The sequence below is a fragment of the Eupeodes corollae genome, chromosome 3 (assembly GCF_945859685.1).
Source record: "Eupeodes corollae chromosome 3, idEupCoro1.1, whole genome shotgun sequence".
Taxonomy (NCBI): Eukaryota; Metazoa; Arthropoda; class Insecta; order Diptera; family Syrphidae; genus Eupeodes; species Eupeodes corollae.
The window spans coordinates 34509773-34798130 of NC_079149.1; the positions used below are offsets into that span (position 1 = coordinate 34509773).

At 34.2% G+C, this 288358-nt stretch overlaps 5 protein-coding genes and 1 long non-coding RNA gene across 19 annotated transcripts in view; 2 read left to right on the top strand and 4 right to left on the bottom strand.

Annotated features, from left to right (window-relative positions):
* LOC129949485 (nucleoporin Nup188) overlaps positions 1-9064 on the bottom strand; it is a 9637-nt gene extending 573 nt beyond the window's left edge. Inside the window, exons 1-11 of the mRNA XM_056060983.1 lie at positions 8921-9064; positions 8637-8856; positions 7726-8568; positions 7457-7628; positions 7286-7395; positions 6526-7221; positions 3097-3356; positions 1003-3031; positions 786-940; positions 511-724; positions 1-445 (exon numbers count right to left, since the gene is read on the bottom strand). The exon at positions 1-445 is cut by the window's left edge and continues 573 nt beyond it. Coding sequence (XP_055916958.1) covers positions 1-445; positions 511-724; positions 786-940; positions 1003-3031; positions 3097-3356; positions 6526-7221; positions 7286-7395; positions 7457-7628; positions 7726-8568; positions 8637-8856; positions 8921-8940 — 5164 coding nt within the window. The 5' untranslated portion in view covers positions 8941-9064. The remainder of the gene's footprint in view (positions 446-510; positions 725-785; positions 941-1002; positions 3032-3096; positions 3357-6525; positions 7222-7285; positions 7396-7456; positions 7629-7725; positions 8569-8636; positions 8857-8920) is intronic.
* Positions 9065-12427: 3363 nt separating this feature from the next.
* LOC129951519 (uncharacterized) lies at positions 12428-13875 on the top strand. Of its 2 annotated transcripts, XR_008782194.1 has the most exons (4): positions 12428-12575; positions 12638-13031; positions 13106-13525; positions 13750-13875. It is a non-coding gene; the product is annotated as an uncharacterized LOC129951519 (long non-coding RNA). The 2 variants fall into 2 exon arrangements; XR_008782193.1 differs by having other exon boundaries at positions 12428-13031.
* A 1069-nt stretch (positions 13876-14944) lies between these two features.
* Positions 14945-24121, top strand: LOC129952575 (uncharacterized). 4 transcript variants are annotated; one of them, XM_056065228.1, is made up of 4 exons: positions 14985-15312; positions 15381-15450; positions 15506-15950; positions 23012-24121. In XM_056065228.1, exons 3-4 carry the CDS (start codon positions 15908-15910, stop codon positions 23878-23880), a joined length of 912 nt encoding a protein of 303 aa, XP_055921203.1. In that variant the 5' UTR covers positions 14985-15312; positions 15381-15450; positions 15506-15907; the 3' UTR covers positions 23881-24121. The 4 variants fall into 4 exon arrangements, with proteins under 4 accessions (XP_055921200.1, XP_055921203.1, XP_055921201.1 ...); XM_056065225.1 differs by having other exon boundaries at positions 14945-15051; positions 15124-15950; XM_056065226.1 differs by having other exon boundaries at positions 14985-15450.
* Positions 24122-24411: 290 nt separating this feature from the next.
* Positions 24412-181593, bottom strand: LOC129952179 (sodium/potassium-transporting ATPase subunit beta-1-interacting protein). 6 transcript variants are annotated; one of them, XM_056064642.1, is made up of 7 exons: positions 180393-181588; positions 59707-59844; positions 45978-46058; positions 45719-45916; positions 45586-45646; positions 38824-38878; positions 30389-30553 (listed from the first exon to the last, which is right to left on the bottom strand). In XM_056064642.1, the coding sequence occupies exons 1-7, from the start codon at positions 180444-180446 to the stop codon at positions 30541-30543; spliced, it is 600 nt and encodes a 199-aa protein (XP_055920617.1). In that variant the 5' UTR covers positions 180447-181588; the 3' UTR covers positions 30389-30540. The 6 variants fall into 6 exon arrangements, with proteins under 6 accessions (XP_055920615.1, XP_055920617.1, XP_055920618.1 ...); XM_056064643.1 differs by lacking the exon at positions 30389-30553 and adding an exon at positions 34459-34841; XM_056064641.1 differs by lacking the exon at positions 30389-30553 and adding an exon at positions 34459-34871.
* A 7782-nt stretch (positions 181594-189375) lies between these two features.
* Positions 189376-211769, bottom strand: LOC129950047 (uncharacterized). 5 transcript variants are annotated; one of them, XM_056061821.1, is made up of 11 exons: positions 211316-211769; positions 206627-206879; positions 199634-199941; positions 199378-199572; positions 199154-199308; positions 198861-199067; positions 198685-198783; positions 198497-198621; positions 198071-198391; positions 193459-193566; positions 189376-190470 (listed from the first exon to the last, which is right to left on the bottom strand). In XM_056061821.1, exons 2-11 carry the CDS (start codon positions 206748-206750, stop codon positions 190448-190450), a joined length of 1665 nt encoding a protein of 554 aa, XP_055917796.1. In that variant the 5' UTR covers positions 206751-206879; positions 211316-211769; the 3' UTR covers positions 189376-190447. The 5 variants fall into 5 exon arrangements, with proteins under 5 accessions (XP_055917796.1, XP_055917798.1, XP_055917797.1 ...); XM_056061823.1 differs by lacking the exon at positions 211316-211769 and having other exon boundaries at positions 198071-198376; positions 206627-206763; XM_056061822.1 differs by lacking the exon at positions 211316-211769 and having other exon boundaries at positions 189376-193116; positions 206627-206763.
* An 8148-nt stretch (positions 211770-219917) lies between these two features.
* Positions 219918-222422, bottom strand: LOC129951623 (uncharacterized). The gene is made up of 4 exons (XM_056063864.1): positions 221768-222422; positions 220977-221434; positions 220784-220917; positions 219918-220714 (listed from the first exon to the last, which is right to left on the bottom strand). Exons 1-4 carry the CDS (start codon positions 222191-222193, stop codon positions 220533-220535), a joined length of 1200 nt encoding a protein of 399 aa, XP_055919839.1. The 5' UTR covers positions 222194-222422; the 3' UTR covers positions 219918-220532.
* Between the last annotated feature and the right edge of the window lie 65936 nt (positions 222423-288358).

Genomic DNA, 288358 nt, shown 5'->3' on the forward strand with positions numbered 1-288358 from the left:
TCAAGGCGATTCCGTGCTTTCGTCGGTGCCAAATCTCTTTGTGTTCGCGAAAGTCGATAAGAACTTTCTTGCGGATGAATTCATGGTAGGTTATCAACTCTGTACTGATCTCCCGTCGAATAAGCTGTTTCTCTCGTGAGGGAAGATGGCAATTCTTAAAAGCCAAAAGACTCTGGGAAGCTGCAAGCATCAGAACATGCTCCAAGGCCATAAGACAAAGTTCTCCATCCAGATTCGAAAGAAGTTCGTTGGGTGGTGCTGAAGCTGAAGAAGCTGATGTAATGGAGACTGACTTGGAAAATCCACGTTGACTTGGTGATTTGGCCAGATTATTATTACTCGCTGTGGTGTTGCGTTTTGGTGAGTCAATACTATCGGGTTGACCTTCGAGATCTGCCTTCTCTGGCAAGATGTTCAATGGAACTTCATTAAAACCATAATTTTGCTATATTTAAACATAGAATTTTTATAAGTTCTGAATTCATAAAAATGTCAAGGAAAAAGCCTTACCAAATTGAGAACTTTAGTGAAGACACCAATGACGCTGAGTACCGTTCCGAAGGTAAGTTGCATACTTGTGTCATTGAGTTTCGGAGCTCCAAAGTGAATCTCAAACAGGGGCTCCCATTTGCATGCCAAGAATTCTGGTTCACAGATTAAATCGATTAAAGGTGGACTGAACTTGAGTAAGCATTTGACACAAAGTGTTATAATCTCCGTGAGGCTGTAAAAACAACAGAAGTTTAGTAACAGAATCTACGTCTATTTTTCAGTCAAAACCTTACTCATTGAATGCTGTAATCACTTCATCAACAAGACCACCACTTTCACTCTCCTTGATTATATCCAACTGTGTTCGTCGTCCCATAACAAGACTCTTTAGATTTTTCGGTTGATTAAACATGGATATGGAATGTCCCAAAAGCATTTGAACACATCGCTGATAATTGAAAAAAAAAGAGTTATAAAAACCAACCGCAAAAGATAATCCAAAAAACTTACCATCAAGCTAAACAAGCTGTGTGAATGCTCCAAACGCCATTCCTTCTCATAGTCAACTAAATTGGCCACCAGCAAGACAGAATTCTTAATCAAAACCATGGCACTGGGTTCCAAGGATTGTTTACCCAGAAGCAATGAATCCATCAAATACTCTTCGTGAATTCCCACGAAAGTTAAGACATTTTTCAAAAACTGATATCCATGCTTTTGAAAGAGAATCGTTACAAGTTCTATGCCTCGCGAGTAAATAGGCCACCACTTTTGAACGGCCCAATCACTTTCACGTAGCTGTTTCATAGCGTAGTTGGCTTGCAGGAGTTCCTTCGGTGGCAACAACTTCAACCACAAATAATCCCCCACATCACAATAAAGAAACTCCTGCGAGCAATTTCCCTTTGCAAAGACAATCAGGACATCGAGAAGTTCTACGGAGAGCTTTTGCTTGGAGCTCAATTGTAAGATCCAACCTGTGCAACTTAATAAGCGATTGAACACCTTGTTGGCAATGAATGGCAAATCCCAGTTACCAGGACCGTCATTGTGAAATATGGCGGCGATGGTTTTGAGGAGATTTAAGCTCAGAACCAAAGAGTTCGATGAAGATGCACAGACGGACATTTTCGTAGCGAGTTTCATCTCAACCTTGACTTCGGTTTCTAGGTTACTTAGCTCTCGGCAAATAATACTCACCACAGAATAGAGGAAGCTAAGAGCAACGGTTGAGTCCTTCAGCAGTTCGACGGCAAGCAACTCAGCGCACTTTATTGTTATCGACAGACACGCCTCCTTGGCGCGAATATGCAGATCCTCATAACAACTAGCCACACCACTTAGAAGCTTTATGAGTTGCTGAAGCATGAGTTTGTCCTCTTCCGCTGTCTCAGTGTAAGAATGCTTATAGCTCTGAATTATAAAGAGGAACAACTCGGAGAGGATAATGAATGGCCTCAGATCCTCGGTGTATTCGGAACGTTCGACCAACACCTGCAGACATTTCTCGGCAAGGAGTTTGAACTTTTTCTGAGGAATTTCAATGCCAGTTGGGTTCTTTTTAAGGTATATTAACATGAATCCTTTGAAGGCTTGCAAACGATTCAACCACTCGGGTGTCTCATCGACGGCTTGTGAGGCTCGCGGTATATTTGGCAACTCGAAGACATACTCAAGCCACACATCGAAATTCGAACTCTCGAAGAATCGATTTAGGACCTTCTTCAATTCAGTATCGGTCTTGTTGCTCGTGCAAAATACCTCGATTCCCAGGATGTTAAAAAGCTGACTATATGCCTTCACGTTTGGAGAAACCTCTCCGAACAATGGATTGCAAAGTGACGACCAGAATGTTGGTTTCTGGACAAGGTCCTCGACTAAACTTTGCATATTGTTCTTCCACAGAGAATGAAACAGGGTCATGATACGACTTGGTAGGGGATTCTCCACAGCATTTGGTACTTTGGCTACAGCATCGAGGTAGTCTTCCATGAAAGTCACAATACTATCGCCCAAATTCGATTTCTTATCTTTTGTCTTGTCTCTGGAGAAGTTAACATTGAAGAAGGCCTCAGTGACACCAGGCTGTTTCTCTATGCATGCCTCAACAAGTTCCAAAATGGCAATTTTCAAGTTATCACTTTCCAAATCATCGGGTAATTTATTGAGGAAAGTCAAACGTATTTGATCTGGTTCCATGTCCAGACAAGCCAGCAGTGACATGTTGAATTCCAAAGCGATACGTTTCAGGAGTCGGCACGACAAAAGTGGAAGCCAACGGTCAAAAATATTGTTCATGTAGCTTGTGACAACTGGAATTATCCTCAAGGTATCTCTCTGCTTGGGTTGGGTATAAATGAGTGCCTCCAATGGTGACAATTCGGAACTCGAAAACACCGAAGTTTTAAGTCGAAGAAGTTGCATTAAAATCCGCATTGACAGACGAACTAGCAGAATTAGCCCGTTCGAAGAGAGAACCATCCAGTTGGATTCCATTTCCATTGACAGTTGCAAATATGGATTGCCAATTGCTATGAAACTTTATACAAACAAAATATAAAAATATATATAGAAATGGGAAATTTTTTGTCATATTAAACTTACCGCAGGAGAACTAAACCATTCTCAAGGTTAAGTAAACTGTAGACACAGATGTTCCTCAAGAGTTGCTTCGATGGATTTTTAGACCCCTTTTCTGTGGTTACCATGTCCAGAATGTCACAAATAAAACCCATGATTTCTGAATAGATTTTGTTTTTATCATGTTGTGATTCAAATCGCCAAGCATGCATATGAGGGAAGACTTCACGGAGAAGAAATATAAGACCGGGAATCTCTAATTGAAACAGACGATCACGTCCCATCTAAAATAAGTTGTTAGATATGTTTAAAAAAAAAAGTTCCTTACAATAGAGATTCACTAATTCAATGTCCCTGGAAAGATTTGTATATACAACCCAATAAGTTAAAAAATATAACTAAATTCATGGAGGAATTCTAATCTCACGTGCTAAACTAGGTACCTCCCTCTCTTTGGACTTCTTATCTAAGTATCAACATAAACTAACGACATTTTAGAACGGGCAGATGGAATGATATGTTTTTTCTGGTGATCTGTATTTCTCACGGTTGGAAATTCAGACGAATTAGCTCCCTTACTCACTTACCTAAGAGGCGCTACAGTCCGGGAGGTCTTGGGCCTCAACCAACATGCGTCTCCAGCCAGCTCGGTCCCTCGGGATTGGACTCGAAGACCTTCCTCGCTGGAGCATTGATTCGCTCTACATGACCTAGCCATCTAAGCCGTTGGACTTTAATTCTGTTAACTAGGTAAGTGTCGCTGTACAGCCCGTACAGTTCTTCGTTATATCTTCTCCTTCATTCTACATCTATGCGTAAGGGACCGAAAATCACCCGAAGAATTTTTCTCTCGAAGCATCCTAAGATCTCTCATCTTTTTTTGACATTTGGTATAGGCCTCAGCGCCATAAATGAGAACCGGGATCATGAGTGTCTTATAGATGGTGATTTTAGATGCTCGAGAGAGGACTTTACTTCTCAATTGCCTTTTAAGCCCAAAGAAGCAGCGATTTGCAAGAGTTATTCTTCGTTTGATTTCAGCGCTGGTGTCGTTATCTGTGATTATAGCGGTGCCTAGGTAGACAAAGTCTTTAACTACCTCGAAGTTATAGCTGTCCATGGTGACGTTTTGTTCAAGACGTCGTTGAATATGTCAATATCATATGCGTATCCGAGTAATTGGATGGACCTTTGGAAGATTGTGCCTCTAGTGTTAACGGTTGAGTTTTGCACAATTCTTTCAAGAACGATGTTGAAGAAGTCGCATGACAGTGCATCGCCTTGTCTAAAAGCTTTTTTTACATCAAATGCATCGGAGAGATCTTTTCCGAACTTGATAGAGCAGTGTGCAGCGTCCAACGTCATTCTGAACAAACGGATAAGTTTGACAGGGATGCCAGAACTAGACATTTCTCTGTAGAGCTTTTCCTATGGATGCTGTCGTACGCGGCTTTAAAATCGATAAAGAGATGGTGGGTATCGATTTGAAGTTTCTGGATTTTTTTCCAAGATCTGCCGTAGTGTGAATATTAAGTCGATAGTGGACTTTCCTGGTCTGAAGCCACACTGATAAGGACCTATCAGGTTGTTGACGAACGGTTTCAGAGGTTTACATAATACGGCAGAAAGGATATTAAATGCAATGTTAAGGAGACTGATGCCTCTGTAGTTGGCGCAATTTAGAGGGTCTCCTTTTTTATGTATTGGGCAAACTATGCTGAGATTCCAATCATCGGGCATGCTTTCTTCCGACCATATTTTGCTGATGAGTTGGTGCATGCTCTCTACCAAGTCATCGCCTGCTGCTTTGAATAGTTTGGCAGCGAAGCCGTCAGCCCCAGCAGCATTGTTTGACTTCACTTCCTCAAGGTCGGGTAGGCGGAATTGTTGATCTGCGTCGCCTTGGTTGAGTGGTTCTATCTCCCTTACAGCGGAATTCGGTTCGTCATCGCCGTTATATAATTTGGAGGAGTAGTATTTCCATATTCTCAACATCAACTGCGGTTCTACTACGATGTTCCCCTGATCGTCTTTACAGGCTTCGGTTCGTGGCTGGTACCCTTGGTAGGTTTTTTTTACCTTTCGGTAAAATTTACGAACCTTTATTTCTGTTGTGACATTCCTCTATCTCCTCGTACTCTCTTTTATCCATCTAAGAAGCCGGTGTTCCTCTCTCCTCTTCTGCTCTTAGAGCTCGCTAGCAGCTCTGGTTTTTCTGTGCAGCGCCGTTTTGTATGCCTCTTGTTTCGCTGCGTGCATTTGCCGGCATTCGTAGTCAAACCAAGGGTTCCGCTGTGGTGGCCGTGTGAAACCTAGCACTTCAGAGGCGGCATCTCTGATGGCTGCAAGGCAATGTTACCGCTGGTTTTCAATGCTTAATGCAGGCAGCATAGGACTCCTTTAAAGGTTACTAGAGACTCGATCGGAAAAGGACATGGCAGTCTCTTTCGATTGTAGCCGTCTAACGTCGAATCTTCTCACAGTACTTCCTTGTTTTGGCTTGGATCGGGATATCCGTAGCCGTACCTTGGCTACAACGAGGTAGTGGTCCGAGTCAATGTTGGCCTCTCGAAATGTTCGGATATCCTGGATGATGGAGAAGTGTCGTGCGTCGATCGCAATGTGCTCAATCTGGTTGCAAGTTGATTGATCAGGAGATTTCCATGTCCCCTTGTGGATATTAAGATGTGTGAACTGCGTACTATCTACCAGAACGTCTCGCCCCGCAGCCAAATGGATCAGCCTGAATCCGTTGTCGGAGGTGGTGTCGTGCAGGCTGTATCTCCCGATTGTGCCACCAAAGATGTCTTCCCTTCCTAGCTTGGCATTAAAATCTCCTTAGATAATTTTAATGTCATAGCCAGGCACTGCTCATAAGTCTTGTCCAAGAGCGTGGACTTTATTGGTCTGACGTCCCACTTATATGGACCTACCCATATTCGGACGTCCAGATAATACGCAGAAAGGAGACTGATGCCTCTGTGGTTGGCGCTGTTCAGAATTCTTGAGGATTGAGCAAACATTGTTATCGATTCCACTCATCATGCTTTCTTTCGGCTACATTTTGTAGATTGCTCCTTAATAAGTCATCGCCTGCTGCTTTAAACAATAGGGCGGCGATGGCGTCAACTCAAACAGCTTTGTTAGACTTCAAAAGAGATAGAGCTATCTTCGAGGCGGCATTGTTGTACTACATTGACTGGCGTTATCTAATTTGCATTTATACCGATCGAAATGCGAGTTCATCCACCGTCATTTGGGCAGTAGTTTCATATCAGTGTGCGAGCATGAATAGAGGGGACCTAAGGTTTGTTGCCAAATTTGAAAGGCTAATTTCAAAATCAACTTTTTACCACAAAAATTACTCCTTATTGAACAGAGGCCTGTGGAACGAGCACTAACCCTATCACCCTATAAAACCATCAAATCAATGAATTAAAATTTCACCCTTACCTTTGCATAGGTCCTCAAAAATCCCAGATAAGCCAGCAAAAACTCATAGCGTTCCGACTTCTTCTCCACATCAACCAAATAAGTCCCGACGAGATTCGAATCAAAACACACACCATGTGCGTATTTCTTATAATCCAACGTCTCATTACTCATCGCCGGAAAAATACTCAAATTAATAACTCTATTGAATATCTCCTTATCGACCAACGGCAGCAGAGCAGTACAAACATTCAAACAATTTGCCAAAAGCTCAATCGGAGGATTTTGCGTAAGTTTGAATTTATTCAACAGATCAATGCACAACTCTGTGGGATGGACCATCTCGGCGGAGATTTCATTCAAGGACTTGGCACGAAGAATCGCCGATTGGAGATATTTCAAACCAAAGTTTATGCGTTGTAATCGATCGTTATTGAATTCAGTGTATCGCGTGACATCGTCGAGTAAGCAGTTGATTTCATGGTGAAGAACATTGAAATAATTCACGCTTGTCCGGAAATGGACACAACAGGATTTCGAACGATCCATAACCACAGCTGAAGTTCCCGATCGAATTGTATAGTCGATGTGAGGGAATGGGGAGAAGTCACGCACGAGGATGTATTCATCTTCGATGTGTGGTGATGCTTGGAGCATGAACTTTGACTCATCGTAGACCTCTGTGTAGATGGGAAGCGATTCCAATTGTGATTTTATCTGTAGACAAAAGATTTTAATTTTTTTTATAACTCCTTTTGATTGATCATTTTACTGAGCTTACATAGTTTCCCATTCCTGCTTTTGTCAAAGCATTCGATATCATGGAAATGTGAATGAAATTCAAAGGAAAACACTCCAAAGCTGTGTTGTAGAGGGAACGTACTCCGCCATCTAAAAGAATGGATTATCTTCAACAGTGGAGACTTTTGATAGGTATTTTCGAAAAACAAACCTTCATGAGAACAAAACTCTTTGGCTAAAGTAGGCCAAGAAATCAGCTCACATAACAACTCGTACACAAAAGGATGACGACTGACAGATCCATCGGCGTCAAAAAGGTCACATAAATATGTCAACTGATTGTAAACGGTCTTCCGCACGACTTTCGATACATAACTGTCGTCCTGAAATAATTCTTAATTATAATAAACAGCCTCAAAAATGGTAGCTCATGAAAATCTTGGCCTTATTTTATTTCAAACCAAAACAAAATGTATGTACCTTAAACATCTCATGACTGACAAGATCCTTGAGGAACCCGAAGACATTCAAATGCACAGCTCGGACTCCAAATTGTCCATACTTTGCCATCACAGTGTCCTCCTGAGTGGGACTGCTGTTTCTCAGATTCAAAAGCATCCAAGAAAGAAGCAATGGGCCATTCTCTTCGTTGTGATACATGCTAGCAATGTCTTTATCCAGTAGTTTGATGGTCTCATCAACTCCGACGGTTTTCTGAGGATTTGGAAAGTCAATTGCCTTAAGGAACAAAGCAACTTCACTGAAGGCAATTTTCTTCATCAACTGTTGGTGCAACTCATTCATGGGATCGATGTAACGCTGCTGCCTCCCAAATGAGTGTTTCTTGAAGCAATCGAACAGTTTTTGTAACTGCTTTGCCTCCACGCCTACATGGTCAATAATCAGCAGAAGAATGTGCAGAGTTTCGTTGATTTCACGACAATTTCGTTCCGCCCATGAATTCAGTTTGTTGTGATAGTTCAAGAATTCCCCGGCGGTGAGTTTTGTTGGGGGATTCGCATCGATTAAGAACTCTAGTTGCTTTATATAAGAATCCCTAAGCTTGGACATCGAGAGCTTATCGACAATCAGTCTGTATTCGTTGTGATATGGATGTCCGGGTATTTTGTAGAATATCAAAAGATTCTTCATCACTTTGAGGACAATCATTCGTTCCAGGGAGTAGTAGCCCCAAATGTCATCTAGCAATTTGGCCATATTTCCCTCGGATGATATGAAAGCAGTCAGCGAACTTGCTGATCCACGATACTCATTGGAAAGATAGTAGCAAAGGATTTGCCAGCATTGACTAGATTCTAAATCCTAGTGGGTGGAAAATTGGACATGCATTAGTACAAAAGTAAATAGTATTTTCTTCCTTTTTCACTTACCAGAAGTTCTTGTAGCTTTTTGGTAAATGGATACAATTTTTCTTGTTTCTTCTCTTTAAGGAGTGTCTCCAGATTGATGTTTGATGAATTTGAGCATTTGAATTGCAAGAGACCATCTTGCAGCTCTTTGGATACATTGAGAAGTTTCTCCTTGACTGTGTCCTCGGGTGTTTCGTAGTGGATTCCTGAAATCAACTGCCACAGACGCTTCCAATCGGTGCTAGTTATTTTTTGTTATAGTTATAGTTTGTGAAATGTTGGAGAATTGATTTTGTTTTACTTACATTTCACCATTCGATGCCATATTTATAATTTATTGAATAGTTTTGTATGAATTTTACACAAAAAAGCGGGAATTTTGTTTAAAAATTAAAATTTAAAGAAATATACAAAATTAAGCCGCAGATATCTGCTTTTTTAATCACAGCTGTCAACGAACATGCTTATCCACTGTCATTTTGTTTAGAATTTTTGGTTGCTTATTAAGGTTTCCACAAGAGTCACGCCGTGAGTATCGAAAAAGACCACAATGAAAAATTACTGTCACATTTTAAAACATAATGAAATTGTATATAATTTGTTAATGTTTTTTAGAAGAATAATCGCATAGGTTGTATTTATGATAAGGCAGTGTAAAACCTGGACAAAACATAAAATTCAGATTAATTTATCTCATTAGAAACGAATTGTCAAAATTTGTATGGGACATTTTTAAGCAAAATTTTTACTCATGGGCCCGGTCTTTTGCAATTGACAGATTCTCCGAGAGTGAAGAGTATTGGTTTATTTAAATCTAACCGCATTTCATTTCTGCAAAATATGGGATGCTACATATAAAATTAATGTTTAGAGAGAAAAGACCAACACACAAAAGATATCACTTCTTAATTATAGGAAAGTCTGCTTCAGTGTTGACAAAATGTTGCAAGTGTAACAAGAGCTTTGCTTTTCTTCTTTAAATTTAATCTTTGTTACTTTGTCACATTTTCTACGTTTTGTTACACTTTTTTTCCAAACTCAATACATTAGTGAGACATTTTTTCGCATTTAAAAAAATTATAAATATCTTCTAACTATCAAGCTATACCAATCTTTTTTCGTTGTCTGAAAATATTTTCCGATTTTCTTATTATTTTATACCTTTTGTTAGGTTCCTTGATTTATTTCAATACACATTCGTGAATGCTTGAGGAAACACGATGTTATCAAAAAGTGTATAGTATTTTAAAGGAAGTAAAAAAGAGTTACCATTGTTGTAGTCTATATCACTTACTCCCTCTAGTGTTCTGTATTATGCAGATGGAGATACATGCAAACCGATTTTAACTCGTATAATATGGATTCTACATGAGAACTATACACAGGAATGGTTGAGAACATTAATTAGGCTGAATTTGACAGATGACATCGATTATTCTGTCTTTGAAGACCACGGTGGTTTGCGGCATATTGACATTTAACAGCGACTTAAGGAAGTCCCACTAGAAAAGAAGTCTAAAGGGGTGTAATCACACGACCTTGCTGGTCAATTCTTGTTGCCTCGATGTAAAATAACCATGCCATAAAACCATATGCGCAGAATACCGATTTTGTTTGAAGGAGTGGTGTCGTCCAAGTTCGGCAACTTTGCCTATTAAAGGACCCATTCATCCAAAAATGGGGATTATTGATAAAGATAATTATGCCGCTTTGAAATCCAATTATCGAACACACAAAGCTGCATATTAGTCGTTTAGTTTCAATTCCCTTTTCAGTTGGATTCTTTATGGGTGCAGGCCTAAATCAAGATGAAGATGCAAAATTAGCCATATTGCCTTGTGAGTGACGCAAAATTGACTGCTTTGGATTCTGCTTCACACTTTCACGACGATCTGATATCTGAGACAAGGCTGTAACACTAGCTCGTCTCGAAGAAGAGTTTCAACTGAAGTTCTAGGGACGGGTGGAATATGAACCAACAAGAACTACAAGCTCGCTTGGCTGCAATTCACTAAGGAGAAAACATATCATAGAATCAACAACAAACAAAACTGCTACAATAAAAATTAATTTTATTTAAAACATTTTCTTCTTCTTTCACAACAAATTCAATCCAAAATACTAAGCTTATGACTATTGCTTCTGTTGACCAAATGTGCCTTCAGAATCGCCATATATTGTGTTCGTCGGAGCATCTTAAAGGCGGGATTGAGAATATTCTGAACGATTTCGTGTACGTCCTTATGGCCGAAGCTAAAAAGGTCAATTCCTAGTTCCAGATTCGTACTAAAATCACACTCATCCAAAGCGAATCACACTGAAGCTGTAATGATGGGCTGCAATTTTTCCATGACTATCTTTTTAGCTTCTTCCTTTGAGGACTCGCCTGGCTTGTCCAAAGCACTAAGGATCTTCTAAGTGTTAGCATCGCTTCCCATCAAGGGGCGATAGCCAACTGTTGTGGTTTTATTCACTGGAACAACGATTCCCACATTGTGGAATGTTTTGGCGCAAATTTTCCTAGCTCGCTGCGACTTAGCCAGAGATTTCCATTCATACTTATTCTCCTCTATAAGAAACAGGTAGTAAGCGAAAGCGTCGAACATCCCTTACAAACTATGAGCAAGTCTTCCTCGTCCTTGGGGTCGTCACGCCAGTAGGCATAGTGAATCCGGTTCTCCGATTAACAAAGAGCGTTTGAAACTCTGGAGGATCATAAAAGAACCGCCAATGCCGCAAATAGTCACCGGGGCTTTTATTCTCAAAGTTGGCAAATTTTCAATATTCTGTAAAAAAAAGCAATAATTCTTATTTTGTAAGGAAATTGTATAAATAATATTACATACCACGAATGTTTCGAAAGGTTTGTTTAGTTCAACTTTGAATGGCTACTAGTTTTCGAGAGGTTTTATATAAAACTTGTGGCTTACGAAAACTTGTGGTTTACCAACAATAGGAAACGATTTATGGAAAAACTTGAGTTTTCGATGTAGGTTTTCGGCCAAAACCGATAATTTCGGGAAAACCGTGTTTTCCGTTTGGCGTGAAAAGACTATAAGGGCACGACGTGTTGCCAAAATCAACTCGTTTCTATTCTTTGTCAATTAATGGATATTTTATCTAACTTACTTTTAAAAGTCGAAGCATTTAAAAGGATTGTGTTCTATTCTGCACAAAATGTTGTATTTCTTTTGAGCATCAAGAATAGTATACAATCTTATATTTCAATTAAATGTATATTTAAAAGTTACAAGACAACAGTTTCCTAGAAGTTATTTGTATATTTTATTTTAAATATGTCTTAATGCAATGTTCTCTCTATCTTGAGAAACGTTAAAATTTCCATTAGGCTAGGCGCGCACATGCAACTTTTAGTTTCGAAACTGTTTGGTTTCTAATCTGAGCACTATAGACTTATACGAGAGTCCGCGCACATGCAGAAACCATTCGGTCGCCCATTCGAGCAACTTTTTAGTTTGTGTTTTGACACAAACTAAACGATCACCCCAAACCAATTCCCTAGTTTGTGTCACAAGGAATTTTAGGTAACTGCGCGCACATTCAACCAAATCGTTGAACAATTTTCTTTAAGTGCAAGAGAGAAAAAAAATGAGTCAATGTTTTCCTTTCACAAAAAATTCTGAGGGAAGAGTAACACCTTACATCTCAATTTCACTAGTTTTCTCTTTCATACATTGATTGCGAAAATTTATTAGTTGCTTAAACCCATAAAAAATGTCTGTATCCTACTATGATACACGTAACTGCGCGCACATGCAACTAAATAGTTTCTTTGGTATGCATGTATTTGTGCATTTCAGTCGAATGATTCTTTAAAGTGTGACGAGGTAAGTAGGATACTTCCAGACGCGCAGAATAATATATCCTTCTCGTATGTTTGTTTTCATAATTCAATTTGCTACTTTTTAAACGTCAAATGTATTTATGTACTGAAAGGAGGTGGTTATTATTATTTGTAACTCAAAACAAAACATATTTTTTAATTTTTTTTTTATTTTCAGATTATTATGTACTTCAATTGTATCAAAGTGCGTCATCGTTAAAAAAATGGAATAAAGCACAATTATTTCAAATGATGTTTCACCTCTCACAAATGGGAATGGCAAGAGTAAAACAACGCTGTCGCCGTCGAATGCTATCAACCAGACTGCAAATGGAATTGTATACAATAAAGAGTAACATAAACAAAACTGAAACGGAAAAGCACCTACGGGAGCAGCAGTATCAGGAAGAGGAGAATTCTATGATGATCCTAATCGGAGCAAATCTTCATTCGAAAAGGTTCCTCTACACACAGCCTTCCTAGTATTTTTTGGCTTTTACCTGCTCATGATATTGGGCTACATCAATCAATTTATGTGTGCCCCAAAAGTAGCTAAAGAAAATAATCGAGAGGTAAGATGACGATTTGAATCCATTTTCAAATTCACGAACTGACAGACTGAGTCTGAAATTCCATTTTTTTCCAGGGCTAAGTTACGCTATACGATGCCTTCGAGAGCTTCTATTCAGGGTATGTCTATCGGAAGGTCAGAGATTGCTGGAATTTCCCAATTTGCAGATCGCATAACCAAGGATTACATTTGGACATTTGAGTTCACTTTAAAAGAAACAAGATGCTTGAACAGCGTTGCAGAACAGACGGCTTGGCTTTAGGCAGTCCCCGTTGTGAAGTATGTTGGAGTGTTCGATTGTCCAAAGTAATTGCATTGAAAAAGAAATACAAACCTTATTTGTATTTGTATGAGACGCATAGTGTGGTAGCGATGGGACCAAATGGTCGCGGTATTGTCGACTATTATGGCGCCGATCCGAAAGATGTTGATATTCTAATGGGAAAATTTAAAAAGAGCTTTGGCAGTGCTGGTGGTTTTATTGCTGGAACAAAGGTAAACATTTATTAATAGGTGTCAATCGTATGCAAAACAAATTCATTGTTTTTAAATATTTTGTTTTTTTCTTGGTGGTCTGTTTGGTTTTATAATAAACAAATATAATTCTTTTCTCTTTTAAAATATATTAGTTATCCCAAGCGTTCACTTTGAGTCGTATATTATTTCATTATTTATTTGTAAAATGTGAATTATATAAATTTTATTATTTTATTTTACAGAGCTGTAGGTCGAACACAAACTTTCCGTAAGGTAGCGGTTGTTGGAGTTGGGTTTCCTGCCACTATAATTGTGGAAGGACGTACATATACGCTTAAGAGCAGTTTGATTATGCCTACAAAGTGATTCAGTAATCAGTTGGCCTAAAGTATCTATTCATGTAAAGTAAGAGATTCTAATCTGATTATTTATTAAGTTAAAAGGAATAAATAAATAATAAAAATAAATGAATAAGGTCATGTTATAATTCGTTTAATAAGAACTTCATTTATTTGATTTATCTTTCCATATATATATAAGTATAAAGTTAGTTACTAAAGATCTATTATATTTCCATCACTTAAAATAAATAAGTAAAGCAAAATTGAAAGATGTTTTATTTTATCGCAGTAGAAAAAAGCGGAGGTCTAGATAAATTTTTTGAAATTGCCCTTTTACAAGGCGTTGTGACTTCAACGGGTGAACCCAATATTGCCTTTTGATTGCAGGTTTATTCCTTCTTTTTAATTCAAACGCACATATCAGTGCCATTTCGTAAAAATCCATGCCTAGAAAATTGTATTGACTTTCAAAAAACAAAAAATATATTTTATATAATTTTGTAATTTTTTTCTACTCTTTTCTTTCATAAGCAAAAGAGTAGGACAAATTTGAAACTATTTTGTTTCGTGTATATGAGATAGAAATAGTGAATAAATGTTTTCTGTGTATTGGTTTATTTTGTTGATTACTTTTGGAGTTGCTTATGTGCGCGATGTTTGGGCAACTGACGATCAAACTATTTGGTTTCGAAAAAGTTGCATGTGCGCGCCTAGCCTTAGTGTCACAAATTTAAATTCCAAAATTTTGTCTGAATTGATTTCGAAAATTGAACTCTTGATGGTAAAAGATGCGTAAGTGTTGTAAATCAATTTACATAATTAAACTTCTCAAATAAAATACCGACATCAGCCATGAATTGAATATTAACCCACAAATGTCCAAATGACTTGAATTCATGCTTCGGGAAGAAAATTAACAAACCTTAGAATTTCCAGTTTGACATATTCCGCCGAACAGAACTAATTTATCCACACCTGGCAGTGCTTCTGTTCTAAACAGTTTTCCCATTCTCTTATTTACATTTTTTTGAAGTTTTCTTTTGATTCAAGAAAAAAACAAAGCAAAGGAATGGAAATTAGGGAAGTAAACAACAACAAAAAACAATGAAATTTTTGTATTATTGTTTTTTTTTTTTAAATCAAAGCAAAGCAAGATGCTAGAAAGAACAAGCCTCAAAAAGAGTGAAAAGTTAGGAATTAAAGGTGATTGTTAATCTTTTATAAGGACCTAGCTAACCTAAAAACCAACCGGCTTCAAAAATTACATTATTACAGTTGAAACAAAAGACAAACAACATTAAAAACTATATTTAACGTTCCTTGACTAGCTGTTAGCCCGATGCTAAGGTACCCCATAGTAGGTTTAGGTTGATAGGCAACGATTTTTTCCGTAGCTGTCGTTCAAAGTTTTTTCCCATCAACACAGAGCTTGAAGTTAGGAAGGAGAGCAGCAGGCTGTCGAGGGTTTGTACCTTTTTTGTTAGATACAAGAATATCGAGGTCTGTAACGCGCAACATCAAAACGTTTCTAGGTAAATCAGCAGTAGCAGCAGCAGGAGCAGAAAAGGCAGAGCTACAACTTCTTGTCAGAAAGTTTTGTCTGTTAGTATTGTCAAACTATCGATACAAGGCGCAGATCTAAAATATTCTTCTTCAGCTTCTGCTGCTGCATCACAATCTTAATAAAGAGAAGAAGGTACAATCCAAAAAAAAAACACAGGAAGGAAAAACTAGCAAGACCACCCACCCACTCCGTATCTTAACAACAACCAGCATTGAACACAAACAGGGGTGGACATCGCCTTTAACCCACCCCTAGTAGTGGGACATAAGAAGAATTTTTGCTACTGCTACTGCTGTGCTGCTGCTGCTGCTGCTTAAAGGAGGAAAATTCATCTTTTGAAGGAAAACACCAACCCACAGAGATTATAATTGATTTTTCTCGAATCTTGAGAGGAGCTCTATTCGAAGACAGCATCAGTACCGAGAAAGGCTTAATAAATTCTTGAGTTTTCTTCACTAAGATTTGGAATTGAAGTTATTCTAAAATCAGTCTCAAATGGAAGAAAGGAAATATAATCTACCTGCCGATGGATGTGAAAGTAAGTCAATCTCATCTACTATCACCTCAATAACAATTTGTTTATTATTAGTTCGCTTAGATTCCTTTTTCTTTTGCGGTCAAAGTGATTTGTTTAAAAATACACAATTATATTAATAAACAATTTTTATATATTTAAGAAAGTAAAGACTAAAAGTTATTGCACATTTTTGTTTTACTCGTTAGTTTATTTTTTGTTGTTGTATAAAGATAAAATCTTATTTGTGTACCTAGTGCTAAATGAGGGTGGTGGGATATTAAGCAGCAGGCGGAAGCTGGATGGAAATGAGGGTGGCTAGAAAGTGCGCTGTATCTATAAATTATTTGAACTTTGCTACTAAGGGCTAGAACAAACTAAGAAGTTTTTTTTCTACGTAGCTGTACATAAATAATTATATATGTATGTACTTTCCTCTATCTATTATCTGAAGAGGAAAAACTTTCAAGAAATCGGAGAAGTTTTCTTGTATCGGTTGAGGAGGGGTTGCGATCGATGGTGGATTATCTTAATATGTTATAGATAAAAGGGATTTAAGATGTATTATTCAACAATGACAGTAAGTCCTTCAAAAAAGAAATGTTAAAAGAGTTTGGACAAGAAAAAAGAGACATAAAAAAGGAACTTGTTAAGAGTCAAATTTGAGTCGTAAGGTGGGGGCGTTAAAGAAAATAGATTATTTTTAGCTTAACAAAATTCTATATCTTTGTTTTGAAATTAAGAAATAGTACAAGAAATCTTAAATTTTGGAATGAATGAAAGAGAAATATAAAGTTAAAATTTGTTTATCAATTCAAAAAAAATTTACAATTGAATTTTTTGACATAAAGATGATTAGAACTACAAATACCTAGCAAAAAAGTTCAATATTTTTACATAATTTACTTATAGCTTTATAACAAATTTAATAATTTATGTTTCAAAAAGTTTCTATTAATATTAAAATCAATTGCAAAATCATATTCATTACAATCCATACAAACTCTTGTGATATTATACTTAGCATAGCTAGAACTGTGGTAAGGAACATTTAAAAAATCACAGTCACGAGGACGAAAGTTTCTAGACATCAAAATGAAAAAGTATTGAGTTTAATTTTCTTCTCTGAGCAAGAGGTTTTCAAATGAAATTGGGTGGCGCAACAGTCCGTTGTGAACCAGAGCCTAGTGATTTATAAAATCTCAACCATTTCTGTGTGCAAGTAATGTCGTCAGGAATAAAAGGGACCTACAATTTTAGGACGAATCCGAACGGCTAGTTTGAGAAAGCACTTTTTCATGACAAGAATTACTCTTGAAGGATTTGTCAATTCCTCGCAAGAGGCAGTACCCGCGAAAATTATTTTTTTTAAATTAAGATGGCACAAGCAGGGATTGAACCCAAGACCCCTTGCATGACAGTCCAACGCACTAACCATCATGCCACGGCAAGAGGTTTTAGATCAATTAAAATACACCTCGTCTCATAAGATGGAACCATTGAATAATTACAAAACAAAACAAAATGGTTTGAAAATTTTTTACATACGAAATATGAATAGTATTATTTTAAATAACTAATATTTTTAGATGTAGGTATACCTATTCTTTTTTGTATGGGGACTCAAACACATTATCTCATCTAACGCGTACTGTCTTCACCAATATATACATATTCATATAGTTCGTTTTCAAAAAAGATCCCAAAAGGATTTTTTTCATCCCTTTAATTATTCAATGATGGAACATTTGAATAACCAAATATTAATCAAACTTTGTGAACCTTTTTTGAACTTTTTCTATAGGACAAATGCTAAAGGGACTCCATATAACAGTACAATAGTCTAAATGTGGTCGGACGAGTCTAGCATAAAGAGCTGTTAATGTATAGTGGTCTTCGAAATCTTTTGAATTTCGAAAAACAAACCCTAGCATAGAGGTTGCTTTTGAGATCGCATGGTCTATGTGATTTGAGAAATTCATTTTAGAATCGAAGGTTACGCCTAGATCCTAATGGCTATCAAGTCTTTGTAAACTGTCGTTTTCAAGTTTATAAATATAATATAATGCACTGTGATTTCTAGAAAATGTCACAACGTTATATTTCTTGTTGTTAAAATATAGCCCATTGATATTACACCATTTAATTAAATTATTTAAATCAATTTGAACTTTTTTGCATCGTTAAGTGAATTTATTTAACTCAAATCAAAAAAAAAATGGGGTGGCGCAACAGTCCGTTGTGAACCAGGGTCTAGTGACTTACGACTCTCAACCATTCATGTGTGCGAGAACTGTTGTCAGGAATGGAAGGGACCTACAATTTTAGGCCGAATCCGAACGGCTAGTTTGAGAAAGCACTTTTTCATGACAAGAATTACTCTTGAAGGATTTGTCAATTCCTCGCAAGAGGCAGTACCCGTTAAAATTATATATATATTTTTTTTAATTAAGGTGGCACAGGCAGGGATTCAACCCAAGACCCCTTGCATGACAGTCCAACGCACTAACCATCATGCCACGGGTACTACGAATTTATTTAACTGAATATTTTCAAATCATCAGCAAATAGAAGACATTTAGAAAAAGTAAGACGTATTGGTAAGTCGTTCATAAAAATGATAAAAAGAAGTGGTCCTAGGTGACTACCTTAAAGAACTCCCTAGAAATTTATAATTTCCTTAGACAAGGCATTATCAATTTTTACCACCTGTTTTCTACGTAAGAGTGAAATCCATATACATCAGTGTAAATAGTGTCAACTTGAGAACGCTTTTCCATCTGTGATAGACAAAAATTTGAAAATATTGACAAATTTGTAGTAGTGGATCTACCCATTAAGAAACCATGTTGGTAAACTGAAACGTTATTGTAAATAAGATTATACAATTTCTATTTTAGTACACCTCAAAAACCTTAGGAATTAACTGCAGTTGTGCATTTGGTCTGTAATTTTCAATCGAACTTTTTGTACCTGATTTATGAAGGGGAGTTATTATAGAATATTTCCATTCATCTAAGAACTCACCATTACTTAAAGAAAGGTTACATATTGTACAAAGTGGTGTAGCTAGTATTTAAAAGAATTGGTGGGATATTGTTTGGTGAAACAGACAAAACTATTTTCAAGATATAAAAGTACTTGTAAGACATTGTCTACAGATTACCAAGATCAACCATAGGATCTGAATATATTGTGTTAGCATAGTCTAATTTGAGATTAATAAAATTTGATTAAAAAAACGACGCGAATTTATTGGAAATTATATAAATGTCATCGGACAACTCATTATTATAAGTCATGCTAGATGGAATCCCAGTTGAGTTTCTTTTCGTGTTAATAAATGACCAAAAACTCTTAGGGTTATTTTTAATATTCGATTGAAGAGACGAGATGTATTGCTTGTATAAACATTTGTGAATTATTTTTCGATTTAGATTCATTCAAAATTAAAAACTATTTCAACTGCATGAATGCTATTTTCTAACATTTTATAAGATGATTCATTACATTGAGTTTCAAGGCAATTATCAATAAAAATTAAATCCAAAGTGCTACCAATAGAATTAGAAATATTGTTGATTTGATAATTTAAGGCTGATAAACTATCAATAATATTATGTTTATAATTTTTGACAACATTATAAGGAAACATTTGCTTTTCATCGTCTGAGAATTTCCAATTAATCACCAACAACTACAAAATAACAATTTTCATATTTATCATTAGCAATTTCTATAATATTTTGAATGTGAGACTCATACAAAAAAATTTGAGATGAAGGTGAAATATATGATCTGAAAATATATAAATGAATACATTTTAAAGATTGAATAAATAGATCTACACAAACACAAATTTGATCAATTTTGAAAGAATTATAAGGTAGTCTAATTTCTCTACTTGTAAAATTTGATTGAACAGCCAACAAAACTCCTCCTCCTCTAATTTGACCAGTTGACGATCTTTGCGAAAGACTTTGTATTCGGAAGGGAAATATTCACCATTCAAAGAGTTATCATTCAAACTAGTTTCAGTTAAAGCTATAATGTCGTATGGACAGCCCTGGGCAGCAATAAAGAAATCATAAGATTTGGTTCTCATACCGTTCGCATTATGATATAAGATGGAAAAACACTTGTGGAAGCTATAAATTGGATATTTTATTATGTTGACGCTGGATTTTGTTTTTGGCCTTTTGTTTTTATTAGATACAGCATATAATAGAAGTTGATCGTGTTATTAAGATTTTCATCGGTCAGGTTTAGACGACATAAGGGACTTAAAAAAAGTAAGGGTAGTTTTTAGCAGATAGCTTTTTTTGGAAAGTTGACTAAAAACATAGTCAAGAAAAATCTCATGAACTATCAAATCAATTCCACTCATATCAAAATTACAGCTAATCATAATTTTTCTTTTAACTGAAATCTGAACTTTGCACTGCACAACTCCATTTGAGGTCTTGGAGTCAGCATTATTGTAGCTTGCCTGAGAAGTGTTTTGTAGACAATTATGTTTTGAGTATTTTTTGCACTATCAAAAGGAGGTAAACATTAGTGAATTAAAGTTCTGAATTTGTAATGTATGACATTTAAAAAACTAACTAGTTGCCTAGTAGAAGTCAAATATATTGTCCGTTCCTGCCCATGGATTACACTAGTCGACAAGGTTTTGTAATTGACTTATCAAATTTTTCGAACATTTTTATTAGACTAATTCTAGATCTCGCTTTAAAAACTCTTCGACACTTAATGTTTATTAGAATATTTTTAAAAATTAAAATAAATTTTTATGTGATGTCTTTGATGGTATGAACATTAAAAAGTTTTTTTTTTCAACAAACTCTATGATCCCAGCCTCAGTATTTCTCATACAGATTTCACGTAAACAAATAACGAAGATCAGGTAGTATAAATTAATCTTCATTTTATAACATATTAAAACACAAATTAAGTTTAAATACAGAAATACAATTTAAGTTCTTAAGTAGCAAAAAAACATAAACAACTTCTTAATTTAACCTCTCACACATAATCGATTACTGTTGTAACTCTCTAACGGTATTTTTTCGTCATATGACAACGTTATTATTAACCTCGTATTAAGGAAGACTTTTACATACATTTAAGGTCTTTTACTGCTCCACGTTTAAATGGCAGCAAATGGAAAACAAACGTCTTTTGAATTCTAAAAATTGTCTTGTGGCCTAGCCAAAAGTGTTAATCAGTACCATAAATAGCACAAATTGTCTTTACATAGTTTCACAATTTAGAACCTAATATAGGTTTTATAATGTGAGCAGAAAAGAAAAAAAGCTATAGAAATATGATAAGAAGCAACTTTTTAGGCCAATTGACTAAAATCCGAATCTTAAAGATTCTTTTTCAAAAATACGACGAGCAGCAGCCTTTTGCACGTTTGCCACATTGGTCATTTGTGACCAAAAATGTTCATTATTTTTTCACTTGGCCACATGGTCATGTTTTATTCCATTTGGTCACTTTTTTCCGGAAGGAAATGAGTATTGTTTCGGAAATTTAAATAATTTGGTTTATAATTTGATGACTGTTCAGCTGAAAGTATGTTTTAGAATTGAGTTTAAAAATTAAGGAATTGACTTAATTTTGAGCTTTAAAAATAATTGTTTCTTGGGAGCAATAGATTTTCTAAAATTAGGTTTTTGTGTTTACATTTTTAAGCTTATGAACTTAAAACACTTTATTTTTATGTTCTGTTACCTTTATTTATTATTATTTTCAATTTTGGACACAAGTGGCAATTGTGGCCGTCTGTATGAAACAAACCAATCATTAGTGCAATAAAATGCAAGAACATCTTAAATTTTCAAAATTTAAAAATAAAAACGTTGATTTTTTGGTCATCAAATATAACTATCAAATACATTAGATTATTGTTAAAAATATCATATTATTATATTATTTTTAAAAACAAAATAACGGGTCTATGTGTTGGTCCGTTTTGGAGCAATACAAAAATATTTTTTACTGTTGAAAAATGGCCAAATTAAGAAAATAAGGTATAAAAAAATTTAAATTGTTCATAGTAATACTTCATGAAAAATATTCATACTTGAATTTATCAATCCAGTGGAAAAGTGGGGGTGTCCTCTTGACTTGATCTTGCTCTAAACCATTAGGCATGGCTATCTTGTAAATAAAGGTTTTGTTCATGGACAAAAGCAAATGAAAACTAAAAGATTCAAAGCTTCTCTGATTGGTATGGAAATGTCTTGCATGTTCTAACATCAATATTTTGAGACAACATTTGGGGTGCAGTGTTGGTGAGTTTGAAATACAAGAACATTTTTTTTGGACCAAGCCAATTAATCAAAGCACACATCTTGTAAAGCAAGGTCGAGGTTATTATATTTACCCTAAAATGCTTAAAATACAGAAAAAGTCGCCTGACCTGATTGCAATCCAGCATGTATGGGATGAATGGGACATTGAATTGTTCAAAAAAAACTTAAGAAATATTGAGGGCCTTAATTCGGGCCTTCAATACCTCGACTCCTTGTTAAAGCCATTAAATCGAAAAAATACGCACGAAGTGTTCTTGGAGAAAATCCATTGCGAAAATGTATATTTCATTTGTCCGATTATTCGCGTCTTTTTTTCTGATAGCCAATCGGTTTTTAAAACAGGAGTATCACATCAAGTTTTTTAAATATATTGAAAATTTTATATTATTTAGAAACTCTAAGGCATATTTTCTTAAAACTTTGAAAACATACGATTCATGGTTTTTAATATAGAGTAAAATAATTTAGAAAATAAGTGATAAGTAAAGCGAATTTTCAAATACTTTGTGAGATAGGAATAGATTTGAACATTATTTAGAAGACAAACGTTTTCAGTTTACAAAACTATCATACTTTTTTTATAAGAACTACACATGTCTTGTTTTTGTTTTACCGTATTATGTATTTTATTAAGAGGTTTATTATAAAAAGAAGCCCTACACTAATTAAACCTTCTTCCGTATCCTTAAGAATAAGTAACTTTTGTTTAAACTAACATAAAACAACAACAGAAACCGTTTAATAAAATATTTTTTTTTATAGATTATTATCAAATAAGCGATGACGATATTGAAGATAATGATGAAAACGGTGAAGAATCCGTTCTTGAAGATCCCTCAACAAACGACGGCAGAAATCCCTACGAACGAGCTTGGTCCACCGAAGCAACACGTGCATTGATTCACATCCGCGGTCCCATGGAAGAGAAATTCACCGAAGGACGTCAGAAACGCACAGCTCTCTGGTTAAGTGTAACAAGACACCTACAAAAACTAGGCTTTCGCTATAACGCCGCCAAAGTTCAAAAGAAATGGCACAACATACTCATTACCTATAATAAAAATCTAAATAAGAAATTCCTTGCTGGCTATGTGCATTGGGAATTCTTTGAGGAAATGTTCAAATATTTGCAAGGCAAAAAAGCCGAATGTGACACAATTGTGAGTAATGCACAATTTGGAGATGAAAGCCAATACCCTCCCGACAATTCAATGCTACAGCCACAAATTGAAATGCATGGAAAATCTGCTGATGAATATGAAGAGAGCAGTGGTAGTCCGGAAAGGAAAAAAACTAAATTCGAATACAACAACGATCACCACGAAGAACTTCCTCTAGAGATAACACATGAAAATGGGAATGATGATTATGCAAACGGTGGCGTCGGTGGAGGCGGCGGGGTTGGCGTCGGCTCAGCGCAAGGACACTGGTGGAAAGACTATTTTGAGCGAAAACTAACAATGGACAAAGAAAAAATTGATTTACAACGTGAAATGCATCGAGATATGATGCATTTTAATAAAATGTCTCTCATTCAACAGGAGAAAATTGAAAGAATTAAAATCGATGCCATTAATAATTTAACTTCTACGCTGCAGAAATTTGTCGAAGTCAAGAGTCGAAAAAACTAAAAACACAATACAAACTCAAAGTATAATCTAAGTCTAAGTTCTCGAAAATGCATGTCGTTTTGAATAATAAGTTCTGAAATCGTCTTCATGTTCCCTATTTGTGATTTTATTATGTGTTTCAGTTAGTTTACTGGATCAGTATTATAGGTATATATACATTATATATATATATATGCTTTTTAGCGTTTCGGATACATTTTAAGGACAAATACATCAAGTACAAAAATTTCAAGAAAACCTACATATATTTTGTTTCATTTTATACTTCAGAAATAATGTCTTTGTAGGTATTTAGACGTAAAATAAGTCTTTCTGGAAAACTATGAAACCTGGCCTGCAATGTGGAGGATGAGATAGATCGACGATGCGTATTTAGGTTAACAAAAATCCTGTGAAAAGTTTATAAAACCTACCATATTCCTTAAAGTCATAGATAATTCGTTCTTTCTTACCTTTTTCTTTAAAGACCTTTGAGAGCATAATTTAGTGTGGTGACCCATTTTTTAAGATGAAAAATTAAAAGATAAACAATTTCATCACCAAAATTTATTCCATTTACTTTTATTTTCAATATAACTTAGATTTATTATTAATTAAATACTACAATCTATAAATTTATAAAAATAATATTTATTTATATCTATTCTAAAAAGTCTTCAAGTTATTGTGTTAATTCTTCTACTTCTTTTTTCCATGCATTCGATGTAAAACACATTACATTAAAGCTTATAAAAGTTTAAAACATTTGCCTTAAAAAATATATTTATTACTCAAAATAAAAAAAGAACATAAATGTATAAATAAAACTATATTTTTTTTTTAAGTATCAATGAAACATAAATGATGTAAATTATCGAAATTCGAAATATTTCTATAAACTTTGGTATAATTTTACATAGTTTACGAAAAAATTATGTTAAAAAAAGGCAACATCGGTATTCATTTTGTTTAGAAGTTTAAAACAAACAATTACAATAAGAGGTGTATAAATATTATTTTTTTCTTTTCAATTTTAATTTATTTTATTTTTCAAAATTTTTCATAAGGACACAATGGAAGAACATTGTTTGGGATTTTTTTAAAAACATTTTAGCAGTTATAATGAGCATATAGTAGAGTTTTACTTTCTTTGAAAAGCTAGAAAAGAAGAAATAGATAAGCTCTTGGACCAAAAACTAGTTAAAACAGCTCCAAAGGAAGATGTTAATAGTATCAAAATGAAAGTTGCTGCACTGCAAGAAGAAAATAAAGTACTTAAGTAAACCTTCGACAGATAAAAAGATGCCTTCCTAAAGGTGATAGCAAAATCCGCATTGAGATCAAACGCTGGACTCTTTTGGTTGATGGATGAAGTCGGTTTAAATGCAGCAAAGATGGCGTTGTAAGAGCCTTTAAAGAAAAAGACAGACAATTTCTGAGTCAGTTTTTAGGAAAGAACTCAAATTACACTGTCATCCTGGATACTAGTACAAACATACAACGCCCAAACGAAAATAAACCAAATAACCATTAGCTAACAAAAGTCTTTCAGGTCTTGTGTTATAATGTAGCTGGTCTTGTTAATAAAACTATTTTATGCAACTTTTTTAAATACGTTTGTAAATTTGATATTTTCGTTTTGTATGAAACTTGTTTTATCAAAGCAAATTCGTCATTATGAAATTTATTTTAAACTATACTGGATTGCGGCAACAAAAACATTTAATTTTGGCAGAGCTAGTGGAGGATGCTTATATGGATTCCGTAAAACTATTGAATCCATATACCAACTGAAATTCTTCAATGTACTGTCTTCTTGCAATGCAACTTTTTGGGATCTAATCTAAATTTGGTTTCAATCTATTTAAACTGCAATCATTGGATTGCAAACATTTTTTGATGAATTTCAATCAAACCACTTTATACTTATGGGAGATCTTAACGTTAGAATAGGAATCAAAGGAACAGTCCATTCACGGATATCACAACTTATCACTGAAGTGAGAATTTCAAAAGATACTGTAAGTGACAGCAACAGCAATATGTTTTGTGAGCTCTTGAAAGACATCGGTGCATTTATCCTTAACGAAAGAAGCTTTGGCGATAAAATTGGAGAGTTTACTTTTGTGGCAACCAGAGGATCCTCAGTTATTGACTACTGCTGCCGTTCATACAGTGCATTGGAAATGATTGAAAGTTTCTCAATTGAAAGTACAACCTTTTCGGACCACATGCCGCTAGTTTAAGGTCTTAAAGCTTTTGAAGAAAAGCAAAGTTCCCCCAGTTCATTGTTGTTTCCAAGACTTAAATGGTTTACCAATAGACGCCCTCAATACATAAACAGAATTGATGAAGTTGCTGTGCAAAAACTCTTATCTTTGGATAGTATTGGAATACGATGCAACTCCTTAAAAGAATGTATCTATGCAGCATATAGGAACCCTATTAATACCAATGTCAAGTTTGAGCGAAAGAAATCCTGGTTTGATATGGATTGTCATAAAGCTCAATGATCTTCACTTAAGCTACTTAACATTTACAGAAAATATAATCTCGATGCAAGTAGAAAAAATTATTGTGAAGCAAATAAGAAGTACAAAGCCCTATGTAAAGAAAAACAAAGATCGTACTACCAATGCATTTCCAGTCAACTTACAAGTTGCAAGTATTAACACAGCAAAAGATTGGTGGAAACTGGCTAAAGAGATACGTGGTAATCCTACGAATACTGGAACCCAAATTACAGCTTCTAAATTTATGTTATATTTCGAAAACTCCCTAAATTCAAATCGATTAAGCAGCGGAGAATATTCCTGTGAAACAAATCTAGTTGAAATACATGAACTTGATCACCCAATTGATTTAAATGAAGTAAAGATTGCGATTGAATCTTCAAAAGAAAACAAAGCTCCGGGTATAGACGGCATTTCATATGAGTTTTATAAAAATGCGAGTAATTCTTTTACTGGGGATGTTCATATTTTGTTGAAAGGAATCTACGAAACAAAAACAATACCAACATCCTTCAAAAATAAATTATCTTTCCGCTCTTCTAAAAAGGTGACGCTAGTCTTGTATCTAACTATCGTGAGCTTTAGTTTTTAGATACCCTCTACAAATTATTCACCTCAGTTCTCCTAAACCGCCTTACTACTTAGATCGAAAACAACAATGTACTCAATGAATTCCAGGCTCATATCGAAAAGATTAGATTTTCAATCTTTCATACCTTATTCAGCTGCAACTAAGCCAGAAAAAGAAACTTTATGCTTGGTTCGTAGACTTTAAAGCTGCGTTAGACAATATTAACAGAGAAGCTCTTATTCACAAACTTATAACATTGGGAATCTCAACGAAAATTATTAAAATTATCAAACTATTGTACCAAGACACAGTTGCCGCCGTATGGAATGGAAGCAGTGCCTCTAATTTCTTTAGAATGAGCGTTCTGAGCGCTCTGCTTTTGGTCTTGTTCTTAAATGACCTACATTCTGAACTCCCCATCGGAATACATGTGCAAAGAATCAGTATAAATATTCTTTTGTACGCTGATGATATGTAATTTCGGCTGAGAGTCCAGCTTTACTTCAAACAATTATGCTCCAATGAATTGCTTGGATCTTAAAGCATACGAAGTTGACAAGCGACAAAATAAAGTGCAGATTCTGTTTGTCTCGTATTTGTTGCAAAGAAAATAACAGTTTTCAAGAAAAGAAAAACTTCAAATCTAAGAGATATTCAAAGTTGGAAGTATTTATTTAATTTTGTAATTTGTTTGAGTGAAAAGTTACATTTAAACACATCAGGAAAATTGACTATAAATAAAAGCTGTGTTTATTAAATTAACAAGCCTTCAACTATAGATCAAGAAATCACGACTTTAGTAATTCTCTATGAATACATCCCAATTTGTTTAAACTTTAGAATGAAACCGCTTGACGCTGGAGAAAGTGAAAGAATCGTTTGTTTTGGACCATGAACATGGATTGATATTTTTTATAAACTGGTAGAAACAAATATTGTATATCAATTTTTGAAACAAGTAAGATTTGCCTTAACTTCGTTGAATGACGAACAATCGGGACCTTTGAAAGTACTTTTTCGAAAAAAGCCGAATCAACATAAGGGCTAGACATTTATGTTTCTTTTTTCAGCTAGAAATGGACCTTCAGTTCTATATAACTCCAAGGACGATTTAAAGACTAGTCCAGTTTTAAAAAACTTTCTTGCTTTTTCCAGTGAACGTTCGAAAACGACTAGCTGTTGATTGTTGGCCAAGTCTTGCAATCTATCTGAAAGACTCGCACAAAGGTGCATTCAGAAAACCGTTTTTATTAGTTTTTTTCACTAAAACTTAATAAAACTATTTCGTACTAAACAGGAATGATTCTAATTTTTTTATGTTCGGCTGTGTAGTTCTTAACAGATAATGTTTTGACGATCTTGAAAAATACAATAAATTATTTATTTTCTAGATATATTTTAAATCTATTTATAAGTTTTCGGAAGAGATAAACATAGAGGAATAATTATAAAATGAGAATTTCATACAATTCTAGAAGAGAGCACAATAGATATTTAGGTCGCAGTGCATTTACTCCGATTTAATAATCTTATAGTTTTCTGAAGTTCTTATTGGTCATGAGTCTTCATTTCAAAAAGTTGAATCTTATGATATCATAATTTAAAAAAAATAGGATTCAAAGATAATTCTTATGAGGTTTCCCATGGTTAAAATAAATCAATTTATTTTTGATCCAGATTTGTCAAAACAAAGATTTTCCTAAAATAATAATTTCCATGGGGCAAAATAAATTGATTTGTTTTTTATTTAAGGTCAAATCTGCTGATCTGGATTTTTCGGCAGATTTACCACTCTTTGTACCAATACTAATACACAAAAAAAATTAATTTTTGAAGGAAATCTAAATTTACCCATGGAAAACATCATTAGGGCAGATTTCCAGTCCGAGAATCAGTTTATTCCAATTACAAAAAACACCCGTTTTGAACGTTCTTTTTATACTACTTCAATTAATTGATTTGAAAAACGTAATTTTAAAGCGTTTTTTGTCTAAACTATTTTGGCGTGCATGCTTCATTGCCTTTTCCCAGGATTATGTGATATAGGTGAATACTGACAACTAATGAGGATTTTCCAAAAAGTTATGAAACACTAAATATTGAAGATGGGATCAAAGATATTAAAAATCATCAAAACATTTTATTAAAAAGCCTAAAGTGATGTTTTTTTTTCGGATTCATAATAAGGCCTATAAGATCTTCGTAAAAGCATAATTTATTCGCAGGTTCAAAACCTTGTTGTCAAGTCCCTGCCACAGAGTGCTTCTGGATTGCTAAACAAAAAATATTTCCCCTTCATGGTATTTATATGCTGCATTACAACTGCTAAAGTGGTTTATCAAGTTTTACAAAACTTATAACTTTTGTATAGTTTCTCAAACCATTTAAATAAACTAGGTTCATGCTATATTCAGTTGGACCAAAAACAGTTGGACGGATTTCCTAACATAGCATGATTCTTAAAATTGATTGTATCTATATTAAAAAAAAAACAATATTAGTCGAAGATTCTTATTTCATATTTACATTGTTGTCTCCGAATCTGGAGGTGTGTGATAGTTTAAATTGTATGCAGGTGGGCCGCTGTTCAAAAATGCCATTGACCGTATACTCTCTCGAGATGCTGTACGTTTGGAAAATGGTATATTTTGAGGTGGAGTGCTAGAAAAACTAGGCGAATGCTGTTGTTGCTGTTGCTGATTTTGTTGTAGTTGCTGTTGTTGATGATGATGGTGATGTGAATGTTGATGTTGTTGTTGTTGATGTTGTTGCTGCTGTTGTTGAAATTGAAGCTGTTGTTGCTCTTGATGTGGCAAATGCTGCTGCTGTTGTTGTTGGTGTTGCTGTTGATGTTGCTGTTGACCAGTTATGCCAACAAACACATTTTCAGCTACCGGAGGATTATACGAGCTCAACGGTCTTGCACCATGGAAATTTGAATAGCTCGATCTAACCGAAGGAGGACGATTATTGTACAACTCGTCCACATGTTCGCCATCATTCAAATTCGGAGTAGAATGCTGATAAGTCGGATTATACAGACCCGTCGAAGTATTACCCGAAGCCCAGGACTGTTGCAACTGCAATGTACTGCTACTTGTGTTATAGTAAATTGGATCCGGAGGTATGTTCTTATTGAAGCTACTGTATTTTTTCGGTGGCTTCGTCAAACTGCTTACAATCTCATTATTCAACGATTGCAAATTGGAAGCTGTTAATGCGGGATTTTCAACATGCTGAAAGCTACCCATAGATTTACCACCCGTATTTTGCTGCATTTGCTGTTGTTGTTGATCCATAAGTTTGGTCACGGGATTCTGTTGGTATTTTCGACGTGAAGTTCGCATGCTATTACGATTGCTTGAGCTGGCATGACTTCGTCGACTGGTTGTACTATGGCGGCTATTCGATCCACGGGTCATTACAGAGCGTCGTTTTACTCGGCGTGGTGTCATTGGTTTGGGGCTTAGCTGTCCGTTGCGATCTTCGATTTGGTCATCGTAATCTAATATCGTATCGGCTCGATTTCGTATCGTATCCATGGATGAGGGGCCAAATTCAATTGAGTACAACGATTGACGGTGTTTGGCTTTTTTACTACCATGCTTCACTGATAATGGGGGCGTGTAGGGAAAATTATATGAAATAGAAGAAATATATTATAAAAATGTAACAAATTAGTTGAAAATGAAGGTGGGCGGATTTAGGCAAGCTGGGCATTCTTGTTTTTTGTTTTTAGAGTTACCTTGAAATCAGTGTTGGAGGATGGAAAAGAAGAAGTAGTGAAATCTAAATATTATTTTATTAGTTAGCTTAAAATTAATAAATTATTCGCTTTGATAGAAATTTAAATTAATATAAAGGAACAAAATGTTAGAATACAATAAAATTTATGTAAAAGCAAAAATGTATGTAATAGCATTAAGATGTTTGTTAATATAAGCTAAAGTTGTGGCTGAGTTTTGAAATATCTATAAAAGGTGAGAAAAGTGTAATATAAGTCCATTTTTATGGTAACAAAACTTTATTTCTAAAATAAGGCAAACTTTGCTATAAAAAATTGTTGTGAGATATTTTATTTTTATATAATAAGAAATATATTACGTACGAATAATTTGAGTACGAAACACCTCTTTATAAATAGGGTCACTAATTTTGGTGATCATTTTTTGTAGTTACAAAGTTTAGACTTTGCCCTTGAATAGTGGAAGTAATATAATTAAAATGTACCTGCGGCATAATTTAAGTAATATTGTTTTTTAATGTGTCTTGCTGTGGGGTTTAATCAGTTATTTGCTTCCACTTAATTCAAAGTTCTTTACAATTTTACAGATTGATAGTGCAGCTGATCGATTATGGCGACCATAGTTATAAAATAATATGAACAAGTGTTTTGTAGTAAATTTTAATAATTGGGCATGTTCAGACGACATAAGGGACTTGAAAGTAAGGCAAGTTTCTAGCATCTGATTGGCCGGCTGTCAAAAAATTGCCTTCCAATTAAAGCAACTTTATTGGAAAGTTGATTGGAAAGTTAGTCAAGAAAAATCTCCCTAACTATTACGTCAAGTGAACTCATTTCACAAAAACAATTGGTGATGTTTTCGTAATTCAAATGAAAGCTGAACTTTGTTACTCCATGAATTATTTATTTTCTGCACAATTCCTTTTTATCTTTTGTGTATAATGGTTCCTTGTCAAATTGGAAGAGAATTAAGTAATATTTCTCTACAATACAAAATACAAATCGTGATGGATTTGTAGCTTGCCTGAGAAGTGCTTTGTAGACAATAATGTTTTTGATAGTTTTTGTACAATGAACTGAAGGTAGAGGTTAGTGAAGCAAAGTTCTAAGTTTGAAGATTATGACAGTTGAAAAACTAACTACTTGCCTGGGTCAAAATGTACGTTCAGAGAATGCAAATGAAGTCCTTTATGTTGTCTGAACCTGCCCATTGTCTTTATTTGTCTCTTTATCGTAAATAGCAAATATTCAACTAATATTATGACACTTCAAATGACATGTGTTAAATGACTACACTACCAACTTGAAACCACGAATTGAATGACCCTTTAGTGTTAACCAAAGTTATATTTTTAAAACTAGCAACAAAATTAAAATTTAAAAAGAAGAAAGACAATGGATCAGGTGGCCCTAATAAATCAAACTGAGAATAAAAGTCTGTCGGTTATTTAAGGCAGCGATCTCATTGGACTAATTTGAGGTGGTTAATTTTGAAGTTTCATCATTTTATCTCGGTACCAATTGATAGTTTAAAAAAAAGCAAATATTATTTTAATTATTATCAGTAAGATACAATGAAAAAACGTCAAAGTGAGTCCTCTAAAAAAAGTTCATGTGAACAGCGTTTAAGGAAAGTTTATAGGTTCAGATAACATAAGAGGCTTTATTTGCAGTCAACTCCTTTTTTTGAATGCAGAGGCCAAGGCAGCTAGTTAATTTTTCAGATGTCATTTTAAATAAGTATAGAGTTGACTTTAATAGATTTTGCTTGACTAACTTATCAGTCAACTTTAAAATAATGCTAATTGGAAGACACATTTTGGCAGCTTAAGCCCCTTATGTCGTCTAAACATACCGAAGACAATATTGGCTCAAACAGAAACACGCTTCAGCTTCGGCTTCGCCTGACGTTTACGAGTGCAGCCATAGGAATTCATTGCATGCTATCACAATGGAGCTTCGACCTCACGTTCCGTTTGACAATCGTAAGGAAAAGAACGTAATGCAACGTAATGTGACTCCAAACGGAAGCTCTAGTTCAATTATTTGAACATTTGCTTTGTCTGACACCCCAACAGCTGTACAAAAATGTCAACAAACAAAATATTATCTCTTTGCAGGGATGAATTAATAGAAACGTCATTCAAATCAACCTCGAAGCAAGGCCACTGTAACGCACACGAAGCTGAAGCGTGTTTGTGATTCAGCCATATAAGGGACTTCATTTGCAGTCAATTCGATTATTTGAACGTACATTTTGACTAAGGTAACTATTTAGTTGGTTTTTCAAGTGTCCTAAATTTAAAACTCAGAACTTTACTTCACTAACTTCTACTTGCATCGTATAAAAGCTACAAAAACATTATCGTTTTAAAAAAACTCCTCAAACAAGCTACGAGTTCCAAATTGTATTGTAAAGATATGTGAGTTATTTCTTTTCAAATTTGACAAGGAAATATTTTACACAAACCATTAAATTGAATAGTGCAGAAAATAAATAAATCAGAGTTATAAAGCTTAGCTTTCAATAGAATAGAAAAACGTGATCAACTGTCATTTTGACATAAGCAGACTTGACTTTATAGTTAGATAGATTTTTCTTGACTAACTTTCCAGTCAACTTTCCAATAATTTTTTGGCAGCTGACCAATCAGATATTAGAAACTTGCCTTACCTTCAAGTCCCTTATTTCGTCTGAACCTGTCCAATCTCTTCAAATTTTAGACTTACACGTTTAGCTCCCTTGTCTGTGTGTGAAAGGGGATTTGGATTTAAATACATTGTTAGATAAGGTAATGTTAATTTAAAAAGAGAAGATTTAAAAGTGGTTTGACAGTTGAAGCTTTCAGTGAAAAATATTGACATTTTTAAAAAGGCTTGACAAGTTGATAATGAAAAATAAAATATTTTATAGAACAAATAATGAAAAGAGCCAAACACCGCATTTTTAAGCAAATAATTAAATAAAAAAATCATATAAAAAGAAAGCTTCGAAATACTGAAAGAAAATATGAAATTAAGCATAAATAATATAAATAAGGGTTAATTCATAATTTAGAATATAATACAAGAAACAACATTGTACACAATATTAAAACAAAGCTTTTGTATACATATACATACGTTTTTATTGGAAAATAAAAAAAAGAATAAACTTAAATTATTATTATTAATTCAGTTAATTGTTAAAATTACAATAATAATAGTTTTTTTTTTTAATTTATTTCAAGATTTATTTTAAGTTTTATTGATAATAAAAGTTATTTTTTATATAATTTAAAGTTTTTGTTCATTTTTACGTTTTTACTTTTAATTTGTTTGTTTTGTTTTTCAAAGGCAACATTTAAATATATATATGTTTATATTACTAAAACAATTAACACACATTATGTTTCTATATAGTTTTATTTTACTTTTCTTTTCTTTAACATTATTTAATTTTTTTTATTTATTTATAATATTATGTATTTTTTTTTTAATTTAAATTCTCTCTTCATCTTTTAATAATATTTATATCATATTACATACGTTCATATATTCTAAAAGGCAATTACAATCTTTTTTGGTGATTCATTCTTCATTTCAATTAAATTTTTTATCACAGTTAACAAACTCGTGCTTTTTATATATTTTTTTAAATTAGTTTTTTATTTAAAATTTTTAGTTTATTAAATTTTATTAATGTTTTTCTTCACAAAAAACATAATCAAATATTGCATTTCACAATTATTCTTATTTATGTTTTTTAACATATTTAAATGATTTTTAAATTTCATAGAATTAACTTAAAGTTAAGAAATAAAAACAAACAACATTTTTGTTTTAGTTTAGCGGGATGGGCATTAATATAGTTTTGTTTTTTTTGTGCTTTGATGTTTTTGTTTTAAGAGAAAGACTCAAGGAAGAGTTTACATTTTGTTACTAAAAATGAATGAGGAATGTTTAAAAGGCATTAAGATTTTAAATATTATTTATTATACAACAAAAAAAATAGTTACCAAGCAGACTAAAGAGAAAACAAATCAGGAACTTTTTTTGTTTTTGATCGTTCAGCGATTTTAAAAATCATATATTTTTTATAGTTGACTGATTATTTTAATGTTGACCAGAGGAATTGCTGCAACTTTTGCTGAGATGAAAGTTTTATACCAAACTATAATAATAATCCAAAGGTGTTGGAAAACTGTTGGTTTCGGTAAATTTGATATAGAAGTTGATTCGATGGAAATGCGTAAATATTGAATTAAAAGAAACAAGGAGGTTACATAAAAAAAAGGATGCTAATGTTTTTGTGGTGCTAATAGTTTCTTTGTGACAGTTTTCTTGAAAGTTTTGTTGATGTGGAATTGTTATTATTAGTTAGGCAAATAATGACTTTGTGTAAAGATATTAGTTGAGGTTATGAAGAACTCCATAATGAATCCTATTTTCATTCATTTCGAAATAGAAAACGATGCTAAACTTATTACAGGTTGAAATTCAATTAATCATTAGGAGATAAAGAATTTTCATTTGTCTTAAAGTGTGCATGTTTTTAAAAGGATTTCTGTTCACATTTATGTATATTTTTCAAACTTAATAAAACAAACAAAAAGTTGAATTTTCGAAAGTTACTTCAAATAGTGGCTAATTTTATTAGCAGATAACCTTTTTGTCAGTTCATTTAATGAACAATCGCCATATTTTAAAAACTAAGTCAAAACAAAAGCAACGTATTGCTATCTCTCTTTTTCTTATTAATAGAGAAAAGTTATTCCGTTAATTACAAAATCCATTGCTCATATTAAAGGTGTTGGCAAACGAGTGGAGTTGAATCTATTTATTAGGTGTTATTCAGTTCACGGGCAAGCTTATCAGTAGTCTTAGCTAACTTTTGTAAAAAGGACAGAAATACTCTAAAGAAATAAAATACAAAAATTTTAAAAGAATATAAAACAAGAGTCAAATTAAAATATCGGAAAATATTCCATTAAAGTGTTACAATGGACAGCATAGTCCCTAGATCTCAAACCCATGGAAAATTGTCGATCGAGAAATTGTAAGGACTACGAGTAATTGCAAAAATGAAAAGGATCTGTTTGATCAAATAAAAATGGATTGAGAAAGTATTCCAAATAGCATAATAAGCAATTTAATTGACTCCATGCCCCGAAGATGTGCTGAAGTGATTAAAAACAAGAGGTTTGCTACCAAATACTTGCAATATTTGGGTAAGTCTAAAAAATATAGGTACGAGTATGTATTTTTTAAAAGTTGCTTTTGTTTTGATTAGAATTGATTTGATTGGACTTATTGTACTAACAAACTATATCGTTAATAAACTATTAAAACAAAAACAATTTTATTTTATTTTACATTAGAAATCTACTACGCTTTTAAGGAAGATACCTACTGAAGATTTAGTTCTGAGACATAAATTTTATTAAGAGAAAGGTTTTTTAAAACTTTTTTGATCTATTTTAAAGCAGTCAAAAATTTCGTAAATTCAAAAATCACGTTTTTAAAATTGCGTTTTTTTATTTGATCATGTTCACAGATTTTTTTTTTATCATTTTATTTTATTTTTAAATTGTAATCAGGTCATCTGGAGGCTGGGTCCGTATTACAAATTCTTTGACGTTAGGTAAAAACGACTTAAGTCCTTTTGGTCACACAGACTTAACAAAATTAAGACGTTATTATCAAATAAATACGATTTGTCTATTATACAATCTGAAGACTAAAGCAATACAATATTTAGCATTTGTTTGAGACTCAAGTTGTTAGCAAATCAAAAACCTAAAATGCAATTTTTTTACTCAAGACCTTTTTTCCTAACGCCAAAGAATAATGAAACGATATTTTTTACGCTTTCATCACCTTATTTATAAATAAGAGAGTCAACAACTTCGAAACTTAGTTTGGTTGATCTTAATGTACAAATTTACCAAGGGCTTAAAGGTCACATATTACTAAATGTATTACTAGGATTAAATTACAACCTAAACTAACATTCACCAGAAACGGGAAGAATATTGCAAATGAAAACCATGGTCAAGCTTAAGCAAGCAATAGTCTATGATCAATTTATGTCACTTAGACTTGTGGTAGAAAAGGTAAAACTAAAATATTTATAAGTTCTTTCTTAAAAAATGCAAAAAAATTAACAGAGCATTCAAATTTAATAGCTTTGCTTGAATGTTAAAAAATGACCTTCCTGTAAAGGTTAAGTTTACTATTGTCAACAAATATTCTGTAGAAATCATCATTGGCCAGCTATAAGAAATTTCCCTCCTCAAAAACACAGATCGGAGGTCTGCTAAGTTTATGTCCTCTAACTACTCGTACATACCTAACCATTAAATTTAAATATTCTAACCAAATAGAATTTAAATAGTTAAAGAAAAACAACTTTCTCTATAAAAATTAATTTTTTTTGAAAATAAATTAGTTTTACACTGCAAACAGCTTTTTACAATTTCGTTTTTGTTTTACAGTTTTTCTTTTTTTTTACAAGGCATCTCAGATCAACATTAAAATGACAATTAAAATAAAATAATAATAAAACTATAAACAAATATCATGAAACTTAAAAACTATAGAACACACACAAGTGACAAATTTTTAATGTTTAAACCTTTCAGCACATATGACCATCACCGCCTTCACCTTCGCCTGCGTTGTTGCAGCTGTCATAACTTACATTACTAGGATTACAATATGATCTAGGGCGCGGCTTATTGTTACGTTCGCTGCCGTTATTGCTCATACGCGAATGACGGTTATTGCTACTGCCGTTATTAGTGTCATTAGCATATTGCATTTGGATTAGTTGCGGTGGTGGATGCGGCATTTGATTTTGATTTGGATGATATCCTGATGCATAACCAACACCACCCATCCCGCCGCTGCCATTGATGCCACCGCGACTTGAAAGTCGGTCATGGGATTTTGCCCGGCTTATGGCGAAGCCCGTGTCAGCATAGCCGGGCGGTGCGTCACGAATTTGGTCGCAGAAATTCGTTACGTGAGATCTGTCCTGACGACGACGAGCCGCTATACGACTCGCTACCGGCGAACGCGGTACATACTGGTAAGGCATGGAGTACTTTTCCGTTACGTCGGGCGATAGATCCGGATACGGATACTGACCGGACCGTTGGAACTGTCGTGGTATTTGCTGCACTGGGTTAATTGGTGGTGTGGCGTTGTTATACGCTCGGTTTTCGAAAGCGTTGCTTACGGGAGGACAGTTGAAGAACTGTGAATTGTCCCGGGTGAATTGCCCAGGAGCAGGAGGACCATCTTCCGGAATGGTATTATTATTGTTAATATTGTTGGTCGGACTGTAAACGTGAGACGTAGGCAGGAAATTGTTGTTTTCATTGGAAATAGAGCCAGGAGTAGTGGTGGTGGCAACAAACAGAGAACTCGGTACGGGCTTCTGAAACGGAACATATGTCTTACCGTGCTTATCAGCCGAATTGAAAGTCTGCAAGGCAATTATGTCCTCGATGGAGGCATCGAAATTTGTCGCTTTGACAAGTTGTTCCGTTGACATTTGAGTGTACTTGATGTCGGGACGATTGCTATTGATAAAACTACTATAACTGCTGGAAGTTTTACATTTCTTGCCGCCAACACTGTTATTCTTTGCTGCAGACTTATCTCCTCTTTGGCTTAGATTATTTAGATTGCGATCGAAGGACGCCGACATTGTCGATAGGACACTATTGTTCGGTGTCGTCGGATTTGGAATCGGGGCCGTCAATTCAGCTCCGAGATCTCGATTTAGCGACGTATAGGAAGTCGAAGATTGTGTATTGATAGTTGTGGACGGTGGCAGAGGCTGTTGCGACTGCGATTGCAACTGCAGCTGGGATGGATGGTGTAGTTGTTGCGCTTGTAATTGATGTTGATGATGTGCATTGAATTTATTTTTTGCATTATTGCTGCTATTAGTAAACAATTGATCAGCTGTAGCTGTACTATCGTCATAATATTGATTATTAATTATTGTATGATTATGCAAGTTACTAAGGATACTATTACTATGCGATTTGTTGTTATTGCTATTGTGAAGATATTGTTTGTGTTTGTTAAATGATAGCATTGTTGCGCTAGCCGATGTCGGTATGCTAGTATAGCTCACGTACATTGGATGCACAACGGTATGTTGTGGACTTTTGGCGTCGCCATTCATGAAATCGACTGCAACAAAAATGAAGGACATACAGAAAAAAAATAACATTTTAGAATTTTGTCGTGATTTTGTTTTTAGTAGTTTTTTTTTGTGTAATTTAATTTAAAATATCTTCATTTCTTAAAAGGTTATATATTTTATAAAATATACCAGGGAATAAAATAATTAATTACTGAACCAAAAACTTATGAAAATGTGTTACAAGTCATAATGACTGAATTGACAAGATGTGTATGAAACGTACAACTCACAGAGATGCCATAAAAGGCGAAATTTAATACATACAATAGAGTGCTTCCAATATCTGACTATCTGAGTGATGACAACTGGAATCTTTTAAATCTAGGATTTTAAAGTTAAAGGTTGACCATTTGAAACAAAACAAATCTTTTTTAAAACTCTAAATTCACTAAAGTTAGTTGTGAAATGTCGCAATTAAAAAGATGTACAAAAAATCCTCGCCGCTAGTTGAAAGAGTGGGCAAACTTTTTTATGATTAAGATTTTTGGATCCCCAATGGAGTTAAAAGGCATCTATTTTCGGCTACACCACATTTCAATTGAAATTTTAACTAATCGTTATCAGTAAGGGTTACTTATTAAGTATTTCGACTTGATCACTTTACGAATCTTAAAGCTATGAAATTGTTTGTTTTTAAAAAAAATTTAATGAAACAATCTTGTTTCATGTAAAATTTAAAAGTAATAAGAATTCACAAAATTCATACATATAAAATTTTTGAAGTCAGAGTAAATTGGCATTTTGGTGTAACAAGTTTTCCAATAAGAGGTTACATTTTGATCTTAAAAACAAGTTCTATTTAAGAGTAAATCCATTGATTCTTTTTTTCATTGTATAAGAGTAAGAAATGCCATCATTAATAGAAAAGCCATCATATCCTTTACATGAAATTTTCCATGATCAATTCAGATATTTATGACTTTATGAACTCGATAACTTTACAAATTCCATATTTAAGGTCGTGAATCATTGACGTAGACTCTATAATTCACGTGGTCTAAAGTCTAAAATCACAAGATCACGTTGGCCACTTTCGATCAGCCCTTCGGTAAATGACATGGGCAAGAAACTTTTAAGGCAAAATAAACATTATCAATAGTTCAATATCAATATCTTCGAATTCAATTTCAGTCGTACAAAAATTATTAATTGCACTGTAACCGTTGCACCAGCCTAATTTTTGATTAAGTAAGGTCTCAACCACCTGACAAAAAAACGCACCCAATCAAAATCTTTAATGGCTTTGCAGAGCCTTAAATGTTACAATAATTCTGCTTATTAAGAAATCATTGGATTAAAAAGTAGGCCTCATTTTTGTATGCGTTTCAAGGAACATATGAGCGTGTATACAATGACACTACGTTGCTACTGATCGACTGGCTTGAGTTCTTGCCTTTACTGAATTTAAGAACAGCTCCGACAGCTGTCCAAATAAAGGGCTATTCAAAATAAAACCTCCTACTTGAAAAAAAATTTATTTCTTGCATATTCATGCAAGGAGTTTTCTTATTCTACTAGCAGATGGGGGTCAAACTGACTTCCACGTAGATGTAGGAAAGCTATATGCTTGTCTACAATCTGAAAGGAAGAAGTTCCTACTTGCACCACCCTGTGGTGACACCTGGGCCCTATTTCATAAACATTGACAGGTGACAATTCTACAAATTTGTCACACTTATGTGACAAGTTTTCATTGCATAACGTATTGACAGGTGACATAATTGTCAGTTAAATACAACGACAATTCTGTCGTGACAATTTTGTGGTTGTTAAGGTATGACAATTTTGTCGTTGTCACTTTCATATTTTGGCAATATTTTTTAACGTATATAAGAAAGTGAATTGATCTACAGTATTATTTATTTACAAATTGTGTATGCATGTACATACAAAAATTGTGGGATGCTGAAGGTGATTTTTAACAAAATATATTCTGCTGTTGATTTGCAGACGCGAAATTTTTCCTTAAATTGGTAATCACTTAATGAAGCGAAATCATTGTTTATCCTTTGTCTAAAAACTCGAGGGTGGCGTACCTCGCGTTCGTCGTCACTTTCACTTGAAAACATTATATTAAAATAAAATTGTCACCTTACGACCGAAGCTCAATTGCCTGTCACAATTGTCAACTATATACTGACAAAATTGTAGTTTGTACCATTTTTTCTGTTTCATAAAAAAATTGTCACTACGAATTTGTCGGGGAATTTGTGACAATTTTTAAAAAAAATCCCTGACAATTCATTGTCATGACAATTTTTTTATGATCCGAAATCTTGACAACTTTGTAAAATTGTCAGGGAATTTTACAAAGTTGTCAATTTTTTTATGGGACCCAATTTAACAATTGTCAGGTTTGTCATTTACAAATTGTCACCTGTCGCACCTGTCAATATTTATGAAATAGGGCCCTGGTGAACAAGTTAGAGAAATCAGTGCAGCTCGATGATGAATGATACAGATCGATTCATAATTATTGAAAAAGGCACTACTTAGAACTGCACTTAGAAAATTCTCAACTTGTGAGCGAACACAAGAAGCTACGGTTTTCTTTCTTTCTAAGATTAAATCTTGCGAAAGATGGTGAACGCAGGACTCCGCGGATTGCATCCCACAAAAAGTCGGACGACCCCTGCTAGGGTTATCTTCCTTAGGTGTCACTTCATCAAAGACTAAATTAACACACCACTGTAGATGTGGTATCACGGGATATGTTGAAGACCTTTGGTTAATTCCACGAACAAATGTTGGGATGGCCTCCTTGTGAGAATATGGTGGTAGCTGTGGTTTATCCTACACGGAAAGAAGTGTATAGCATTTATGACAATGCTAGTGTGGCCTGGAGACCATACTAAAAAATTACCTGTGATATTCCTACGTTGTCTTGCAACACCTATAAATATGGGTCAGTGTACTATTATGTATGATACCACAATCTTTGCTTGTAACACATGGGCGCATAGTAAGTTAGATGAGACTGTACCGCATATGTCGCAATGTCCATACTGGCATTGGCGTATCGGCTATAACTATTGTCGACGTTACTATTCTCATTATGGCCAAATTAACTATGCTTACAACTTTTTATCCAATGGAAATCTTCTAAGCCATACAGTATTGCGTTCACACTTATACTGACGTTGTAATATTTGCAATGTATTTCTTTCCGTGTATATACATAGGGTATTGGTTTTACATTACTCAAAAAATCAATAAATATATGGACTAAGCCAATACCAAAGGTTAACAGGAAAGTGAAATTGTTATATCTTGGTAGCTTAGAAAGAGGAACTCACTGGAAGCATTTTCCCAAATAATAGAGAGTAAATCTTTGCGTAAATCCTTTTGGTTACTTTCAAAAACTAAGCGATAAAACATTGCCTGGGGCAGCAAGTGTAAGAACTTGTCATTAAATTAAGGCTCACTAATGTTGTAAGCAATTATTCTCTACTAAATAAATAAATAAATTAGGTGGCGCAACAGTCCATGAAGAACCAGGGCCTAGGCCTAGTGACTTACAACTCTCAACCATTTCTGTGTGCGAGTAATGTTGTCAGAAATGGAAGGGACCTACAGTTTATATGCAGAGTCCGAACGGCTAATTTGAGAAAGCACTTTTCATGACAAGAATTACTCTTGGCGGATTTGTCAATTTCTCACAAGAGGGAGTACCCGTGAAAAAAGTTAGGTGGCACAGGCAGGGATTGAACCCAAGACCCCTTGCATGACAGCGCAATCATTCTCTACTAGCAGTTCATAAATTTGGAGAAAGCTTTGAAAGCTTAAATTTGAAGTGCACAAATATTTATTATTGCCTTACCCTATGGGGCTAAGATATGGCAAATTCTAAGCTATAAAACAGATACTGGGAGACTCAAAAATGATGCAACTTTATTTAATTATAATCCTTTTTAAATAACAGTGAGGTTAAGAGATTTAATCTTGTAAAGAGTGATTTTTTACAATTACCTTTTTGGAAACACTTGTTTAAACAGCTGATGCAAGTTTCGTGATTTGTTTTACTTTCAAATATTTTCAGTTTGGATTAAAATTTAACTACGAATCGTCTTAGAAACAAACAACGCTTGCAAACTATATTGGATTTTATTATTAAAATGCTTGCTCTGTTAAGAAAGTTCATCGCGCCCTACTTATGGTTAGTTTAATCGATCCACTGAAGCTGCTATTCGGGCTTTTGTGAACTGAAGAAAATATTAAAGCTGTATCGGTCAATTATCGATTCTTCGCCGTTCGCAGCAATTGGGCCTCTGTTACTCAACAACGTGGACAATTTTGGTGAAGGATTTAGGTGAAATGCCTTCCAAAATACAACTGGTGCAATAATTGAAGTCAAACGACCTACTGCAACGTACAATTATTGCTGAATGCTGGTTCTTGGAAAGTTGGCCGAAGATTCACTTTTTGCCGAAAAAATTGTGTTCAGCGACGAAGCTCATTTTTATCTTAATGGGTTCGTAAATATGAAAAATTGTCGACTTTGGAATGAATATCAGCCAGAAGCATTGCAAGAGCTACCAATGCTTCTAGAAAAAGTCACAGTTTGGTGCGGTTTATGGGCTGGTGGCATCATTGGACCGTACTTCTTTAAAGATGATGCGAATCGTACCGTAACTATGAGTGGTGAACGCTACCGTGAGATGATATCAAACTTTTTTTGCCCAAAATGCAAGAGCTTGACTTGAATGACATGTGATTTCAACTAGACGGTGCAACATGCCACACCAATGGACATATTGAGAGGCGAGTTCAGTGAACATTTTATTTCACGTTCGCGACCGGTCAGTTTGTGGGGCTATGTTAAGGTTCATGTCTATACAGACAAGCCCCCTTTAATTGAAGCACTGGAAGACAACATTGAAGCATTTATTCGTGAGATACCGGCCGAAATCCTGGAAAGAGTATTTTGAAATTAGACCGAATGGACCATTTGAGGCGCAGTCAAGGTCAACATTTGTATGAAATAATCTTCAAACATTAAATTACATAGACCCTACTTTCGATTCAAATAAAGATTTGATGCATTTTTTCCGAATTGTATGAGATTTTTTCTGAAAAAAAACTTTCCTACAGCTTTTAAAAAATCACCCTTTTTAAGAAATTATCCGAGTATTATGTATATAAAATGTACAATTTTAATTTTCTATTCCCTGGCATATGTAAGTCTTTTCCTATTTTTCTTACAATTCATATAAATATATTCATAACTTTTATTTTATAAAATATATGTAATTAAAAACAATGCAATAATTAAGGGGACAATAACAAATAATAAAAAAACAACAACAAACACATTAACACATCAATATCACAAAAGTTATATATACCTAATTATAATATTTGTAAATAAGACAACGAATATATAAGTATAATAAAAATATATGTATATTATAATAAATATAAATTTTATGTAATAATTCTTTGATTCATGATTTGATTATAATATGTATGTATGTACAAAGTGATGATGATTAATTTATAGATAATTACAATTTTATTTAATATAATTTGTATTATTTTGTTACATTTTTTTGTTATAAATTTTAATAAATTAATTAAATATTTTTTTGATTTATTTACGTATTTTTGTTGTAATTTGAATAAATTAATCTGATGAACAAGGACTTATGTAAGTCCTTGTATTTTTAATGAATGAGTGAAATTAAAAACAAAAAATAGTTAATGAGATTACAAAAAAAAAAAACAAAAATCCTCTTCCGAAAATTTAAATTACATTTTTTACTTTATGCGGGACTAAAACTACTTGTTTATAAAGTCTACTTCTACTTTTACTATATTCACCCAAAGAGAAAATAGAAGAAGAGTTACACATGCAAGGAAAGGGGCGGGATTTTAAATAAAATGTAAAAACTACTAAAAAAGTAACAACTGCCTAAAGGCAATTTAGACTTTCAACCAAAATTAAGGGAGGTTGATGTTGTTGGTTGTGAAAGTTCACATACTTAGTATCTTTTTGTGTATCTCGATTTTGTATCGTTATTTCCTTTCTTTTTTATTATTTTTTAAATATTTTACAATTTCTATTCAGTCAGAGCCGCACATTCAAATATTTGTGCTTGGCGGGTTTAAGTAGGATATTATAAGCTTCTCAACTACATAATATAAGTATAGAAAAGTAGATTGTATGACATATGTTTGCAATATGCAACTAGGTCAAGGATCATTTATCGAATAAAGTTTGCATGCAATCGTATAAGGATACAAATATGTATAAAGTATAATGTTGTGTTGAGGAAAAAAGGCCGACTTCTTTGGTTTGTCTGTCAGTTGATGGTTTTCGTTTGCTGTTTGCAAAGGTAAAAAGACTCGGCTCTATAAAGGATTTTCCTCAACTACTGGTAATTGCTAGCAAATAAACGTTATTTGAAACATGCAATTGGAAAGCAATTTCTAATGAATACGTTATGAGGACATTGAATTAGAAGTTCCTTCTTATTCGACTCGAGCCGAGTCGAATTGAATTGAGTTGAGTTTATTTATTTGCTCATAAGGAAGTTTATTTAAATCGAAATACACAACAAGGACACTAATTATAAAGAAAAGCTACTCCTTGGATATAGAAATACAACAAAATATACAAAAAAGACAGAAAACAAGTACAAACAGATACAAAATAAAAGAATTTATAGATCCAAATTAAAACTTTTTAACTTACATCGATCGTCTTCATCTAGGAATATGTAACTTATCATAATAGAGCCTATAATGGCAAGCGTCTGAAAAAAAAACAAGAATTTTGTTTAATTTAAATATTTCTATGACATTTAATTTATATTGTTTGAAATTACCGCTAAAAAGCATTGTACACCTGAATGGACTACTTCAATTAAATGATATTCCAAAAGGCAATCATCGACATGTTCTGGCCTTATAGGACGGTAAGGATCATCGGAGGTTATATTTGTTGGATAAGTTGGCTTACAACCATATCCATTAACTTCAAACCATGAGACGCTACCGGTTCCTAGATTCAATATGTCGCTGTCCTGAAATTATAAATATTTTATGTTTTTTTATTTTGTAGATATTTATGTAAAGTAAACTCACTCTGTCTAGCTCTCCAACATTTAAATAGAAACATATTAGAAACGAGTTCCATCCGATCCATATAATACTCCATATTAAATACTAAAGGGAAGATAAGTTACAAAACGGTGATAAAAATAATGTTAACAAAAAGAATTTCGAAAGAATAAGGATAAATTATCTGTGGAAGTTTTTGTTATTTTTATTCAATTATTATAAATGTGCCAAGGATTTTCGTCGGTTGCTGAAAGGACCTTTTTTTAATTTGTTTGTGGTCTTTTGAAATACCTCCATTGTGAAGATGGATGGTACGTTTTTGGTTTTCCGTTATTAATGCTTATTTGTTAAGGTACAAAAGTATTAAATTAAATGTTGATATTAAACTTAAGCTGGCATATTTCATTAGAATGGGTGAGCAGATTTCAATATTTCATAAATATCAGGTGTTCTATGTAAAGTAAAAATGTAAACATTTTCACAAAAGGAAACTGAAATAGGGCCAGGACGATAAGTGGTGGCAAAAGAAGTAATAATATAAATATGAACCATAACATAAAATATAGTTAATTTATATAAAAGTTTATTCAATACAAGGTTTCATTTTGAATAACCCACTTTTTGGGGAGCTGTCGCTTTGAAAGCTGTTATCTATTGAAATTTAACTAGTAAAAACAACGCCATTCAAGAATGCACTGAAATTGACTATACAAATGTTGAACACTTTGCAGTGACACAAGGGCGGATAGAGACTTTTCATGAGGGGGGGTTCACAAACTTGAGTTTTCACTCATGAAAAAAATGTTTTTAATTGTTTTGTAAAGGATGATAACAAAATTTAATAATTGCTAAAATGCCAACTTTAATTATCAAATTATTTAGAACACTGTTGTCCAGCAAGGTATGATCTAACTATGTATGTAATTTGGATGACTCATAAGAAAGCATTTCAAGATTCCAACAGTTTTCTAAATATGCCATATTTAAGAGCTAAAACACAATAGCTTAGAGGCTTTTTGGTTCAAGATATGCCATATTTAAGAAAATTCAGAAAATGAGAGAGGATCTGATATGTAAAATTTGATGTAGTTTTTTTCGAAATCAATTTCCGGGAGTCTCTTATTACTCTCGTTATCAATATGATTACTAGTATTTTGATCTTATAAAGGCTTCAACAAAACTTAAAAATTATAGAGACAAAAAGCTTTGTTTTTGGATTTAAGGAAATATTTGCATTAAAGTACGTAATTTCTCTAAAAAAAATTAAATTAAAACAAAGGAAGGTAAGTAAACAAATAAGTTGGGAAGAAAAGTTTTGTAGTCACAAATTACACGTTGCAAAGCTTTTATATCTACAGATATGAAACGTTTATTATGTTTTTCACTTAGCCATTAATTTAACAAAAGTGTCACTTGATTTTTTTGGGACATTTGTATTATTGAATTTCGTGTTTGAATCTCAGTTTTAGAGCATCCAAAGCAAATTCACTTCAAAAGTAGATTTATTTAATTTTTTTAAATCTTTTGTATTCAACAGAAAACCAATTTTGAAAGAAATGAAACGCACGACTGGGTCGCTAGAACTTGATAATTTCTTCCAAAAAGTCTGTTTAAAAATATTTCCTATATTTTAAGATTTAAAAAATGTACCTGCAAAATAAGTTATTCTCAAAAATTTAAAAGCCATTTTATTTGTCAAAAAATCTATATTAACCTTTTTTTTTTTGAAAATCATTCTAAATTTTGTCTTAAAAATAAAGAGCTTATAAATATATGAACATTTTAAATTAAAATTTCGTCAAAAAATGTTGTTCCCTTTCTGAAATATTGAGTTTTGTAAACAAAATTAGTATTTTATTAAAAATAAAAAAAAATAATTTTTGACCATACAAAATAATCATCAATTTGATCATTGACAAGAGCTTGAACAGAACGAGAAGAATTTTGAAATCGTTCCATTAGTTCTTGTTTTTTTAATGGTACCCTTCTAAACAATACGAAAATATGTTTTTCTTGTAGAAAGAAGCCAAATTAAGAACACAACATTTAGAGAAAGTTTTAGAAAAATCACATCTTGAACCAAAAAATTTGTGTGGAGACTGCTGTTATTTTTCGTATTAATAAAATAAAAAAAACGCCTTAAACGCCTTAATCGGCTGAAAATCTTAATTTCAAGCAACACAATTGTTTGGACTGTAGGGGCCAGGAAAGACAGACAGAGGAAAGGAGTCGGGGTACCCACTTTTTTTGCTTCTCTACAGTCGTAATGTCGTATTTGATTTACTTATGTAAAACTTGCTAAATAGTTCCTATATGTCGCAGTAAAAACCACTTCAATAATCACTATTTATGTGTGTCAAAAAAATGTAATAATAAATAGTAATAATAATTGAAGGCGAGTTTAAGGAATTCAAAGGCAACTTAATATACAATTCATGATTTCTTATTCAAGGCTTCTTCTTAAGAACCTGAATATTTGCTCTTTTTCTTAGAAACAATTTTTATGAAAATAATTAAAAAATTCTAATTTGAGAGAAAATCAAAATTTGAGTTGTTTTTGACAGCAAACCACTTTTTGGTGAATATCGTTAAATTACTAATAAATCTTTAAATGAAATTTTTACTTATACAACTTAATTGCTATAAGCTTTTTGGCTCATGTGACCCCCCCCCCCTGGATCGTCAATTGGTCAAAAGTTGATGAATTTGTGTTGTTTTTCTGGAATAAGGTTGAATATCCGATTCATATTATGTTCTTGGTCAAATGTTCAGTCAAAAGTAGTACTTTTAGTAACAAAGTTTAAGGAAGTAAAATATAAATGGTGTTTTCATATACAAACAAAAAATAATTCAAAATATAATGGGGGTCATATCCATTAACGCAATACGATTAGTTTTAAATTGAAGGCAATTCCTGCGAAAAAGCAAACAAATTATCTCCCAGGGGGGGTCATGACCCCTACGACCGCCTCCTCCCCTCTGGATCCGCCATTGCAGTGACATTTCGTAAAGCACTATAACAAGGCATTCTACGAAAGACATTTCATCGGATTTTACATAAGGAATAAATTCTTATGGCTTTTTAAGTTCTCTTAACACAAGAACCGAATCGTTGACAAATCTTCCAACATATATGATTCTCATAAAAAATCCTTTCTCAAATTAGCCGTTCGGATTTGGCATACAAACATTAGGTACTCTCCATTCCTGAAATTACTCACACTGGAATGGTTGAGAGTTTTAAGTCACTAGGCCCTGGTTCTGTACGCAATATTGCCATATCTAATGTAATTATTGGTTTTAACACAATTACTCAAGCCGTTCGGTCATTAGCAACTTCGCGGTCTTATCTTAGTTAATTGGATCCTTGAAGGGCATTAAAATGAATGATTGAAAACTAAGATCTTGTGACTTATATCTCTCAATATACCTGTCTTAAAATGAAAAAAACTACATGATACGCTGTTTTTAAGGTTAGGGTAAAACGCAACGTAGTTCTTAAAAAAATAATGTACGATATTTTATTTTGACATTTCTCGACGTTTCATGGTCCCTAAAGTCAAAATAAAAGATTTTTAGAAAGTTGTCTCTGCGTTCGTGCGAACGTACGTTCGCAAAGTTTTTTCGTCGTCCATAAGCCAAGGACCAGAAGAGATATCGACTTCATATACATTTTGTTATACAGATAATAATGCAGACAGATGCAGAAAGGGTGTTTTTTTACCAAAGAAGTTTAAAAAAAGGTGAACATTTTGGTTTACCCTAAATATCTCACGAACCAATTACGCTAGAGACTTTTATATTATGTATTGTAATGTGATACCAAACCAGTATGTTTTTGGAAAAAAATCCAATCAACGGTTTTTTTATAAATAAAAAAAACTGAAAAATAAAATTTTCACTTCGAAAATTTCATGAATCAAAATGATTTTATCTCCAAAACAAAAAAATTAACGTTTTGACGTTACATTTTGAGAAAAATCAAATTGATAGTTTTTTGTATACAAATTATAAACCTAAAAAACATTACTCAAACTTGGTAAAAATTGAATTTCGACTCAAATATCTTTTCAAAAACTTGAGATTATGGATTCAAACTTATTTTAAATTATAAAAAATATTGTTTTCAACATTCCGTAAAATTGACAGTTTTTTTTTACAAAAAATAAAAACTTAAAAGAAAATTTATTAAAAGCTTTTAAAAATTTATTTTCGACTCAAATATCTTTTCAAAACTTTGAGATATTGGCTTTAAACTACTTTTATCTTATAAAAAATATTGATGTCAACATTCAATAAAACTTTGAGACCAACTTAATTGACAGTTTTTTACAAGAAATAAAAACCAAAAAAAAATTAAAACTTGGTAAAAATTTACTTTCGGTTCAAATAGCTTTTCAAAAATTAAAAATATTGTCTTCAAGCTTTTTTTATTTCACAGAAAATATTGTCTTTGATATTCAGTAACTTTTTTTTTATAAAAATCCAACAATACGTTTTTTTATAAAAAAAATAAAATCTACAAAAAATGCTACGTAAATTTGGTAAAAATTGATGTTCGGTTCTTGATATCACTCAAATTAATTTCATTCATCCAAATTTTCAACAATTTAAGAAATGCTACGTAAAAATTTGTTTTCGACTAAAAATCTATTTAACAAAACTAGATTTTCAAACTAAACTATTTTCTTATATAAAAAATATTGTTGGTAATTTAAAAAAAAATTAAGAATAATTCAACTGACAACTTTCTTTACCCAAAACAAAAACCTACAAACTTTTAAGCAAGACAAATCGACAGACGGGATGGGAAGTTATCAGTGTGGGTCGCATCCCAGCCTCTTTTTATTTTATAGATACAGTTTCAATGATTTAAGTATTTCACTTAATTTTCGTATTTCTCCTTAGATATGAGATGACTTATGGGTTTTCATTTGACTCCTAAAATTTGTGAAAAACCTTCATTGTCATTTCTTTATGGTTTAGAATAATTCATTTTAGATGAATTGTAAACTGCTCAAGCTTAGAAATACCGGTTTTCAATATTATTGTTCAATATTTATTATTTGTTCAATATAATCCAAAAACTTATAACCTTAAAACTTTTAAAATTGTTTTAATACCGTTTTGCGTCGTTCTGGTAAAAACCGAACAGATTCTTCAGCGTTTTTTAGGGTTGACAGGTGAAGACTCAAAACTATTGAAGATTGTAGATTTGCAAAATCATCACGAATTTTATTGAAACAAAAAAATCTACTTCATGAATTTACTTATATACCTCCAAAATGGATTTTAAAAGATTGTTTTCGAACTATAAAACGTTCTATCTCCAATACACACCGTTATAGATTGATTATGAATTAGGATTTAAACTGCAGACACCAAGAACCTTGGAAAAAGTATCATTTGAAATATTGGTTGTGAATGGCCTTAATCGGAAGATATATTACCCGTGTTTTTTGGCATTCTATAAATAGTATAGAAAATTCCTAAGAAAACCCATCGGCAGTAGCCAGATTTTTGTATTTAAAAATTGGTACAACTGAAAGAAGACCTGTCAATATAATAATAAATTCTTTTTGTTTTTAAAGAATATTATTTAATCATGTAGTTTATAAGTTAAAATTATTTTTGTTTACCTTTTTCTTATTTTCTTTTTGTTTTCCATTTTCAGCTTTCACACTTGGCGATCGATCAAGAAGGGGGTTTGTTCGTAGACTACTACATTAATATGTGGTGTTGAAGCGGACGAGTTGAAATGAGCTTGATTGGACTCGATTCCGGTCGGGGATCGGAGTCAAGTCAAAATTTGTGAAGAAAAACTTGTGTGGAGGAGTTGGTGTTTACAGAAAATGCATATGGTCTGTTTATTTGCATGTTTGTGTCCAAAAAAATTGTTTAACACGAATAAAACTATCTGACTTCCACTTCATAAGAAACACCGAAACACCATTTGCATTTTAGAAAGTGCTGCCAAACTTAATCTTGTGCGGTGGAAACACTAAAAAGATTTATTTGATCTAAACTGAGATAAACCTTTGGTGCAAACATAGCAAAGCTTAATTATCTTTTCTATTGATTTTTCTTGCAAACTAAGCCCAGTAAGTCCATTTTTATTAACAAAAGTAAATAATATCAACAGTAACAGATTGATTTTTTTTCCAATGGAAAATACATGATCCCAAATGCACAACTACTCAACGAACACAGCCATCGAAATACAAATGCAATGCAAAGTCGTACCAATATTTGAGAACAAAATCACATAAGATCCATTCGAGACTCGTATAAATGTCAAAAACCCATTCGTAGTAGAATTTTACTTTAACTTTTATCGGTACTATTCATACTGCGGATATTGTTTTTGTTATTCGTGTAAAATCCTACTATACTATAGATAGATTTTCCAACAAAAGACGAGTATTAAGAAAGACGACGTTTCTTTTCAAAAAGACGGCGAAGGCACAACCGTCCAAACAAGGAACAAACAAAAAGAAACTTTGCAAAAATAAGTTTTCTGACCCTGGACATTTGCGACTTTATTATTTGGTGCCAGACGACAGATAATGTCTATGCCAAATTTCATGAATATCACATGATGCCTTTACAGAAGTCGTGGAGCCCATTTGGATAGTATAATTTTATAATGTAAGGGCATATCTTTAAATTGAACCCTTCATTATGTTGTAGATTTGTTACATAGAAGTGGGACCGGTTAAAATTTGAAAACTGTTTTCACAATGCATACAGATAAATCATAGTCATAGAAAAAATGAACAGCATTGGTCCGTGAGGTAAGCCTTGTGGTATTCCATAAAGTTAAAAGAATATGTGCAATTGGGTTAATAAGGGGCGCTCTGCATGGCCTTCGATTAGAACCGTTTTTACATTTTTTGGTATTATTTAATGTGGTAGTTAAATATTTCTTCTGATGTAAATTATGAAAAATGAAATTATTTATCAAATGAACTGACAATATTTAAACAAACAACACTCTTTCCAATTTTTCGACTGACTCACAGCTACACACATATGTACGAGTATATCTTCAACTATTGATGGTCGCACACATCATTCTATATTCTGGAATGTTAAAAGTTTAAATTTAACTTTCACACAAAATCCAATAAGTGCGGTTTCAGATATGGGATATGAACTAAACGAAAAGTCACTGTCACGTTTTAAAAGATTCAATAAACAGAATTTCTATTGTAAATATTTCGACTTGCCCATATCTGAAGTACCTAACTATACAAACAAAGTCGTTTATTTGCATAATATGCACGCTTCCATCCCGACCTCATTATTAGTAAAACCATTGATATATCAAATTTCCGAATATTATTTATCAACCCATATAGTAAAACAACTGTATATAAGTTATACTTATGAGCTTTTTATACATGACCAACAGTCCCCTCTGTCCAAACAAAGTTGGCCTCATTTTTGTTTTTGTTTTGTAAAAAAAACTTCACTCTATATTTTTGTATAATGTTTTATGAAGGCACCACAAGATTATAAATAAACTTTATAATATTTAATATAATAATATTGTTTATCCCCTGTCAAATCAATTTCATCCAAACCACCGCGGGATATAAGAACCGGGGTTGAAAGCTAATAACAAAAATTATCTATGCATTCCCTGTTATCGATTTCTCTTCTGATTAGATAAAGATTTCCATTTTGTTTTGTTTGTAGGTGTGTAATTTTGTAATTACGATTAAAATATTCAACAACTTTTCATTCAGATTATATGAGTGGACGTCGTATATAGCAATCGATTGCAGATAAGGGCTAACTATACAAAATCGTTACAATAAGGGCCTACTACGAGCAAGTGAAACTAATGGTAGTTTTTAAATATTCTGTGGGAGTACTTACAGTCGAAGAAGATATACAGTGGGACAAGAGTAGCAACCAAATACTTAAATAAGGGTATCGAAAAATTTAGAATAGTAGATTTAAAGATTATTGTCGGATTATTGTGTTTTTAAATTCTGTATTAACAAAAATTAAAAACTCTGAAAGACAAAATCCTGGTTGGTTAAAGTGCTCCTTTTTTATATTACCAAAATCTTTTTTTTTATAAGTCTATTTGTAGCATTTGGAAATACAGAATTTTTAAAACTAAGTATTTTTGAAAATAAGGTAAGGCATATAATTTTCTTGGAGAAACTAGGAGACTACTTAACGTACAGTATTCATACAGTAATTTGATATACAGTATTCTAAGTTCACAGTGTTTTGAAATACAAACAGTATTCAATTCAATTCAAATATTCATTTATTACAAGTAAGCATTATAAATTTGTTTCAAAAGCTTTTATGAATTTTTAAGCATTGGCTTAGCAGCCAGCTCGACTGGTAACTTTAAAATATTTAATTGTATAAAATTAAAAAAGGGAAAAAAGGTATAATTTGATTCTATAAACATTTGCATTATATGATTTACGTATATTCTGTTATTATAAGCATTTTGTAGTGGTAGCTAGCTCTGACAAATTTGACAAGAATCGCCCAATCTGATCCATTTAAAATTTCAATCGTTTCCTGCACTGACACAATGAGACACACCCTGATGATATGAAAGCAATCTTCTTTAGCTCTCAAGTTACATATATTGAAGAACTAGTCAAAGCTTCCGTTGTATGGTTTTCCATTTAAATGTAGAAGTTCGCATCTTGATTAAAAAATTAGGGAAATATCTTAATAGGAGAAAGAATCTTGGAAGTAGTTTTTGTCACACAAGTTTTAACTAAGCTGGCTATAGAGTAATCTACTCTCTGATTGACGGACATTTTGAATCATCTGATTTCGGTACGATTCTTCAAGTTTTTGGATGATTTCGTACAACTTCGTTTTCATCTAAACAATATTGTTGAGATTGATTTGCACAACTTCTCCACAGGAAGCAGCAATGTTTTCCCATGTCCTCATCCACCAGTCCTTATTCCGAATTTCGAAGAGCATCATTATCTTACATAACCGAGTTTCCCGTAGACCAAGCACTTTAATTAAATAATCAGGCTGTAACAAAAAAAAAGTTTTGGCAGGCCTGTTTCCAAAAAAAATGAATAGTTTGGCGCAGTTACCGGAATATTGAAAATTTTCTTTAAGAAATTTCTTTAAAATTTTTCAATTTCTTCGTATTCTTGCATACCTCATATTTCTGCCGCATAACAAAGCGAAGATATTTCGACTGGAGTGAAAATATTATATTTTGTTGAAAGTTTTATGTGATCGTTAGAGAAAATCTTCTTGCAAGTAACATTAATTAAGCTTTGTTAAGTTTTTGCTTTTTCTACAAGGTGCTTGCTATAATCCGAGCAATGTCTAGTTTTGGCATCCCTGTCAAACTTATCCGTTTGTGCAGAATGACGATGGAGAATGCACGCTGCTCTATCAAGGTCGGAAAAGATCTTACCGATGCATTTGATGTCAAAAAAGGTTTTAGACAAGGCGATGCACTGTCATGCGACTTCTTCAACATCGGTCTGGAAAGAATTGTGCAAAACTCAAGCGTCAACACTAGAGGCATAATCTTCCAAAGATCCATCCAATTTCTCGGATACGCAGATGATATTGACATAATTGGAAGATCAAAGCGTGATGTCAGTGGAGCGTTTTTGAGCATTGCGACGGAAGCGAAGAAGATGGGTTTAGTGGTCAAGACCAAGTATATGCTGTCATCAAAAAAGGACACTGAACGACGACGTCTTGGACAAAACGTCACCATGGACAGCTATAACTTTTAGGTAGTTAAGGGCTTTGTCTACCTAGGCACCGCTATTAATGCAGACAACGACACCAGCGCTGAAATCAAACGAAGAATAACTCTTGAAAATCGCTGCTTCTTTCGAGCATGTAAAATCACCATCTATAAGACACTCATCATCCCGGTTCTCATTTATGGCGCTGAGGCCTGGACCCTGTCAAAGAAAGATGAGAGCGTCTTAGGATGCTTCGAGAGAAAAATTCTTCGGGTGATTTTTGGTCCCGTACGCATAGATGGAGAATGGAGGAGAAGATATAACGACAAACTGTACGGGCTGTACAGCGACACTGACCTAGTTAGCAGAATTAAAGTCCAACGGCTTAGATGGCTAGGTCATGTAGAGCGGATGGACATCAACGCTTCGCCCCGGACTGTAGCGCCACCTTAAGTAAGTAAGTAAGTAAGCTTGCTATAATCCAGTATTGTACAGCATTTTTAATCATACAAAACTCAAAAATCAGTATTGCGACCCTGCCCCACATTTAAAAAAAGACTGGGATGCGATCGACACTGTCTTCATATCCCGTCTGTTGATTTGTCTTGCTTGAAACTTAACTTTAACAAAATCGAAAAAAAATTCTCTCCAGTATTTTGTTGATTTTGTTGGTTGTTTGCTTAATTTTAAGTTTTCAATTTAATTGTTCTTAAAAATGAACTTAATTAAACTTTGAAATTACAAACAAATTGTGCATATGATAAAATAATTTTGATTTCAAAATCTGTTGTTGTTAACGAGATTTTCAGTCGAAAAATTTTTTTACGAATTTACTAGCATTTCCTGAATGTTTTTATTTTGTATTTTTTTATATTGTGCGTTCACTGAAAGGGTTATGAATACCTTTATAATGGTTAAACCCAGTGCAAGCAATTATTAAAGACGGATAAGATTAGAAGGTGAAACCGATGCACATTGGTTTTGAATGTCTGCACATTGTAATGAGTGGGAAATATTGAGCCACGTAAAGCATTCCACATTCGCGTAGTGCGGTTAAAGAAAGAATCTCTGTACTTAAAAATACTTCCAAAATTGGGCTCAAGGGTAAACTGATGGGAATTCCTAGCAGTATTGCACGGGTATTAATGTTGAACTGTTTAAGGGCAGGAATGTTATATAAATAAATGGATTTTTCTAAGAAATCATTTTGAAGCCAATACCTTCATTCACTTACGAAATAAGGAGAACATAATTTTTTTTCAATTATTGTAGATTTTAATTTTTATGAAAAACGTGACTGTTGTATTTTTATTTAAATTTATCGGTTTCGTTATTTTCTATAAGATGATTAAACTAGTTTAAACCCAATATTTTGAATTTTTGAAGAGATATTCAAGTCAAAAATCTATTTTTAATGTTTTAGTAATGTTTTGTATACGTTTTTTATTTGTTGTTAAAACAAATGGGGCATATTCATAAATGTTTGCTAAACTCTTGCTTAGTTGTTCTTTAGCTAGTCCAGAGTTAAGGCTATTTACAAATAAATTTAAACCTAAGTTTAGTAGCACTAACCTGTGGTTTAACTGTAATAAAGAAATTGCTGTATTAAGTGATTATTGCAGACAATTGTCATATTTTATTTTTGTTTGTGAACTGAAAAGTTGAAAAATTAAATTATATCAAATACATTTTACGTAAACTTGCTGTCCACAAAAATGTCGATTTATATCGCAATTGAAGAAGATATGGAGAAAATATGAATATCTTAGAGGAGTTTGAGTAATGTGGTGATCTGTAAAATTTGCCACAGAGAAAAAGAAAAATATACATAACACGGCTGAATAAAGCGACAAGGATTTCTGCTAATGATGTCGTTTGGATAAAAAAGGTACATTTATTTTATAATATTATTTTATACATTTAATTTGAGAAATGACACAAAATAACAAGTTTGAAAATATAACAGTATTCTTTTGCTTTTACCTGTCATTTGAAGTATAATTGTAGTAGAATATAACCTTAAACTGGGGTTTTACTAAACACAATAGGAAAATTGACTATGAATAAGAGCTGTGTTTATTAATTCAACAAGCTTTAAACTAAAGATCAAGAAATCACGACTTTAGTAATTCTCTATGAATGCACCCCAATGTCTATTCGATCTTTCCCAAAATTGTATTGAAAGTTGAGAACTAATATTTTAAACAAATATTCACGTGGAAAATCAATTTTCACCAAGTTTTCGAAATGTTTTTTTATGTTTTCATTCGATTTTTCTCAGATATCTCTCTAAAAATCTTTTATTCAGATTCTAGGGGCCTTGAAACGTCCTGAAATGTCAAAATGTTTAATTCCACAAATCGGACCAATTACAATAACTTCTTATGGGAAGTTAATAATTTGCATTTGAACATAACCGATATACTTTTTGACAATAAGTTCAATAAGGTAAAGAAAAATCACGTTAAGAAAAACTTCTTTCTTAAAATAAAATAGTTTTCAAAACTGTACCTAACCTCCACTAACCTCCTCCCAAAATTGTTTAGTTTAACTCCAAATTTACCAAATTTAGGATATTTATAAAAAAGTGTTTAGAATGCATTTAGCATAGCTTTTTTCGTCGTGATTATTGACGTTTTTCTTTTTTACTTCAGAGCAGAGCTCGAACTGTCAAAAAATGAATTGTGTTTCTTTTTGATCTGCGATCGTTCAGAGCTTCAAATTCGTGTTTCTTTTTTAGTTCTGAACATGTTCAGAGCGCGTTCTGTGAGCTCAGAATAAAATAACAGAGTTAACAGACTAAAATATTGAACACAAACAATTTGATATTTTTAGGCCGGGAAATTAAAAAAAAAAATCATCGTCAAAACAATAAAAATGGCGGAAGAGGCTGGTCGCCCTAGTGCAGAAGGTAAGATAATTTATAAAAAACTAATTGCATGTAGCATTTTTATATATCAAATTTATTTCAGGAGTCAAATGGCCCAAAGCGCTACGACTGTTTTTTTAATTAATTTGATTAAAGAACATTTTGAATGTTTACGTTTGACAGTCTGACATTTGACATTTCAAATCATGACAGTTAAGTTTTATCCTAATTAAATCAGAGAGCTCTGAAAATACTCTACTCTACTTTGTTCATTGCTCAGACTCTGCTCAGTGGTAAGCTCTGAATTTAAAAAGAAAAACGCGATCGCGATATATGTAAAATTTTTCTAAACTGGTTCATACATTTTCTGTAAGTACTCGTACATTTAATTTCAAAGACGGTAGTGGTCACAGGAGAATCTTTGAAGCTACTCATTTTGAAGTCCCGTTATTTTGTTTCAGTCTTACTTTATGGTTTAAAAGACATACAAAAGTGACAAAATAAACAAAATTGAACAAAAAGACACCACATAACTTTCAAGATGGCGACATTTTCCTTTCAATACCACTGAAGGACTTACTTTTTCTATTGAAACAAGTGAGTGCGATAGAGATGAAATGATGAAACGTCAAATAGAGCTATCTGAAAAGTGACACTGTTGAAATCTGTCAATATTTTTTTTGACAGTCTCTACAAAAAATAAAATAAAATAAAATTTTAATACGTTAACGAACATGTAATCATAACGTAAACAAAAAACATAAAATATGGTAAAGTTGTCATAAACCTCGAATTAAACCATGTGACATTGAGCTAAAACGCTACTGTACCAAATGTCATTAATTTTCGATAAAAGTTATTGTAACTTCCAACCTATATGTTAATTGGTTCCGTTGCGTATATACGATGCGTTGGTTGATTCTATTGCGTAATTTATCCCACTGTACGTAATATGCAACTTGTAATGAAAATTCGACTGCCCTTTTCCATATGGCTATAATTTTTGTTGTCTTGTACTTTTATTTGTACATCAATTTAAGTGGCACATGTTTATGTTTTTATTTTGAGAAATTATGCAATTAATATTATTTATGCGTGTCCATGATGTTAATTATTATGTACATACATATGTAGGTAAGGCACATGCAAATGTTATACTATTTAGACTTACTGTAATTATGTATTTCACTCGAAAATGATATGCTCCATAGAATCCAAATATTACAAATATAATGTGCAAGAAATTAGCAAATATGGGTGCCCACATGTATCCGAGAAAGTCGAACACTTGGCGCTCGATTATAGTTATCTGCAAGAAAAATTTAAATAAATTAGTTTTTTTGTTTACTAATAAAGATAAAGATAATAATTTTAATTACATATGCATGACATAATATTTTTTGAAATTGGGTTAAATTGGAAGTATTTCTTATATCTTAGGGTAATTCTTAAAGGTTTATAATTAATTAAGGAGTTGGTTGAAATTAATAGTACCCGTGGTATGATAGTTAGTGCGTTGAACTATCGTGCAAGAGGTCTTGGGTTCAATTTCAATACCAGCCTGTGCGATCTAAAGATTTTTCACGGGTACTGCCTCTTGCAAGGACTTGACAAATCCTTCAACTGCAATTCCTGTCAGGAAAAGTCCCCAGTATCCCCAACAAAAGTACTCGTACACAGGAATGGTTAAGAGTTAGAAGACTAGGACCTAGTTCTCAACGGACTTTTTATTTATTATTGGTTGAAATTAAAAATTTAATATTTAGAAAGAATTGGTGAAACTAACCAAGAACAATGAGTCTGAAAGTATTATTAAATATAACGTACTTCATTTTTTTAGAAATATAATATAAAATATTAAAACTTAAGTTTTTGAAAAAATAAACTTCGAACCATATGCAGCCACGTAATTTCCAACATTCAACAACAGAAAAGAAAAACTATGTCGTGTTTCACAGGTGTTTAGATTCTCATACTGTTTCTCATTTGTTTTTACAAAATCGTGCAAAAAATAGCCACACACCTTTGTAATTATAAATCAGCTATGATCTAAAGGTTTTATAAATGTTTTGAATCATCGGCTCAAATTCATATTAATTATTTATTGTTATTGGAAGAATATCAGTTCAAGGCGTGTGAATAGTTTTTTCTTTAGTTTTCATAGAAAAATATTCATACGGCACTACTACCTATTTATAGGAACATTTTCAATCCATTTATGATCCGTCTATAAATGAAGAAACAATTAAGAAAATGACCTGAAGTTTGCAACACTAATAAAATAGTCGACGATATGCAATTAATTTTACCAAATTAATTTTACCAGAAGAGTTTTTGAGATACTGAACCAATTGACCGATTATCAAGTGTATGGAGTACTATACTTCTCGACATCCCAGAATATTAAAATTTGCGATTGATGAGGCTTGGTATCCACCCACAAACAAATACCACTTCTAAGTTTTATAGAATAACATCCACGTTCTTAAATGAGGTATGAGTTAAAATGATTACTTTGAAATATTGTAGAATTATGAGTCAATGTCAACACAAGGAAAATGTGACCTTATATGCCAGTGAGGCGTGGTTCCGCCTATAATATTTTCACGAAAAATAACGCTTTTAACATCTGGTAAAATTTTGAGAAAAATCAAATTGGCTGTTTTTTTTTATAAAAAATAAAAACCTAAAAAAACATTACTCAAAGTTGTTAAAAATTTAATGTTGACTCAAATATCTTCTAAAGAAATTCAGATTATCGCTTTCAACTAATTTCATCTTATAAAGGGTGATTTTTTTGAGGTTAGGATTTTCATGCATTAGTATTTGACAGATCACGCGGGATTTCAGACATGGTGTCAAAGAGAAAGATGCTCAGTATGCTTTGACATTTCATCATGAATAGACTTACTAACGAGCAACGCTTGCAAATCATTGAATTTTATTACCAAAATCAGTGTTCGGTTCGAAATGTGTTTCGCGCTTTACGTCCGATTTATGGTCTACATAATCGACCAAATGAGCAAACAATTAATGCGTTTGTGACCAAGTTTCGCACTCAGTTTACTTTATTGGACATTAAACCAACCACACGAATGCGTACAGTGCGTACAGAAGAGAATATTGCGTCTGTTTCTGAGAGTGTTGCTGAAGACCGTGAAATGTCGATTCGTCGCCGTTCGCAGCAATTGGGTTTGTGTTATTCGACCACATGGAAGATTTTACGCAAAGATCTTGGTGTAAAACCGTATAAAATACAGCTCGTGCAAGAACTGAAGCCGAACGATCTGCCACAACGTCGAATTTTCAGTGAATGGGCCCTAGAAAAGTTGGCAGAAAATCCGCTTTTTTATCGACAAATTTTGTTCAGCGATGAGGCTCATTTCTGGTTGAATGGCTACGTAAATAAGCAAAATTGCCGCATTTGGAGTGAAGAGCAACCAGAAGCCGTTCAAGAACTGCCCATGCATCCTGAAAAATGCACTGTTTGGTGTGGTTTGTACGCTGGTGGAATCATTGGACCGTATTTTTTCAAATATGCTGTTGGACGCAACGTTACGGTGAATGGCGATCGCTATCGTTCAATGCTAACAAACTTTTTGTTGCCAAAAATGGAAGAACTGAACTTGGTTGACATGTGATTTCAACAAGATGACGCTACATGCCACACAGCTCGCGATTCTATGGCCATTTTGAGGGAAAACTTCGGAGAACAATTCATCTCAAGGAATGGACCGGTAAGTTGTCCACCAAGATCATGCGATTTGACGCCTTTAGACTATTTTTTGTGGGGCTACGTCAAGTCTACACAAATAAGCCAGCAACTATTCCAGCTTTGGAAGACAACATTTCCGAAGAAATTCGGGCTATTCCGGCCGAAATGCTCGAAAAAGTTACCCAACAATGGACTTTCCGAATGGACCACCTAAGACGCAGCCGCGGTCAACATTTAAATGAAATTATCTTCAAAAAGTAAATGTCATGGACCAATCTAACGTTTCAAATAAAGAATCGATGAGATTTTGCAAATTTTATGCGTTTTTAAAAAAAAAAAAGTTCTCAAGCTCTTAAAAAATCACCGTTTAAAAACTATTCTTTTCAAAATTCTGAAATTTTTTTAGAAAAATCGAATTGACAGTTTTTTTTACAAAAAAAACCTAAACAATAAATTAATTAAAGTTAGTTAAATGTCATTTTCGACTCAAATATCTTTTCAAAACTTTAAGATATTGGCTTTAAACCACTTTTATCTATTAAAAAATATTATTGTCAATATTAAGTAAAATTTTGAATTCGAATTGACAGTTTTTTTTTATAAAAAATAAAAACCTAAAAAAAAATATTACTCAAAGTTGATAAAAATTGAATTTCGACTTAAATATATTTTCAAAAATTTGATATTATGGCTTCCAACATATTTTTTCTTGTAAGAAATATTGTTTTTAACATTCGGTAAAATTTTGAGAAAAATCGAATTGACTGTTTTTTTTACAAAAAATAAAAACCTAAAAAAGAAACTTAATAAAAGTTAGTAAAAATTGACTTTCGACTCAAATAACTTTTCAAAACATTGAGACATTGGCTTTAAATTAATTTAATGGTTTTTTAAAATATTGTTGCCAACATGCAGTTAAATTTTGAGAAAAATCGAATTGACAGTTTTTTTTACAAAAAATTTAAAACATACAAAATAATTAACAAAATTGGGTAAGATTTGATTTTCAACTTAAATATCATTTCAAAACTTTAAGATTTTAGCTTGTATCTCATTTGACTTATGAGAAATATTTGTTTGAACATTCCATACATTTTTTTAAAAAATCGAATGGAAAGCAAAAAAAGCATTTCTTAAAGTTCGTAAAAATTGATTTTTGACTGAAATGTCTATTCAAAAATTAAAAATATTGGTTTCAAACTTATTTTATCTCACATAAAATATTGTTTTCGACATTCAGTTAACTTTCGATAAAAAATCCAACAGTCTGTTTTTTTTCATAAAAAAAAATCTACAAAAAACAGTACGAACATTTCGTAAAAATGATGTTCGGTTTCTCGATCACGTGAACAATAGAAGGTATTGTCTTCAAATTAATTTCATTCATCCAACTTGTATCTGTTTATGTAAGAAATAAAAACTTTTCAGAAATGCTACGGAAATTGGTAAAAATTGGTAAACGTCTTAAAAATCTCGTTGAAAAAAATAGATATTGAAATCAAACTATTTCATCATATTGAAAATATTGTTATTAATTTTTAATTTTTTTTAGAATAAATTAATGTACAACTTTTTTAACAAAACACGAAAACTTATAAAGCTTTTAAGTAAGACAAATCGACAAATAATTGATGGGAAGTTATCAGTGTGGGTCGAATCCCAGCCTCTTTTTTGGAAAGTTACCAGTTACTTTATTACTATTTAAATGTTTGTGTTCTAAGAATCTGGCCTTTAAATTTTCTCTCACATCAGGTTTTTAAAATACACTGTTTTAAAATGCAACGGCTTCAACGGTTTTTTAAGACTAAGTTAAAACTTAACATTAATTTGTATGAAGTTTAAATCATTTATGAATAATACTAAATATTCTAAGTTTCTCATTTTTTATAAGATGATTTATGGGTCTCCATTTGACTCTATGTGAAATTTTAAAAAAACCTTAAATGTGATTGCTTTATGTTTTTGATTTAGTCGTTTTAGAGTTAGTTTAAAATGATGATTTTGAACCCGAACTCTGATTTTAGCTATTCGTGCTCAATTTCGGAAATACCCATTTTCAACATTATTTTACTATTTTTAAGTTTTAAATATATTCCAAACATTTGATGTTAAAACCTTAAGACTACGAATTTGGTATAAGATGCAAAAATTCTTTTTAATACCGTTTTTCGTTTTTCTATTAAGAATCGTTTTAGCATAAATACTTCAGCACTCTTTGAAGGCAAATGCATGGCATGTGAAGACTTACGGAAACTATGATTTTTTGAAAAATAAATAAGATACACAAATTTTTAAAACGGAGTATTCAAGTACGGGATTATAGATTGGGAAATCATCACTAATTTTATTTAAAAAAGTTTTATTTTATAAGGTTTTTTAAATTCTAAAAGCTTGTATCTTAAAAACATGACATGGTAGATTGATTTTGAAATCGGATTCGAATTGAATTCATCAAAAACCTTAAAAGGAGTATTTTTTGATTGCCATCAACATTAACTGGTCAACAGTTTAATTAATACAATCTACAATAAAGGAACAGTTTTCAGATTTTCAGTTTTTATCTTCGTTTTTTTTTATAGAATAATAAATTGAATTATCTTACAGCTATACAATTATTTTAATGTTACTGTACTTAATTTTTGAATTTGAAAGATAGTTTTTTAAATAAATATATTTATAGCTTATTTTTGTATAAACAAAAAGAAAGATTGATTTGAATTAAAAATCTTTATTTATACATTTGTTTTTTTTTTTTTTTAAACGAACAAATAAAACCAATTTACTCAGTAATGGATTCCTGATGGGGTAGGATGTTTAAACTGTTAACTTTTGATATTTTGTTAACTAATTCATATCATAAACAATATAAACATTATGTGAATTAATTTTTTGCATTTTTAGTGCATAATTTTGTTATTTGAAAAAACATCAGATTATTAAATTATAAAATCTAAAACATCCAACAATATATTCATATTTTTATTTCGTCAATTTAAAATCTATTAGTCATTTAATAGGAAATGAAATCGAATCAAAGCCCGTTCACACGATTCGATATTTTCACCGTATCGGATATTTTTTTGATTCGGTGTCTTTCAGTTGGAGTGTTCGGACGGTACGGTAATTTAACCGTACACCGTACTCAACTACGAGTATATACTAGCAATAAATTATTCGACAGTAGCCCAGACGAAAAATGACGCACTATCGGTCAAAATATCGAATCGTCTGAACGCACTGTCTATAAATACATTGCCACGATAAGCCGAATTTGCAGAGACAAAACCGAATGACAAAATCGACCTAATCGGTAATTTTACCGTACATAGTTAAATGCCGTATCGTCTGAATATACTCATTTAAATTATATTAACACTGGCTTATACGGTAAAATCGACGATACGGCAAAACCAACGATTCGGGAACGTGTGAACGGGTTCTAATAGGCTCGAAAACGATCACGATGACACAATACCCGTATTTTTTGGCATTCTATAAACAGTGCAGTAGAAAATTCCCAAGAAAACGCATCGGCAGTTGCTAGATTTTTGTATTTAAAAATTGGTAGAACTGAAAGAAGATATGTTGGAATAATAATTTAAAAAAAAAAAACAAATACGAACAGAGGAAAGTTTGGTGAAAGTCAAAATTAACTGTAACAAAAAAAGCTAACTAAAACTTATAAAATGGACAATTTTAGAGAAGAAATGGTAAGAAAACATCTGGAAATTGAGATTTCAAAGTTTTAACCAAATAATTTAACACAAAATAAAAACTTTTAGAAGGGGGTTTGTTCGTAGACTACTGCAATAATATGTGGTGTTTAAATGAGCTTGAAGCTCACCTCAATTCTTTATATACCTGTATCGAGTTGAAATGAGATTGATTCGACTCGATTTCGGTCGGCGATCGGAGTCGAGTCGAAGTTTGTGAGAAAAACATGTGTGGAGGAGTGGGTTTCACAGATAATGCATTAAGGTCTGTTTATTCGCATGTTTGTGTACAAAAAATATAGTTTTATTTTAATCAAATACAAAAAAATTCTTATATGGTGCTGGACGTAGTTCTTCATTGTTTAACAGGAACCTTGCACTTCATAAGAAATATCGATACGCCATTTGCATTTTAGAAAGTGCTGTTATTTTTAAATATTCTTGTGCGGTGGAAACACCAAACAGATTTATTTAATCTAAACTGAGATAAACTTTTGGTGGAAACATATCAAAACTTAATTATCGTTTCTATTATTTTCCTTTTGCAAAATAAGCCCAGTAAGTCCATTTTTCTCAACAGAACTAAATAATATCAACAGTAACAGATTGTTTTTTTTTCCCCGATGGAAAACACATGATACCAAATGCACAATTACTTAACGAACACAGCAATCGAGAAACAAATGCAGTATCAATCGTACCAACATTTGAGAACGAAATCACATAAGATCCATTCGAGACTCGTATAAATGTCAAAAACCTATCCGTAGTAAAATTCTACTTTGACTTTTATCGGTAGTATTCATACTGCGGGTATTGTTTTTAAAGAAGATATTTTATAAGGATCTTTTGGTCTTTTTGTTTTTGAAATGCAAATAAAAAACTTATTTCATTCTTCTCTCTCCCTAACGGATATTGTTTTTGTTATTCGTGTAAGGTCCTACTATATCTATGGCGGGATAGATTTTCCAACAAAACAATGTATGATTCACTCGAATCATTCAGTCGAAAACGTTAAAAATCGTTTCGTCACCATTTCTAGTGTCCTGAAAAATGTTTGTGCAAATCTGACTCCAAATAATGGCACAAAACGTGGTGCATGAACTCTACAACTCCAGAATAAACAGCCCCTTGATTTACTGACTGAGATAGCCGGACAACCGAAAACTTAATCCACGAACCCCACGACCCTGAAATAAAGAGGGTTATGTTTTGCAGATTAATATAGCCGGGCTTCAAGCGCTGGAAGACAATTCTAGTGTCCCAAAGAAATCCTTCGAGGAATTTTAACTCCTAAAAATGGCGCCCAACGTGGTACACAATCTCCACAACTCTGAGATGAAGAGTCACATGGTCAACTAACTAAGATAACCGGGCAACTGCAAGCATTATTTTGCCACTTCTATAGTGTTCTAAATATAGAATTCTGACTTCTTACAATGGCGCCCAACGTGGTGCCCAAGCCTATATTGCTAGAACTCAGTACTCCGATTTCCGGTACAATTATTGAGCTTATTTTCGCTAACGCGCTTTTTAAATTAAACCTTGAATTATGATTTATTCGATCTTTGAAATAGGAGTAAACAATTAAACAGACAATCACCCTTATCTGTCTATGGCGGGTACATTAAACCCCAACCTCCTAAAATAAGTGAATTCGTTAAAAAAAATGTATTTACCAAACACAATTATCTAAAGCAAATATGGGGTTATGCTACAATTCCTGAGTTCAACTTTATTTACGAAATTTCCCTCATAAGCAAAGAACTTCAATCGATATATTGTTATACACTTCACTTCATGATTAACTATCTCAAAACCATAACTGAACCGTCTAACCCCTGTTCTTCTTATCGGCGATAGGTGTAACTTTTTATTGATTCAATTGATCTTTATTGATTTTAGATGAAACCTATCGATCGATCATATAAATTATCACTTCCTCAAGTTTGAACACCTATTACGCTATATTCTAGACTCAAAAATGACGTCGATTGTGTGGGTTTTATTAACCCCTTTAGCAAAGCTATTAGTCGACTGTGAATGATGTTTTTCCTTAACAAATTCTGCTGTTTTGAAATATGTATAGCTTGACACACATTTTGTTTATTTTAACATCAATTTTGTGCAATCATCAATTTAAAAAAGAAGAGATAACAAAAATTAATTCTAAGACCAAAATTGTTTAAAAAAAAGTCTTGATGTAGGTGCTCGTCTGCGTCTCATATTCTATAAGCTTCATAATAAGTTTCCAGCTTTATAGTTTTTTTCCTTTTTGTTTGAAGTGCAACTGAAGTAGAAAATTTACGCGCGTGCGATCATCAACAAAAACAAAAAAAGATCTATGTCAGTCAATTCGATTGCTCTAATTTCTTAAGAGGGTTTAAAGATCTTTATGTTGCCAGATCTAACCATTGACCTAGAGGGGAATTATTTTTCATTAAAATAATACCTCGCCCTCGACGAATAGCACGAGTTTATATTGTATAGACTAAGTTTTGTAGAAGGCGAGGCGCTATACTTGATGAAATGGTCTATTCAGCAGGAACGGACTACGAGGCGAGTATAGTGGTGCAAAATTTATTTAAAACGTGCAAATTGAGGTCATCATCACTTTGCATGGCTGTTTGATGCAAACTTTTATAAACAAGCATTCAAATGCTGCACTGCGAGACTTGACTTCTTGAACAATGATATCTCAAGGAACACACAGTTTTATAGCGAAAGACTGCAGAATAACAAATTGCCAGGAAATATTCGAGATTTTTGTGTTGATGTTGCTTTTAATTGATATGCACGTTGGCGGCAGCAGCCAGTGGTATGGTGGCCGGGAAACTGCCGCCGCCGCCGGTAAATTTTGCAGCTTTGGTATAAAATGATCTCAGTTTTGTACATGGCCAGATGTTTCTAATTGAAGATATAGCAATGGGACGATGAAACGCGACTCGACGGTCGAACGGACGGACGAATGGACGGACATGGACGTTTTGAGAAGAAGGGTATATGCTGGGTTATCTCATCTTTATATGTGGCGGGATTGGGATATTAATAAAAATTATGTGTGCATAATCTGTATTGCTGTCCGTGGTTTGTAGATGATATATTTTCATACTCATATATGCAGTGTTGGACGTAAATCAGGGAAATGTTTTTTGAATAAGAAAAATATCAATGTAGTTCTTATTGTTGAGTGAGTTTTATCTCTTGAATATGTTGATTGAGAAATCATTAAGTGGATATCATTTATGATTTTAAGTTTAGAAGAGAAAAAAAAGACTAGAAAAATGATTGTATGTTTTATGAATTTAAATTGACACATGCTTGTACTATTTATGCTGCTAATTTGGAAGACACTCAATTCCTATGAATTCACAAGGATTTTTGGTGTTTAGTAAAATTGATATTTTACTTTTTTCCACAATTCTGTGTTTAAATAAAAACCTAAACATTATTATATGTCATCCAAATTAAAATTACATTTTACTTTTACTAATAAATAATGTTTCTGTTTTGGCTGTCATTCAGAAAACTTATTTGACAGTCCTATTTTTTTAGGTTTCTTAACTTCCCATAGGAAGGTATTGTAATGGATCCGATTTGTCAAATTGAATATTGTGATATTTCTCGACGTTTCAAGGTCCCTAGAATCGAAATAATAGATTTTTAGAAAGATGTCTGAGCGTGTGACATTTTTTTCGTCGTCCATAGCTCAAGAACCGAAAGAGATATCGACTTCAAATAAGTTTTGTTATACAGATAATAAGGCAGAAATATACAGAAAGGGCTCCCAAGAAAATTCAGTGGGACGTTTTTTACCATAACAGTTTAAAAAAAGGTGAACATTTTGGTTATCCCTAAATATCTTACCAACCAAAAACGCTAGAGACTTAAATTAAATTTTATATAATATATTGTAACGTGATACCACACAAGTATATTTTTTTATAAAAATGCAATCATTTGTCACCTTGAAAATTTTACGAATACAAAATGATTTTATCTCCAAAACAATTTTGTGCAACGAAAAATAAAGTTTTTAACATCTGGTAAAATTTTGAAAAAAAAAAATCGAATGGACAGTTTTTTTTTTATAAAAAATAAGAACCTAAAAAAAAAACATTTCTCAAATTTGATAAAAATTGAATTCCGACTCAAATAACTTCTAAAAAATTTGAGATTATGGCTTTCAACTTATTTTATTTTATCAGAAATATTGTTTTCAACATAAAAGTTGGAAAAATTTGATTTTTTGCTCAAATATCTTTAAAAAAACGCATCCCAGCCTTTTTTTTATTTGAAAATGATCTACAACTTAATTCAATTGTCATTTGGTCAATAAAGACAACTGTCACATTCAAAACGTCAAGAAAGTTTTATAACTTTCAGAATTCTTTGTTAAAAATAGTGGACTAAATAAAAGTTTGTTTTTAAAAATACAATAAAATTAAAAAAAAACACAATATTTCCAAGTCAATACAAACAAATTTGGTGGCGCTACAGCTTAAAAATGACCATCAGTGATGGAGGGGACCTACAGCCTTTATGTCGAATTTTAACGGTTAATTTAAGAATCTCTTACTTTAGAAAAAAGTTTTCAATAGCCTGCAAAGTTGTTTAAGCTTAAAGCGACTTATTTCATTTTTGCAGGTATAATAAAAACTTTTTGTGAAAATATCGAACAGATGTCAATGTCAAAATAATGTATGATTTAAAAAGAAACCACTAGATGGCTTGCTTTGTATAGTTGGTGCAATCACCTGTTTATTTTTATCTTACCTGCCTTTTTTTAGCTACCGAGAAGTTCTGAAGGTCTTATAATTGAATGTCTTAAGTAACACTTGACGTTGAAAAAACAGGATTTTGCATTAGATTTTTCTGCATTGGTCAGTAAATTTGATATCTAACAGTGCATTCAATATCAATCACTACTTCACCTACTGTTAATCAATTTTGAGAAGACTTTTGAGAGCGTCAACTGGGAGCTTATCTGGCTTGCTTTGCTGAGGAAGAATATCCCGGATAAGCTCATATCTATAATAAAAGCAACTTGGGAGAAATCCCAATGTCACGTCTTACCCGTTGACAAATAGTCAGAAGAGTTTAAAGTGGAGTTAGAAAGTGCTGTATTGTCACCAATTTTTTTACTTGCGACATATAGGAATTACATATGTATATGTATATGGCAAGTTTTACATTCGTACACAATTTCGAACACGAGATTTTAATCAAAAATGATATTACGATGGTAGAGAATTCGAAAAAAGTGGGTCTCGCGATTCCGTCCGTCTGTCCTGTCGTCATCGCTCCTACAGCCTAATGGCCCAACTATAATAGACTTTATTGAAAGTAAGCTAATGTCAAAACCGAACGAAAAGTTATCAGAAGTTATCGTCAAAACAAAAAGTAACCATAATGGATTCAAGGAACTTAAGCAAATTTGACATTTAAATGGATCTTGCGTAATTGCGCGAAAGTTAGCGAAATTTAACGAAACTGAGCAGAACTTCTATTATGGTTAGTGACATATAAGGCTGCGTATTGGTTCGTTTCCTTTAGCTGGCTTAAGCTCGGTTAAGTCTATTATAGTTGGGCCTTAAACCATTCGATCGATTGAGTTCAAACTTGGAAGTTAAGGTTTCAAGTAGATTCGCGTTAGGCGTTTTTTAATTTTTTATTTTAAGATCAAAACTAACAGTGGCTCCCATACAAAATTTTGTTGGTCAAAAACGAAAATTCGAATTTTCTCAAAAAACCGATAGATTTTTTTAAATTTTATCTAAAATTTTATTTTTAACTTTCCTTCTTTTAATAAGAAAAACATATTTTTGTGTTGCTCCGGAAACGTACCGTTCATAGTAACGTTTTTTTTTTTTTTTTTTTTTAATTTTATCAGCAACTTATGAACCGATTTCAATTTTTTTTTGAGAGAGCTCTTATATTGCCTTAATAATATTTGATTATCAAAAGTGCAATTTTTTTTTTCAAAATTCTATATCTCAAAAAAACGGGTCAACATTTTTTTACGAAATTCAAATGTAGAGCGTATATTTATAATCACTTAACAACTGCATACCAAAAATACTTTTAGAACGAAATTGGAAAATGTTGGAAATTAATTTAAAAAAAGCGCTCTAACAATTTTCAAAAAAAATTGAAAAATCAAATGTTTTTTGATTTATAAAATGGCATTTAAATTTTTGTAGACAAACTTATTTTTCAGGGAAAATTTTGAATCTTAAAATAGTTGTTTTTAAATTATTTTAACTGTATTAAATGTGTATAACCCCCTTTAAACTCACCAGATCAAATCCTTGTGCATGAGTCCGAAAGAGCCCATTTTTTTGACAAAATTTTAATTACATTCCTATCTTTTATCCAAATTAATGCATTTGTAAATACCAACGATGGCCTATATAAAAGAATAAAAATTAAGTACAAGTTAAAGAAACGGGCCAGAAAGGGTTTATGTGTTTTCTATTAGAATCACTTGCTAAACGTATACACATTATGCTTATAAAGGTATTACGTACAACCTCTACAACAACTGCTTACGTGTCACTTCATAACTAAAACCCAAAACGCACAAGAGCCTGACTGTAAACAAAACATGAATAGCCATTTCGTGAACCTGTTAGTGAACTATTGAACCAATTAACTATTATTTATCCGTTTTAGACACCCACCTAACTACACAACCAATAAGCTATCGTTTTACAATTTAAACATACATTTTCTGCCTCTTTCTTATCTTCAGATAATTTATTTTCCATCCTGGTTCATCTAATATGAAATTAAAATAAAGCTATCCAAAGGAAAAAGCTTTGAACGAACTAGTTGAATACACAAACAATTGTGTTCGTTAAGTATGCCTACAACTATTTTTTATTTCCGGGATGAGTTGTCCTAGGATGAGTTGTGTCTTGGGATGCAACTAGCTTACCGACAAAAAATGGTGTGTATTCGATAAGTTCATTCAAATACACAAACCATTTCCCTTGAAATAATATATTCCGAGTATTTCATATTTGTATTATAATATAAAAAGTTAAGTTTATTTCAACAAATTATAAATTAATATTCAATAAAATACAATTCGCATAGTCTACGGAAAATTCTCTTTGTTTTGACACAACGAAATAATAAAATTAGCCATGACAACATACTTAAAACATCTAGACCACGACTGCTATGTTTGATAGCATAATTGATCGTGGACTGAAAATCAAAACGGGAAAAGTTAAGATGTTCAGAAGAAGAAGTTGAAGCGCTATGCGCCGCTAGAAATTACTCATGGACTTTACAAGTCTGAGGACTTGTAAAGTAAGTGATTCGTGTTTTTTTAGACATATGGTTTTCAATTTGACAATACTTTTTTCGGAGTTGGTCTTTTTGACGGCTGTTCCTTGATGTACGAGTTTGATCAATTTGGTTTACCATTTAATAAAGAACAAACTTACTCCTGAACAACCTTATTGAAGGACTTTTTTTAATAAATGAATTGTCACTCTTTACATCTGTTGTTAGCTTTTGAACTTTCTTATGTTGAAGTCTCATAATCAAACCGTTACTAAGCGATTCATTTTAATCAGTTAAGAAAGTCGCTATGAATACACAACATACAAATTGTATTTCCCAATAGTTAATTTAGTTTTAATAAAATACAAAAAAATATTCGATTCCTTAGTGATGCATTAAAACCAATAAATTGAATCCGACATTGATTGATTATATTGTCAAGCTCCATTGTATTGGCTTAACAAAATAAAAATTTTCCAATATCAATATGTATCTACTAAATATAAATACTTTTGATGATTCAGTGTGATCACATCACATCACAAAACTACGAACTCGTACCTATCGAATAAAATACCATTTTTATTATTTCATTTGTAACCAACAAACAAACAAACCTATCGTAATATTGGCATCATCAAGTCTTCTTGGTTGAATGAACACAAAACTTCACAGAGTGTACTCATCGCATCAAAGTAAAATAATGCAACAAAAATGCATCGTGTACCTGACTTCACTTAACTATCGTGCCAATTAAACGTGCGTCAATATATTTTCAATGGTTTCAATAACATCGATATTATTGTGGCATTTATCAATATAGTTATTTCAATATATGCTTAAAACCTATATAAACTTACAAGTTGGCATTTCCACTGTGAGTTGATTAAATAAGTTTACTACAAACAACTTTCCAAGTGAATCATTCCCTTGGAGGAAAATATACTTTTTTTCACTTATGCGTCGAGGACGTGTAATTAATTAGAAGAATCTTATAGGAAAAGGTGAAGTCATTGCCCTAAGCATTAGAAATACTTATACTTATGTATATTTTAATTTCAATATTTTTGTAATAAAAATGAAATAATAATTGCAGGAGTAGCTCAATTTTAATTGGGTGATTAAAATTTCATCATGAAGTTGGTTGTGCTTGTAGATATATCAAAGGAACTTACTTTGGAAATGAAAATTCTTCTCTTTTCTAGTTTTTCTTTTTCAATTTTTTTTTGAGGAGGAAAGGGAATACATTGTTTGCTTCTATATACAAAATTTTCCCACACTCGAAAATAAGCGATGCACACCTTTGCTTGGTGGAACATTATAAACAAGTTGTCTAGGGGCCATTTAGGCTATCGAAAGAAAAATTCAGTTCTAATAAAAATGATTTATATCTTCGCGTTTATCGGATCGGAAGAAAATTGACGCGACAGCGACTGACGTAGTATAGACTTGATGGTGTTGTTTCTTCTATTTATATCTTTAGAAAATAATAATATGCTGACACTTGTACGCTGTGACGCGAAACGAAATTGGTCTTTGATATGTAAACAAGACAAGGCATCGAAATGTTTTTTTTTCTTTTATTATATTCGAAGAAATATTAGGACTCTTCTGAAAAATGGCTTGGAAATTTATAGATTTCAGTCGTATGAAGAATTGATATTTTGTTTTTATTTTTCTAGATATCAGCGAAAAAGGTAAAACCTAATGAGCTGCTGATACATTCGTCTTTAGTATTGTATCGGTCATTTCGTGAAATCATCATTTGACACTTGACACTGTCATCTTTTGACATTAGATAAGCAAAAACTGTGTCATTGGGCTGGTTCAGACAGTATAAGGGACATTTTTTGCAGTACAATGCATGAACGTACAACTAGTTACATGGCCAAGTGCCATAAGCTTCAATCTTAGAACTTTACCTCATTAAGCTCTACCAAAAACATAGTCTACAAACAATTTGTCAGCCAAGCTAAAAGTCCATCATGATTTGTATTTTGTATTTCAAGGAAATATTATCTTTTTTCTTTTCTAACTATGCAAGGAAACCTTGTTCAACTTTTAGTTGAATGAATTGATCAGCTGTCATTTTGACATAAGCGAACTTGACTTCATAGTAAGGACGACTTTTTTTTAACTAACTTTCCAACAAAGTGGCCTTAATTGGTGTGCATATTTTTGGCACCCAATCAGATACTATAGAATCTTGCCTTACTTTGAAGTTTCCTTTGTCGATTGAACCTGCTCAATAAAGAAATGGAGCTGTCACTTTTGAAAAGTCTAACTTTTGACATTTGACAATTTAAGACTGTGTCATGAATAAAAATGGAGTTTATTCAAAGCATTGAAATTGTTAAAATTTCCTTAAAAAATATTAAACATTTTGCAGTTATTTTTAGGTCTACGTGAAAATTTTTCTTAGTAAGAGCCCACGTTTGCAGTTTCCTTGTTGATCTTTAGAATATGTCATTTTTTAAAACGATATTGACGCCATTCCATAACCAGCAAAGCCGCATTTTCATTGATTGGGGACTGGAAATACATAAAATCTATATGGTTTTTATCGAAAGATCATATCCAGCGATGAATCTTGTTTTAACCTCTGAGGCTACGTTAATAAGCTTAACTGTCGAAAAATAATAATTAAAAAGCCTTCGCATTTGTAGAGTGCCACTATATATTGCCGTTCTTGGGCTCGGTTTGAAAACGAGGCTGCTTCAATATTCACATGCGTGCCAGCTAAGCAACAAGCTTTTTGTCGAAGAGATGATTGAAATTGACCAACGAGGCCTTGTGATTTAACTTCTTTAGACTTCTTTGTTTGGGACCGCTTAAAAGTTAGTTCTATGGCAATTCTCCTCAATTGATTGCGGACCTTTAGCTAGCAATTCGTTAGGATATCGAGGACAAATTGATATTGTGCTGTTATTCTAACCGTTTCAATCATATCTTTAATAAAGTTTTCTATAATTAAAGACAAATCTTCCTTCTATCAATAAAATAAACATCCTCTAATTTTTCTTAAAAAGTACTTTTTTGTAATGGTATTAAAAACAAACCACTTATTTTGAAACTTTATTTAAGCTACCTTACTTTGTTTTCGATATAATTGAGACAAAAGTCAGTTTTGACTTTACCAATTTCTTGAAAAAGTTCTAATCTCTACAACTTGGTTTATTGAAAAAATACATCTTCGTTCTTACTCATTTTAAGTATCAAGTTCTAAAGCGTTAGAACTGTCATTATGACTTCAATTTGAGATAGAACTCTAATTTATTAGAACATCGAATTAAGAAGTTTAGGATGTTTTTACTCGGTTTAGCAATGTTTTTACTCGGTTAAGCAATGTTTTTACTTCTTCCAAAACCCGTTTTTTTTAGATTAAATTTTATATTGAAATTTTTCAGATCACAGGGCATTTAATGTGCAATACTAGAACATTTTTTGACCACGAACCGTAAGCCTGCCCAAAAGGAGATAAGACCGATGGAAACTAACATCCATAGCTTTAGTATAACTCCCATGTCTGGGCTGATGCTCCTGCAACTTATTTCAGTCTTGGATAGTATTGAACATAGGTCATTTAAATAGATTGGTGATGATACAATCGTTGAATTATATACGTCGCTTGAGCATCACCGGTAAGTTACTTGTCTTTCTATTCTTTACTGATATTATTTTAGCGGATTGAGCTCTAGTGAAATAGTCCGTTACATTCCTCTTCTCAAGCAAGACAACAGTGATACTCGAGGTTCCAGAAATACTCATCAGTATACTTTCAAGCATAGAGATTCGTTCATTAGCCATACTAAGTGAATGTGAAATGCTTTCGCACACTTTCTCTTTCGCAGTCATTCCAATATTCAGGAATTCAAAAGCAATTTGCACCGACACGTTCTTTCAAAACCTATCTGCTTTTTTTCATGCGCGTGCCTTAACATTAAAAGGGCATCAAATATCTCCTTAGTGTTCGCTTATTATACAAAATCATGTGCACTCAAGGAATTATTTAAAAATATGGACTTTCCTTTCAAACCATTTACATTTTCTATTTTGTGTGATATTGTTGCATTTTGTATAATTTTCTGGCTGAATCTACTAAGTTTCTAGAACTCAAAATGGTTTTAAACCAAGTTCTACAGGATTAGATGTGAAGAAATGCTCGAATTCTACATATTTTCAAAATAAAGTTCCAAGGATAGAACGAGTTTTTAATTTATTTTAGAACTTCCTCGAGCAATCGGCCGTTTAAGTTTTATTTTGTCTGTCTATTGAATTTTTCTTAAAATCAAATGCGTCATTTTTCCAAAGGTTATCTTATTTTGGATTGCTATTATCAGAAACCACTTAAATGATTTTGTTGAAAATTCACATGTGTATAAAATATAAACAGACTTCTCCTTAAGGACATGAATTTAGACTTTCGGGACCTTGAAACTATAAAATGTTCAATTATAAAAATTAGATCAATTACAATAATAATAAAAAAAAAAAATGTAACATTTTAAAAATTTGATAAAGTGTTAAATAGAATTATTATATTATCATTTTTTTAATAAATAGTTAAAGCTTTAAGAATCACTTCTAAAATTGTAGTACTCTGCTAAACACAATATAATAGGTTCGCAGCTTTTACAAGAGAAAAGACTTTTTCTCCAGAATAGAGCTTTGCAAAAAGCTTTTTTTCATTTGTATTCTGAAATCATGTCTCATTATTGATCTGTTTACAAGAAAGAGACAAATTAAAATGTGTCCTAACGGTAAATTGCAAGCACACTATGAAATACAATTAAAAAAAGAGCATTTCCCATCGGTCAATAGAATAGGTTCATCTCCTTTAAAGTTAGTTCTGGTTCAGAATTTGTAAAGATCAGTGCGTGAAATGTTTACAAAGTGAAGTTAAATTATTCAAAATACAATTTAAAGAAAAAGCACAGTGCCTTAATTCGGGAGAAAAAATCTAAATAAAACCATACGCAGAACAAAGTTTAAGTGCGCGTTTAGTTGCCAAGAAATTGGAAGATCACAAAATGTTGTGAGCAATTTTTTGAAAAAAAAAAAGAAAACTATGGGAAGAAAGGAGATTGATTGCTCGACTGGCGTCCAATTCACCAGCTCCTCAAATTAAGACATCATCTGGAACAACAAGCATTTCCACGATTAAGAGAGTGATTAGAAGTGCCCCAAACATCAAGCGCATGAAACTGAAGAAGAAGCTTCCACTTAACCCACAAAGAAAGGAAAAGCGGCGCAACATGCCATGGAAAAAAAAATGAGTGGAACAAAATTTAATCTCAATGACCCGGACGGATTAAATAATTATTACCATGATCTACGAAAAGAAAAATGATTTTTGCTGCGTCATAATAGCCGTGAATGTGGTGTTATGGTTCGGGGTGCAATTTCGTATTTTGGAACTATTGAGTTGGAATTTCCATCTTTACGAATGACGGCAAATTCATAAAAAAGCATTCTTAAAAGGGCTTTTACGAAATTCAGTGAAATGTAAATGGTCTTTTCAGCAGGATAACGCCCCTATCCATACCGCCAGAGTTGTAAAAGCCTGGATAAACCAACAAAACGTTGAATTGTTGGAATAGCCTCCCTACTCATCATACCTAAATATTATTGAGAATGTTTGGGGATAGCTCGTCCGTGAAGTTTACAAATCTGGGCAACAATTTGAAGACACAAAATCACTAACAAAAGCAATAAAACAAGAATTTTTGAGGTAACGCTAATATAGGAGGGTCAATTTATAACTAAATTAATTTAAAAAATGGCTAGATTTAAAAAAAAATTATTTTTGTTTTGATTTTCCCTTCATTTTCTTTATATTTTCCCAATGAATACAAGTAAACCTATTCTATTGACTGATTAAATGGCAATTTATTTGAATACATTGCAGGAAACGTTTCAAATTCAACGTTATTATTATTTTAGGTTTGCCTCTTTCTTATAAATAGGTAAAGGTATGCTTTGAAAATTCACCGACAAAAATATTCAAAAATATTTTGAAAAACATTGAGTTAAAAATAAAGCACGTTAATCATTGGCGAAAGGGTTTTAAGTAGATTCTGATAAACAAAAGCAAATTCATGCGACCAAGTGGTATTCTCAATTTTTAAACAATCCGCGTAAATTCTAGCTTTTTGCCATTTTTCGCGAGAATCAACCCTGTCTGGATAAAAAGGAATCCCTTAAGACAAGACGAATGCATCAAATATATCTATGCAATGCATGCACGGTTTCATGCTTGATGTACTACAATAAAAGTAGGAACTTCTGGTGCCTATTCCCACCTTCATCCATATCTACAAACATATATTGTAGATATAAGCATTTTAATTTTTAAATACATTTTCATTTTTTCCCATGACGGTATACATAGCAGGTATGATTAAAAGACTGACTTTATATAAAGCCTTGGGAAATACGACAAGAAAAATTGTCTGTGAAAATTTCAATCAAAGCAAAATTAAGTACGTTCTTAATAAAAAATTAAATTAGTTTTATTATACTAAAAAACGGGAGGAGTATACCTGCGATATGTAAACTAAAACGACTTTTGACGACGACGACGTGTTCCCGAATATTATAAAGATTGTTTCATGTTCATATGATGGCGACCCCTTTTTCTTTTGCCTTTTTTGATTTCGCAGAAATAAAAGAAAACGGAATCGGGATCATTTGACACTCTCGCCTTTTATCATAACAAAGGAAATTAAGTGAACTGTGATAAGTTGTGATGTGAGTATAGCTTTATAGCTTCCAAAAATTTCATAAAGCAGAGAGTGCAAAAGGCCTTTGTGCTATTTTTAATACGAGTATAAGCGAATGTTGACTCAACCTAATGTCACTTTTTGATTTACCCTTTTTTGATGCCATTGATGCTTATGCGGGGTTTACACTGAACGAACTATGGGAGACTTCATGCATAGAGTGTGCCATCTAGTGGTTACATATATTAAATCATAGGTTATTTTGACACTGACAGCTGTTTCCTGATCGAAATCTTGACAGAAAGTCAATATTATTTTTTCGCTATTTCGCTTATCTGTCAATTTTAAGTGAGATTTTTTTGAATATACTTTCTGAGGTATCAAATTGATACGTAATCGTAAATTTGTTTGTCTTTTTCTCAGTGTTCTTTTATAGAAATAAATTATCAGCGATGACAGCGCTAATTTCATATACAAAACGAGTATAACCCCAACATAAGGGGGAATGTGCATTGCATATAGGTTTTGTAATAATGGAATCACCATCTTAATTGAGTAATTCAATTTAATTTAAATGTTTATTATTATAGTGTGATACACTTAACGAGTTTATTTTGGTATGAAAATGCTTTTTTTTGTCTGTTCAATTAGGCATGAAATGGATGAATGATGATGGAAGAGTGTTTGATGAGTGACACTTGAAAAGTTAAAAGGAACACATCATTCTTTATACTCTCTCTTTATGCCCAGAAGTATAAATGTGTAATTCAATTTTTTTTGAAGGTAATTACTTAGTTGGTTTGGAAAATCGGGTGTTTTTGAGAGGTATGAACTTTTATAGTGATATCTGTCAAACTAGCTGTCATAGAAACAAAGTGTGTCCATCTTTATTCTGGTTACTTTGGGAAATCGAAAATACACCAAAACAATATCTACAAATGAAATTCATTCTTTTTCATAATTCACACTCTGTTTGCCAAACTCATAGAGCACTTCTATCGTTAAATGATCTACAGCGATGATTCCAAAGGCTAAGGGTAGGTCAAAAAGTTTGCGGAATGGAGTAGTTGGAGTAGCCCTGGGGAATTTTTTGTACCTCATATTGTTTGGACATTTACTACAGGGAAATTTATGCCAAGCTTTGGTTTAAATTAGGTGATTTTTGTTTGAGATTTTGCTGAGTGCGTAAGTCAATCCGAGAGAAAAATATTATTATGGAAAAAATTGAGTTTCAGGCAGTGATAGAGTTCTTGACAATAAACAAGATCTTCTCGCAAGCTTTTGAATATCTCTGGGGATGAATCTTGGGTTAATCATTTTGAGCATGTGTCAAAACAAGAGTCGATGCAATTGCGAAAAGAGGAGAAGACCCTTCTGAGAAGTTTAAGGTATTACAATCGGCTGGAAAACTCATGGCTACAATCTTTTGGTATTCAAAGGGGACTTTGCTTATTGATTACAAGGAAAAAAGTGTCAATATAACCAGCAGATACTTCTCAAACATCCTACATAATTTAAAAGAAGCCATCATAGAAAAAAGGAGATGAAAATTGACAAGAACAATGGACCGATGATGAACAGAAGAAGTCATCAATTTCTGCCTATTTTGAAGGACTTGACAAATCATTTTTGTCCAATCGATTTGAAAAATGCATTAGGGTCAAGGGAGAGTATTTAGAAAAGGAAAAATAAAAATCCCCCTTCCCTTCCAATCCCGGAACTTTTTACCCACCTTCGTATATTCATTTGTCTTAAATCCGAAATTAGTGCCAATATTTCCATGAATGACGAACGCTAGAGGAAAATTATACACAATACCCGTGTTTTTTTAGAATTCTATAAATAGTACAGTAGAAAATTCCCAAGAAAACGCATCGGCAGTAGCCAAATTTTTTGTATTTAAAAATTGGTAAAACTGAAACAAGATCTGTCAAAATAATAATAAAAAAACACACAAATAGAAGAAAGTTTTCTGTAAATCAAAAGTTAAAATCAAATATTAAAAAAATAACTAAAACTAATAAAATGGACTATTTTCAATTTTCTTCGTCCTTCATCGAAATATTGGAACGAATTTAACAACAAATTTAATTGAATTTAACAATAAAGAGTATTTTTCCAGGCGTATGGTTTTCCTGAAGAAATAAAACTCATATAATTTGAGTTTGTGTCCAAGAATTTGCTTTTCTGGTTGAAAAAATATTTTGGGAAAGTTTCAACAGCAACTAATTTATAAATTTAAGCTGAGAGCTTCAATTTTCGACCACTTTTTTCCGTATTCAACTTTGTTTTTGTTACCATACGGCCCATCAATAACGTGCAGAATAATCTCTTTCAAGGCGTAAATCTTCTCGGACTTATATATGCATAGATAAGGAAAATGAAATGACAAACCAAACTGAACATAAATCAAGTGACAGCTGTCAAAAACAATACCTCTGAAACAAATATTGCCAGATTGAAAGTCACACGTCAAAACAATTAGCAAAACACAAGCGTCCACAGGTTTTTCTTCAAACCCACCTCTGTCTATCAACTCCTACTCTCACCTCCCCGTGGTGAACATCGAGTGCCTAGTAACTAAACTGGAGATTGGGTTTCAACCCCAGTGTAAATTTGTTGGGGGTAGCAAACGAGAGAAGGGGGGGGGGGAGTGTTTCCACTAAGGCACCTTATCCAGGCGGCAGCGGACGAATTTCCGAGATGGAATCAACGGTGGCGTCTACAGTTCCAGTAAGGCTGAACTACTTAGTGAGCACCTTATAGGGCTTCTACGACTTATTAAGGGACCAGGCCTATGAGGAGCGGTTTATCGCCGTCATTGGATTTATATTAAGGATCTGGCCCTCCAGGTTGGGGATTTTACCGTTGGGGTGACTTCCTGACCACGTACAAATATCCTAGTAGCGAAGCACTAACAAGCCTCGGATACGGACGGATTTTATATTGAAAACACACGCTAACGGATTAAGGACAACGAACTTTGAATATGCACGTGGAATGTTAGGTCCCTTAACAGGCCACGTGCGGCCGAAGAATTAGCGGATGCCCTAGACTGCTATAAAGCCGACAGCACTGCCATCCAGATAATACGATGGGATGGGCCGGGTAAAAAGAGGATGAAAAACTGCGACATTTACTATGGTGATTTTTACCGAGAAAACCAACAGCGCTTATTTGGATGCGGCTTTGTCATTGGAGCCAGACTAAGGCAAGAAGTCTTGAGGTGCATCAACGAGCGCCTCATGATCATCCGCATCAAGGCTAAACTCGGCAACATTAGCCTGATATGCATGCACGCCCCCAAAGAAGAGAAAGATGACAACACCAAAGATATGTTCTTCGAGCTCTTATAGACAAAACATATGAGCAGTGTCCTACCTACGATATTAAAATTGTCCTGGGTGACTTTAATGCCAAGCTAGGAAGGGAAGATATCTTTGGTGGAATAATCGGAAAAAACAGCGTGGACAACACTTCCGACAACGGATTCAGGCTCATAAACTTTGCTACGAGGCGAAACGTCATGGTAGCCAGTACGCGTTTTCCAACCTTAACATCCACAAAGGAACTTGGAGTTCTCCAGATCAATATTTAAAAAAGCTGCTAATAAATTTATTATATCAAATTTTAACTTGAATATTGCCTATAGGTGATCAAAATGTATCCCATATCAGTATTTTCATAAGTTTTCAAAATATTGAAGTAAAAACAAAATTATTTTACCATTTACTTAAAAGATCACACTTTGTTGTATAAAATTCTGTTCTTAAGAATTTGTTGACATCATAAAATACTTTGTTTTCCAGTTTCATTAAAATAAACGGTTATTTGATTTTGCCGCATTTTATGTCAGGAATGGTAAATTTACATGATATCCATAAGACAACACAACATTACACAAAAATGTAAATTCCCCATGCCGCAATGTAAATTTTGCGAATTATCCTTAAAGCATCCCAATCCACGTCCTCTATACATTATAAGCAAAAAGGTCTCATGTATTTTATGTTCAAGGACTCAATTTTCATATCCTCATTTGTAAAACATTGTAGGTCAGCTTGTTTTATTAAAAATGATGGTCAGTCAAAAATTCTCTGAACCACACCGTTGATATTTTTTCCATTAATATGCCTTAAGTGGCACACTTTCTTTGCAGCCCTTATTATTGCCTTGAAATACAAGGGATGTTGAAATTATGTCAAAGAAGTCATAAAGATTCTTTTAACCTTTATTTTACAGACTACACACAAAATTACAAACTCTTAGTTATTCCTTCAATAGTTTTATCAATAAAAGATCAAAAGTTATTGCAAGGTTATTCTTTTAACTAACCTTGAGTACTATTTTTCCAATAAGTATTCTGAAACGATTTCTTGACGTAACGTTTTTCACATATAAAGGATTTTCTCTGAATTTTCTTGACTTCCAATCATTCACTTATATTAACTTTTTCCAAAAATTAAAAATCTCATCACATATCTAGATTGTTCGCTAATCCTTCTTTATTAAACAAACTCAATTAAAGAAACAAAACAAGATTTTTCCTTTTCAAAAACTTCAAGAACTTTTCCAAAAAGTTCTTTAACGAACAAAAAGAAAAAAAAAAACAAATAAATTAAAACACACGCATAAACAACTTGAACTTCAACAATATAGTATAATTACGTGCTTTTCCATTTTAATGCATCCCTTCCCTATCCCATGAGCCTCATCCAAAAAGTCGGTCGTTAGGTTGGTCGTTCCAGTGTCTCCTTTTTGAGTGTCTGTTAATATCGATTTTTAAAGCATGAGGGAAAAACCTTGACCTAAAGTCCAAAAAAGAAAAATGTTGTTCCTCTACTGACCCAACTCATGCTTGAGGATGCCGGAAATGTCCTGAATCGAATGGAATTAATGACTTGTGCAATAAATTTCAACTTTTGCATAATATAAAGAGAAATCCAAGACACGACCACGATTATTCAAAGTCGATAGCTCGATAACAGTGAGTCTGAGTCTGAGCCATCGTCTCCCAATGACGACGCCGCGACGACATACAGCTGGAGACCTGGAGGCGATGAAGACGGAATCAACATAACTAACCATTAAAAGAACACGAAGTGCATTAGTTTCCACGTAGCTAATTTATTTTTTTTTCGTCATTGCAAAATTAATAATTCGTTATGCTTTACGCAATTTAGATTGAACACAAAATTTAATTAAATAAATTAATTGCTTCCAATCAATTTTCATTTTCAACTTTTAATTTTTTTTTCTCAGAACTTAAATTAATTATAATTAAAATGATCACACTCTTGCTTTTGTTTTCTTCGTTCTATTTTTTTAAATTTTTTTCTTTAAGTTTTAATGACATCATAAATTCTAGTCGAGTTGTTTCCATTCGATTAATAACCAAAGAAATCAAGCAATTATTAATTCAATGAGTGATTAGATGCTTTGCGAAGCTTTTAGCAATCAAAAAATATTGTATTATGAGTAATTTGCCGAAATAATAATTTTTATTTTCATACTAATTGGATCATGTAATAAAAATATCGCGTGCATAATTTCTTTCGATGGGTGTGTATGTATTTTAATGTGATTGATGTAGAGATTTACATGGGTACAGTAAAAACTCTCATTGGGGATAGTGGAAGTCAAAATAATAGCAGCGTAATCTCCCCATTAATTCTAGTACAATAAAACTATTTTTTTGTAAATAGAATTTTTTTTTACAGATTGGGTGGCCATATTATTTCTTTTACTTCCTGTCGAAATATGGTCTTTAAATCAGTCACTAAAGACAAATCATCATGGCAAAAAACAGCACTGAGCTATTAAAATGATAAGACTAGTTGGATTTTGGAGCAGTTGCAAGTGGAAATCAATTTTGTCGAAAAATCATCTTTCGTGATGAAGCCCATTTTTGAATGAAAGAGTACGGGAATAAGCAAAATTGTTGGATTAGGGAGAGTACCAATCCAATCGAGATTCACCAGGTGTGGATTTTGGGCTGGAGCGTCATCGGTTTGAACTTCTTTGACAACGATGATGGCTTGTCAACGACGTGATCCCTTTAGAACTTTTCTTGTGGGGCTTTCTTAAGTTGAAGGTCTATGCGAATAAGTCGAAAACCGTGGCCTTTAAAGACATCATAATCGATAGATGTGTACAAATTCAGCGTGATTTATGCGACCGTTTTCAAAAACTTGACCTTTCGAAGACGATGTTATATTTCATAGATTTAGTGTAATTGATAGGACTTTTAAATAAAGATAAAACCTTATACCCAAATACCAAAATCGACCCGCTTTAAATAAAAAACTGTTCAGTATGGACAGTAGCAAACACTGCAGTTGTTCTGAATGAACAACTTATGCGGAAATCCAAAACAGTCTTCAAACCTCTTCAAAAATGAATGCAAATGCAAAAACTTATCATGAAAAACATTTAAAAGGTTTTATGTCAAAGCCTTACCCCAGTTTCTTGCTCATGAGAAAAAAAAATTTAATTTAAGTACAAGTTTAGAATATTTCAGAAGAACTTTCGAGTTAGAGGCTCACTGAAACCATAGTTTATTCTATGATAGGGTTCATGAAATAGAGTACAAGATCACGTTTGCCTATACGGAGCATATATATCGACTAACGACAAAAGTGAAGGGCAGTTTATATGAGAAGTAATAATATCACGTACGAAAACCACTGAAAAATACCGACGGCGAATATCAAGTGGTGTTAGACCAAGCAGTTTACATCTGGTTTCATAAGGAGGCATTTCAATATTCCAATTTAGTCGGTGAACTACAATTAGCGAAAACTTTTTCTGAACCCTTTCAATTCTTAAACAGTGAGTTTTATAAAAAGGATTCCAAATTACTGAGCAGTATTCTAGGGAAGATCTCACATAAGCATAAAATAATGACCGGTAAATGGGTAAATGGATCTTTAAACTTTTTTGAGTTGCGAACCACAAACCCTAGCATAGTATTTGCTTTAGCAACAACAAAATCAATATGGGAGTTGAATTTTAGTTTGTAATCAAATATTACACCTAGGTCTTTTTTTTCTTTAAGATTAGTAAGTTTTGTTTTATTCATTTGGTATTCAAAACAAATTGGACTAAGACTATGAGAGAAAGATAAAGATTGGCATTTAGAAACATTTAAGAAAAGCTGGTTAGCAGTGCAGTGCAGTGCATACAGATAAGCGCTCAAGGTCACTTTGAAGTAAAAGACAATCGTCCAAGGATTTGATATAGCGGACAATTTTGATATCATCCGCAAAAATTAGACACAGAGAATTGTTGATAACCGTTGATAACCGGAATAGAAGGGGTCCCAAGTGACTTCCTTGAGGAACACCAGAAGTTACATGAATCACTTCAGAAAGTAAATCATTAACGCGGACAGACTGTGTTCTACCTATAAGATAGGACGCAAACCATTTTTAACTATTAGAATGGAATCCGATAGATTCCATCTTTTTTAATAGTATAAAATGGTTGACCCTATAGAGTTTTCGAAAAGTCCGTAAAGACATCAGTTTGAAAACCATTTTCGAGATTTCTAGTAATTTGGTTACAAAAAATAGATAGGTTTGTTGTAGTGAATCTTCCGGCAATAAATAAATGCTGAGATGGCGCAATCGTTTCTTTGAGAATAAAGGTTAGTTTATCATAAACTATTTTCTCGAAATTTTGGGAATCGTAGACAATTTACTTATAGGACGGTAATTAGAAACATCCTGTTTAGAGCCAGATTTATGGATAGGAATAATATAGGAAATTTTCCAATCGTCAAGAAAAAAGCCCTTTTCGAGAGAAACATTAAACAGTAGAGTTAATGGCCCTGAAAGAGCAACAGCATTGTTGAATACATGCTCAAAAAACTGTTTAACATGCTGGCCCTTGAAGGCCCCATATGCGGAATAAATGGTATAAAATGCTACCTTACTCAGACCCATCTTATTGGAAATGCCAATTAGATGGTTCTTTTAATAAGATAATGACATAAAGCAAAAGGTAAGGAGCGGTTCCGGGACAATAATATTTACATTTTGGGCTGGCCTTTCAATCAGACCACCTCCAATCGAGAACCTTTAAACACATTTAAAAAACATTATTGTGGCAATTTCAAAACCTACTAGTAATAATCAGCTGTTTATTAAAGTTGAGACTGCATAGAAATGCTTTGATTGGTTCCGTTACAAGCAATAAAGGATCTTAAATCAAATATTAACGGTGCCGTGACATAAGAACATGTGACATTAGATCAAATTTTAGAATATGGCCTTATTACACTTTTCGAAAGCGTTTTAAGGCCAAATTTCAACGGTTGGCCTAATGTCGCGTTCCAAAGTGACTTAAGGCCAATTTGGTCTTATGTCACTTCCAAACTTTATTTTCATAACCTGAGAAGATTGGACATGTACCTTAAGGTATATGCATTATTCTTGTACATACATGTTTCCAAACCTAAAGATTTTGAGTTATAATTTTTGTAATGAAAGCAAATAAAGGCTAAAAGTTTGTTATATTTATAATGGAGAGCTCGAGAAAAATAGTAGCATTACATTTAAAATAACATTTTTCGAATTTGAATAAATAAAATAAAAAAATCATTACCAGTAGAAGGTACATAAACTTACATGGTTATCATAAGAGAAATGCACTATAAGGGGCTGCTTAAAACCACAATGATGACACAACACTAAGAATGCCATCCAAAAGATAGTGTCTTGGGGAATCGTTTGGTAGGTTTCCAATTAGATTTGCTATTGCTGGTGACATAAATATTTAGTAGCTAAAGTTATCTTAAAAGATTGTGGTTCGGTAAAAGAGTTCATCTGCGTATCGAGACATGACGAAAGTGTGCATTACAGTTTCTGTTTTGAACAGTTCCAAAAAATCTTTAGCAGTAGTAGGAGTTTTAGGGAACGACCTGTTTCGAATTCGCATGAGCTGCCGTCTCACTTTTCCAAATTGAACCTTATAATAAAAATGGCTACAATATGTTGCAAACATTTGGCAAACAAATAACTCTTATGCCACTTGAACTAAATTAGAAGCTTATCCGTATAGGGTTCTCACAATCCCTTGAACATACTTCAATGAAGACTTCGGGTATGCCGCTGCTTCTTACTGAAAAATTTTCATTGTTTCTTTAATTTAATTTTATTTTTTAAACTTTCAATATCTGTCTGCTTATGAGCGGCATTTGATTTCGGGATCCGAACTAAGTTTTCATTGCGTAGGTCGATTACCTTACTTGAGCTACACGCTTTATTATAGCACACATAGCTTTTGTATAGTTAACAATTTCTCCTAAATTTATATATTTGTTGAATATCAGGTATTATAACAGTTGGCTGCGTACTCTTAAGCCTTCACAAAACTAATAATTGTAGATAAAATTACTTCGAACATCCATTTTACGACTTTACGACTCGTACAAGGCAAGAAGAACACAAACGAGTACCTTGAAACTTTCCTGATTACATTTACTTACTATCTGCTGTTACTCTTATCATAATTTTAACGGTAAAGACAGCTTTTAGTTATTGAAAAATATGAAAACAAATGTGGTCTTAAGTCGCAAAAAAAATTTAGCCTTGTGACACCTTCTGAAAGCGACATAAGGTCAAACGTTGAAATTTGGTCTTATGACACTTGTCTTTATGTCACGGCACCAATATTAACATATTTTGTTTGCAGTTGTGAACAAAAATTAGGATTTTTTCCTTAATTTTCATAAACACTTTAGTAACTCCTTACCTTAAAGGTAAACTTTGTTATATTTGAATTTATTTGATAAAATTTGAGCTTTTATTTTGATGATAAAGATTAAGTACTCTGCCAAAGGCTCAATGCGAGAATTATTAAAGGAACAAGGGTTTTGATAGATGTGTCTGACTACTGCAATGCGAACGAGGTAATTTATTCAAAATTCGTGTAGTACAGCAAAAGAAAGAACCTCTATACCAAACAGTACGGTCTCGAGGGATGAGCATTTACGGAGGCCCTGCATTAACAGTTCAACTTATTTATTGGCTATTACGCTAGAACATAATCATTTTAATGTTGAAACTAATTTTTTTTTTACAAAAGAAGAGTTTTTACTAGTTTTCTGGGGGAATTATAGCAAGTTAAAAGAAATATACTAGGTGGCTAAAAGGCTCAAAGAGAACCAAGGCCTCAACCATTTCTGTATGAAAGTTACGTCAGTGATGGATTTTAGCAAGTTAAAATAAATAAATAAATTGGGTGGCTCAACAGTCCGTTGAAAACTAGGGCCTAGTGACTAACAACTCTCAACCATTCCTGTGCGAGTACTGTTGTCAGGGATGCAGGGGACCTAAAGTTTTAAGCCGAATCCGAACGGCTAATTTAAGAAAGCACTTTTCAAGACAAAAATTACTCTTGGAGAATTTGTCAATTCCTTGCAAGAGGCAGCACCCGTGAAAAAAAAACTTTGAATGGATGGATTTTAGCAATTTAGTAAAGAATAACAAAGTGAAAACGTTAAACAAACAAATTAAAACTGTACAACTAATTACTAAAAATCTTTAACGGTTAATTATCAACTTTAAAACTTTAGATAAGTGAATGTTGTTTTATCAACTTGTCATTCATGAGGATTTATATTATTAAAATAAAAATTAAGTAACTTTCCTAACTGGGAGTTTTTACTGTCTTGTATTACAAAACTAAAAACTTTTATTAATTTGTTTAATAATTCAATTTTATATGAGTATAGAAATGACACATTGTCCTATATGTTAAGTAATAATTGTGTTGTAATCTCATTGTGAGTAATTTAAATTAATTGTTAGCTAAAATAAGTATCAGTAAATAAAAATCAAACACATAATTATTTATTATAAACACGTCACATTTTACCTAAAGTGCCTTTCTTTTAAATTAAGTCATATTTTGATAAAATTATTAATCTCTCTAATCCATCTATTCGGACTGTATATTATTATATGACAAGGCTTCAAACTTTTTTTATTTATCATTTGTTTATTTTCGTTTTTATGTGGGATATTTTCAATTTGTTATATCAAAAATCCACAAATTGTGGGTCATATATTGAAAACCTAAAATAAAATAATTCTACATTAGTATTTAAAAGGAATCCCGAGATAAGACTTTATCGTGTTAGTTATAACTTGTGTCAAAAGTCGTCAGTTGGAAACATAACTTTCTAGTATCTCACTCATCAGGCGCTGTTCTAGTCTTTTCTGTAGATAGTTACTTAAAAAACTTACGGAAATGGAAAGAGGTTGGAAAAAATAGACAATAGCCTACACGGCCATTGTACCATTAGAGTAAAATCCCAGGCCGCCTAAATTTAGAAGAAGTTAGGACCGTGTTTATCCCGAAGTTAACCAGGTTTTCAAGCGATTACTGGCTGTGATTATAACCCAGATTTTTTCAAGAAAGTTAATCAACGGCCATTTAATATTCTTAGAAATTCTGGAATTATTCAATAATATTGAACTTCATGAAAAAACCTTCAATACCATTCCGAAATTTATTTGTGATGTTTACAATTTAGCCGGAGTCATTGATATAGATGCTGCAAGACTTCAATTGTTTATCAACAGATACACTGATTTCGAGTCCGGAAAAGTAAGACGGAACTTCGACAGCAGTTTCGGAGAGCAAATTACATCGCTAGTATCTTGAATAATGCTCACATGGAGATGCTTAGTATTTTCAGGCCGAGAATAATAAATAATAAATGAAAGTTAGAAGACAAACCAATATCAATTTAATTGGAGATCAATTACAAGTTTTCGTCAGTGAATCGCTTGACAATTTTCCTAAAATTTCTTTTATACATTTACAGTCATTTGATTCTTTATTACGTTATGTTTTTACAGCAACAAGTAATGCTGATCTTGATGAAGATCATGATGACTTAGACACTCAATACAAAGACTGGCTGAATGACGAGTTATCCAATATCGACGATGACGATGACTTTCGCCTATAAGTTAACAATTTCTGTAATACTGAAATTAATAATTTGCAATTGAGTGCTTAAATATGGTTTGATCATTATTCAAAAATTCTACAAGACTGAACATAAAACCGTCAAAACATTATATGTGCGCTCATAAAAATGTCTGCGGGATATTTGGCTCCTATAATTTGTCTGGCTGTATGCAAATTGTGTGGAAATAGTTTCCAAAATATCATGTATACAAATTAGGACTCAGACTCTAATGGCTGAAACACAAACACGCTTCAGCTTCGGCTTCGCCTGACGTTTACGAGTTCAGCCATAGGAATTCAATGCATGCTATCAGAATGGAGCTTCGACCTCACGTTTCGTTTGACAATCGTAAGGAAAAGAACGTAATGTTACGTAATGTGACAACAAATGGAAGCTCTAGTTCAATTATCTGAACATTTGCTTTGTCTGACAGCTCAACAGCTGTAAAAAAATGTCAACGAACAAAATATGTGCTCTTTAGAGGGATGAAATAATAGAAATGTCATTCAAAGCAACGTCGAAGCAAGCCCACCGTAACGCAGACGAAGCTGAAGCGTGTTTCTGATTTAGCCATAAGTAATCTTACGTTCTTTTTTCGCAAACTTTAAAATGTCTGGCGGAAATTACCCTGGCGGCCCAGGGCTCTTAGACTTTATTTTTGTGGTTGTATATAGGTCAATTTACAAAAACTATATTTGAATTGATGAAATTACCCAAGTGTGTGTTGAAAAAACGTTGTATTCACAAAAACTAAACGTTTGGTGTGCTTTATGAGTTGGTAAAATAATTAAAATAATAAAAACGATTCTGACCACAATGTTATAGTCAATGGTGAACACTGCAAAGCCATGAAAACTGACGTTTTCGTTCATCTATTTAACAGCCATGATATGTAAGAGTTGTGGTTTATTGAGCGAAACATTTGGTAACCACAGAGATTCAAGTGACGAATTGGTGAATTAGCCTTCACCGAGGGAAATGTTGAAAAAAGTTATCGTAAATTGGACGTCCATCGGACCGCAGTGTGACACATCATGGGTAGAGACGGTTTTAAATAATATTTCTTGGAGTTTCCGAGCCCGAAATTTGCTTCGCGACTACTCAAAGGTGCTCTAGTTTTGTGCAAAATGTCTACACAATTTTTGTAGATTTTTAAGAATATCAATGTTAATTTTAATCAATGTTAATTTTTAGTAATAACCTGGTTTTTATTTCAAATATCACAACAGCTTCAAAAGTAACATCTGTTGAAATAGTTGGCTACCTGAAATAAAACCTCTTATTGGATTATTTGAGCGGGTAGATTTTGGCGCCCCGTGGCGGACATTTTGTTTTGGTGGCATCTGTCAAATCTTTTGTTTATTATTCAGTTGTTTGTGCCAAATCATCATGGTAATTAACACGATTGAACAGCTCGTTCAAATGATAAAATTTTATTATCAACATGAGTGTTCGTTAACGCAAACGTTGCTCGCATTTTACGAAAGACGTGGTGGCCCTTCACAGTCGACACTTCAACGTTTGGTGGCCGAACTTGAGACGACCGGTTCAGTTAACAGTTGTCCTTCGCCGCGGCCCATGAAATTGTACATAGAACCTAAGGCAGTCTATTCCTCGCCACACGAACTCGCCCTTTCGCAGTATTCAACTTGGAATTTTGCGTCGGTACTTTTGCCTACACCCGTACAAGATCCAACTGACACAGGAGCTCAAAGTTCATGGCCATAGACAACTCCGTTTGTTCGTTGACTAGGCTTCGAATCGTTTGGAAGAAGACCCCAATTTTAGCCGAAAAATCATCTTTAGTGACGAGCTGCATTTTTCGACAAATGGCTGTGTTAACAAGCAAAATTGGGCTCTTAAAAGAATAGATTACTGCCATTTAAGGAAGCTATCTGGTCCCATTCCTTAAACGGAGAGGCATTTGTTGGCATAAGCCTTGTCATAATGGAAGGCTTCTTTCATCCCTCCTCATAACTTTTAATATGTAGTCTGAGTTGGTTTTAAGGTTTGAAATTTAAAGAGGTGTCAGCCAAACTCTACTTATATAGCATAATTGAGCCTTGAAGGCTATCTGAACAGGCGGTTGAAGAAATACCTTTGCACGGCTCCAAACTTATCCAGTTGTAAATATCAAAAAACTTGGGTACCGTAGCATATGCAGCAGTTCTTAAGATTGATTTTTTGATTTGAGTAAAACTTAGGCCACACCAAGTTTAGAGCTACTCCGGCTTCGTTGCTTTTTTCTTTCACGTGTTTCGAAACATTAAGATTGTAAGGCAGCAAAACTCCAAGATATTTGAAATAATGAACGACCTCAAAGACGAGTTGTTTAGGGACCAATTTTGTTCTGCGAGTCTTCTTCTCGGACGCGGTTCAAAAATCACTCCAAGATTCACAAAATATATTTAGTTTGTTAATTAGTAGCTGAAGGGTTGATGGATTGTCAGCCAGTAAAACTAAATCGTCTGAGTAGAGCAAAACTTAGACTTGTATACCGGAAAAGACTATTCCACCCGGAATTGCATCACAAACGTCATCAATAAACAAGACGAATAATATCGGGCTTAATATACACCCTTGGGGAACACCTGTTGTTTCAAACCATTCAGGGAATTGAGTTCCGTCCCACATTGATGCCATAGATGAGGCAAGAAAGTTGAAATAAAACATTAAGAATATACGTGAAATTCCTAAGGATAGCAATTTGTACTTCAGGGCATTTCTATTTACCTTGTCAAAGGCTGCTTTAAGACCCACAAAACAAGCATATAATTTCTTTTACTGCTCAATCGATCTTCTGGCAATACTCGTCAGATCGAATATATGGTCTTGCGTGGAAAAACCCGACCGAAATCCTGCCTGGAACATGATGAGTCGATTGTTGTTCTAAATGCATTCCGTCAACGTTTCATAAAGAATTGAAGTTAGAATCTTTTTTAGAGCTGAGAATCGAGATTCCTCTGATTGGTATCTCCTTTTTGAAGATTGCGAATATAACCGCTTTGTTCAAATTGTTTGGAACAAAAGAATTTTCATAAAGTTTGTTGAAATTATCAAGTATACAGCTCTTGAATTAATATTCATTCAATTCCTTCAAAAACTAATTCCCGTAGCAGAAATACATCATAGTACCTATGTATAAACTTTTCTCATTTGCTTCGAGTATAATTTAATTATGAAGCAGCAAAATTCTCCATATTGAATTTGATGACAAATCTAAAATATGTACTCATATTTCGTATGTATGTATATCCCCAAACCTTAAGTTGCAACATCACACACATATACATATATGTAGGTACTTGTATACTTCTCATTCTACTTTAAAATACATTTTATCGAAGGAACGTTGTTTGAAGAATCTTACCGCTCTAAAGACTTTTCATTATAATTGTCAACAAAAGTGCTTAATACAAAAATACCTACATACAAACATAAGTACATAAAATATGGTAAGTGTATACTTTTTGTGTATAGTTCAGTATATATTTATATGACACTTACCTATCATCATTGAAATATGAAGCAATCCTACTTCAGCTCAAATGTACATATAAAATCCCAGAAACGTGTCTGTTGTGTTTTTTTTGTTCAATCCACAAAAAAGAAAAAGAATAACTTCATCCAAAAGGGATATAAAGCATATCTACTTTATTCTTGAGCATAAAACTTCATTCCAATCACGTATGATGACATCTGAATCTTTTATCGAGCAAAGTAAATATATGCATAATGTAGACATAGGGTAAATAGCTTAATTGTTGGCAATGAATAATAAATTGTAAAGGTATACCAAACAAAAAAAAAAACAAGAATTTATAATTTGTTCTCATTTTTAACACGTATTATGTAATCAAGACCTTACTGCTTTTAGCCGGATTGAAAGATTTTATAATTCCTATCAGCCCACTTTTGGGCGTTCTCTTGTTATAGGAAATCGTATATGGAGTATTTTAAGAGTTAAAGAAGATTAAGTGTTAAAAAAACTGTCACTGTCATAAATAAGGGTGTTCGACTTCGTTTTCAGTATATTTTTAGCAAATCACAATGAAACATACTTGAAAAGGAACAACAATTACAAATTCGAACTTTTTCGACAAAATTGTAAAACCTATAGCCAAAGTGATGGGGCTCATTTAAGGCTTAACCGGTTTCTAAACGAGCAAAATTGACGTTTTTAAAGTAAGCAAAATCTCTTCCTGGGAACATTTACAATTTAATTGACGAAATAAGTCTCATGACCACTTTGCTGCATGTCCTCAATCACTTTACCACTTTTTTTGGTTCTCAAATTGATTGTGGATTATTGGTGCAGGTCTTATATCTCATGTGATCCTAAATAAAAGAGTCTTGAATAACAACATTTCGGTGGAAAACTTTAGAACCTCTTTTAGAAATGAAACGGTCTGGAAACTTTTTTTTGTTGAACGAACTTAATTTCGAACAAGTGGTCCAATCACTTCTCCAGCATAAAAACTGCACCAAACAATTATAAGTTAAGGAAGGAGGAACTAGAATTTTTCATCGTTAGCGTCGCAAAAGCGTCTATTCTGCTTATTAACGTACCCTCCGAGGTGAAGATGGGCCTCATCACTGAAGAAGATTTTTCGATGAACATCGAAATCATTTTGATCATCAGAAAAAAATACTACGTTATTGGTGACTGGCCGTTTTCAGTTCCGATGTTCTCTTGTTATAATTTTTTGTTTTAATTTAACAGATTATTATTATTATTATTATTTATTATTATATTCCAATTCACAGTAAGAGTACACTTATAAATTTGTGAAAATTAAAAATATTTAAAGTTTCGCGGAATTGTATTCCAAAGGCGTATAGCTGAGATAAAGAATTGTTTCTCGGATGTAAGGCAGGTGAAATGTGGTAAAATTAAACAAGCAGATCTGTTGGATGTCGAAAGCCGGATTTTATCAAAAAGATATGACGGCTGCATAGTTTGTAGAATTGAAAATAACAAACACATGGTACGAAACTTCATATAATTAAAAAATGACATGCCTAATAATTTGTTTTCTAAATGTGAAATATGGTCGAATCTCCTCAGATTGTAAACATAGCGCAGAGCACTATTGAATGCTACTTGAAGTTTTCTTTTGCTTTCAGTATCACAGTTATAGTTATATATTTAACAACCATATACGAGAACTGGTATAACCAAAGTCTTAACGAGAACTAATCTTGTCTTTGGTGGTGTAAACTTTTTAGCTGTAAATAAAATTCGAAGAACCCCATATGTTTTACCCACAACTTCATTAATATGGTCATTCCATGTCAAAGTTCGGTTGAATACCAGCCCTAAGTTCTTTGACTTATCCACGAATTCAATTTTTGAAGAACCAAGCATAATTGAGGGAAAATAAGACAGATCTAGCTTCTTTTTCGAGATAACAAGGCATTTACATTTCTTCGGATTGAGCGAGAGACCATTGTTTACCGACCACCTCATAATTCTTTGGAGATCATCGTTCAGATCATTGGCACAGTTTTCTATGAGCCCTAGAGGGCAGCTTTTATAGATTTGAATATCATCAGCATAAAAATGTTTCGATGAATTCAAGATTGTATGTTGTATGTCATTTATGTACATAGAAAATAACAGAGGGCCCAAAATCGATCCCTGTGGAACGCCCCGTAGCACAGGACGAAAATTTGATAAGGCAGTCTCTAAGAAGACAGCCTGTTTTCTATCACTAAGATACGATGAAAACAATTTTACAGCAGAAGAAGACATATTGAAACGGTGGCTCATCTTATCAATAAGAATAGAGTGGTCAACCATATCAAATGCCTTGGAGAAGTAAAGTAAGACAAGAAAAGTAACCTGGTCTTCATCTAGTTGCGCTCTTATCATGTCTTCAACTACTTTCAAAATTGCTGTGGTACAGCTATGTTTGGCACGAAAACCAGACTGAACTGAGACAAGAAGATCAAGATATACGGCATAAAGTCGTAAAGTGGTGCGTTAGCAAGAACCCTCTTCCTAACATCCTCCGGTGAGCTAGGTTGAGCCTATGTAAGCATGCCGTGCTAGCGCGGGCTAAACTTTATGGTTGAAACACCAACACTCAGCTTTGGCTTCACCTGATGTTTACGAGTTCGGTTATAGGAATTCAATACATGCTATCACAATGAAGCTTTGATCTCACGTTTTGTTTGACAATCGTAAGAAAAAGAACGTAATGTTACGTAATGTGACTCCAAACGGAAGCTCTAGTTCAAATTTGCTGAACATTTGCTTTGTCTGATAGCTCCACAGCTGTAAAAAAAGGTCAACAAAAAAAATACATCTGCTTTTAGAGGAATTCCCATTGCTTATTATAGAAATGTCATTCAAAACAACCTCAAAGCAGGCCTATCGTAACGCATACGAAGCCGAAGCTGAAGCCATTAAGGGTCTGAAAACCTCGTTGACATTTTTGTTTTTGTCAGTGTTGATTCTTCACTTCACTACAGATCAAATTTTCCAACATTTTTAATATTTTCTGCCAAAAAGGTTCTTTATGACAATTCACACTGTGCCTGCAAGACTTCTACCATTTGTAAAGTGAATTCTAACAATTTCTGTTGTTGAAGCGTGTATTGTTCCATTTTTAGTAATTTCGTAGTTTTTACTTGTGTAATGTCAATAGATAACCACTTCAGAAGTGCAAATAGCTGGCTATTCAAAATAAAACCTATTATTAGGACTGTTTTTTTTTTGGAAAAGCTATCGCAAGTACAGTAGAAACTTATATGAATAACAAATACAACATCCGCAATAGATTAAAATTCTTCTTCGTGTACAGATTTGACTTTTATTCAAGTATCGCAATCAATGTTCGAGTATTTCATTTTAAGAAGTTGATACCTCCTTGAGACTTTGTGGATGTGTTCGTAGTGTAGTGTCCAACACACAAAACACTATTACGTCATTTTAAAACTATGATAAGATTTCTCTTCAATTTATTTCAACTAATATTGAATGAATAATTTGGGTGGCGCAACAGTCCGTTGAGAACTAGGACCTATTGACTTACAACTCTCAACTATTACTGAGTGCGAATAGTGTTGTCAGGGATGCAGGGGACCTAATGTTTTAAGCCGAATCCAAACGGCAAATTTGAGAAAGCACTTTTCATGACAAGAATTATTATTGGAGAATTTTTCAATTCTTCGCAAGAGGTAATACCCGTGTAAAAAGCTTATATGGCATAGAAGGGATCAAACTCATTTCAATTCATTTTTATTCTTAAAACTATCTTAAAGCTACACAAAAATTCATAAATCTAGCCTAATTATCCATAACTTACAACTAACTTACTGGTCCCATACAGACACTCTAAGTTAAACAATAATACTTTATTCTAATGCCTTTCAGCTCTAAGATCTATTTAACTTCAATTCAATTTTATTTATTTTTACTTAAAAACTACTTAAAATTAGGTCCTTAATTATTACTAAGTTTCCAGTCGTCGCAACTGGTTCTCCTGCTTCACCCTATCAGTTCGGTCCCGTTCGGACACAGCCCTACTGAACCGAAGGAGCTCTGCTTCGCCTTGTGCCATAACGTCCAGATTGTACCGCAGTCGCCTATCTAAAAAGAGGAATGCTTCTGGTGGAATGAAGCCGCTCAAGCGGGCACTTTCAAAATACTCGTCGTTCGGATAGAACGCCCCGAAAATTAAATTGTTGGTCGAAGACATAGCTCTTGCAATGTGACCTCGAACGAGTTTTATCACGAAATTGTCAATTCTGTTGATTTGAGCCCTTCGTTGGAATAGTAATGCACATATGAAGATTCGGCTGTTCGATATAAGCCAGCCAGTGCAGCGTCGTAAAAACTGTCGCTCGAACAATTGAAACTTCCCCATCTGGGAAGGGGCAACGTTGAACTACACAGGACAACCACAAACGATCATTGGCTGTAAGAGGGCCATGTAGCAAATTACCTTCACTCTGGGGTCAAGCCGACTGCTGTAAAACAGCTGCTTCGTCAGAGCGAAGGCTCCTTTGGCCCTGGTCAGAGCAGTATTTATATGTCTGTTGAAATATAAATACTGATCTAACTAGATACCGAGGTACTTCACTACACTTTTGCTCGCTAACGGCTGCCCTTGAAGATCAACGATAACCATCTTGAGCCAATTCTTGCACGTATCCTTCGTGGCCCTAGCCAACGTCGCAATACCGCTGAATCTTGTCGAAATCACGCTGCAAGAGAATTCTAATAACCTCAACCTTTCGGGCCGTTCTGTACGCAATTAGATCGTCGACTAGCAGCCCACTTAGTCAGAGCCCTGTTGATGATCTTTTCGAAAACTTTGCTGATGCTCGGAAAAAAACTAATCGACCGAAGATTTGACGAGTTGATGCTGTCCTTTCTCTTTTTCGGGAGAGGACAGCGGTCTTCCAATTCACTGGATAATATGCATTATTGAAGAGTGTGGTGTACATTTCAATTGCCTCCATCGGTAAATGCCTTAGTACAACGTTGGATATACAATCGGAACCTCCTGAATTTTTGTTTTTTATTGAGTTGAGATGAGCTGAAGCTCAACCTTCGTCACTAACAAAGGACTTGGTCTCGTTTGCTTGGCGATTATGGCATTTGCCAAGGAATCGTCATTGAACCGCTTGAAACCGTGGTTCTCAGATCGCCATTGTGTTATATCCTTTCGAAGGTAAAAGTGAGTGGCTCTGTTTTCCAGGTCGTGGTTGGGGCAAATGCTAACATTCACCTAGTACACCTTGTACTAACCATCATGCCAATTTAATTATTTTTTTCAATGAGTTGACGACTTAACTTTTATCTAACGTTTTTAAAGTGTATGTTTTCAATGTGTTATAGTTTTTAAAAATTTAATGTCAAAAACTATAGCACCATCTGTTGCATAGAGAGGTCTACACATAGTTAAATCATAGTCTACGAACGTACCCCTTTTCTTTAGTTTCTAACTCAATCAGCTGCAATTTACAAATCGAGAAAAATACATGAAAATCAATTATTCTTGATGTTTTCTTAACGTACCCTCTTTTAAATTGTCCATTTTATTGAGTTGAAATTAGTTCTGGTCTGAATTTCGAAAAATTTTCTAGAATTTCGTTTTAAATTATTCTAAAAAAATGCTCAATTGTAGTAAATACTTCTGTTCTGTTAAACCCTTTACAGTGATAAAGGTTTTGAGCAAGTCTATATAATCCAAATCTCTTAAAATATCATTAACTTTTTATTTATTTTTTTTTTTTTTGAAAACTAGACAACAATCGGTTAACATACCCTTTTCTTTATGTTTTCGCTTGCAGGTTCAAAAACATTTCTGTTGGTTAAATAATACCCATAAACGTACCGCTGCTCATAAAAACACACAAAACAAACATCGACCTAAAAATGTCATCGACAACGTCAAGAACTCAAGTACGTATAGGTACCTACTCGCATTCTTATCAATTTTATTCCACTTAAAACAACGCAATATTAAAAAGCCACGGAATCTAACAGATTCTTTGAAGAAAAATGAGTCTTGAAACATTATGCATGTATCTGCCTTGTTTTGTCTTGTAAAACGGTTACGAAACACACGTTTTCAGATTCGTTTTTTGTTGTGTTCTTTTTTTTGACGAGACTATCTCCATCTTGAACTTGAAACTATTTATATTCGTATACATTATAATAAAACTGTTGTTTTCTTATCGTTTATTAAATTAGACGCGCAATGACAATGAATAAGATTATAAGTATAAATATAGTGAGTCAATAAAAGAGTGTAGTAGTGATGTCAATAATATGTTTATGCGAAGCTTCTATCCTGGAATATTTTATTAAATCGATAGAAAATAAAAGAAGAACAAAACAGAAGCAGTTTGAAAAAAGTAAATTTATTTGATGATAACAAACAAATCGATTTTTAGTAATTTATTTTAGCCTAAGGAAAGGATATACGTATTTATAAATAAAACAATATGGTTGGGTACCATCAAGGACACACCACACCATGCCACGCCATCCACACCAAACGATAAAACCTCATTCTCTAAACAATATAATGTCACAAAAATACAAATTTGGCAAAAATATCAAATTCCCAGTTCTCTGTTTCAGAGTGGAAAACAAGGACAAGGAAGCCATAAAAGCAATCATAGTGAAATGTCCTTCCGAGTGACTTTGGTATACTGTGTCGCGTGTGATTGCTCTTTCGAAAGTTGTTATCGATGTATTTGGTTTTGAATTTGATAAAGTATCAACTTTTTTTTGTTGAATTATCTTTTATTTATTCGACTTGTTGTATTGATTGATGCAATTTGTTATGTGGCATCTTTTCGAAGCTTTAATCTTAAGGGTTTTTGATAAATATGTTTAACCATGAGCAGCGTGAAATGGAGAAGATCCAGAGATGCTTTAGCCTTTTTTCTTAAATAAGCACACACTAAAGGTGATATTACTATCCTTTTTATGCAGACACAGTGAGAGCAATAGAAAAAGAAAAGAGAGTTTGAAAGGAGATGTCGCTGCACATTGGTTTGAATTCCTGAACATTGCAATTACTTGAGCAAACACATTCGCGTGGTACGGCTTAAGAACGAATCTCTGTAATGACAGTATGGCCGAAGTTGGGCTCGAGGGTATACTGATGAACATTCATAGAAGCTCGAAGAATTCAAAGGGCTTAAAACTTCTACAGAGGAGTATTGGATTTCTGTAGCTGCCCTGGGCCTGCAAAAACAAGGAAGGAAATACCATAGTGGAGACATAGTTGATGCCTAAATCTTTAAAGATTTGTTCAACCATCTTCATCATTGTAATGAAGTCTAGGATCCCGGCAATTAGCAGACTCCACAAACCCGACTTAAATAAAATCAAGATAGGCACCACCAGGCAAAGCAGCCAGTGATGATGGGCTACTGGTGGAAGTTTTCAAGTACGCCGAAGGTAATTCGGTAAGAAGCATACAACTTGTAGCAAACATTTGCTCGGAAGAAAGTACGCCCGACGAATGGAATTCATAAGCACTACTTGCCCCAACACTAAAAAAGGTGATCGCCTTCTCTGCTTCAACAACAGAGGTATAAGACTTTAAAACATATCATATACAGGATCCTGTGTGTTATGTACAAATCTGAAGTGTGGCTTGAGGCCTGGGAAATGAACCTAATCTTCACTTTACGCCAAAACCTGGAAAGATCTATACACATCATCTCTTCATCGATTTTCAAGCAGCCTACATCAGTTTGAAAAGGTTTGGTATTTCTGCTAAGTTGGTACCTTATCAAATTGACGTAGGAGAATACTTGCTAATTTGTCAAAATTAATATAAACTTGGCAGATACCTTCAAAACTACCAGACGATTACGACAAGGCGAGACGCGCTGTCATTTAGCTGTTTTGAAATTGTTAATTAAGGTGTGGTGCGTTAATCCACTATCAATTCTTCGTGGTAGTCAAAGAATTCATCTACCTGGGCACCTCTGTTAAGTCTGCAAACTACATCAGTGCTAAAATCAATCGTAGAATAACTTTTGCTAATTTCTAAAGAGAAATAAGGCCTTACTCGTATCTCGAAACACCAAGGAGACGTTTTAGAAAAACGATATCCTCCCATAGATACATGGACAATCTCTCAGGTGTATGAAGGCTCTCTTAGTATCTTCGAGAAGAAAACTCTACGTACGATCTATCGACCGATTTGTGTCAACTGACAAAATATAACGTGGTGGTGCCGATACAATTATGAACTGGTGCGAACTGTATAGCGACTTGCCACTGGTTAGAAAATTGCGTATTTATCGGTTAAAATGGCTAGGGTATGTTAAGCTAATGTATATCGAAGCTCTAGCTCGTAAAGTATTAAAAAGAAAGAAGAAGCCGACACAAGCTGACTTGGTATACAAAACTGTAGAAAGCAAGCTAGAGACGGAGTAAGCTGGAGGAATCTATTTCGCAAGACCGAAGAGCAAACCACGTTGTAACGCCAAGCTAAAGTAAGAAAAATCTTCTTTTGACAGCAAGCTAGAGATCGAGTAAGCTGAAGGAATCTATTTTTTAAGACCCACGAGCAAACTGCGTTGAAACGCCAGCTAAAGTAAGAACTATCTTCTTTTGACGGCAAGCTAGAGATCAAATAAGCTGGAGGAATCAATTTTTTAAGACTCGAGAGCAAAGTAAAAAACATCTTCTTTTGACAGCAAGCTAGAGATCGAGTAAGCTGGAGGAATCTAGTTCTCAAGACCCAACAGCAAAGTAAGAACCATCTTCTTTTATAAAATTTAAATAGCAAATAGTTAACGAAATTTTAGAAGTGTTTCTTTTTAATTGTGAAAGAGTCTTAGGATTCTTCGAGAGAAAAATTCTTCGGGAGATTTTTGGTAACGTCTGAATAGATGAAGAGTGGATGATAATAGGATATAACAACGAACTGTACGGGCTGTACAGGGACACTGGCCTAGTTAATAGAAGTAAAGTCCAACAACATAGATGTCTAGGTCATGTAGAGCGAATGGATATCAACGCTCCAGCCCGGCAGGTCTTCGAATCCAATTCCGAAGGACGGCGGAGTAGAGGAAGAACGCGACTCAGGTGGCGCACCCAGGTATGTGAAGACCTCAACCAACTAGGGACCGAGCTGGCTGGAGAAGCATGTTGGTTGAGGCCCAAGTCCGTCCCAGACTGTAGCGCCATCCTTAAGTAAGTAAGTAAGTAAGCAAGTCTTGAAATTTAGTAATAATATGTTTTCCTAAAAATCTTCAAGCTTTGTACTTTGTTTTTTCACCAATCCAGAACTTATCCTTAACATCAAAAGTAAAAATCAAATTCAAATTTATTTCGTTCAAAAAGGAACTACATACATATATGTATATTGTATATAAGGACAAAATTTGAATTGAATCCAATTAAGAGGAAGGAACCATCATCATCATCAGAAGCAGAAGGAGTCTATATTTGCTTTCTGCCTTCAGTCAGGGATAAGAGAGACAATAAAACGATTTACGGCAATATTTTGGCTTTTAGTTCTTTTTCTGACATAAAGTCTTGTCTTTTTCCGATATTTTGTCCCGCATTTTATATATAAAATAGGTATAGAGAGCTTAGCTACCACCACCTTCCTCACATTACTGCATTTTTCAATATTAAATTTATTCTTTTTTTTTCTTGTATTCTTTGTGAGAGCAATGAAGTCATGAACGAACAATTCAAGCAGGCAGAGTGATAGTCCGCAAGACCCTTAATAGCTGTAGGTAGTACTTTACTCGTATAGAGCTATAGCAGCAGTAGAATCAAAACATAATCATCAACTTCCTTTGAATGTTTTACATTGGAAACGTTCAAAAAAAGGGAGCCAATTTAAAAATGAAAATATAAAAAATAAAATCTGTCGCAGACAAATTGATAATAACAATATTTAGGCACACAGGGTGAGGGAAAAAATGTTAAGAATAAAAAAGAACATTTGGTGTATGAGAAAATTTTCAAGTCCAAATAAGCTCTGGAGCTAGAAGTCTAAATCATCAAAACTCAAATAAAATATGAAAACAATTTATTTAGGCATTTATCTCGAATACTTGGAATTAATAAGATTTTGTTTGCTTGTTTTGCTATTGACAAAAGCAAATTTACCACAAATCCCAGTCTTCTTATTTAGGTTAGGGTATAAGCAGTTTATTAAATTTGTTGGTGACAGAAAATTTTAGCAGATTTTTTACGAAGGTTTTGTGAAAAAATAAGTACAGATAAATGAATGCAGAAATAATAAAGGGCCTAAATGGTTACCTTGTGGAACATCTTTTGACTTAACAAAAAATGGGTGAAATCAATCATTGCGAAAAGTTCAAAGCTTCTTTTTTTAAATATCACGTTGAAGTAAAAATTGAATCTTTTTAGAATTTTTTTTTATCTCATGAAAGAACTAGGACCTCGTGACTTTCAACCTCTAACCATTCCTCTGTGCGAGTAATGTTGTAAGGGATGGAGAGGACCAACAGTTTTAAGCCGAATCCGAATGGCTTATTTGAGAAAGCGCTTTTCATGACAAGTATTACTCTTGGAGGAGTTAAAAAAAACTTAAGTCAGCACAGGCAGGATTTGAACCCAAGACCTATGGCATTACAGTCTAATGCAATGACCATCACGTCACGTATTCTGCTTTACTTTCATGATTTACTTCCGTCAAAATTATGGTTAAATTGTTAAAAAAGACAAGAAAATGTTTTATAAGTGGATTTTGGGAAATGTTCAAATAATATTTTTCAAATTGCCAGTTATTGTAAAATAGATTGATTTTTACTTCAAAACATATACTTAAGGAGTTAAAGTAAGAATTATGAAAATGACCATTGCATTTTATGTTAGACGAATTTACTAGTGGTTTAATATCTATAAAATGTAACCATATTTTTGAAATACAATTTAATTCGATTCAATTCTTATTTATTTGTTAAACATATAAGTTAAAAAACAATTTTCAAGGGTTTGAAATAATATTTTTGTTAGGCTTTTATTTGTTTGTAAAACAAGACTATCAATTGAATTTTTGGAACAAATATTACCAAAAGTTTGGAATAATAATTTTTTTTTAAATTTCTTTAAATGTTCTCAAAACATTCTAGTCAAAAAACTTTTACAACCGATTTTGGTAGAATTTTGTATAATTTCGGTAGAAAAACAGTTTTTTTTTTACAATTTTTAGTCTTACTTTTGTTTAATATGCTTGACAAATAAAATGAAAGGAAATTGAATTTTTTTAAAAACTTTTTAAGATGTCAAAAATATTCTCGGTAGCAAGTAATTCCGAGGAAAAATTATTAGCATTATTAACGTTCGCAATATTCAAGAGATGAACATTTTGTATTCACCAACCCCCCTCACCCACCACCCCCGCCCAAGTATTGTCAACACAACTGATAATACAATTTGGGAATTTGGTGCTCAAAAGATCGATTATCTTATGGAACTATACTGTAACGAATGAAACGTTATTCTCAGCCTCATTTCTAAAGTAAAGTGATTCATTGATGCCACCAATCTACAATCTGCTCCAAACGTTCACTTTTCGTTTACTTTCGAACGTAAACTTCTCCAAACCTAGATGCAGCATTTTTATTTGTTAGAAACGATAACAATTTTTCGCCCAAGACCCAAATCTATAACGATGCCGAGTCACCTGCGCCTTCAATTACTGATTCAATTCAATTTTGTTGCAAACGATTAATCCAACATTATTTCTATACTTACTGTCAAAATATCGAAATGAAAAAAGCTCTCACTGTCAAAGTATTTAGAAAGAAAGTCCTTAACCTTCTCAAAGTTATAGCTGTCAATGGTGATGTTTTGCCCACTACGTCGTCATTCAATTTTCTTTCTCGATGACAGAATATAATTGCTCAAAAACGCGCCACTGATATCACGTCTTGGCCTTCCAATTATGTCAATATCATCGACGTATCCGAGGAATTGGACAGACCTTTGGAATACTATGCATTTAGTTTTAACGAGGCAACGGCCTAGTGTGAAATGTAATGTAATGTAATGTAATGTAATGTAATGTAATGTAATGTAATGTAATGTAATGTAATGTAATGTAATGTAATGTAATGTAATGTAATGTAATGTAATGTAATGTAATGTAATGTAATGTAATGTAATGTAATGTAATGTAATGTAATGTAATGTAATGTAATGTAATGTAATGTAATGTAATGTAATGTAATGTAATGTAATGTAATGTAATGTAATGTAATGTAATGTAATGTAATGTAATGTAATGTAATGTAATGTAATGTAATGTAATGTAATGTAATGTAATGTAATGTAATGTAATGTAATGTAATGTAATGTAATGTAATGTAATGTAATGTAATGTAATGTAATGTAATGTAATGTAATGTAATGTAATGTAATGTAATGTAATGTAATGTAATGTAATGTAATGTAATGTAATGTAATGTTCCGATTCATAAAATAATTCTTAAGGTTATATCATTTTACATTTGCTGAAGTTAAAAATATTTTTTTTAGTTTTTTGTATGTGTATAAAATTAATTATTTCATAAGTCTCCTTTTACCGGCTCTTACACATAACAAATTTTACCAAACGGGGTCTTAAATGAAAGAGTCTACGCGAATTGTACTTTTATTAAAAAACTTTACTTTTTGGTTTGTGTATTTAAATAACTTATCGAATGCACAAACCATTTATGTGAATAAGTTAATTTCCCTGTATTTCTGATCCTTTGGGATGAGTTGTTTCTTACGTCATGAGCGGTCTAAGGATGAGCTAAGCCGAGTATAAACCATGTGGAATGTTTTAGTGAGCAGTTTAAAAAATAAGCTGGGCTTTAAAATAAGTCTCTATGCAATAACACCTAACGTATTAAGTCTACTGCAAATATCTCCCAAACCAATATTCTAGCGACTCCAATTTTGTATATCAACTATAAAACGGATTCAAATAACGGTTTTCTTATAAAAATCAAAGTTTTCGAAGGAACAATAAAAACATGAATAGAAGTTTTACTACAATTTGATTAAAATTGATCTTCAAAGCAAATATATTAGCAAACATTACAGATATTGACTCCGTAGCCATGTCTTAGCTCAAGTATAATTAATAACTTCCAATACTGACTATGGGTAGTAGTTGTATCAAGGACAGCTTTTAATTTGTCGTTTACGATAAAATTTATTTTGTAGCTTACGATAAAATGGCGGAAAGGGCTCGATATCTTAAGAACAAAGAAAGATTTTCAAAATGTTGTTACTAATATTTCGTTAAACAGACAGGCACGAACTGGAAGTAAGTATCTTATTTTGAAGCCACTGTACAATTAATTTTACTAGAAAAAATGGTTTAACGGACAAATTTTGGCATAACTTTAAAAAAAAAGTATTCAGGTGTTTTAATTCCAATTTTCTCCTATATCCATATCGCTAGTTGTTAACTTTTTCTTACAAACTATGTTAATGCAAACAATAGTGTGTTAAGGGAATACACATCTATAATTCCCAAGTTTACATAAGTAATCTCTTATTTTTGTTAACAAATACAATCCAAATTTGTTTAAAACATTTTACTTATCGTTTAATCTAAGGAAATTCCTAAGAATTCCCGAACTTTTAAATGAATTCAAAACAAAATCGAAAAACAAAACCCTGAAGAAAATATTTTAAATTTAAATACTTTGGGAAAATATGCCACCCTGTCTCTGTCCAACTGACAGAAATTTAAAAGCCTTTATAGGTTCCTTCCCACTTCTAGAACTGCAAAATGAAAAAGAAAGAAAAAAAAACATAAAACTTACTGCATCAAGTCTCGTAATATGAGGAAACCCTTTAAAATATGCAAACATATGTAACTTAACTTTTGAATTCTCCAAGTTTTTGGCTTTCTGCCGAAATCTGCACAAAACACTATAAAATTCAGTTCTTCTCAAATTCTATGAATGCATTTTAACTATAAAGTGTTACCAAATAAGTCCATATATGTATTTATCTACTTTTATATCTATATCCATGACTTATGTAGCTATAAGTAACTAAAACGTATAAAGCCATTATCAAAAAATGATAAGATAAGCATAAAATATACATCCTCAATTTGAAATGTAAACTTGAGTTTATATTTTATTTTTTTGTTAATTTTAAATTAGATACTTGTACATGTACATATCTCTGCAATCTGAGGAAATAAAAGATTTCTGATGATATCTTGTGAACATAAAAGTTTAAAAAAGACATCTTTTTGTTGGTGTTTATTCTGTCGAAATGAATGGAAAAGAAATAAATATTTGAGTAGCTGCAGAGTGTAGGCATAACACTTGCCATTAGAAGAATGTCGCGTCGTCTTTCATTCTGATTTTAAGGAAATTCAAATCTTTGTTACAATATTTTGAATCAACTTATTTAACTGTACCTCTGTGTTATAGATACCATATGACATGAAACATAAATAAGGTCCTCCTCTCAGTCCGAATGTACATACAAAAGAGGCTGGGATGCGACCCACACTGATAACTTCCCATCCCGTCTGTCGATTTGTCTTGCTTAAGTTTGTAGGATTTCATGTTGGGTTAAAAAAATAGTCAGTTGAGTTATTCTTAAAAATTTTAAATTTACCAACAATATTTTTCATATCAAGAAACATTTTAGTTTGAAAATCTAGTTTTGTTAAATAGCGAACATCAATTTTTACCAAATTTGCGTACTATTTTTTGTAGATTTTTTTGGAAAAAAACGGTTTCTTGGATTGGAACAATTTATTGCTGATATGCAACAGGCCGCTGAAGAAAGTACTCCAACATTTTCTAATAGAAGACAAAATGAAATAAAATATCCTTTAGAGATAAGAGAGTTGATAATAGAGAAAAGAAGAGCTCGAAGAAAATAGCAAAATACTAGATTTCCAGATGATAAAACAACGTTTAACCGTATAAGCAACAATCTTAAAAAAAATTTACAAATTCAAAAATGATTTACTCAGTTTATTCCTAAATAATTTAACGACTGATGGTTCAATTGATTTTTCGCTATGGAAAGTAGCCAAGCGCCTGAAAAGACCGCAGTTACAAAACTCGCCCTTGAAATCTCAAGATGGGAAATGGATCGGTAACCCGAAAGAGAAAGCTAACCTTTTCGCTGAACATCTTCCAAATGTGTTTAAGCCATACTCAAAAAGCGCGGCTGTTAATAAGATAAATGAAAGTGAAATACCAATTGTAAGACTTAAAGAAATAAAAAGTATGTGTTTACATCAACTATCAAATAAAAAATCACCAGGTTACGATCTAATTACTGCTCAGGTTATGAAAAAAATGCCATCCAAAGTCTTCATAAAACTCCAATATATAATAAATGCATGCCTTAAGCTACGGTATGTCCCGCACCATTGGAAAATTGCTGAAGTAATTGACATACCAAAGCAAGGTAAACCACCTACAGAAGTGACGGCTTACAGACCAATATCGCTTATACCAATTATGGCAAAAGTTTTTGAAAAATTGCTTCTGAAGAGACTTAGCAAAATCATAGAAGAAAGAAGGTTAATCCCAAACCATCAGTTTGGCTTTAGAAATAAACATTCCACGATAGACCAAGTTCATAGAATATCGGATGTAATAGAAAAAGCATTAGAAGAAAAACAAGTATGTTCAGCTATTTTCTTAGATGTTGCTCAAGCTTTTGACAAGGTTTGGCATGAGGGACTTGAGTACAAACTGCAAACTGATCTTCCCAGGCAGTACTTTGAAATATTAAAATCGTACATCTCAGACCGATTGCTTAGAGTAAGGTACGATCAAGAATACTCGGAATTGAAGAAAATAGAAGCGGTGTACCGCAAGGAAGTGTCCTAGGTCCTACCGTGTATTTACTATACACAAGGGATATTCCATTTGGTAATCACACCATAATGGCTACTTTTGCAGATGATACCGCAATTCTGGTACCCGACAAATGTGTCTCTAAGGCAGCAGTAAAACAACAAAATGCCGTCGAGCTAGGACCGAAAAATGGCGTATCAAACTCAATGAAACAAATAAAAAGATAAACAATATTCCAACATTCATTAATAATCAAGCTGCACTTTACGCCAATATGGCCAAATACCTTGGAATGTCTTGGATGCAAAGCTAAAGTGGAAAGAGCACATCAAAAAGAAAAGTGAAGAACTAAACTTGAAATATAGACAAATGTATTGGTTACTTGGTTACAACTCTGATTTATCAATCCAAAACAAAAAAATGCTCTATAATCAAGTACTGAAGCCTGTTTGGATCTATGGAATCCAATTATGGGGCTGTACAAAGAAAACAAATACCGAAATCATCCAAAAATTTCAAAACAAAGTCCTTCGTGGAATAGTTAATGCACCTTGGTACATAAGAAATACCGATCTACATCGTGACTTACAAATAGAAATGGTTACAGAAGTTGTTAAAAAATACGCTGTATCGCAACACCAGAGACTGTCGAAATTCAATTTTTCACAACTTTGAGCAATGTTTTTTTTAGGTTTTTATTTTTTATAAAAAAAACTGTCAATTTTTTTTTCTCAAAAATTTACCACATGTTAAAATGTTATTTTTCGTTCCACAAAATTGTTTTGGAGATAATAAATCATTTTGTATTCGTACAATTTCCGAGGTGACAATTTTTTTTTCAGTTTTTTTCGATTTATAAAAAAACTTAATTGGATTTTTTTTCCAAAAGTATCCTGGTATCACGTTACAAAATATCATATAAAATTTAATTCAAGTCTCTAGCGTCATTGGTTCGTGAGATATTTAGGGTTAACCAAAATGTTCACCTTTTTTTATGGTAATTAAATTGCCACGCAATTTTCTTGAGAGCCCTTTCTGCATCTGTCTGCATTATTATCTATACAACAAAATTTATTTGAAGTCGATATCTCTTTTGGTCCTTGAGCACTAGACATCGAAAAAAACGTCGCGAACGTACAAACGTACCTACACACTAACGCACAGACATCTTACTAAAAATCTTTTATTTCGACTCTAGGGACCTTGAAACGTCAAGAAATTTCAACATTTTCAATTTGACAAATCGGACCTATTACAATAACTTTCTATGGAAGTTAATAAAATATTTGCAGGTTCCCAAAGAAAGATCCTCTGCACATCCAAAATTCAGCTGAAGATAAACTGATAAGCATTCTTCGAATAAGGGTATTACGGTTGAAATTAAAAAAAATTAAAGTTGTTTATGAAAATAGCGATAAAACAATGACAGGCATCAGACCTTTCGACGGTCTTCAAAAGTAGCAAATGTCTCAGAGCAGTAAATGTCTCAGACATATGGAATTTGGAAATCAAAAGTGCGTATTGGAATTTCACTTCAGGAATGCAAAATAAATCAAACAAATTCAAAGACTTCATAAGAGTCCAATAACTTTAATAGAATGCAAAGAATGCGCATGAAGTCTCAAATGATTGCACTCAATTGATTAAAGTCAAATGATTTCAAAAGGAATTATTTCAGTTCTTTTAGGGTCAAATGATTGGTGATTACAAAACTTGGAGTTCCAATTTTTATTGAGATCGTAAAAGATTGCGTTCCCAAATGTTTTCATTTTTTTACACGCCCGATACACAGTTGCAGACTAAGTGACTTTTAGTCAAATATATCAGCTTAAGGCTTAAAGGGAACCCCAATGTAAACAAAGGACCGTCCAATAACGACGCATAGATTTTGATAGTTCGTAAAGGCCATTTTGTTTCTTTTATTTCTGTCAAAATATCTTTTTTTAATCAATCACTAAAGACAAATTATTATAACAGCATCTAGCAACACGTTCAAATAATACAACTTTAATATCAAAATAAGTGCTTTCTTTTTGTTGGTCGAAAAATCATCATTCGATGGGACTCTTTTTTGCATAAATAAGTAAGTAAGCAAGTTGGACGGATTTGTTATTGTGCGAATTTTGAGCTAAAAGCGTCATTGGTCCGTACTTGTTCGAAAATGATCATTATCACCATCACCATTAACGGCGATTGCTATAATTCGATGATAAGGCCTTATCCGAATATATATGACGCAGCGGTCTACGGTCCCGTATGCATCGAAGGGGAGTGGAGGAGAAGATGGAACGACGAGCTTTACGGGATGTACAGCGACGTAAACTTAGCCAGAAGGGTAAAAGTCCAACGACTAAGATGGCTGGGTCACGTAGAGCGCATGAAAAACAATGCTCCGGCCCGGAAAGTCTTCGAATCCACACCCACAGGAGATCGCAATAGAGGAAGACTGCGGATTAGGTGGGTTTCCATGTAATGGAGCTGTAGAGCTTTGTTAAAAGGCAGTTCTATGGGAATTTTCCCAAAACCAACTAAGCCCTTAAAGACCATATAATCGATTCCGTTGGTCAAATTCATTGATTTGGTTCTCAAAAAAGATAAAAGCTTATAGACATCTCATATAACGGGTTATTTATTTTGCGGTCTCAAAAGTATAGGAGTGCAATTCAACATCTGTCAAATTTTTTTTTCTGAACTTTTTTTTCCAGTAAAAAGTCTGACAGTTACTAAAATGGATCGCTTAAATATCGCACAACGCATAAGATTTGTAAAAACTTTTACAAAAATGGTGATTCTGTCACACCCATATATCGTGCTTTAAGAGAACTACGCAAGCAAATGGGCAAAATTGTGAAAATATTAGAAGAGACTTGATTGGTTACAGATATTTTAAAGCCTGTGCTTCATCGTTTCGCTCGTACCACTGAAAATAACGCTGCTGTCGAAGACCCTAATGTGTTAATTCCTTATCGTTATTAGGAATTATTAATGACTTACGGCACATTATGACGTATTTTACATTGCGAAACCACAAAGCCAGCTGACCATTTAAAACGTCGTTGAATGTGTGCTTGGTGGAGGGCGATTTTTAAGAAACATTTTCTTAAGCGACGAAGCACATTCTCAGTGGGTATGTTAATAAACTAAATTGTCGTCTTTGAGGTTCTGAGAATCCCTTAACCCTAGAAAGATAACCTACGTCGAATCGACGTATAAATCATGTGTATCTCTTATGGTCTATGAAATATGGTTATCTTTCTAGGGTTAAGTAATTGAAGAAAGGTCATTACATCCACAAAAAGTCAATGTTTGGTGCGTTCTTTGGTCTGGTGGTGTGATTGGACTTTAATTCTTCAATTCGGAAGGCTATGGTTATATGAAAACCGGTTTTTGTTTGCCTGCTATTAAATGACTTGAAGAATGAGTGGTTCGAACAAGAAGGTGCCACATGCCACACAACTCGAGAAAATATAACTTTATTGCAAGAGATACTTCCTAGCCGCGTAACATATAATGTCAAAGTTCAAACTTTATGATTAAAAAGAAATATCATGAAAACTATTATTTAATATGCGTTTTATTTACGTTTACTTTTAAAACCGCAAAATGGAAAAATTTCAAACTTGACTTGCCTAGAAAAATTAAAGTTAAACTTTTTTAGAAAACAAAACTTCTATCAATTCCATATCGTTATACCATCTGTCACTCCTGCATATATCTCTTAACCCGGACTTTACCTCTGTATATAATCTTATCATTAACATAATGCGGTCTTTTTTTTAGGGATAAAAAGTGTTGGTCAAAGCAGCGGCTTCGGTTTTCTTTTAATTTATAAAATACTTTAATAGAAACCACACCCAATAATGCAGTCCATGTCCTTTTTCCTTTTAAACATTTTAAGTAATCAAAAAAAAGGACATAAGGGTTGTTACATAATTCAGTCAACCTATATTTTATTTTGTCATTAAATATTTTATAGTGTTTTTTTTTTCTCTTTTGTTTCTTAACACGAAATTATCCATGAAATATGACGTTAACTGTAGAGTGCCTTGGAATGCACTTTATTTAAAAAATAACAATATCAAAAAATAACAGAAAAACTAATAATAATAAAAAAAACAGGGTACCTATAATTGTCTAACATTTGGCTCACATAAAAAAGTGCTGCATTTAGTATGGAATCGATTTCCGACATTTAGGCAAATTGGTTCCACCTGAAAGGAAACGCAAGTCAGTTTGTTTATAGGTGCCTCATCGATGTTTTGTTCTAGCCAGGAGCGGCCAAAGACCTTATTAAGCTCTACTGACTTGCCGATTTTATAAAAAGACTTTTTAATACTGAAAATGCTGTCAAACACTAAAATGACGTTTGATGTTTGTGAAACTGTTTATATTTTTTGAATACAAATTACATATTTGAAAATTAACTTCTGTAGTTTCATAAATTAATCTTGACGCTTTAAACGATCGTAACATTTTGACACTTCAAATGACAGTTGAGTTTGACAGAAGTTAAATGGCAGCGCTGCACACCACAAAATGACATTTAACACCCACGTTTTTTTTTCAAAACCCTTATTTGACCATACAATTTCTTTGAATTGAATTTTTGTAAAGTTTCTTGAAACTCTCCCTGCAGGGGCCCGTTAAATTTGTTATGGTTCATTTCGTTGTCCAATTTCAATTTGACGGCCATGGTTTGCTGTATTTTCCATATATACACATACAGAGCGTCAAACATGCGACCTGCCATGGAAGTCTCTATTCAATTTGCTCTCCCTTGTGCCTGTGCCCGGCTGCCTGAATGGATGCAAATTCAACATTTAATGGCTATTTACCGATGGGGGCTCTACCCTTTGTCACGGATCACAAGGCTACGATTCGAGTGCTTGTAATTTGAATCACAAAATCGCATTAAAACCAGCCGGTCGACCATTTTTTTTTTATTCGTCGTTCTTGTTTGCGTTCACAATATCCATAAGTTGACAGTTGCGTTTACTTTACTTTATTTTATTTATTTTACTTCTTTTCGCGCTGAGCTGGAACTGGACAGAATGTGTTGTGTTGTGATGGAGTAATAGGTATCCGGGGAGGTATTAGGTAAAAGCAATAAGTTGGTAAGGTAGGTATACAAATTCAGGCTAAACTGAACTGCACGTTGTCAGTGCTGTCTCATCTAATTATGCAGAGTAAAAAACTTATGCAGTTTCTGTCACTGTCAGACTTTTCGACTTTTCTTTATTGACTTTTAATTATAATTTAAATTATTGTAAGAACTTAGCTTACTTAAATGTTAAAAATGTGTGGGTAAATATTTCGATTGTTCTTGGTTCGTTTAAGTCTTTTTCTTCCTTCTTTAAGGCGGAATTGGTCTGGTTTTTTTTTTTTTCATTTGATGACAATTTTTTTTTGAAGAAGAAGGCAAAAATGTCGTTCGTAACTATTTCATTCACCCAGGAAGTGTACTTTACAATTCTATGCCGATGCCGATGCCAATTCTATGCCGGTGGTGTCGCATTACCAAGTAAAATAAAGCTATTTAACAGTTAGTTTTTATAACCTATTTTCTTTAGTTAGTTTTGCTTGTTTTGATGCGAATTTTCTTTCATGCGTTAAAGTAATAATATCTAGCAATAATATAAAGGTATGTCTACATAGTGTAGGGTATAGGCAAGGTTCATATGGAAAGGTACACTGCACACGTTCACATGAAAATGAAGCCAAGTTAATGTTTTTATGTTATCGTGTTCGCACGAAACGATTTAGAAAAAAAAAAAACTGAAATTGGTTTTGCGTACAATATAATGGCATAAAACCGAATTAGTGTTATATTTGACGTCCAGATGACGTAGAAATCAAGTACATTTACTTATAATATCAAATATGTAGAAAAATCAAACAGAAAATAATGAAAACATGACCTTAAAGTTTAGGTATTACTTACAGTAGATTAAGACTTTATTTACTTTATAAACTTGGGGAGCTATTTACTTATAGTGTGATAAGTTAAAATGTTTAAAAATAAAAGAAATACAAATTTTTCTCTTGAGAATGTTTATAAATATTGTAAGAATTAGTAGTTGGCCCACTAACTTTCGAATCTGAAAATTTAAAAAAAGCGGTTCGACTGATAATCGTTTCTACAAATGTGTACCGACATCCAATCATTTAGTTTATACATGTCCTAAAATTTTGGGACAAAAATCTTTTTGTCAATTTTTTTGTTTGAAATTTTTTGGAATGCGTGCAACCGTTTGTACGTATGTACTTTTATTTCATTGATCACGATATTAGTTTTCAAAGAAAAAGAGAATAATTTCTTGTATTTTTAATTAATTTTTGAATATTTTGGGACATGAAGTTGACCCACCAATTATGAAATCTAAAAATTTTAACAATGCAATGCGAATGATAATCGAAAAAAAATATACAAAAATTGGGACATGTATAAACTAAACGCTTGGATGTATTAACTTGTACAAACAATTATCAGTCGAACTCCTTTTTTAGAATTTTCAGATTTCATAGTTAGTGGGCCAACTTTATGTCAGAAAATAGACAAAATTATTAAAATTATTCAAAAATTAGTTTTAAATACAAGTAATGTAAACGATTGCTCGTTTTTTTTTAAATAAAAAAAAAATAAAAGTTGTTGTCCCAAATTTTTGGGACATGTAAAAACTACACTCAATACCTCAAAAACTTGTACAAACGATTATCATACAAACTGGATTTTTAGAATTTTCGGATTTTATAGTTTAATAAATGTCCCAAATATTCTCAAATTAAATAAACATACAGTTATGTTCATAAAAATAGCAGTGCTCTCCAAATAAAACAAAAAGGCCTTCAATATCAACGTTAAAAAATATTTCATTAAACTTCTAATAACAAACTAAAATATTTTATTCATAATAACAGAAAATAAGTACTATCGATTTTTTTACCGTTAGCTTTGTCACATTAAAAACCATTTTTTAAATATATGGCTGTTCATAAAAATAGGAGTGCATGACAAAGTACTAGAGCTATTACGTAAGAAGTAAGAAAAACTGTAATAAGTTATATGAAAGTGTAAAAATAATGTTAGCTTACAATTATTAGTACTTTGTTGCATAACCATTGTTTTTTATGATGCTTCGCATATACCTGACACTTCCCGACTGGTGTTGCGTTCCAAGAATCACGCACTGCTTCCCACAATTTTTTCGAATTCTTGGGTTTTGCTTTATGAACTGCGTTCTTCACATCCCGCCACAAATTTTGGATGGGGTTAAGGTCCGAGGATTGAGCGGGCTACTCCATAACGGATAACTTCTTCTGCTCAAATCATGATTTTGCCTTTTTTGACGTATGTTTTGGGTCATAGCCTTGTTGGTATACCCAAACTAACGGCATATCCTCCACAGCACAGGGTAACATAACCTTCTCGAGAATTTTCACATACTGAGTTGCATCTATTATACCCCCTCGTAATATGAAAAGTAAGCCCATATCATAATTTTTCCTCCACCATGCTTCACTGTTTTATAGTGTACCGTGGATCGTATGCTTCATTTTAGGGTCTTCGCACATATTCTTGACGACCCTTGGACCCAAAAAGGACGACTTTGCTTTCACCGCTCCACAGAACATTCCTCCATTTCTCTTTTGCTCAATCTTTATGCGTTTTAACAAACTCCATTTTCTTTGCCACATGCCTTTTCGTCAAGAATGGTACCTTGCGTGGACTTCGGGCCGGTAGCTTCGCTCTTAAATGACGTCTTCGTATTGTGACAGCGCTAACAGACAGTTGAAGTCCATTTCTTATTTTCCTAGACTCTATGGAAGGGTTCTGTTTTGCTAACTGAACAAGTTTTCTGTCAGTTCTTTTAGTAGTCATCTTTTTTGGGCCTAGCGTTTTCGGTTTATTTAGCCATTTTAAAGCGTTACTGACCATTTTTGCTGAGCAGCCTACGATGTCTTGAATATTTATTTTTATATACTATTAATTTAATTTAAATTGAGATTCGTTTTTTGTATTATGTATTATTATTTATTATCATTTATAGTTAAAATATCATGTGGTACTGCAGGTTTAAGGGATATCACCTCAGCAACCAGTTGATTCTCATCTTCATAGAAAAACTCACAGTTTTTAAAACTATTTTTTTTTTAAATATCAACAAATTTTGCTGTCCCAAATTTTTGGGACATGTTTAAACTACATGCTATCATGCAAAAACTTGTACAAAACGATTATCATTCGGACTAGATGTTTAGAATTTTAAGATTTCATAGTTAACTACTGTCCCAACATATTGAAAAAATTAATTAAAAATATAAGAGATTCGTTTTTTTTTTTTTGTTGAAAACTAATATCGTGATATATCATGTAAAAGTATGTACAAGCGATTGCATGCATTTGATAAAAATTTCCAAAAAAAAATTGACAAAAAGGTTTTTTGTCCCAAAGTGTTGGGATATTTATAAACTAAATGATTGGTTGTTCAAATTTGTACAAACGATTATCAGCCGAATTACGTTTTTAAAAATTTCAAATTCGAAAGTACGCTTTTTTTAATTGCCAACAAAAGAAAAATGCTGACTGTACTAAAACTTTTTTTAAAGTTGTATAAATTTGTAAAAACAATGTAGAAACGATTGTGATTATCAGATTCGCCCAACTCGAGAGAAATTATAACAATATTATAAATATTCAATTACAATTACTTGCAATTGAAATAATTTATTTTGAAATGTAATTGAAGAGTTTTAATGACTAATTACTCGTACATCTCAATTACAATTAAATTGCATAAACATAATGATTACTTTCTCCAAAATAAAACCATTGAAATTTTTAAGTACAGTAAAATCTGTCTAATTGGACCATTTTTGAGAGCAAACAAAAGGAGTCCGATGAGGAGATGGTCTTTTTATAAAGCTATTTTTTAAGTGGGCCAGTCTAATCAGAGATGTTTTTTTTCCAAACCAGAAAAAATGCATAGATCTCAAAGGACATGAAACAGTATCAATATTTTGCTCTAAAGTAGAAATGTCCTTCCTCAGTCTCTGAAGGTGCAGGTTGAACGGAGCTTAAAATACCGTTCTACTAATTCTCCGATCTGTCGTTTAATGTTGAGATATTATCATTTATAGTTAAAAAATCATATGGTATTGCAGGTTTTAGGGATATCACCCCAGACAAACTTACACTTTTTAAAACAATTGGAATTGTTGTGGGGGTAAAGTCCTCTTATTTAATCAATCTGCAAGTATCTAAGGCATTAATTTTAGATATCTAATCTTTAAAAAACATAAAGTCTTGCATAGGGTATTTTCTATAATAGGCCTTCAATCTGCTTCTAATCTCTTGATAAAGATTCTTTAAAGCCGAAGTTTTATTTGTAGGCAAAAACTTCACCTCGTTGTTTTTTTTATCGAGTCACAACATGAAAAACCACGGGGAATTGTCTACAAATAGAAGAACCTTTTGATTATGTTTTAACATTTTTTTGTCAAACAGTGTTAGCCACTCTTGGAACAAAGTTCTTCTTGTTGCTTTTTTGGGAGTAGCGGTTCCTCCTGTATGTTGGTTGTGGAACGCGTTCTTAAGTTCTTTAAATGTATCACACAAAAAATTTACTCTCCAATGACCAATTCTGGTTCTTTTTCGCCGACTACTGTGCAAAGTAATGCTACGGATAATTGTTCCTTCGATAACTTTCCACCACTACATCTTTCATTTTTGAGTTGAAATGATCTTGAAGTGTCTTTAAAAAATACCGCCGTTTCATTTAAATTAAAAGTGCTTCTGGGTCCTAGCCTTTACAGATGCTTTTTAAAGTTTTTTGAAATCTTCGCGTCTTCTCGATCTAGAATTTTAAAGACAATGTTATGTTACTAGATGTTGGCACATACTTTTGTCTAGCTTAGCAAAACCATTTGGGAGTCAAATCATCAATTTCGGAAAAAGAAATACATGATTTGACTCGTTATCTTTTTAGGCCAGCACATTTTCAATACTGGGATTTTGGAAAATTATGTGGCCAAACAGTCTGTAGAGAACCAAGGTCTAGAGAATAGTAGAGGGGACCTACAATTTACACATCCGAATGCGAACGCCTCATTTGAGAAAGCATTTTTCATGACAAGAATTACTCTTGGAGGATTTATCAATTCCTCGAAATTGGCGCAGAAAGGGATTGAACCCAAGACCTCTATTATGACAGTCCTACGCACTAACCATCACGCCACGGATACTACTGATTTTATCTACAATTACATTTCATTGCAAGATCTCGCTGAGACGAATGTTCAACCAATCAATCCTTCAAAGTCTACTAAAAATTGGAATTGGTGTTGGAAAGTTTCATTAAAAGGATAAAAGGATCGTAGCTTGTATACTTCCTGTTCGCAATTAAATAAACATTTATTGACTTGTTCTAAATATACATTTTAAGTTTTTTATAATTAACGGGCACTCAAGGGGTTATTAATACCCTAAAAATGTTAAAATTTTAAACACAGTTCGAGCTTTAGGAAAATAGGGAATGATTAAAGAGGAGATACCAATGTTTTGAATATCAAAATAATAGGAAAAACAGAGCTGGGTAAAGCATTCCACATTCTCGATGTGCAGTTAAAAAAAAGAATCCATATACTTGACAGTACGTCTAAAATTTAGCTCAAGGTTAAACTGATGTGCATTCCTAGAAGTACGAGTATTACTGCTGAAGTGTTTGAGGGGGGAATGCAATTGGCTAATTCGACAGAACACTGTTTATAAAAATATCGGTAGGACAACGAAAGGCATGAAATATTGCGGCGGTGTTCGAGTGACGTAATTATTTCGGTAATAGGTTTATCGCCTATCATTTTTACAACTCTTTTCTAGATCCTGTCCAAAATACTTAAACTTGTTTCAGGGGCATCTGCCCAAATACTGGAATTATATTCAAACTTTGGACGGATGAAGGCTTTGTAAATTACAGCCAGATCAGAAGGGGTGAAAATTTCTTGCACCGCTTTCGGAGAAATCCTAAGCACCTAGCAGCATTTTTGGCAATACCGAATATGTGATCATTTCATAAGAGACGATCGGTGGATACAAATACCGAGTACTGGAAGTTTATTAGTTTCCCGGATGAAAGTGGGTTACGCTTTAAGGACAGGAGACAGCATTGAGTTTTCGAAGCATTAAATTTTACACGGTTTTTGATTCCCCGTTGTACTATGCTGTCGAGATCAGAATTTAATAAGCTTATCATACGCTTCCGTTGAAGTTCCACATCCGAAGGACAAGGATGTGAATCTAGAAACGAATATGAAGAGCTGAGGGTAGTGTCGTCAGCGAAACAGTTTAATGGATTAAAAGTGGCAGACAAGAGATTGTTTATAAATATGAGGAAGAGAATAGGAGACAAAACAGAGCCCTGGGGAACACCAGCATTTATTTTATGAGTTCCCGACTTGAAACCAACCAATACAACTTGCATTGAACGGTTCGAAAGGTAGTTTCTAATCCAACGAAGAAGGGATTCGTCAATACCAAAAGCACGTATTTTCGATAAGAGAGCTTGGTGCCAAACTCTATCAAATGCTTTTGAAATATCAAGTGCAATAATCTTACTTTTCTTAGTTTGTTTAAATATCAAAATAGATCCTCTTATTGTTAAACCCTGTACTTTAAACTTAAAAATGCTTAAATTATCGATTAAAATAAAATTATTAGTGCAAGTAAAATTAAAGTACAGAAGGAAAAAATTAGGAATTGAAGGGTCTTGATGACAGTAATGAAAATGTTTGAATTTGCAGTTCTAGTATTTTCTAAAATTTTGTGGTGAAATAAAAACTATACATAAACTGTTATTTATTTTATCCGCTTTTCACTACTTAACCAATTGCCATGAAATTTTGTTTGCACGAAATTCTTAATACTAATTTAGGTGGAAAAGAGTTGATATTTTTTCTTATTTATTTTTCAAACCACATTACTGTTGAAGATTTGTATGAATACAGTGGGAAATTTGCCTTAAAAGTTTTGTATAAAATTTTTTGTTATTATTTAAAATAAAAATGTATACAATTTTTCCTACTAAAAATCTTAAGATTTTATTTCATAATTTATACGAAACAATTTAAACTATAAGAACAATTTCTTTTGTTTTATTTTTAAAATTTTTCATTTCGGTGGGTTTAGAAAAATAATATAAACCTCCTACTTGATTCGGGTTGGCATGTCCTACTTCAATATCCCTATAATCCTATAAATATTTAAAATAATAAATCATATCCCACCTCTCCCCTCAATATGATATGAACGAGTATATGAAAACTAAAACAAACCCAAAATTGACCTATAAACCTGAAAATCTTACAAATTATAAATTTCATAGTAGAGAATTTATGTGTTTATTTAGAACTATATCTATATAAATTGTTTTATCCCGAATCGAATTTCACCCTATAGAGATATGCGCTATATGTATACACGTGAAGTACATATAAAATATAGATGTTTTCGAAAACGAGTGCCAATTTTGAATGCAGCAGCAGTAGTGGAAAATTATATTTTCTATAAATGTAGAACACACCACTTGGATTTGAATTGAAGAAAATAAAATAATAAAATATAAAAAAAATACATTTTGATGTATTGACTCCGCGGTTCTTTTGCCAATTTATTGAAATCACAAACTCTAGTTTTGTGGTTTTATTGGCCTCTTCTTTTTGAATAATTATTTTATATTTGATATTTTTTTGTTTGTATAAACGAGTTGTGAAAAATAGGTGCATATGCATATGTTTTTACATATATTTATAACTCAATTAGTATGCGGTCCTTAGTCACATTTATTTGACTTTTGTTAGGATTCTTAAAAAGGTATTTTTTGTTAGAAGTATAATTGTGGATTTCAAAAATTTAAATGCATGCATTTGATAATCTTTTTGAAAATTACGGAGTTAAATTGTATAAATCTTGGAACATTTTAAATCTGTCGTAAATTTTCTGCTTTTGCTTCAACACTTATTTATCCCAGTTTATATCTTAACCTTACTTCACATACCCATATAAATAAAAAGAGGCCGGGATGCGACCCACACTGATAACTTCCAATTCGTGCCCCACTGTCAATATTCCTTAAAATTGTACAAAACGTTAAAAACAACATTTTGTGCAAGATATAAAAAAAAGTTTGAAGTTAATATTTTTTTTTGTTTTCAAGATACTTGAGGCGAAAACCCATTTGTTTAAAATTGCTGAGGTAATTCCTCTTACAAAAAGTCTAACTCTTGCATTATGAATAATTATAGACCAATTGCTGTGTCAAACATTTTTGAAATAGCAATGTAAAGAAGAATTGTGAAATTTTTGAATAAAAATAATTTGTTTAGTGATGCTCAATTCAAATTTCGAACTCATAGATCAACTTAAGATGCGTTGCTAAAGTTTTGTAGTGAAATTTTTGAGGATTTGAATACTAATTTGTTTACAGCTGGACTATTCATTGATTTAACTGAGGCTTTAAGACTCCGGAGACCATACAAATACGGAATACGTTGGTACATCTACATACTCGTATAATTGGTTAGATTTCTATCTAACTAATAGAAAGCAACTAGTTAAAATAGATGGTACTGAGTAATTAATCTGATATAAGTATAGGTGTTCCGCAAGGTTCAGTTTTGGGTCCCTTGCTTTTTTTCATTTCCAGAATTTCAAAGGCAGATTTACTGCATTTGCTAATGATAATGCCGTTTCTTATAGGTGTAGATCGATGCTCAACTTTATTTCTGACATAAACTATGATTTGGACATTTTAAGATGCGACCTATAAGTCTATCATCATTCCTTCTTAAGACCTTGGAAAGATTGGTTTAAGGGCAAGTATTGATATATGACTTATGTCTTCCTCTCAACATGCCTACTGTTAATGCAAATCGGTGGAAACAGTGTTACACACCTTAGGCGGAACTTTTGACGATAAAAGTCTTGTTCTGGCTTAAAGAAAACTTGATATCAGCATCTGATATTCGTATTTTCTCAGATAGTCAGACCTTTATAAAATCTCTAGACTCTTTCTCTACAAACTCTATAACAGTCCATAACTGTCGATCATCTCTAATGGAGATGGTACATCAGTTAAATATTCACCTTTGTTGGGTGCCGGGCCATAGAGACATTCCAGGCAACTGTAAGGCAGATGAACTCGCCAGGAACGGTACAGTGCAGCCCATTCTAGATGAAAAGCATTCAAGGTGCTTGATATCTCTAAGCAGATCGCATATAAACTCGATAATAATTGTCATAACCGGACACTTTCTAATATGAAAGCACGTTAGGCGTATTCTCAAATGACTTTTGCAGAAGCTAAATGGACGGTTCTTCACCTGCCCTGCTATAGCTCAAAAACGCAAGAATTACCTAGGAGAATTCTTCCTTAGCGATTTAAACGATCTTAATCATTTCAGCATAATCAGCCTCTCACGTTTCGTAAGGGACTAAAACTGGTTCCATTGAGCTTAGGAGGAAGCCTCAAGATTCATGTGGTATCACAATGGGCCATTAAACTGGCCTAAGTGTGTCCGCTTCCATAATAGACAGCCGGTTTAACCTAACCTAACCTAAGACGCTGATTTGCAGCTAATAAAATGGTATTAAGCAATAAAACAAAAAGAATGTACCTTAGCTTTCCTAGGGTCAGATATTTCAGGTGATTGATTGCGATATCTTTTATCATTTTTCTTATTGCAAAATTCAATTCAGTGTCGTAACAATTCTAATAGCATTTTTTTCCTAATAAGTCCTGTTCACCACACTGCTTTCAGGTTAAGTTTGTTACGATTTTTAAATACCTTTGGGTCTTACTTGATTCTAGACAGTTTTATTCTTTTAGTGCCGTACATTTATGATGTTAACGAGTTGTCAGAATTTATCAATTCAAATGTACCCAAGTTAAAAAAAATAGCGTAAGATGCTATAGTTGAAAGTGTGGAAAATAACAGTGGTCAACTATTTTTTGGACGCTCCCGGTGGCACGGGTAAAACCTTTCTTGCCAATTTAGTATTGTCAAAAGTACGACTTTTCGGAAGAAAAGCACTGGCAGTGGCATCGTCAGCAATTGCTGCGACCTTATTTAATGATGGGAAAACGGGTCACCCTACGTTTAAATTATCGTTGGCTGTTTCTTTAGGTCAACAGTCTGCATGTTCAATCCGTAAAAATGGTCCAGTGGGAAAGCCCTTACAGTACACGTCGCTGATTATTTGGGATGAGGCATAGTGAAATAGGTACGCCTGTTATGCTTTTAAAAAATGTAAGCCCTCTCAAAATGTGTAATGGTACAAGATTATTGATCAAAGAATAAAGAGACAATGTGATTGTAGCAACTATCATTACGGGTAACGCGAACGGTCAGCTCGCACATGTTTAGCGCGGATCCCGATGATACCAACTGATTTGCCATTATCTTTTTAAAGGTTACAGTACCCTTTAAAAATATCTTTCGCTCTTACAATAAATAAATCCCAGGGACAAACTTTTCCCATAGTTGGTACCGACTTAAGGAAAGTGTGTTTTTCCCAAGGGCAATTGTATGTGGCTTCTTGAGTAGGATCTCCTGCTTTAAGATAAGCATACAATTTATTCTTAATTAAGTGATTCGTGGTCTTTTAATTTAGCATGCTTATGACTTAAATATCTGTACCTATTTATGTCTTCCCGTGCGAAGCCGGGACGGGCCGCTAGTAAATAATATATACAAATAAAATGAACTAAAATAAATTAGGTGGCGCAACAGTCCGTTGAGAACTAGGGCCTAGTGACTTACAACTCTCAACCATTTCTGTGTGCGAGTAATGCTATCAGGGATGGAAGGGACCTACAGGTTTTTTTAAGCCGAATCCGAACGGCTAATTTTAGAAAGCATAAATTACATAATAGTCCAACTACGCAAGCAATTGGCAAAATTGTGAAGACATTTGAAGAGACTGAATTGGTTACAGATATTGTAAGGACTGTGCATCTTCGTAAGTAAGTAAGTAAGAAAGAAAGGCCCTAGTTCACACAGGACTGTAACGCCACCTTAAGGAAGTAAGTGAAAGTGTTGCCGAAGGCTCGAATGTGTCAATTCCTCGTCGTTCTCAGAATTAAGAACTGTCTTACGGCACAATATGGCGTATTTTAGATTAGGATCAACACCTACATCCATATAAAGTCCAGCTCACATGATAACTGAAGCCAGCTGATCATTCACAACGTCGTAGATACGTCAAATAAGTACTTGAACAACAGGCTGTGGACGGCGATTTTTCGAAGAAAATTTTCTTCATGGACGGAGCACATTCGTTGGGAATGTTAAAAGTCACTCTATTTGTTGTGCTCTTTGGCGTGATTGGACCTTACTTTTCCGAAAATGACGATGGAATGACTGTTACCGTCAATTCGGAGCGTTATAGTCACATGATAACCGACTTTTCGTTGCCTGCTATTGAAGAATACGACTTGGAGAATATGTGGGTTTAACAAGACGGTGCCACATGCCACACAACTCAAGCGAATACGGCTTTATTGCAAGAGATATTTTCTGGCCGCGTAATTTCTCGTAGTGGCGATATCAACTGGTCACCAAGATCATGCGATTTGACACTGCTGGACTTTTTTTGTGGGGTTACGCGAAAGACCGTGTTTATGCAGATAAACCTTTAATTCTTGAGCACTTAACAACATTCGTCAAGTTATGGCTTTGAGATACCGTTTAATATGTGTCAAAATGTGGTCGAAAATTACCTCAAAAGAATCGATGCTTGCAACAATTCGCAAATGGTGGTCATTTGAATGATTTAGTGTTCCACACAATGTCAACAAATTCCGAAACACCCTTTGGAATGTGTTATGCTTTTTTGGTTAAGATTAATTGGACTTACTTTTATTTGGCGAAAAGTGAAATTTCCAACAAAAAAAAACTAGTCCTTGACAAATTAAATTTGTCATTCCATTTTACTCCTAACCATGGGTAAATCATTTTTCTAATTTGATTTTCGGTCAATCAATCAAATGAAACTATTTATAAAAGGTAAATGAAATTTACAATCTGTTATAAACATATTCATAGCTTGGTTAGGTAATATGTCCTTCTATATTATAAGCCAACAAAATTCCAATCAGTTTCATCAATCAACTGTCGAACTTTGTGATATTTCTTGACAATAAATTTTGCGTGGGCTTTTTTGAGATTGGCATCTTGGATATAATTTTTGTTTCGTTGTTTTGTTACCTTTACTAAGTTAATTGTCACCATTTTGTATGTGAATCAAAGTAATGAAATGATTTTAAACTGTCGGAAATAGGTTGTGGTAATCGAATCGAAACCTATCACACGCAAAAGTTTATTCCAATTCAATAAAATTAATTATAATGTATTGTGGTAAGCGAAAGAAAAACGAAAGTGCGTATATTTTATTCGTGTCGATAAACATCATCACGGAGCATAAAGGTGGAGAATATTTTGTATCTCGAATTCACAGCTGCTTGATTTTTTTATTGATCATTTAAAAAACGAACAACGAACTTTCATTGATTCATTTTTCACATCCCATGAGTTTAAATAAAGTATAAATAATGTGGTTTCAACGTTGAACAGTAGCTTCTTTAGCTTCTTTTATTGATGAGCTGGTTTATGAATTAATTTGCTCTATTAAAAGACCGACGTGTCGCCGCCGTCTCGCCGACAACGCTTAAGTATTTGATATGACTTTCTCACAGGTTATTATGTTTATGTGATAAATGACTTTGAGAAATGCAGCATTTGTTCATGCCTTGCATTGAGTCTTCATCGGTCGCCCGTTTGTCTGCTGTAATTTGAGCTTAAAGGTAGGCTAGTGAAAGAATGCAGTCTTCTTTGAATGCAATCATTATAAATTATTCATTAAATTGAACTTAAAGTTTGTAATTATTGACTTCACCTAATGATTGAGGCTTATGGGGGCTTAAAATTTTGCAATCATTTAAACTTTATCATTTAATCTCTTAGATTGCAATCATTTTTTTATATGAATCGTTTGAGTGCAATCAATTGAACGCAATCATTTGAGAGTTAGAGTTTATGTATTCGCTCACTTTTCTTTGAGTATTTTTGCATTTAAATGATTGCAGCTTCTTTTTAAGTTAACATAATTGTTCTTTGCAAAGTTTTAAGCCCCATCTTGAATTCAATGAATGAAGTCTTTAAATTAAGTCATACAAAATTACAAGGTTTGCATTTATTGACTTCTCATAACGATTGAGACTTATTGGGACTTAAATTTTTGAAATCATTTAATCTTTATGTGATTACAATCATTTTTTTGTATCAATAGTTTGAGTGCAATCAATTGAACGCAATTATTTGAGTGTTCATGTCTTTGCTCACATTTCTTTAAGTCTGCATTCAAATGATTGCAGCTTCTTTTTAAGTTAACATAATCGTTGCTTGCAAAGTTTTAAGCCCCATTTTGAATTCAATGAATAAAGTCTTTAAATTAAGTCATACAAAATTACAAGGTTTGCATTTATTGACTTCTCATAACGATTGAGACTTATTGGGACTTAAATTTTTGATCTCATTAGACCTTTATCTGATTACAATCATTTTTTTGTATAAATCGTTTGAGTGCAATCATTTGAACGCAATCATTTGAGAGTTCATGAATTCACTCACATTTCTTTAAGTCTTTTTGCACTCAAATGATTGCAGCTTCTTTTTAGGTTAATATAATTGTTGTTTGCAAAATTTGAAGCCCCATCTTGAATTTAATGAAGGAAGTCTTTAGATTGAGTCACACAAAATTACATTCTTTTTGTTTATATTGTGGACGCACTCAAGGGGTTATAAATACCCTTTTAATAAGTAAAGATAGTGCGAGCAATTAGGAGAGGACAATAGGGTATGAAACTAGATACCAACTCACATTGGTTTTGAATGTCTGCACATTGTAATGAGTGGGAAATAATATGCCTGGTGAAGCATTTCACATTCGTGTAGTGCGGCTTTTTTTTTATAATTTGCAGGCACTCAAGGGGTTATTAGTACCCTTTATATGTTTATAGAAGGATTTAAAAGGAGATACCGGTGCACATTGGTCTTAAAGTTCTGAACATCTAAATGGGAGGGAAAAACAGAGTTGGCTAAAGCATTCCACGTTCTCGATGTGCGATTTAAGAAAGCATCTCCGTACTTGACAGTACGCCCGAAATTGAGCTCAAGGGTAGACTGATGAGCATTCCTGGAAGTGCGAGTATCACGGCTGAATCGTTTAAGGGGTGGAATGCAACTGGCTAGTTCAACAAAACATTTTTTGTAAAAATATCGATAAAACAACGAAAGGCATGAAAAATTGCGGCGGTGTTATAGCGATGTAAATGTTTCGATTATAGTTCTATTGCCTATCAACTTTAAAGCCCTTTTTTGTATTCTATCCAAGAGATTTAAACTTGTTTTAGGGGCACCTGCCCAGATATGCGAATTATATTCAAGTTTTGGACGGATGAAGGCTTTGTAAATTACAGCCAGATCAGAAGGGGTAAAAAATTTCTTGCACCGTCGGAGAAATCCTAAGCACCTGGCAGCATTTTTGGCAATATCGAATATGTGATCATTCCATAAAAAGTGATCAATACATACCAAGTACTGACAGTTAATAAGTTTATTGGATGCAAATGCCATTCATAGATAGTGGCATCGGGGGTGTGTTACGCTTTAACGACAGGAGACAGCATTGAGTTTTCAAAGCATTAAATTCATCACGGTTTTTGATTCCCCATTGGACAATGCTGTCAAGATCAGAATGTAATGAGCTTATCATACGCTGCCGTTGAAGTTCCACATCCGAATGACAAGATTGTGAATCTATAAACGAATATGAGAAGCTGAGGGTACTGTCATCCGCGAAACAGGTTAATGGATTAGAAGTGGCAGACATAAGATCATTTATGAATATAGGAAAGAGTGTCGGAGACAAAACGGAGCCCTGGGGAACACCAACATTTATTTCATGAATTTCAGACTTGTATTGAACGGTTAGAAAGGTAATTTCTAATCCAACGAAGAAGAGATTCATCAATACCAAAAGCACGCATTTTCGATAAGAGAGCAAGATGGCAGACTTTATCAAATGGCTATGAAATATCAAGTGCAATAATCTTACTTTCTCACTGTTCGGTGAGATGAACCATGAGATCACCAGTGGACCTATTGCTACGAAAGCCATACTGTCGGTCATTAAGAAGCTTCCGTTCTTCAAGATATTACTTGAGCTGATAATTAATCAGCGTTTCCATGACCTTTGAAAGAAGGGACGTGAGTGCTATTGGACGATAGTTAGAGGGAGAGGAAAATTCGCCTTTTTTAGGGACAGGCTGGACAAATGCTATTTTCCATCAGCTCAGAAAGAGACCTGTAGAGTAGGAAAGTTTACGCAGTGGTTTTGCCAGCGATGAAGAACACCTCTTCAGAACAATTGGGGAGATACTTTCCGGGCCAGCGAATTTGTGTTTGTCAAGGTCGTTCAGTACTCTTGCAACTGCACGAGTGCGAAAGAAGATTCGTCCCATAGAATCATTTACGCTCTTAAGAACAGGAGGACTCATGACACTTTCCGGTAGCGTCAAATTAACAGCAAACTGTGCTGCAAGCCTATTGGCTTTATCAATCGAGCTTACATAGGGAGTGTCATTCTGGTGTTTCGTACGTTTTTTACAAATGACCAGAAATGTTTACTACCTTTGGGACATTGTAGTATTTTTTACCTTAATTTCTGATCAAGCAAACACTTGGTTTGACGATTATGACCATTACATATCTTTCTAGCTTGTTTGAACTTATTCCGGTTTTCCTCAGTCGAGTTGGCTTTATAACAACGGAAACTTACATCTCTGATCCAAATAACCTCTTTACAGCTCGAATCAAACCCTGAGTTCTCTTTGGGTTTGTTAGATTTTACCCTGTTCGGGATAAAATTTCTCATTCCACAAAGAATTAAATTTGTAACCATATCTGTGCTGGAATCCACGTCACTATCGGGGAAGCATAGTGACCAATTAAAGTTACGGCTTAAGAAATAATCTCTGTACTAAACAGCACGTCCAAAATTGGGTTCAAAAATCAAGTGATGAGCATTCTTAGAAGTATGGGTATAACAGTTTAATTGTTTGAGGAGATCATTGTTTATGGTAGCAAAAGACTCAAGTAGATTATTGGGGCACCAGCCCAAAAAATTGAATTATACTCCAGTTTTGCACGAGAAGGGTAAAACAAATGTAAATTTTGTAGGTGATTTTAAATATGTGGTCACTCTACAAGCTTTTAAGTCTTCTCTATGCAATTGTCACCCGTCGATAAAATATTTGGGTAGGGTTACTCATTACCGTCACTTAACAACATTGGAATTTCGAAGCATTAAATATTACACGGCTTTTGATTCTTATTGGACAATGCACTTAATATCAAAACTTGATGAGATTATTATAAGCTTCAGTAAGTAGTCTACATCTGTAAAAAATGGATGAGCATCTAAAAATAATAAAAATACATTGGGTGGCGCAACAGTCCGTTGAAAACTAAGGGCTAGTGACTTACAACTCTCAACCATTCCTGTGCGCGAGTACTGTTGTCAGGGATGGAGGGGACCTACAGTTTTAAGCACTATTCATGACAATAATTACTCTTGAAGATAGACTTGTCGCAAGAGGCCGTATCCGTGAAAAAAACTTTAGATGACATAGGCAGGGATCGAATCCAAGACCTCTGGCATGACAGTCCAACGCACTAACCACGGGTACGGCATCTAAAAACGACCATGAAAAGCTAAGGTTACTGTCGTCGGCAAAACAACAAGTGGGTTACAAATTTTTAAAAATGTTGGAGACAAAACGGAGCCCTGTGGCACATCAGCATTTTTTTATAGATAATATAGTTGATCTTGGAAAGAAGGGAAATAGGCACTATGACATAACAACATTAGCTTGAAATTGACAGGAGAAGAGTATTTTCCTAAACATTCATAACGTATTGCAAATTTTTGCCACACTTTTTCGTAGTAATTAAGCTTTCAATTTTCAACATTAAAATTATTATTCACCCTTTATGATGCTAACAATTCATTATGGCTCACAAACACTCCGCGACTATGCACCATTAACTCACCTAAAAAGAAAAAGAAAAAAAAAGTTAAAAACAACACATCCCATTAGTACATCATAAAAGTTTTTAATATATAATTTATAAAGTTTGCAACTAGTTTATGGAAAAATATAGTAAAGCAGTCTCATTTGCTCCTAGAAACAAACATGAATTTCCATAAAATCATTTTGCATAATGGCTAGATGCAGATTGCAAGTTCCCTTTAGTGAAAAGACTGAAAAACGATAACTTTTTTAAAGGGTTTAATTTTCTCGAAACACACACAGCTAAAAACTACCAGGAACTACAAAAAAAAACATGCATAAATAGCATGACATCCATCAAGAACAATGTCCAGTCCAGTCCAGTCCATGAACTAACTATTCCTTTGTTACTATAACTTTTGTTGTACACTTTCCTTGTTGGCATTTATCTGAACAACAACAAAAACAACAACAATAACAATAATAATAATATTATGCCCCCAAGCTGTTGATGATGGTTTGAGAGTTTTGGACTTTCAAGTTAGTTGCAGTTGCAACTAAAGTGAACCTATACCCTACCTGCCTTTATACCTACTTGATGAGATGATGCCTCAAGGAAAAGTGCCATTTTGCTCGTAAAGACAAAATCTTTATTTTCTTCCTTTTTTCTGTTTCTGTTTGTGACATAATAAGTGAACAAAGTATCCTTGTGAATTCAATTTAAAATGTAACTGCATCAGCTAAAAAGGTGTTTCCCTATATGAATGTAAAGTGCATCGTAAAAAATAATTTACTCCTCTGCAACAAGACGACAAAATCAACACGAGGCTTTCATTAAAAACACCATATACCTATATACAAACACACGACAACTATAATACGACTTTGCGACTTTTAAGAGGTAGCTTTTTGCAAGCTCAAATGCATACAAAACGAGGTCATCACTTTGTAACTTTTATTTTGTATCGCATGCTTTCTCTCATTCAACTGCAAAAGAAAAGAAAAGAAGAGAGAGAGAGACGATAGAATGTCGAATACTGTAAGAAGTCAGTTAGAGGTTCAATTGAAGATGTAAGGGTCACGGTTTTCATGGCCGTGGCATATAGTTTATAAACCATATAAAAGGAAGGGGGTGTTTTTGAGTCGCGTTGTTAACTTAAGGACTCGTATTCGTACTTATGTTAAGCCTTTATTTTTGTGTGTTTAGAAAATGCAAACAGTACAAGAAATTCGAGAGCAATTTACATAGATTTAAAGAACGATTACAGATGTTAGTGCGTCTTCTTGAGTAAAACTTGTAGAAAAAAAAAGTACGCATACGCCTTGGTGTGCCACTTGAAAGTTGTTTTTTTTTTCTTAGAAAATGTAACAAACTATGGGATTTTTTTTGGAATGGTGTTTAACAAACGGAATGTAAATAAAGTTAACATGACCCTTAACATTGCTTAAAAAAGAACATACAAAACTATAGATAAACAGTTTCTTAGAAAACTTAAATATTTTATATAAGACGTCTCTAAATTGTATAAACATTTTTAGTATTTTTTTTTAATAAAATGTCAATCTATACTAATATTATAAAGCTCAAGGATTTGCTTGTTTGTTTGTTTGTTTGTTTGTTTGAACACGCTAATCTCAGGAACTACTGGTCTGATTTGCACAATTATATCAGTGTTAGGTGGCCCATTTAATGAAGAAATCTTTAGGCTGTAAAACGTCACGTTTAGACTAATACGAGCGCATTGTGGATTTTTTATTTCCTTTAAGAGCTTCCACTGCGGTTACTGCGAAAAGGTTCTAAGTTTTACTAAAATAATGTATGAACGATTTGTTTCATTTTTAATATTAAAAAGAACAAAACAAAAAGAATGTTACCCAATTTCACCTTACAATCTTAACTATTTGGAAGGGTGACAATTAACTAATGATGGTATAAACTTGTCTGCTAATTCTTCGAATACAATCGAGTTCTGTTAAATAGAAGAATTGGCATCATTTAGTTGGAATAAGATGATTGGTGTTAAAAATGAAAATGGAAGAATACTGGATCTTGTCTTCTTTTGTAATGCATACTGATGCTGCGATTTAAAGCTTATAAAGCTTGGTCACTATCCAACCCATTCTATTTCATTGTGTATGTGAATGTGATGTTTTTAACTAAAATGTAACTTTACTCAGCTTTTTGACTTATAACTCGAAACTAACTTACTTACTTGCTTACTTAAGGTGGCGCTACAGCCCTGTGTGAACTAGGTTCTTGCCCAACAAACTTTTCCATCTAGCTCGGTCCCTAGCTAGATGTCTCCAGTTTGGCGCTCCAAGTTGGGTGAGGTCACCTTCCACTTGTGCGCGCCACCTGATCCGCGGTCTTCCTCTACTGCGCTGTCCTGTGGGTGCGGATTCGAAGACTTTCCGGGCCCGAGTATTGGTTTCAATGCGCTCTACGTGACCCAGCCATCTTAGTCGTTGGACTTTTACCCTTCTGGCTAAGTCTACGTCGCTGTACAGCCCGTACAGCTCGTTGTTCCATCTTCTCCTCCACTCCCCTTCGATGCATACGGGACCGTAGATCACACGAAGAACTTTTCTCTCGAAGCGACCCAAGGTGCTTTTATCCGCTTTTGTCATGGTCCATGCTTCTGCACCGTATAGCAGGACGGGGATGATAAGGGTCTTCTATAGCAACACTTTGGTCCCTCGAGAGAGGACATTACCACTCAATTGCTTTCTTAGTCCAAAGAAACATTGGTTAGCAAGAGTTATTCTGCGTTTGATCTCAGCGCTGGTGTTGTTTTCTGCGTTTACAGCGGAGCCTAGATAGACGAAGTCCTTGACTACCTCAAAGTTACGTCTGTCGATTGTGACGTTTTGACCAAAACGTCGGTGTTGTATGTCCTTTATAGGAGACAGCATGTACTTTGTTTTGCCCTCATTGACCGTTAAACGCATTTTTGCCGCCTCTGCCTCAATACTCACAAAAGCCCCATTGACATCACGCTGAGTTCTTCCGATTATGTCAATGTCATCAGCATATGCTAGTAATTCGACAGACTTTTGGGAGATAGTGCCTCTAGTGTTGACGTGTGAGCTCTGCACTATTCTTTCAAGCACGATGTTAAAATAATCACATGACAGCGCATCACCTTGTCTAAAACCTTTTTTGACATTTTGAAAGGTTCTGTTAAGTTGTTTCCTACCTTTATGGAGCAGCGTGAATTCTCCATGGTCATCCTGCACAAACGGAGGAGTTTGGCAAGGATGCCAAAACTAGACATGGCTCTATACAGCTCGTCCCTGTAGATGCTGTCATATGCGGCCTTGAAATCGATGAAAAGATGGTGGGTGCCAATTTGGTGCTCTTGAGTTTTTTCCAGGATCTGCCGTAATGTGTATATTTGATCAACTGTGGACTTTCCGGGTCTAAAACCACACTGATAAGGACCTATCAGGTTGTTGACGATGGGCTTTAGACGTTCACATATTATGGCAGAGAAGATTTTATAGGCGATGTTAAGTAGACTTATTCCTCTATAGATGGTGCAGTTTAGAGGGTCTCCTTTTTTCAGGATCGGGCAAACAATACTGAGGTTCCATTCATCGGGCATGTTTTCTTCCGACCATATCTTACAGATAAGTTGGTGCATGCTCCTAACCAACTTATCTCCAGCTGCTTTAAAGAGCTCGGCATTCAAGCCATCCGCTCCAGCGGCTTTATTAGACTTCAACTTAGATATGGCAATCTTTACTTCGTCTAAGTCGGGAGGACGGGATTGTTGGCTTTCGTCGTCTATATTGAATGGGTCATCCTGCCTGACAGCGGAATTCAGTTCTTCGTCGCCGTTATACAGTCTGCAGAAGTGGTCCTTCCATATCCTCAGCATTGACTGCGGTTCCACTGTGATGTTTCCACTTTCGTCTTTGCAGCCTTCGGTTCTAGGTTTATGTACCTGTGAATTTCGTTACAACTGTTCATAAAACTTTCGAACCTCATTCCTGCTTTTATACCTCTCAACATCTTCGACCGCACGCTTCTCATGCCCTCTCTTTTTGAGATGCATAAAGTTAACCAATTACTGCAATATGACTCTGTGACCTATTTAAACTTTTGATACCATCAATACATTAGAACCCGTGGCGTGACGGTTAGTGCATTGGACTGTCATGCCAGAGGTCTTGGACTTGATCACTGCCTATGTCATATAAAGCTTTTTTTCAGGGGTACTGCCTCTTTCGAGGAATTGACAAATCCTCTTAAAGTAATTCTTGTCATGAAAAAGTGCTTTCTCAAATTAGCCGTTCGGATTCGGTATATAAACTGTAGGTTATATGTTTTTGAAATACGAACGCAAATTTGACGGTAGCGCTAGTATGACCTTTTAAAGTTCTTCAAGCAATCTTCCAGAGAGAGTTGCGAGCATGCTCGCAGATTATTTTACAACTGTCTTTGAAAATTTTTTTTCTGCAAGCTTCTCTTCTCTTATTTTTACTAGCACACAAGCCTACAGTCCTTTAAACGTGACAATAGTTTAAAGCTAAATAATTGTATAAGACCTGATGGAATACCATTATTTATGTTAGACAAATGTGTGTCTTAGGTATGTTTCTTATGTTTCTCTATCAACGAGTCTCTGAAATGTTCTAAGTACCAGTCCATAAAATGGTTCTAAGAATTGAGTTACCAATTATCGTTCTATAAAGGAATTGTCTGCTTATCCTGAATTATTTGAATCCCTTGTCTGTGAAATAATTTCTTTTAAGAGTTCTTCTGTTATAAGTTAAAATATATATGAATTTGTGAAGAAAATATCTGTACGTGGAATGGTTGGTCCATTCGTAGACCACGTGCAGACGAAAAATTAAGGGAAGCCCTAAAGTGCTGCAAGGCAAATATGACCGCCATCTAAGAAGTGCGATGGGATGGACCGGGCATACGCAAACTAAAAGACTGTGATGAATACTACGGCGACTGCTACAGGTAAAAAAGACAGCGTCTATTTGGGTGTGGATTTATTGTTGGAACTAGACTAAGGCAAAATGTCTTGAGTTTCAACAGTGTGAGCGAACAACATAAGTCTAATATGCGCGCATGCCCAACAGAGAAGAAAGATGAAGACACCAAAGACATATTCTTCAAGCTCTTGGACAAGACATATGAGTAGAGCCCTGACTATCACATTAAAATTGTCTTAGAAAATTTTAACGAAAATCTAGGAAGAGAGGACATCTTTGGTGGTAAAATCGGGAGATACAGCCTACACAACACCACCTCCGAAAACGGATCGATTTCGTTAACGGGTTAGACGTTCTGGTAGCAGGTCACACATCTCAATATCCACAAATGAACATGGAAATCTCCTGATCAATCAACCGTCAACCAGATTGACCACATTGCGATCGACGCACGACACTTCTCCAGTATACATGTCACAACAGGAATGAGGCTCGTAAATTTTACCAAAAGCAAACAAAACTCCCAAGGGTACCATCCACGATCAGGAACCGAAGTCTGTAAGGACGATAAGGGAAACATTGTAGTAGAACCGCAGTCTATGTTGATAATATAGAAGACCAATTTTCCAAATTATATAACGGCGATGACGAACCGAATTCCGCTGTGAGGTAGATAGAACCACTCAACCTAGGCGACGCAAATCAACAATTCCGCCCACCCGACCTCAACGAATTGAAGATAGCTATCAAAGCATCAGGCAATGACTTGGTAGATCATCTCTGCCGTATTATGTGAACGTCGGAAGCCGTTCGTCAACAACCTGATAGGTCCTTATCAGTGTGACTTCAGACCAGGAAAGTGCACTATCGACCAAATATTCACAAAACGACAGATCTTTGAAAAAACCCAAGAACTTCAAATCGATACCCACCATCTGTTTATCGATTTTGGACGAAACGTCACCATGGACAGCTAAACTTTGGGGTAGTTGAGGACTTCGTCTACCTAGGCACCGCTATAAACACTGACAAAGACACCAGCGCTAATATCAAACGAAGAATAATCCTTGCAAATTTCTGCTTCCTTGGAAGCTCTCTCGATTATCTAAAATCACCATCTATAAGACACTCATCATCCCGGTTCTAATTTTTAGCGCTGAGGCCTGGACCCTGTGAAAGAAAGATGAGACCGTCTTAGGATGCTTCAAGAGAAAAATTCTTCGGGTGAATTGTGGAAACAAAACCCTTGGTTTTGTCAAAAGTTTTATTTAGAGTTCCGTGACGCATATTAGATTAAAATTCTGTATTTTTCTTTTGTCAGGTCAATTCTTGAATATTCTAATATATATTCTTATCATTTAAATATACACAATCATTCGGTCAAAAAGAGCTTATTCAAAGCCGACCTTGAAATTTCTTTCTTACAAACCACCCTTATTTCAATATTTCAAATATTACTGTACATACTTTCTATTTCGGTAGAAACTTTTGTAAGGCCAAAGAAAGTTTCTTTCAAATAATAATTAACAATTTAATTTTTTTAAGAAATTTGATCACATTTTACAAAAATAAGGTTTTTGTGAATTTTGCATCCTCATTGTATGAAGGTAATCATATTTTATCATTGAATGTTTGTATCAGAAAATTCCCAAGAACTCATCGACAGTAGCCAGATTTTTGTATTTAAAAATTGGTACAACTGAAAGAAGATCTGTCAGAATAATAATTTAAAAAAAAAACACACAAACAGAAGAAAGTTTGGTGAAAGTCAAAAGTTAAAATTAACTTCAACAAAAAAAAAAAACTAACTAAAACTAATAAAATGGACAATTTTCAAGAATAAACATTAAGAAAACTTCTGGAAATTGAGATTCTTTAAAAAAAGTTCATTTAACAATGTCTTCAAGGAGGGAGTTTGTTCGTAGACTACTACATTAACATGTGCTTGAAGCTGGTCTCAATTCTTTATATAACCGAATCGAGTTGAAATGAGCTTGGTTCGACTCGATTCTGGTCGGGGATCGGAGTCGAGTCAAAATTTGTGAAGAAAAACCTGTGTGGAGGAGTTGGTTCTACAGATAATGCATTATGGTCTATTAATTTACTTTTTGTGCACAAAAAATATAGTTTTGTTTTAATCAAATTTAAAAAAAAATGAAAATGGAGTAGCATATTCTTATTTGTTGCTGAACTATTCAGTTCTTCATTGTTTAACACGAATCAAACTATCTCACTTGAACTTCATAAAAAACATCGAAACACCTTTTTCATTTTAGAAAGTGCTGTCAAACTTAATCACTTTTAAATCTTTTTGTGCGGTGGATCATCGAAAAAATGTATTTAATCTAAACTGAGATAAACCTTTGGTGGAAACATAGCAAAACTTAATTATCTTTTCTATTGATTTCTCTTGCAAAATAAGCCCAGTTAGTCCATTTTCATCAACAGAACTAAATAATATCAACAGTAACAGATTGATTTTTTTCCCCAATGGAAAACACATGATTCTAAATGCACAACTTCTCAACGAACACAGCCATCGAGATAAAAATGCTATATCAATCGTACCAACATTTGAGAACGAAATCACATAAGATCCATTCGAGACTCGTATAAATGTCAAAAACCCATCAGTAGTAAGATTCTACTCTAACTTTCATCGGTAGTATTCATACTGCGGATATTGTTTTTGTTATTCGTGTAAAAAAAAAACTTTCCAATAAAACACGGGTATTAAATGAAAATTAATTTAACGTAATAAATTAAAATTAAAAAAAAGCCTTAACTAAGTTAAGAAAATAATTTGTAATTTGGAGATTTGTTTGCTTGCAAGACAATACATTTTTTAATTAATTGGATACAAAGTCTAGTTTCGATCGTTTATAATTTTCCGCCCTATATTAAAACACATGTGTATTTCGATCCCTATTTAAGATATACAAATATTTATTTTATTTTTGTTTGAACCTTAATGTAATCAAATTTTAAACTTCAATCGAAAATAATAACTTCACGTTAAACAAATTAAAAAATACCTCAATGTCTCAAGCTAAACAAATGGAAATTAATATTAAAAGTCTATTTTTTTCAAATCACATTTTATATGTTTGTATATTAAAGTCCATTACTTAAATTAATGTTTCCCTTAATTTAATTTGACAAATGCAGTCACATTCCATAAATCCTCGGCTCTTTTTTGTCTGATGTGAGAAAATAAAAAACAAATTTAAATCTTGAAAAAAATACATAATAATTATAATTTCACTTCCTGTGTTTTTATACTATAAACATTAAAATCTCTCAAGAATTTAATTTAAAAAAAAAAAGTATATATAAATACATAAATTCTCTTAAATGAAGGTGCGTATAAACATTTTTTATAAAATAAAAAAAAAATAAAAAACAAACTACACGAAAATATTTTGTTCAAAATTCAAAAAAAAAAAGAAAAAGAAAAGAAAAGAAAGAAAGTCATTTCCATGATTTAATGGCTGTGATTAATTTTTGTTTTTTTTTATTTTTATTTTGTTCGTTCTGTTTTTCCTTAATTTTGAAAAAAATTTTAAATTCTAAAAATATACACCGTAGACACTTAATTATCTTAGCAATTCAAAAAATCTCATGGGAATTATTTTAGCAGAAATCGCACACAGTGGGGCAGGCAATGTAATTTTTCTAGAAGAAATTTAACTAAAAATGTACAAGCTAATCATTTAAAACCTTTAATAATGTATTGCAAAGTCACACAAAGCTGCTGGAGCTGACGACTTCGATCCATAAACCAACTTTATCTGCAAAATATGGTCGGGAGAAAGCAAACCCGATGAGTGGTAACTCAGCTTAGTTTGTCCAATACACAAGAAGGGTAATTTAAAATCTACTAAAATCTTTGATATTAAAAATGGTCTTCAACAGGGAGCGGTTCATGTCAGCATTTACTCTAGTGATTTGATAGAAAGTCTGACTGAGGCAATAGCGCACGCCGCCGTAGACCTAATTTCGTATAGAACGGGACCAAAAACTGAGATTAACAAGACACTTTTGCAGGATTACAGGACTGGAAGTTGAAAATCAACTTTCAGAAATGCGAAACTATTCTCTTCAGGACTCCGTTGTATGGAGCCTCAAGGGATACGAAAAAGAACGGGAAATTTTAGTGATCGTTTTACCAAAACCTCTGGCGAATAAAAGTGTAGTAAAATACCTTGGCATCTGGTTGGATCAGTACTTGTATTTCGACAGACATATGAGTGCGGTTCCGCTAATCTACCACTTCAGCCGTAAAATTGTAGATAGGCGACTCCTTTACAGTCAAGACGTTCTCGCACTGGATTGAGCCGAGCGCCTTCGGTTCAATAGGACTGATTCTGAGAGGGACCGGAGAGATAGGGTGAGGCAAGAGAACCAGTTTTGGTGGCTTTAAAGCACCCGTATAGGACTAATAAGATAAGTTTTTTAAGTATTTTGAAAAAACAAAGAAAAATACAAGAAGGGAGACCCTGTAAATTGCGCCAACTACAGAAGCATCAGTCTCCTTAGCATTACATATAAGATCCTTTCTGTTGTACTATGTGAACTTCTGAAGCCGTTCGTCATCAACCTGATAGGTTCTTATCAGTGGCTTCAGACCAGAAAAGCCCAATATTGACTAAATACTCACATTACGGCAGATCTTGGAAAAACCAAAAAGCAATGTTCAGTTTTGGCGTCTCTGTCAAACTTTGTACAGAATGCCCTCTTTTCTATCAATGTCGAAAAAGATCTTACCGACGCATTTTATGTCAAAAATAAGGTTTAAGAGAGGGGAAGGCACTTTAATGCGACTTCTTCAACATCGTTTTGGAAAGAATTGTGCAAAACTCAACTCGCTACTTGTAAACTATTGCTAATGCAAGACGCTATGAAGTGGGCAAACACCAGGTGAAAGAACATCACCAAGTGTCAGGTCACAAAAAACATCTGGCCAACACTAGATTTAAAACAACAAGCTCGATAATAGTTGTTATGAGCGGACACTGTCTAATAGGAAAGCACTTTTGCATGTGCATGCCCTGCTCTATCTCAAAAACGCAAGAATTACCTAGGAGAATTCTTCTTTAACGATCTAAATGACGTTTTGTAAGGGACTCAAACTGGTTCCATTGAGCTTAGAAGGAAGCCTCAAGATTCATGTGGTATCACAATGAGCCATTAAATTGACCCAAGGGTTTCTGATTACATCATGGACAGCCACTTTAACCTAATCTAACCAACCGTCAACACATAACACAGGCCATCGCTCAAATTTACAATCTTCCAAAGGTCCATCCAATTATTCGGATACGCGAATGTTATTGACATAATTGGAAGATCAAATCTTTTATCAGTGGAGCGTTTTTGAGTATTGCGACTGAAGCGGAAAAGAAGGATTTAGTGGTCAATGAGGGCAAAACTAAGCATATGCTATCATCAAAAGAGGATATTGACCGACGACGTCTTGGACAAAACTTCACCATCGACAACTTTAACCTTGATGTAGTTAAGGACTTTGTCTACCTAGGCACCGCTATTAATGCAAACAACTACACCAGCGCTGAAATAAAACGAAGAATAACTCTTGCAAATCGCTGCTTCTTTGGACTTAGAAGGCAATTGAGAAGTAAAGTCCTCTCTCGAGAATCTAAAATCACCATCTATAAGACACTCATCATCGCGGTTCTCATTTATGGCACTGAGGCCTGGACCCTGTCAAAGAAACCGTCTTAGGATGCTTCAAAAGAATAATTCTTCGGGTGATTTTAGGTCCCGCACGCATAGATGAGAGTATGGAGGAGAAGATATAGCGACGAACTATAGGGGCTGTACAGCGACACTGACCTAGTTAAAAGAATTAAAGTCCAACGACTTAGATGGCTAGGTCATGTAAACGCTCCAGACCGGAAGGTATTCGAATTCAATCCGCGCGGTAAAGGAAGATCGCGACTCAGATGCCGCACGCAGGTGAGAGTAGACCTCAACCAATAGGTTAGGTTAGGTTAGGTTGGAGTGGCATTGACTCACCTAGACCTCAAGTGTCCATTGTGATACCACTAATGAGGTTACTCATGGGAGAGTAATGAACTTAAACAAACCATTTTGTACTTTTAATGAAGTTAGACAGACATTTTGCGTCAATCGTTGCCAGTTCACGAAGAAGGCATTACCGAGAAAGTTATTCCTTCTAATGGAGAGTGCTGGACATGTACATAGAAAGTGTTGGACTGTTTCATCTTCCTCCTCGTCCATGCAGCTTCTACAGAAGTCATTTGTGTAGACCCCTAGCCTCAGAGCATGTCTTCCTATGAGGCAGCGTCCTGTTATTACTCCAATTGTAAAGCTTATACTTTGTCTGCTCAGGGATATCAAGCCTTTTGACCGTTTTAAGTCTATGCTTGGCCATATTTGCTTGGTTGCTAGGCAGGTGGTACTATGTGACGATCTAGCATTTGTTGATTCTAGAGCATATTATTTGTGAAGATGTAGCAAGTGGAATTCCTATGTTATGTTTCTGTCTAACATTTGGCAGAAGTGTTCCCAACACCCAAACGAGGTGAATATTAAACTGTTCCGTCATCTCATTCAGATATGATCGGCAATCAACCAATAAGTAAGTATGTAAGTAATAATGTATTTCTTCTGACTTAACACCTTTATGGTCTAGGCTCTAAAGTGCATACGTTTTACCTAAATCTAAAACTTAAATTTGAATTTGCTGAATAACTGATTTTTCTTTTTATGAGTTTGTTACGAATTTAAACATAAGTTCTCCGCTTAATTAAGGGATTTCCCATAAGGAATTTTGAATTTCCCATTACTTGACAAGATGTCATCTTTTGACATTTGACAAATAAAAACCACTGTCCATTGATCTATTTCAATATTTTTCAATTTAGTTGTAGGAAATAAATGAATAAAAGGTACAAATATAGTGGAAGCTTTTAAATGCTATACGCTCTTTAGCCACTTCAAAAAAGCAAAACGTTCCACTGTATTTCATTCGGAAATGTAATCCCCTTTTGTTTGGAGCACCCATTGGGTTGGTTGGTTGTTTTTTTTTCACCCTAGATACAATCATAGATCCAGAAACATTATGTAGGTATGCGTTTCTACGTCAGCCGCTTCGCCTGAGCTGTGAAAAATGTGCCAAAAAAATCTAAAATTTTGCAAAAAAAAAATAAATTTGGTATTATGGGAGAAATCGTTAAATTTAAAACAAAAGAAAAAAATATATAACTACATTTTATGATTTTATTTCCACCAACGTGCTTGATGGTTATAAATGCATTATAACTCATTTAAAATTTGTATCTTTTCTGTGAAAAATTTTGTTGGTGTATTTTATGCTTTCTAGCCAAATTACATTGGGAAAAAGTCTGAATGTTAATCACGTCTCTCATGTACTACGCCTGGGAGTAGATTTTTGCTTTTGATCTATAAGCGAGAGCCTTTATGAAACTATATAGATCTATATTGTTATTAATATTCAATATGTACGAGTTACGTGGCAGCCTTGCCGGCCCGGTCTGGAGCCACGTTTTGCGGTCATCGTCTATAAGCATATTCATATACATAAGTACATATATACTGAGGCCAACAAAGTCGTTGAAAATCGGTCGTTAATACAATAAAAAAAAGAAAAACATTAACTCAAAGGAATCAAAAAGGCAAAAAACAATTTAAAAATCCAATACAATACAGAGCAAAGATATAAAAAGGAATTCGAAAACGACAGGTGCAATCAAGAAATACACCAGGTAGAGGTATGTCTATCAACATCAATTCTATCTTATAGATATACACATAGGTTGCATATAGATAGTGTAGTATGCGTCTACGCGTCTATATGTAGATACGTAGATACACAAGTTAGGTAGGTATAAAATATTCTATATATGTATATTTAAAAGTGATGTCCAAAGGATTGTTAGTGTTTTCCAGGTAACTGGTCGTTTTTTTGTTTTTTAACGTGCGTTGTGTCGGTTCGGGGTTGGGTTTGGTTTGGTTTGGGCTTTGGTCATCAGTGGAAGCAACACTTGTTGTAAACCTCTCATAACATGAATAAACATTCGCAATCAAATAGAGATATAGTTATATTGATTTTGCACCAGTCTACAGTGAGTGTTATAAGTTTTGGGTTGATTTTTATTTAAAACGGGTGTTTTTTTATTTAAACGTGTGGTTTTCAATCTGGAAACCGTTTTTTCGGAGAAGGTCTTTTTGACAGCTGTCACTTGATTTATGCTCACCGCTGGACTATTATTTGTAGGCTTATGTGAAGTCGCTTGTCTATGCAGATAAACCCGAGACAAGCGAGACGATTGACGCCTTAGAAGAGAATATTCAGCGCAATATTGCTAACAAACGGCACCAATTGCTGCAAAAAGTAGTGAAAAATGTTCCGGAATCATTTTTTAAACATGATGGCAAACCCTAATCTTTATAAAAAGCTAAACTCTTGGTCATAACATGAAATTGTATACATTTTATTTCTTTTGGAGGACCATACTTCAAAAAAAGCACCCCTTACATTTTTTTTTCAAAGTTGGAAATACAAATAAGGGGGATATTCGATTTTTTATTTATTTATTCATCAATCAAAGAACAAAGTTTCTTTATAGACTAATAGATAACAATATTTCAATAAAACTGCAATAATTTATACAAAAATAAAAATAACAATAATATATAAATATATACAAACGTCATGTAGATCCAAGTACATTTAAAACATACATTTTAAAGGTATTTCTAGTGAAAATTCTAAAAAAGTCCAAAGTAGTACAAACTGAATTTGCTTCTCTGATGCAACGAGAAATCGGTTCATTACGACCATAGTTAGATCTATGAAATTGCTCGTAAAAAAGAATATGATCACTGAAATTAAAACCAGGAACACGAATAGATATAAGTGCAAGAAGTTGATCAAATTTAACATGATTATTAAGTATATCTCTAATGAACATTATCGCAAAGTATGCACACCGATTTGCCAAACTCTGCAAACCAAATAAGAGACATCTAGTTTCATACGATGGAATAACACTACCCTAATGAAGTTTATAATACATAAACCTTGAAATATTTTTCTGGATTATCTCGATTCTTACAATTGAGTTATTATAGCAAGGGTTCCAAACTGTGTTGCAGTACTCAAGCAAAGACCGAACGAGAGAAATATAAAGAGTTTTTATGGTTTACTGAACTGTAAATTCCTTACTATTTCTTTTGATGAACCCTAACATTTGGTTAGATTTATTTATGATATAGTCAATATGAGGAAGACAAGAAAGCTTAGTATCAAGGATAAGACCTAAATCTTTTTTTGTGCTACACGATCCTATACAGAACTATCAATTTTATACTCGTAAAAAATTGGGAAAATCGTACGAAAGCAAGACATAACTGGGCATTTTGAAATATTAAGATATAAGGAGTTTATATTACATCAATCTGCTAATTTATTTAAGTCATCATTTAATAAAACACAATCATCACACCATTTAATGCAACGATATAGTTTAAGGTCGTCCGCAAAAAAAAACACTGAGAATTTTTAAAAATATTGAGAATATCGTTTACAAAAAGCAAGAACATTAAAGGGCCTAAGTGGCTACCCTGAGGGGCACCAGATGGAACCAATATTTGATTAGAGTGATATTCGTCAATCTTAACGACTTGAACTCTCGATGTTAAATAGGATTTCAACCAATCCAGAAACTTAGAATGAAATCCTAGTTTCAAAAGTTTGTGTAATAGAATATGATGATTAACGCGGTCAAATGCTTTAACAAAATCAGTAAAAATTATATCAGTTTAACTATAAGATTCAAAATTATTAATTATATAGTTAGTCATTAATGTAAGATGAGTGGTTGTAGATCTTCCAGATATAAAGCCGTGTTGGAAATCGGATAAAAAATCTTTTAATTGAACAGTGAGCTTGTCACAGACTAATTTCTCAAATAATTTAGGAAAAGCAGATATTTTGCTGATTGGTCTATAATTTGAAATTTCTTATTTAGACCCAGATTTGAAAATTGGTGTAATATAAGACAATTTCCAACATTCTAAAAATTCACCTTTCGAGAGCGATAGGTTGAAAATGGCTGTCAATGGAATAGCTAAAGATGAGGCACATTTAAGCAATAAAATTTGCGGGGTCCTATCAAGGCCAGCATATGTGTTGGTATCTAAACGTAGTAAGGCTGATTCTACTTCAGAAACCGTCAGAACCATAGACCCTATGTTAACGATAGAAGAAACTCTTGGTATACAAACATTTGTTGGAGTGCTTATGGAGTAAACAGAATGAAAATAAACAGCAAATAAGTTACAAATTTCTTCAACATCACTCGTTGATTTATTCAGATCATGCAGCTTGGATACCCATTGCTGTTGCGCTTAGCGTTAATATACTTCCAAAAAACTTGCACTTTTATATTTAATATTTGACTCAATAGAGAACAAATAAGCCCAATATAAAAATTTATTAAGCGTATCGAATTCTTTTTGAATAGACATATGCTTAGATCTTAAATTTGGATCATGGCGATTAGTTTTAAGTAACTTAAAAGATTTCATTTTTCTATTCTTAAGATTTATAAGTCTCTTATTAAACCATGCAGGATTATTTCTAGATTTGGCTTTTTTATTTGGAACAAATCTACGTACAGATTCATTGACAATAGATACTAGAGTACTCATTCATTGCATCAAAGTTAGCCTTAATATTATTACCTTCAAGTGCAATATGGTGGACAGAATCATTCACAATTGGAGTATCAGATTTTTCAACATTAATATTAAATTCTTTATCTCCAAAATAAGGTCTAGTATCCGACCTACGGTATTAGAAATATGATTTATTTGTATCAAGTCAAACTGACTAAAAAAGTTTATTAAATTAATCTCAATTTCAGAAGTAACTTGGAATGGAACATACAAATTATCATCTGAGTCCAGTAACCACTTAGTATTTCCTAAATTAAAGTCACTAATACAAATAACATGTTGCTATGGAATAGGGAATTTTGAATTGCTTGTTACCTTTATAAAAGAACACAATGTGAAATTGGGAAATTCTTCTCTAATATCATACAAGCTTCATCAGGAGTACATCAAGGTAGCCATCTGGGACCACTTCTCTTCAATACATTTGTTAATGATATCCCCTCTCTTCTTAAAAATTCATCTTTTTTGATGTATGCTGATGACATGAAAAATTGTCTTTGTATCAAAAATAGAATTGATCAGCAAAATCTTCAAAATTATTTAAATGTTGTGATAGGAATATCCTTTCATTAAATATGACAAAATGTAACGTGTTTACGGCACTTCGTATTTTAGTTCCAATGACCTACAACTACCATTTGTTCAACCAGATTCTTGATCGTAAATTTGAGATTCTTTACAAAAAATGGCTTTCTGTTCAATGTGTACTGTTTGTCCATGATGTATTTTCATATTTTCAAATCTATATTCCGGAGAGAAAATTGCGTCTTCGTCATTTCTTTAACCATCCTAAACATAGATGTAATTATGGTTGCAATAACCATTTTCTAGATGCATACAATTTTTCAATACTATATGTAATGAACTTGATCTTTCTAAAAACAGATGTGAATTTAAAATCTAATTGCAAAGCATATTATAAATTAGCTTTAAGTATTTAATTATATTTTTATATCAAAATTGTTAGAAGTCTATAAGATTTATATCTGTAGATGAATAAATAAATAAATAAACTTGTGAAGTACATAGAATAGCTTAAAAATATTTTTGAATCGTTTTTGCAAAAATAATTCACAGAATATGTGAAACAATATTTTCTTGCAAGTGAATTTATTTACAAGTTTTGTTGGAAACAGTACCGTTTGAAGAATAAAATGTTTTCTTGTTGTAAGTTATTAGTTCAACTTAATTTTCCAAATTTGATAAAACTCTGGAATACAGGATCTTCCAATAAATGGTTTCATTTTGATATGTATTTAACTCTTTGAGAAACAATACAATCAGGAAAGTTTTCTTGAAAAATTGCTCTTGTTTCGGTGCCTTTTGTGTCCTATTGAAAGTAAACGTTAAGGTTCTTCCACATCAATATCTTCCAAATCCGGTCGTACAAATTCATCGTTTCTTGTTAGGTAGTGCAATTTGTTTATAGTAACAGTAACGTCGGTCATTTTTTTGAATAAATGAAGCCCCAATATCCCACCAGGCTATGACAGCCAAAAAACCGAACCAAAACAGTGACATCTTAAGTATTGCTTTTCAAAAATCATTTTAGGATTTCCCGAGCCGCAAATGGGAACATTTTGAATATTAAAGTAGCAGTTTGCCCTGATACAAATATTGGCCTTATCATTGAAGATGATTTTTCAATGAATCGGTTTCATTTTGATGTATTTTAAGGATCCAATCGAATTGTTCACCATTTTTGTAGGACGGATTATTCCACTTTTAGAAATAACACACGAAAATTAGAGTTCTATCGATTAAGAAGTTTTCTAAAAAATATGAAACAACTTAACTGTGAATTTTACTATCGGTTATATCATATTTTACATCGAAGAAATAAAGTGAAGCAAGCGGGTCAGAGGGCTCTAAGAGAAAATCTTTTAGGCACAGGAGGCAGTAGTCTTTTTTTCAATGCTATTTGTTTGACTTCCCTACACCTAAAAGTGAAATTATTTCCCACAAATTCATATAGTTTTTGCCTAGTAAGCATCGTGAACAAATATTTTATGTTCCTTTAAATTCTGCTAAGTGCATAGGATTTCTCCCTAGGTATAAGAAATTTACCTTTTCTCATATTGCTGTAATCTTCAAAGTCTTGAAAACTTGATTTTAAACCACATATTTGGTGCCTCACTTACACGCTTGAGTTATTTGTATAGAATATAAAAACCGAAACTTTTTATTTTTTTTAGTTGTTACATCGATATTTTTATTATAAATGTTCTATACAAAAAAGCTCCACTCTCAAAGAATTCTGTCGTAATACTAGAATTCTTATGAATGCCCACCATCTTATATTGAGCTTAATTTTATACTTAAATGTCTTCCAATAAGGACGAACGTCACTTGGTACATCGGTTTTAAATCTTGGGTCAGCTTGATCTTGTATAGATGCTTGTATAGATATGTAAACCAGGAACCATATTGTCGTCTGAGCAGTGCTCAACTCTTGGGAACACCTACCCTTGAAATTGCCTGAGTTGGTCGTTTGTTACCGAAGTATGAACGAAGCAATATTTGTATGATCTCAATGTGGGAAATACGTTCTCTTTTACAAGTCTTAAAATAAAGAATCCCGCAAAATAACATTCACAGCAGAGATTGAAGCTTGAAGTTTTGGAAAGGTTTTTAACTTCCCATAGGAAGTAATTGCAATGGGTCCGATTTGTCAAATTGAAAATTTTGACATTTCTCGGCGTTTCAAGGTCCCTAGAGTCGAAATAAAAGATTTTTAGGAAGATGTCTGTGCGTGCGTGTGTGCGTACGATCGCGACGTTTTTTTCGTCGTCAATACCTCAGTGACCAGTGGAGATATCAACTTCAAATAATTTTTTTAATACAGATAAAAAGGCAGAAAGATGCAGAAAGGCTCTCAAGAAAATTGCGTGGGCGGTTTTTTTACCATAGCAGTTTAATAAAGGGTGTCCCAAAATTAACGCAAGATTTGAATTTGCCGCCATTTGTGCAGTGCAGTGTTGGCAACCCTGAAAAAAAAAGCAATTTGACAGCTAACAGTATAGGGTCATTAAAAATGGAGCGTTACATGATAGAACAACGTGTCTTCATTATTAAAGAACATTTCAAAAATAGTGAAAGCTTGGCGGCTGCAGTTCGAAAATTTCATACAAAATATGCTCGGAATTGTGTTTTAACTTCGTCAACTGTGAAGAGATTAATTAAAAAATTCATGGAGACTGGATCCGTTGGAGACGCCAAAACACACTGGTCGTCCAAAAACAAGCCGTTCAAATGTAAATGTCGAAGCAGTGCGTGAGAGTGTTGCAGACAATCCAGGAACCTCAATTCAACGTCGTGGACAAGAATTGCAAATTTCAAGAACCTCTCTACAGCGTATACTCATTAAAAATCTGTGTCTTCATGCTTATACAATTTAATTAACACAACAATTGAAGCCTAATGACCATGGACAGAGAAGAGAGTTCGTTGAATGGATTATTGAACATCAACAAATGGACCCTGAATTTTCGAGCGAAATCATCCTAAGCGATGAAGCACATTTTCAGCTTGATGGCTTTGTCAATCGCCAAAATTGCCGCATTTGGGGTTCGGAGAACCCACATGGGATTGTCGAAAAACAAATGCATCCACAACGCGTGACTGTATAGTGTGGATTTTGGGCTGGAGGCATAATTGGGCCATATTTTTTTTGAAAATGATGCTGGTCAAGCAGTGACTATTACTGGTGCTCGATATCGCGACATGATTACACAGTTCTTTCTGCCAAAATTGGATGATATTGATGTGTCCAATATGTGGTTTCAACAAGACGGTGCCACATGTCATAGAGCCCGTGAAACAATTGAATTACTGCATGAGACATTTCCAGGTCGTGTACTCTCTCGTTTCGGTGATCAAAATTGGCCTCCTAGATCGTGTGATTCAACACCATTAGACTTCTTTTTATGGGGTTATTTGAAATCACAAGTCTATGTCAACAAGCCCACAACCACCCGTGCATTAAAGGAGGAGATTCAACGCTGCATCAACAAAATTCAGCCACATTTATGCAGAATGGTCATGGAAAATTTCAACAAAAGAGTGCGCATGTGCGTGCATGCAAGGCCGTGGAGGCAATTTGTCTGATGTGTTATTCCATACATAACCTTATCCTATGTACTTTACGAGTCAATAAAATTATAACTATCAAAAGACTAAAAACGGCGTTTTCTATGTAATTCAAATCTTGTGTTAATTTTGGGACACCCTTTATCTCACGAGCCACAAACGCTAGAGACTTGAATTAAATTTTATATAAAAAAAGTATATTTTTTGAAAAAATTCCACTTTATTTTTTTTTATAAATCAAAAATACTGAACAACATTTGTTGCCTCGAAAATTTTACGAAAAAAAAATGATTTTATCTCTAAAACAATTTTGTGCAACGAAAAATACATTTTTAACATCTGGTCAAATTTTGAGAAAAATCAAATTCACATTTTTTTATAAAAAATAAAAACTTAAAAAAAAAAATTACTCAAAGTTGGTAAAAATTGAATTTCGACTGAAATATCTTTCCAAAAATTTGAGAGTATGGTTTCTAACTAATTTTGTCTTATAAGAAATATTGTTTTCAATATTCGGAAAATTTTTGAAAAAAATCAATTTTTACCAACTTTTTTAAAAATTTTTTTAGGTTTTTAATTTTTTGTACAAAAACTATCAATTCGATTTGTTAAAAAATTTTACTGAATGTTAACAACGATATTTTTTGGAAGATAAAAGTAGTTTAAAGCCAATATCTACAAATTTTGAAAAGATATTTGAGTCGAAAATCAATTTTTACCAACTTTTATACATTTCTTTTTTAGGTTTTTACTTTTTGTAAAAAAAATTGTCAATTCGATTTTTTTCAAAATTTGTCCTAATGTTGAAAACAATATTTCTTATAATTAAAAATTAGTTAGATGCTATTATCTCAAATTTTTGAAAACATATTTGAGTCGAAAATCATTTTTTACCAACTTTTATTAATTTTTTTTAGGTTTTTATTTTTTGTAAAAAAACTGTCAATTCGATTTTTCTCAACATTTTTCAAATTGTTGAAAACAATATTTCGTATAACATAAAATAAGTTTGAAGCCTAAATTTCAATTTTTTGAAAAGATATTTGAATCGATATTCAATTTTTACCAACTTTGAGTAATGTTTTTTTTAGATTTTTATTTTTTTATAAAAAATAACTGTCAATTCGATTTTTCTCAAAATTTTATCTGATGTCAAAAACATTATTCTTGGGTGCACAAAATTTTTTTGGAGATGAAATCATATTTAAGTCATAAAATTTTGGAGGTGACAAATTTGTTTCTGTTTTTTTGATTTATAAAATAAACCGTTAATTGGATTTTTTTCCAAAAATATACTTCTTTGATATCACGTTACAATGTATTATATACAATTTAATTCAAGTCTCTAGCGTTTTTGGTTCGTAAGATTTTTTGGGTTAACCAAAATTTTCACCTTTTTTTTCAAACTGCTTTGGTAAAAAAAAACCACCCACGCAATTTTCTTGAGAGCCCTTTCTGCATCTTTCTGCTTTATTATCTGTATAACAACATTTATTTGAAATCGATATCTCTTCTGGGTCTTGAGCTATGGACGCCGAAAAAAACGTCGCGAACGTGCGTACACACGCCTGCACAGACATCTTTCTAAAAATCTTTTATTTCGACTCTAGGAACTTGAAACGTCGAGAAATGTCAAAATTTTCAATTTGACAAATCGGACCCATTACAATAACATTCTATGGGAAGTGAATACAAACTTTTAAGAAATGCTATTAAAGTTGGTAAAAATTGGTTAACAACTAAAAAATCTCGTTAACAAAAATAGATTTTGAAATTAAACTATTTCATCATATGCAAAATATAGTTATTAATCTTTAATTAGAATAATTCAATTAACAACTTTTTTAACAAAACACGAAAACCTACAAACCTTTTAAGCAAGACAAATCGACAGACAGGATGGGAAGTCAACAGTGTGGGTCGCATCCTAGCTTCTTTATTTTTGTTTTGTTTAAATAGTAGACAAACTTTTGGCTATCACTGTGTCGAAGATACTCCGAAGTCAGTAGATATACTTTTTTGCTGTTGTTGCATCTTTATATTATGAAAGAATTGACTTAAGAAATATTTTTCTTTATTTATTATTCGATTATGCTTTTGCTATAGAAACGTTGCACTAAGAGGGCATAGTTCTTCTTTTTCTTCATCTTATTGTACTCGTACACAGCTCTATCGTCTTCTGTCTATCCGATTATTGTTCTCATTACCTCAAGTCGGTGCGCTGCCGGTCGTCATCGTCTTTGGTCGTCACTAAAATTACCTGGAATTTCTCAACTCGTATCATCTAAACCTATAGCACTCTGATCTTCTTCTTTATAGAAATATAGATAAAATAATGCATCACTCGTCCATCCAGGTGATGAAAAAAATTTCGTTAAGAAAATTTGTAGCATTTTAAGAATTTCGAACATTGAATCGCAGTTCACAGAAAAGTTGTTAATATTAACAATTTTTGTTGAATGATTGAATTTTTGTATCTACAAGTGGTTTAGAGTATATAGATAGATTTATGGTTTTATATATTTCCGACTTGCGTGGAAAATCGAATCACACATCATTCAATGTAATTATGTGTCGTATGAGTCAGGGTAAGAAGCTTGTAGAGGCGGTCGGTGGAGCGCCAACTCACGGTTTGTTTACGGATATTCACTTCAAAATCTACCAAGAACTTCCTGATAAATTAGCCAAGTAATTGATTAGCAAAGTTGTGTATATCGGTCCTTTGGGCATTCTATTATATCGTCACAAATAATCTATAACGTTTAAAAGGTTTCTAAAACTGATATTACATTTGTTTCTTAGATTTTTTGTACCTTATGGAAATTTTTCAAACCACTAAAAAGTTTGCATATTTACTAACAATTTACTGTGAACATTTTATATGGATGGGTATATGAGCCTTATAAAGTTTTTGTCGGTTAATTCGATAGAGCACGAAAAAACCTTAACCCGAATCTTAAATTAAAAATAATAAAACAAAATTGTATTTACTTTTTTTTTCATTGTTATTTTTATGAACCGATTTTTTAAGAAAAACAAAGCATTTGGGTAAAATTTTAGCATTTAGTAAATTAGTGGTAAGATAATATGCGGCTTAAATCAAAGTGCATACGGTTGATACTTATATTTCTGGCCTAATAATTAAAACGAACAAAGAATTACAATTAAAATTGGTTTTATTGTTTTTCAAAATATTCTCCATGAAGAGCAATACACTTTTGCATGCGTTTGAACCAATTTTCGTAGCACTTTTTTCACTCCGATTGGGGTACCCCCAAAACATAGTTTTTGAATGCATCGCGGGATTCTTCAGGGGGTCGAAAAACGTTGTTTGCATTTTTTTAATATGCGTGAAAAAAAAGTCTTTGGGTGGAAAATAAGGACTGTACGGCTTATGGCCCATTATTTCGATGTTTTGGCTGGTCAAAAATTCTTTTGTTTCAGCCGATATGTTGGAGCTTGCATTGTCATGATGAAGAATGATTCACCTCTTCTTCTGCTTTTTCCGAATTTGTCCGATGACTTCCTGGTCGTATACCATCATTCAGAATTGAATAACTTACGTTGCTTTAACGCTTCTGTCGGAACGAGACCGATAACGCAGAAGAAACATGCAACCATTTGCTCATGTGCTTCTTCCGCGAACCACTTTTGTTGGATTTGGCCCATCTTAGAAGACCCATACATTGCTGTTTTGATTTTGGCTCATACGGCCTTTGATGCACCTTGACCTTATTTTTTCACCATTTCCTTGCACTAATCGACACGAGCCTTCTTTTGAGCGTTTGACGGATCATGCGGGATCCGACGCGAACAAATCTTTTTGACGGACAAATGTTCATGTCATATCTCATTGATGCTTGTCATACTAAAGATGCCTCTTTCTCGCGATATGTAACATATCGATCTTGCTTTATCAGTTCATTCAAAGCATCTATTTTGGACTACCTTCACGGAATTCGTTCTGGAACGAACGACGACCACAAGTGCTTTAGAATGGTGCTTTATCGCTGTAGATTAAGTTTTTGCTGCACTCTTGTCTTGATAATCCACGTCGAAAGTAATGAAAAATAATCGCACGAAAATGTTCACGAATTAATTTAATTTTTTTCCCGAGATGATTTTTTCAAGTTACAGTCAAAAACACAAATCGAACCGTTCTGTAGAAGGTTATGGTTGAGGTCTTGGGTTCAATCCCAGCTAATGTCATTCAAAGTCATTTTCACGGGTACTGCTTCTTGCGAAGAATTGCCAAATCATCCAAGAGTAATTCTTGTCATGAAAAGTGATGTCTTAAATTAGCCGTTCGGATTCGGCTTTAAAATGTAGGTCCTCTCTATCTATGAGTTATTGTTAATCACTAGGCCTTTGCGGACTAAGACTAGGACTGTTGGGTTACCTAATTTATTTTTTTTAAAGAGTTTTGGTAGTTTTAATTTGATTCCAACTTCAAAAGCACGATATCACTTCTGGGGCCCTACTCTTTATTTCGTTCCGAAAGTGAAAATTTCCGAAAACGAATATTTTGTACTCTCTGTTTCTAAAGCTGAATGAAATCTACTACTTTCGAAATGACAATTCCGAAAGTGGAATTTTCGTACCTGGCAACACGTTTTTAAACGTCAAAACCATTCTTATACGGAAAATTTGTTTCTAAAACTAATGTGATAACGGAATTGAGAAGGAAAGTCTTAAAATGTAAGTTTTTTTTTGGGAAATCTTAATAATAATAACAATTTAATTACATAAGTTGAATTACAGCCAAAACAGTTTGAAATGTTGGTGGAGTTTATGTGTGCTCATCCTGATTTGGCCAAGGGACATTTGAAAACTCTGGACGAAAAGCAAACATCCAACAATTTGTGGCAGAGACTTTCATCACAATTGAATGCAGAAGGACCACATCACACATTTCCATAATATTTGATTTGTCCCGTATAACTTTCCGTTCAATCCGTTCTTCGTTGCTTTTTGCGTCCATCCAAAGCGCAACTGAATCCATTTCTTTTTGATTATAGCAAAAATTCTTTCTTAAAAAACAATAATTTGCTTATCCACTTTGTCTTTTATTTGTTTTAATTTCTTGATTTGACAGAACTCGAAAAAAACTAATCCGTAGGATGTAAAAGTATTAAGTACTATTTTTCCGTTTCGAATGTTTTACAGAGTACAAAATCAAAAGCGGAACGAAAAGCACTTTTGAATAGGATTGACTTTCGGAACGAAATACAGAGAAGGCCCCCGGTTTTTGGAAATATCACTTATAAAAGTTCGAAAATGGGTTATTTGCTGGTTGCTTTTTCAGTCATAGATAATTTTGACACATAAAGATGCTTTCGCTTGAAGTCTTGACAAAAACATCGGAAAATATTGAACATTTATTACCAAAGCGAGTACTGTGTACCCCAAACAATAGGTTTCGTTATGGTTTCTCACTTTATGCCTTGCTCGAAAAGAAATATCGCTTATAACAAATTTTGTTTTATTTTTTTAACCTATGTATCTAAAAAACATAGCATTTCGATTCGTGAAGTACGGTTAAAAAACAAATCTCTGAACTTCACAGAACGCGTAAAGTTGGGCTCGAAGGTACACTGATGTACATTCTTAGAAAAGAGTTTTACGATAGGACTGTTTAAGAGGAGGAATTTAACTGACTATTTCTCTTAACTTTAATGGTTCGTTAAAGTAACGGTAAAAAAGGGTGAGACAAGAAACTTTACGCCAATTTTTGAGCGACGTAATTATGTTATTTTAATGATGATAATGTCCCAAAGGTTTTCTTAAGTTACTGAAACACCAGCCCAGAGATGGAAGTTCTTCTTTAATTTTGGGCGTATACACTACCGGTCAAAAGTTTGAGACCACCTTCAAAGGGTTGCTTTATTTCTACCTGGCGCTTGGGTTTATGAATGAATATAGGATTTTTTTACCTTCATTGTTAACTTAGACCATTCATAAAAGGTGCAAGTGATAAAACCCCAGATATTAATACTTTTCTGTAAATTATGAGGAATTTCGTGAAAAAAGGTAAAAAAAAACAGCATTGGGTTTTTGGCATCTATTTGGATTTCCCATAGTTTTTATATTTTATGAATTTTTACATTCAATTTGGAATTTTTGTATGACTGGGGTAATATTAAAGGGTAAATACCTACATATTCAGGATTTTGTATATAATGCTCGGTTTGACCTAATTTAAAATTATTTGAGACTGTGATCTTCTCCAGTAAACAAAGTACGCATTATGGAAAAAGTTAGGGAATTAACTATTTAAACTCGATCTGTGATTATGACCCTTATTGAAGAAGGCTATTTGCAAAGAGAAATCGCCACAAAACTGAAGATATCCAAAGGAGCAGTTGGCAGGACCATACAGCGTTGCTCTAGTACCGGCGGGTTTAAGGATTAACCGAGGTCAGGACGACCTAGAGTTACGACGAAAACCGAAGATCTGAATATCATCACCATAAGCAAGCATTCTAGGAAAAAAACAGTCGGGAAAGACCATTATTTGAAGGACTTTTTGGACGCGTTGCAGTGCGGAAACCACTTCTACGACCCCAAAACAAGATTAAATAGTTGGAATGGGCCAAAACCCATAAGGATTGGAAAAAGAAGACTTCAACAGAGTATTATGGAGCGATGAGTCCAAGTTTGAGATATTTGTCTCAAATCACAGATTGTACGTCAGGCGCAGTGCTGAACATAAGATGCTACCAGACTGTTTAGTCCCAACTGTAAAGCATGTAGGCGGTTCAGTAATGGTGTGGGGACGTTATTCCTTGGATGGAATTGGAGATCTAACACGAGTGATCGGAAGAATGGATAAAGAAGTCTATAAAACAATATTGGAAGACCACGTTTTGGTATCTGGACTCCGATTAATCGGTGAATGTTTTGTATTCCAGCAAGACAGTGACCCGAAACACACTTCAAAACCTTGCCGGGGATACCTGAAACAAAAAGATGAGGAAATCCTAAAAGTAATGGTATGGCCATCGCAGTCTCCAGATATTAACCCCATTGAGCTCTTATGGGAAGAGCTTGACAGAAATGTCCGGAAACTCTACAAAATTGCCGGAATAATATTCCAAGAGAAAAAATACAAAACCTTGTAAGAAGATTGCCCAGAATTGTAAAAAAATTATTGAATTTAAAGGAGGGGTTTTTGATGAAAGCTCAATTTAGAGCTTTTGTTGGTTTTCTAAATAAATAATTTATGTTTAGTACAAAACTAGTTTATATTTTTCTATCATTTACATCTAGACATGCTCTTCACTTTTTTCACGTATTAACTTTTTTCCTAAAACTTCAGTTTAAGGGTTAAAACTCGATATTTCTTAAATTTCAGAGGTAGTCTCAAAGTTTTGACCGGTAGGTATATGTTTCGTAGATTGACGCCAGACCAAAAGGAGAGACAATTTGTAAGCATCGTCTCAAAAACCCAAATTTTGCTCCATTTTTGCGACATCGCGTATGTGACCTTTCCACATGCACATGTCGAAAAAATGCAGATGTTCAGTTTGATTGATGCAAGTGCCACTCATTGGTGAAAGTAAATGGGGTGTATCTCACAGCAATGGGGTTTTCAAGCATTAAATTCCATTCGCTTGAAATTTAATGAGCTAAGCAGATTTTGTTGTTGCGCAATTCCACATCCGAAAAACCCTCTTCTTTGGAAGACTCTGAAATCATACATGAAAAGCTAAGAGTGATTTTTCCAGCGAAACAATTTATTGGATTAGAAGTTGCAAGCTAAAGATTATTAATCAAGAAAAGAATAAGTGTAGGAGACAAAACAGAGCCCTGGGGCACACCAGCATTTATTTTGTGGCTTCAAGAAATAAACCCATCCAATGCTACTTGTTTTGAACGGTCTGAAAAATAATTTCTAATCCAACAAAAGAGGAATTCATCTAAGCCGCAGGCACTCATTTTCGATAAGAGGGCTTGATGCCAAACCATATCAAAAACTTTTAAAATAATCGCAATTATTTTATTTCCTTGGCACTCACCGACGTTCGGTGAGACGAACAATGAGATCGACAGAAAAGCGCACTGCAAGTCATTAAGAAGCCTTTGAAATATTTATTAAGCAGATAATAAAACAGCGTTTTCATGGACTAAATGACAAAAATGACTTACACTCTACAAAAGGTTCTTCAGAGCCAAGCGATTCGCAAGAAAAAAGTCGTATTTGCCATAAAAGTCCCAAATAAAAAAGTAAATAATCAAAACAACCGTGGCGTGAAGATTAGGGCGTATGAAGTGTTCGGCTCGATCCCTGCTTGTGCAATTTTAAAGTGTCTTATTTTTTTCACAAAAACCCTCTTCTACGCTCTTGGTGTCTGAGGACAACTTTAACGAAAAATTTTGGACAGAAATGATAAAGCTTGTCTGCTAATTTTTTTCTTAACATCAAAACAAATGATTTAAATTGAAGTTATAAGTCCAAGAAAATCAACTGTCTAAAAATAGTCCCCCGCAATTGAATTGACAAAAATATATTGTTAAACTTTTTATTGTTTTGATTAACTTTTAAGTATCACATTAAAATGCAGGTTTACGGTTTTAAATTTTTAATTAAGTTGTGTAGGTGTTATAGAACTCTATAGTCAATAAATTAAACCCAAACAAATATCTTAACTGTGTGGGTTATCTTTATCTTAATTCAATTTGAGGGCTAACACGAAAAGACCGAAACGACCATGATGTAAGACTTAAAAAGGTAAAACTGGATGTTTTATAAATAGATGTTTAAGTCTTCAAGTTAATCATAAAATATCTATTAATAAACTAACCAAGGTAAAAAAATAAATGTGTTAATTTATTCCATACCATCCTTAAGGTTTTGTTAATTACTTAGCGACAGAATTACAATTCATTGGAAACTTAAAAAAAACTCAAGTGAAAGTGACTTTCCATTACAACGTCTAGCTAATTAAAAAATAATAAAGAAAAACTATTCAACTATGTGTAATAAACGCTCCCTTCCGAACGTCTGAACCGTAAAAACAATTTAAACATTTTCCAACATTTATCAAATCACCTAAAGAGCCAAAGAAAGTAAAAGAAATAAAAAACAGTAGACACACGATTTGTTTCCTTTCCCATTTAAATGATAAGCCGCTGTTGCGTCTACGTTGTTTTTTTTGTTAAATTTATTAATAAACATTTCCCAACATATCACATACTGTTTCTATTAATGTATTCAATTCATTAACAACTCTGGCTACTTTAATGTAAAAGATTATGAGTCAACCATTATCATATCCAAGTTCATTGTGTTGTTATTCGTGACGAATATATCTTTATTCACCTTTTTACCACCTACTTTAAAGTAGTTTCATTACTCAACACGATGGGATTTAGTTTCTTAAGGGCCCTTAGTTTAAGTTTCACCACAAACTTTACATCATAGTATTTGTTTTTCAGGTTTTCCTGGACTATTAACAAAATAAAATAATGAAGGTATCTGCATCCAACCCTGTGGTACTCCATTTTTCTGGCTTCACATTAGTAACTACTTTAATGATAGAAGGAGCTTATTACCATCTTTGCTTTTAAGAGAAGATCCAGCCATGTTTATAGCTTATCTCTTTACAAGTCCTTCATATAAAAACAATTTTAAAAAATTGGTATACTGAAGGAATAATTCGTTCCAAGAAATTCTAATGAATAAAATGTTTGAATAAAACAAACGACAAACACGAAGAAGACAACAACGACCAACGACTAAAGAAACAAGGAAAACAACAATAAAAAAAAGGAGCTCCTTAGTGATATCGAGTTGGTCGGGACTCGGTCCTCGGTACGGGACGGAACAAAACAAATGGCTGTTGGCACTGCTAGGGTCCTAAACACCGGCATTCCCCATTTCGAATGTACAATGTACATAGATGCATGTAGGTATGTATCTTTGACTTCCTGTTTTCCTTTCTTATATTTTTTGTTGTTGTATTATTAATATGTGTGTTTCTTTTGTTTTGGGATAGAGAAAACTGGAAAGATACTCCGCGTCGAGATGCCGGCCGTCTTTGCCGCTCCGCAACATTTCCAAATGGACGAAAAACTGACTGACTTTAAGCACGTATATACCAACAACGACACAACGCAACGCCATCCATAAGGGCTTGTTGCCAAGTTTTGTACATCAATACTTAGAGCTTTAAAATGCTTGGCCTCCATTTCAAAATAATAAAACTAAAACAACAATAAAAAAACTCATAGTACCAGATACGATACCAAGAAACAGCAACAACAAAAAAGTTTAAATTTCCTTTATTTGCTTGACGCCATACATACATAAGCCCGTAGGTATATCCACAATATACACCGCATATGCATATAGATATAAGTTTATACAGCTCGCTAAAGCCTGAATCTCCGACTCTCTGAATCACCTTTTTGATGAAAGCCTCATCGCAGAAGCGCAACGAAGTATAGAGAGACATTGACGTAGTCTCAAAGTAGAAGCAGGCCATCAAAGTAAAACCGGATTGAATAAAAACAAACTATAGTAATACCATACCTCCATGACTATACGACTTTTAGAGCTTATAAGTTGGAGCCTAGATACCTATACTACTTATACTCGTATGTAAGATCAAATATAAGAAAAACTGTTAAACTGTGGGGCCTATCAGTAGATTTCTGTAAATTTTATGATTTGGCAAAGATATTACATTGATCTTGACATTATTATGAGAGTTTAGATAATTGCAAATGTTGTCTTGTTGAAGTCTTGATTTTAAAGACTACCGTGGGCATTTTCGTCTAATAAGACTTTTTTCTTCTCTCTCTCTAATAAAGGTGTGTTGCTTTTATGTCTGTGAGTTGAATCCAAGGTAATGCATTCAAGAAAGGTGAACGATAAAGTGCAAGGCTGAGTCACACTGTTTTGAGAGCCTAGACATCAAATTAATGTTATTATACCTTATTTTCTTGGAATGACTTTGTACATGTTCTTAACCACGCTATGATAAATTGCTGTAATAAGATTTAAATCTACATTAAACTTTGATATTTCCTGTAAAAAATCTTGAAGGGAGTTAAATGACAATATTAGGCGAGGAAATCTTTCGGTGCAAAAGTTGCGAAAGTTACAATTTTTAGTAATATTTTAAATTTAGCATATCAAAGTGAAAAAATGACAACTTCCCAAACACTGAGTCATTTAAAAAGATTGGAAAACTATATGCTCAGCTTTCGAATAGTGACTTGAAAACTTTGAATTTAATTTGTGAACGCATCCTTCCAATAATCATCGAACTGTCATTGTCATTTTATTCAGTAACCTCATCATTTTTATCATGGTAAAGTACATGCACGTGCAACTTCTACCGTTGTGGAATCGGTGATCACAACTTTAAGAGCGTTAACTCTAATTTTTTAAACTTTGAATTTAATTTGTGAACGCACCCTTTCATTAATTATTGAACTGTCACTGTCATTTTATTCAGTAAACTCATTTTTTTATCATGGTTAAGTACATGAACGTGCAACTTCTGCAGTTATGGAATCGGTGATCACAACTTTAAGAGCGTTAGCTCTAATTTTTTAAACTTTCAATTTAATTTTTGAACGCACCCTTTCATTAATTATCGAACTGTCATTGTCATTTTATTCAGTAAACTCATAATTTGTACCATGGCAAAGTACATGAATGTGCAACTTCTGCGGTTGTAGAATCGTGATCAACTTTGTGAACGCACCCTTTCATTAATCATCGAACTGTCATTGTCAATTTATTCAGTAAACTCATCAGTTTTATCATAGTAAAATACATGAATGTGCAATTTCTGCAGTTGTGGAATCGGTGATCACAACTTTAAGAGCGTTAACTCTTATTTTTGGTCATAGTACTCGACCGAGTAGACAGGTTATACTAAGTTCAGTGTAAAAAATTGATATTACACATTCGTTTTTTGATATTGCCATGTCAGTGAGACAATTGACAGGTTAAGACGACATAAGGGACTTGAAAGCAAATTTCTAGTATCTGATTGGCCAGCTGCCAAAAAATTGCTTTTTTAAGTAAGGCAACTTTATTGGAAAGTTAGTCAAGAAAAATCAAGTCAAGCTTACTATTGTCAAAATGACAGCTCATGATGTTTTTTCATTCAACTGAAAGCTGAACTTTACTACTATGTGATTAATTTATTTTCTACACAATTCTATTTGAATTATTAATATTTTTTTAAATACAAAATACATGTAGACAATTATAATCACCTAAAAATAAAGTTTCGTAAAGTAAAGTTCCAAGTTCGAAGTTTATGACGCTTGGCAAACTTACAAATTGCCTTGGTAAAAATGTACTTTCGAAGAACGCAGTTGATTGCAAATGAAGTCCCTTACTTTACCTGAACCTGACAAATGGGTTGATTAAATTGTCAAAAATATCAGGCGTCCGTAGCAAACGATTCAAATCAGTCAATTTCATTACGTTTTTAAAAATTGGACATCGTTCAGACCTTGGACATCGCAAGGATCTTGGTTTACACCCAAACAATGTCAAGCTACCTCAAGAATTGACGCTGATGAAGTATTTGAAACAACGAACTTCCTCTAATTGGGCTCTCGAGAATATGCGTCAAAACAATTAATTCCATGATTTTTGACTCAATGGAATCGTCAATATGCAAAATATGCCTTATTGCTCGGGTACAAATCCACACTTGCTTCATGAATCACTTCATCTGTAAAAATAAGAGTTTGGTGCCCATATTACAGTATATTTTGGCCCGAATTGAGAGATAGTGCCACAAGCCACACAGCATACTTTACAGTTGATACAGCACCATTCGCACTCAGTAATATCAAAAATTTTAACGCTGCAAAAATATGGTTTGACAATGACTGCGTAAAGCTACGTGAAAAAAACATATCGTTTTTTAAAACTATTAAGATCTAGTAACGCCGATTTTCTTAAAAACCGGTACTCACATTTTAATAAGGAATATAAACAGCTTTGTATCTTCAAACTACTGCAAAAAACTTAGTGCTTTGCAAGGACTCTAAAACATTTTGGAATAATGTAAAAGAGTTAGGAAGGCGTAAACATACTCCTTCAAATGATAATGCTCTCGGAGCTGAGATTTTGGCAGATTACTTCAAAGGATTGTTATCAGCAGATGAGTCTTTGTTATCGTTTAGTTACGTCATGCCAAACAACTATAATCCTGAACTTGATGAACCGATATCCTTGATTGAACTAGAAAGTGTTTTAAAAACAATTAAGAACAACAGAGCACCGGGTGCTGATGGAATCCCAATGGAATTTTACAAATATTCTTCTGCTGACTTCAAAAACTACTTAGTGGACTGGTTCAACCAACTTAATAATGATGCTTGCATACCCATTTGCTTTAATACAGCCATTATTTACGCTATTTTCAAGGAAGTTGAAAGGAGTCTTGTAGAAAACTATAGATTTATATCTATTTTCAACTCTTTAAGGAAAATCTTAAACTCTATTCTTTACGGGAGGCTTACGAGATGGATAGAGACAAACAACCGCTTAAGTATCTTCCAAACTGGATTTCGATCCGGTTTTTCAACGGTAGCCAAAATTTTTGCACAAACAAGCATAGCAAGACAATATTTGGAGAAAAAGGAAAAGTTTTACAGCTGCTTCATTGACTTCAAAGCTGCTTTTTATACGGTCAATCGACAAGCATTGATTTACAAACTATCTTCTCTTGGCCCTTCTAAAAAATGTTTACATTTTTATTCTTACTTTCTGAGTTCAACAAAAGCCTCAATATGGGATGGCTACAACTTATAAAAAAGTTTTAAGGCAGCGGCGGGAGTTCCCCAAGGATGTATTCTAAGTCCCATTTTGTTTGCACTTTATATTGATGCGGTTTGTGAAATCCTACCGGGAGGTGTAATATTTGATTAAATTTTTACTGTATGCAGATGATCTGGTACTTTTGTCGGATAACCCATTTTCTTTACAACTGCCAGAAATACTAAGGTTATGATATTTGAATCTAGGCGGCATGCACGATGTGCTGAAGAATCATGGAACATCAACAACGAGCGTGAGTGAGTTTAAATAGGTGTATTGCTGACCTATAACCTAAACTGGAGCAATCATGGGGAAGTGAAAACCAGGGAGGTCAAACTGGCCCTAAACCAGATGAGGCCCAATTTGTTTAGCAAAAACTTATCGACAACAATAAATACTTGCTTATGTTACGGTGTCCAAGCCTTTGAATACGCTCAAATAGAGTATCTTTACAAAGATACTTTATTAAAAGACCTTTTAAACTGCCTAACGCTACAGCTACGTACGCCATACATGTCGAATCGGGAATAGCACCCGTATATATTCAGAATCTGAAACGGCATTCCGACTATTTAGCTAAGGTTATGAAAAGTGAAAATGGGTTTCATAAGACGATCTTGATAAGACTGCTCCGTACAAATGCGTCTCCCTGCAGAAAATGGAACGCGCTTGCTGCAGGAGTTGATATACTCGTACTACTCTCTTTAAGGGAAAATAATGTAGAGGAATGGTAGTACCCGTGGCATGATGGTTAGTGCGTTGGACTGTCATGCTAGAGGTCGTGGGTTCAATCCCTGCCTACACCATCTAAAATCTTTTCACGTTTACTGCCACTTGCGAGGAATTGACAAATTCTCCCAGAGTAACTCTTGTCATGAAAAAGTGCTTTCTCAAATTAGCCGTTCGGATTCTAGTTCCCAACGGACTGTTGCGCCACCCAATTTATTTATTTATTTAATGTAGAGGAATGGCAAAATATGTTCGCGGTTTTGATAGCTAAAATTGATGAAAAACTTTATTTAGAACACCTGCAAAGTCCATCATCATCGGCAAGCAGAAACATATACAAAAGCTTAAACCATCAATTGTCATCAACTTCAAACAATTTTTGTAAAGAAATGACTCCGGAAGCTATCGGCACCATTTTTAAAGTTAGAGTCAGAGCCTTAATCTTAACTTTGTCCCCCATAGATCGGACCTCTCATAAATTTGCACTCTCTACAATAGAAGAGATGTGGAGGATATAAATTATTTCATAGCAGTTTTTCCAATATTACAAGAAATACGACGGCTATATTTCCAAGTGAGTTTTTTGTCAATGGACCAACTTATTGACATTCTTAATGGGCTGAGTGGTTGGGCGAATCTGTTTAAATTTTGCAAACATGCTTTAGCTTATAGAAGTAGCTTTTGACCGGTCATGTATCTAGTTATGGCTATTGAGAAATTAATATCTTTTGTGTTTCAAATCATGGCAAAATTGAACTTGTTTATATCTACTAAAATTGTTTTATAAAACGAGAAAGTTTATTTTAAAAACGACAAAAAAGAAAAAAAAATAGAGCTTTTCAAATCATGTAAAAATTGTATAGATATCTTTAAAGATTATAAAATCATTCAAAATTGTTTTATTTATTTTCTTTTTTATATTCATATGTTATATTTGAAAATTGTTTAAAAAAATCACAAAAGAATACAGTTTTTATTTTCTTATACTAAAAACAAAATAAAATGCACGACTAGGTCGCACGAACTTACAAAAAGTCTGTAAGAAAGGACTTATATAAGAATTCAAAATATACCTGTTAAATAAGTTTGTCTTCAAAGATATAAATGTTATTTGAATTAAAAAAAAAACCGCAAGTGAAATATACTTGTAAGCGTACTTAACGAAAACAATTGTGTATGAATTCAACTATTTCGTTCATTTGGATAGCCTTAAGGCCCAACTATAATAGGCTTAAGCAAACATAAGCTTATGTCACAAACCCAACGAAAATTCACTTAAGTTTGTGAAATTACTGCCGCTAGCCATAATGCAATTTTGCTCACGTATCTACATATCAGATTGTACTTATGCGGCGAGCGACTGGGATCGCTCTTGCTTAAGTTTCCTTAAGTTAACGAAACTGAGAAAAATTGAACGAAACGGAGCTAGACTCCATTATGTTCACTCGTATTCAGATTCTTTGTATTCGCACGTTTACTTATGCGTGCATATGCTAGCTTATGCCTATTATAGTTGAGCCTTTATTTTAATGTCATATTAGAAGAACCAGAATGGAAAGTAAATTATCTGAAGATAAGAAAGAGAAAGAATATGTATGTTTAAATTGTAAAGCGATCGCCTATTGGTTGTGTAGTTAGGTAGGAGTCTTAAAGGTACCTACTACAAATCACAGTCCTTATTTTCTACAAGTTTTCAGAGCAAACATGGAGTTATTACGTTCAGTTTATTTTTTTCGTTAAAGTAGAAGAATTTGCTATTCATGCGTTGGTTACAGTCAGGCTCTTGTGCGTTTTGGATTTTAGTTATGAAGTGACACGTAAGCAGTAGTTGCAGAGGTTGTGCGTTTCTTTAAACTAGTACTAAGTATTTATTTTTTTATACAGGCGAAGGCAAGTAAAATATTTGAATAATATTTAAAAATCACATACACAAAAGTACCAAGATATTAAGTCTTGAAAGACACTTTAAAATAGAATTTTGATTAAACATATCCAGTCTTATTTAAAAACGCTGTATAGAGCCTACATAAAGTTATATTATCTCTATAATGCCTCTAAACGCAAAAATGCTATTTATAAAACTTATACAAGGTTGCATAGTCCCATAATAAGCTAAACGCGTTTTGAGGTTGAATAGAGCCTACATAAGGAAATTATTGTTATTATTATTTCGTAAATGTCATTTTGATTTCTCTCCTCTCTTTTTGAAATTAAAATAAAAACAATAATGCCTCTCGAGTTTAGCTCGTGAGCCGAAGAAACGAAGAATCTAAAAAAAATATAGATTTTCGAAAGAGAATATCATACAAATAATTGGAATTATTTTGTTATATTTTAGTTGTTATGACAACTAGCAGATTTTATAGTACTTTTGGCACTTTTTTTGATATAAGCATTGTATAACTAAAATTTATAGCAGATTTTTTTATAAATAGGAATTTTTGCAACGTTACATAGAGCCTACATAAATCCTTATTCACTGTATAACTATTCATCTGTTTAGCGAATTCTATTAAATAAGACTGATCATATTCGTTAATACGATGCAGTGGCGCTACACGGCCATAGTTGGTATTAACAATAGTTATAGTTATAAAAATACATAATTATGTACCAAATTTCATTAATTTGGATAAAAGATAGGAATGTAATTACAATTTTGTCAAAATAATTTTTAAAAAATATTTTAAGATTCAAAATTTCACCTGGAAAATAAGTTTGTATTCAAAAATTTAAATGCTATTTTATAAATCAAAAAAGCATTGATTTTACATTTTATTTTTTTGAAAATCGTTAGAGCGGTTTTTTTTAAATTAATTTTTTATATATAAAATGTTTCAGTTTTGTTCCAAAAATATTTTTCGTATGCAGTTGTGTAGAAATTAAAAATATTTTTTTAATTTATATTCATTTGAACTTTGTAAAAAAATGTTGACCCGTTTTTGAGATATCGAATTTTCAATTTTGTTTTAAAAATCCAAACAATAAAAAATTGCACTTTTGATAATCAAATAATTATAAGGCAATATAAGAGCTTATTCAGACAAAAAAATTATTGAAATCAGTTCTTGAGAAAAGTAAAAAACAAAATACAGGTTATATGAGCGGTACCATTCCTGAGCAATACAAACATAAGTTTTTCTTATTAAAAGATGCCAAGTTAAAAAATAAAATTTTAGTGAAAATTTAAAAAAAATCTATCGGTTTGTTATTGAGAAAATTCGAATTTTCGTTTTTTAACCAAAAAAAATGTATGGGGGCCACTGTTAGTTTTGATCTTAAAAAAATGAAAAAAACGCCTATCGCGAATCTGCTCAAAACCTTAACTTCCAACTTTGACCTCAATCGGACCGAATCACGGGACCCACTTTTTTCGACTTCTCTACCATCGTAATATCATGTTTGATTAAAATTTCGAGTTCGAAATTTTGCACGAATGCAAAACTTGCCATATAGTTCCTATATGTCGTAAGTAAAAAAAAACTTTCATGATGTTAAACTATTTAAATGAAATTTTATTATCGAATTAAAGAATTTAATCTAATCTAATCTGAAGAGTATTGAACAGAAAATATGCGTCAAGACAAGGTGTAATGGTCATCTTCTGATGAGCCCAACCATTACATCGGGGCGAAACGCATATATGAACACTTATGCTGGTTTATATTTATTTTCATTTTAATGGTTTTAAATCATATTTATTAAAATTTGAACAGTACGTTTGATAAGCCTTGGTTAGTATGATTTCCTTAAGACTATTTGCTTTTTGGAACTCTTTTTAGCCATAGGTTTATTTCGTTTCGACCGAATTTTGTGACCGAGTCATTCAAATGCAAACGGTACGAAGTCCAGCTACATGTCCCATGTTTTGATTGTAACTCAAACCAATTATTTACAAAAAAGGGTGGTCAAGCCCTTATTCGAAAACTCTTTAGTAATGTACATACTGAAATTGAAAGTCTGCATTCTTCCGTTCAAATGGTTTTACTGCAGTACTTCTTTGGTTTTCATATTTTTCTTACAATAATTGACCTTAATAATTCAGTTCATTTGAAATTCTGATGCCATAAGTTCACAACAAAAAGGACTCTGGTATTTACCAGTGTTACTACTTACTTTGTATTTATTAATAAATATAACCTAATTTAAAATTTAACAAAACACTGGCCGCATTTTTGTTGATTCTTTTGGCTTAATCCTTTCGGTTTTGTTCTGTTTCTGTTTCTATTTCTTTTCTTTGGTTTGTCAAGTGAAAAACCTATTTTCTTAGAAAAGGATTGGTTAACCCATATATATCGTTTTCTAAAATAAATCCATGGTCCTCTATCAAAGAAAGGAATGTGAGTCAAGTGTAGGTAAAGGAACCTATACATCATAGTACATACGAGTACTCAAGTTCGGTTTAGTAAGGATTGGAGAAATAAATTGTCTTCTGTTCCAAAAAACACAAAAACTATTTTAGGTAGGTAAGGTACCTGCCTGCCTACCGTACGTAACATTAAACCCTTTATAAATTTCAACCTTTGTAAAAATGTTGAAGTACAACACATGTGTGTCATAGAAATACCACATTTCAAGACTTCTCTCTCTTACATCATCATTATCATTATCATCACAAAAACAGGACGATATTATTTGATTTGATAAACTCACATAAAGGACACAAATTGGGTTAAGTGTTATTCACAATTAGAGAAATTTTACAACCGCAATCTCTTTCGTCCCTGAGAAGGCGAAGGTATAACCTATAGTAAAAGTTTATTTTAGTATCACACAAAAATGACAGACATATGTACAGGACGTATCTATGTTTGTGGTTCGGTACCTTCCTTACCTACAAACATACATCAACGTTTTGTTCTGAAACAAATAAAACTTTGTGTTCCCTATCGTGTGGCAGAGACCCACTTTAATGAATTAGTGAAAACACATGCCTCCAACTCAACTCAACTCAAGTATTCTCAACCTCATGATTCAAGCTTCAAGGATCTTTGTGACTGACTATGACGATGACGACCCACGACTGTTTTATGTTTTATGGCCATCGTGTCAACATAGATTGTTGATGAATGTTTGTTTTCTTTTTTTTTAGTTTATGCAGAATAAGCATAAAGAAAGCCGACCCAAAGACCCATTCCCACCGATGACATGGCCCTAACCCCAGCCCAGCACAAGCATCACCAACGTCAGTGACTTTTAATATGAAAAAAGGACGTTAGCAACTTTTATATAAGTACATTGTGCTAAAAGAAAATTATTATTTGTTGTACTGTCGGTAATGTGGTTCCTTCCGTAATGTGCCATTGAGTGGTTCCATACTGGAGAACCTTTTGTTCTTTTAGGACATTCAAATGCAAAGCATACAACTGCAGAGCAGTGGATTGCAGGGATGTCCCAGTTCCTATTCTGTTGTTGAATAACCAAAACAACTTGTGGTCGACCAAGACGATGACGATGACGACGACGTTTCAGTTCAACCACAGCACATCACGCATTATGTATGTTAAACTTCTATAGAACATCACCGATGCGATGCGACAATTGATGTGCTTGTGGATCTGGGAATTGTATCACTGTCGCGCTTGTCTTAGAATACAACATCAGAATCATATTCCCTCAAGACGGAGTCGAAGTCAGAGGCAGAGTCAGAGGCAGAGTCAAATGCCCATGTCAATAATTTTATGTGGTTTTATTGGAATCTTGTTTGGTGTTCATTAGATCAACTGAAATTCGAATCGAATGCAATGACACGTGCGAATTAAACTCATTGGGCTTGAGTTTCATCCTTGAATGGTTGTGGAGAACTTTTGACAGATAACAAAGTGAGTGTAACTCTTTACTATAAACCAACATCAATAGATGTACCTATAGTTTTTTTTTCAAATGAAATATAAATTATTCCATCATAAATCCTCGTTTCAAACCCTCCCAGTGGGTGCCGGGCGGTAATGATCACTACAGTTGTCTTGTACGTTGTCAAGATGGAGATCAGCTAAGGTCAGTTTGAATTGCTGAAGTTTCCTACTCCTTAATAGTAGCAAGCTTTAGCAATGCAATTTGACCATAGATACGGGGTCCCCAATTTCAGTGGTGGTGTGAGCGTCTTACATAATCCGTGCCGAAGAATGAAAGGCTGGGGGGCAAACCAGTCGCTAACGAGCTCATTCTGATGCCTAGGCATGGTCCGTCTTATCTTCTGCCCCACCCCGGTATATCGGCTCTGCCGGGGCTGACCTCTTTTTTCCGAACTACTCGTGGGACCAAAATACAATAAATTTAAACAAAATGGACGAAATAGACAAGACGAACGTAGAACCCTCCACAGACTTGGAGGATGAACTCTTGGCCTCCACCCAGGAGACTTTGAAGGGGAGCTCATTTAGCGCTGGTAGTTCCAGCATTTGTGAGCAACCCAAAACCACAGAAAGTATAGGCAGTGCTATTCATAGCACTCCTATACTTTCTAAATCGTATACAAAACCGAAACCCTCGAGTAGCAGTGCAACTCGAAGAACCAAAAAACCATCAAAAGGCGCTCTTCTCAGGAAACGCTTCAAAACGGCTTCTCACATTCTTGCCAAGATTGCCAAAAATGAAGAGTCCGGAGTGATTCATGAGAGGGACGCCCAAGATAAAATAAAGTAACAGAAGGTTGTTGATGAATACAACAATCTTCTGGCCAGCCGAGAAAAGGCCGTTAAGCGAAACAGATCTCAGGTAGAGATCTGCACGTCTCAGAAAAAGAGCAAGCTTGACGACCGGACAAAACCAGTGAAAGCACCATCTTCTGGAGCAGCGCAACTGCGTACTCTTAGTGAGGTTGACAGGGATGACCTCCACGTAGCAGTTGTGGATGAGCTCTCCACAAACAACAAAGGTCTGCTGAACGTGTGGAACTCTATCGAGGGCAAGCTCTCTGAGATGGTGTTTTCATACACTATAGCAAACAGTGAGGGACCTTACCCTTGTTTTATCTTAAGGGCAAATCTACAGAGACTGCCCTCCATGAGGTAGTGCGTACTCTAGAACAAACAATCTATTATCAAGAATTTACTCTTGCCGACTTCCTAGACATAGAAGGTGCTTTTAACAACGTCCTTACAGAATCCATAGAAGAATCGCTCGTTAAGTTCGGTGTAGAAGACTTCATTCGAGAATGGATTATTTCCATGCTCAGTGGTAGGAAGATTCGAGCCTCTCTAGACAATACAATCGCAACAAAACACGTGAGTAGGGGAACACCCCAGGGTGGTGTTCTTTCGCCTCTTCTATGGCTTCTGGTCATGGATACAATTCTCGTTAAATTAGGGAGATGTGGAGTGAAGGCGGTAGCCTACGCGGATGATTTGGTGCTATTGGTGTCTGGAAAGTACACCTGTGTGATTAGAGAAATCACGGAGTCAGCTTTGAAGAAAGTTAGCAACTGGGCCACAAGTTGTGGACTAGGAGTTAACCAAAGTAAAACTGAACTGTTGCTCTTTACCACCAAAACTAAAGTACCGCCCTTCACGCTACCTCGACTCAACGGTCAAATCCTATCATTGTCTTCCAGTGCAAAATATTTGGATTTATACTCGACCCTAAACTAAACTGGAAACTAAATATTGAAGTACGGGTTAAGAAGCCTGTGTTGCTTCAGTTGAAGATGATTTTATGGACGTACACAGCCGTAGTACGCCCAATCTTAACATATGGTTCGATTGTGTGGTGGCCTGGCTCTTAGCAAAGCCTATAATACAGCTTGCGTGGGCACCACAGGGGCCATGCGTACTTGCCCAACGGACGCCTTAAACGTTATTTTGGATCTTCTTCCAATCGACCTTTATATTAAATACATAGTTTCCTGCAGCGCTATTAGGCTGAAGGAATCAAATAGCTGGTTGTCAAAACCTTATGGTCACAGCAACACAACGAAATTGATTCCCTCAGATATTATCTCGGTAGACACTGACTAATGCACTCCTACTTTGAACCTTAGTAAGGGTTTTAAGGTTATTTTCCCATCGAGAGAAGATTGGGAGGATGACATCGTGTCGATAGGTTTCGACACAACCATCTTTACTGACGGCTCAAAGATGGAGTGCGGAGTTGGTTCTGGGATCTTTTCTGAAACCCTAAAAGTAGCCAAATCCTTTAGATTTGGTAAGATGTAAGATACTTAAACAAAACCCATAAACCAAAACCGAAATGTGGCTATCTTTACAGACAGCCAAGCAGCTGTCAAAGCCATTAACTCGGCCATATCCTCATCTAAATTGGTTCAGCAATGTCGCGATGAGCTTGCGAGCCTGAATATTAACCTCGGTGTCACCCTGATCTGGGTTCCGGGCCATAGTGGTATCGTGGGAAATGAACGGGCTGACGAGCTAATCAGGCAAGGAACGGCCCTTCATAGCTCACTTCCGGAAATGGTTAACATTCCTCTTGGTGCTATGAAGGGTAAAATCTTTTCTATCTACCAAACTGAATCAAACCGAAGGTGGAGCAATTTACCCAACTGCATTATATCTAGGAAGATATGGCCCACCTATAACAAAACCCGTACAAACGATCTTCTACGCAGGCCAAGGCAAGACATAGCCAGGATTGTTGCGGTTTGTACAAGACATTGGCCTATAGGAGTTCATGCAGAGAAGTTGGGTATCTCTTACAACACCTTTTTCCGTAGTTGTAGTGACCAAAGAGAAAGTCAAACCATAATCCATTTCCTCATCAAATGTCATGTTTTGGCAAACACCAGAATGAAATGCTTTGGAAAAGTATTCTATCAAGAACTTGATGAGCTATCTGAGACATAGATTAGAGACCTAATCTTTTTTCTCAGTGCGACAAAATGACTCTAACATAATCGCTACGAAGCTTCTCTATCAATCTATCCCTTTCAATCAAAGATCAAACGAGTTTTTGGTATCAAAACGGCGCACTACAGCGCTAATTGGATCTCAGGCTAGGTTGCCTTGAGATCGCCATTTCTACCTACCTAAGAGATAGGAGCTCTTTTTGGAAATTAGCGCAAGAACTAAATGGGATACCTTTCATTAGAAAAACCGAAATAAGTACGGGACTATTATAGCAGACCATTTTCAACGATTACTAGAAAGGCCAGAAAGACCTTTTTAAATAGAAATACAGTTTGCTTACCCTTGGATTAAAAACCAAATTCTGGATCAAGCATTCACAATTCAAAAAGTAGTGACTGTCCTTCACAGATGTAACAACAACAAAGCTCCAGGAGACGATCGCGTTTTAATATAACTAATAGATGCATACAGCTTTATCTTCATGAGCGATGACTTTCTGGAAAGCTTCCGAATCCGAAAGAATACTCAATTTTCAAAAAAAAAAAAAGCGAAGTAAACGAACCAACAAACTATCGTGGCATATCTTTTATGAACTCTGTCGTGAAAATCTTTACAGGTATAATTTTAGACAGAATTACGCTATGGGTTCAAGATAACAATTTACTAAGCGAATATCAGGCTGGTTTTAGAAAAGAATACTCAACGATGGACAATATAGTTTCTTTGACGTGTATTGCCAGATCATTCCTAACGAAAGGAAAGAAGTTATACACTTTCTTCATTGACTTCAAGTCAGCTTTCGATTCAATTGATCGGAATGCATTGTTTTACAAGCTAAGCTGCTTAGGTATATTCACTGAAAGGACTCTACACGAGCAACCAAACAACGGTATGGTATGGAAGGGAAGATAAGGATCAGAATGGTTGTATTAAACAAGTCTATCTTCTAGAAATGCGAAAATGTTGATCTTGAGGTGGTGATGGAGTATAAATATTTGGTTGTAATCATAACGCCATCACTATCTCTACAAAAACATTTAAAGGCAAGGTTAATCGAAGCAAAAAAAGCTATCAATTGCAACTGGAAAGGAGTCTTAAGCTAGAAGCATATTGCCCCAAGCACAAAGTTTAAACTATTTGAGGCCGTAATGCGGGGATGAGCAGGTAGAAAAACTTTTAAGATATTTTATTAAAAAAATGTTCTGGCTCCCAGAAAATACACCTACCTATGTATATGTTGAATCTAGAAACAGGAGTGGCACCACTCTATATCTTCACATTGAAGATGCATCTGCTATACCTATATATTAAAAGTTACAGAGCTACCAAATCATCTTACACATCTGCTTTCTAGGAAATAGCAGTTCTTTGAAGACTGGACTCGACTCGATTTAAACATGACATGCAGTTGCTAGAATCAGGTATTGAGGATTGGAAAACTTTATGCCCACTATTGCTTGGAAGAATTTAAGCATCCTTTTTTGCAAAGTTTGGAGAATCAGCTCAACAAAGTGAGTCCCAAATTCTATTTGTACAATTAAATTACGACATGTGTGTGAACAATTATTTCGACGATCGATATCCTATCAGTACAATAGCCTTAATTTTCAAAACCAGAGGTGAATTGTAACGTTTAAATTACCCTCCACACGGCTGAAACGACAACAGTCGGTGCACATTATGTAATCTCCAAGAAACCGAATATGTTACGTATTTCCTATTAAGATGCCCTTTCCTTCAGACAATCCGACGCGCTTTCTGGGAAAAAACGTCCTCAACAATGATGATATCATTTTAATTCTCAATGGTGAAAAACTGAAAACTAGACAGCATTGTCCAATTTCGTCCGCACGGCGGCGCCGAGGGGCTGAATTATAGAAAACAAATTATCAACCAAGCTTTTTTAAAATGATCGAATACGTCATTCAATTTCCTTTTTGACATTAAAACTATAATTAGAATACATTGATGTCTTTGTATATAAATTTAAACTTCAAAATAAGCCCAGTTAGTCCACTTTCATTAACAAAACTAAATAATATCAACAGTAACAGATTGATTTTTTTCCCCAATGGAAAACACATGATTTCAAATACACAACTACTCAACGAACACAGCCATCGAGATACAAATGCAATATCAATCATACCAACATTTAAGAACGAAATCACATAAGATCCATTCGAGACTCGTATAAATGTCGAAAACCCATCTTTAATAAGATTGTACTTTAACTTTCATCGGTAGTATTCATATTGCGGATATTGGTTTTGTAAAATCCTACTATATATTATTAATATGTACCAACAAAACACGGGTAGTGTCAACAGGGAGATTAGCTGACTTCCCTTGCGGAAGTATATTTTTTAAAAATCAGCTACAATAAATACTGGTCTTGAAAGAAGGAACTCTGTTCAGTAATATTGCATTCAATTTTTTGAAAAATTCGCACTCAAAATGTTAATTTAAAAAAATTGCCCAACAGTGCCCAGATAACCAAATTTGTTTACCACCTCGAAATTAAACCTGTTAATTCTCACGTTTTGACCAAGTCTACAGTGTGAATCGACTCTATTTGATGACAGTAAATACTTCGTTTTGTCCTCGTTAATGTCAAGACCTATTTTCTTCGCCTCAGACTCGAAATTAGAGAAGGCACCAGTCACTGCTTGTTTGGTTCTTCCCATAATGTCGATGTCATCTGCATATCCAAGATATTGTGTGGATTTTTGAAAGATGATGCCACTTGTTTTGGCGTTGGTGTTGCGCTCCACTCTTTTAAGAGCAATATTGAAGCAGCTACATGACAGCTCATCGCCTTATCGAAGTCCTCTGGCGGTTCCGAATTTTTCGGTCGAGTCTCATCCAATTTTGACGCAGCAAAGAGCATTTTCCAATCCTAATAAGTCGTATTAGTTTGGCAGGGATACCAAAACTCAAGGTTCCTGTCTACACTATCATAAGCTGCTTTAAAATCGATCAAAAGATGGTGTGTTTCGATGTTATGTTCTTGGGTCTTTTCCAGAATTATAGGTAGAGTGAAAATTCGTTCGATATTAGATTTACCAGGCCTGAAGCCTCACTGTTAAGGGCAAATTAATTCGTCAGTAAATGGCTACAGGCGTCGCATAATACGCTTGATAGGAGCTTGTATGCGATGATTAAAAAGCTAATAAATACCTCTGAAGTTGGCGTAGAGAAGGCGCTTTTTTATGAATCGCGCAGATGGTGCTTAAATTCCTTTCGCCGGGCATGCTTTAATTCTAGTAACAAGATGGTGCATGGTCCTTACCGGATCTGCTCCAGCGTACTTAAAAAGCTCCGCCTTCAGGCCGACATCACCGGCAGCTTTGTTCGACTTCAGCCTGGTGATGGCTAGTGTCATCTCAATCTAGTCAGATGGTGCAACTCTAGATCGTCAAACAAATGAATTTGTCGTGGTTGCTCGCTAGCAAATCGTTGACTTCATTACCATTAAGCAGTGAAATGATCTCTTTAGATTTTTAGCATTGACTGCGTCTCGATTACGGTATTCCCCTCCTTATCTTTGCAGGCTACAGGGCAGCAAAATGAATAACCCTGTACTTTATTTTATATGTGCAGATAGGTAACGTAACTTTTACCTATCTAATCAAACTAAACGAAAAAAAAACAAAAATAGCTACTTATCTATTCTTATTTGATTCTTATCAAAAATTCCACCCTTATAACAAAACAACAATAAAACACATCTTATCTAAATTATTATTCAAAACACTGCAAAATATTCAAATTTCCTACATCAAAATATTCTAAATATACTGCAAAATATTCAAAACCAAATATAAACATTAAACATACCTAAAAATAAAAACAATATGTATAAAACAAAACTTACCAATTGCAGAAAACATGTTGACAGCAAAAAGTGTCGCCTAGTACAAGATCCCATGACATTATTATTCCATTTATTTGTTTAGAGATGAGAAGTGGTCGTTCCACGCGAAAGAAAGGTCGATGGATGTTGTTTAGCTTCAGAGTCGTCTTTTAAGTTAAGTTGAGGTGAACCACCACCAGAACTAGCACCAAAGACCAGAGACCACAACAGCAGATCAGTTACCAGTGAGTGTGTTGTTTTGTTTTGTTGTACCTACCACCAGTCCAACTAGTTTCTCATCTCCACTATCGAAACGTTCGTTGTTTAAATAAAACAAAAACAAATTGTTTGATCTGATTTTTACTTTTCTTAAACTTTTTGTTGTTTAATTTTAAACTTCCCGTTCCCGATTCGATTCCCGAACCTGCATCAATTTTTCGAACAGAAAGGAATTTCTTTTCTTGTGTTTTCTTCGTTGACCAATTTTTTCTTTTGTATCGTGTTTAACTTTTTCTTCTTCTGATTTTCAACTGAAATTCTTGGCTCTTACTTCCGTGACTGCACTTTTTTGTATTGAATTTCTGAAGGAATTTTTAATTCTTTTTATTTTATTTTTTTTGAAAAATGAATCACGAAAATTTGCGCACACACAACAAAGCCAAAAGCCAGGCACACTCAAAAATAAAACAACAACAAGAAGAACAACGACGACACCACGAAGAAGGCAAATAAACCAAACCAACCTGATTACATAAATCTAGCACTTCTTTTTTTGGGTTATTAATAAAAATAATCAACGTGATTAGAAAGAGTCATCGGAAACGATATGATTCAGGAAAGCAAACAACAAACACCTCGCTGTGACTTTTTCATATGTTTGAATAATTTATCCACTTCACTGTTTTTAATTTTTGATTTCTTCGTTAAAAAAAAAACGACACTTTTTTAAGGTGATGCGGGTTTTTGTCACACTTGCGACTTACTTGAACTTCGCTAAATTCTTATTAAAAACTTTGAAATTTCTTTTCTTGAAGAAATGCCATGTTTTTCTTGTTTTCTTTTTGTTGTTGTAAGTTGTATTCTAGTGAATTTAAAACTCGGTTAAATTAAAAAAGGTCTTGAACCACTTCACCATACCACGACGACCAACAAAACGACGACGACACGGAGGATAAAAATGCGCACCGTCCTCTCTGATTGACAACAATTCGAATAATGCTGTTAAATTTCACTTTGCTCATTTGGTGTGTTGTTTTCTCCGCTTTTCTTTGTATTTTGTTTTTGTAGTTTTGTAGGTTGTTTAGAATGCAGTTTTGTTGGAAAGAGATAAGATAAAGAGAAGAGAAAGAGAAAACAAATTGATAGATTTTTGTTGTTGTGAAATAGACACTTGTTGAACGCACTGAGGAGAGAAGAAATATTTATAACGGAGATCTTTAAAAGACCGAAAAGGACAACATTATAATAGAAAACAGGTTAGCTTTATTTACTTTTTGTTTTTCTGTAAAAGAGGAAAAGAAATAATCAGATCCACAACAATTGAGATAGCTATAGTGGAAGGTATGGTGAATTAAGAAAAATATGTTGAATTCAAACTAAAACGGAAATGCATCTTGAATATCTACCATATGTTTGATAATCGTTATAATTTGAATTTTACTAACAATTAAACATTGTGTTACATAAGCTTAAAAAGCTACAAAGGGAACTGAACTAAAAGAGTAGAATTGAAAAAAAAAATCTATAGGGTTTTCTAAAAAAAAGGGCAAAGTCTTTACTTGTCAAACGTCAAAAGATAACATCTTCAAAGTCCAAATAATTATCTTTTTAATGTAACACGATCTCTTATTGAAAAACTGTATTATTTAATGGTGTATAAGAACAGGTAAATGCAAGTTTTCGACTTTAGTCAAATATCAATCAATCTACAGACACTTTGAAACACAATGTACTTTTTCCTTAGCAACACATCGCATAATCAGATACTTCTTGAGCGTTGATGTCCATTCGCTCTACGTGACCCAGCCATTCAGTGTCGCTGTACAGTCCGTACAATTCGTCGCCCAAAAATTACCGACAAAATTTTCTCTTTTGAAGCATCCTAATACGGTTTCATCTTTCTTTGAAAGGATCCAGGGCTCGGCGCCATAAATGAGAACCGCGATAATAAGGGTCTTATAGATGGTGACTTTAGATGCTCGAGAGAGGACTTTACTTCTCAATTGCCTTCTAAGTCCAAAGAAGCAGCGATTTGCAAGAGTCATTCTTCGTTTTATTTCAGCGCTGGTGTCGTTGTCTGTGTTAATACCGGTGCCTAGGTAGACAAAGTCCTTAATTACCTCAAAGTTATAGCTATCCATGGTGAAGTTTTGTCCAAGACGTCGTTGTTCAATGTCCTTTTTTGATGAGAGCATATACTTGGTTTTGCCCTCATTGACCACTTAATCCATCTTCCTCGCTTCCGTCGCAATGCTCAAAAACGCTTCACTGACATAACGCTTTGATCTTCCAATTATGTCAATATCATCTGCGTATCCGAGTAATTGGATGGACCTTTGGAAGATTGTGCCTCTATTGTTGACGGTTGAGTTTTGCACAATTCTTTCTAGAACGATGTTGAAGAAGTCGCATGACAGTGAATCGCCTTGTCAAAAACCTTTTTTGACATCAAAAGCATCGGTGAGATCTTCTCCAACCCGAAAGAGCAGCGTGCATTCTCCATCGTCATTCTGCACAAACGGATAAGTTTGACAGGGGTGTTAAAACTAGACATTGGTCTGAAGAGCTACTGTCATATGCGGCTTTAAAATCGATAAGGAGATGATGGGTATCGATTTGAAGTTCCTGGGTTTTTTCCAAGATCTGCCGTAGTGTGAATATTTGGTCGATAGTGGACTTTCTCGGTCTGAAGCCACACTGACAAAGTAGTTGTCAGTAGTTGGCTCAATTTAGAGGGTCTCCTTTTTTATGGGACACAATGATGAGTATTCCAATATCGAAAGGGCAGAATTTAATACCGAGTCAACGTAAAATTGTCATGTATTTCTTTAGCAACGTATGATTTGGGAATTAGGTTGACCGATTGTTTTATAAATTAATTTTAAAATGCACGTGAATTTTATTTATTTTGTTAATTGTGTTATCAAAGTCATAAGTCTTGAAAGAGCAACTGGTAGTGCTCTTTGCGATTCAATGTCTTGACAGTTAACGCCACATTTTTGGGACATTTAACTTTGACCGTGTAATTGTGGCTTTATAACTGAAATAGTTTTCGAAGACCGTAAATTAATATTTTCATAAAAAAAAAAACATTTTGAATAACCGTTTGAAATACATATCGGGGCAAATTTCAAGGTTTCGAAATATCTTTTTGGTGGCCTACGTAGTAGTTTCTTTTTAAGCTATAGGGTATTTCGACACTGATAGTTGTTTCCAGCTCAAAATCATGACAGAAAATCACTATGAAGTGAAATGAGTCGCCTTTCGCTTGAATGGCGTTGGGGAAATTTGTTTCCACAGTGAGTGCTTTGAACTTACTTGAAATTGAAGACATATATTCGGATCTTTTCCTCACCAATTTCGATGTTAGTTGACCATAACAAAACTTCTTTTAAAGCATTTTAGACACTTTTTTAGTGGGGATCTGGAAGTACCGATGTTGTGCCAACAATGATATAGACAAAAAGAGGTCTTCTTCATCGCTGGTAAAAGCACTGCGTATAAGCTTTTCCATTTTTCCTACTTTACAGGTCTTTTTCCGAGCGAATGGAACACAGAATTTGTGCAGCTAGTCCCTAAAAAAGGCGAATGATCCTCCCCCTCTAACGTCCAATAGCCCTCACGTCCCTTCTTTCAAGGTCATGGAAACGCTGATTAATTATCAGCTTAAGAAATATCTCGAAGAACGGAAGCTTCTTAAAAGCCGGCAGTATGGCCTTTAAAGCAATAGGTCCACTGGTCATCTCATGGCTCATCTCACCGAACAGATCTTTACATCGTTTTGGAGAAAGTAAGATTATTGCACCTGATATTTCAAAGGCATTTAATAAAGTCTGGCATCAGGCTTTCTTATCGAAAATGCGTGCTTTTGGTATTCACGAATCTCTTCTTCGTTGGATTAGAAATTAACTTCCTTACCGCTCAATACAAGTTGTGTTGGATGGTTTCAAGTGTGAAATTTATAAAATAAATGCTGGTGTTCCCCAGGGCTCCGTTTTGTCTCCGACTCTCTTCCTCATATTCATAAACGATCTCTTGTCTGCTTCTTCTTATCCATTAAACTGTTTCGCTGACGACAGTACCCTCAGCTTTTCATATTCCTTTCTAGATTCGCATTCTTGTCCTTCGGATGTGGAACTTCAATGGCAGGTATGATAAGCTCATTAAATTCTGATCTCGACAGCATTGTGGAATCAAAAACCGTCTAGAATTAATCCTTCGAAAACTCAATGCAGTCTCCTGTCGTTAAAGCGTATACATACATGAGTGGCACGAGCATCCAGGAAACTAGTCAACTTTCAGTACTCGGTATTTGTATCCACCGATCACCTCTTATGGAATGATCACATATTCGATATTGCCAAAAATGCTGTTAGGTGCTTAGGATTTCTCCGACGGCACGGTGCAAGAAATGTTCACCCCTTCTGAGCTGGCTATAATTTACTAAGTCTTCATTTGACCAAAACTTAAATATAACTCGCATATTTGGGCAGATGCCTCTAAAACAAGTTTAAGTATTTTGGATAGTATCCAAAATAAAGAGCTTTGAAAATGACAGGCGATAGAACTATAACCGAAACAATTAAGTCACTCGAACACCGCCGCAATGTTTCATGCCTTTCGTTGTTCTTCCGATATTTTTATAAACAGTGTTCTCTCGAATTAGCCAATTGCAATTCCCTCTCAAACAATTCAGCTGTAATACTCGTACTTCTAAGAATGCCCATCAGTTTAACCTTGAGCTCAATTTCGGACGTACTGTCAAGTATAGAGATTCTGTTTTTTAACGGCACATCGAGAATGTGGAATGCTTTACCCAGCTCTGTTTTTCCCTATCATTTTGATATTCAAAACTTTAATACCATTGTGCATCGGTTTCTCCTTTATAATCCTTAACTATTCTCCTAAAGCTCGCACTGTTTTTAAACTTCAAATATGTTAAAGGTATTAATAAACATTGAGTGCCCGTTGATTATAAAAAAAATCTGTAAACTTATCTAAGAAAGTAAACCAAATAATGTCAGACCTCCCTTGATTTTTCCAGACCTCCCTTGATATTTCCAGACCTCCCTTGATATTTCCAGACCTGCCTTGAAATCTCCAGACCTCCCTTGATATCTCCAGACCTCCCTTGATATTTCCAAACGTCGATTGAAATCTCCAGACCTCCATGAGATTTTAGTCAAAAAACAATTTTTGCCAATTTTAGTACTATTTGCGTACTATTTTTTGTAGATTTTAATTTTGTATAAGAAAAGTGGCTGTTAGACTTTTATAAAAATTACCTGAATGTTGAAAACAATATTTCCTGTGAGATAAAATTATTCGATTTTTCTCATAATTTTACCAGATGTCAAAAACGACATTTTTCATTGCATACAGTTATTTTAGATATTAAATCATTTTTTGTTCGTTTAATATTCCGGGGGACAAATATTTTTTTTATTTGCAAAAAAAGTTTTTTTCCCACAAATATACTAGTTGGGTATCGTTACAATATCGCTAGAGTCATTGTTTCACCTTTTTTTAAATTGTTATGGTAAAAAAAACCTCAAACTCAATTAGTTTGAGAGTCCTTTTTGAATGATTCTGCCTTATTATCTGTATAACAAAATTTATTTGAAGTCAATATCTCCATTGGTTCTTGAGCTATTGACGACGAAACAAAGTCCCAGAGCTTACGGACGTAATTACGCACGGACGTACGTACACACACAAGCGCGCACAGACATCTCTCTACAAATCTTTTATTTAGACTCTTGAAACTTCGAGAAATGTCAAAATTTCCAATTCGACAATTACAGGAACTTCTTATGCGAAGTTAAAACATTTGAATATTCTCAAGAAATTTCTGAAGTTAATGTACCTTGTTTAAGTCAGTCTTCTTATAAACAACAAATATTCGCACTATGATTTGAAAAATGTAGGTAAAACCTTTTTTTTAATTGGCCACCACAAAAAGTTTATAACCCCTATTATGGTTGGCGAATCGAAGGTTCGAAGTGAGATGTTTTTATAAGCGAACTAAGACTAACACACTCGACATACTACGGTTGGCGAACTTTAGAATTCGAGTTTGAAATTCAGTGCTACCATACAAAAAAAAAATAACAAACATAAATAAACGTCAACTCATGAAATTTCAAAAATAGAACTGTTGTGTTTATTAATTGATAATCGCATATAAAATAAAATTACAAAACAAAACAAAATGATAAGCAACATAGATTTGTTTTTTGGAGAAAACGAAAATTACAGAAAAAGTAAGAATGCTTCGACTGCGCAAGAATATTCAAGCTGAAAGTAAAGCCAATTTAAAAATGCAAGAAGCTCTTCAATCCCTGCTATATTAAAATTAGCGTGGGCCCTTAGATTTCTTGCTAGTGGGAGTTATCAAGCAGCGAGGGTAAAGATTTTGACTTAGGCCTGTCACAATCCTCCGTTTTCTTAGTATTAAAACAAGTTGTGTGGGCAATTGAAGACAAATTATGTCCAACGTGAATCAGTCTTAACATATCATCCGATGAAAAACAAAACGCACGAAACTATTTTTTTCCACGGCCAGGTTACCAGGAGCTCGGTCAAGTCCGAGCAGTTCAACCACAGCTTGTTCCAAAGAGTTAAGAAAACTTAAGAGTATCTACCCCCACCAGTTTCCACCACTTCCGCTTTATTCATCGGAAGTTTTCTTTTGATTTTAAGCTTATAATCCAGCTAAACCTGCTGAATGAATAAAAGTTTTACTTGAAAAGTTTTTTTTCATATTCACATTACCTTGTGCAATTCTTTTTCATCGCGAGTAGGTGGCCCAAATGAGTTGAGGGTTGTAGCAAACAACAAAACCAAAATTTGTATTAGTTCTCTTGCAGCTGAATAGAAATGCATTGATTAATGTTATTTTATAAAATAAATGAAAAATACATATGTATGTACTTATGTACATTGTTTTAGTTTCCGACATTTTTTTACATAAGCTTCGACATTTTCTCACACAATATGAACCTTCGACAAAAAATAATACGAAAAACGTTAAAATCAACGAAAATTCGATAACGACATAGAGTGAGATTAATCTTCGAAAAAATTATGACATTTAAGTCGAATCAACGGTTCTCAATTCGCCAACGGTAATACCAATTTCTCACACTCACACAAAATGTCTCAAATTTTTCTAGTGACAGCTTTTTAGGTATCAATTTGATTATCACCTTACATATATCAAATGTTATTATTTTTACTATCATTTATCAACAATCACCTTAGCCGATTCCACCCCAGTGTAGTGGGCAAAATGGGAATATTAAGATGTCCGTTTTGTGCCAATATATTGCTTCGCATAGTGACTATCTTGTAAATAAAATTAATCACAAATTTCTATTGAATGGTCACTCACCTTGTGATCAAGGCTTCGGTCCTATCGAAAAACAAAAGAACTATTTCAAAGACATTTTTAGACCTATAGACTGGTATAAGGTTATAACAGCGACAAGAAAGAAGTACCCATTTAAAATTATTGTCATGGATGGATCTGTGATGTTTTCGACCAAAAAAATTGGAAAATATAACAAAACGAAAGGTTGATGTTAACAAGTACAATAATAACGAAGACTTTTGAAACTTTGATATTGAAAAAAAGAACATCTGCATTAATCACAGATCCCAAATTACTGTTTCCAAACAAGGACAGAACTTTTATAAGAAATTGACAACTGTTTCTACAGACAGACACGTTGGCCTAGTTAAATACGTAATGTAGATTAGGATGAAGAGTGATAGTTTCATAGCAGTCTTACTCGTAACTCAAAACTTGTGACTATTTTGTATTTAGAAATTCATAATAAAAAAATCAATAACTTGTATTTTTTAAAATCAAGTAAATTACACATTTAAAGACAAGATTTAGATCTCAAATAGAAAATATTTCACAAGCTATATCAAAGCTAAAGTTTATTAGCCATTATTGTAAATAGGTCACATATAATCATGCCTATCACGAGCTACGTCGTAATAGAAAAAAGACTACGAATCCCGAAAAATCTATTACAAGTTCCCTTCGTAGTGGAAAATCTGGTACGAAATTCGAAATTCGTAAAATTTGATATCACCAGCCCCGAAAAAACTTGAAATATGTTGTCCTTTTCTACGACAGGTTTTTTTTTCGTAGACTAACAAAATCAGTTATTTGAAACAGTTATTTGAAAATATGTGAGTTCTTTTAACTTAGTCTTGTTATTTTTTATTTATAATTTTATTTATTTACCATTTTAAAGGTCGAAAACGACAAATAAACACCAATACAATAAACTGTATGAAGCACTGTCCCGGAAACCAGACATTGCCAAAGGATACACCAAAAGTACAAAAGAGGAAATTAATTTGTTTTGGGAAGAATTAAAAACAGATTTAAATCTACTTGGACCTCCAATAATAGACGCAGGAACTTGGAGAAAAGTAAGGCTTTAACTGGTGTAATCAATTCCTTTAATTTCTTCAACTTTGTCTCTAGGTTTGGCTTGATTGGAAAGCATATGTTAAAAGAAAACTCACGGAGAATCAACTTGAACATAATACAACTGGTGGTGGTAGCTATAAAAAACATAGTTTTTCTATGTTAGAAGAAGGAGTGATTCAACTCACCGGTCTCCAAATATCTACTGCTGGAATAAGAGGAACCATTTCATATTTCATAAACAAATGACGTTCTTAAATTTCTTTAACCGTCATTTTCTCAATTGTTGCTATTTGGGATCGATGTAACAATAAATTAAAATAATAAACAACCATATAGATATTTTTTCTAACTTTTATTCGCTTTTTTTATTTCTTTCGATTTTTTTTCACTATAAAACACATTTTGGGAGACATACAATTGTTTTTTTTTTTGTTAAATATTTTGTTTGTTTTGTGTTTCATCTTTTTTGTTGTAGGTATTTTTTTTAAAATCATTTACCATTTTTTTTAGTTTTAAACTAGTTATGCAAAAATTTATTGACTAAAATTAAAACAGAACAAAAACATATTTATAATATTTATATAGTAATTTGTGATTTTTTTTTTATTTAAAAAAAAAAATAATTATTATTATAATAAAACATTCGAGAGATGTTAATAAAGTCGCGTTTACGAACTGACAATGGCTCTGGTTTTCAAATATTTGTTGTTTTTTTTGTTGTTATTTCATAAAAAGTCGTTATTTTTGTCTAAAATTTCGATATTATTACTAGAAAATAATAAAATTACATTTGTAATAGATTGTTGATTTGTTTATTTAATATTACATATTTTTTTACTGCTTCTCTAACATTAATATATCATATATATATGTTTAAATATATATATCTTTGTTTATTCATTTGACTTTGCTTAAGATAATAATTGTTTTTTATTAGAAGTACTATTTACAAAAAATAAAATAAATGAATTTTGTTTTTATATATATATTTTTGTATTTATTTTAAATTTTCATTAGATTGTTTCTTTTTTGTGTTTATTTATTATTATTTTCTATATGCATACACATACTCATATTCCATTTGACAGTAAGTTATTAAGATATTTAATATATTTATAATAAATGGACTAAAACTAATTATATTATAGAAAACATATGAAGAAGATGAAAAATAGTGAAGGAATCATAATTAAAATATGATAATAAAATTATTTTATACAAAAAGAATTATTAATAAAAAGAAAACAAAATTTAAAATGTACATTAAGTAAGAATTAATTGAAAAAAAAAATAAAAGAAAGAATAAAACAAAATTGTCCAGTATTTTCTTGAGTACGCTTGACAAAAGTTCTTGATTTGTGTCGGATAAAAGTAAATTGAAAGTTAAGTTTTGTTATTTTTGAAATTATGTTCTGAATTTGAATTTTTCTGAAATGAAAGTTTTGTTAAACCAAAATTGAAAAAAAAAACGTAGTTAAAAAAGATGCAAAATTAAGTTGTGTTTTTATAAATAAATAAAAAAGTTAAACATAGTTTCCAAATGGTGTTGGTTTTGGGAGTTAATGCGAGAAATAAAGCAAAATTGATCCTCCTGAACTGTTCATATCCAAGATAAAGTTTATACCCGTTTTTGTCATTCACAACTTATGAAGAATCCACTTTACAAAAATTAGTTTTAAGTCAAAAAAATATTGACCTATGGAAGGCTAAAGGTATCTCCTAGACCTGTATAATTTCCATTAGTTTAATTAAAACGAATAAGGAAATACTCCAATTGTCTAAGACGTGTTTTTGGTAACATGCAAATCTCTTTACGCCATAAATAGAAAATGGCCAGATTGAGTTTTTATATTTCAATTAATTCTTCGTCTCATATAATTAGACTTATAACAGGCTCCGTGCTTTGGAAAATTCCAACTACGACTGGCAAAAAAGTATAGAAGCTTCAGTCATAACTAAAATATTGCCTAATTGGAGACCATTTTTTATGAACCCGACAATTTCTATTTGTTTGGATGAAAGCAATTAGAATTTTTTGTTGCCATTCGTAGAAGGAAGTTCCTCTTAAGGGACCTTTGGATAAAGGCAGAATAATTGGCAGGTTCAGGCGACATTAGGGACTTAAAAGTAAGGCAAGTTTTTAGCATCTAATTGGGCAGCTGCCAAAAAATTACTTTCCAATAAGCCAACTTTATTGGAAAGTTGACTGGAAAGTTAGTCAAGAAAAATATACCTTCCACTTGTGTCAATATGACAGCTAAACATAGATTTTATTTTCAGAGCTAAACTTTATTACTTGTGTCAAAATGACGACTAATCATTTTTTAACTCAGAGCTGAACTTTATACTTGTGTCAACATGACAGATAAATCATAGTTTTTTTTTCAACTCAGAGCTGAACTTTATTACTTTGTGATTTATTTATTTTCTGCACAATTCTATTTGATGTTTTAAAATTGTTCTTTGTCAAATTGAAAAAGGAATAAGTAATATTTTCTAAAAATACATAAAATTCAAGTCAAATGGAATTTTAGCATGCCTGAGAGGTATTTTGTAGACAATAAAGTTTTTTCGTAGTTTTTTAAGATAGAGGTTGGTGAAGTAAAGTTCCGAGTTTGAAGTTTATGACACTTGCAAAACTGAATTGTTGCCTTGGTCTGAACTTACGTCAAAAGAACGCAGTTGACTGCAAATGAAGTCCCTTGTGTTGTCTGAACCTGCCCCAATATCTATTTGTGAGGTCTTAGCTTGAATCGATTTGTCAACCTTAAATTGTTTAAATTCGAATTTGATAATCAAAATCGTAGTCAGTAGAAGTTTGTTCCTTTAAGCATTATTCAAGGTATAAAAAAAAGGAATAGATTCGATTGTTTATGTTTATGTTTAATGTTAATTCTGTGGAGTTTAAATTTTTGTTATTAACCGAACATAAACAAAACAAATTAAAGACGAATTTTAAGTTTCATAAAGAGAAAGGAGTTAAGGAGATAATTTGAAGAAAGTATTCACATTCTTAAACATTCACATTTTCCTAGACCTAAACATATAACAAGGGTAGTGGTTTAAACAAGAACATCTTCTTGTAGAAATTGACATTTATTATGTTTTATGAAACTGGTTCTGGAATATGTTTTGGATGCATCTACACCATTTACTGTTTTTCTTTTTCTATCTATTCTATACACAACAAGTAATTTTATTTCTCTAAATATAAAAAGGACTTTATTTTGTTTGTTTTATGTCTCTCTGGCTAATTTTGTATGATTATATGTTTTTCTTGTATTCTTTTTTATTTTGATCCATTTTATTTACTATACATAGTAATTGTATGTACAAATATACTATTTTTAAATTTGTTATTTGTGAATTTGAATTTAAATTTAATAAAAGATCAATCTGTTTTAATTACTTCTATTTTGTTGAAAGAATGAAAAAAAAGGAATTTAAGTTTTCCTTTGTGTTTGTATTTGTATTTGTGGTATAATAAAATATATTTAATTTTTTAGATAAATTATAAAATTAATATGTATGAACATAAATTTTATATATATTTGTTATGATGTATTTTTGTTAATAAAAAGAAAATTATTTAAAAAATAAAATATATGTATTTCTGTTTTGTTTTAAGTTTTTACTTTCAACTTTGTTATTTGCAAATTATCTCACTCAATGGTTTTTTAACATTTGTTTGTTTTTACTATTTTTTTTAAAATATATTATATTGAATCCTCTTCATAATCATATCACCTCTTTTATCTCTTTCCCGTGGTATAGTGTCTTTACGCTTGGGTTGGTTATGTTTTGGATGGATGGAATCCGACTCGCACGCTTTTTTTTGTTTTATTTTTATTTATGATGTTTATACATTTTTGTCAATCAAAAGAATTTTTAAAAAATCAACTGATGAAACTGAAGATTTGTTGTTGTAAGTTGAACGAATAGGATGTTTGGTAAAATGTATTCTTCGGAGGATTAATTGATGAATAGTGTTTTGTTTGTTAATGGTTTTGTTGTGTGTTTTTTGTTTGTTTTTGTTTAAGATGCATTTTCGTTTTGTTTATGTTTGAACATAATCTGGGTTCCAATAAAGAAAGAGAGAAAAAAAAATAAATAAAATAAATAAGAAATCAAAGTTTTTTTTTGTTTAGGGAATAGAGAATGAAAAAGATGATAATGATGATAAATACAAATGGATATAAATATTTTAAATGGCAATGATATTAAATGAACAAACAAAAGAGATAAAAAAACTAAGAATTAAAACTATCTATTAAATTATATTTTGTTGGCTTTTGTGTTTTTTCTTTTTTCAAAATATTTTGGATTGGTAAGGTAAGTTTTTTTTATATTTTTTGTGTATTTTTTTAAATTTATTATTAACTTTTCGAAGGATAATTTTCTTTAAATTTCAATTACCCAGCACATGAACGTCCTCTTGTTCCTGTTCACGTTGGCGGACAGCTACAGCGGTTTCAACAAGAAGGTACAAACACTTGAATTTATCCTTGTCATCTCGGATAACACCTACAAAAAGGAAATCAAATTTTTGTATTATTTAATTTAGACTAAACAACAATTTTACTAAACTTAAAACGGGGCTAATTAAGAAAGTTTTGAATAAGTCATTTAGGATTACAAAAGCTCCAAAAAAGAGCTTCGTTTTTTTTAAGGTGATTTTATAGGATTTTCCAATAAGAGGTTTCGTTTTGAATAGCCCATTATTTGGGCAGCTATCATCTTTTGATATTTGTCACCTAGCGACTATACTATTATTAATAGGCTGCGCTCAATCTCGAATTGAATAGACAATTCTGAGTATGCGTATTTTTAGATACCTTATTGAACGAGTTGTAGACCTAATTTGAGATAGAACGCAAGAAAAAAAAATGTTTAACTGTTCACAAAAAACAGACAAACATTTTGATTTCGAGATCCAAAATTTTTGTAAATCTAAACTTTCAATAAACAATTTTAGAAATTCACCCGATTTTTACCAAAAATCATAGAAAAATCAAATCAGCTGTTCTTTCAGATACTCACATATTAAAAAATTCTTGGATGCGTTTTCTTGGATAAGCGGTTCCTTAACACGTAAAACACTTACAACAATGCAAGAGATAACCTTAATCTGTAATCTATATTCTTAGCTCAATTGGAATTCTATACGATAAATAATTTACTTGCGAAATCTCGGAAAATCTGCGAAATTTGTACACTACGTCGGAGGGGAAATTTCAACTACGTTTGTAGTTAGATTTAGCCAATCAGAATCCCTTGACTGCGCTAGCTCTGTGACACAGCAACGAAATTTTCGAGTTCCAAATCCATGTGAAATAGATAACAACGTCAACAGTGCTTTTGACAGCATAGAAAGGAATAAAAAAAATAAGTGAACAATTGTAATGCAATTTTCCTCCATTTTTTGCTTGGCATGAACGTTTTTTTAAGACTTACGTCTTTTGTCGTGCAAAAATGAATTTCGATGCACTATTTCTATAAGATGTTCTTCTATTGTCAAAAAAAAAAAAAATACCAAACGACGAAAACAAGGAGATAGTTGTCACATTTTGATTTGAGTGTTGATAAACCTTAAAATTTCGCCTTAAAAATTGGTAGCATTTTCACAGCGACATTGAATTTAGGGTCTAGGTTTAAAGCATCTTGCATATGACTGTGGATGTTCGACTATTTTGAATTTTTTTTTACATGAGCTTTATTTCTATTCGCAGACAGCGACGAATTGTCAATGTAGAATTACCCTTTTCAACAAAAAAAAAAAAACAAGAGTGGTATAATTTTGAGGTTAAGTTATTCGCGAACAATTTATTCGTTGCAGTGTGGATGGTATGGGGAACGCGAATACAGTTTGACAGTTCGTAGCAACCACACTGCAATTCGTTACAACCAAATTGTTTTTACAAATTGTCTGATTTAGTGAACAAAATGCAAATTTATTATCCTAAAGCCTAGTACATACTTGTGAACCATCTCGTGAACCCATACAAATTCCAGTTTTTGGTTCACCCGTGAACTTGCTCGTGAAGCTGAGTGGAGAACAAAGTGGAGAGTTTTCGTTCACGGGCAATTCACGTGCAAAATGTACGGGAACTGTTGGTGAAGCTTTGACATTTGATTTGTTCATGTTCACAACGTGTATTCACTAGTGTGTACCAGTGAGCAATGTCAAAAGTTCACTTTCTCCACTGGCGAACGTTCACTTCACGAGGAAGTATGTACTAGGCTTAATGCGTAAAATCTCGTTTGTTCGTCCATTCGTGCTTTCTTTGTTCGCTCTCATGTGCAAGGCCCTTAACGTTGCTGTGTTAAGCATCTTGCACATGAGCTACGAACTGCGAACTGTGGATGTTCGCATATTTTGACTTTTTTTCACATGATTTTATTTCTATTCGTATACAGCGACGAATTGTTAATTTATAATTACCCTTTTAAACAAAGTGGGGTATAATTTTGAGGTTAAGTTGAGCGCGAACAATTTATTCGTTGCAGCGTGGATTGTATGTGGAACGCGAATAGAGTTTAACAGTTCGTAGGAACCACACTGCAGTTCGTTACTACCAAATTGTTTTTACAAAATTGTCTTATTTTAGAGAACAAAATGCAAATTTTATTATCCTAACATAATCGTCGATTGGTTTCTTATAATTTAAGTGTGTTTAGTTTGAAATTGACTTTTTGAAATGTTGAAATCACGTTTGTTCGTCCATTCGTTGTTCGCTCTCATGTGCAAGGCCCTTTAATGCATTCAAAGCCATTTAAAACTAGTGTCTCCAATAAGTGTGAAGTTGCTGTGTCAATCTCTTTTCTGCTTAAAAATATAACGATACTCGTTTCAACAATGTCTGAAATTATTAAAGATCACTACATGAATGGTGAGCATTTTGCAAAGATAGACAACGGTGTAGACTTAAGACAGGAGGATAGAAGTACAACGTCTGAGGTGGCTGGGTTATGTAGAGTGCATGTAAGCCACTGAAAATTTTTCAAATCATCCATCCCCACAGAACAGAAGAGAAAATGGAGCCGCGGTATAGATGGCGCACGCACCGATCCATAATTTATGATTTTTATGACTGAATTCAAAAGATGTTAATTTACATCAAGACGTCGTCCTCCACCCCAGATTTTCTTATAATCTTTGTGGCTTGTTTTGAACAATTCTTCCGAAAGAACACTTATATGTAGGTAGATCACAAACCCCTTTTGATCTTTGCATGGAGCAAAAGTTTATGTAAACTGCTAGGCGTTTAGTACCAGCTGTACTTTGAAAAGTATAATTTTTTTGTTTTAAGAAATAGTTCTTAAAACCTGTCCATATTTATTTTTCTACTAGAACTGAGTGTTCTCTAAATTAAACCAAATTTTAAGATAAGATCCTTATCTACACCGCCGGCGGTTATTTCGGAAATCTACTCTGGATTAAAAAAAAACCTCGCCATTATTTGTTGTAACATAACCAGGTTTGGGTCTGTCCACCAGATTTCCCAATTTTAGCTTAAAGTTATCTTGAATAATTTTGTGTTCTTTCATTCAACAGAAACTTATGTATTTGCCGAGCTTTAAATGAAATTCTGTATTATATGTAAATAAGGTACTCAAAATCCCGCAACCACCACCGGAGATGAAATTATGTTTAATGTTTGTTATTGAACGAATGGAAGATTCATTTATGAAGGTTCTGCTCCACAAATATAGCAATTTAGAGTTTCATTCGCTTTACTTAAGGCATTAATCGGACTTCCATCTAGCATAACTAATTGTTATTGTTTTACAATCAACATCCATGTCTAAGTTTTCTAGCTCTAAAATTGTTTTTTTTTTTTTTAAATGTTTGCTTCTCAATCGTAACGGTATTTTGAATTAAACCAGACTTTGCGGCTCATAAAAGTATCAACAAGCTTCAAAGTCACATAAGCAGGCTGTTGTCGACAAACGAGATTAAACATTCACTTCAGCAACCGTCTCTGACTCCCTTATATTTTTAATATTGTAGTAGCTAGGAACATTTTCCTTACTTGCACTGTTGACTTAAATTCTGAGCAAAGTGTTTTTCCTCTTTGACAAAACCCAAGTCAAGAAATAATGCTAAGCTTTTTTGGCAAAAACAAAACCTTTTCAAATTCTTTGGGAGACTTTAAAGTCGCTATGTAAGACTATTTCCTGAACATGTAGTTTTTAAGTTTGCTCACCGCATTCTTCAAAAAATGTTTGAGGTCCTACTACATTGCTAGCTCCCAGTTAGTTGTTTTTTTTTTTTTACTAAACTGGTATATCAAACAAATCGTAGCTACATTATTTTGGGAATAACAATGTTTATATAATTTATATATCTAAAACAATAAGTGTGATTTCCGAACATGGGAATTCAAAATCTGTCTGGAAAGGGTTAATTAAGGCTAAGTTATCGTTGGTTATCCTTAATAAACTTGTCCTTTTTCTGGCAATGCTGCCATTTTTCTTTTTTCTGACCTCATTTTCTTCGTTAATTGAAAACGTTGAAACAAATTTGTTAGCGCAACATCTCAACCATTCCTGTGTACGAGTAATGTTTTCAGGGATGGAGAGGCCATACAGTTCTAAGCAAAACCCAAGACCTCTGGCATGACAGTCCAACACACTAACTATCACGCCAGAGGTACTGGCACCTTAATAACTCTTAAAAAAAGAAGGATTAAAGAATTTAAGGGTGGAATTATTCATGGAAAGGATATGGTACAGCAACCGTACCGTTTGGAAATTCTTTATCAAATATTTTCTTCTTTACAGTGAAATAAACATTAATTGATTTCTCTTAAAATAACTACTCTTTGTTTTAGTTTCAAAATGAAACTTGTTATTGGAAAACCTCTTTGTTTTTATTTGATTAGGTGCTTTAAAGTTTAATAAAATCAAAATTTATCAAATATTACTCATCGTTGTTTGAAAATTTGAAAAATTAGAAAGACTCTTTTTGTTGAGTCTTCAGTAAAGAATTATTACATAAATAAAAATAAGTATTTATCAAACTTACCTTTCACCATATGACTACTTGGCATCATTACACTTTGCGCCGACGATGACAACGTATTATTATTATTTGTATTTGTATTGTTATTGTTGCTGCTGATATTATTATTAATTGACGTATTATTATGTGTTATCGCCGTAGATGAAGTGACAACAGTTGCTTCAGCTCCTACCGTCGTAGCTGCAACTTCAACAATTGAATTTGATGAAGTGTGTATCACGTGATTTGCTGATGTGTTAGATTCATTTGCTGATTGCACAACAATTTGTGGATTCGTACTGCCACCTCCTCTTGACAATCCAATAGGAACTGAAATTTTTGTATCTTTGGATATATAATTTAATTAAAATAAATGATAAACAACTTAACAAACAAAAAAACAATACATCCAAATAAAATTGGCCTAAACAAAACAAAAAAGAAACTTACCAACTGGTGTGGTTGTTGTTGTATTGCCACTTAACGGATGGGGTATTTGTGGTAAATGGGCCAAATGCGGATGTGGCGCACTCCAGTAGGCAGCATTGGATGGACTTGTTGTCACTTCTTCGGTACTAAAAATAAAAACATACCAAAAGTTGAAAACACTTCTTGAGAACTACAATTTCAAAACTTACCTTATTACACCTTGCCATGCATCAGAGTTTTCAAATTTAGATGTATCTTCTTCGCTTGGTGAACACGATTCATATTCATTTACACTGTCATCTTCAGATCTAAAAAAAACGATAAAAAAAAGAAATTTTCGTTTTTTGTTTAATAAAATTCGAATAATTTCAAAAACCCAGGTTACCTCCGTTTCTTGATAGCGGGAATCGGAAATGTTTGATTGGGATTATTTTGAATGATTTGATTAACAGTTTGATTATAGAAATAATTATTGCTGGGATATTGATAGAATTGAAATGCTTGAGGCGATTGATTGAGGGCAGAGGCGTTAAAGGAATATCTGGGAACTTGCATGAATTGTGAATTTGAGGGCGACATTTGTCGTCGGTATCTTTTTTTTTTGTTATTTGTTAAATGATTTGATTATTATATTTGAATGAATGAGAGTTGGAAGTGATGGAATGAATTTGCATTTACCTGTATATAACACTGTCATCGTACTCCATTTCTGGTTCAACTTTGACAACTTGACCGCCTGGTGTTTGAACAAAGTGATGACCTAATGCAGTTAGAACATTGGCAACTCCATCATGAACTTCTTCTCCTTCCACTTCTTCGGTTGCTCCAACAATCTATACAAAATATTTTAAATGTCTTAAAAATGTCTACTATATATTTGTGTGTGATTTTTCTGTACTTACAACTTCTGAAGCGGGACTACCAGTGATTGGATTTGGAGCATTATTTGCAGATGTGTTCAAACTCGATGTGCTCATTGATGAATAATTGAGTTTTTTGCCTCGTCTGGAGATGGTATAGTGTAGAGGATCGTTGCCTTCACGGCGAATCATTTCTGGCAAGATTCTCCTTCTGGCATTTATAAACCAATTACATACCTTTTTAAGAAAAAAAACTTTAATAAATTCCTTTCCAACAAATAATGAAATAATTTCTTACTTGTAAAACTGTCAGATTAGCTTCTTGTGAAAGAGTAAGCTTTTCAGCATCACTTGGATACGCATTGTATCGATGTTCATAGAGCCAGCGTTTTAGTATTTTAACTGAATGTTTTGGTAAATTGCCGCGGCGTTTGCGTATAGAAGATGTGTCCATATTATTGCCATCGCCAGAATCAAGTATATCTTTTATGTCTTTGATATCTTTTATATCTTGCATGTCACTCATTTCATGCATGTCCTGATGATTGCCATCATGATCGGAAACTGATTCATCTGCACTTGATGTTGATTGGAAGCGTTCGCGAGCTTTAAAATAAACAAAATAAATTATTCAACGTGAAATAATCTGTTTTCTCTCTGAAATCAGTTTCCCAATTTTCTATTTGGCACTCCTTAAGGGACACTTAGTACCTATTTAATGTCAAAGTCACGTGTGGTAGAGTTAGACGACATTCGCGTGGTACGGTGAAAGAACCAATCAGGGTACTTGAAAGCATAACCAAAGTTGGGCACGAGAGTATAAAATTCAGAATTCAGAGAATTCAAAACACGCAATTTTTACACTTGGTTAAATGTAAATGGCTATTTTTCTAGAGCGTAGTACATTGAAACAGTAATAAAGCATCCAAGAGACATTGCGACAGTGTTCAAGAGACATAAAAGAATAACAATTTTACTGTCAGCATTTACATCAAATATTGTTAAAGAGTTACCTAAATAAGTTACTGAAGCACCAACTCACAGATGGCAATTATAATAATCAAGCCTTTAACCAATGTATGTATGTCCTGTAAGTTCTTTTTTCTTTTTTCTTTTCCCTTTTTTATTATAAAAATAAATACATTGAAAAAGAAAAAATGGGTTGGTTATGTTAAAAATATATAAAATTTTAACGTAAAATGCTTGGTGTAAAATGGCTAGTATTTAGTTTTCGCCGCATTATATACTCTAAGTTTTTTTCAGCAATTAAAATACTGTTAAGGTCCGAATTTGATGAACATCCCAGGAGCAGCGTTTTGAACTTAAAAAACGAATATAAAATGCTGAGGGTACTGTTGTCAGCTAAGCAGGTAAGTGAATTAGGTTTCAGACAGGAAAAAGTGCAGGAGACAGGACAGAGCCCTGGGGTGCACTAGCTTTTATTTTGTTTGCGCCAAACTTGAACCATCCAACATGACTTGTAATCTATTTTGTTTGCTTTTCCAAAATATAATAAGAGAAGGACACTGGCTAAAGCATGATTTAACTAAACTCTTAAAATATTTTGGAACCGAAATGACGAAAGGAAGGTTAAAAAGAAAAAAGGATATGAGATAGGCTAGTGAAACTTTTTGTGGTAAATTTTACCCAATTTCTCACTTTTGCCGTCAGAAATTTAAGAACATTAAATGAATGATTCGATTTATCAAGAATTGCTATCGCGCAATTTAAAAATTATGAAAAGAAGCGAATTGTATTTATAGTGTCTAAAAAAAGTATTGGAAATTTCATACATACATGGCAATTTCATCATCGCTCAAGTCTAAAGAGCTAAGTAAATTTGTTAAAAACAAAGCTGTTATTTTGCGCCAAGAAGGTTTAACATACAGTGCAATCGGTAAGAAGTTAAATATTAGTTTATTTACAGGTCGGAGTGTCATACAAAAAATCGAAAACACAGTCAACAGAAAACATGAAAAGAACAGGCGGACCGCGTTTTTTTCTGATATAACGTGATATTTTGAGGGAAGTTAGAAAAAATCCCAAAAAAAGTGCTCCTAACCTGGTAGTAGATGTGGAAAACACTTCGGTATTGGAGGAAACCCAATACCGAACTCAAAATGTTGTGTCTATTGTGAAACATGGTGGAGGGAATGTTTTAGTTTGGGGGTGTATGGCGGCAAATGGAGTCGGCAATCTGAACTTTATTGAATAGACAGTGCTGAAAAACTTAAAACTCCTCCGCAGTTCTCCTGAGAACTCATGGAATCATTTGGGACAAGCAGTGATAAAACATAAAATTTCACCTAAATCGGAACAAAAAGTGTCATAACGGAAGAGTGGAACAAAATATCTAGTGAAACCACAAAAACTCTGGTTTATTCGATAGACCGAAGATTGCAAGTTATAATTGATGCCAAAGGATTGCATACAAAGTACTAATATTTTGATTTCATTATCCTAAGTTAAAATTGAAGTCTATTGCTAATACTTTTTTGAGCAAAGGTTTTTTTTTTTATTTTCTATTTATATTGTAATTAAAATGAATTTAAATGCTCCTATTAAGTTTATTCCTCTTTACTGGTTTCTAAGAAATTTAATTTATTTTGAAAATTGAAAAAGCTTTGATTGCCATTCCTTTTTTTATCCACTGTATTGCCAACTTTGATACCTTAAACTCAGCTCCCGTGCTTAGTAGAAAATTATTACAAATCGGAAATATTTGACAGTTCAGAAATAAGTTGTGGATGAATGATTTGATATTCAATGAAAAAAAAAAATGAAAAAAAAAGGGTAGTCATTCCGTAATTTTCAAAACGATAATCGTCAAAACGATTATCATTCACGATATCGTCAATAATTTGCTTCACGTAACTTTATCACTATCGTCTCGTTCAATCCTTTCAGTATAAGTTTGTTGAGTATATTCAAAATGTCAAAATGAACTCAACGAAATATAAGACTGTTCAATAACTTGAAAATGTTATTAAACTTGGTTTTTCTCTATGAGAAATTTTGAAAATATGCAAAATATGTATTGTTAATAAACATGCCAACTATTTTGTGATGTTTATTGTTATTGTCACTTTTTGTGTTTTAATTTTTTGCCGCCGAAGAATAAACTATAATATCAAAAACTTTGTTCAATTTCTGATATTTTTGTAAATCAGCTGCAGTAATAATCCCAATTTTGTCCAAGGGAAGGAAGTGAAGACTCCATTTTATCCACAGAGAACATAACTTGGCTTCAAAAATATTTGTTGTTTCCAAAACTTCTTTGGACTAGTGCTTTGTGCAAGAGCGAAACTAAAAATGTTCCTCCGCCCCAAAGTTTAAATATATAAAAAAAAAATGCTTACATATGGGTTAGAATAGATAGAAGGTCCCATTCATCTATTAATTTTCTTTGTTACCGAATTCATTATATTTTTTGAGTTTTTATTTTCGTTTTGTAACAAAACTAAACTACACCGAAACTTTTTTACTTCAATTTGCTTAGTTATCAATGGAAATTAATAGCAGACGATACCTACTTAGCTATCGTGCAAATGCTATCGTTTTGACGATATCACTTTGACGATTATCGTCTTACGTGAAGTGAGACTATCATCTAAACGATATCGTCTAACGATTATCGTTTTACGGAATGACCCCCCAGCTGACATTTTGACATATGTAAGTAGACCAAACTTGATTTTTTAGTCTACTTTTTGAACAAACTATCTAATAAAGATGCTTTAATTGGGAGATAATTTTTCGGAGGCAAGTCAATAAAATAATAGAAAATTGAATTAAGTCCTTTAAGACGTCTGAACCTGCCAAATAGATAGAAAAAGAACAGGCGTACAGCCTGTTTTAATGGTTGTTTTGAAGTTTAAATTAAATTGTCAAAAAAAAAATTGTATTCAAATGAAGTTTAGATATTTTTGAATAAATGAGGGCATTCAGCTAAAAAGATTTATTTTTAAAACTAGCTTTAGCTCAAAATCTGGGAAAGTGATCTAGTTTACTTGAAAATTTAGTAAAGTTGAAACTTAGCTGAAGGCAAAATAAATAGCCCAACATTTTAAAGAACCTATTGTTAATGGGACTTACCAATAATGAATCGCTAAACACACGTTTAGGTATCGTTGTGTTAAATTTTAACAGCGAGTTAATTTGCGTGTATACTAATAACCAAAATAAACACGTCTTTTACTAATTAGCCTTCTATTACAATATCTGCTACATTCTCTGTCAAAAAGACAGCATTGAATTGACATTGTTAAAATATTTGATTCAAATTAAATTTCGAAAGGGATTCGGATTCAATAGAAAATATAAATATCTTAGAAAATGTGGCCGAAGCAAGGAGGAAAAAAGGATATAAAGAGAAAATTGAACCATTTTCAAACTATGACCATACAGAGTTTTATGGGCACTACAGGTAAATATTTTTGTTTTCCAGCATAAACTTGAAAGTCTTAATCACAATTATATATTAAAAGCAGTATTATTTGACTTACTTTTTATAAAATATTGCCACAACCAATCAGCAGACAACAATCACAACAAATCTCAACTCTTGTGACCTGAAAAGTATTTGTTGCGTGTGCTGTCAAAACGATTTTAATGGATTTTAATTTAACTCTTTGTTTAAAGTTGAATTTGGCAACCAACCTAATTATTAAAATGTTTATTGGTATGGAAAAATATTTTAAACTCAGTAAAATATTTAAGGGAGCTTTAATTTTGATTATTGGTAAGGCCCAATGTCTTGACATTTTACAATGTAGCAATTTTCTAAATACATATTTAGTAATTTACTAACCGACTCCAATATTTTAAACCTTTCTTTTTGCTTTTAGTAGTTTTAAATTTGATTTTTATTAAAAAAAACCGGAACAGGTCTAAAAAGTGACAGTTCGTGAAAATAAACCAAGCAAACAAGCTTAAACAGACCTAATAATTGCAATTCCCAACTGTAGACTGGACCATTCCATCCACTGCTCTTATAAGATTAATTGCACAGATGTCTCATTTGGTTACAAGTTACAAGAGTAGACTTTTCATGATTTTAACTTTAACAAAATTGTTAAAAAGTTATTAAGATTTATAAAATCGTTTAAAACTAGGTAAATCATCTCTTAAGCTTAGTAAATTTCTAAAAATGTCTTGTCTTTTAAAATAATTTAAGAAAAGTACAGATTTAATAGAAACATTTTTTTTTAAATTGCACGTTATTTCAGATCGAAACGGTTTGAAAAGAATCTTTGCACAAAGCCAAAAGCTATCCTTCTCAATGATGTACCAACCAGAACATTTTTCAAACTTTTCAGTTGGAACTCTAGTTGACGTATTAGAAGCGTGTTTGAAATGAAAACAGTTGTAACTATTTCGTTAATGTCACCCAGTTGGCTGCAGATAATTTAATTTTGAATGGAACTTGAGAGTCTGTTTGATAGACGGGAGATGAAAAATATTTGTTTTGAAGTTGGCATAACCTACAAACGTTCAATAAACTATAAACGTTAAGTCATCTACTATCCGAAGTATTCCAACAAAAAAAAAACTAAACATTTTAGGTTTGGAATACTTTTTAATTACCGTAATTTCATCAAATTTATACTACAATTTTATTTCATTCTTTTCGGTCTTCGGTTGACAATAATAATAAAACGTATGCTAAAAATATGCATCCTAAGCCGATTTTAATGTCAAAACGTAAAATTAAGCTGATTTAACCAAATTCCAAAAATTGAGCTAAATTATACACGATTGGAGAATCTTCCAAAATTGGCAGATTCTTCAACCAATTTTCTGTCAACCATGTTTTTATTTTTTTGTATGTCAAAAGTGACAGATATTGACAAAGACAAGTGATTGGCAGCCAATCTTCAAACAATTTTCTATCATAAAATTGATCCAAAAAGTTGAAAATAATTGGACTCGTAATTTATCTAGGAAATTGAGTTCGTGCGATGTTGGTTGGATGGATGTAAGCGGATAATAAACTACCTAAAGGCATGGTTTGACATTTGACACTTCTGATATTTCTTTAAACTAATGCGGTTTTTACAAACAAACAAAAAATACAAATAAACATACAATTTTTAATGGAAAGACAAAAAATTGTCGGTATCTAGAACAGCTTTCACTTGATAGAAAAGTGGAACTGTCACCTAATTTGACTTTGACAGTTCGGTTGATATTGGACGATCTTCTAATCGTATATACTAAGCTCTAGAAAGAAGTTCATATTTTTTTTACAAACCGACCCGAGTTAGCTTTTTCTTAGGGTAAAATCTAAGACAATCTAATTTAAGACAACAAAAATGTATTTTTATGAACTCCATATTACTTTAAATAAGAAGTTTCTCATTAAATTCGTATCTAATTCTCATTTAATAATATGAATGTTTTAATATTAATTCAATTTTGTTTGCAAAATCAAACAAACATCAATCAATCATTGTTTTACATTTTCTGCCAAACCGCAACCACCCACCCACAGCATCTAAGTAGGCACACAGCCCAAAATCCATAGATACAACTTATGTGCCCATATAAAAACAAAAACAACTAGCAAACGGCGACGTTTCTCAAATGTCAATCTTTTTTGGATTTCTTTTCATGATTTTTTGAGCGCGCCGTCGTCGTTTTCGTCGCTGTAGCTGTCGTTCTACACACCAAATCGTGATGTCGATGCGACAGCGAAAACAAGAATATAATGAAAAGAAACAAAATAAACATTTAAATACACACACCATCAAAATAAGGTTTTAAATCCAACAAGAACGGAATATGGACAAAAATAAATTTTTTGACAGAGAAAAAGAGGGCGAAAAGAAAAGCAGAAAATTTATATATTTATATTGGCTAAAGATTTGATATGGATGATTATTTTGTGTAACAAGATTTCTTCGCGTTAACCCCAGGCGGTCGCCATATTGGTGACTTTTGTGAGGAAATCAATCACAAAAATCTATGCAGCAAAATAATTCATAATTTCAAACACAAATATTTTCATAAATTCATGAGAAACTTTATTTTTTTTAAAGGAGGAATATGATGACAGAAGATGAAGTTCCAATTCTTTGATTGGCAAATAAAAAATAAAAATGACAAGAATGTCACATTACGTAATTTGACAATTTATCTGAGAATTTCAGTTCAGAGGCAGAGCTAAAGTCAAGATAAGTCAAATTGGTTTTGCTTTTCGTAGTTATGGACGCGGTGCAAACGTCTGCCAAACGTGTTATTGGTTTTGATTTCACTTGAATTTAAAATTAAAAAAAAAGTACATATTTACCTTCGTGCTGGATTATTTGAGCTTGGATCTGAGCTTCCTGGGCCATGTCGTGGATGTCTTGACGAATTTGTCGGTCGAGGTCAGAGTTGACCTCCTCATGGTGGAGCGTATCGGGAGAGATCATTTTGTTAAAACTTTTTCCTTCAAGTCCTCTTATTAAGTTTCCTTGTGTTTTCCAATCCTTACCTCTGGATGATGAAAAATATTTGAGGATAGTGGCAGCAAAAAATAATAAAACCCGAGCAATTCTTATCTGCAGACGAAAATGAAAATTTATTTACATGCATCAAAATGTAGGTAGGAAAAACACAATTTATTCAATTTTTATTGGGAAAAATTTCTCTTTAAAATAAAAACAAGTACACACCAATAATTTTCAAATAAAATTTTATTCTTGGCTCTTGATTAGGTTTTGCGACAAGCGGTGACGACAATGCCTTCGAAATTCACACAAATCAATCGAAATTTTATATTTTTTTCTTCAAAAAATCTCAACGGCTAACGCGATTGTTATTTATTTATTTTTGCAAAGTAGTTTACTTTGAGTGTTTTGCATTATTTGTGAATTAATTGATCTGCCAAAGAAACTTCAAAATTTTCTGTCGAAGAAAAGACAAATTTTCACAGTCAGCTATGACAGCTGTCACCAAACGAATGAGAAATACCAGAAATTACAAAAAAAAAACTGACGGCTAGTTGCCTATTAGAATGCACTGGATAGAAAGGGTTGGCGATAATTTTGAGTGAAATAGAAAAGTAACGCGGTAAAATTTTTATCCAAAATGGCGCCGTATTTTTTCTTATTGTAGTGTGGGTTTGTTCTTCTTTTTTTCTTTACGGAGGCGATTTGAGAGTTGTGTGAGAGTGTTAGTTCAGTACCGGTGATGATTGACGTTTCCAGTAAATGGGACAAGTATGCCAAGAAAATGGTATTAAAGAGCATGATGCAATAATGCAGCATTACCAGATAAGATTGATTTGAAACTTTCTATACAAAAGCGAATCAAATTTTCGGGTTCAAAAGTGTCAAAATATTAAAAACTTATTTTGTGAATAAACAAATTCTATTAACATTTGTTTTATGACTTTAAGAATTAATTTATAATTAAGTGCATTATACGTACACATGTTTTAATTAAATTAAGTATTTTTTGGAGTGAGAATTAGTTTTAATAAGAATTTTTTGGTTTATGTGAACAAACAGGAAAACAAAATATAAATGTATGTAGTTTACTTTGTATTCTCAACTAGCAATAAAAAATACTTTACATTTTTTAAAGAGTTCTTGCGAAATCGAATTCGATTTTTATTTTTAGACATCTGATGGCAAAACCTGGAAAATTGTATGAGAAATTTTGTTTATACGGAATTATATGAGATTTTAGAAATGTAAACTGGCCAATAAAACTCTTTCGAGGTGAGTTTTTTTTGACGTTTCATCAATTCGTCTTTCTTTTCATATTTGCCTCTTTTACGAGCTGTCAAAACAAGGTCAGTATTTTATAAATCAGATCATATGATCAAATTCTGATCAGAGTATACTCGAAATGCTCAAGATCTGAACAATTCTAGACAATTTTGTATTTTTATTGTCAAGGTAATATAAATACTCCTTTGTTCAAGTAGTTTTTACACTATTTAGAATGGTATTTTTTTTATTTTTAAACTTGAAATTATATTTAAACAATACTAAACTTCTTGTAACCCATTTTTGCATAACAGAAATTGAATGGAAATTAAAATAAATTTTTGATTTCACGCAGGAATAGATCAGAATATGCATAATACTCAAAACAAATCGAGTAAGGTTTTAGGCCAGTTGTACCTGGCATTCACATAAATTCGTACAAATGTTTGAATATATATTTTATTGCTGTGTTAAAACTTAAATAATTTTTTTAATTAGGTTTTTTAAAAACTATTTCTGCTGTTGGAATTTATTTTTCCAACAGCTGATTCTATTATGTCAAAAAATGAGTGGAATAAATCCACTGATTCAATTTTAAACTGAGACTATATCAATGTGCAATCTGTGTCACGAAAGGATATCATTTTTTAATGCTAGAAATCTTTACTGATTAGAATAACCAACAAAATAATTTTAAAGTTGCAAGAAACTTTTTAGATAAAATCACGTGTCATTGGGATGTCATATTCATTTAACTGATTTTAATATAGCTTAAGTAAAGAAAACACTTCATAAAGTGCTTTTACAATACTGTATTTCGGAAAATGTATTTTGTTTTAATTTACTGAGATCACAGACAGGCAATAGAAATCTTAAATTATTTTTACTGACACGCAAAAACCTAAGCAACTTACTTTAAAATATTTTTTTTATTTTATCTTTCATTTTTGTATCACAAGAAGTTTTGAATGCATCTAATCTTTAGGAGAAAATAAAAAGAAGTGTTTATATTTCTCTAATTTTTGAACAAAAAATTCAGTCAGATTTACAGAGCAGGAGACTGAATTACAGTAAATACTCGAGAAAGGAAATCATTTATTGTGAATTTTGTCATTAAAACAAACCGATTTCAAGTAACCAGCCGCCAAGTAGCATCCCATAATAGTCATAGCTTATCAGTGTAAGCTCCGTGTAAGTCATTTTGACACAAAATTGAAAACTAGAATTCCAATAAACTTTATTTATAATATTGACGAATATTATAATTAATAAATAATAATAAAATTTCAGAAAGCTATTTTTTTACACGATTAAAGCTTGACATTCACAAGCCATTTGTACCAGGTCCAAAGAAACACGATCCAAATTTGCCGCCATACAACACCACAGCAATTTTGACAAACTGTGTATTTTTGAATTCGTCTTTCCTTGAAATTTTGTATGACTAAGATAGTTAGATATTAGGCGTGTACCATCAACTGACCGCTCAGTGAGCGCTCAATGTCAGATTGGAGAAGGCAGAATCGTTTTGTGGGGCAAGAAGCTCCGTACAAACATAAGCTGTCAAAAACATATGTTGTCAATTGTAGTTTTTGATGTGAATTTATTATTTTTTTCTATTGATAATTGATAATTCTTTGTTACTTTTGAAAAAAAAACTTAAAATGGATAACAAACAAGAACAAGTTTTGCGTCAAATTGTAAGTAGTTCATCAGATAAAATAAGAAATAAAAAAAGGAATGAGGAGCATGAAAAGATTTTGATGGAACTCCTAATAAGCGATGATAGTGAGGATATATCGATCAAAAGATATTGCACCCCGTCGACCTCAAAAATTTGCTGAACTTCTTCACTCATGTTAATTAATTTATAAAAATGTTTAAATTTTATTTCTTTTCTTAAAAATTATTTCAATTAAAAATTATAAAATAAAACAAATGGCAACTAAACAGATGTTTTGGGTGAGCAAGCAAATTGAGAAATGAATCCATGAAATTTTTGTCTCAGAAATCTCCGCAAAAAATCTCAGTGCTCAGCCGAGATTTTTTGTCTCACTTAAAAAATAGTTGAGCGCTCGGAGCGCTCAGTTGATGGTACACGCCTTATTATTAGGTGGTGAGATACAATTGTGTAAACAGACAGAACAATTTAAAACGTTGATTCAAAACACATGACAGAGTCGAGCCTTGGCTGGCTGGCTCGGTCTCGTCGATAGTTGACTGAAATGCAAACCCAAAAAGATCGACAGATCCAAGCAGTCACCTCAGTTTCCCCACACACGTTTGATCTTGGATCCGCTCAGGTCTTTTTAATCTTCAGCTCTATAATGTAGAACTAGCTTAAAAATGAAAAACAATAAGATTTTAAAATAAGCCACCTCATTAAAAATGTCTAGATTGACAGCAAAACAGTTTATATTTCCAACATCTCAGAGATGTTTGTATTCTTAGATATATAAATGTACAAAAATGCTCATGCAAATGTCATATCGTCAAAACTTTGAGATTAGATTTTTTATTATTTGATTTCTAAATTATGCTTTTCAGGACGTTTCAAATGCCAAATTCTGTTTATAGATTAAAAAAAACTATACGGCTTGTAAGTCCTTCAAACATATTGGCTTTTGGTCTTGTTATTATCAATTGGATCCATTTCTTAAAGAATGAAAATACCTTATTTATGAGCAACCAGCTTTTATGATTAAGAATTTAACACTTTTTGTAAATTTTGTATTCACACTTAACATGTTTCCTATATTATTTGACATAATTGACAAAATAAAAATTATGAGATACATTTATTTCTTAGCTTGGCAATACTCTTCTATTAAAGAATGACAACGCAAAGGAAGCCACTCCAAAGCAAAAATTCTGATAAATAGGAAAAACACAAATTTGACATTTAACTGATTGGACGAAAAAGCCTACTATATAAACCACTACTATTGCAAATTACAAATGGAATGAAAGAACATCCAATAACACACCAGCGCGCAATACGTCACACTCACACAAATGCCACTGCGCAAGAGCACAAAGTAAAATTCGAGATTATTTGACACGAAACCATTTTGACATTTTCCCCATCAAAAATTTGATGTTTAAAAAACTTTTTTTGTTATTCCACAAAATGACAATTATGATATGATCCGTCATTTAGAAGATGCCGCTTTTTTAAGAAACAATAACAAACCATAAAATAAAATTAACCGATTTTAAAAACCAAGAAAATGATTTTATTTATTTATTTAATCGAATCAAAATGGCGTGCTTATACTTACATCGAATAAAACTAGAAATTTCCACGTTCTCTTCACCAAAAGAAATTATTTCAGTACTTTTTCATCTTTTTTTTTAGCGCGCGTAATCACTTTTTATTGTTTAAACATATTTCCTGTTTTTGTTTTTCTGTCCTTTTAACGATTTTTTTGATGGAAGCCAAGTCTATAGCTTTTATAAATGTCAGACAGACAGTTTGCTTTTTAATAGCGAAAAATTATCGCGGCAAAATTTTCAAAACTTCACAAAAGTCAAAACTCACTGAGAGGTTGAATTGTTTTTCGTTTTTTACATTCGACGAAATGAAATATTGAATTGGTTGACACTTTTACAATAAGAAATTTAATTAATTTAAATTTTATATTTTGTGTATACACCTTCTTAAACTTTGCCTTTTCCTTGCCAAAGCCAAAGAAACTTTGCAATAAAATAAATGCGAAAGCAAAACAGCAACTGACAGAGTTTGTGTAGAAGACAGACGGTGGAGTCGGAGTGACAGGAAGCAATGCCGAATTATAACACAAAAGAGATGAAGCAAAGAACGGAAGACAAAAAGTTCCGTTTATTTGTTTCAAAGGGGGAGTGGGATGTGTTCAAGAATAGTGTAACAAGTATTTTAGGACTACACTATGCAACGAATATTGATTCGAATTTCATGAAAAATAATAAAATAGGATGCATTCTTTTCTAGAGCCGAAGACAATTATGTTAAAAATTATATAATCGCACACAAAAAGAAAGCTAAGAAAAGAACAACTTGGTAATTTAAAGTTTCTGAATAAGGAGTTAAATATTAACGAGGTTTTCAATGGGTAAATTCAGATTTTAGAGGAAAACTATTGTAATTGTTTTTTTTTGTCATGGTTTTAGTGCAACTTCGTGTACGTGTTACGGAGTGAATTAGAGCTGTCAAATTTGTAGCTAAACATATTTTAAAAACTGTATTAGTATCATGGGTTTTTTTTTAATAAATCAATTTATTCATGATCCAGATTAGTCAAATCACAAATTTTTCCTGTCTGGGGAAAATAGATTAATTTATTTTTCATTTAAGATAAAATCTGCAATTCTGGGTTTGGTTTTGCAAATTCTTTCGGAATTTGACAGCTCTTCCGCACTTGTTACCGAGTGAACAATACAAAGAAAAATCACAGAAAAAACCAAACAATTCCTATAGTAGTCCATGCGTTACGAAATAAAATAAATTTTTGAATGAAATTCGAATTTAACCATGGAAAACTCCATTACAGTGCAAAGAGTGATACCTACTCTAAAGCAAAAATAAATAAATCTATTTTGACACAAGGAATGCAAAAAAGGGGAAATTTGAGTTTTTGGAGAACTAGATAAAAAATAAATTGATTTATTTTACCAATGGAAACCCCCATAACATTCTTTATAGATGTATATGGACAATTTGGAGTTCAATACAAAATTAACTTTTTTAAGGTGACAAATGCAACGTAAAATTTCTTTAACGTAGTATTAAGTTTAAACAACAAATTAAATTTAAATAATCATAATGAAGATTCGTTCAACTGACGAATTAAGATTCACAAAATATGTTTAAAGGCAAAAACATAAAAATTAGGCTGTTTGACAGGTTTAAATTAAAAAATAAATTGATTAATTTTACCAATTAAATCAGCAGTGATTGAACCTTTTGAATGGGAAATCTCTTCGTCACATAAATGAAGCTGGTTTTTGTTTGGTTAGTTTTGAATGGGCGGTTCTCTTTAACAGGAGAATTATGATGTATCTGCAAAATACCCCAACAAAATCGATTTCTTTTTTCTGATGGCGGTCCAATTTTGTACTGTTCCGATGGCATCAGTAAAATCAAAATTAAAAGCAAACAAATTGCTTCGATTTTAAGCCATTTTTTTGACAGGTTGTCAATCCAATCAGAGAATAAGAAACCCAAAGCGGGAGAAAGTTTTTGGGCAGTTTTTGTTCCTTCCTTCACGCGAATTGCGCTTTACAATTTCGTTTACAAAAAATGTCTGCAGTGAAAACCGTTATTTTCTAGTTTACTTTCTTTTGCATTGCATTGATGCAGTTTAATGCGATCTCAGTAGGCTAGTCAGTATTTGCAGCTTAGGACGCGCCTTAGACGTATGCTTTCACTAGATCTAGATTATAATACGGATGTTGAGGAGGGTGAAGCTGAAGTTCTTGTTGCTGAAACCATGTTGCAAAATATTCTAGTTGAAGTAAAGGAATTGTATTTCAGTGAGAGTTACAATGAAGACGATTTCACCGCAATATGTGAACATTTCCTTAAATGGATCAAGAAACCATGAGCAATTGAAATGCCAAAGGCTGTGTATTTTACGAGGTATAAAGTTAAACATGGTAAACAAATTTGATTGGGATTTGAAACTTTAAATGTTTGAAACTTTATTTCATGAAGAGGTAGGAAATTTGATTGTTCAACAGTTTTGGTTTTATGCGACATAGTTAAAAGCCTTCTTTGGTATTTTGTTTAACAGTGGCTTAAACTCTCTGCCAAGAGGGAAGATGTACTGAAAGTAAAAAATAGATGGAAACACCCGTGTACCCATCGGTGCCGACAATATGCCTCGAAACAGGTCCAATGAAGTCAAAAACTAACTCCAGCTTGGTGAACATAATAATTTGGTCCTCAACGACTAAATGGCAAAAATAAGACATCTAGCTACAATTCTAAACAGCACGCATTATGTATAAAAGTTGGGATACATAAATGACAGCTTTAATTGGAAAAGACAATAGTAACATACTACGTAAGCAGCTCTTCAAAGCATTTTATTAGAGACAAGACTAAGATTTGGCTTTAAAAATTTGATGCTGACGAGCAGTTGTGGTTGTTTGTATCAATTCGAAATCTATTATGGAATCAAACACGTTATTAACTTAGGGTCTCCTTTGAACATTTCTGATGACAGGACTATCGGCCTGTCATCAGATAATCTAATAGAGACCAATAATCCAACATTCAGTCCATGATCCGGACATCGCAGTTTGGATTTTTCAATTTGTAGTAGTAAGCGTCCATTTTCCACAGTCTTTTTGAAATTAAAATTTAATTTCGTTTAAATTGTCATCGAGTGCCTAAATTCAATTCAAAGCTGTCGACCGTCCTCTTACGAAAATTCTTATAGTCTGCACCGTCCTCCCATAGTAAGTCCTTGAGTAGATGCGCCTCCAAAACATAAAATTCCCTTACTTCGAGAAATGGATTCACCCGAAACCAATAACTACCGACACTAAAGGTAAATCAACAAAAAAGTAAACAACAGATTGACCGTTTCTAATGTCAAATTTGACATTTAAAGTTGCTCATGTCAAGACATAATATGCCCAGTCAAAAAAAAAAAAAACAGTTGATTGCGGAAGAAAAGCTGGATTGGATTTTACTCTTGTGGAGCTTCAGGGTAAGGAAAAAAAGGCTAATGTTGCTTAGATCCAGAGTTTGTAGAAAATGGGCAGGATCAGGTGACATAAGGGACTTCAAAGTAAGGCAAGTTTCTAGTATCTGACAACTTTATTGGAAAAATAGTCAAGAAAGATCTCCCTTATTATCAATTCAAGTCAACTTATGTCAAAATGACAGTTGATCACGTTTTTTTTTATTCAACTGAAATCTCAACTTTATTACTGTATGATATATTTATTTTCTATACAATTCCATTTTATGTTTTGTGTAAAAGGGTTCCATGTCAAATTGAAAAAGAATAAGTAATATTCCTTTACAATACAAAATGCAAATCGTGGTGGACTTGTTTTGTAGACAACAATGTTTTCGATAGTTTCTGTACTGAAGGGAGTTCCAACTTTGAAATTTATAACACTTGAAAAACTAGCCTTGGTCAAAATTAACGTTGAAGTTATGTTATGGTTAAAATGCGGAAATAAATACAAAAATGAAAGTGTTAGTTTGAAGTAATTTTTTTTATTTTATTATAGTCATACAGTTGGCTTATGATTTTTGAAAATGTGAGCAATTTTTGTTCATAAGTGTGATACAGGCCTTCAAAATTACCCTTTTTTTCAATTTTGAAATTCCTATATTTTCTTGCACTAACTTCTTGACACGAAAATTAGCGTTTATAAAACTTTAAGCCTGAATTTTTATTTTTATTTCAAAAACATGTACTATAAGCTTAAAAAAAAACATATGCATCTATTATTTTATACATATACACTTGTGGCCATACAATTAAGTCATTAAACATTTATTTGTCTTACATTTGCATCAACTAATGTTGTTATTGTTTTTTCAATAACGGATTGTTTGTTGTCATTCGATGACAACAACGATGGTACTTTGTAAACAAACGATTTTTTTCCTTTTTTACATAACGGTAAATTTTGATACAAATATGTGATTTGTACAGTGGCCAAATAATTAAGTCAGTTTATGTTACTGAGTCAAAAAGGTAAGTTTAATGTCTTTTTTTTTGGTGGAAATTTATAATAATAAATTATGTTTTAATTTAAGATTTTCAATTTTGATAGTCAATTTCAGATATGGGCAAAAAACAATCTTCCACTCGAGAGGAACGGCGAATAATATGGGAATCATACCGAAATTTGGGAAAAATTTCCGAAGTGGATAATACAACCACTTTATCTCGAGGTTAAGTGTTACTTAACTTATTTTTTAACCACTTTAAAAAATTCGGTTCATTCGACAACCGTCCTCGAATTAAAAAGCGAAAAACCACTGCCTAGGATGACAGGGTCATCACAAAAATTTGCAAGAAAGATTCCTTTATGATATCCACTCAAATAAGGGCTGTTTTGGAAGAAAGCCACGATGTCAGCGTTTCTGCCAGAACCATCAGAAGACGTTTGGCTGAAAATAATTTGCATGGCAGAATTGCGCGCAAGAAGCAACAAAAATTAAAAAAAGCCGATTGAAGTTTGTAAGGGACCACGTCAGAAAAGATCAAGACTTCTAGAGTAAAGTGGTATGGAGTGATGAGGTGAAGGTCAACATTTATGGAAATGATGGTAAGTCTTATTTAAGACGTCCCAGAAATGCTAAGCTGAATCCAAAATACACCAAAAAGATTATAAAGCATGGTGGCGATTCTATAATGGTTTGGGGGTGTTTCACAAGCCATGGTGTCGGTCCGCTGTGTCAGAACCAAGTACCCCAAGGATGGATCTTCCACCATAATAATGACTCCAAACACACGTCAAGAGTTGTGAAATCTTTCCTTGAAGAGCGTAGAGTGAATGTTCTGGAGTGGCCAACGCAGTCACCGGACTTAAACCCCATAGAGAATTTGTGGGGCATTCTCAAAAAAGAAGTTGCTTCAAAAAAAAAAAAAACAACCAGCAAGACTACTCTCTGGAGTATTTTGCAGGAAGAGTGGAAAAATATTAGCGTAGACGTAGAGCAATGCAAAGGTTTGGTGGACTCCATGCCAAGGAGAATATCCGCGGTATCAACCATTATAAAAAATGTTTTTTTTTCTTCATGTTTTTCTTATTTTTTTCGGGTGACTTAATTGTATGGCCACACTTATTTTATAAATTATTAATTTTTTGTTAAAGAAATGACTATTGTTATAATGGAATTTATTTTTGTTCGTTTTTTTTTTTTTTAAATTATTGTTATTATAAATATTTAGAATTTGAATAAATTTTGTTTTTGTTGTAATTTGTATTTAATATATGGATTTGTAGATTTAATTCTACAAAAATGACTTAATTGTATGACCACAAGTGTATGTATATTTTAGATAAGTCAAAGCTCTTGCCTACACGCTCTGACTACATTCACTTGGAAGCTACAATACTCACCTAACTAGTCCAAAAAGAATGAAATCCGTCTACGACCATTTTCCGGAAAACCTTTTCAGGATTGGTAAGGCCTAATAAGACTAGTTTGGCTGTCACTAATATATATAGATAACAAAAAATGGAATAATAAGTCATACAAAGTGGGGCTGTGATGGCTCATCTGGACAGACCAAATATGTGCAGACATTTTCCATCGGGAATCAGGAAGCTTCGGATGCACATCTTTTCAAGACGTCATTTGTGCCTTTCATCTTTCAAAATGATCAATGAAAACAATTCCACATGGATCAATTCCCGTCCGTCTTCAACACGATAATGCAGAGCATTGAAATTTGAAAACAAAAATGAAACACTTGACCTCACACGTGAAGAGAAAAACCGTGTGGAAAATAAAACACAGGGATTGGAGATGACCTCAATAAGTATTGGCACACTTGCCATTAAAGTTAGACACCATCTTTGACGATGATAGATGGAAAAGTTGCTCAAGCTGTCACAAATACTAGTTTTGCGAGCAACTTTTTACTTGTAAAAAGGCAATAGGATCAAAATGGGGCTTCTCCCCAAAAATAACCCAGTGGCTATACACTTCGGTAATCAGCCCGAAACTCACTTATGGAGCCGTCGTATGGTGGACCGCACTGGACAAGATGGTAAATCTAAATAAGCTCATTAAAGTCCAGCGGTCAGCAGATATGTGCATCACAGGAGCACTTCGCACAACACCAACCGCAGCACTGGAAGTGCTTTTAAACCTAACACCACTTGACATCTTCTCTAAAAAGGTGGCTGCCAACTCATGTGTAAGGCTTAGAGCCACCTCTCAATGGACCAGTAACAATACTGGACATACAACTATTCTAGACAATTTCAGATCTATCCCAGATCGCTTAGACTATACCACCCCAAAAATGGTATTTGGTAAAAGATTCCATGTGTCCATCCCTTCAAGATCCTCCTGGGAAGAAGAGGGACCCTGGAAGACGATGCGGTACACTTCTATACTGACGGTTCAAAGACCGATCACAGAGTTGGAAGTGGTATCTTTTTAGAACAACTGAATCTCAGTCTATCCTATAGACTTCCCAATCAATGTAGTGTATCCAGAAGTAATGGCGATTAAAGAAGCACTATCCTGGCTCAAAGAAAACGTTATATCTTGTAAGGATATACGAATCTTCTCAGACAGCCAAGCCGCTCTTAAATCTCTCGCGTCTGTCTCCACAAACTCTCGAACAGTCCACGATTGTCAATCATCTCTGAATGAGATGACGGAACAGTTTAACATTCACCTCATTTGGGTGCCGGGCCACAGAGACATTCCGATTCGATCGGAAATTGCAAAGCCGATGAGCTTGCCAAAAACGGAACACTTCTGCCTTATGTTAGACAAAAACATAACATAGGAACACCACTTGCTACATGCAAATATCTTCTCAAGCAAAATGCTCTAGAAACAACAAATGCTAGATGGTCACAAAGTACCACCTGCCTAGCAACCAAGCAAATATGGCCAAGTATTGACTTAAAACGGTCAAAAAGCTTGTTATCACTGAGCAGACAAAGTATAAGCTCTACAATTGGAGTAATAACGGGACACTGCCTCATAGGAAGACATGCTCTGAGGCTAGGGGTCTACACAAATGACTTCTGTAGAAGCTGCATGGACGAGGAGGAAGAGGAAACAGTCCAACACCTTCTGTGTACATGTCCAGCACTCTCCATTAGAAGGAATAACTTTCTCGGTAATCCCTTCTTCGATAACACCAGTGAACTGGCAACGATTGACACAAAACTTCTCTCTAACTTTATTAAAAGTACAAAATGGTTTGTTTAAATTCATTACTCTCCCATGAGTAACCTCATTAGTGGTATCACAATGGACCCTTGAGGTCTACGTGTGTCAATGACATCTGGACAGCCACTCCAATCCATCCATCCAATCCTTCGGAGATGAATAATTTATCTAAGATCAGTACCAAGATGTTGAATGAAGATGCTCTTAAACTAAGAATAGATTTATGGAATACGTGTTGCACCTCGGCTACAACTTAAGATTTAAATCATGGAGAACATATGAGGACACTCGTGCTATTAAGGAAGTGGAAAAAAAACGAATACAAGCTGAATTCATCGAAAAGGTTGGTATCAAGGCTGACGTTGTAAAGCAAGGAACTGGAACAACAAATGATGGCAATACATAACGAAGATTTTTTGAAAATCCGCTTCTGACTGCAGAGATCACCAAAATAGATTCAAGGTTGACTTTCAGTCATATTGGAAGTAATTTGCTGCAATTTTTCAATTGATACAGACAAATTTAGGGTAGATTCTGAAGAGACAGCTAAATTGGCGATTTCGTTATACCCTTGGTATCACATGCCTACATCAGTTCATAAAATCTTATTACACGGAGCAGAAGTAATACAAAGTGCATCTTTTCAAGTGGGTTCACTTTCAGAAGAGGCCCAGGAAAGCAGAAACAAGGACTACAAATATTACAGAACCCACCACTCCAAGAAATGTTCTCGGCTATCTACAAATGAAGATGTTTTCCACATGATCCCGATATCAAAGTATTAATTCTTATTTTTTTTATAAGAAACAATAAACACCAAAATCTCAATGACTCATCTTCTAATTTTTATTTTTAATCCAAGTTCCGAGGATTTATATTACAGGTTTTATCGATTTATTTCCGAGCTCCCATACAAACCGAATCACTGTGTGTCGCTCAGTGGTGTCTACCGATAATAAAAATAATGCTAACAATTCATAGGCACTATTTGTCAATAATTTAAGAATAAATTATAGTTTAACAATATTAATTTTTTATTAAAACAGCAAACATTTTCAAAAATATCTCTTAAAATCTAAACAAAAAATATTTGGACAGAAACCAACAGTTTGTTGGTGGACTTGGACAACAAAAGTATCTATTTATGTGCAATTTCGAACACTTATAAAGGAAACATCAAAAAAAAGTTTGAGTATTTGTTTCCAAATCTTAGTAAATTTATTCCTTAATCATTGTGCATTTTCTAAACAGAGCAATAAGAAATCTTGTTCATGTGGATTAATGACTTTTATTATTTGTTCATGCATTTTGTGCTTTGATATCAATAATAAAGTTTAGTTAAGCTTACAGATTTCTTAGGACAATCGTAGTCATTTCTATAGACAAACATTTGTCTTAGCCATTATAAATTTTCACATTTACAACCTCACTTTTAAAGGATGTCTTCTACTTGAGTATTCATATAAATAATGTAACACTTTATCAACGAATAGCTTTTTAATACGGTGTAATTTAAACATAAACCTAATACACATATTTTAGCTAGATTTATATGTATAAACGTTAAACTATAAACTTTTATCCGAATGACCAGATCTAGGACGTTGTTTTTTAAAGTAAGGTACTTAAAATTTGTATTGAAATTTATTTGCAGCGGATGATTGTTTGGTGTTGTTGATTTTCGGTGCAGCTGATTGATTCAAAAACAGACTGAGGAATTGTTCATTCTGAGTCTCATTCAGAGGCATCTCGAGTTCGCTGCAACTCTTTATAATTTCAGCACATGCTCGAAGATCGTTGCGATGATCTAAAATAAAGAATACAAACATTTTTCACAAACAAATACATAACATAAAAGAAAACAAGAATTACTTACATTGATAGTTGAACAACAGACTTAAACAGTTACTACATGACTCATGTTGTTTGTATTGCAAAAATAATTCGATTAACCGATGCACAGCATCAACATTTTTCTGCCTCAGAAATGAAGAACACAACGATTGAGACCTTCAAAAAGTTAACAAATTTATAAAAGGGATCGAGAGAGATAAAAATAATTAACTTACCGCCTCCCAATCAAACCATGTAGTTCCTCATATTCCTCGAATAAATTAGCAGCTGTTTTTTGATCAGAAAACCATTCACTCGCAAAGCAGGCCTTCCAAACACACGCCAATCCGAAGATATCTTTTTGTTCTTCGTAGATTTTCTTAGCCAGCTTAGTTAGACCAACGAGAACGGCATCGCTCTTGGTTTCTAAGGTCTCCTCGGAGATGGTTTTGAAAGCAATTCTTATCATACGACGACCTTCGTCATCTTTACAATTCGAATAGCCTTGTTCGAGAGTTCTTAGGGCTCCCTCTGAGCTGCCGCTTCGCCACATGGCCATAGCCTTAAATGGTGCCAGACCACCATAGATCTTGAGTAGAGGATTCTTTTGTAATTTACAAATTTCAATAAAATCTTCAATTTGCTGGGTCTTTCGCAATGTGCTAAGGTATTTCAGACACTCGATGAGAACATCCTGAAATAAAATAAACAAAGCTTTTGTTGTGAATAATTTATTTGGAAGGGCCTATTTTCATTTGCTCAAGTTCAAAGTCGTAAAAATAAAATTTATAGTTATGAGTGTCCATGCGTGTTTATTATGAACTCATTGCGTGCTTCCCTCTTGACCTTTAAGAATGGAATACCTATAATCTAGCTCCTTGTTTTCTTTTTAGGTGATGTCATTTTATTTCAAAAAATTTATTATTCTGATTTTGTGGTGAAATCATTATGTCATAATTTTTAACCACATATTTCAAAAAGACTCAAATGATTTTTAAAGATAACAGACTATCTAGAAACTATGTACCTTCGATGGAAGCAATCTCCAAGCGATGCACTGTTTGATCAAGTACAAGAAATCCACTTTATTCTTGATTTGCAGAGTTGACAGCAGTAGGTTGTCCAACTGAGCCCGCGACAACGAACGAATATCTAGGCCAAGTTCCGGTGAACGTATAGATTCCAGATCCTGGATGACCCCCTTCTTGGCCAGCACCACTGTCTGACCAAACGACGGTGTTGGTGAACTACGACCATCGGACTTCATTAAATTCTCTCGCAATGATTCCCATTTCTTTGTTTTCTTGGTAACCAACTCGTTTGTAAAGGAATCAATTGCATCGATTTGCGTTGACTTGTGCAACGATGGCCACAAATAGCTGATGCAGTTCTGGAGATGCAGCAAAGCTTTGGGCGATCCTGGTGTTGATGGCAAACGTGATAATAAAGCCATTCTTTGTCGGTAGTTGCAGCGCGCACAAGAAGCTAAATGAAACCTTTCAATCAAGTTTTCGATTGTTTTTTTTTTTGGAATTTTTTGATAGCTTAGCGATATTAATGAAGCATTTTGATACCAGCAGCGGTTATGTAAAGAAAACCAAAACAAAACAATGTTTCACATCGCCAAAATAAATACAAGTGAAAAACGAAAAAGTCAATTTCGTTAGATGGTGATAAAAAAGAAATTGGATAGAGAGATTAGAGAAATGTCAAACTGACAACTGATTCTAGTACAATGTGGTTGGAGAAGGAAAAATGTAATCTTGTACTTTTGAACTTGGTGTTTGCTACTTGTTGGTAGATGGCGCATCGAAATAAAATAAATTATTACAAAATTGGCCCACCTCCATCCGATGGTCCAATTTTTCGATGACGCTGAAGAACAGTTTGGAGAAGCCTAGATTTTGGTATATCGACTTTACATTCTGTTAATTTTTTAATAAATTATGCCTCTCAACACTTTATGGCTGAAACACATACACGCTTCAGCTTCGGCTTTGTCTGACGTTTACGAGTTGAACCATAGGAATTCAATGCATGCTATCACAATGGAGCTTCGACCTCACGTTCTGTTTGACAATCGTAAGGAAAAGAACGTAATGTAACGTAATGTGACTGCAAACGGAAGCTCTAGTTCAATTATCTGAACATTTGCTTTGGCTGACAGCTCAACAGCTGTAAAAAAATGTCAAATGTCAATGTCAAGGGATGAAATAATAGAAATGTCATTCAAAGCAACCTCGAAGCAGGCCTACCGTAACGCAGACGAAGCTGAAGCTGAAGCGTGTTTGTGATTCAGCCATTAACAATTCTAAAAAAATTCTCAAATCCGAATTTGAGAAAAGAATTCCCGATCGTTTTGTACCAAAAAGGTATTACTAACTATACAACAAAACTTTAATTGTAATCTTAATAGCTTTTTATCTAGGCTTCTCGAAATAGTGCTCCAAATTCCAGATATTATTGCTTCTAATTAATCTTTCGGTTTCATTATAACTTAAGTTCCGCTCATTTCCGCTTTTAAAGGAGGAACAATATTATTAAATTACAATTGTTACCACTTTGACGGCATGCTTTTCTAAAAGTCTTTTAACTTTAAGTTGCCAGTAATATTTTAACTTGCAACCATTTTACCAAACCATTTAACCAAAATACGTACAGAACGAATTTTGTTTAGCGATGAAGGTTAGGTTACCGTGGTTGCGGATTTAAAAAAAATCCACACACTTAGGCCAAGAGAAAGGCCCGTTGTAATACCACATGAATCAAGAGAATTACTTCTAACTAGTCGAACCATTTTGAGCTTTTTATAAAGCGAAGAAGATATTTGATTTCCTTTTTAGCTAGTTTACTGGGATTATCAAAAGAGTAGTTTCCCAGATGAAGTTTGCGTCTTAGTGAAAGAGCAGTGCAAGTGCAGAGAAGGTGAGAGATTGTTTCCTCTTCTTCCTCGTCCATACAGCTCCTGCAGAAGTCATTTGAAGCTACACCAAGTCGTATTGCGTGTCTGCCTATAAGACAGTGTCCCGTAAGGACACCTATTAGGGAGCTAATATGAAGTCTGCTTTGAGATAACAAGTCTTTAGAGCGCTTTAGGTCCAGTGAAGGCTATATGAGTTTTGTGGCTGCGTATGTTGGTAAGCTGTGCCACCTAGAATTTGCTATCGCAAAAGCTGTTTCTTTTAGCATAAGTTTACATGTAGCTATCCCTTTCAGGTGAAATAGGTATGACGGTTCCATTTTTAGCGAGTTCATCGGCTCTACAATTACCTGTGATGTCTCTGTGGTCCGGCACCCAACAGAGGTGAATGTTAAATTGCTGCGCCATCTCCATAAGAGACGATCGTCAAGGGATTTGATAGCAGCTTGACTGTCAGAGAAGATGCGGATATCAGAAGTTGATATCACGTTTTCTCTTAGCCAGGAGAGAACCTCTTTGATCGCTAAAATTTCCGCTTGAAAGACGCTACAATGATTAGGGAGGCGGAATGAGATGCTTAGATTAAGCTTTTCTGAGTACACACCACTACCAACTCCCTCATTTGTCTTGGATCCATCTGTATAAAAATGAATACTTTTGTTATCCATGGTTTTTTTATCTTCTCATTCATCTCTGGATGGAATGGATACCTGGGAGTTTTTTCCAAATAGGGGCTTAGGAATAGTGTAGTCTATGTACTTTGGTATAGAACCAAAGAGGTTCAAAATGATGGAGTGCCCCACATTGTTGTTGGTCCATTGAAATGAGGCGTCGAGTCTTATCGCTGTACTCGCTGCCACTTGTTTACTGAAGATGTCGAGGGGTGTCAGATGGAGGAGAGTGTCTAACGCTGCTGAGGGTGTGGTTCTCAATGCCCCGCTTATGCAGACACATGCAGTGCGCTGGACTCTGCTGAGTTTGTCGCAGTATGTGACTTTCTCCAGTGCAGTCCACCATACTGCAACGCCGTATAAGTATCGGTCGGATGACCGATGTGTATAGCCAGTAGGTTATACGAGGTTGAAAACCCCATTTGCTTCCTATTGCTTTCTTGCAAAGGAAAAGAGCTTCTGTAGCTTTTTTAACTCTTTCCTGTATATTGGATTTCCAACTTAATTTTTTGTCCAATATCAGACCAAGGTATTTGGCTTCATTGGTAAAAATTAGTGGTATACCTCTTATTGAAGGAGGTACAATTACTGGGATCTTGTATTTCCGTGTGAAAAGGACGAGGTCTGTTTTTTGAGGATTAATACTAAGTCCGCAGTGATCAGCCCATCTAGTGAGCATATTGAGAGCATTTTGAAGGAGGTCTCTCAGTATATTAGGATGTTCCCCTGTGACGGCGATAGCAACATCATTGGCATACGCATCCACTCTGTAACCTTCCCTCTCAAGGGATATTAGTAGTTCGTTAACCACTATGTTCCACAGGAGAGGGGACAGAACACCACCTTGCGGAGTGCCTCTACTGACAGACCTTTTTGTGCAAAAATCTCCCAAACTAGAGTTGATGATCCTGCCTTTTAGCATTAGATTAATCAACTCACAGATTGAATATTCGACGCTTAAGGTTGTCATAGCAGAAGTAATTGCGGATGTGTCAACGTTGTTGCAAGCGCCCTCAATATCCAAGAAGGCCACCATAGTGTATTCCTTTTTCTCTAGGGAGTATTCGATAGTTCTTACCAGAGTGTGCAAGGCTGTTTCTACCGATTTCCCTTTGCAGTAAGCATGCTGAGACATTGATAGTCTCTTCTTAATGTTGTTACGTATATGGATATCAATCAATCGTTCCAGAAATTTGAGAATGAAAGATAATAGGCTGATAGGTCTTAGGTCCTTAGGGTTGACATGCGAGCATTTGCCCGCCTTGGGAATGAAAACTACCTTTACATCCCTCCATCGCTAAGGTATATAGACCAGATTTATACAACTTTTGAAGATCATCTTAATGATGGGCGCAGCTATATCAATGGTATATTATAGCTCAGCTGGTACGATTTGATCTGGACCTTGAGATTTGTAAGTTTTGAAACTATTTAGAGCCCATGTCAATTTTTCTTTTGTAACCAGACTTTGAGGTTAATACCCGACCCAGGGCTGTTTGTTGTATTAACGGGTTGCGAGCTATCCGGGAAGTAGGTGTCTAATAGCAGGTTTAGCGTTTCTTCGCAAGAGTTAGTCCATGTACCATCTGAGTTTTTAAGACAACTAGGCATGGTTGGATTTGTCGAGAGAATCTTTCTTATCCTTGATGTCTCCGAGGATTCTTCTATGGAGTTACAGAAGGATCTCCTAGAGGATCTTTTGGCTATTCTCAATTCTAGTTTATACTTTTTGAGAGATTCTTTATAGGAGTCCCAATCTTGGGGATGTCTAGTCTTTTTTGCTCGATTGAAAAGCCTTCTACAACCTTTCCTGAGTGTATCTAGTTCAGCAGCCCACCAATATGGTTTCTTCTTTCCCCGTAGTGAGGAGGCAGGCAGTTTCCATGGCTTTATTGAGGGCTGCTGTAAGCTCATCGACCTTTTGTTCGAGTTCAAGAGCGCACAAGGGCGGATCCGAAAGTTCTAGTTTAATTAGATTTTTCAGAGTCGCCCTATATGTTGGATGTATCTATGATCGGAGAACGAGTTCTCCTTTGATACTCTCCAATTCAATATTTTAATGGAGAGATTTAAGAGACAAGAGTCAAATCTAAAACTTCTTGTCGATTTTTTGTGACGAAGGTTGGTTCACTACCTACATTACTTACTACCAGATTACTTGTTAGAATATAATCAAAAAGAGACTCACCTCTGTTATTTATATCGGTACTACCCCATGTAGTATGGTGCATATTGGCATCACAACCGATAATTAGGTTTGTTTTCTGTCTTGTTGATTCAGCGACCGTCTTCTCAAGAATAGTACCAGGCAGTGGACCCTGGTGGTCGTGGCCCAAATATGCTGATACCAGCCCGTAGGAATGGTTGTCTATTACCATACTGGCTGTGGTGATGTCTTTATCACTGAAATTAGGGATTAAAAATACATTTAGATTACGTTTTACTTGTATGCAGGACCTTGGGTTACCTTTACCTGTTACATATAGCACGTAGTAGCCAGGAGTTCTCAATCCTCGAACTAAAGATTTCACAATCCAAGGTTTTTGGATAAGAACGACATCTTCTCCAATTTTTGTCAGGCGGAGAAGAAGGGAGGCCGAAGCCGTTTTAGAGTGTTGGAGGTTAATCTGTAGTATTTGCAGCATTTTGGCTACAAATAGACAGATCAACCCCACCACTGTTAAATCCAGCTCATCCAGATCAGACGAAGAGGAACCTAATAGTTCATCTTCTTCCTCACTGGGAAGAGCTTTGTCGATTGAGTCATCGGTCTCCATTAGGGATAAACTTTTGACGTTTTTAGGAGAAGACTCTGCTGCGACAGAAGAGGGACCCGCCACATTCTTATCCACATCCAAGGATGGGAGGGTGATGATAGCACTGGGACCCCCTACGTCTTGCTGCACAGCTTCGGAAGAAGACTGTACTGCGACAGAAGAGGGCTCAGGTAGATCATCAACAACATCCAAGGATGGGAAGGTGATAGCAGCAATGGGACACACTACGTCTTGCGACACAGCCTTCGAAGGAGGTTGTGGAGGCTCGCATGAAGCGTCTGCCTCATCTTTTTTATATACGCGGAGCGTGACTGACTCAAAGCCGTATCTTATCACGCCCTTATCTCGCGCCAGAGAAGCCACAGAGTCTTTATTGATTACGATAATCGCACTTCGATAAAGACCCTTTGGCTCCTCCAGTTTTGCGATATTCCAGTCGTGACAAGGTAGGTTCGGGTTGCTGATCAGTTTTGTTTAGCGATGAAACAAAACTGACATATTTGGAATGATGATAATATTTAAGTATATGTTGGGAACGAAGCAGCACTGTTTACCTCTGCCAGTTTACCTTCGTCGTCGGCTTAACACTGCCAGTTTACCACTGGGAAGCTTACCATCGGCACTTTATCTCTGGCGGCTCGCATCAAGGGCAGGTAGAGTCGTTTTTTTTTGCATTCCATAGTGCAAAATAAATTGATTTATTTTTGATTTAAGATCAAACCGGCTGATTTCAATTTTTCGACATATTTATTCCTCCTCTACTAAGACTAATACCGTTTTTAACAATGTTTAGCTGGCAATTTGACAGTTCTACATCAACGATTTACCATTTATACGAAGTTACAATAATACAATAACAAAAAAACACAATTCGAATCGAGTTCTATGCGCCACGAAAAAAATCAATTTTTGTAGGAAATCTGAATCTACTCATGGAAAACCACAGTAGTGATGTTTCATAATGCAATTTTACAAACCAAAATTTTCTACAGGGGTTTCCTATAGGGACGAGTTGATTTTGACAGCTCCTGGCGGCCATAATGTTTCTTTCACTTTCTGTTAAAATGTCTTCTTTCACTGAAGGCAAATCATCATGGCAATTTAAACGGTGTTATATTTCACCCACGATGTCATTAATTGTGCTATCAAATAAAGAGCATATTGATATCATCTCATAACTGGGTTTGGGGATAATTTTACGAAAGATCAGGCTATATGCCAAAATAAGAAATTACCGGACAACTTGCCCGGTCTTCTACTTGATCGTTGAACTTGTCGAGTTGTAGAAGCTGAGTAAGGCCAAAGGTGGGGCGGTGGGACGCTTTGTGGCAAAGCTGATCCACTGGTGTAATGCATCAGGTGTAAATCGTCATCGCCGTGACATTCTCGTATACAATACTTATCAGGGATGAAAAGTCGACATTTAAACTTGTATCGAAAGCAAAAATAAAATTGTATCGAATTGTACTTTTGATTTTTAAATCTTATCAGAAAAACTTAGAAATGCAATTGTTTTGATACAGATGAGTCCAATTAAAAAAAAAAAAAACTACGACAAATACGACTTAAATGTATTAAGAATTGATTGCCAACAAAAAAAGATAAAATCTTAAAATGTATTTTCAATTTCCCATAGGAAGTTATTGTAATAGGTTGCATTTTACAAAATGAATAGTTTGACTTTTACTGACGTTACAAGGTCTCTAGAATCTAAATCAATGTTTAGATATTTCTGTATTTGTAATATTTCTTTTAACAAATCAGATCGAACTAACAGTAATTTTTATAAATCAAAATGCTTACAATACGAATCACAATACAAATGATAATTTTATGCAACGAAGAATAACATTACAATGGTCGGAAAGAGTATTTTGGCAATTCTATTTGTAATACTAGATAACTTGATATGGTAAACTGAGAAATGTAACTTTTGCTTTTTTTTGGGACCCTTTTAATCAATAGACTGAGCCATAATTACCTGGACACATTATTTTGACATTGTAATCTTTGCAGTTACTTTCGTGTCGTGTGTCAAAAAAGAAAACTTTTTGAAGAATCCCTAGGAAAATGCGACGCAAAGTAGCACCTGTGTGTAAACGAGAACTTCATGGAGGTACCGTAATGTTTTGGGGATATGTTTGCTTAAATGGCCCGGAGATTATGTAGCAACCGATGGAATGATTAACAAACAACAATATTTGGATATTTTAAATAACCACGCTTTTAGTTCTGGTGATAAATTAATTGGATAGTCGTTCATTTTACAGCAAGACAAAGCCAGCACCTTTATCACAAAGCCAAGGTGATAACTAATTTTCTAACGGAAGTGGGTGTAAATACACTAGATTGGCCATCTCAAAGCCCAGACTTAAACAAAACAGAAAATGTGTGGGCCTATATAAAGCGAAAAAGGAGTCCATGCTTGACAAGAACGAGGGAATAGACAATCGCTGAGGTCGAAAGCCTTTACCGTCATTATGGTTGAATCACAAACACGCTTCAGCTTCGGCTTCGGCTTCGTCTGCGTTACAGTGGCCTTGTTTCTAGGTTGCTTTGAATGACATTTCTATTATTTCATCCATCCAAAGAGCAAATATGTTGTTTGTTGACATTTGTTTACAGCTGTTTAGCTGTCAGACAAAGCAAATGTTCATGTAATTGAACTAGAATTTCCGTTTGGAGTCACATTACGTTCTTTTCCTTACGATTGTCAAACGAAACGTGAGGTCGAAGCTCCGTTGTGATAACATACATTAAATTCCTATGGCTGAACTCGTAAACATCAGGTGAAGCCGAAGCCAAAGCGTGTTTGTGATTCAGCCATTAATATCAACGGAAATTTCATTTTCTATTAAGTTATGCCTTCATTTTTGTTTAATTTTAATATATTTTGTCAAAATACTTTTTACACTACATAATATGTATTTCTGAAAAATAATTTTCATTTGCAACACTATAACCTTGAATTTAATTAAATAAAGTTATTTTGAAAGCTCAAGGCCTTTATTATTATGCATTTTTTAAAAATTTTTTCAACTGATCAAATAAAATATTTGAATAAAAACTTACGATATTTTGTTTTTCAAAACACTTTTTCCGACCATTGTAGAAAAATCAAACAGTACTTTTTCAGAAAATAAAAACCAAGAAAATAATACTAAAATATCTACTAAACAATGACTTAATGGCGGAAACACAAACACGTTTCAGTTTCGGCTTCGCCTGACGTTTACGAGTTCTGCCATAAGAATTCAATGCATGCTTTCACAATGGAGCTTCGACCTCACGTTTCGTTTGAAAATCGTAAGGAAAAGAACGTAATGTAACGTTATGTGACTCCAAAATGAAGCTCTAGTTCAATTATCTGAACATTTGCTTTGTCTGACAGCTCAACAGCTGTAAAAAAATGTCAACAAACAAAATATTTGCTCTTTGGATTGATGAAATAATAGAAATGTTATTCAAAGCAACCTCGAAGCAAGGCCACCGTAACGCAGACGAAGCCGAAGCATGTTTGTGATTCAGCCATAAAGTTTTGTTTCATGCACAACATTTTTAACTTTCCATAGGAAGTTATTTTTATCGTTCCAATTTGTCGTATTAAAAACGTTGATATTTTTTGTAATTATTTTTATTGGGGAGAGTACGATAACTCAAGCGACAAAGTTTATTTAACGGATTTTTATAGAACAGTTAAAAACAAGCCACGCGCAGCGCCGCCACAGACCCACGACGAGAGCCATTGCGTTCACCAAGAGTGTCCTTTTATAAATTGATTATTTTATTTCCTCGCAAGAACTAAACTGATGTAATGTGATAAATTTGCACGATTTGCAAAAGTTAGTAAGGAGTAAAAGTATATTCATTACAAAATGTCAAACCAAACTGACTTAACATTAAGTGACAGCTGTCAGTAAGACCTACTCTGGAACAATAATTGCTAAATTGAAAATCACATGCCTAAGAAACATTCGTTATTTTAGAAGCAAATATTCTATGAACATTTTCTGTTGAATGTAGGTTTAACATTTGTTTAAATAAATATTCTTAAATTAATTCAATATGTTTACCTTCTATATTTTTCTTTTTATTTACAATACATGCGACTAAAGAAGAAAATTTATCAGAAACTACTTGGTGACAAATATTTAATGACTTTAAAAATCATTATCAAAAACAATACTTTTCCTTAAAATTTAATCATTATTTGTTTTCACCTAAAAAATCATTTAATTTCTTTTATATTAAATGCTTTATTAGGCATACAGTTTTAAACAAAAACTTTTAAACAAAAATATCAACCTTAATTCATCGATGCAGAACACCTATTAAATTTAGTGCAAGTGCAAAACTGCATCGAATTTAGTAAAAGTGTATTTGTGTACTTAAATTAAGCAAAGTGCATCGAAAAAAGTACTATCGTATTTTGTATTACAACCCAGATCCATCATTCTGATTCAATAATTTCCTCTTCCTCTTTATCTTTGTTGTTTGTTCTTTGGTTGTCGGAAGTAACAGTTAGTTGTTTGTGAAATGTTTGTGCTCGCGATCGTCTCGAATTAAAAAAGTAAAAATTAATTAAAAATATTTATTGTCAATGTGCGGTATTAAAAATATATACAAAATGTTAATTAAGTGTTAAAAATTAAGCGTATTCAAAAAAATATTTGTTAATTTCGGAGTTAAGTGTGTTTTTCTATTTTGTAAAATGTGATTCTATTCAATTTTGTTTTGTTCAATCATGTCGTTGCCTGTTCGTTTCTTTGGTCGGTTCGGTAGTGTTGTTCGATAGATTGGCGGTTAAATTTGAAAATTTAAATTTGATCTATTTGGTGATTAGTTCGTTTCGTTAAAAATTAAAATTTATTTTAAATATATATATTGTTTCATTGTGCGGTAAAAAAGTGAATAAAAATAAAAAGTGCATATTGAAGTTAATTATTAAAAAAAAATAGGTCTTAAGTTTGTAGTGATTTGTTGTCAAATTGTGTTTTAAATTTTAATTTAAATTAATTTGTTTCAAATATTTTTCGGGTCGTATCTCACGGCTGGTCGGTATCGGTAGAGTTGGAAACAAAGTTTATTTTTAGTTGTTGGATGGTTGGCAGAATACTTATTATTTATTCAAATTCGTAGGTAAGTGACTTTATTTTGTTTTTAAAATTGAAACTAATAACTTTAAAATTGTTTCTGTTAAAATATTGGTCACGTTAAGCACTAATGTTGCAGAAGTTATTTTTGTATTCTAAATGTTTTTTTTTGTGCTGTACGGAAAGCGGCTTAAGCTTCTACCAGAACAGAAAAACCCTCCCAAAAATGTTATAGTTTTGATAGTTGGTTTAAATGTTTTATTCCTCATGAGAATCACAAGAACCAAAAGTATATTGAAGGTTAAAGGGTGGTTTTATAGGAAAGGCTATTAAATTGTTTTATTTTAACTACATTTAAAACTAAATTCCACGAGTCTTTCTACTGTTCTTGAGAAGTTCATATCTGTTTGAACATTGACATTGTGTGAAACACTACATCACATCATTTAAATGACAATCACTCGAATTATTGCAATCATGAATTCTTTTGAGGTAATTTTAGACCACTTTTGGAATTGGGCTATATCTGAGCCATAACTTGGCGAATGGTTTTTAAGTGCTCAAGAGTTAAAGGTGAATCTGTATAAACACGGTCTTTCTGGTACAAACAAACTTCCCCATCTAGCTCGGTCCCTAGCTCGGTCCCTAGCTCGGTCTCCAGTTTCGCGCTCCAAGTTGGGTGAGATCCCTTTCTATTTGTGCGCGCCACCTGATCCGCGGTCTTCCTCTACTGCGTGTCCTGTGGGTGTGGATTCGAAGACATTCCGGGCCGGATAATTGGTTTCCATGCGTTCTACGTGACCCAGCCATCTTAGTCGTTGGACTCTTACCCTTCTGTCTAAGTCTACGTCGCTGTACAGCCCGTACAGCTCCGTATTCCATCTTCTTCTCCACTCCCCTTCGATGCATATGGGACCGTAGATCACACTAAAAACTTTTCTCTCGAACCCACCGTGCTTTCATCTGCTTTTGTCTAGTCCATGCTTCTGCACTGTATAGCAGGACGGTGATGATGAGGGTGTTATATAGCGACACTTTGATCCTTCGAGAGAAGGCCTTGCCACTCAATTGCTTTCTTAGGCCAAAGAAATAGCAGATAGCAAGAGTTATTCTGCATTTGATCTCAGCACTGGTGTTGTTTTCTGGGCTTATAGCGGAGCCTAGGTAGACGAAGTCCTTGACTACCTCAAAGTTACGTCTGTCGATTTTGACATTGTGACCGAGACGTCAGTGTTGCAGGTCCTTTCTTAACGACAGCATGTATTTTTTTCCCCTCATTAACCGTTAAACCCATTTTCTCACAAAAGCCCCATTGACATCATGCTGAGTTTTTCCGATTATGTCAATGTCATCAATATATGCTAGTAATTGGACAGACTTTTGAAAGATAGTGCCTCTAGTATTGACGTCTGAATTCTGCACTATTCATTCAAGCACGATGTTAAAAAAATTGCATGACAACGCATCACCTTGTCTAACACCTTTTTTGAAGTTTCTGTTAAGTGGTTTGTTATATAGCTCGTCTCTGTATATGCTGTCATATGCGGCCTTGAAATCGATGAAAAGATGGTGGGTGTCGATTTGGTGTTCTTGGGTATTTTCCAGAATCTGCCGTAATGTGAACATTTGATCGACTGTGGACTTTCCTGGTCTAAAACCACACAGATAAGGACATATCAGGTTGTTGACGAAGGGCTTTAGAACTTCTCATATCACGGCAGAGAAGATTTTGTAGGCGATGTTAAGAAGACTGATTCTTGTTTATTTGGTGCAGTTTAGAGGATCTCCTTTTTTCAGGATCGGGCAAACAATACTGAGGTTCCATTCATCGGGCATGCTTTCTTCCGACCATATCTTACAGATAAGTTGATGCATGCTCCTAACCAACTTATCTCCAGCTGCTTTCATGAGCTCGGCATTCAAGCAATACGCTCCAGCGGCTTTATTAGACTTCAGCTTAGATAAGGCAATCTTTACCTCTTCGAAGTCGGGAGGGCGGGATTGTTGGCTTTCGTTGTCTATATTGAATGGATCATCCAGCCTGGCAGCGGAAATCGGCTAGTGGTAGCCGTTATACACTCTGCAGAATTGGTCCTTCCATATCCACAGCATTGAATGCGATTCCACTATGATGTTTCCACTTTCGTCTTTGCAGCCTTCGGTTCTCGATTTATGTACCTGTGAATTTCGTTTCACTTGTTCATAAAACTTTCGAAATTCATTCCTGCTTTTAAACTTCTCAACATCTTCGACCGCACGCTTCTCAAGCCCTTTCTTGTTTCTTCTGAGAAGTGGGTGTTCCTCTCGTCTATTCTGCTCATAGAGCCCATGAGCAGCTCTCGTCCTTTTATGCAGCGCCACTTTGCGTGCCTGTTGTTTGGCTGCATTTGCCTGCCGACATTCCTCATCAAACCTTGTTGGTGGTTTCTTGAAACCCAGCACAGACGGCTTCCCTGATTGCATCTTGCCAATATTGCCACTGGTTTTCGAGAGAGAGAACTTCGAGAGAGGTTACTTGTAACGGAAAAGGATGTGACGATGTCTTGCGATTGTAGCCGTTCGACGTTGTACCTTCTCCCAGCATCTTCCTGTTTTGCCTTGGGTCTGGAAACCCGAAGTTCTACTTTGGCTACAACGAGGCAGTGGTCCGAGTCGATGTTAGCTCCTCGGAAAGTTCGTACATCCATGATGCTGAAAGCGTTTCTGGCGTCGATCGAAATATGGACAATCTAGTTGACGGTAGATTGATCTGGAGAAGTCCAAGTTCCTGTGTGGATGTTGAGGTGTGAAAAACGCGGACTGGCTAACATGAAGTTTCGCCCCGCAGCAAAATCTATGAGCCTGAATCCGTTGTCGGAAGTGTTGTCGTGCAGCCTGTTTTTCCCGATTATTACACCAAAGATGTCTTCCCTTCCTAGCTTGACATAAAAATCGCCCAGGGAAATTTTAATATCGTAGCTAAGACACTGCTCATATGTTTTGTCTAAGAGCTCGAAAAACAGATATGTATGACCACGACAAAAAATTACGCGGCCAGGAAATGTCTCTTGCAATAAAGTCATATTCGTTCGAGTTGTGTGGCATGTTGAACCGTCTTGTTGCAACCACATATTCTTAAAGTTGTATTCTTCAAAAGCATTCAAGAAAGTTATCATACGACCATAACGCTCCGAATTGACGTTGACAGTCCTTCTATCGTGGTTTTCGAAGAAGTAAGGTCTAATCACACCTCCAGACTAAAGAGCGCATCAAACAGTGACTTTTTGTTGATGTAATGGCCTCTCTTCAATTACTTGAGGGTTCTCAGAACCCCAAATATGACAATTCTGTTTATTAACATAACCACCGGATGAGACCTGTACTTCGTCGCTGAAGAAAATTGTGTTCCAAAAATCACCGTCCACCGCTTGTTGTTTAGGCATCCATTCAACATATATACGATGTTATGAATGGTCAGCTGGCTTCAGTTGTTGTGTGAGCTGGATTTTATGTGGCCATAATGTGCAGTAAAACAGTCCTTATTCCTGAGAACGCCAAGGAAACATTTGGGTCTTCGGCAACACTTTCACTTTTCAGTGGTACGAGCTAAACGATAATGCACAGGCCTTAGTCTTACAATATCTGTAACCAATCCAGTCCCTTCAAATTTCTTCACATTTTAGCCTATTGCTTACGTAGTTGGACGATTATGTAAACCATAATCTCCACTTAAAGCACGATATGTGTCTGTGGCAGAATCACCATTTTTATAGTAGTTTTTAAAAATTTGTATGCGTTATGCAATAGTTAAGCGATTTCGTAAATGTCAGAAATCAGACTGAAAAAAAAATATTTTAAGAACTTAGTTTGACAGATGTCGAATTCCAGTCCTGTACTTTTGAAACCGCAAAATGGATGAGCCTTTATTTCTAGATTTAAAAGAATTGTTTCGTCGATGGATTCTAAGTTTTTGCATAAGGAGTGTGATTAAAGAAATTAACTGAGTTCAAATCGAAAAATTAGGCCATCCTAAAATGAGTTGAATTCCTATTTTTGAAGTTAAAGATTATGCATGAGTTTGGTTGAGAACGTGTTGTAAAAGTCTATCTCGATTCAATGCTTCTTTCTAAAATAATCAAGATCTCAAAAAGGAGAAGTCCCATCAAAAACCAATGAAAAGGTTAATAACTTCAAGTTTTTACTACAGGAATATGCAACACGATTCCAAAATATGATAGTTATAGGTACCTACGAGTTTATAAGAGAAGAACTCAAGCCATCTAGTTTTTTTGCTTCCTTCACTTTTTTTTGTTTTTATGTGTTGTGCTTCTTAAGATCTATCATCACATCACCTTTGGCACTCTCGCGAGAAAAATAAACTAGAAGTGGATAATAAGAACCCACCATTTGAAGTGAGAAGTGATGCAGCCAGCAGCGCAACCATTTGCGAAAACTTTTGAAGAACCCAATTGAAACTCATTGAAGGGTGTTTCAAGTTCCCCAATATCAGACACTTTTATAACCTGGATTTCTCTGGTAGATATACAGACATATACTTTTCACATACAAATCGGTTGTGTGTTTGATTCAAAGTATTTTTTCTGCAGAGTCTACTGAACCAAATAAAATTTGTTAAAAGCTTTTCTTGATGTTATCGACTTTATGATAATCATCATCATATAACCTAAGTGAATTGAACTTGATTCTAACCTCATATGAATTCGGAAGTGTTGGTATTTTTGTAGAGGAATGTTTTTTTAAAATAGTCAATAGAAAAATAATAGACCCTCGGCTGTAAAGAATTCAATCTTCTTATGAAGGGTCATACATTCCGTAATTTGCAGTTGGTAATACTGGCATTTGACACTTGTCAAACTTGAAGTTTCATGATATTAGTAAAAATCGCTTGAAAATCAAACAACTTGTGAAAACTTATTAAGATTTTACCATCGCTCAGTTTTTAATATACGCTCAATTTTTTGTATTTCGCTCTTTATTACAAGACCTAAAAAGATTTATTTAATCCAAACTGAGATAAACCTTTAGTGGTAACATAACAAAACTTAATTATCTTTTCTATTGTTTTCTCTTGCAAAATAAGCCCAGGTAGTCTATTTTCATTAACAAAACAAAATAATATCAACAGTAGCAGATTAATTGTTTTCCCAATGGAAAACACATAATTCCAAATGCACAACTACTCAACGAACACACCCATCTAGATACAAATGCAATATCAATCGTACCAACATTTAGAACGAAATCACATACGATCTATTCGAGCCTCGTATAAATGTCAAAAACCCATCGGTAGTAAGATTCTACTCTAACTTTTATCGGTTGTATTCATACTGCGGATATTGTTTTTGTTATTGGCCAAAATCCTACTATACTAGGGATAGATTTTCCAACAAAACACGGGTATTCCACTTATATCTTCAGTGATTAGTTTGTATTTGTATTATTACCAAAAAAACGCACTTCATTGAATTATTAAATACCCTACTATTTATCGTCTTTAAATCAACTGTCAAATTAATTTTCTGACAGCCGATTGTAAAGGCTGCTGTAAGACATTGCAAGCATGTTGTTACTGCACTGACATATCTAATAATATTGTTACTTGGTGTATACTTGGCTTCACTGTTAAGTTTTAAATGAAAATAAGGGGTTATCTACATATTTGTATTTGCACATAAATTATTTTAAAACAAAATCAGTTTAGTGTGTTAAGGGTGTAACATTGTCCTTTCTTCTATACAAAAACATATCAGAAAAATTTGTTCTTTGCCAAGTATTTAATTCAACCGAACTAAATTAATTCAAGAAAAGAAAACACAAAGAACTCTTTAATTTTGTATTTGCCTTGAATGTTACTTCATTTTGTATTCCTTTTTGTCTTCTATAATCTGTTCAGGAGCGTATTAGGTCTTCTCTAGATAACAGAAAGAAAAAAATAGTTTAATACGAATTAATGGGACGTCTATTTGTTGACAGTTCCATAAGAAGATAAAGACTCATGATTATTAAAAGCGCAGAAAAGCTTTTCAAAAACATACTAAAACTTTCATTAAGGGGAAGTTTAATTAAACCGGTTGATCAAGGGTTTAATATTTTCAACTTATCGACTTCAACGGTTGAACTAAGTTTAAACTACTTCAATGTTTAAGTATTGGGAAATGGAAAACCACATATACTTCCATGATTGTTAAATTGTCAAAATTTCAAGCTGTGGTTAAGAATCATAATCGGCTGGTTAAAGCATTCCTGACCTAACGTCTCGAGTGCAAGTTTATGGACTAATCCAATTGATGTTTATAACTGAAACAGTTGTAAAAAAAGTTGGACTGGTTTTAAACTGTCACTTTTAACTCACGACTAATTAAAGGCAAATAATCCACAAACTTTTTGATTGGAGAATATAATTTTGCAAATCTTGCCCTCGTCGTCGGTAGCATTCTAGGGAATAAAATGCGCGGACCTGTAATCTAATTTAACAATAGTAACATACATGATTCACTATATGGTCGTATCGTCGTCGTGGTCGATGGTATGCACACAATAGAAATGAATTTTTATACGCGCGTACTTACATCTAACAACCCATATAAGAAAAAGAACAATATCCTCGCAAGGATCCGACATAACTTAGAGTTGGTTTTGCTATACGAGTTGGCTGTTGGCTTGACGTTCTCTGCAGTGAGTGAATGAAATTTCATTGAAATTCCTATTCTATCGCTATGACTTTTTTCTATGTTCCTTATTGCCATTTACTTCTATCTATCTATATGTGTATACAAAACACACACACACAAAAAAAAAGAAAAGAAAGGAGAAACATCACCAAATGCAAATGTGACATTATATTAAAACACTTTCACATAAAATGTGGTAGAACAAACAATGTGACATTCAATTTAAATTCCTGAAATATCGTTACATCATTGTGATGGGTAGGGGAGAGGGGAGTCAAAAAGGACCGTTTAACTTTTAAAAACTTTATTTTGTCCATATTTAAAAGAGAATCGAAGATATACACAAATTTAGAACCTTGCCTAAAAATCTTTGCCACAGCGAAGCACATGTTCGATTTTCAAATTTTACAAAAATAATTGTAATTTTTCTTACTTTTATTTCTAACAGTTAAAATTAATAAAGACTGTCTAAAAAATTTACAATATTTCCGAGAATCTGTTGTTTTGAAAGAGTTTTGCAAAGTTGAAGTCTTACGTACCGGTCTTCTTTAATAAAGGGTGATTTTAATCGACCCACGGAAGCGGCTATTCGGGATATTGTGACTAAATTTCGCACCAAATTTACATACATTGTTGGACATTAAATCACCAACACGCTTACGTAGAGTGCGAACTGAAGAAAAAGTCGCAACTGTATCGGCCAGTGTTAATGATGAACATCAATTATCGATTCTTCGCCGTTTTCAGCAATTGGGCCTCTGTTACTCAACAACGTGGAAAAATTTGCTGAAGAATTAAGGTGTGATGACTTTCAAATTACAGCTGGTGCAAGAACGACCTACCGACACGTAACATTTTTGGTGAATGGGCTCTTGGAAAGTTGGCCGAAGATCCACTTTTTTACCGAAAAATTGTGTTCAGCGATAAAGCTCATTTTTGGCTCTATGCGTACGTAAACAAGCAGAATTGTCGATTTTGGAGTGAATATCAGCCAAAAGCATTGCGAGACCTATCAATTACTACTTACTTTGCCTAGGTCCTCAGACCTGTTAAGTACGATTTCCGGTGATATGTTTCAGCTCCCTCTAACTCTTGCCTAGTGACGCTGATTCCGCATCGACTGTCCTGCCCCATGTGCTTCTCGGTCTTCCAGCTCTTTTTCCTTCTTGTGTGAGCGGATTTTACTGCATTGCTTAGCCTTCAATGCAGTCGCTATCTTTTCGAAGCGTATGTCCAATCCATTGACACTTACGTCTTCGTATTATAGGTTCCTGACCCGTCTTTCTATGAAGGACCTCATTTGATCTACGGTTTGGTCAGAAAATCTTTAAGATGTTACGAAGACATCTATTCACGAAGGTTTACAGCTTTCCTGTTGTGGCTGAAGTAACCTTCCAAGTGCTGCACCCATAAAGAATACAGATTCGCCATTTGTGCGAAACAGTCGTAGCTTTGTCCTTAAGCCGATAGAGTTATTCCTCCAAATTTTGGACAGCATACCGAAAGCCGCTTTTGCTTTGCTGATGCAGCAGATGACATCTTGTTCAGTTCCGCCTTCGATAGAAACGATACTTCCAAGGTATTGAATGCTCTCCACTTTTTCCACCGGTTGCGAAAAAATATTTATTTGAAAGGATCTTCGGGTTCCGAGGCTGATCTTTTTTGCCGGAATTAATTTTCAGCCTCACAACTTCTGCTTCTCTCTCCACACTTGTTGTCATTTGATGGAGATCCATGATCCTATGTGAGAGTAAGCAAGCATCGTCCGCGTAATCAAAATGCTTTAAATAGGAAGTCAAAGTCCATTGGATCCCTCCACTACCTGTCAGAGCTGAGCTCAGTACATCTCTCATCACCAACAAAAACAATATTGGCGAAAGAATACAGCCCTGTCTGACTCCGCTTCGGATTTCAAAATTATCTGACAATTTACCATCGTGCGAACGTGATACTTGGATCCATCATAGCAATTACTGGGATGCCTCTCCTCCGCAAAGCTAACCAGATATACTCCCTGTTAACGCTATCAAAGGCTTTTCCGAAGTCGATGAACAGCAGGTGATAATGATCCCCAGGGTGTTGATATGATCAATACAAAAGTATCCAGCGCGGAATCCTGTTTTTATGGCATCGAGTGTGGCCTCATGGTGTTCTCTGAAGCGCTCCAGTATAACTTTTGCTACTATTTTGGCAACGGCTGGTAGAACGCAAATTCCTCACCAGTTTTCGTACTTTGTAAGATTTCCTTTTTTGGGAGTTTGACGAGTTCCACTTATCGGGAAAGCTGGCAACTTCCGAGGTGAAAATATATTATTACCGTGAATCCCTATTATACCAGCAGATGTGCCAATTCAATTCAAACGCCTTCAATTTCCAATTAAATTGGCATTTGCAATGCCTAACAATAAGTCTCAAGGCCAAACGATGTCAGTCTGTTTGGTGATTTGTTATTTTAATATTTTTTTTGTTTATGTTTTTATGTTTTGTAAGAAAACTTTCAATTCGATTTTTCTCAAAATTTTTCCGAATGTTGAAAACAATATTTTTTTTAAGTAAAAATAAGTTAGAAGCCATAATCCCAAATTTTTGAAAAGATATTTGAGTTATTTTTCGTTGCACAAAATTGTTTTGGAGATGAAATCATTTTTTATTCGTAAAATTTTTGAGAGCCCTTTCTGCATCTTTCTGTCTTATTATCTGTATAACAAAATTTATTTGAAGTCGATATCTCTACTGGTTCTTAAGCTATGGACAGACGTATGGACGTACGAACGGACGTACGTTATTTCGACTCTAGGGACCTTGAAACGTCGACAAATGTCAATTTGACAAATCGGACTCATTAAAATAACTTCGTATTTGAATATACTTAAAAATGTACTAAATAATTACATGTAATTGAAAATTGTAATTGTTTTTAGCTTTTAAATAACATGTTATTAGAGTTTGAAATTCTTTAATTTCATTTTAAAATAACTTAAAAGGTGCATTGAAATTTCAATTATAAGTAATTGTTTTTCCCAACGCTAATTTCTAAAATGTGGTACTTTTTACCCCCCTCTCCCCTATATAATGTGTGTATAAGGATTTGCAAATTGAAAGCATCACATATGCCAGACCTTAATTTCAACACCAGTCTCTGAGATTTTCTTGAAGGAGTCTTGACTGCCATCTGTATGACTATGAGGGGATTCCACTGACTGTCTTCTGTCTTAAAAAATGTGATTTTGTTTTTATTTTACGATCTAAGAACAAAGACGCAAGAAAAAAACTATAAGTTAGGTTAGGTATACATCGCATAATACAAGTACATTTCAACAAGGATCATTGCCATGCAATTTTACTGTTTTTTTTTTCGTCGTATAAAAAAGTACGATGTACAAGAATTCGAAGTACGATTGGCAACTAAAACTAGAAATTAACCCAAAAACTAACCTCGAACGAACCGAACAAACGAAAGAACAACCTCGGTTATCTTGTACAATGAATCTCTGACCCCGATTAATACATCAACGATAGTGATCTATATGCAAAAAGCTTTTGGGAAAGGATTTTCTCTTAATCCCATGAAAGTCACTTGTTCTCCTCAGAACTCAGATCAAGAAGGATTCAAATGTATCTATAGGTACCTACGGGTATCTATGTACATAGTGCGGTACTCGTAAAATAATCAACAAGGATACAATATTGGATTTCTCAATTTGACTCCAATTCCGCCCAACAAAAGGACATGAATAGGATATACAATGAGAGTAGATTTCTGCTTCAACAATCGGTTGGAATTAGTTTTTCGTGAGACTGAAGCTCTCAGTGCTCCATTGGAGTTTTCTGGGAATAGGATGCAATCGGTCTATATTTTTGTTGTTTTTAATTTTGTTTTTCCTGTGAAAAATTCTTCGAGTTGCATTTGGAAAGTAACTTTTTTTTAGTTTAGATATTATACAGAAAGGTATGTAGATATAGAACTTGGGCTGATGGAATTGCGGAGGGTGATGGCTGATGGTTTGGTAAGTCGTCGTTGTTTTTGTCGTCTGTGATGTAAAGCTGCATTTTGCGATTTCATTTTCATTGTGACAGAATGAAAATTACTCGATAAAGGATAAAGCATCAGATATAAAGAGCATCAAGCAATGCCAAGGAAAATATGCTGGATGATGGTAATGGAAAATGTATTTGTCAGACTGATTTTGTGGGATTTTGTTTCTGTGTTTTAGCAAAGGTATAGGTCCTTCCTATACCATCCCTTATAGATCAATGTAGAAGACCACATCTTAAGGGGATAACAAGATGGTTGTGGGTTCTATCAATGGGTAATTCGGATGATTTATGCAAATTTCAGTAAGGGATATACCTATTCTATGCCATTACCAATAAATTTTTAATGTAAGTAAAAATACCACTGTAGATGGAGTTTTTGGTGTTTGTTATTGTTGTTTTTCAATTTTTATCACCATGGATGTCTTCCAGACAAATGTAAATAAAAAAGATCAAAAATTGAAGTGAGGATTCTTAAGTCAATAACTGATAACAGCTGAGTGGTCTTAGACGGGTATCGAGATAAAATTTCAGGCATTAAAAGGAAATAAAGCCTCTAATCTGGTCCAAATCTACTAAGCCCGAAACATTTGCCGGTGATATTAAGTGCTTGTAGATAAGTATTGCTTTTGGCAAAATTTTCTAAGGCTATGAACGTGGAAGGAGATAACTGAAAGACATAAAATCCACTTCCACAAAATTAACCTGTAATTAATTATTGCAACAAAAGCTTGATTGACATTTAAATAACCTGGAAACTGGAGGAACATAAAACAGCTGACGGCCTTTTTAATGGAATTTATGTAAAACCTGCAGGGAGTAATAAACAGCATCTTTAGAAAAATTGTTGACATCCTTAAAATCATTCTTGAATAATTTTTGCAAGACTTCCAGGTCAGCTTAATTTATTTAAATTCCGTTTAATACTGACGGACCACAATGATTATTTAATAATAGAAAGAACAAAACGTGCCATTGACACTTTTGGAATTATCAACGTAATTTTTCCCTTCAGAAAAGTCTAAATGAAAAATAAATTAGGTGGCGCAACAGTATTTTTTGAGAACTAGGGTTTAGTGACTTGCAACCCTCAATCATTTCTTTGTGCAAGAACTGTTGTCATGGATGGAAGGGACCTACAGTTTCTAAGCCGAATACGACCGACTAATTTAAGAAAACACTTTTCATGAAACGGATTACTCTTGGACGATTTTTCAACTCCTCGCAAGAGGCAATACCTGTGAAAATAACCTTAGACAGACAGGCATTGAAACTAAGACCTCTTACACGACAATCCAAGGAACTAACCATCTTATTTTGAAATAAGTCTTACTTCTAAATAATATAAGAATAAAAATGTCTGGTTCCAAAAAAAAAGAGGCTGGAATGTGACCCACACTGAGAACTTCCCATCCCGTCTGTCGATTTGTCTTGATTAAAAGGTTTGTAGGTCTTCGTCTTGATTAAAAGGTTTGTAGGTCTTCGTCTTTTGTTAAAAAAGTTGTCAATTAAATTATTCTAAAAAATTTAAAAATTAATAACAATATTTTGCATATGATGAAATAGTTTGAATTTAAAAACTATTTTAGTTAAGGAGATTTTTTAGTCGTTAACCAATTTTTACCAATTTAAGTAGCATTTCTAAAAAGTTCTTATTTCTTATATAAACAAATACAAATTGAATGAATGAAATTAATTTTAAGTCAATATCTTCTATTGTTCACGTGATATCGAGAACCAAACATCATTCTTACCAAATGTTCGTACTGTTTTTTGTAAATATTATTTTTTTTTTGAAAAAAGCGGACTGTTGGATTTTTATCAGAAATTCGCTGAATGCCGAAAACAATATTTTGAGTTAAATAAAATAAGTCGAAAATCAATTTTTACGAAATTTAAGAAATGCTTTTTTATAGGTTTTTATTTTTTGTTAAAAAACTTTACATTTCGATTTTTCCAAAAACTTTATCGAATGTTCAAAACAATATTTATCATAAGATAAAAAAAAAGATATTTAAGCGGAAAATCAATTTTTACTAACTTTTGTTAATAATTTTTAAGGATTTTATTTTTTATAGAAAAAACTATTCGATTTTTCTTAAAATTTGACTGAATGTTAAAACAATCTTTTTTAAAATATAAAAGCAGTTAGAAGCCAATATCTGAAAGTTTCGAAAAAATATATGTATAAGTCGAAAATCAATTTTTACCAACTTTTAATTATTTTTTTGTTAAGGTTTTTATTTTTTGTAAGAAAACTGTCAATTCCATTTTTCTCAAAATTTGTCCTAATTTTGAAAACAATATTTCTCATAAGATAAAATATATTTAAAGCCATAATCTTACGTTTTTGAAAAGATATTTGAGTCGAAGTTCAATTTTTACCAACTTTGGGCAATGTATTTTTTAGGTTTTTATTTTTTATAAAAAAACTGTCAGTTCGATTTTTCTCAAAATTTTACCAGATGTTGAAAACGTTCTCCTTCGTTGCACAAAATTGTTTTTGAGATAAAATCATTTTTTATTCGTAAAATTTTAAAGGTGACAATTTTTTTCAGTTTTGTTGATTTGTAAAAAAAACATTAATCAATTCAAAAAATATATTTTTTTGGTATCACGTTACAATATGTTATATAAAATTTAATTCAAGTCTTTAGCATTTTTGGCTCGTGAGATATTTAGGATTAGAGCCCTTTTTGCATCTTTCTGCCTTATTATCTGTATACCAAAATTTATTACAAGTCGATATCTCTTTGCAATTTTCTAAAAATCTTTTATTTCGACTCGGGACCTTGAAACGTCAAGCAATGTCAAAATGCTTAATTTGACAAATCGGGCCCATTACAATAACTTTCTATGGGATGTTAATTAATAGTAACCCACGTTTGTAACATGACCAGCTGAAAGCTAAGTACAGATGATTGTAAGACTTAAAATTAACTGTCAGATTTTGTGTGATAAATAAGTGCTAGAAACGTCGTTTCCGTGTTGGCTAAAAATCTCTATTTTATGTACGAACATATTTATAGTTCGTGTTCTTGAGAATTTTTAGATTTAATTATATAGGGTCCGCCATCTAACTTTTTTTTCGAGTATTGTTTATTTCGTTAATGGTAACACTTAGCTCATGTCTGATTTGACAGATAATTGGTTTTATCCTTTCGCTGAACGAATATGGTTGTGTTAAGCAATCGTAATCTTTTCAGATGAAGCTCATTTTGATCTTGGCGGTTATGTAAACAAACAAAATTGTCGCATTTTTGGGCACAGAAAACCGGAACGTATACGTTAAAAAGCCGATACACCAAAAACAAGTCACTGTTTGCTGCAGTTTTTGGGCCAGGGGCATAATTTGGCTATTTTCGAAAATGAGCAAGGAGTGTCCATTACAGTCAATGGTGATCGTTACTGGGCCATTTTTAACAAATTTTTGCTTTGCTACGTTCCACACTGCCGAAGTAAACTTAATGTTTTGAGCCCTGTTTCAAAAAAAAGAGTTATTTCGCGGACCCTATACAAATAAAGAATTGTATTGTCTTAATTGTTATTGTATTAATTTCTCGTTATTTGGAATGCTCTACACATACTACTTCTCCATCAATAATTTCATATTCTTACGATTTTCATAAAGAAAATTTCGAGGAAATCAATTGATAATTTAGTACAATCCTTTTTGATATGACAATCCAATAATGTGGTATAGACATGTTTTACAAAAAAGTGGTCAAGCTTACCCTTATAACGTCGTAAAACAATGTCCTCCTCTCCACTATGGTTTAGTACCCATGTTTTGTTTAAAAATCTATCAACAATATAGTAGGATCATACACGAATAACAAAAACAATATCCGCAGTATGAATACTACCGATAAAAGTTAAAGTAGAAGCTTACTACGGATAGGTTTTTGACATTTATACGAGTCTGGAATTGATCTTTTGTGATTTCGTTCTCAGATACTGGTACGATTGATATTGCATTTGTATCTCGATGGCTGTGTTCGTTGAGTAGTTGTGCATTTGGAATCATGTGTTTTCCATTGGCGAAAAAAAATCAATCTGTTACTACTGTTACTATAATATCAATATAGTTTTGCTAATGAAAAGGGACTAACTGGCTTTATTTTGCAAAAGGAAACAATAAAAAAGATAATTTAGTTTTGCTATCTTTCCACCATCGGATCTCGGATTTTTTTTTCATTCCACCACACAAGAAGATTTAAAAGTGATTAAGTTTGACAGCACTTTCTAAAATGCAAATGGCGTTTCAATGTTTCTTTTAAATGCAAGTGAGATAGTTTAATTCGTATTAAACAATAAAGAACTCAAAAGTTCAGCACCATATAAGAATATGCTACCCACTCCATGTGCATTTTTTTGTTTTATTTGATTGAAACAAAACTATATTTTTTTGTACACAAACGTGGAATTAAACACACCATAACGCATAATCTGTAAAACCAACTCCTCCACACAGGTTTCTCTTCACAAATTTTGAATCGACTCCGATCCCCGACCGGAATCAAGTCGAATCAGGCTCATTTCAACTCAATTCAGGTATGTAAAGAATTCAGGCGCGCTTCAAATTCGCTTCAACACCACATGTTAATGTAGTAGTCTACGAAGAAGCCCCCTTCTTAAAGTTTTTATTTTATGTCAAATTGTTTGGTTAAAACTTTGAAATCTACAATCACATTAAACAGACGTACAAAAAACAGCTTACTCGGTTTCGCCCCTGGTTTGCATTTCTCTATTTTTTGTTGGAATTTTTTGATAAATAAATAAAATTCTGGTAAATAGTCAATTGCATCAACTTTCAAATATAAAAATATGGCTAGTAGAGCTAGAGAGTGTCTGCACTCAAGACTACTCTAACTATCTTAGAATATATCTGATTTTGATGAGTTCTATAATAAACTCTATCAACGCTGTTAAATCGATACTCAATTAAATCTTATTTGTGATCCTTTTATCATTTAGTTAACTTTATAAGAAAATTAGATCGTTACCTCACTCTTAATATTAAAATCTCAAATAATCCAAAAACGATCTTTAACATGTTTTATGCCAAAGTCAAACAATCCTTAACTGATGCCTTTTTTATTCCAAACTTCAAAATCTTTTTTTTCCTCGAACAATTGACCCTGATTTGATAAAATCTAAGTTAAATTAACAGAATGATGAATATGGGCCTGATGGTATCCCTGCAATATTTCTAAAAAAGTGTTATATTTCACTATATTCTTCTCTCTTAATAGTTTTTAGTCTATCTTTAGCTCAAGGGGAATTTCCACATGTATGGAATATTTCAATATTATTCTTATCTTTGAAAAAAATGTTGTCAGAAAATATTATTTTTAAGATTCATTCAATTCCCAAAAAATCAAGTAAAAACCATAATTATTATTTTTAATTAAATAATATTGAAATTGAAAATTTCATTTGGCTTTTACTTCATTTTATTAATTCCAAAACTATTTGATAGCATCTTGTACGATAAGTTTTAATTTAAAGTCTGTAATTTTCCCTTAACCAATATGGTTTTTAGAAATGTAAAGTCTACAAATACAAACTTTGTGGAATATATGGAGACTTGAAAACGGAAAAAAGTTGACTTAATCTTTACTGGGTTTAGTAAAGTCTTTGACAAAGTATCCCACAGACTTATACCCTTCAAGATTTCTGTTCTCGGCTTTGAATCGATTTTGTGAATTTCTTTTTACCAAAAAAGCCGTGTACGCAATGTATATGTGCTTTAATGGCGCTTTGCTACCCCTGTCATACCACAAAGTAGCCACTTAGGTCCGATACTTTTTATCCTCACCATTAATGATACGGAGTTGATTTTTAAGTGTTCTCATATGTTATTTAATGATATAATTAATAATTAATAACACAAAATGTTACAAGCCCATTATTCAACATACCTTGACAGGTTCTCAACTCAGGGCTTTGTAAAACGTTGGTTAAAGAAAAACTATGTTCTTCTTACTAAGGTATGTATTTTGAGAATTTACTCTTGCCACCCCAGGGTAGTGTCCTTTCGCCTCTTCTATGGCTTCTGGCCATGGATACAATTCTCGTTAAATTAGAGAGATGTGGAGTGAAGGCGGTAGCCTACGCGGATGATTTGGTGCTATTGGTGTCAGGAAAGTACACCTCTGTGATTAGTTGAATCACGGAGTCAGTTTTGAAGAAAGTTAGCAACTGGGCCACGAGTTGTGGACTAGGAGTTAACCAAAGTAAAACTGAACTGTTGCTCTTTACCACCAAAACTAAAGTACCGCCCTTCACGCTACCTCGACTCAACGGTCAAATCCTATCATTGTCTTCCAGTGTAAAATATTTGGGAGTTATACTCGATCCTAAACTAAACTGGAAACTAAATATTGAAGTACGAGTTTAGAAGGCCTGTGTTGCCTTCTACGCCTGCAGCAAAACTTTCGGCAAAAAGTGGAAACTTTAGTCGAAGATGATTTTATGGACGTACACAGCCGTAGTACGCCCAATCTTAACATATGGTTTGATTGTGTGGTGGCCTGCTCTTAGCAAAGCCTATAATATTGATAAGCTAAAGAAAGTTCAGAGAACAGCTTGCGTGGGCACCACAGGGGCCATGCGTACTTGCCCAACGGACGCCTTAAACGTTATTTTGGATCTTCTACCAATCGACCTTTTTATTAAATACATAGTTTCCTGCAGTGCTATTAGGCTGAAGGAATCAAATAGCTGTTTGTCAAAACCTTATGGTCACAGCAACACTACGAAATTGATTGCCTCAGATATTATCTCGGTAGACACTGACTACTGCACTCCTACTGTGAACCTTAGTAAGGGTTTTAAGGTTATTTTCCCATCGAGACAAGATTGGGAGGATGACATCGTGTCGATAGGTTTCGACACAACCATCTTTACTGACGGCTCAAAGATGGAGTGCGTAGTTGGTTCTGGGATCTTTTCTGAGTCCCTAAATGTAGCCAAATCCTTTAGGCTTCTTGACTTTGCCTGCTGGCAATAAGGGAGGCATGTAAGATACTTAAACAAAACCCAAACCAAAACCGAAATGCGTCTATCTTTACAGACAGTCAGGCAGCTGTCAAAGGCATTAGCTCGGCCATATCCTCATCTAAATTGGTCCAGCAATGTCGCGATGAGCTTGCGAACCTGAATATTAACTTCGGTGTCACCCTGATCTGGGTTCCGGGCCATAGTGGTATCGTGGGAAATGAACGGGCTGACGAGCTAGCCAGGCAAGGATCGGCCCTTCATAGCTCACTTGCGGAAATGGTTAACATTCCTCTTGGTGCTATGAAGGGTAAAATCTTTTCTATCTTCCAGACTGAATCAAACCTAAGGTGGAGCAATTTACCCAACTGCATTATATCTAGGAAGATATGGCCCACCTATAACAAAACCTGTACAAACGATCTTCTATGCAGGCCAAGGCAAGGCATAGCCAGGATTTTTGCGGTTTGTACCGGACATTGGCCTCTAGGAGTTCATGCAGAGAAGTTGGGTATCTCTTACAACACCTTTTTGCCCTTAGCTGTAGGGACCAAAAAGAAAGTGAAACGATAATCCATTTTCTCTGCAAATGTCCTGCTTTGGCAAACACTAGAATGAAATACTTTGGAAAGCATTCTTTCAAGAACTTGATGAGCTATCTGAGACAAATATTAGAGACCTAATCTTTTTTCTCAAAGCGACAAAATGGCTCTAACATAATCGCTATGAATCTTCACTATCAATCTATCCCTTCCAATCAAAGGTTGAACGAGTTTTTGGTATCAAAACGGCGCACTACAGCGCTAATTGGATCTCAGGCTAGGTTGCCTTGAGATCGCCATTTCTACCTACCCATGTATTTTGAGAATTGAAAGCGTTCAAAGACGTTTCTTTCGATTGACTGTTCGAGACCTACCTTGGCATGAGCCCCTGATCCTTCCTCCATATCAAGACCGCCTTAACACTAACACCCCGTAATTTGAGAAATGTAAACACTTCTGGATTAAGACATCGTCACCGAAAGCTCATTTTTCATCTGCCTCATCCTTTGCTATGAGCTACTTAGTTTTTCAGTTAGATTAAGTTTATATCTTAAATCAAGCCGAATAAATGGGAGGTTTTCCAGCTATACGAGAAATGCAACTTATTAAAAGCAAAAGCAAAACAACCTCTTCCAAGCTAACTAAAATATAAAAAAAGATAAAGGCTATTTTTTGTTTAGATCATGAAGAATGTATAACAACGTACGTAATCCATAAAAACCAAGGATTACCTATAAAATCAGTTGAATGCGTTTTGTATCTAACCCTTCATATGCTCTTCCATGCAACATTTTTTGATGAGACAAAAACAACAAATTTTGGAACAAACCCAATTTGGACAAAATGGCCATTTTTAAACATTTTTATCACCATCAATTGTGACTAATGACAATTAAATTTATTTTGTGTTGCCGTTGACAAATAATCTTTTTGCTATTGAAATCAAAGAACTAAAAAAGAGGCTTGGATGCGACTCACACTGATAACTTACCATCCCGCCTGTCAACATGTCTTGGTGAAAAGTTTGTAGGGTTTCGTGTTTGGTTAAAAAATTTGTCAGTTGAATTATCCTTACAAATTTTGAAATAACCAGCAATATTTTTCATAGCAAGAAACCTTTAAGTTTGAAAATCTAGTTTTGTTAAATAGATTTTTAGTGGAAAACAAATTTTTACCAATTTTAGTAGCATTTCTTAAATTTTAACAAATTGAATGAATGAAATTAATTTGAGAGATATCAAAGACCGAACATCAATTTTTACCAAATTTGTGTGCTATTTCTTGTAGATTTTACTTTTTTAAGAAAAAAATGGACTGTTGGTTTATAAAAAAAACTACTGAATATCGAAAACAATATTTTATTTGAAATAAAAAGAGTTTGCAGACAATATTTATAATTTTTGAAAGCCTTTTGATTCGAAAGTAAATTTTTAATTAATAATTAATAATTTTTCTTTTAAGTTTTTATTTTTTATAAAAAGAACTGTCAGTTCGATTTTTCTCAAAATTTTACCAAATTTTGAAAATAGTATTTCTTATAAGATAAAATAAGTTTAAATCCATAATCGCAAGTTTTTGAAAAGATATTTAAGTTGAAATTAAATTTTTACCAACTTTGAGTAAGGTTTTTTTTACATTTTTATTTTTTTTATAAAAAAAACTGTCAATTTGATTTTTCTCAAAATTTTTTAGATGTTAAAAACGTTATTTTTCGTTGCACAAAACTGTATTGGAGATGAAATCATTTTTTGTTTTTTTGAATTATATAAAAAAAGATTAGTTGGATTTTTTTTCAAAAATATATTTGTTTGGTACCATGTTACAATACATAATATTTAATTTAATGCAAGTCTCTGGTGTCATTGGTTTGTGAGATATCTAGGGTTAATCAAAAAATTCCGTTTTTTTTTTTTTAAACTGTTATGGTAAAAAAAAACACCCACGCAATTTTCTTTAGAACCCTTTCTGCATTATTTGTATAACAAAATTTATTTGAAGTCGAAATCTCTTCTGAATCTTGAGCTATGTACGACGGAAAAAAACTGACATACGAATGTACGGCTCTAGGGACCTTGAAACGTCGAGAAATGTCAAAATTTGCAATTCGTCAAATCGGACCCATTCCAATAACTTCCAATGGGAAGTTTAAATTGCGTTTTAGCTTAAGAAACATAAGATTGAATAGAAAAATCTAGGGCCGATTTTGTTCAGCCAAAATTGAACATAACTTGAGGATTTGTGTTATCAACTCGAGAAGTTTTTTTAACTCGCTCAAAGTTGCAGTTGGAATTTTCTTATTTTAAATCAAAGAAAAAAAAACAATCTCTACTTCTGTCTTTAATTAGAATGTTCGAAAGTGTAAAACACAGCGTAAACACTTATTTTTTGAAAATTTAATCAAACATTTGAACAAACGGTTTCGAAACCTAAGTTGCTGTACTTAGAAAATTGAAATAAGTTTTACTTTGCTAAGTTTTTGCCCTTTGAACTAAACATAAAAGTTGGAAAAGTAGTGGTTCTCAAAATATTCCTTTGACTTCATAACTGTTGAAACAAACAAGCAAGTTTTATGAATAAAATTTCTGCTTCATTTTCAAAAATATCCCAAAGATATTTTTTAATTCTAAAGTAGACCAACTTTTGATTTTAAAGTAGGGTGTTAAAAAGCAAATTAGTGAATAAAAAGATTTTTCAACTTGCATGCTAACTTAAGAATTGTAATCAACTCTTGAGTTGATCAACTTGAAAGTTTACCTTAAGTTAAGCAATAGTGAAAGAAATTTGTTCTTGCTTGTTCGATGTGGTCAAGTAGTGCCGTTTCAATGATGTCAATTGACATGAGACCTGATTAATTTGGAAGCCAGAGAAGGGTTATAGAAAAGAATGGCTGAATTCATTTTTACAAAACCTTAACAGAAAAGGAAAAATTTTTGAGTTTTTCCATGGGGACATCAAAATACATTTTGTTACAATGCTATTACAGTGTCTGTTCGAGCTATTTGACATACAAAGTGAAAGAATGGGTTTTAGGAACGTTGGATGTAAGTTGTCAAAACCTAAGGCGTTTGATTTAAAGCAAATGGAATGCTCAGTTATCGGAAAATGTCAAAAATGACAGAATTTGACAATCGAATTCGATATAATAGCTTAGAGGCACGTGAAAGTTTTCAAGTATCATAAAACGATGAACAAAGTCATACCTTTATAAAACCCCACCTCTCCTCTAGTAAGTCACTTTAAAAGTAAATTTACAGTTTAGCAAAACGTTATTATCCAATTAACTCTAACCCATCACCATCATCTCTCATTTAACAATAATAAAGGTAACCAAACAAGATTAAATTTCTATTATAATACACAAACACTACACCATATAAGTTCAAAGCTTTATGGCATGCGATATGGTTTGAGTACGTTTGCTTATGTATTTAAATGGATTCCCATCTATCAACGTTTGCCGCCATTCTCAGTCAATTTCAAATCAAATGCAACAATTTAATGAAAAATTTAAGTAAGTAAGTATAAACCTCGGGGTTTTGCACAGCAGCGACTGCAAACACCCGGACCCAAAGTCCTGCAGAGTAAATGACAACAACAACGACAACAGCAACAACAAAAAATTACTTGTTTGGGCATTCAAGTGAGTGTTCTCGGTTGGATTTATGTCCGCCATTAATCTAAACAAGTGTGTATGTGTGTAAATGTAGAGATATATGTATTTATATTTATTATACGTGTTGCCAGGGTTGCCATGTCATGACCAAGATCAATTTACTTTTCATTTTAAATCAGTGTGCATCAAGAACTAAAGTAAAAATTGACATATCTAAGCTGAAGTCTAACAAAGCAGCTGGACCAGAGGACCTAAATGACGAGCTTTTTAATAAGCTGCAGATAATTTGGTTTGGATCAGGCACCAACTTATCTGTAAAATATCGTCCCAAGGAAGAATGCCCCATGGAGAGAACCTCAGTATTCTTTGACCGATACTCTTAACTGCACCAACTATAAGGAAGTCATTCCTCTTAACATAAAAAATCGTATTTGCCATAACAAGATAACGTATAGGTGAAAGCCCATTGTCAAAAATAGGTCCTTATCAGTTGGGCTATAGACCAGGAAGTCCACAGTCAATCAAATATTCATATTATGACAGATCCCGGATAAAACTCAAGAACATTAAATCGACACCCATCGTCTCGATTTCAAGACCGAATATGGCAGCAATTAACGTGATGGGCTGTATAAAGCCATGTCTTTTTTAGGCATCCCCACTAAAATCGTCCCGTTTTTCAGGATGACCATGGAGAATTTGCACTGCTTTATAAAGGTTGGAAACAACTTATCCGAACCTTTTGATGTCAAAAAAGACTTAACATCGTCCTTTGAAAGAATACTGCAGATCTCCCACGTTAACACTTAAGGTATTACTCGTATATGCTGATGGCATTGACATAATCGGAAGAATTTAGTATGATGTCATTGAAGAGTTTGTGTGAGTATTGAGAAAAAGGTGGCAACAAAGGATTAGCTTAAGATCTACGACCATTTCGAGGTAAAAGTTTTTCACATGATCTACGGTTCCGTTTACATAGAAATAGAGAGGTGGAACGATAGCAGTACGGGCTGTTCAGTGACGTAGACAATTGAAGGATACAATTCAAACTCCTGAAATGGCTGGTCACGCAGATCACATGAAAACCAATGATCCGGCCTGGAAAATCTTCAATTCCGCACTCACAAGGACAGCGCAGTAGATAAAAGTCGTGGATCAGAAGGCGCAAATGTAAATTGACCTCACTCAACTTGGAGTGCGTTATTTTAGACATCTAGCTAGGGACCAAGCTAAATTTGGGCTATTTATAGCACAATTAACTTTGGACTATCATGCTTAAATTGTTCTTGAAAATTTTGGAAACAATATAGTCTGACTTCCGATGAATTACCAAATGTGGCAATCCTGACTTTATATGTTGTGTCCTTGCTCTTGTATGATGTCCTCTACTTCCTACTTGTGATCACACAAAAATACCAGCAGAACATTGTTGGTTATGTAGGGTATAGAAAAAGAAACATATAACAAAAACCCTTATCCACCTAAAGTACATTTTTGTATGTAGGAATATTGTATACAAGTTATATATAGTTGTAAAACTGGGATGCATTTGAAAAACTATCATCTTCACAAATACATGAAGCGTATACAAACTTCGCATTTACAGTGCGAGTGCACACAGCCAGAATCCACTTCATTTCCGGTTGTCATTGCTTTTCACACACCACAGTTAACATCAAATGAAAAAGTTTAATTTGAAAATTTCGTGGTTTAACACGTATCCTGTCAAATGCACGCTCTCTTTTTGGCTCGACACAGTCATGCTTCATCATATACATATATACAGTTCCTGCAGATACAAAAACCCCCCGACCAGATATACTTTTACAGTTAGTAGATACGTACCTATACTCTTTACTTTTTCCAACCCGGTCTTCACATCTTCATCTTTTAGGGGTGTGAAAGCATGACGTGTGTGGTAGCTTCTCGTTGGGGAGTAGGGAACAAGCTATGAATCGTGTTGTGTTGCTGGTAACTTTTCAAAATGGGATGATGGATATTATAATTGTTCATTATACCATCATGATTGTCCTTTTTTCACAAAAAAAAGAAAAAGCAAGGTAAGGTAGCTTTGAATGTTGTGGACACAGGAACTAAAACAAAAACTTTTATGAGAGCTTCTGATGGGGAAGTTGTTTGCCGAAATAATTTTCTCTCATTTTTCAATTGAGAAGCAAATAAATTAAGTATGTACTTAGTTGCAATTTGAGTTTCCCTTGGCAACAAAACATTTAACATTGTCAATTACTTGGTTTAACTTTGCTATGCCACAATTAGGCTTTGATTCAGTTTTATGAATTTGATGAATTTTAAGATTGCAGAGAACAATAGTTTTTCAATATAGACCGAAGCCTGAACTCTAGAGCTTTTAAAAGTTTGAATGGCAAGAATAAAGTGGACCTACAATTTTTATGCCAACTACTGTACTCCTTTATGTCAAGCGATTTACATTTTTGTAAGAAGAAGTTGTGTTTAAAAAGAATTTTGCCAGCGTTAGATTTAAGAGCTTTAAGTACAAACCCGAACATTTGACAATTCTAAGCACTTCATTATTCCTTTTTTGAAACTTTGTTCGCTTTAAGAGCTTTTAAACACATTTTTTTTCTAAAGAAGCTAAAAGTTAGAGATCCTGAGTATCATCCTACGATATGAGAATCCTTTGCTTTTATGATTTATAAAATGGTAATGACTTATAGTGCTTAAGGACATAGTCAATCAAATATAAACTCGTGCAAATAATATCCCCACTATTATTCTGAATAGGTGTGTTTCAATACTGGTAAAACCTCTGAGTAAGCTTTCCTATCTGATTTATTCTAAAAGCCTCTTTCCGAATGGATGAAAAATAGCATTTGCAAAGCCCTAAATAAAGTCGAATCCTCCTCCCCTTCTAACAATGGTCCAATTAAACTTACGTCGTTTATTTCCAGGATCATGGAAACACTGATCAATTTTCAGCTTAAGAAATATTTTGAGGAAAGAAAGGAAAATGACGGGCAATACGGCTATCATAGCAATAGGTCCACTAGTGATTTGATGGCTCACCTAACAGATCAGTGGTACAAATATTTACGAAGATTGCATTTACTGCGTAACAAAAGAAATAAAACATGAAAAACGTATCTCAAAACTCTGTCTCCAATCAACTTCTCATTTTTTGTTTAACTCTTTAACCAATTTAAGTCTCTTTCTAATTTTGTATATGCTTGTTATGTTACTGATATAGGCACCTCTTTGAAAGGGAATTCTAACAAATTTTGGAATTTTGAAAACTCAAAGAAAAAATCAGATGGCTTCACTTACAAGAACCTTTCATTAGATAAAACTGTTGATATCTGTAACGCTTTCGCGTTACAGAAGAAGTTGATGAAGTATATTTTCATAATCTTCACTCCTTTTCGCAAACTAGTTGTAGTCACATACCTGTGCTACAGAGTAAGGTCCTTAATCTTTTATCTGCGTTAAATGATGACTCTTCTGCCGGTCCCGATGGTATTCCCCCGATAGTATTTAAAAGTGTAGTAATTCTTTTGTTGAACCCCTTACTTTCTTATTTAAACTTTCTCTAAAAACAGGCAGACTTCCCAGTATATGGAAGAATTCATTTCTAACACCAATTTGCAAGAAAGGTAACAAGTCAAACATAGCAACTACAGGCCCATTGCAAAGCTTTCTTGTAATTCTAAAGTGTTTGAACAAATTCTTTGTGAAAGTGTAGCATTTTTTAGTAATACTCTCATTTGCAAACTGCAACAGGGTTTTGGGAATTGGACTCCCATTTTATAGTAGCATCGTCGACTTCCAGCTCATTACTGGGAAGAAATAATTGCTTTCTTTTCCTCGTGAAAAAGATTGATTTTATCTTCCCAGCATTTAGTTTAATTTTCCATTTGTGATAATATCTCATTAAAATATGATGTGAATTTTGAAGATTAGTCTCAATATTGAGACCAAACTTATGCGAAGAGAGTACGCAGGTGTCATCTTCATAAATCTCTGATTCACAATATGGTAGCTGTGGAAAATCAGACGTGTACACATTATTAATTATTAAGACAGGACCAAGAACGGAACCTTGAGGGACACCATACTGAATATTAACTAACACGGATTTACATTTATTAACGTACACTTGAAAATATCTTCCTGATAAAAAAAACTTTGAATTGTTTTTATGAGAAAACATGGAATTGTGAATGTTTCCAATTTGTAAATAAGAGCATTATGCCAAACAGAATCAAAAGCTTTTTCGATACCAAATATCAAAAAATACCTGTAGATCTTCCTTCAGAACGATTATTTTTGATAATGTTACAAATCCTAAGGACTTAATGTGAAGTACTGTGGTGACTTCTAAACCCAAACTGTTGGTCAAGAAGAATATGTTTTTCTTCAATTAATAAGCTGAGTTTTTCTTTAATACTTTTTCAAACACCTTACTCAAACTACTAAGTAGACTGATTGGCCTATAGCTACTAGGAACTTCCCTGTCTTTACCAGCTTTCAATATTGGTATGAACTTCGCTATTTTCCAGGTCTCAGGAAAGTATTGATTCTTCAAACAGGCGTTGATAATAAACGTTATAGATACTTTCTTCCTGACTTGGGTGAATTTTTGATATATATATTTTTATATTATCAAGTCCATTAGTTTTCCTTACTCTCTTTTATTATAGCGGAAACTTCATCAACATATACGTATTTATCTTGGGGTGTTTCTGTTATAGAAGATAAAATTTTATAAGAGGCAGCGTCTACCAAACTTACAGTGTCTAAATTACTTAGTTGTTGGGATACCTCATGGGTTTTCCTGAATTCTACAGCGAAAGCATTCGCCTTTTCACTATCAGTATAAAGGACCTCATTAGAAATTTTAAGCGCATGAATTATTCTCGTCTTATTTTTAATAATTTTAGCAATGTTCCACAAAAAGGTTTATCATTTTTCTTTGTCTGGCTGAGTGTTTGATTCCATTGGGTATTTCGATTTTTTTTAGCTTCCAATGAAATGAGTTTATTAAAATACTTCAACTGATGGCGATGTACTGGCAAACGATATCGTTGCCACTGTCTTTCAATTCCATTTCTGACACGAATATATTCAAGAATATAATCAGTAATGTTGCTAATGTGATGCTTTCTGAGTAGCTTCGGCACTGAAGAATATATTGAGCTAGGAATTTGATCAGAGAAACCTGAAACAAGTGAATCAACACCTTGTTTGGTTCTAACATTGTCTTTTTCCGTAGGCATATTTCTTAGTTTAAGTTTTAAATCTGATTTGAAAATGGACCAATTGGTATTTTTAAAATCAAATGAATATTTTTCTATCACTTGTGAAGGATGGAGAACTTGTAACAACACGGGGTTATGATCCGAAGGAAGTTCGTCAAAAACATTTAATTTTGAAAACGCAAAATGGGTCACCAGATAGTATTGGACAGGTTCAAATCAGATATCCACAAGACAAACGGTGGTATGCCGCAGGGTTCCGTTTTGTCTTCGAAACTTTTTCTTCTTTTGTATAAATGATAGTTTTTCTGACACTTCTAATTGTTTCGTTGATAACAGCACCCTAAGCTTTTCATATTCGTTTTTAGATTCTGATATTTCTATTTGTTCTCTAGATAAGAAAGACAAAGGTTTATATTTTAAGGTCTTTGAAACGTCAAAAACTTGAACTTATAAAAGAAAACATTTTTCGAGCGTAAGTTTGAAATTTAGATGACATCGCTGTAAATGATTCCATCAAAGTCCAACCATTGCAAAAAAAATGTATGTATATTTTGAGTAGTTTAAACTCATACTTGATGTCCTTGTTGTTTTTTTTTTCAAAATTGAAAAGTTTTACTCATGAAATCTTAAACTATACTCGAACGTACTGATTTCTTTTGAAAACAAACAAAAGCAAAGCAAATAGACAAGCGCAAGCCATGAGCGCCAGCGTGATGCGTCCTTCGGAGAAAAGTTTCACAAACTAAATATACCCTACTCGTTAATTTCAACAACCACTTTACACCCATTTATTCCACACATTTTATTTTATTTTATTTAAATCCCTCGAGAAGGTCTCTATAAATAGGGAATCTTCATCGAATTCCCTAGTTCTTCCGAGTTCTTTCTTCTCTGCATAGCTCTGCTAGCTAGCTCCTAGAAAACACGAGTATCTGCGAATATGCACAGCCAAAGCATAGCAAAAGAATTAAATTCATTTTGATATACTGCAGTCAAATTCCATGTTTGTCAACCTCGAGGATGTTTACTTTTTCTTTTCTGCAACTCAACTGTATTTGCATACAAATATTGCATTCTATGCTCCCTCCGTTCGTTCATTGTAATGCATTCTAAAATTCCGCACTATTCTTCTTCTTTTCCAAAAACTAAAAAAAAAACAACAACATTTGCAACAAAAAGAAGCATCACTAAAGTCATGCATTTTGCGATAGAAAAAGACTTTGCTATAAGTATGTGCATATGAATAAAATCCAAAACTCCTCGAAGATGTAGCAAATGCTTCGTCTTTTAGGAATTTCCTATATAAAATGAACGAAGTAGAGAAGAGAGAGAGATAGAGAGAGAAATGAAACTAAAACCGGAACTAAGGGAAGAATGAGATTTTTGCATGCTTGTCTCACAGATTGGGAATGTAATGTCCTGAATACCAAATATCGCTATAGGAACTCAAGCTCATACGAAACCCTTACCCTATACCTTATATCCTAACCTTCCATTCCACACCCATATTCATATCCTCATGTTCGCTCTTTATCGAAGGAATACGAGTACGAGTACCTAAGTAAAAAAACAAGAATCCTTGGGTTTAGTATCTTTCTCGTTCGACAAAGCTTTTTCCCCAAAAACGCTGACAATTTTCTTGCAAATAGAAAATGTTCTTATTATATACTCGTCGTTGCTGCCACTCCCGCCGCCGCTCCCGCCGCCGCTGTACTCTCTTATAGGTAAGGTTTTCGGAACTCTAAGGACTGAGAAATATGCAATGGATCTAGGTTAGGTTAGGTTTTTAGGTGAAAATACCTTGAATGTATGAAGCGTATCCGTAAGATTGAAGTTCCTTAGCAAATTTTTGGAACAAAATAGCTCTTTGGCTCTGGAGCAATATCGTTTTAACTCTTTCGCTGAGTGCCGATGTGGTAATATTAAACAATGCCAGGTATGCTCTGCTCAACCTGGAAACCAGGAAAAATTCGAAAACATGAGAAGCATATTTAGTTTTCTTTTTTTTTATTTTGAAGATTTTGTTATGTAAGGTTAAGTAGGTATCATAAAGGAGCTATAACAAAAAATTACTTGGTTAAGGCAGGTGACACATATTCTTTATATCTTCATGGATGATAATTCTAATATCTTTTGAAAAAAAGTGACTTGGGCTTGGAATAAAAATTGCATCATTGCAGAAATTATATGCACTAAATCTTGGGTGTCATACAAAATCATGGTGAACTTAATAAGTTTCTAAATAGTACGTTATTGATCTAGGGTAATTTTGTATTTATAAAGAATACAGTTTAGGTTAAGTAAGGTTAAAGTGGCTGTCCAAGATTAAAACAGAGACACTTAGGCCAGTTTAATGGCCCGTTGTGATACCACATAAATCTTGAGGCTTCCTCTTAAGCTCAATGGAACCAGTTTGAGTCCCTTACGAAACGTGAGAGGCTGATTATGCTGATATGATTTAGATCGTTTAGATCGTTAAAGAAGAATTCTCCTATGTAATTCTTGCGTTTTCGAGCCAGAGCAGGGCATGTGCAGAGAAGGTCCAAAATCGTCCAAACAGCTTGTGCAAAAGTCATTTGAGATCACGCCTAGCCGCGTGGCGTGCTTTTCTATTAGGCAGTGTTTGGTTTTGGCAGCTATTATCGAGCTTAAATGCTAGCACCTTGATCGCTTTAAATCTAGTGTCGGCCAGATGTTTTTTGTGACCTGACACGTGGTGATGTTGTTCCACCTGTTGTTTGCCATCTTCATTAAAATCGGTCTGATTACCAATGTGTAAAGCCAATGCGTGATTCTGGGTTGTAAGCCCCATTTTTTACTAATAGCTTTTTTGCAAGAAAAGAGAGCTACAGTAGCTTTTTTGGCTCTTTTCGGTTCATTGCGTTTCCAATTTAGTTTTTTATCTAAGACAAGACCCAGGTATTTAGCCTCGTCTGAGAATTTTAATTGGATTTCTTTAATATGGGGAGGTTGACAAATAGAATTTTCTATCTCCTCGAAAATAAGACTAAATCAGTTTTGTGGGGGTTAACACCCAGTCCACACCGATCAGCCCAAAGTATTAGTCTGTCTAAGGCATTTTGTAAGAGTTCTTTTAAGGTTTTAAGATGCTTTCCTGAAACTACGTACGTCGTCCGCATAGGCTATCACTCTGAAACCATCCGCATCCAGACTAGTTAAGATTTCATTCACCACTAGGTTTCAGAGGAGAGGAGATAGAACACCACCTTGCGGTGTCCCACTACTTACGAATCGTCTGCCCGAAAAGTTGCCCAATTTTGAGTTAATTATTCTGGTAGTCAGCATTCAATGAATTAACTCCCCAAGCGAACTCGCTACGTTTAGAGATGTTAGTGCAGATGTGATTGCAGGTCCACGTTGTTAAAGGCACCTTCAATGTCAAGGAAAGCAACAAAGTGAACTCTTTATGATGGAGGTAATATTCGACGGTGCGTACTAATGTGAAGTCTTGTATCAATGCTTGACCTAAAATGGATATCAATCAATCTTTCCAAGGTCTAAAGAAAAAAAGACTTATAGTTCGTAGATCTTTGAGACTGACTTGCGATCATTTACCTGGTTTAGGTATAAAAACAGCTTTAACTTCTCTCCATGTCAAGGGAATATGGACCAAGTAAAGACATGTGGTAAAAATTGCCTCAAGGATACAACTATATTAATTACGGTTTCCAACAGGTCTAAGCTCTTTTGGTACAGAGTGAAGCCCAAGTAGGTAAGGATTCCTATCCTGCTGAATTGTCTATTTATCGGTAGAGCTTGTGCAACGATAACGATCTGGTCAAAAGAATTAAAGTCCAATGACCTAGATAGCTGTTTCATGTAGCAAGGGGCGGCCTGCGGCACAGTAGAGGAAGACCAAAGCTCAGGTGGCGCACGCAGGTGGTAGAAGACCTTAACCAATGATGAATTTAATACTCTGTCTGACTCCATCTCATCTAAAGAATTGTTTCCCTGTATCCTCACACTGTTATTACGGGCCAGGTAACACCCTATAAATGTGTGCTAAAAGCCTTTTCAAATATCAGACGTTAATGGTCAAGCAGAAAATGCTATTGACATGTTTATCACTTCTGCCCCTGATATATACACAATCAGTCTTTTGTCATATCTGCAATTTTTTCTGTCAAACAAGTCCAATTAGAGAAATAATTTCACAGGGAAACCTTTGGTAGTAGGAGAAAATCAACTAAGAAGGTCTCAATTATATTTTCAGGCTGGATCTTTAACTGTCGCTATGCTTCCTCGGTAGTGACGAAGGCTTTTCCTCCACAGCGCTGTCATGTGGGTGTGGATTCGACGATCTTTCGGCCGGAGCATTGGTTTCCATGCGCTCTACGCCATCTTAGTTGTTGTACTTTTACCTTTCTGGCTAAGTCTACGTCGCTGTACAGCCCGTACAACTCGTCGTTCCATCTTCTCCTCCACTCCCCTTCGATGCATACGGGCCCAAAGATCACACGACGAACTTTTCTCTCGAACCGAGCCAAGGTGCTTTCATACGCTTTTGTCATAGTCCATGGTTCTGCACCGTATAGCAGGACGGGGATGAAAAGGGTCTTATATAGCAACACGTTGGTCCTCGAGAGAGGACTTTACCACTCAATTGCTTTCATAGCCCAAGAAACAGCGGTTAGCAAGAGTAATTCTGCGTTTGATCTCAGCGTTGGTGTTGTTTTCTGCGTTTACAGCCATGGGATCCTAGGTAGACGAAGTCCTTGACTACCTCAAAGTTACGTCTGTCGATGGTGACGTTTTGACCAAGACGTCCGTTTTGTAGGTCCTTTCTTGACGACAGCATATACTTTGTTTTGCCCTTATTAAACGTTAAACCCATTTTTGCCGCCTCTGTCTCAATACTCACAAAAGTCTCATTGATATCACGCTGAGTTCTTCCAATTATGTCAATGTCATCAGCATATGCTAGTAATTAGACAGACTTTTGAAAGATAGTGCCTTTAGTGTTGACGTGTGAGCTCTGCACTATTCTTTTAAGCACTATGTTAAAAACTCGCATGATAGCGCATCACCTTGTCTAAAACCTTTTATGACATCGAAAGGTTCTGTTAAGTTCTTTGAAACCTTTTTTGAGCAGCGTGAATTCTCCATGGTTATCCTGCAAAAATGGACGAGTTTGGCAGGGATGCCAAAACTAGACATGGCTCTATACAGCTCGTCCATGTAGATGCTGTCATATGCGGCCTTGAAATCGATGAAGAGATGGTCGACGTCGGTTTGGTGTTCTTATAGGTTTTCCAGTATCTGCCCTAATGTGAATATTTGATCGACTGTCGACTTTCCTAGCCTAAAACCACACTGATAAAGTCCTATCAGGTTACTGACGATGGGCTTTATACGTTCACATATTAAGGCAGAGAATATTTTATAGGCGATGTTAAGTAGACTGAATTCTCTATCGTTGGTGCAGTTTAGAGGATTTCCTTTTTTCAGGACCGGGCAAACAATACTGGAAAATTGGCAAAGTACAAATCGGGCATGCTTTCTTCTGACCATATCTTACAGATAAGTTGGTGCACGCTCCTAATCAAATAATCTCCAGCTGATTTAAATAGCTCGGCATTCAAGACATTCGCTCCAGCGGGTTTGTTAGACTTCAGCTTAGATATGGCAATCTTTACTTCGTCTAAGTCCTTCCTCAAGACTTGTTGGCTCTTGTCATCTATGTTGAATGGATCATCCAGCCTGGCAGCGGAAATCGGCTAGTGGTAGCCGTTATACACTCTGCAGAAGTGGTCCTTCCATATCTTCAGCATTGACTGCGGATCCACTATGAAGTTTCCACTTTCGTCTTTGCAGCGTTCGGTTCTAGGTTTATGTACTTGTGAATTTTATTTCACCAGTTTATAACACTTCCGAACTTCATTCCTGCCTTTAAACCTGTCAACATCTTCGGTTCAAGAGGTTATCAAAGAGGTGAGCTTCCGGTGTTCTATAGAGTCAATACAAAACTGAGGACAACAGCAGCAATTCTTTCTCTTCCTAGATCTCTACGCTTGTTGTCAATTTCACTTTTGCATAGCAGTTCACTGCAAATTTCTTCTAACCTGAAAGTTTCTTGGCTCCAACACTTCTTGAACGGCGGCGTAAATGATTCTATGTACCAATACTTTTTCGTACTCGTATGTATCCATTTTTTCTGGGCTCGTTCCTATAAGGGGAAACACAATCCTTTTGCCCCCAAAATTATAGCGACCAATAGCATTAACGTTCCTTTTTCCGAGGTCATGGAAACGCTGATGAATTAACAGCTCAAGAACGAACGCTTCTTAATGACCTTCAGTATGGCTTTCGTAGCAATAGATCTACCGGTGATTTTATGTTTCATATTATCTAGATAAAAATTTCAAAAGCATTTCATAAAAGTTCACTCATCGGAAATTCAAGCTCTTGGGATACATTATTGCTTCTTTATGCTCATTCAATTTAACTCCAACGTTAAAGGTGTTATTAAAAACTATTGTAATTTTGTTGATCAGATCATAACTCCGCAGATATGCCATCCAAACCAGCAGCTTTAACCTCTTTAAGAAGTTTAATGGATGCATAAACCTCATTCTTTAAGATTGTTCCACCTAAAAGTGAGTTGTTAAAAGAAGGTGACGAAAAGGATTGTGTGTTCTAGGGTATCACAGCTTAGATATACCTATTGATAATATTTACCTTGCCATTTAAAGTTTCGTCTGTTCTTCAGATATCACGAGTGTTCTTACATGAAGTTAAATGTTTCCCTAGGTTTTTATAATGTACTATCTTTTCCTCCTAATAATAATTTTTCAAGATAACAGTTCTGTTCGAAATATTTCTGTTTTAAGGACTCTTCATTGATTTGTCTATATCGTTTTAGCCATAAGTATGACTGTTTTCTTGCTAGAATGCATTCCGGATGAAAAAAGGATTCTTCAAATACATATCTGCTTCTTATACTCTAACGGATCCGCTTTTTTAAAACACTCTTCAATATTTTCTGTTTACCATATTTATGTGCTCTAAAAGTTATATCCTCTTGATTGATTCCAACGGAGCTTCGGCAAAAAATCTTGGTTCACATTTTTCTCATTATCAGTTGATCCGATGATAAAAGGAATGGCAATCGGCATATGGTCTGGAAATGGTACTTCTTCCACCTCAAAATCTGTGATTCGATTTTCCTCCGTTTCCATTGATTTCAGGGCTTTGTCATTTATGTTAGTTAACATATCAGGACTCAGATCAGATGTAATAAATACTCCTTAAGAACTGCCTACGCACGCTTGCTCACATGCGTCACATAAGAACCTTAAAAAAGTATCATAAAAAGACGAATCCGTCACCCACAGTTTTGTTTGTGGTTTTATGTTGACGAACCAAAATCATTTAATAAATTATGATATTGAACTTTCAAAGGGAATGCTTACAAGTCTTTGCTCTTCAATCCCATATAGAAATATATATGTACCTTTTTGTGCGCTGCTGCTTCTGCGAAGAAAATTCATAATTTATGTCCTTATACCTCGTTAGGGTTGCATAAAAAGAAATCAAACATGTCGTATATGTTTCTCCATCGGGCAATGTTGATCCTTACACATAGCTCTTGAACATTTATAAAACATTCCAGCCATAAGCATGAATTTGCCCCCGCTCATAAGATAAATTATATATAAAAAGGTATTAGATACCTGTGTTTGTGTGTTTTTTGAAAGTACCTGACATTCTATCCTTTAGCTCTTGCAAAGAGGAAACAAAATCCTAAATCATAGTATTTCTCTCCTCATTCCTCTTGCATTTCAAAAATATGTTACTACTGTAAACCTAACTAAATTTAGCCCCGCAGTGAGTAGATACAACATAACAAACATCAAGCTACACACATACGTACTATCAACATCCCCAAAATAGCTCAAGGATTAGCTTAGCGTGTCGGTCGCACGGCGGCGGTGGGGTTGGAACTTGGGACACAAACTCAACTGAGATAAATCGGAAAAACAATGTTTGTCATGTAAAGCTCATTTTCCTTAATGTGTCAAAGGAGCCAAATTCAAAGTAAGATGAGCGATTTATGCTGCACGTAAAAAGGAAAAGCAAGAAAAAGTATGAGTTGAGCGAAAGAAAACAAAAAAAAAACATAAAACAAAAAACAAATAAAACTTGAGGCAAGGGCTAAAGCGCTGAAACGCTGAAGTTGTATGCTGTGTGGAGCTCGCATCAGTTGTTGGAACTTTCATATCACCTTGAAAGATTTTTATGCAAAGTTAGCGTGATTTTGTCGACGAATCTTTTTTTCTGGCGTTTCTTTGCGTCGTCGTTCAGATTATATTTATTAAGCAGATGTACTCCATTTTTTTCTTAGCAAGCATGTACCTACCTACCTTCACTTTGCCCGAAGGGATGAGAAATGAAAAATCTTAAAAGGTAAGTTTTGCTTCCGATGGGATTTTCAAAACTTTTTCATAAAAAATTACGACATAAATGTTGCATTTTCACGTCTGGGACAAGTTGATGGTTTCAAGCTATGTGGATGTTATATTCTTCTTTTTTTTTATATTTTTTGTGTATGGTGTAGCCTTTGGCCTTAAGTTATGAAGGTACGCAATAAAAAAGTGGAAGAAACTCAATTGTAAAAATATTAGACGTGTTTTGCTTATATGCAATTACTGTATTTTACAGAATATAAATCGATATTAACCCCTTGTTAATATAAACTCATATGTTTTATTACAACTTGTTTCTTTCCTTAATAATTGTCACATTAAATAAAAAAAATACGTGTAAGTCTATGCGGCGGTATTCAAGAGTAGCAAATGTCTCTTCTTTTCAATTCTATCTAAAATCTTCAAGCATGAGCCCAAATACGGAATATATTCTAAGCTAAACAATTTATGAGGCAAAAGCTCATTTTTGAAAATAAGGAAAAGTGTCGGAGACAAAACGGAGCCTTGTGGCACACCAGCGTTTATTTTGTGGATTCTGGAATTGAACCGTCCCACCGTGACCAATATTTTTTTGTTGTTTGCAATTTTGTATGGAAAGATTAGCGGAATTGTTTAGAGCATATAAGGTAATTTTGGTCAAGGTTGCATTGTGAATCGTGATATAGCTCGCATTGATTTAGCTGATGAAATAAAAATTATTGATTACAATTTAATCTTTGAAGTTATTTGTGGTTTTAGGGAAATAATTTAAAAAAACACTTAATTTAAAGGAATTGTTTTACTTAAGTGAGTCTTTGAAAAAAAATTTTATAAAGTTTTAAAGAATTTTAAATGTAGATATGTCGTATTACCATTTAGGTTTGCGGAAAAGCAAAGTTTTCATGCTACTTTTTGCTAACCTTTACAAAATTCAACTTTTCAAAGTCAAACTATTAAAAATCATCAAATGTATGATAAATGGATTTCTTTCGACAAAAAATCGAGAATTGAAAATATTTTAACTTCAATTTGAACAGACTTAAGACTCTTTACAATAAAAAGTAATTTAAGGTCCAAAATTAAAAACTTTGATGGATTCTTGGAACGGTAATGGAAGCTGTGTTCAAGGAATCATACTCTTTTCAAGAAGCGACACGAGACTTGGCTTAATAATAATTTTACACTACCTGTCAGCATTTTAAAACACTTACAGAGTACATCGTATAATGATGGACCACACACTGTCGGACAGACCCCAAACTCCATTTTTAGATGCGTCAATAAAGACGAAAAAACGAAGAATTGCGAATCTTTTAGTCTCCAATTCATCTAAAGAGCTGAGATTCGCTGCGGAAGTTACCGAACATTCCTATGGTATTGAAGTTGATTCTTGTAAGATGGAAAAAACATTACCACTTAAAGATACGTTAGCACTTTACTTAGATCATGATCTTTCTGAAAAAAAAAATATAATATATTGAGATTTTTAAGTATAACAATGGTTGATGGGAGCATATGTAACATTTTATCTAACACCAATTGTGCATCAAAACGTTTTCTTTGTGGAGCAACGTGCATGAAAAACCACTAATTGAAGAAAACTTCGATTTGGTTAATCCACTCTTATTTCATGGATAAAATGTTTCGAACGCTTGTTGCATATAGCGTACAGACTTCCATTTAAATCATGGTGGATTGGAAAAGACTCCGAAAATAAGAAAGTTTTTCATGAAAGAAAAAAAAAACATTTTCAAACCATGTTTAAAGCACAATTGGGTCTTAATATCGACAAGCCTAAGCCTGGTTTAGGAGATTTTTCAAGAACTCACAGTTAACGGCGGAAATTAGAGGAATTGGATGAACGAATTATATTCAAATTTTCAATAGTCATGAGAATTTTGGCTTCAGGACCAACTATTGATAGAAGTCAATTCTCTGTATTACTCGCTGAAGTAACGGAATTATATTTAGAGCTCTACAAATGGTACTACATGTCAATAAGTGTGCTAAACTTTTAATTCATGGGCCAGATATTATATCTTCTGTCCGAAGAAGCACTTGAAGCAACACATAAGGAATTCTGAAAAAATCGGCTTAGTCATGCAAGAAAGCCATCGCGTGTTAACACTAACTAGGACATTTTGACGATCTTAATTCTCAGGTTCGATCCTTTAGTTTCTAATCTTAGAAAAAAAGAACTAAAATTATGTAAGGAAGATAAAAAAGAAATTGCTCAATATCTCCAAACAAGCGAACGCATTAATTCCTCTTCGCCTTCTTTGACTTCTAGTTTTGAAGATATTGAACAAACTGACTTGGATTCTTAAATAATTATAAACTAAATAAATACACACATAATATGTTTAAAATATTTGTGTTTGGTTTTTATTTTTCTAGTCTTTTGTTTTAGAGTTTAAAAAAATATATTTTTTAACAATCTATGTTGTAACAAAATCTTTAAAAGTGGTCGTGTCAGTGGGTGGACATGCCTTTTTTTGTGCTTCTAATCTTATCTACATAATTAAATCCCTAATTTTCAAACAAAAATCGATCTTAAGATAAAATATAGACAATAGACAAAGTCCTTAACTACCTCAAAGTTATAGCTGTCCATGGTGACGTTTTGTACAAGACGTCGTTGTTTAGTGTTCTTTTTTGATGAAAGCATATAATTGGTCTTACCCTCATTGACCACTAAACCCATCTTCTTCGCTTCCGTCGCAATGCTCAAAAACGCTCCACTGACATCACGCTTTGATCTTCCAATTATGTCAATATCATCTGCGTATCCGAGTAATTGGATGGACCTTTGGAACACTGTGCGTCTAGTGTTGACGGTTGAGTTTTGCACAATTCTTTCCAGAACGATGTTGAAGAAGTCGCATGACAGTGCATCGCCTTGTCTAAAACCTTTTTTGACATCAAATGCATCGGTAAGATCTTTTCCGACCTTGATAGAGCAGCGTGAATTCTGCATCGTCATTCTGCACAAACGGATAAGTTTGACAGGGATGCCAAAACTAGACATTGCTCGGTAGAGCTCTTCCCTATAGATGCTGTCATACGCGGCTTTAAAATCGATAAAGGGATGGTGGGTATCGATTTGAAATTCCTGGGTTTTTTTCCAAGATCTGCCGTAGTGTGAATATTTGGTCGATAGTGGACTTTCCTGGTCCGAAGCCACACTGATAAGGGCCAATTAGTTTTGATGACGAATGGCTTCAGACGTTCACATAATACGGCAGAGAGGATCTTATACGCAATGTTAAGGAGACTGATGCCTCTGTAGTTGGCGCAATTTAGAAGATCTCCTTTCTTATATATCGGGCACATAAGATGAGTTGGTGCATGCTTCCTATCAAGTCATCGCCTGCTGCTTTGAATAGTTCGGCAGCGATGCCGTCAGCTCCAGCAGCTTTGTTTGACTTAAGTTTAGATATAGCTATCTTCACTTCGTCAAGGTCGGGTAGGCGTAATTGTTGATCTGTGTCGCCGAGGTTGAGTTCTATCTCCTTACAGCGGAATTCGGTTCGTCATCGCCGTTATATAATTTGGAAAAGTGATCTCTCAGTTCTACTACGATGTTCCCCTGATCGTCTTTACAGGCTTTGGTTCGTGGCTGGTATCCTTGGGAGGTTTTTTTACCTTTTGGTAAAATTTACGAACCTCATTCCTGTTGTGACATCCCTCTATCTCCTCGATTGCGCGTTTCTCATGCTCTCTTTTTTCATCTTTCCTCTCTCCTCTTCTGCTTGTAGAGCTCGCGAGCAGCTCTAGTCCTTTTGTGCAGCGCCGTTTTGTATGCCTCTTGTTTCGCTGCGTGCGCTTGCCGGCATTCATCGTCAAATCAGGGGTTTCTTGTTAGTGGCCGTGTGAGCACTTCAGAGGCGGCATCTCTGATGGGTGCAAGGCAATGCTGCCACTGGTTTTCAATGCTTAATGCAGGAAGCATAGGACTGCTTAAGAGGTTATTAGAGTCTCGATCGGAAAAGGACATGGCAGTCTCTTGCGATTGTAGCCTTCTAACGTCGAATTTTCTCACAGTACTTCCTTGTTTTGGTTTGGATCGGGATATCCGTAGCCGTACCTTGGCTACAACGAGGTAGTGCTCCGAGTCAATGTTGGCCCCTCGGAATGTTCGGATATCCTGTATACTGGAGAAGTGTCGTGCGTCGATCGCAATGTGGTCAATCTGGTTGACGGTTGATTGATCAGGAGATTTCCATGTCCCCTTGTGGATAGATGCGTGAACTGCGTACTAGCTACCAGAACGTCTCGCCCCGCAGCGAAATCGACCAGCCTGAATCCGTTGTCGTAGGTGGTGTCGTGCAGGCTGTATCTCCCGATTATGCCACCAAAGATGTCTTCTCTTCCTAGCTGGGCATTAAAATCTCCTTAGACAATTTTAATGTCATAGCCAGAGCACTGCTCATATGTCTTGTCCAAGAGCTCGAAGAATATGTCTTTGGTGTCTTCATCTTTCTCCTCTGTTGGGGCATGCGCGCATATTAGGCTTATGTTGGCAAATTTAGCCTTGATGCGGATTGTCGTGATGCGCCCGCTCACACTGTTGAAACTCAAGACTTTTTGCCTGAGTTTAGTTCCAACAAAAAATTCACACACAAATAGACTCTGTCTTTGTTCTCGGTAGCAGTCGCCGTAATATATAACGCAGTCTTTTAGTTTGTGTTTTCCCGGTCCATCCCATCGCACTTCTTGGATGGCGGTTATATCTGCCTTGCAGCAGTTTAGGGCTTCCGCTAATTGTTCGGCTGCACGTCTGTTAAGGGACCTAACATTCCATCCGTATCCGAGGCTTGTTGGTGCTTCGAAACTAAAGGTATTTTTTACATGGCCAGGAAGTCACCCCGACGGACAACCTACAACCTGGAGGGCCAAATCCTTCGTATAATCCAAGGAAGGGGAGCCGGATAAACAGCTCCTTACAGGCCTGGGCTCCGAATATGTCGAAGTAACCTCTCCTCCCTCTCTCGGTTGCTGCCGCCAGTAACTTTCCACTGGGGTTGGAACCCACTCTACAGTTGAGTTACTAGGCACTAGAAGTTGATAGACAGAGGAAGGTTTTGTGGACGCTTGTGTCCTCTTGAATGCACATGTCTACCATTTGAACATCAACTTAACTACGGAAAATTGAATTTTGTCTACTTTCCGCATACGATCGACGCACTTCGCGTCCGTATGGTAATTTCTAATCCAACAAAGACGAGATTCGTCAATACCAAATGCACTGCTTTTCGATAAGCAAACTTAAGCAAACGCATTTGAAATATCAATTTTAATACTCAACTAATCTACTGTTTGGAGATAAGTCAGTGTATCTATTGCTACAAAAGCGATGCTGACGCTCATTAAAAAGCTTTTGTTTTTGAAATACTTCTACTTTAATTTCATTTTCGACTAAAATATGTTGGCAACAAAAACAGATATTGAAGTACAACTTATTTTACATTTACAAAATACTGTTGTTAACTTTAACTTTAATTTAAAATATTTATATGCATATCTTTCTTATGACGAAAACACAAAAACAACTGAAAGCCGATAAGATACAGTTTTTGACTCAAGTATGGTTAGAACAAAGAACGACATTGACTTAAAAATGTTTGTTATCTTCAACAAAATGTTGTTATTAATATTTTGTAAGACTTTTAGAAATATCGAGAAACGAAAAAGAATGAAAATTTATAAAAAGGTAAATTTTGTATTGTTTTGGAGCTCCTATCCATTTATTTTGTTGACGTGTAGCTTTTTAGAAGTTGTTGAAGGTTGTTTTGGCAGTGCCTTGTTTTTAAAGCTTTTTCAAAACTCTTGAACAAAATTTTCCATTGAAAATTTTAATTTTTGATTTTGAACTTTTTCAGCGTTTCACAGAAGAGTTTTAATCCTTTAGGAATCCAAAAAACAAATAGATATAAATTTTCTGAGAATCCTCAAATAATTGAAAAGAAGATATTACATTCACAAAATGTCACTGTTTGGTGCGCTCTTGGTCCGGAGGTGTAATTAGACCTTACTTCTTCGAAAGGGACTACAACCAACTAGTTTCTCGTCGTGGCGATATCAACCAGCCCATAAGATCTGAGCTTTATTTGTGGGGCTATTTACGCTATTTATTTACGATTACTTTTGAAACCGAAAAATTTATAACCCTGTTCATTTCACTACCTTTTAAATGATATTTTAATAATTTTGAAAGAATGAACAGGGTGCTGTTTAGGACTAATAACTGAAACAAATTTGGAATTCAAGATTTAAACGACATTGCTTCTAACGAGCTGTCAAATTATGTAGACAACAAAGCAGATACTTTGAAAAATGTCTACAAGGCGTTAATACACAAAAATTAGAATCTTGTCCTTACAAATTGTGCACTCGAAATTCATTCCATATTTTGTTGTTTTAATTTTAAAAAATTCTATTTTAATAAAGCTCTTTGTAAATATGATCTTATAGCTTTCGGTAATACACCTAAAATTTCAAAATTTTGTTCACGTTTACCATCAAGTCTCATCAAAAACTATATGCAGATGTAAAAAGGTTAGTTACATACCTATAGTGACTTATGGCAAGGAGTTGTCTAAGTTAGCAGAATAAATGAATATATACCTAACCTCCACACACAAAGTATAGTACATGGTGGCGGCCGGCGGTGATGGTGACGGTGGTGCTGTTGACGGAGGATATGCGGCTAAATACCAAAGAAATTTCCATTAACTTCAGTGGAATTCTTTTCAACATTCATGAGATGAGCAATAGGTACTGCCTTTTCACCCACGAGCCTCGACCTTAGCATCGGAGCAGCACCGAGGAATACTCGCGTTTCAACTCAACATTTCAGAGCTCTATATAAGGAACCCTATCCTCACCCAATACTCATCATTATGTCGAAAACCACAACGGAAAACAACGGAGGAATACCAGAAGAATCAACGACCAAGGAATTTCCAGAGCTAAGAAACAAAAATAAAACTTAAGAAAAATAGAAAAAAAAAATAAAAGAAAGAAATATACGAAGACAAAGAAAGAAAGAAGAGAGCTGATGTCAAGGATCCTAAGCCATAACAAATTAAAACAACTTTACAAGCCTGATAGACATGAAAGGTGGTAAAAAAAAAGAAACGAACATGTTAGAGCTCCTAGAAAGATGGACCCCGACGGAAGAAAAAAAATATCTGGTTAACATACCACCGCCATTACCATCGCCATCAACCATCACCATCTTCATCTCCATCTCTCTTGCCATATCCTTGCTAACCTTACAACAGTGATGGTTGCTGCATGAACTGCAGCATAGTTTTAATATGCGTGAAACTTTTGAATGAAGAAAAATGAAGTTGTCCTCCAAAGAATATGAAAAATGCACAACGATTTTTTTTCAGCTTTTCACCAACATCAAGAACAGGAATGTGCCATGTTCCTTGCCCCCTCTTGTCCTCATAGGTCCTGTGGGTTGGGAGAGCGTCATTTATTAATATTTCGCACCAATGCCGTAATGCAGTCGCTCGTCGTCGTCGACGGCGACAATGGCGACAAGGACGACAAGCATCACTGCAACCAAATCGCTGAAGAGGACAACGCAACGTTTTTCCAATCCCATTGCTACCGCAGCTGCAGCAGCCGCGGTTATGCAGTGCTGTCGCAATAAATCCACAGGAATTGAGTCTTTAAAAAATATATAAAGCCGATTATTCTAATTTAAAGGGTTTTTCAACAAGAGATTTCAATTTGGGCAGCTGTCACTTTTAAACTGCTGTCAAATTGTTCACAAATGATTCAAGACATAAAATTACCGTACAAAATTTCAACGCTCAATCACGGAAACCTATTACTCCACTCTAATGGTATCTGTCACCACATTGCTCCTCAACTGCGATAGGATCGAGCTCATTTCAACTAGACTTAGGTTTACAAACAGTTGAAGCGATCTTCAAGCTTATAAACAAATTCTGAGAGCTTCGTTCTTGAATAGAAATCTCTGTTAAGAAAAATGCAGTATACCAATTCTGAAAACTAGGTTCAAATGTTTGACTCTGCAATTCTCTCATTCAATCGAACAAACTGCAAAGAGTTTAAATAAATGCAATCAATTGATTGAATTCAAATGATTGAATTCAAATGAGTGAAAGAAAAAATGAGAGCAATCTTATTATGGCAAAAGATTGGTCACCATTTAAAAGTGAATTATATTAATTCACTGTTTCAATTAAAGATAAGTAAAGATTGTGCTTACAAAAGATTACATTCTCTGACAAGTCATTAAAGATTACATTCACAAAAGATTGCACTCTTTTAAGAACCTGACAACTCGATCAACGCTGAAAATAATGTGACAAATACCCTTTCCAACATTTTGCTTCATTTTTGATTAAAAAACGTGATTTAGATCTCGACACGATTCTATAATTTGTATTCTTACAGTCCCTGTATGTCAATGTCACATAACAGGATATGCTCTTTTAGGTTAATAATATGTCATAAAATAAGTCCATCCATTTGTTCATACATCCCTTAACCTCTAACTACATTATAAGAGATATCAGCTCTTTTAATCTTATGCAAACGACAACACTGATCTGACATAATACACATAAACCCAATCTGTATGATGATGGTACATCCCGTTCCTAATGCAGTTCCGGTGTTTTTCTTTTCCCATCAACTGGCTCTTTTCGTCTTTCTCGAAATAATGAAGTTTGAAGATTCGATAGCAAAACTTATCCACACCAATGTTTTCTGTGGCGGCGAACTATACCGAGTACAAGGATGAGGACGACCGACGACGACGTCGACGTCGAAAGGCAGAGAAGAAGATGAGATACCCTTGGTTCGACTGATGGGAACATTTCTAACACTGCATCCTGTCCTGATCCTGACTGTTGGCTGGTAATGTAATGAGATGCAATGCTGTTCGCGTGGTTGACTCCTTTTTTTCACGTCCTTTTTCCCATTTTCATCCAATTACAGTTTGATGGATATGCTATGACGTATTGTGGAGCCCTTTTGTTGGATGCGAGGTGCGAGAGGGCCAAGCTAGTCCTAAACTCTGTTCCTTTTGCCTTCTTCCTTTGCGAATCATCATGGGTGATAGATACTTTTTCCTGTTTAATAATAGAAAATGCTGAGAAGGTACTTTCTGGTGACAGGTGAAGAGAGTCCTTATATTGCCAAAGCAGGCATTCAGCATTACCATCAGCATCATACAACATTCATCTTAACGTGCACATTATCAGAAATTATATATGTACGTACGAGCGCAGAACGGTAGACTGGGCCCGGATTAAGGGGGTGCCAAAGTTTATTAAAAATATTTTGATGGATTTTGTGGTCACGTAGGAAGTGAATTAGATGAGGAACGCGTCTAGCAAACGTAAAAGCCCTGTTAGCAATGCTGGTTGCTGCTTTGCTGGCAATGAGCAGATGTTGCTGGTTGAGTGAGGGTGCTGATGCTGTACCCGGTTATCGGGTATCGGGCATAGGGTACCGGAATGGAATGGATGTGGATGGATGATTGAGTGGAATATGTGGAGAGTTGGTTTTGGTTCTACATAGTTATATCTGACTTCATATATATGTATGTATATGTATTTTTAGAACTGAGCCAACGGACGTCGGATGTGGATTAGATCTAACGATGGGAGAACGTGTTTTCGTAGACATTGCAAATACCTGAGGCAGGCACGTGCTCTATATCTACAGCTAAAGCTAGAGCTACTATACATTATATACACCTCTTCATAAGTACGTATATATATATATCATAGACATCAGAGGATAATGGGGGTGTGCCATAGGCGGATGGAAATTATGCTAACACAGCTGTCACTATTTCTACAGTTTGTGGTATACCTAATTTGTACTTTGAACCATAAATGGCATAATTAATATGGGTTAACAAGTTTATTCTCTGTCTACCTATACTCGTGTATAAATTGAAGAATGCTTGAGTATCTATATCTTTATTATCTACCAACGTTACATCTACTTAGAGGATCAAGTAGAATTAATTTGAATTGCAATTTTTGGAATTATTTAAAAGAGGGACAACTTTTGAGAAAATCACGTCTTTTTCATAATTAAAATATGAAGGTACATAACATTTGTGGATGTTATGTAAGCTGATGTTTTTGAAAATATACTTTACTATTTTGTTAACTAACCTAAATATGAACGAAGGCAGTTAGGGTGGCTTTATAAATGGCTATATATATAAGATCAAATGTCAATTTGTTTCCTTATTTGTTTTTAACTTCCCATAGGAAGTCATTGCAATGGGCCCGGTTTATCGGTTTGAAAATACCTCATGAACCAATGACGCTAGAGACTTGAATTAAATTGTATATAATATATTGTAATGTGATGCCAAAATCCAATCAACTGTTTTTTTTTTTATAAATAAAATAAAAAGGAAAAAAAATATTTTTTACCTCGAAAAATTTACGAGTAAAAAACGATTTTATCTCCAAAACAATTTTGTGCAACGGAGAATATGTTTTTAAAATTTGGGAACATTTGGAGAAAAATCGAATTTACAGCTTTTTTTTTTATAAAAAAACCTAAAAAAAACATTTCTTAAAGTTGGTAAAACTTGAATTTCGACTCAAATATCTTTTCAAAAACTTACAAAAAATAAGAACCTAAACAAACAAATTGATGTTCAAATGGTAGACATGTGCATTCAAGAGGACACAAGCGTCCACAGGTTTTTTCTTAAAACCAACCTCTGTCTATCAACTCCTACTCTCACCTCCACGTGGTGAACATCGGGTGCCTAGTACCTCAACTGGAGATTGGGTTCCAACCCCAGTGGAAAGTTGTTGGGGGCAGCAAACGAGAGAGGGAGGAGAGGTGTTTCCACTAAGGCACCTCTCCTTATCCAGGCGCAGCGGACGAATTCTCGAGATGGAATCAACGGTGGCGTCTACAGTTCCAGTAAGGTCGAACTACTTAGTGAACACCTTATAGGGCTTCTTCGACATATTCGGAGCCCAGGCCTATAAGGAGCGGTTCATCCGGCTCCCCTTCCTTGGAGTTATACTAAGGATCTGGCCCTCCAGGTTGGGGGTTGTGCCGTCGGGGTGACTTCCTGGCCACGTAAAAGCTTTCAGTGTTGCGAAGCACCAGCAAGCCTCGGATACGGACGAATTTACTGTTGACAACCAACGCAAACGAATAAAGGACAACGAACTTCGGATATGCACGTGGAATGTTAGGTCCCTTAACAGACCACGTGCGGCCGAAGAATTAGCGGAGGCCCTAGAACGATATAAAGCAGATATCACCGCCATCCAGGAAATACGATGGGATGGGCCGGGCAAAAAGAGGATGAAAAACTGCGATATTTACTATGGTGACTGCTACCACGAAAACCAACAGCGCTTATTTGGATGCGGATTCGTCATTGGAGCCAGACTTAGGCAAGAAGTCTTGAGCTATAGGTGCATCAATGAGCCCCTCATGACCATACGCATCAAGGCTAAATTCGGCAACATTAGCCTGATATGCGCGGACGCCCCCACAGAAGAGAAAGACGACAACACCAAAGATATGTTCTTCGAGCTCTTAGACAAAACATATGAGCAGTGTCCTAGCTACGATATTAAAATAGTCCTGGGCGATTTTAATGCCAAGCTAGGAAGGGAAGACATCTTTGGTGGAATAATCGGGAAAAACAGCCTGCACGACAACACTTCCGACAATGGATTCAGGCTCATAGATTTTGCTGCGGGGCGAAACGTCATGGTAGCCAATACGCGTTTTCCACACCTCAACATCCACAAAGGAACTTGGACTTCTCCAGATCAATCTACCGTCAACCAGATTGACCATATTGCGATCGACGCCAGACACGCTTCCAGCATTATGGATGTGCGAACTTTCCGAGGAGCTAACATCGACTCGGACCACTGCCTCGTTTTAGCCAAAGTAGAACTTCGGGTTTCCAGACCCAAAGCAAAACAGGAAGATGCTAGGAGAAGGTACAACATCGAACGGCTACAATCGCCAGAGATCGCCAAATCCTTTTCCGACCGAGTGACAAGTAACCTCTCTCGAAGTTCTCTGCCGCCAACACAATGTATCGAAAACCAGTGGCAACATTGCCAAGATGCTATCAGAGAAGCCGCCTCTGATGTGCTGGGTTTCAAACAGCCACCAACAAGGAACCCCTGGTTTGATGAGGAATGTCGGCAGGCAAATGCAGCCAAACAACAGGCACGCAAAGCGGCGCTGCATAAAAGGACGAGAGCTGCTCGTGAGCTCTATGAGCAGAAGAGGCGAGAGGAACGCCGACTTTTCAGAAGGAAAAAGAGAGGGCATGAGAAGCGTGCGGTCGAAGATGTTGAGAGGTATAAAAGCAGGAATGAGGTTCGAAAGTTTTATGAACAGGTGAAACGAAATTCACAGGTACATAAACCTAGAACCGAAGGCTGCAAAGACGAAAGTGGAAACATCATAGTGGAACCGCAGTCAATGCTGAGGATATGGAAGGACCACTTCTGCAGACTGTATAACGGCGACGAAGAACTGAATCCCGCTGTCAGGCAGGATGACCCATTCGATATAGACGACGAAAGCCAACAATTCCGTCCTCCCGACTTAGACGAAGTAAAGATTGCCATATCTAAGTTGAAGTCTAATAAAGCCGCTGGGGCAGATGGCTTGAATGCCGAGCTCTTTAAAGCAGCTGGGGATAAGCTGGTTAGGAGCATGCACCAACTTATCTGTAAGATATGGTCGGAAGAGAGCATGCCCGATGAATGGAACCTCAGTATTGTTTGCCCAATCCTGAAAAAAGAAGACCCTCTAAACTGCACCAACTATAGAGGAATAAGTCTACTTAACATCGCCTATAAAATCTTTTCTGCCGTAATATGTGAACGTCTAAAGCCCATCGTCAACAACCTGATAGGTCCTTATCAGTGTGGTTTTAGACCAGGAAAGTCCACAGTTGATGAAATATTCACATTACGGCAGATCCTGGAAAAAACTCAAGAGCACCAAATCGACACCCACCATCTTTTCATCGATTTCAAGGCCACATATGACAGCATCTACAGGGACGAGCTGTATAGAGCCATGTCTAGTTTTGGCATCCCTGCCAAACTCGTCCGTTTGTGCAGGATGACCATGGAGAATTCACGCTGCTCCATAAAGGTTGGAAACAACTTAACAGAACCTTTTGATGTCAAAAAAGGTTTTAGACAAGGTGATGCGCTGTCATGCGATTTTTTTAACACCGTGCTTGAAAGAATAGTGCAGAGCTCACACGTCAACACTAGAGGCACTATCTTTCAAAAGTCTGTCCAATTACTGGCATATGCTGATGACATTGACATAATCGGAAGAACTCAGCGTGATGTCAATGGGGCTTTTGTGAGTATTGAGGCAGAGGCGGCAAAAATGGGTTTAAGGGTTAATGAGGGCAAAACAAAGTACATGCTGTCGTCTAGAAAGGACATACAACACCGACGTTTTGGTCAAAACGTCACAATCGACAGACGTAACTTTTAGGTAGTCAAGGACTTCGTCTACCTAGGCTCCGCTGTAAACGCAGAAAACAACACCAGCGCTGAGATCAAACGCAGAATAACTCTTGCTAACCGCTGTTTCTTTGGACTAAGAAAGCAATTGAGTGGTAATGTCCTCTCTCGAGGGACCAAAGTGTTGCTATATAAGACCCTTATCATCCCCGTCCTGCTATACGGTGCAGAAGCATGGACCATGACAAAAGCGGATGAAAGCACCTTGGGTCGCTTCGAGAGAAAAGTTCTTCGTGTGATCTACGGTCCCGTATGCATCGAAGGGGAGTGGAGGAGAAGATGGAACGACGAACTGTACGGGCTGTACAGCGACGTAGACTTAGCAAGAAGAGTAAAAGTCCAACGACTAAGATGGCTGGGTCACGTAGAGCGCATGGAAACCAATGCTCCGGCCCGGAAAGTCTTCGAATCCGCACCCACAGGACAGCGCTGTAGAGGAAGACCGCGGATCAGGTGGCGCGCACAAGTGGAAGGTGACCTCACCCAACTTGGAGCGCGAAACTGGAGACATCTAGCTAGGGACCGAGCTAGATGGAGAAGTTTGTTGGGTGAGGCCCTAGTTCACACAGGACTGTAGCGCCACCTTAAGTAAGTAAGTAAGTAAGTAAACAAACAAATTAATAAAATTTGTTAAAAATTGATTTTTGACTCAGATATGTTGACTTCAAGCTTATTTTATCTTTTAAAAAAAATTGTTGCCAACATTCTGTGAAATTGTGAGAAAAATCTAATTGACAGTTTTTCTTTACAAAACAAAAAAAAAAATAAAAGCCTAAAAAAAAAACACTAAAACTTGGTAAAAATTTACTTTCGACTCAAATAGTTTTTAAAAAACTAAAAACATTGTCTTCAAATACTTTTTATTTCACAGAAAATATTGTTTTCGGTATTCAGCATTTTTTAATAATAATCCAAGAGTCCGTTTTTTCATAAAAAATAAAATCTTTAAAAATATTACGATAATTTGGTAAAAATTAATGTTCGGTTCTTGAATTAATTCCATGTAAAAATTTATGAAATGCTTCTAAAATTAGTAAATATTTGTTTTCGACTAAAATGCGAGTAATACACACGGTCGCGGTGTGCTTTTAGCTATCACTAGTAATTTTTGAAAGTTCATTACTCCGTATTCCTACTACAATCGAATTTGGAGGTGTATCAGCTAAGGTTACACTCCCTAAGTTTTGTCTTTTTGTCCTTTATTATATTCGACCAGCCCAACAAAGTAAAGCATACCAAGCCGCTGTTAATGCCATTGATTATCTGCTTGAACTAGTGCAACTTAATGATCTAATCATCGTTCTTGGAGACTTTAATCTTCCCCATCTCAATTGGTCGACCTCTGATGATCAGACATCCTTTTTTCCAACTAACATCTCTTCTGAATCTGAATCGCTGTTCATTGATCGTCTGTCTGATTGTGGTCTTTTTCAACTAAATGGAGTAGCAAACTTTATGGGGAGACACCTCGATCTCATATTCTCATCTGATTGCGATAACTGTGTTGTCTCCGCGACCCCTTACCTTCTCTCAACCTTGGATCGCTTTCATCCTCCCTTTAATCTCTCCCTCCCCATTGAATTTGGAAAGAACTTTTTTGAAGTGGAGAATTACTGTTATGATTTTCGTAGGGCTGATTTCTCCAAACTAAACAATCTTCTAAGCTCAGCCGACTTTGAATTAAGATCCCTCCACTTAACAGTTGAGTCCCTTACAAATTGGTTTTATTCGACTCTTTTGTACTGTATTGAACAATCAGTACCGTTCTCTCCTAAAAAAGATTTCACCTCTGCTCCCCCTTGGTACAAAAGAGAGCTCCGTAGCCTAAGAAATACCCGTAACAAGCTTTGGAAGATCTTTTTTTTACAGTCCAAATCTGATACTGATCACAACAACTATCTTCTCGTCTATAATTCTTTCTCTGAACTAAGGGAATCCCTATATAACCAATACCTTAACCAAATGGAAAATAACCTTCTTTCTGATGCAAGGAAATCTGATGGGTTTCCACCTTCAATGAGTTTCTCCAACATAATCTCCTCTGATCCAACAACCATATCAAATCTATTTGCTAATTACGTTAGCAAATCGTATACTGAACATCTGCATGATCCTGATCCACACTACTTTAGTTATTTAGATGGTTGTACTCAAACCTTCCTTTCATCGTTTACAATAACTGAAGAAATGGTACTTGCCAAAATTGTAAGCCTCAAAGAAAACTTTAGCCCTGGTCCTGATGGCGTCCCATCAGTTGATCTAAAAAAATGTATGCATTCTCTGTCAAAGCCTCTAACTGCACTCTTTGAACTCTCTCTTTCCCAAGGTGTGTTTCCTCATACATGGAAAGATTCAATTATATTTCCCATTCATAAACAAGGCAATAAAACTGAAGTTAACAATTATAGACCTATTGCTAAACTTTCATGCATTGCAAAACTTTTTGAAAGCTTAGTTTATGATTCCGTTTATTTCCATTGCCAGCCTTTATTCTCTCCCGCTCAACTTTTTTTTAAGGTAGATCCACTACGAAAAACTTAATTGAATTTATATCCAAAGTTTTGTCAGCCCTTGAGAATGGCAAAGAAGTTGATTTTGTATACACTCATTACAGCAAAGCCTTTGATAAAATATCCCATAAGATAATTTATCTCAAACTAAGAGCCCTAGGCTTTCCATCTATATTTTTAAACTGAATAAGCTTCTACCTTGAAAATAGAACTTATAGAGTCCTTTTCTGTATCTCAGTCTCCAGTCCAATACATGGACCTTCTGGAGTCCCACTAGGTAGTCACCTTGGCCCCCTTCTCTTCGTCTTATCTGTTAACGATGTCTGTCGTAAATTAAAAAACTCAGATATCCTAATGTTTGCGGATGATAAGAAAATTCCTTACTTTTACAAAATTATCTTAATATCTTTTTTGTTTGTTGCATGCATAATTTCCTAGAGTTCAATGTAGGTAAATGTAAACAAATGACCTTTTCGCGCAAACAAATCCCATCTCATAGAGTATACTACTTCCTTAATGACGCTGTCAACGTAGTCGATTCCATTAGAGATCTTGGTATTATGTGTGACAAACACCTGAATTTTCATTTCCATTTTGACCAAATTATTAATAAAGCTAATAGATCTCTCGGTTTCATTAAGAGATGCTCAAAAGAATTTTTCAACCCCTATGTAACTAAAGCTATAAAGAAGATATCTATATCTAAACTTAAGTCAAACAAAGCTGCTGGAACTGACGGCATCGCTGCTGAACTATTCAAAGCAGGAGGCGATGACATGGTACGGAGCATGCACTAACTCATCTGCAAAATATGGTCGGAAGAAAGCGTGCCCGATGAGTGGAATCTCAGTGTGCCCGATACATAAGAAAGGAGGCACTCTAAACTGCGCCAACTAAAGAGGCATTAGACTCCTTAACATTGCGTATAAGATCCTCTCTGCCGTATTATGTGAACGGCTGAAGCCATTCGTCAACAACCTGATTGGTCCTTATCAGTGTGGCTTCAGACCAGGAAAGTCCACTATCGACCAAATTTTCACACTACGGCAGATTTTGGAAAAAACCCAGGAGCTTTAAATCAATACTCACCATCTCTTTATTTATTTTAAAGCCGCGTACGACAGCATTTACAGGGAAGAGCTCTACAGAGCAATGTCTAGTTTGGCATCCCTGTCAAACTTATCCGTTTGTGCAGAATGACGATGGAGAATTCACGCTGCTCTATCAAGGTCGGAAAAGATCTCACCGATGCATTTGATGCCAAAAAAGGTTTTAGACAAGGCGATGCACTGTCATGCGACTTTTTCAACATCGTTCTGGTAAGAATTGTGCAAAACTCAACTGTCAACACTAGAGGCACAATCTTCCAATTACCCGGATACGCAGATAATATTGACATAATTGGAAGATCAAAGCGTTTTGTCAGTGGAGCATTTTTCATCATTGCGACGAAAGCGAAGAAGATGGGTTTAGTGGTCAATGAGGGCAAGACCAAGTATATGCTGTCATCAAAAAAGAACACTGAAAACGATGTCTTGGACAAAAACGTCACCATGGACAGCTATAACTTTGAGGTAGTTAAGGACTTTGTCTACCTAGGCACCGCTATTAATGCAGACAACGACACCAGCGCTGAAATCAAAAGAACAATAACTCTTGCAAATCGCTGCTTCTTTGGACTTAGAAGGCAATTTAGAAGTAAAGTCCTTTCCAAAGCATGTAAAATCACCATCTATAAGACACTCATCATCCCGGTTCTCATTTATGGCGCTGAGGCCTGGACCCTGTCAAAGAAAGATGAGAGCGTCTTAGGATGCTTCGAGAGAAAAATTCTTCGGGTGATTTTTGGTCCCGTACGCATAGATGGAGAATGGAGGAGAAGATATAACGACGAACTGTACGGTCTCTACAGCGACACTGACCTGGTTAGCAGAATTAAAGTCCAATGGCTAAGATGGCTAGGTCATGTAGAGCAGATGGACATCAATGCTCCAGCCAGGAAGTTCCTTGAATCCAATCCCGAGGGACGGCGCAGTAGAGAAAGACCAGGATTCAGGTGGCGCACCCAGGTGGGAGAGGACCTCAACCAACTTGGCGTGCGAAACTGGAGACGCTAGCTAGGGACCGAGCTGGCTGGAGACGCTTTTTGGTTGAGGCCCAGGTCCGCCCCAGACTGTAGCGCCACCTTAAGTAAGTAAGTAAGTATGTAACTAAAGCGCTTTACATTTCCCTAGTCCGTCCTCATCTTGAATATGCATGCCAAGTATGGTCTTCCTATTATGAAAACCATTCACTCAGAATTGAAAATGTTCAAAGACGTTTCGTTCGATTTGCCTTACGTGGCCTCCTCTGGGATGATACATCCAACTTGCCTCCTTATGCCGATCGACTAAAACTGATAGGTTTGCAGCCCTTCTATATTAGACGCAAAAACGCTGATATATTATTTGCTCACCAATTGTTAATGGGTAATATAGATTCCCCGGCACTCCTGAGTGATATTCATCTTAACACTAACCCTCGAAATCTGCGATCTGTTTCCCTTTTCTATATCCCTCATCACCGCACTAATTACGGGCCCAATGTCTAGAATTCTTCGTCACTGCAACGCTGGTATGGTAGTCTTCGATTTCAACATTTCCAAATCCCATCTGAAAGATACCCTTTACTTTTTCGCTTTTTGAGTCCGAATTCCCCGTCCCTTGTAATTTTAAGTCAAATAAAATCAAAATTGTTAGTTCTTGTACATTAAAAAGCTTTTATGTGGGCCTTAGAGCTAAACTATTTCCTTATATGAAAAATATTTTTGGTAATTTTAAATTTTTTAAGAATAATTCAACTAACAACTTTCTTAGCCCAACACGAAAACCTACACACTTTTAAGCAAGACAAATCGACAGACGGGATGGAAAGTTATCAGTGTGGGTCGCATCCCAGCCTCTTTTTATTTAACAGTTTCTGATTTCTTCGTATTTTTGAAAGCTTTATTCATCCATAAGGGTAAGGGGAAAGAAGACTTAAAATATTATTAGGCAAAGTTTTATTACATAGAATAGATATGTACATAATTTTGGTTTAAAAGTTTATCATTTCTGTATGATACTTAAGACGACCATTTTAACCATTTGCTAGAAATATTATTCAAAAAAAAAGAGAGAAGAGAGTATATTCCAGGTGCTAGCATACGAACTCCAGGGGACTGAACTCATCTTTTTCCACATTTCGTATGGTATATTATTCAATTTTGTATAACAAACGTTTTTCAATCGAAATTTCTGTTTGGCACAAACGAGTACTTTGGAACAATGGGATATTTTAGAGAAAGTCCTAAATACGAGTATGTGTAGGCATGTTGTAGTCCTTTTGCTTCCTTAGAGACTTCGCTACCACATAATGCCATAAACATCTGCTTCAATGAATTGTTCCGGCGAATAGTCACGCGTATTCATATTAATGTAGGTAAGCTTGAGGTAGAATCAGAGTTAGAGGTAGACAAGCACTTCTTCAGCCATGCATCAACTTGCATCCAACATCCAAAACGGAACTGAACAAAAATAAAAGTCTTTCTTTGATTTGTTTGCCAGACCGAAAAGCTGAAATGAGCTACCTAGCGAAGGGACCTGACTGACATTCAGCATCAGCATCAGCATATTTCTACCTACAACTAAAACAAACAACAGCAACAACAAAATATGAGGGTTTCAAACACATAATTTTTTGCTTCTTCTTCTTCTTCTTGTTTTTCCTCTGGTCCTATATTATGTTCCAATACATCATAGAGTATAGGAATAGGAAGTACAAAACATCTAGCAAATGGGAGAACAATATATAAATGGAAAAACAAGACCAAGAGACCAAGAAAGGTTCCGAACAAAGAGGCAAAATTGAATTTTAATTCACAAAGGAGTTTACTGGGTTTATCAGTGTTTGCTGAAGCCAAAAGCTGCTTCGGGATATAAGCTTGGATGGGATGCCGTTCCCTATGCACACACGGCAAGGATATTAAAAAATAAATAAGTTAAACATGCTGTTCTCTATACATCTTAACATACCCCACTGTACCGCACCGAACCACACTGCCTTCGCCACTTCTACCGCCACCATCAGCACCATCTACAGACTTCAAAAGCTCCAAAGTGAGCACACCGTATAATCATAATGGCGCCCAACAATGCGAACAGCACATTCACATAGCAGCAAGGTTTAAATTGATTTCGGTTCTCTGCCACACGACGAAAATGCAAAGGCGATACGAAAGGTTAACCTTTCTATAAGTCCTATCCAACGTTATATAGGTATAAGATGGCACAGACTATGCTTACTCTAAGAGAAAACCCCAAGCCCAACATAAGACCAAAACCAGGCAGACACAGAATCAGAGGCTAAGGCTAAGGCACCACGGGACTCAAAGGACAAAGATTGCACCCAAACTCACCGAAACCTTCTGCTCCTTCTTCTTCCTTATAAACGCAAAGGAAGAAAACCCAAAGAGCAGAAAGAGTAAATATAATGGAAAATGTCACCGACATCGTTTTCGCAGAGGAGTTTCTGTTGGTGTT

Coding starts and splice junctions, on each gene's coding strand:
- LOC129952575 (XM_056065225.1), top strand. CDS start 15,908: ATGGAAGAAAGGAAATATAATCTACCTGCCGATGGATGTGAAA. Junction 15,951..23,011: donor ACCTGCCGATGGATGTGAAA/GTAAGTCAATCT, acceptor TTTTTTTTATAG/ATTATTATCAAATAAGCGAT.
- LOC129952179 (XM_056064637.1), bottom strand. CDS start 180,446: ATGGGATCTTGTACTAGGCGACACTTTTTGCTGTCAACATGTTTTCTG. Junction 59,845..180,392: donor CAACATGTTTTCTGCAATTG/GTAAGTTTTGTT, acceptor TTTTTCTTGCAG/ATAACTATAATCGAGCGCCA. Junction 45,647..45,718: donor GTGTACAATGCTTTTTAGCG/GTAATTTCAAAC, acceptor TTTTTTTTTCAG/ACGCTTGCCATTATAGGCTC.
- LOC129950047 (XM_056061821.1), bottom strand. CDS start 206,750: ATGATCTCTCCCGATACGCTCCACCATGAGGAGGTCAACTCTGACCTC. Junction 199,573..199,633: donor CTAATCTGACAGTTTTACAA/GTAAGAAATTAT, acceptor TTTCTTAAAAAG/GTATGTAATTGGTTTATAAA. Junction 198,622..198,684: donor GCATGGCAAGGTGTAATAAG/GTAAGTTTTGAA, acceptor TTTTATTTTTAG/TACCGAAGAAGTGACAACAA.
- LOC129951623 (XM_056063864.1), bottom strand. CDS start 222,193: ATGGCTTTATTATCACGTTTGCCATCAACACCAGGATCGCCCAAAGCT. Junction 221,435..221,767: donor GGAGATTGCTTCCATCGAAG/GTACATAGTTTC, acceptor ATTTTATTTCAG/GATGTTCTCATCGAGTGTCT. Junction 220,918..220,976: donor CATGGTTTGATTGGGAGGCG/GTAAGTTAATTA, acceptor AACTTTTTGAAG/GTCTCAATCGTTGTGTTCTT.